This window comes from Sarcophilus harrisii, chromosome 4 (assembly GCF_902635505.1).
Source record: "Sarcophilus harrisii chromosome 4, mSarHar1.11, whole genome shotgun sequence".
NCBI classification, from domain to species: Eukaryota; Metazoa; Chordata; class Mammalia; order Dasyuromorphia; family Dasyuridae; genus Sarcophilus; species Sarcophilus harrisii.
The window spans coordinates 377,710,003-377,998,360 of NC_045429.1; the positions used below are offsets into that span (position 1 = coordinate 377,710,003).

Genomic DNA, 288,358 nt, shown 5'->3' on the forward strand with positions numbered 1-288,358 from the left:
TGACTACTGTTTTTTACTAGGTAAAGATAGGGACTGGAAACATAGTATGGGGAATCTGATGTACCTCTTTTCTCTGATGTCACTAAAAAAAAAGCCTGAGGGGAGAGGAAAGAGGAGAGAAGAGGTTGCTAATACTTATATGGTAAGGAAACACAGAATGTCTTCTCCCAAAAGTAAGTCTCTGGCATCTCCCACATAATTGTCTCCATCTGAAGTGATCACCAAGACTTGATTATACTCATTAGATTATACTCATTAGATTATCATACAGTTGCTTTGTAGGATTCAAAATAATAACAAAATTTACTTGAAAAAACAAAAGATCCAGACTATTGAGGGAAATTAGGAAAAGAAGTTGGGAGAGAATAGCATTTCCAGACCTCAAATTATATTGTAAGGCAGTAGTCATCAAAGTTATTTGGTACTGGCTAAAATAGAAAGGTATATCAATGAAACAGGGTAAATAAGGGAGAATCAGAAACAGTGACATTTAGTAACAAAGTGCTAGTAAAATGCAAGATATAGATTACTTAAGAAAAAACTTAGCAGTCTGAGAAAAATTAGTCAAACCAAGAGTTTTAGAATATTAGCAAGATATTCTAAATGCATATGGTATTATAACCACAGCATAAAAATTAGGAAAAGAAATTGTATAATTTTCACAGCTATGAGTAAGAGATATATTTTAACTACATAAGGAATAGAGGCAATTACAAAAGAGAATTAGATAACTTTACATCAGACTGAAAAGCTTCTGCAAAAATAACATTACTCAATCTAGAATTAGCAGTAAAGTGGCCAAATGGAATAAAAAGACATACATATATGCATCAAATTTCAAATTGTAGAATCAATTAACACAAATGAGGTATCTAAAATGCCTTAGTACAGTTTCGAGGGCAGCTAAATGGCACAGTGAATAAAACACAGAGTCTGAAGCAAGACTTAAACCTTAAAACTGCACTAATCCTCTAGGATATTTATATACACATATGTGTATGTATGTTACATAAACAAAAACATATATAAGTCCTCCTGATTTATTTCCCTGGGTTCAAATCTTCTCTTAAACACTTACTAAATGTGTTAACCTGTGCAAGTCACTTAACTTTGTTTACCTTGTTTTCTTCTTCTGTAAAAAAAAAAAATGTGCTGGAAAAGAGAATGGCAAATGATTCTAGTATCTTTGCCACGAAAACCCCAAATGTGATCATGAAGAGTCAGACATGCCTGAATAACTCAACAATTTTAAGCTTTAATAAGTTCAGAATCTAAATGTCATAACTGTTCAAAAACATTATTTAAAGGTTTGATTTTTTACTTTTCCTTTCTATAATTGTGATTTCAAATAATAAAACTGTAATTTTAATTTTAATGAAATAAGGTTCTCTCATTTATTCAGTCTGTGTGTGTGTGTGTGTGTGTGTGTGTGTGCGTGTCTGGATGATACCTTTTTAGACTGAGGAAATTGTTTTAATTAAATAATTTATTACTTTGGATTTCTTATTAAAATTCAACGCAACTATTGCCTTGTGCTAAAGCATCGTTCTGAGTTAACTTCAATACTTTGTAACTACTTTTATTGAGCGCTACTCAGGAATCAGGCAGATTTCATTTGTATTCCTAGCCTTAAGAACATCCAAAGAAGATCTCTTACATACATGGCAGTTTTGATGTGACCCTACAAGAAAAACTTCAGTGGTTAGATTGGGTTACAGTATTGTAAGAAACACAAGTATTAAATTATTTAGTTAAACTTTCAAAGGGTTTTTAAAAAACAAATTTGTAGCCCTTATGTAGCACTTATGAAGTCCTTAAACTTAAAACTGCACTAATCTTCTAGGATATTTATATACATATATGTGTCTGTATGTTATACACACAGATATATGTATGTGCATATATGAATAGAATATACAAAGATAATATCATAAGCCATTTGCCATTGGTTAAGATGTCAATGAAAAGAAATAATAAGCATTTATATAAAGCATACTATGTGCAAGAAATATGCTAGATACTTTACAAATATTGTCTACCTTTATCCTCACAATAACTTGGGGATGTAGGTACAATATAGTTATCTTTATTTTCTAACTGAGGAAATCTTGATTTTCTAATTGAAGAAACTGAGGCGAACAGAAGTTCACTTAGTAACTGTCTGCAGCCATATTTGAATTTACATTTTCCATTCTCCAGGCCCAATGCTTTATCCACTGAGCCACCTAACAGTCTCCATTTTAGGTAATCCAGCATGCATCAAAGTCTGGTCATATTAAAGGACATGAACAAATAGTTCTCTAAAAAATTGCAAGGGGCAGCTAGTTAGTGTAGTGTATAGAGTACCAGCCCTGAAGTCAGGAGGACCTGAATTTAAATCTGGCCTCAGGCACTAACCACTTCCTGGCTGTATGACCTAGGAAAGTCAATTTAATCCCAATTGCCTCAGAAAAAAAAATTTCAAACTATTAACAACCATAAGAATGAATGTTCAAAATAACAAGAGGAATGCAAGTTAAAAAAAACAAAAACAAAAACAAAAAAAAACACTTCACATCCTACAATTTGGTTAAAAATGACAAAGATGGAAATAATGTTGGAAAAGTTATGGGAAAAGAAGTACTAGCATTATTGGTAGATCTGTGAATCAGAACTACCATTTAGGGAAGCAATTTAGAATTAAGCAAACAAAATGCCAAAAATGTCCATAGCATTTGACACAGAGAGTCCAACTACTAGGCTTCTATCTCAAGGAGGTATTGATAAGGAGAAAGTTCACTTACCTACTAAAGTATTTAGAAGAGTACTTTTTTGTGTGATAGAAAAGAATTTTTTTTAAAAAGTAGATGCCCATGTACTGATGAATAACTAAAGATATTGTGGTACATAAATATAATAGAGCATGATCATTCTCTATTATAATGATTAATATAATGAATATATTGAAACAAGGGGAAAGGTACATAAACTGATATAAAGTGAAATAAGCAGAGTCAAGAAAACCATATACACAGTGACTATAACAATGTAAACAGAAAAACCACACAACAAAAGTAAATGTTAAAAAAATTACAAAGGAATTTTAACATATTTAACATGTACTGGACTACCTTCCAGCTGGGGGAGGAAGTGGGGGGAAGAAGGGGAAAATTTGGAACAAAAGATTTTGCAAGGGTCAATGTTGAAAAAATTATCCATGCATATGTTTTGTAAATTTAAAAAAAAAGCTTTAATTAAAAAAAATAAAATATTACAAAGAAGCATGGTCCAAAGAAGTGATAGAAGATACTGTCATCCCACCTATACCTTTGCAAAGGTGAGAAGTCAATTAAATGGAACATTGCACTTTATTGCAGGATTTTATTTTATGACATCATTTATTCTTTGTTACTCTATATTATTTGTAATAGGTGATGACTCTGGGGATAGGGAAAGGAAGGGAAAAGACTGCATAAGTAAATTTTGGTGATATTTAGATAAAAAGATGTCAATTAAATGTTTTGTATTTTTTTTTTTTTGAGAAAAAGCATAATGGCAAATTGCAGAGGGCCTTTAAAATATGAAATAGTACTTTGATTTATTCAGGAGACAATAAGGAGACAAAAACTCAAGGTAGAGCCAAGATGGTAAAGTCAAGAAGCGGCTCAAGCTCTCCCACTTTCCTTCAAAAATCCCATGAAACCAAGCCTCTGACCAGAGTCTGACAGCATGAAACCATTCTCCACCTCAAGATAGATTGGAAAAATGTAAACAAATGTCAGTCTCACTGGGGTGACAAGGGTATTCAGGCCAGGCAGATCAGATAGACGCTTTGAAGGCCAGTGAGAGGGTCTTGATCAGAACAAATCAAAAGCTAAGACCTTCAGTCCTGGCTCAGTAGAGGAGCAAATCAGTGGGGCAGTTTCCAGTCTCAGCTGAGAAACCAGTTTTCTCTGGGAAACCAGACTGTTTCCTGAACAGAGAAGGCAAAGCTACTACCCCCTCCAAATACAAAGGGATCCTGTGCTCAAAGCCAAAGTTCAGAACTGCATAGGAAGCTTGGGGCAGTACTCTCTATACCCCAGGAGCAGAACTAGACCTTAAAAGTAAAAAAAAAAAAAATACCAAAAGAAAAGGAAAGAAAATGAGCAAGAAAAAAAGAGGTATCAGCACTTACTGTCATCAGAGGATTCAAGAAAAGAAATGATGCAATTCCTCTTCTCAAGGAGCTCACAGTCTCATTGGGGGAAACAACTCATCAAGTCCATAAGCATTTTTTTTTAATATTGTCTATAGATATTTTTTTAATTGTATTTTCCCCAGGTACATGTAAAAAATTTTTTTTTGGTTATACGTATACATTCTTTTCTTTACATATTTCCTTACAAATCATGTTGAAGGAGAAAAATCAGAACAAAAGGGAAAAAATCAGAGGAGAAAATAAAAAAAATTGAAAATAGCATGTGTGGATTTGCATTGTCTCCACAGTTCTCTCTCTGGATGTGAATGACCTTTTCCATCCAAAGTTTATTGGGATTGCCTTGGATCACTGAACTACTGAGAAGCAAGTCTGTCATAATTGTTCATCTCACAATCTTGCTGCTGTGTACAATATATTTCTGCTTCTCCTTGTTTCACTCAGTATTAATTCATGTAAATCTTTCTAGGCCTTTCTAAAATCTGTCTGTTCATCATTTTTATAGAACAATTAATATTCCATTACTTTCATGTACCATAACATTAAGCATACTCCAGTTGATGAGCATCTACTCACTTTCTAATTCTTTGCCACCACAAAAAGAGCTGCTACAAACATTTTTGTACATGTAGATCCTCTTCTCTCTTTTTTGATTTCTTTGGGATATAGATCCACTAGTAGCACTGCTGGATTAAGGAGTATGCACAGTTTTATAGATCTTTGGGCATAATTCCAAATTGTTCTCCAGAATGGTTGGATCATTTCACAACTCCACCAACAATGCATTAGTGTCCCAGTTTTTCTACATTCCTGACAAAATTTATTATTATATTTTCCTGGCATCTTAGCCAATCTAAAATGTGTTAGGTAGTACCTCCAAGTTGTTTTATTTTGCATTTTTCTAATCATTAGTGATTTAGATTATAGTCATTTTTCATATGACTATAGAGCCAAACTGTTCTTATGTTGTAATAGCTAATATGTCAAGGGGCTATTCCTTATCTTAAAATATTATTATTATTATTATTTGCCAAACACCATTACAAATGACCATTGAAAATGACATTTCTTCTCATCCTCAATACCAGGGGTGTTGTTCTTCCTGCAAGAGCACATTGTCAATTATATAAATGAAGTGAAGGAGAAAATAAGATTTGCTTAGCAGTGAAATTCATTGGGATATGTCTATTACAAAAAGGAAAAACAACTTTTATTGGAAATATTTAGAAGAAATCGTGATCTGTGGATTTTTACTTTTTTTTTTATTATTATGCCTGTTTCTATTAGAAAAGTATGGCTTATTGACCCACACTTAACACCGTACACCAAGATAAGGTCAAAATGGGTTCATGATCTAGGCATAAAGAATGAGATTATAAATAAATTGGAAGAGCATAGAATAGTTTACTTCTCAGACCTGTGGAAGAGGAAGGAATTTATTACCAAAGAAGAACTGGAGATCATTATTGATCACAAAACAGAAAATTTTGATTATATCGAATTGAAAAGTTTTTGTACAAACAAAACTAATGCAGACAAGATTAGAAGAAAAGCAATAAATTGGGAAAGCATTTTTACAGAAAGGCCTCATCTCCAAAATATATAGAGAATTGACTCAAATATATAAGAAATCAAGGCATTCTCCAGTTGATAAATGGTCAAAGGATACGACAGACAATTCTCAGACAAAGAAATTGCAACTATTTCTAGCCATATGAAAAGATGCTCCAAGTCATTATTAATCAGAGAAATGTAAATTAAGACAACTCTGAGATACCACTACACACATGTCAGATTGACTAGAATGTCAGGGAAAGATAATGCAGAATGTTGGAAGAGATGTGGGAAAACAGGGACACTAATACATTGTTGGTGGAATTGTGAATACATGCATTCTGGAGAGCAATTTGGAACTGTGTTCAAAAAGTTATCAAGCTGTGTATACCCTCTGACCCATCAGTGTGTTTCTACTGGGCTTATATCCCAAAGAAATCTTAAAGAAGGGAAAGGGACTGTATGTGCAGAAATGTTTGTGGCAGCCCTCTTTGTGGTGTCCAGAAACTGGAAACTAAATGGATGCCCATCAATTGGAAAATGGCTGAATAAATTGTGATTTATGAATATTATGGAATATTATTGTTCTGTAAGAAATGACCAGCAGGAGGATTTCAGAAAGCCCTGGAGAGACATGAACTGATGCTGAGTGAAATGAGCAGTACCAGAAGATCATTATATACTTCAACAACAATACTATATGATGATCAATTCTTTTTTTTTTTTTTTTTTTTTTTTTAATAGCCTTTAATTTACAGGATATACATGGTACTTTACAGCATTAACACTTGCAAATCCTTTCTTGTTCCAATTTTTCACCTTTCTTTTCACCCCTCCCTAGATGGCAGGATGACCAGTAGATGTTAAATGTATTAAAATATAACTTAGATACACAATAAGTATACGTGACCAAAACATTATTTTGCTGTACAAAAGAATCAGACTCTGAATTATTGTACAATTAGTTTGAAAGGAAATCAAAGATGCAGGTGTGCATAAATATAGGGACTGGGAATTCAATGTATGAGTTTTAGTCATCTCCCAGAGTTCTTTTTCTGGGTATAGTTAGTTCAGTTCATTACTGCTCCATTAGAAATGATTTGGTTGATCTTGTTGCTGAGGATGGCCTGATCCAATATGATGATCAATTCTGATGGACATGGCCATCTTCAGTAATGAGATGAACCAAATCAGTTCCAACAGAACAGTAATGAACTGAACTAACTATACTCAGCGAAAGAACTCAGGGAGATGACTATGAACCATTACTAGAATTCCCAATCCCTCTATTTTTGTCCGCCTGCATTTTTGATTTCCTTCATAGGCTAATAGTATACTATTTCAAACTCCCATTCTTTTTGTACAGTAAAATATCTGTTAGGACATATATGCTTTAACATACTTAACATGTATTGGTCCACCTGCCTTCGGAGGGAGGGGGTGGGGGAGAAGGAAGGGAAAAATTGGAACAAAAGGTTTGGCAATTGTCAATGCTGTAAAATTACCCATGCATATAACTTGTAAATAAAAAGCTACAATAAAAAAAAGAGAAAAAAGAAAAGTATGGCTTAGCCATGGGACTCTTGCAAGTTGCTGTTTAAACATTGTCTTGACCATCATTGCTAGGTTAGGGAAATGGTAATTATCTCCTTGGTATTTTTTCTGGTTTGCCATAAATGTATAATTCATCACCAAATTAGCCCACTAAGGATTCTCTTCTATGTACTTCGTGAGGCTAATTCTCATGAAATAGACACGGTCATTTGCCAGAACCAGACTTGAAACCTTTCCAGAAGACAAGAATCTGCCAGTGTGCTTCTCACATTGCTTCTGGAAAGACAGATTCACTCCTTTGTTATGATGAGATGGATGGATGAAAGGATGGGTAGATGGATGAGTGGGTAAATGGACAGATGAATAAAAACTGACAAAACCATTTATTAAACACTTATAATTTTCTGGGCAGTGTGCTAATAATACATAAAAGGCTAATCTGGATCAGACATGAGCATTGCTGGCATGGATATTTTCTGAAATGGAGTTTCTAGAGAACTCACCAGTTGTCAGAGGTCATACGGGTGGAAGTGCTGTCTGCATGAGAAAGCTACTAAAACATAAAAAACGAGTTAACTCAGGAGTCAAGGGCTGAGGCTGGTTTAAAAGGTGATAGGCAGTGGAGTAAAATATCCATGGCAGAAAAAATATGAAACATTTCATGAATAAACAGAATCCCACTTTAGACTTGATCATTAGTATAAAGAATTATTAAGTCAAGTCAACCTTTGATAAAGATTGTCTGACATTTTGTCAGTTTTTCATCATTCAAAGCTGCAAAAAAAAAATACAATAAACGTGTATTTAGGACTTTCTGTGTATTATAGAATATCAGGAGAGGTTCTGTTAAGATGATTAAGACATAGTCTCTAACCTAGTGGAATTTACAATCCTTTAAGAACATACAATACATATACAAAAATAATTAATAATAATTAGAGACATTTATGTCTTGCTTTGCAAAGCATTTAACAGATATGTCATTTGACCCTCACATCAACTATGTGAAGGATTATTATGTTCATTTTTCAGAAGAATAAAGTGAGCATCAGTCAGTTAATAGCCAACACACATTTATTAAGAGCCTGGCATTTTATTTTATTTTATTTTCTGCAAATGGCAGTCTCATTGTTATGATCCTGTCATTCACTTCTTTTGCAAGGCCTATAAGCTTATTTACTAGATTAGTTTTAATTTCAGAATCTACACCAGCTTCACAGTACTCCCTTTCACTTTGATCACTCCAGAAAAACATGTATCCCGTTCCCACCACAGTAAGCTGGCCTTCAATAGCCAACCTTGTTTCACATAGGGCTGCTATTTTGGATACCACACTCCTTGAGTTTTCCCACAATTAGAGCTGTTTGTCTTTCAGATCTATTGGATTTTGTGTTGTCTATAAATGTGCACACATTCTATGTACTACTAGGGGAATCAACTTTACAGACGTTTTTGTACATTTTTTTAGTGTTTCAACTGCAGGGTGGGATCTCTGCCTGCCATGGTAATCTGGTGACGGTCCGGTAAGCAGACAAGTTTTAGGGCACCTTTTCTAGCCCCTTCCCCACATTCTTAAAAGGCTGTTCAGACACCCAGGAAGCTGCCATATCCCACTGCAAATTAGAATCGAATTAGTTCAGAAGAAATGTGAGATGAGCAAAGTTAGAGAAAACACCCCAAAAGATCATAGGGATAATTTGTGGCAAAGCATTCCCAGCTCCTATTGGTTCCATAGTCAGGTATCCTATAACTCAACTCTAACATAGTGATGTCATTTTGGTCCTCTTTGAGAATAAAGGACAACAACCAACCAACCAACCAACCACTAAGAGTATAGTATTTAGCAGACACTTCTCAGAGCATTGGGAATATACACATACAAAATAAAAAAAAGATGATCACTACCCTTAAGGAATTTATATTCTAATGAAGGAAGATTACATATAAAAGGAAGCTGAAAGAAAGAAAGGGACCTAGGTGGAATCTGAGAGAGTAAGTGATTTACTCAGTCACCTAGTTAATGGGTCTAAATTGAAATTTGAATCCGTCTTCCTGATTTTTAAGTTCAGTAATCTATCACTAAACCATGCAATAAAGCATAAAAATAAAGTACAATAAAATGAGCACAAATCATATAACAGAATCAGACAGTTAAAAGCATTTATTAAGTACTTATGTTCCAAGTACAGTGCTAAAGAATACAGACATCATAAGTAAAACTTGGCCTTCCCTCAAAAAGATTACTTTCTAATGATGGAGAGAAGAGTCTTAAGCTAGGAGGGAGGGAAAGTGATTTCTAACCTGCCCTAGTTTCTCTATATCTATTTTATTATCTCCTTTAAATTATACCAAGTCTAGAAAGATGAAGGCAGTTTTATTAAGTTTCTTTTTTTTTACCTAAAGGCTCCAATTGTCATATTTCAGCCAAAACAATAAACAAACAAACAAAAAAATTCTTTAAGTGGGAGACTTAGAGCCTAGGATTGTTTTTTGTTTTGTTTTGTTCTGTTTTCTCCCTGAGCTCCTATTTCTGAATTCTAAGTAAGTTTCCTCCTCCATAGTAGGTTTTTTATAAAGCCTTTGTGAGTCAAATTTAATTTAAAATGCCATCTTGATGTGTGTGTAATGTTGTTATACTATGCCATAAAGTTATTATTCTCTAGAGATTTAGATCCCACAAAATTCCAGTGATGATGCTCATCTGTTTTTAATATGATGGTTTAAAATAAAATAAGAAGTAAAAACTTACCACATTACTGCATGTGATGTTCCCCTCCCCCATGTGTGATGGCAGAATTCCTTTTCTCTTTCCTTGATTCAGAAATAAACTTTCCAACTAATGTCACCACCCTTCAAAAATTATGCTTTGTACTTGTTCACTAACTTTTCCTTCCAAAGGGAGAAGAGATATCATCATAGGAAACCATGCCTTATTCTACATACAGAACACTTGATTTTCCTGGAGAAAGCTACTTTACACATCTGAATAAATTGTATTGACAGCCAGGTCAGGGGCATTGCTATTATTCCTGGCTAGTAAAGTCAATTCTGACTGCCCGTATGTTGCACCCTGATGAGAATTAGCTTTCCAAAGTGGTGAACACAGTACTATGTAAATGATTTTTCAAATGGTGAAAGAAGAATCCATTAAGATTTTCTTTGCTGCCAATGCCAGCAAGGCTAACCACATTCTAGAATTCCCACATGATGAGATCAGGGTAATTGTGTAATGATGAATACCCAGGATGCTGTGCTCTTGCAATAACTTTAAAACATTAGTGCCCCAATAAATAATGCTGGGTTAAGAAAGAGGAGTAGTGGAAGTACTGAAGTTGGCCTGGGAAATGAATGCTGAGAGGAAGAGTGAGAACAACTAAGTTATTTGTACTATGAGCAGTCTGTCATCTTTTTTATGTTACTATTGAAGAACAGACAGATCCCAGAATTAGATTATTAAATATTTGAAACAGAAAGACTGTTAGAAGGTAATCTGACCTCTTCATTTTAGAAATGAGAAAACTGAGTTTTAGAGATCAATTACTTGTTTCCATAATTTTGTGTTCCGTTACTTTTTTTATAATGACAAGAGCTCTGAAGTCCTATCAATATATCCTATCAAAATCAAAATATTTCCTTTCAAAAGTCTTATAGGAGGCCAACTGAGTCTATTGTCCAAGGACAAGACAGTCAGATTCAGAGAGAAACTCACTACCAGTTTGACCAGAAGGCAATGAAATTTTCTGGCATAACACACCTGAAAGCTATTCTATGAATTCAAAGAAGAGTTGAAATCTTTGCCAATGAAAGGAATATACACACTGACAAATTCATGTATCTATCAGGAATAAAAGTACTTCATCATTGCAGTCCTATTTGGATCTTAGAATGGCCTTTTAAAAATCTATCAAAATTCTGAAAAAGATGGTGAGTTGGTCCTAAGGAAAAGTATTGGGAAGAAATAATTTAGTTTGTTTTTAATTGTTTATTGTTAATCAACTTTTGGAAAATTACATTGCCAAAATGGCTAACCAAACGCTTTTAAGAGTAATTAGACTTATATAAGGAATGTCTTTTGTCTAAATGTCTAAGAAGATATGTTAACTAAAATAAGGTGAGTTATTTTATCCAAAGACATTTCTGTGTGCATGCATTGGCTATCAAGATTTTAATGGAGTTTAAAAATTGGGGTAGCTGGAGGACACAGTAAATAGGGGGCAGATCTGGAGTCAGGAAGATTCATCTTCCTTACTTCAAATGTGACCTGACACTTACTAAAGGTATGACCCTGTTTGCTTAAACCTGTTTGTCAGAGTTTCTTATTTATAAAATGAGCTACAGAAAGGTAGGACAAACCACTGCACTATCTCTGCCAAGGAAACCCCTGATGGGATCATGAAGCGTCAAATATGACTCAACAATAAGAGTGAATCGCCATCCTGTGAAAGGGGATCTGCCTTAGAGATCAGACCTGAAGAAGTTGGAGGACTGCTACTAACAAAAAGAGAAGAACCACTGGGAATTAAAAAACAAACAATAAAAAAAAAAAACACTCCAAATAGATGTGATTAATCCTATTTTGCCAATCTACTATTTGGAGGGGAAAGGGGACAATCCAGCTTTAGGAAATAATAATGCATAATTAGTCAACAAACAGAGCATTCCTATTAATTTAACTCAATACGCTTTCATTAAGTACCTTCCATGAACCCTGGGCTGTTCTAGCCATTGGGATACAAAGACAAATTTTTGATCAGCTAATATAAAATTACTTTACCATGACTTTCCAGAACCCTACACTCAACAGCTTATTATCTAAAAATATATAATTTGGTTTGTTGAAGTTATTCTCAGAACTTGAAGAGACCTCAGCAATAAGATTTCACTCAATAGTCCCGCAACTGTTTTCTAAAAGCTGAAAGTCAAAAAATGCTCATGATGTTGTCAAATTGAAGTCCTTTATCCTTCATGTTAAGTAGGGGAACCCTTCATTTTAAGGGTTTATTTGTTCATAGGAGCAAAGGACCATAGATTTATAGTTTTAAAAAAAAATCCTACTAGTCCTAGAATAGGGCTTAAACTTTTCTATTTGCAACCACTTTTTGCCTGAGAAATTTTTATGTGACCCTGGGTATATAGGGATATAAAAGAGACATACAAATCAAATATTTACTTATAATAAATCCTAATTTTGTGGACCCCACAGTCAGCTATGTGACCCCACATGGGGTCATGACTCACAATTTAGGAGATTGGAATCTGGACTCTCTCATTTTGCTAATGAAGAATTTAAGGATCTAAGTGGTTATCTGACATTGTATAACAGCAGACCAATACAGGTTTATTTCCATTTCAAAGATCTTCCAACTTCTTTCTGATACACTATTCTTTTCTGAAATACTACTATTAGTAGTACAGACCCCTATTAGAATTCAAATCAAACCAATAAGCCTTTTAAGTGTATAGGTGCCAAATATGGTACTATGTGCTAAGGATATAAAAGAGACAGATCATAAATAATCAACAAATCCACCCATAAATACTGACCATATGTAGTATTAAAATATATTTATATTTTTATTTTTCTTCTACTTAAGTCCTAATCAGAAACTGTCTCATTGATGGAGGTGTACCCTGAAATTGTTCAAATGACAGAGGTGAACTCTGAATCTCTCCTCTGACCCACCTTTCAGGACTGTTAAGTGGTCTCATTCAGTTGGAGATCTGGCCAGAGATATGGTCACACCCTTTATTGAGTTGAAGATTAGTCCAGGACCACTCCCAGTAGCTCAGAACTCCCAGTTATTATTATTATTTTTTTATTTAATAGCCTTTTATTTACAGATTATATGCATGGATAACTTTACAGCATTAACAATTGCCAAACCTCTTGTTCCAATTTTTCACCTCTTACCCCCCACCCCCTCCCCCAGATGGCAGGATGACCAGTAGATGTTAAATACATTAAAATATAAATTAGATACACAATAAGTATACATGACCAAAACATTATTTTGCTGTATAAAAAGAATCAGACTCTGAAATATTGTACAATTAGCTTGTGAAGGAAATCAAAAATGCATAAATATAGGGATTGGGAATTCAATGTAATGGTTTTTAGTCATCTCCCAAAGTTCTTTCTCTGGGCATAGTTGGTTCAGTTCATTACTGCTCCATTGGAAATTATTTGGTTGATCTCGTTGCTGAGGATGGCCAGGTCCATCAGAACTGGTCATCATATAGTATTGTTGTTGAAGTATATAATGATCTCCTGGTCCTGCTCATTTCACTCAGCATCAGTTCGTGTAAGTCTCTCCAGGCCTTTCTGAAATCTTCCTGTTGGTCATTTCTTACAGAACAGTAATATTCCATAATATTCATATACCACAATTTATTCAGCCATTCTCCAACTGATGGACATCCATTCAGTTTCCAGTTTCTAGCCACTACAAAAAGGGCTGCCACAAACATTTGTGCACATACAGGTCCCTTTCCCTTCTTTATAATCTCTTTGGGATATAAGCCCAGTAGTAATACTGCTGGATCAAAGGGTATGCACATTGATAACTTTTTGAGCATAGTTCCAAACTACTCTCCAAAATGGTTGGATTCAGAACTCCCAGTTATTGAGTGGCTTGAAACTCCAAAATAAGTATTCTCTTTTCAATTGGAAGCCCTAGCCTCAGATTGCTATAAAAGACAATTCTGAACTCCAAATCTCTACATGAGTCTGAAGCAGGATTATGCTTAGCCAAGGAACCTCTTTTCTTGGCACAACTGCCTGCCAGGACTCTTTTCTACTGTGAAGATACCATCTTCTCAGTGTCAACCTTTGCCATTTTCCCTGACAGAATCTTGCCACTAAGAAGTCTGTCTTCCCAGCAAACCTGGATTCTTAGTGCCAATAAACATCCTTTTGCCATTCAAATTTCAGGTTTATGAATTCTTTCACATTGAAACTATGCCAATTAGAGGGGATTCCCCACCTCAATTCTCATACATTATCACTGCATCATGATTATTGTATGGAGATGACTCTGTATACAGGAGGGTTTTGCCAAAGGCCTCCAAATTCTACAAGGCCTTTTCAAGTTGGAAAAGTTTCACGTATAGGTCTGGCAATGGACTGCCTCTCTAGGTCATGCTGTTGTTGTTTCGTGGAGTGCTTAGGGAGAGCCCTCTGGCATGAAGGCTTGCCAACCCCTTTCCATGGCTGCTCATCCATTTTGGTGTTCACCTATGATCCAATTTTCATCTTTGGCTCCAAGAAGTTGTTGCATGTGCAGCATCCACACCCCATTAAAACCACCTTTGCAATTGGCAAAATCAGATTGAGAGTAACCATAAAACTTCAAACACATCAGTGAGTTGGGGGAGGTCTACACCAAGCAAGTAAAAACTTTCCCCCACTAAATGGGCAGATGAAAACATTTTGTTCCAATGCCCAAAGTTTAAGCAGGTGCTTTGGAGTGCTTACAGCTAGGTCAGACATCAAAGATACCTAGGTCATCCACTACACCTCAGGCTATTGCCAGTCATCTTGACCTTTGTGCAGCCAGTAGGCTTTGATGACTATGAAACAGAGAATAAGGCCGATGATTTTGTGTAACTGTCTCACTTAAATCCAGTCTAGGCACAAATCAATACATCAGCCATGATGTCACTGGTCCTCTTTGAAAATAAAAGACAAAACAATTTCCATTTCACCATGTTTTCCCTATGAAACTTTTTCAGTGATCAAGAAAGGTAGGAAAAAGAACAAGATAACGAAAATCTCAGTTGTGAAATATGTATATATTTAAGTGGTTGATGAACATCTCAGCGAAGAAATTCCTTCTATCAATGTAGCAGCATGTGTTAGAATTTAATACTGCTTTGAAGAACAGGAGGCAATTCAAAGAAGAGGGAAAATTAATTGGATTTGGAGTAAGAGAATCTGGGCTACACTGTCTAAAATGTAATTTAGCTCTCTGAGTCAAGCTTTCTTTTCTGTAAATGGAAGGGAGTTCACCAGATAAGTGTCTTCTCAGATTTTTCTTTTCATCTAATGACCCAGCATTTTTTTTTTTTCTATGAGAAACCATGGAGACTAAGAATGTAAGCTGGAAACAAGAGAACAAAAAAAAAGGATTCCAGGTGATTCCAGGACCAGGAGATCATGAATGTTGGGTGTTTTGGGCAGAGAAAAACTGAACCACTGATTCTTGAGGCAGGCTAGGAGAAAGCACTGATAGAGATAAGACCACCCTCTGGGCAGGTCATCCAGTCATCCAGTCAGAAATTCAAGTCATGTCAAACCCTGATTGGTTGTTGGGTAGCCTCACCTCACCATGTCCTGTAAGAAATTCCACTCATGTCCCTTTCCCTATAAAATCTACTTATGGCCATGCCATATTCATTGCTCTCCTTTGGGACAGTCTGCCAGTGCCCTCTGCCTCATGATGTCTATCCTGTTACCTTCTCCCATGCCATGTGCTCTCTCCTGACCCCACTTCCCCTTATAGATAGCTAATTATTTTGGGGTACTGATGTAATATGAAACTCTAAAACTTTTTGTTTAGGAGTCCAAGGAGTGGCTTTGGCCACTCCTTAATCATTTCGCTTCTGGCCTCGGGAAACTCCCACAGATCAAACTCCTGAGACAATAATGAGTAAGACTACTTCTCAGTTCATGGCTGACTGATGATCTGGTCAGTGATAATCAAATTTCAGAGGTCATCATTAATTCATCTGGAGATTACTTTCTAGCCTTACCCTCGGGCTATAGAATTAACATATCTCTAATTGAAAGATGTATAAGTGTATTTCCTAGCTTCAATTTCTTTACTGGATTTTTTTGGAATTCATTCAGTCCGCTCAGTAATGGCAGTCACATTGCTTTTCATAAAGCTTGGCCCCTTGACTAGGAGATGGTTCAAGCCTGCAAAATTTTTTGAGACACTTCAGGACACCAGTCTAGGACTTTTGGGATCTCCCCTCTTCTCAACCTCAATGTTGAGGATTTAGCCTGCCAGCTAAGTTCCACTAACAAATTTGCCCTTTCCATCATTAATTATCAAAACTCTTTCTATACTCTCCCAACTGTATTTCATATTTATCTTCACTGGTGTCTATTGTTAATAAACATCTTCATTTTGTCTGTAACCTATTCCCTTAAATAAATCTATCTTTTGCCAAAGAGAATGGCCATTATGAATTCTTCACATGATCGAACCCCAATTTTTGTTGCCTATCATCATTTGATGTCTACATCACCCACATCATAGGGCTATCATCTTTCCAGACTTGTTACCTAGGCCTTTGCTTCTCCTTCCCTGCACCTGTTTCCATAACTTCTTTCTTTTATTTATTTTCTTTTTTTTTTAATATATATTTTTATTCCAGGAAGTAGCTATAAACTAACTTTGGGGGATTAAAAGGAGCAATGAATGAGTCTCAATGATTTGCAATAGACCCAGCTAATGATCAATGAACCTCAACAGATTCATTCAGAAACATGACACTAGATCACTTCTCAGGTCCATTGTAGGTCTAGAAATAACATCTACAAAATGTAGTTTTGAATATAAAGCAACTATCTATTTTTTATAATTTGATACTGGATCTCATCAATAAGGATACTTCTTTTAAATGTTCAGATTACAACCCATATATGCCATCTAATCCTAAATAATTCTTGGTCCATGTCTTTCTGTAAGTATTCCATAAGTGCCCATTCAACATGTCTTTCTCTAAATGTCTTGTTGCTACGAGATTATCACTGGAGCACAAAGGTTAGCTATTGGTTATGCTTTCCTTACACTATATAATCACTCACTTCCTTTTCCAGTTACACATCCCTCCAATTATAAACTTTTAACTTTTCCTCATACAATTCTTTATTTCCCTTCCACTCAATGAAAATAAAATAATCTCTTTTTTTTGGGGTAGTTTTCCTCTTTCTGAAGATACACTTAACTAGGGGCAAGTGATATTTTCCATGTTAACCAAGCTCAGATTTCCATGATGCTTAACCACTAACCAGAATTTCCTGGAGTAATAGAATATTACTTCTGCTGGAAACATATAATAAAGTCAGGAAAATACTCAGTTATCTCCTACAATGTACTAATATTTATACTCCAGAGCTTTTACTTTCATGATAGGCCCACAAAAACAAAAACAAAAACAAAATAAAAACTCCTTCAACTATAGATTTGCTTCCCTCTTGGTCTAAAATTATTAGAAAGGATCTTAGATATAAAATACCCCAAAGTCTAGCCTCATTTTATAATGAAGAACTGATTGCGAGTAGTTATAAATCACCCAATATGACAGATAGATTTTGCTTACCAGCAATTGAGAACAGTGAGCTTACCAAATGCAGAGGCTGACTGGATTTCTCACCTCACACTGCCATGCCGAGTGCTACCAGAGTACCCAGATTCTTCCCAGTCAGTTGCTGAACAGAACCTGCTGAAAGCTGGGGTGACTAGTGCCAGGATCTCCTTTTGATGGTAGTTTCAGGTGCTAGGGCTTTGGGAATGCTGACCATTGGGCTTTACTCCCACTCCCCCAAAACTGAGTTGGGGAGGTGTTTGAACAAGGTTGTGTGGGGTCCCCACAGCTGCTTCCCCTATTTCTACAGGTGAGGCAGAATTTGAGTTTCCCTATAGTTCTGAGATATAAACAGAGGGAGTTGGGCTATATTGATCTTATTAGCAATCCCTAAAACTGAGATACTACTCAGGACTCTGGGGAGTGGAATGAAGAAGGTCCCTTAATACCTTTTGTGGTAGTTTCTCAAGGAGCAGAAGGGGACTCCAGACAAGATAGGAGTCAAGGAAGGGCAAAAAGCTACTATTTACCTAGTTTGTTTTTTCTTTTTCTTTTAGAATGGGTTGGTAAAATTCCTGGAATTATACCCAATGTTTCAGGAACTTTTTTTTCTTGCCATCTTAAAATGACTAATTGCCAAACTTCTTAATCATTGCTCTCAAAACTTTGAGAATCTGCTAAGATGTTACTTTGATTTTAATTAGCTAACTTTTTTTTTGTGTAGCCCTATTTGGCTACACAAACCTGTGTTTCTTTGGCCAGAGCTGGCCCCAGGAAAAAGACTTTTTGAGAAATTTTCCCAGCATTCTAACTACAACATAGAGGGCTTTTGGTTTTTTTCCTTGCTGGTTGTGTTTTAAATCTTTCCAAGTAACAAAATCTAGCTCACAGAACCAACATGACAGACATTCTGCACAGAGACATAGACACAGACAAAAATGGCATGAAAGAAGACTTTCCCATCTTTACCAAAAGTCATAAAATTTTGCCAGAAGCTATTTTGTAGCACTTTATCTCCTCTAGCATCCTAGAGAAGGTGAAAAGGTGGCAAAGGTAACCTATAAACTTTGCCAGAAATTGCAAGAATTTCCAAGTCTGGGTGTCTTCAATTAAGGAAAAGTTGCTGAAAGTGGAGCTCTAAAGGATCCAGATAAGCCTTCTCCCAGTGCCTGGGGGTATTCCCGGTATAGGTTTGAGGGAGAAAAAAAAAGGGGGGGGGGCTTATCTTGACAAGGAGAGAATTAATCCAGAAGAGGCCAGATTCTCCCTGTACCAGGCCATCAAATGTTGGGGTTAGGAAAGGACCCTAAAAGTTGGGGAGTCACAGGCATCTCAAAGAATTTGCAGACTTAAACCTATATCCAAGTCAAGGGGCAAAGTTTATGGTAACTGTAATGCCAACTGATGCTCGGGCTAAAGTCCAAAGGATGTAGCAAGGAGCCTGAAGCAAGGAAACTCATTTATTTAGTTCTTCATGTAACTGATATACTAATTTTATGGCCTGGGGTAAAATCAAGTGGTCTCAAGAATTTGGTTATCATTGACCAACAGACAATAATGCTTGTAGGACTGTTCTAAGGCCAGAAGATTTGAAATCATTGACAAACAGATTGGTAGAGCAATAGTCTCAGGATCACTAATATATCCTCCCTAAAGTCTAAGGGAAGAAATATTATTATATTCCGAGACCATAAGACTTTTATAATCATTGACAGAACAATAGCATTCTTAGATCAGAGAGCCTCAGGAACAAAGATTCCAAAGCCAGAAGATTTAGAATCACTGACAAATTGTTAGAACAGAATCACCCTTAGGTCAGGGGACCTTAAAATTATTGTTTCCCCTAGAGGCTATATTACATCAATTTGACTAGTGATACAACACTATATCACATATTTTAAGGGGAATCTTTTATTATAGTGATTGACTGTAGGGGCAGTGAGGGGCATAGTAGATAGATTTACTAGGCCTGTAGTCAGAAACACCGTTTCAAATTCAACCTCACATAATTAATTATTAGTTGTGTAATCTTTGGCAAGGTCATTTGAGCATTTTTTACATGTTTTCTTATTCATAAATTGGGGATAATAACAGCATCTACCTCCCAATATTGTTGTGAGAATCAAGATTATTTCATTTCACATCCAATTACTTGCTTTTGAGGGCATATAATATTTATTTTCAGAATGTCAGGAACAAAAAGAGGGAGATAAAGAAAGAAAGATAGACACACAGAGAGAGAAACAGAGACAGAGACACAGAGATTGAGAGACACAGAAAGACAAAGACAGAGATAATTCAAGTCTTGTTCTCAAAATCACTAAGGAATTGGAATTAAAGACAAAAATAGACCCTCCTGATATACTGCCTCCCATACATGGGAAAAGGGCAATGTGGTGCCTATGGTAACACAAGTAGTATAGTCTCTGTCTCCTTAAACCAAAGAAAGCAAAACACCACTACCACAAAAATTAAAAAAACAACAACAACAAGAAACTATAACCATAAATATTTTGATAATTCTCAAATGTTTTGCTGAAGTTTCAAACATGGAATTTTAAGTTCCCAGCTATGGTGAAACACCCAAGTGGTAATTTATACCCTACATGTATTCATCCTAAATGAGCAAGTTTCAACTTTTAAAATAAGCATTTTGTCCGATGTAGAATGTGGTCTTTTCAGGAGTTATAGTCTAGGGTAATGCCTTGTTGTCTATTTAGCTTTTTCAAAAACTGTTTACTTTCCTCAGGGAATTTAAAATGAGTATGAATGTAAAAGTATATGATGAAGATCCAGACAAAAGTGTCATTGAGGGGAAAAGAAAAGCCTCAGAACTTCAGAGCCTCCTGTTTCCCCTGTTCTCAGATGATGACCTTACCTCTTACTCCACTGAGGAGATCAAGCTCATGAAAAAAGAGATCCTTCAGCCCTCTTTGCTCCTTGCTTTTCCAAATTAAAACTTTTTCATGGCTTCAACCTTCCTTTCTAAATTCAAAATTAAGAGGTAGCACTTCTAGCCAAAGTTAACACTCCATTGTAAAAATACAAAGCTATGTATAATCCCTTATGCTTCCTTGTGATAGATATTACTTTATCACTTTTTCATCTTCATTCTTTCCCACTCCAATAGTCTTTTTTTTTCTCTCTTCCTGAGAACATAAAAAGGTCTTCTCATTCTAACAAGTCCCCTTTCTTTGATCCTTTCGCCTTAAACTACTACTCTTTTTTTTTAACTGCCAACCTTGTTGGATATGCTAATTCTTTGAAATTCTGGCTTCTATATACAATGTTGATCTGAAACACTAGTGGCCACCTCATTGCCAAATTCAAAGGTATTTCTTAATTTCTTTTTTCCTTAACCTTTGTAAAAGATTTGGTAGTTTTAATGATTTTCTCATTGTACGTACTCAGCTTTTATGATTGCAATTTCTTGTTTTCTTTATAAACTATATATCTCTATATATCTGAAATGTAGTTAATCCTACAAATTCTGTTCATGGCTCTAGCAGTTACCTCTCCAAAATCCTCTTCCTTGGTGATTTATATTCACCTCTATTATTTTAACAATTATCTTTAAGTAGATGACTGCCAAATCAACATCTAGTCATATCTCAATCTATCTCTATTCATATCCCAATCTTCCATAATTCTTTCTCCACCTCTTAATTACCAATTGAAAAAGAAAAGAAAGCAAAACTCCTCATAATAAATATGCATAGTGAACCCAAACAAGTCACCATATTTTCCATATTAAAAATGTATGCCTTATTCTGCATCTTAATACCCTATAGGGTAGCCTGTGTCATCAGTCCCCTTGAATCATGGTTGGTCATTTGTATTGATCAGCTATTAAATCTATTAAAGTTATTTGTCTCTACAATATTGTTTTTTACTGTATAAATTGTCTGCCAGCTTCTACTCACTCCATTCTGCAACAGTTTATTCAAGTCTTCCCATGTTTCCCTGAAACTATTTTTTTCATCATTTCTTATGATACAGTAACATTACATTAATTGACATACAATAATTTTTTCAGTCCCTACACAATTGGTGAGCACCATTTTTTTTTACTATCATGAAAAGAACTCTTATAAATATTTTTGTTTATCTTTCTTTGATTTCTTTTAGGGTAGAGACATAGTAAAGATATTTTTGACCTCTCCAATGTAAAACAAAATATGTTTTTTAAGAAAAGAGAACAACAAAAATCTTTTTTAGACCTTCAGGTCTGACAGAGATTATAATGTACAAAGATAAAGATACTTGTTTTATTTTAGGGAAAGTTAGTGAGTTGAAACTTTGTATCTACTAATAAAGAACATTATTAGAAACATGTGACTTGGCTGGACCAACTATACTAATCTCAAGTTCAAGATAAAATTTCTTTTTGTTTTGTTTTTGAATTAGTCTTCTCTCCCTTCGTTTCTCCAAACTTCTCCTTCCTCCCCATTTCTATCTTCATCTTTCAACCTCTCTTCCTTTTCCCTCTCCCTCCTTTTTAAATATCTTCTAGAAAACAAAGGAACAATCATAAGCTATTTTCTTAGCTCATCTTCCTTTCCTTATTTCCAAGAGTTTAATTTTCACATCTTCATGTAAAGGTACATGTGTGACTGAACTCTGAAGAGGTAACCTATCATCAAACTCAATTCAGTAATAATTGTGTGCTTGAATTTTATTATTAATGATTCTTTTTTACAAAAAAAATATAAAGTTAAATGGTTTATTATGGAGGGAAATGTCTATGATATATGTGTTCAAGAGCTTCTAACTTACACTGAGTTTATATGGCTTATATACTGTCTCCCATACATGGGAGTTGATAATTAATCCTATAATAACACGTCATATGTTTCCCATTAAATAATCCTCTTGAACAAAAATGTATGTATGTATGTATGTACATATATACATACACACTCAAGAATACACACACACACAGTGGTAGGGTTCTATTTCAAAGCACTGTCATGTCCAGTGCTTATATCCTGAAAGGATAGGATTCACCAGATTTGGAATATAAACCCACCAGATTTGGAGCCTAAATAATAGTGGCAGTGAAGTTGGAGAGAATCTCCCTCAAGTTTTTTACCTCTTCTGCCAGACTCAATAATATCACATCTCATTGTTGGAATGCTATTTTTGCCCCACTTACAATCTATTTTGCACCAAAGCTCATAGAATCTTAGATTCATAGCCACTAGGAACTTTAAAGGTTGTATTGTTCAATCATTCAATTGTATCTGACTATGTGATCCCATATCATTTCTTTCTCTAGTGTGTTGTCATTTTACAGATGAGAAATTGAAGCAAATAGGGGTAAGTAACTTGGCCAGGATTGTTGTGCCACAGTTCCCTTTTGATGTCCTGACCTAGTTTCCCTAATTGTCCTATTTAGTTACTCTGCCTCATATTATAACCTTTCACTCTTAATGTTTGATGAAATAAAGGTCTACCTCAGTTGCTCTGACCCCCAAAACCTCAGGCTATAATCATTCCCTCTTAAATGGTTGATGAAATAAAGTTTTATATCTTTAGGCTATTATCATTCCTTCTTAATGTTTGACAGGATAAAGGTCTATCCATTTTAGACATCATTAGAATATCAGTAACCTCTCCAGTACTTCCCTCCATTGTGTCATCTTAGGTGCCTCCCCCCAATTAGGTTACCTTCATCCAAGTACCTCCCCTATTATGCCATTTTGCTTGTTATCCTATAAAAATCTTGCTGTATACTCAGGGCTGGATTCTTTGAGAGGATAGTCTTGTTCAACCCTGGGACCAACCATGGATTCATTTGGTCCCAGTATATCTCTCCATTTAATAAACTATTAAATTGTTCTCTAAACTCTGTCTTGCTCAGTTTCTCCGGCATTACAGGATCATATAATTATTATTTTAGATCACATCTGGACCCAGATTATCCTGACTCTTGGACTACTGCTCTTCCAATCCACTCAAATCTCTCCTTTTTCAAGTAAGGAAATTGAGGCTCACAAGGAGAAAAGGATCATTTGTTGTCACATAGGTGACAAGTAGTTCACTGAGTGGTAGAGGCAAAATTCTAACTCAACGTCTTCTAGTTTTCAATATAGTACTATTTCTACCCAGTTATTTGTATATCTTTTTTTTTAATCTTCCTTTGAGAAGACATGATAACTTTGTGCTTTAAAATCATGATATATTATAATGAGGGGGAAAGTGGAGCCATAATAAATATATGCTAGATTTTTCTGAAGAAAGGATTTTAAAGAATTCAGAAAAAATTACAATGATCCAGAAATCCTATAAATGATTTTTAGAGATTTAAAGGACTCTCTATACCATTAAGGCTAAATCCCTCAATTTTAGAGTCAAAATAACTTCCATGCTCATTAACTCGCTGACATTCTTGGGGAAAATTTTTTATTTTGCCTTTATGGCAGGAACTGATTGTTGTTATTCAGTTATTTCAGTCATTTCTGACTCTTTATGAGTCCTATTTGGGGTTTTCTTGACAAAAACAGAGTGGCTTGCCATTTCTCTCTCCAATCCATTTTGGAGATGAGAAATTGAGATAAACAGGGCTAAGTGACTTGCTTAGGATTGATCACACAGCTAGTAAGTATCTGAGGTCAGATTTAAGCTCATGAAGATGATCTTTCTGACTAAGGTCAGTTCTCTATCCACTGTACCAACTAGCTGCCCAGAGACCAACACAAAAGAATAAATCCTGATACTATTAATGTTAGAGAATTGATGCTAAACCATTATACTTGGAGGATAGATCTTGGTTATAAAATAAGAATAATAAGGATGAAACTATAAAGTACTTGTCCCTAACACTGAAGGAGAAAGTTCAACATTCTCATGTTTTCATCCCCAAGAAAAAAGCATAGGAAAGGTTTGAGGAAATAAGTTGTGAGCTCCAAACAGCAGATCCCAGCTATTCCATCAACTTAACATACTGTCTTTCACACTTATACCCTATTTTTGCAATTTAACATCTACCCTATCCTATAATTTTCTTTTAAAATTCTTAGATATTTTAAAGGTTCATCTTAGGTCAACTTTCTGTAATAAACCCATGGTGATCCATATCCCAGCTCTCAGTATCTTCTAATTTTCTTAAAGCAATTTACTTAAATATTTTTGACCCATCCCCATAATTTTCACCTATCATTTTTTAAAAATAGACATCCATTTAGTATACCCACTCACCCTTAATAAAATGTAAGCTTCCTGAAGGCAAGAACTTATCCATATTTTATCTTTGTTTCCTCCATGACTAGCATAGTACTTTAGATAAATAGTAATAATTATTTACTAAAGGTTTATTGGATTGATTTGACTTGATTTAAATAGTGGCAGAGTAGGCATTCAAATCTGAGTTCCCTGGGCACCCATCTCTCCTCTTGCTTCTGTACTATCTCTTATGATTGTAGACAGGATAGTGCTGCAGGTATTTTATATGTCACTTCTTTGATATCATTCCATTAAACAGATATTATTCTAGTGCAAAGAAACTATTTCAACCTAAGACAAAAAGAATGTATGGTAGCCCTATTTGAACTGTCCCCCAAAAGCTATACTGGCATTTAGTAATACATCCATTATGAGACTTTGAATTACTGTGATTTGCAGTTGAATAATATCTACACTTGGATTTCCTTTCTTTTATGATAGCTTTCCTTTCGCTAAACTGCCATAAGGACACTTTGAAATGGCAATGTTGTAGGAGTAGAGGATCTAGGGAAGATTGGAGTCTAAGGGTCACTTCTGCAACTTCCTGAGTATATGCAAGTCAGAAGCTCCAAGATTCTTAGTTTTCTTATTCGATAATTCTTGAATAACCATCCTTTTTCCTAGGTTGGTTTTAAAAAAAATATTTTTTAAACTAAAAATTTCTATACCTCTATGGACTTTTGTGGAAGCAGAGAGAATTAAGATCAGATTACCTGGATGTAAAATAGCATAGTTTTTCTGGTTTCTAGATGGAAGATCAATCTTGAAAGTGAACACACCTAAAAAGAAGTGTCAAAACTCTGCCTCAAGTATTTAAGGATGAGCTAATGTTTATATTGTGCTTTAAGGTTTGCAAAGGCTTACATATAAATGATATCATTTTATCCTAATAACATCATTATGATTTAAGTTATCTCCATTGTACAAAGGAGGAATCTGAAACATAGAAAGATCCCATTGATGAGAGGAACCCCGAAACTCTTTATCTTTCTCTCTCTTTGACTTTGGGGGTGAGCCATGAGGTAAAGCACTTGAGAAGCTACTTGAAGAAAAAATTCTCCTTGAACTCTGCCTCTGCAAAAGACCTGCCCCAAGATGTCAAGATAAAATGGTTTATCCTGGTGAGACTAGTTGAAGTATTCTCATTTAGCTGGAGATCACTTGACCCCTATTGAGCTGAAAATTGGCTCAAAACCATTCCCAAAAAGTGGTCTCATCTAGACTTGAGGGCAGTGACAACACTGAGGGAATCTTATTAGGTTGAAACTTCTGTCTCAGATTTCCTTATAAAAATGGCAATTTTAAACTTTTTTTTTTTTTTTTTTTTTTTGCCATGCCAAGGAACCTCTCTCTCCCCTTGACATAAGCTGAAACCCTCTGCCCGCTGAAATAATATTCTCCTTCAACATTACTCCCTTATCTTTATCTCTCTATTTTCCTAACAGGATTATGCCCCCTTTATCTCCCTTAGGGCAACAGAAAGTTGACCTAAGATGAACCTTTAAAATATCTAAGAATTTTAAAAGAAAATTATAGGATAGGGTAGATGTTAAATTGCAAAAATAGGGTATAAGTGTGAAAGACAGTATGTTAAGTTGATGGAATAGTTGATGGATTTCTCTGCTAGATGATTTCTCTGTCAGAAACTCTCTCTCTGCCAGGACTCCTCCACTAGATATTTTATACCCCTCTGTTGGGACCCTGCCACCTAGAAATTCAGTCTTTCTATTCATGCATAACAAAGGCTGACTTCCCAATGCCAATAATAAACTTCTTTTTGCCTGTCTAGCTTTTCCGATTCGTAAATTCCTTTACAAAGGACCTCTGCGCTGACTAAAGGGGTTCCCACAACTCTAAGCCCTGCGCCAAATCTCATCATTTGGGGACACAATCCTGAACCTCTTCATTTGGTTCCCTGACCACTAGGAACCCTAAACCTCTTCACCATGACTTATAAAATAAAATAAGGACAACCAAGCATATAAGAATTTGAATTCAGATCTGATTTCAAGTTCAATACTCTACTACAATCTCCACTGAACTGCCAAAGCAATCTTCCTGAGACCCAGATCTGAGTTTTAAAAAAGTCTATAGTCTTCTTATTATCTCTAAGATCTTATATAAAAAGTTCTGTTTTACTTTTCAAGCCCCTCACACCCTGACTCCTTCTTACCTTTCCTTACTTCTTTCCATTTAATATAATATAAAAATTATACACATAGTCAGAATTACCCAATAAGTCAATGTCTTTAGATACCTTTCCTTTTCTTTTCATGGCTGTCTCTTGCTCCTGGGATTCTCTCCTTCTCCACCTCTACCTCTTGAGCCTTCCTATAAGTCTCAGCTCAAATCCCACTTGAGGCTAGATGCCCTTCCCATTTCCCCTTAATGTTATTTCCTCCTTTTGATATCTATCTATCTATCTATATGAGTATCTTATATGTATCTGGTTGTAAATTGTATATATATATCTTGCATATATCTAATTGTAGGTTGTTTCTCCTATTAGAATATAGACTCTTTGAGGAGGATCTGTCTTTCTTTGTATCCCTAAACACTTAGAACAGTGCCTGATACATAGAAGGTAATTAACAAATTCTTTGTTAACTCAACTTGATATCTATATTTTATTATATTAGGAATTGAGGTATGAATTTTCCCCCCACTATTTACTATAGGAAATCTTGGTAAGGAGACAATTTAGAAGAAAGGATGGTTTAGCAGAAGTATGGAGAGGATGAGAATAGAGGATCAATAAAGAAAAAAAAAAGAAAATGTATGGAAATGTTCTCCTAGAATAACTGAGCTAAATGGGAAGTATTTATTATTCATTGTTCTCTCAGGATTGGAGTGATCTTTGTCTCTTTTTCTTGCCTTCTGAAAGAGGAAGAAGTCATATTTACAGCTGAAAAGCATCTAAGAGATTGTTGAATCCAGCCTTTTCATTTTATACATTAGGAAACTGAGGACAAGTTCACACAGCTAGTATATGTTTAAAGTAGTATTTGAGCCTATGTCTTTCTGACTATGTCTAATATCCTATCTATTTGAGCTGGGACTTGAAGGGTCATGGGTGTTTAAAGAGTTAGAGGGGTAAAGTAGAGAAAGCATTCAAGGCATAGGGGACCATGTTTCTTTAATAATAGTTTTAATGAATCTCCTGCTCTTTTCCATAATGTTATAACTTAGTGACTGTGATCATTTACCTCTCCATTACTCTTTGAGTGATAGGAAGCTTTAATTTTTTGGGAACTTTTCAGCAAAAGGCAATTTATTTTTGATCAAGGTCATTAGTATGGATCAGGTATAATGGAATCACCTTCCTAACATTTTAAAGTAGTAGATTGTCCATTTGTCTGAGGTAATATAAAGGTTACATTCTTAAAGAAAAACTGCAGGAAAAAAAAAAAAAAAAAAAAAAAAACTAGCCAAACTTTTATAGTTCTCTACCAGCCCTATGATAACATAATTTTATGACTGACTCACAGCACTCTGCTGCAGTAGTTAGCATCATTCAGCTAACATGAATATTAGAATTAGTCACTATATTACTGTATCCTTTTAACGGATACCATTGACACCATTGTTTCTCATTGTTCCTATCTGCTTCTATCTCCACATGAACTCCCACATGTGTTTAAACCAGATTAAAATGTAATTGGGAAATATTTAACAGAATTTTTAAAAATACAATAAAACAGATTATCTTGATTTGTGGTTTGTTTTTTAAGCCAATGTGCAGATAAAAAAGAATTAGTTTCTGTGTGAGTATGACAATACTTTTCTAGGATCTTAAGCCTTGTCATCAGGTTCACGGAGATTTGTAAAGACTAGACAAATTTATTTATGTTTAGAGAGAAGAATTTTTGAATGCAGGGAATATTTTTGTACCCTCAGCACCCAGCTCAGAATCTATCAAAATTTCCTAGGAAGGATATATCTAAAATTTAAGATTGATACTTCTTTGAAGGACGTACAGTAGGATACAGACAAGAATTTGTGTAGGTTAGGAAGGCTTGGTGAGGCTGCATATCAACATTTTTGGAGAAATTACCTACATCAATACACCGAAGATCTCTTGAATTATCTAGAATACTAAAATTTAGCTAGCATCTTTTGTGCTGAATACAGACACATCTCCCATGTTTCAATTCTTCATGTTGTTTATTCCCTTCTGCACTCTTTCAACTCAATATGCCCTAAAAGCTTGATCAGGGCCAAGTGTTGGAAGAGTTATCATGTAAAAGAAGGATTTGCCTCATTCTATTTGTCTCTAGAAGGCAAAATTAGTTAGAGCATGACCTGCTTGGTTAAAAAACAAAAACAAACAAACAAACAAACAAAAAACAACTTTCAAACAATGGAAGCAGTTAAAAATTGCCTTTCCTTCATTGATTATCTCCAACTATTTTGCATATTGTATTTTTGTCCATAGTTGTTTATATAGTATCTCAAGTAGACTCTAAACTTTTAGAAGGCAGGTATCCTATATTGTTGTTGTTATTTTGGCTTTACTTTATATCCCAAGCACTTAGCAAAAGGCATGGCACACAATAAATGCTATATGGTGGCTTCAATAATGAATAAGGAAATTCTTAATCATTCTCTATGCATTTTGAAGTGAAGGCTGGAATGGGATTTACCAGGGACAATATTTAGAATGATTTTGCCCAGGCAAACTAGGGTACAAACTAGAATGTTGGCAGAGGGTGTGATAATTAGAAGTGAAAAAAGAGAAATAGTGTGGAGATGAAAGCATTATGACTTTCAATCATTTGTATTGGGGTAGTAGGGAACATGGTGAGGATGAACTATTACCCAAGGTTTCAACCTTGATTGATTGAAAGAATGGTGATACTAAAGAATTCCTAATTCAGGTAGACATTGAACTAACTGACCTCTAAGGTCCCTTCTATAAGATTCCATAATTCTTACAGGAAAGATGGCCTCATGGTTTCTAAGTTACCTTGTTCATAGCAAGTGGTTTAAAGTCAGTGATTATCCTAGTATTCATGGGCATCTGGGGGGGGGGAATTAATTTAAGAAATAGCATTACTGTAATGCTTTGCACATTAAAAGGATTTCATAAGTGTTTTCTTGATTGGGACTGCTATTCTTACATCCCTAGGGGACATGGGTAATAAATGTAGTGGATGGGTGGATGTGTTAGGAATTGTTCAAAAATATAAAAGCCTATTTTTATTATTTAGTTTTTTACATGTACTCCCATGGTATTATTTAAGGGGAAAAAAATTCCATTTCCAACAATCTTTCTGGAAAGCTTAATCATCAAACATTCCATTCAGATAGCAAGTTGGTGACTGCAAACAACTTCATGATTTTTCTTTTTGCTTTTCCCCTTTGTTGATGAGTTGCTTCTTCATATTAATTTTCATTTAATGAATAATTGAGAAACCAGTTTGGAAACTTTAGAAACAAATATATTGGAGTTTTTCACTTGAAACTAGGTTTTCGTTATTATCAACAAATATAAAATCATTAAATAGTTTTATTGAATCTTATTGATGAGCATGACCCAAAGTAACCTTCTTCAGTTTTTTTTAAGTGTTTTATTTTTCCTGAATGGAAATTCTAATTTCTCGAATCATCGCTGAATCATCCACTAGAAAAGGTAGGATTATCATGGGAAAGGAAATCTGGAAGTGCTCAAACCATAAAAATGTATAATTTGAAGACATATTAGGATAAGTTGTCTATTTATTGTTTGGGAAATGAAAGTACATCAAAGGCAAATATGAGGTATGGAGGCTCTAAAGACAAAAGTAGAGAAGATATGACCTCTTTCCACAACTTATTCTTATGAAGACAAGATGGAAATTGCTGTGTACATTTAAGATGTATAAATACAAGAGGGACTGGGATAGATGTCTTGCAGAAGGAAGCAGAAACCAGTACTCTTTTTATGGAGACATGGGGGAAAGAATCCTGTTTGTAATAGCAAAGAACCTGCTCTCAAAATCCCTGTTTTGCCACTTACTACCTTTGTGATCTTGAACAAGTCACTTAAGCTTTCTGGGCCTCAGTTTCCAATTATGTAAACAGAATTTAAATAAATACCACGTTTAAAAGTGGAAGGAACCTCAGAAATCATTTAATGCAAACTTCTTCATTTTGCAGGTGAAAAAATTCAACCTAGAGAATTTATATAACTAAATAAATCCTTTTTAGACATCTCAAATTGCCTTAGGCAACTCAAACAACAGATAAGCAAAATAGCATTGGGTTTTATTGTGTCAAACCCTCTCCCTTTTCCCAATTTGCTGATACCTTTAAGAATACCACCATTTTCCCATTCACCCAGGCTTACAAGGTCACTGTCATCTTTAATTTGTCATATCCACCCAACATATCCAAAATGTTGTTAAATTATGTCACTTCTACTTTTGCAACATCTTTTGTCTATGTTCCCTTCTTCCTACTCATGTGGCTACTACTACTCTTGCATAGGCCCTCATTATTTCATACCTGAAATATGACAATATCCTCTACTTTGTTGTTTTCCTGCCTCAAATCATTCCATACTTGAATACATTCTTCAATCAGCTACCAAAGTTGTTTCCCTAAAACAGAGATTTGATCATGTCACTCCCTCCCCCTCTCCAGTAAATTGCAGTGGTTATTTATTACCTCTAGTATCAAATATAAACTTCATTATTTGGTATTTAAATCTTTTTGCAACCTGTCCTCTTATCATCTTTATAGTCTTCTCACACTTAACTCACTTGGATAAATTTTATAATTCAATCTTCTGAATATTACTCAAATATGACATTCTCTCTCTACAACATGACTTTTTGCCTGGCTGTGCCCTATGCCTGAAAGATTCTTTCTCCTCACTTCTATTTCCTAGCTTCTCATGCACCTTTCAATATTCAAGGCAAACTCTTCCTTCTGCAAGACATCTTGATCCCTCCACCCTCTTCCCTCTTGTATTTATACATCTTAAATGTACACAGAAATTTTCATCTTGTTTTCATAAGAATTTGAGCTTCTTGAAGGTAGAGACCATATTTTTTTAAACTTTTATTTATCTCTTCATACATACTTAACTGACTAACTTTCCCATAGTTACTCAGTTTTTCATGTCAGTTAGGATTTGAATCTAGACTCTCACTTTAGAGTCTCACTTTAAAGTCACCCATTTCTCCCCCTAGAAAACCATCCCAGATAATTTCTTCTCCATGACTGCCCTGCCATTTTGCCCACAGCTATCATCATCCTAGATTCCCAGCCTTTGATTAACTTTTGTGTCCAGAACAGGTTTGGGTCTCTTGAGCACACCACCCGGAACAACTTCCCAATTAACCTTCTACAGGACAATGAGACTTTGATTACATATAATCCTAGAGTATCTTTATTTGTTCTATAATTTAATAGTACACCTATAAAATAATTACATTATACTTATAGCTTTTTTCTTCATTTGTAAAACAAAAAACACAAACAATTAAATACAGTTTGAACCATTATAAGGTAAACTTAGTTTTTACATACAATAATCTCCAGAAAGGGCTTCACACTGCAGCATATCATATTGCTTTTATTGATACCCCTGGAGAGTGTGCACGTTTGTGTTGTGTTTATGTATAGCTTAATCTGCATGATCTTCTGCTAACTTGGTCACAGGGATTGGCTTTATAAGAGAGTCTCAAAAAGATGCCCATGTAGGCATCTCAGAACTACTTCCTTACATAACTTTTCTGCTGACCTTCATAATCTCAGAATTTTACTTTTAGTACAACACTAGGTATAAGAATGTCGGTTCTGAAGTTAGGTAGGATTTGCCCATGCTCCTCCCTCTGCTGCTCTCATCTGCCTATTTTTACCCTTACTCCCTAGCTACCTTACCAATATTGTAATTTAGTGCTGCTCCTTTAGGGGCCACCATGTGTTTAATTGAGAAGCATGTCAAAGGCTGGTGTGGAAGTCAACTATCTTTTCAGTACTACATTCCCCATCCTCATAAATACAAATCATTGATAGAAATTAAAGCAGTGAGGCTGGGAAAGGAAGCAGCATATTGACTTCTAGATCCCTAGGCTTCCCCCTGAAATCCTGTAAAGACCCTTTTAAATTCAATAGATGAATTCCAGAAAAATTATCCTCACAGTTTTAGACAGTATTTCTCTCATGGAACAGGGAACTAAGTCATTGTGAACTTCCTTAGCAGGAATGTCTTAACAATTTAAACTGCAGAAACAAGAGGATCACTTCTTGAGAAATTACTCAAAATTGTTTCAGAAGATGCTAAGTCCAATAAAGATGCAACTCTTTCCCATCTGTAAGAGTTTATAAATACTCTTTCTCACAAACAGAAATAGGGTATTGTTGCAACCTAAAAAAGAATCTAAAAAAAGCTTGATAGCTCCTTGAGACTCTTGTATTTTGAAAATATTTTTGGAAAAAAAAATGTCTCTTTAACTCCACTGTCTACTGTGGTAAGTTGTATAAGTAAATAGGAACTTAAAATAAATATTTGATAAATTTAAATAATCATTTCAGTTGCCTAAATTTTTATAAGCCAAATAACTAATGCAGAAAATTATATATATATATATATATATATATATATATATATATATATATACATACATATATATATGTCACTATGAAAATGAGTGTCTATTTGAAAAGGTAAAAATTTTGTCCCTGTAACTCCCATGCTATTCTTTATATTCTATTCTTTAATATCCAGGTTCCTAACCCAAAATCCTTGGACTCTCAAAGGGTCTGTGGGTAATTTCAGGGTATTTTAGAAGATGAATGAATATTTTTTAAGTTAAAATTATTTTTTCTACTAATTTTCAATTGAAATTTAGAGTTTCCTTTCATTATGATTTTAAAACAATATTTATTATGAGAAGAATTCATAGGCTTCATTAGATTACCAAAAAGAATCATGACATGTAAAAAAAGGGAGGGGTTAAAATCCCCGATTTAATGGCTTAACTTAGCTTTAATTGGATGTATTTCATTGTTCATTTATGTCTGCATAGAAAAATGTCCCAAATCCTTTGTCTCTTAAATTCCCCTTTCTTTTTTGTTTTAGCAGGAAAGGTCTATGCTTAGTGTCATGGCAGTGAAAATAGTGTTCTTTTTTCTAATCTAAACACTTCAAAAGTTAAGGGGGCTTTTGTTATTCAATTTAACAATTAACCCCATTCATTCTCACCCAAATCCTCCCCCTTTCCCCCCAACCCTGTGTCAAGATGCTCTAGTACCTTAAGTGAAATTAGTGTTTTCCCCACCCTGCCTATCCCCAAGCATAGATATTTAGCAATGAATAGCTGATTGGGAAATACTTCTGAGTGGCAAGCATCTGCATCTCTAGCTACCATGAAACTGGTCTATGTGGAGGAAGATTCCAACCCCAGCTACTTGGTGTTTACTCAGAATTGTTATCCAATGCCAGAGTCAAAATTGACACGTGAAACAATACTTGGATAGGATGATTATACTTTTAACAGCTCTTTACTACAGGTTGATTATAAAAACCAGCGTTAATGTAGAGACCTTTGTGTGTAATATTTTTAACTGCAGCAACAAAGCATGCAAAACCAAAATCTGTCTCAAGTCCATGAATTGGGAGGAAGGGAAGCAACAATAAAAAAAAAGGTGAGGAAGTTTACATTGACCCATATTTTAGGGTGGGAGGAAGAAGGCAGTGTGGTACAGTAAATCTGGAGTCAGAGAACCATATTCAAACCCTGCCTCTAATACTGACTTGGGTGACTTCAGCCTAATCACTTTACCTCTCAGAGTCTCAGTTTCCTCATTTGTCAAATAAGAGGATTGGACTAGATGACCTGAAAGGTCCCTTCCAGCTCTAGAATTATGATACTACAATCCTGTGACTTGAGCAAGGTCCCCTAGGGAAGCCAAATCCTTGGTTCAAAGGGCTTCCAGCTTCTTCTTGCAACAAGCTTGTCAAGAGTCTCTCCATAATTTCATTTTGTTTTTATTTGAACCATGTGCTTGTCTACATCACAGCCTCAGGCAGCAGTGGTGGCATGAAATCCACAAAGTGAAAAGTTCCCAGTTGGGAAATCCAGTGACAGTGAAGCCATAGAGACATCTTTCACTTCACATGGATATGGTCGGAGTGTAGGGTTGAGGAGATATATTTCTTTTCTTTTCTTTTCCCACACAGTGGAAACATTAATGCTGGATTTAACAGTGCATCACCTAAAATATCCTTCCAATTTCTTTCTTTCTTTTTGGTTGGTAACTATTTTCCATCTTCTTCCTTAGGGCTTGCTTCACAGGCTGGTCTTAGATGCAGGAATCTTGCCAAGGGGCACCTGGGAACACATAAGCCAAGCTTCTATTTCCGGTCAAGGTGACACGGAAACCTGCATCCCCCAGAGAACTGCCTGCTGAAAGGGAAGGGTCCAGCCAGTGCGTGAATCTGCTCAGAGGAAAGGGATAGAGGCAGCAGCAAATCTGACAGGAGGTGGGGTGAGGGGTCCCCCCAAATGCTGAGCAGCATTCTGCCACTGAGGCCATTCACTGTTTGTCTGAGTCACTGAGGTTCACAGACATGCACCGGCACTGCTTTACCTTCTGAATCTTTTTGTGTCGATATGGGGGGTCCTGCCCCGGGCACTCTAGTTCTACCAGTACAGAAGTGACCCGCTGGGGCTTACAAAAAGCACAAGACTGGAAGGACTCTTCCTCCTTCTTCACGTGCCGAGGGATGTAAAAGGAGTTGCACTGGCCATAACAGAAGCGGTTGAGGATGGTGCGGCTCCGACAGCCTTCTTCGCTGACCGTCTGCCTTAGGGGCTGCGTCTTACACCAGTCGCTCTTCAGATATTTCCGCTCGGTGACTACTAAGGCCTCCTGGCTAGAAGCCAGCACTTCCTTCATCTGATGTTGCCACCTCTCGGAGTTGTTGCTGCTGCTGTCCTTGTATGGGGAGGGGATGGCTCCCGGGGGCCGGTTTTTCCGAGCTTCCGCCACCTTCATCAGCATAGCCACCAGGAACAAAGAGAAAGAAAGTTTCCAAACCATTCTGTAATGGGAAAAGAGGAAAATTATAAACATTGATTAGGAAGGACAGGGAGGAATTGGTACTTATTTCCAACCTAAGCTTTTGTAGACATCAATGAGAAGCATCAAGACCCTGTAAGAGTCATAGTTCAAGAGAGAAAAGAATAGGCTTGTAGGCCTGAACTAAAATTGACTCAGTGAGAAACTAGCGTTTGTTAAGTACTTACTATACCCAGGCACTGGGGATTCAAGGACATACGGAAAAGGTCAATAAGTGCACAGGCTGATGGAAGAGTCAACATGCAAATAATTACTATTATACAAAATGTATACAAGGCAAATGTAAGGTAAATTAAGAGGGAAGATGTCAGTGTTGAAGAGGAGTGAGAAAAACTTCCTGCAATTGAGAGTTTAACTGAGACCGGAAGGAAGATAGGATGTCAAAGTTAGGAGGAAGAGAATTCCAGGGAAGGGGAGATGCCAGGTGTACCTAAGGCAAGTTCATTTAATTAGGTGTAAAAGGGGTCACAGAACAAGTAAACATAACTATTGACTACCTGCTGAACAATTAAAAATTGCAGTGTCCTAGATATTACTTACTATGTAAGGAAAAATTAAAATGGACCAATGAACTGGAAAAAAAAATTAAAGAACCTAACTTTTCTTGGGATTGAAGGCATGAGCATACACGAGTTGACCTTTATATACCTCCTTTTTCTCATGTGTAAAGTGGAATCATAATACATTTAGGAATTACCATAAAGCATTACTTAAATATAAACTATTAATTATTGTTACCTCACCCCATAAATTACTTTTTTCCTTTCCATAAATGAAAGCATTATTATCATCTTCTAAAGTTTTTATTGAGTATTATTATATATACTCTATTATTCTGGATACTATATGAGATAAATGGTGATCTAGCTTTTTAGAGATATTTAATGAAGATACATTACAAAATATGTAGAAAAAGACATATAAAAAGAAGAAATTGGTTGAGAAAGGGCAAATGGATTTAGAATGAAGAACAAAAAGTGAGGATCATATACTGAAATGTAAAAGGCACTCCAGAGGGCATCTAGCGCAACCCTCTTATCATTCTGCCTCCCCAGAAAACACAATAATTACATAGTTTAGCTGGACTGATCTCTTCCACCTCAGAAATTCTGTACAGCATTACATTAAACTAAACAAATTCAAGAAATATTTATTCTTCTTGCATAATAGGCAAGTATTAATGGAAAAGTTTGATAAATTTCCTTGTTATATCTTTTTGTCATTATCTTTTCTATCCAGTAGGAAATTCAGGAGCAAATTTGATATAGTACTTAGTTGAGCAAGACATTAAACATGGACATTGAAGACATAATTATGATGACTGGATATAAAAGTATCTAGTGGATTTTGACTGAGGACAAGAGAGTAAAGAAAAAAGACAAGGGAAAATGAAGAATCAAAGATGAGGAATGGGATAATTTTTTTAAGTTCTAGTAAATAATATTTTTGAAAGTTTTAGGCCAAATTTTTAAAGGCTTTTTTTTTTCTATACCTCATTATTTCTGTGCACAAAAGACCCATATAAAAGCAGTCACACCTCTTAAATGTTCATAAAATATATGACCCATGAAGTTCAATTATCTCATTATATTTTTAGAGTGATTTGATTTCTCATTAGTTTCTTAAAAGGAAAGCATTCTTTGTTTAATAATTTCCAAAATTATTGGCATTCTAAGTAAATATGACCCAAACTTGATAAGCTGAAGCCAGGAAACATTTGCAAAATCAAGCCCTCTTCCATTTACCCCAGAGCCCAAAACAAACATGTATCATAGATAGAACAAAAATCTGTTTCCCTCAGAATATCCTAATTATTGTCTTTGAGAATTGCATTGAAATATATTCAGCCAGTTGGGATAAATCTTTTTTTGGGTGGTTAATAGATCTGCTTTTCTTGGGCACATCATTTTTTTTTAACATTTGTAAAAGATTAATGATCCTCCTTAGAAATTATTTCTTATAAGAGCTCAAGAAGAAAAGAAGCTGCTGAATTTCTCAGAAAAAGAAAATGATGTTGATAAGAAGAAAATATAATGAGGTCAGTCTAAATTGTGTGAAACAAATTCAGTTTCTCCTTTCTCGTCTCCTCTTTTCTCTTTCTTTCAAATCGTATTTTTGCCCATTACCAAAAAGGGAAAAAAAATTGATAATGAAGGAAGGTATACTAAAAACTCTTCTGCTTTTACAGTTTTTCCTTAATTGTCCATTCAGAGACCTTAAGGGATAGTATGAGACAGCTGCTCCCCATGGCCTTTTTAAAGTATGTGTTCAGAATTGAAATGGAAGAGAGTGTGCTTTTCAGTAGTTTAGTTCTATAACCACTCTCAGTTCCTAGAGAATAGGAAGAATTTCATGCAGTTATCCAAATTTCCTAGTCTATTTCTCTTGGATTTTGACTCAATAAATAGATATTGACTAAAACCTATTAATGTGCAAAACATCCTGGTAGGTGCTGGGAATGTGACTGCACAGTCTTTCTCTAAAGAAGCTTAAGTAATAATAGGGCAGTGGCCAATATTAGAGGTAAGCAGAACACAGTACGGGACAGGGTAAAGGAGATATTGGATAGAATGCTCTAAAATTGTTTGAGAAAGAAACACTGGTTTGATGGAGATCAGAGAATAAATAGTTCATTTGAAAAATGGCCTTTTATCAGAGCCTTGCAGAAAGAAAAGGAATCTGAAAAGGCCACACGAAGGATAGGTCCATGCTGGGTATAAGTGTCTATATGAATATAGGCAAATATAGCCCAACATGTCATAATTATTATTAAGTCATCTCAGTTGTATCTGACTCTTCCTAACCCCATTTGGGGTTTTCTTCTAAAGTTATTGGGGGTGGTTTGCCATTTCTCTCTCAAATTCATTTTAGAGATGAGAAAATTGAGGCAAACAGGATAAATGACTTCCCCAGAGTCACATAGCTAATAAGTATCTGGGCCAGCAAGTACCTAGCACTCTGTCTACTGTACCACGTAGCTATCCTAACATGATTTGAACCTGCTATACTCAGCCTACTCATTTTATAGATGCTGAGTAAAATTAAGTGATTTGTTCACAATCATAGCTAGCAAATGGCTCAGGAAGAATATGCGCCAAGATAGTCCTGACTCCCAGGCCAATATGTGCTGTACTTTGCCACCAGTTTTATCAAGTCAGGCAAATAGTTTATATTCTAATTTAGCTGTAACATTGGTTATTAATTAACAGTTCTTCAGTGTATAGTGGAAGAGTTTGGAACAGTATAGATTGGCAAATTGGAATCAGCATTGGGTCTGATTGCACCTAGATTCCAATTCCTCCTCTGATGCTCACTCCATGGGTGAGCATGGACAGGTATTTACCTTCTTAGAGCTTAATAATCTCATCTGTTAAAAAAAAAAAAAAAAAAAAGCAAAAAACTAAGGGTTGGACTATTGTAGATGGCCTCTGAGGCTCCTTCCTAGTTTAGACTGATAATTCCAGGCAGTCATGTAGGACAAGTTAGGAAATTTATATTTTGTCCTAGCGACAACAGAAAACTGCTGGATGTTTGGGGGCATGAGAGTGATGAGATCTTTGCTTAGGAAATTTAGCTTGACAGCTGTGTGCATAGTTTGTTTAGCACTTGAATTGAGCTTAAGAACCAGTATAAAAAGATAATCATATATTGTTACATTACTAAACATGGAGATGGGCTAAACATAATGAAAGCAAGGGCTAACAAGCTGATGATCAGGATAGTTTGCATATTGCTCTGGTAACTACATGGGAGCATTTAAAGTAGTATTATTACAAGACTTAAAAAAAGGCACATTGTGTGGACCACCCATGATGGAAGATATATAAAAGGACATGGAGAAAGGATCATAAAAGATGAAAATGCACAGATAGATTGTCATCTGTAGTATGAAAGGGGCCCCTGTAGTATGAAAGGGGCCCATGCGATGGGATAAAAGAATGGTGAAGTTATTGAAGTGAACACTGGAGTGACAGGTAGGCAAAGGAGACAGGGAGGGTGAAGGCAGAGTAGACAGTAAACTGTTAAAGCAGTCCAGGTAAGAAGCCATGAGGAACTGGAACAGGCTGGTAATTTTACAAGATGAGAGAAGGGGGCAAGTGTTACAGGTTTCCTCAAGGTAGAATCAACAGGATTTAGAAATGCATCAGACTTGGTGGTGATGGTGGTCATAGTAGGAGATGATAGACAAATGATTGGCCTCTCAGAAATGTTTGAAATAGCTATTATCTATAACACTGAGGATACTTTATTCTGCCCTCACATCTTGTATTCAGCTGTTACATGGAGAAACTCATAAATAAATCCTGTTAGTTTTATTAACTCTCCTGCTGGTCTGACAATGTTGTCAATCCACAGAGGAACCAGGGCTATAAATGCAGATGGCCTAAGCAGACTAGGCTGGACAAAGACGCTTGTGCAAATAGAAAGACCATGGAATCCTTTCATCATAAAGGGTTGCTTTTGGTGCAAGCTATTTAATTATCAAGAGAGGGTTGGACAGTACCAAAGTCACCTAGTCTCTGAAATCAGACGCCAAGTAAAGGAAGCACCTTTCAAATCTTTCTAATTGTAGTCGTTTAAAATTATTTTCTATCAGGAAGTGTCATAGTACAAGGCAAAAGGTCCCCTGGAACCAGGGGAGTGAGGCAATTCTGATTATGACTTTAAGGAAAGGAAAACAAGAGTGCTAAGTCATCATCATTCCTTTGGCAGGTGTGGATATCTAGGGATTTCTGCCTCTGAAAAATAGTGTTACATATATGAGTTAAATTCTTTGGCTAATAGGTAGGAGGATGGGTGCCTATGGCTTCTTTGCCACAGAATAAATGAATGAATAAAGTATATATTAGGTTCAAATCACACGATTTGTCTCTGTTTTCAATCAGCTCACCTTCTAAAAGGAAATACAACCTATATGGAAGAATTCAGCTGCAAATAAGAAAGGTTCTATGGTCCATATGTAGTAGCAAAGCAGATATTAATGCCTCTATCTCTTTTTAATATTATTTCAATATTTAATCAGTTTCTGATGTTGAATCATTTCACTTTATTTTTATTTTTTTATTAAAGTTTTTTTATTTTTCAAAACATATATGTGGACAATTCTTCAACATTAGCCCTTGAAAAAAGCTGTGTTCCAATTTTCCCCCCTTCCCTCATGCCCTCCCCTAGATGGCAAGTAATCCAATATATGCCAAACATGGTAGAAATATATGTTAAATCCAATATATACATACATATTTATACAATTTTCATGCTATGCAAGAGAAAAAGTGAATCAAAATAAAATGCAAGCAAATGACAACAAAAAGAGTGGAAAATGCTCAGTTGCCCTGGTCCTCTCTTTGGATGTAGTTGGCTCTCTTCATCACTGAACAATTGGAATTCATTAGAATCATCTGATTGTTGAAGAGAACCATGGTTGAATCATGTCATAATGCTACTTGACTTACATGAACATAAGGGATGGGGACTTTCTTCTAATTCCCTGCATTAAGCTTGTGTTCCATATCATATTGCTTCTTAGTCAAATATAACTTATTCCTTTTCCCTCTGAAGTCCTCAATTCTCTAAACCTGAATTATCTGAGTTTTGTTCTTACTGCTATTTATATAAGTCTTTAAGTTTTGCAAAGCACTCAAAATACACAATTATATATTATCCTGAAAATAACTTCAGAGGTTGCTATTATTGTTTCATTTTACAAAAGAGAAAATTGAGATAGATATAAAGTGACTTGACCAGATTAGTATAGTTAACAAGTTTCTGAAGGCAGGATTTGAACTCAAATCTTTCTGATTTACATAGAAGAGCTATCACATTATAATCCATTTTCTGTTTTTCCCAAGGAAGCTGTCCACTTTGTCTAACTTAGTTTCAACTCTGTTTCAATCTTTCTTGATCAATTGACCAAGTCTACTTGTGCAGTAAAGTTCATTATTCCTATTTTGGGAGTCACTTTGGCAATGAGAGAAGAGTTACTTGCTCTGTAAAACTTCTATTTAAAGGATAAGATAGAAAAAGGATATAGAATTTAACACCTGTGTCTGACGGTGCTATAACTATATGAAGAAGAATAGCGGAATTTAATCTATTCCTAATGAAAGAAATACAAAATAAGAAATATTGCATGTAAATTTGTATGCTGTAGTAAAGAAAGACTGAAAGTTATTAATGGCAGGCAAGTCATAGTAAAATGACCAGAGTACCCTGCATGATTCAAGAGGAAAAAAGTACAAATTTCTTCATCTACTCTTCCATGTAAAACTACCCAAGTGGAATGAGGAGTGTCATTTCTCTCCAGGAGAGGTTTGATTCCTTCTTGGAAATATGAGATTATGTTCTCTAAAGACGTTTCCAACCATAAAAGAATCAAGCCAGTTCATTTTCCTTCTGTTTTCTTTTCTTTTCTTTTTTTCTTTTTTTAATATCAGGTGAAACCTGATACTGGCATCTCTCATCTGGCTTTTTTTTTTGTTGTTGTTGTTGTGTTTTTTTTTGTTGTTGTTCATTTGTTTGTTTTTTGTTCGAAGTTTGGGAATCTAATTCAGAAAAAATAAATCAAAATGAGTGGTAGGAAGTGGGAAATGCATGATCTGGGGAAATGCAAAAGAAGTAGGAGTTAGGAGAAAGATTTGTCCTTCCATCTGCCCAAACTATGAGTCACTTTTCTGTTTCTTGATTTTCTCCTCTGTAAAACAGTGTTAATGGTACTTGCCATCACCCTGATCTATCGGGATGTTATGAGGAATGTGGAGTTGAATCCTAGGGTAATCTAAGAACTCTCTAGGGGTGGAGGTGGGGGGGAAGTCATTACTTTTATTGAAGCAAAGATCACAATGGTGATAAATTTTCTAAGACTTTTTTTTTTTTTTTAAATTCAGGAACATTGTTCTGCAGAGCTGTTATGTTGTCTAATTTTTTCCAATAAACAGGTTTTTTGTTTTTTTTTTGTTTTTTTTTTTTGGTTTGTTTTTAAAGATCATACCCAAGAGAATAATGCTGCTGAAATAAGAGGAGGAAAAAAAATGTCAGTTATCCTCCACCAACGTACTCCTTTCCCCCAGCATTAGTCTTGTGTGTTGAAGACAAGTTTTTGAACAACCATTTCCACTTGGCCCAGAGCAGAGTTTTCTGCATTTGTATATGTAAAAATTAAAGAGGCCTGCTTAAAATGCTTTCCACAAAATCAAAAACATGCTACTCATGCACCCCATTTGACCCACCCGGTATGTTGCTCATTGCTTCACGCTGCATTTGCTTTGTATATAGTGTGACTATTCGTGGAGATGGTGATAAACCAAAGAGTGGCAGACCCATTTCCCCTTTGTACTTTCTCTAGTACACATGAAGAATTCTTTCCTTTTTCTCTTTTTCCTGGTTCAGCACACCCCAGTGAAGTTGACCTTTGAGTCCTTCAAAGCAGCTTGCAAGGAGAAAAAAAAAATCTATTGATCTCTAGTCACTGCCCAATAGCTATGAACCTTTATGATAGGCAATGATATGTCAAAGGAGTCATCTGTGATGTCACTGAAAGCGCACTAGGTGGGGGTGAGACAGAACTACATTAAAATCTCAGTTCTTATGAACTACATGAATGTTGCCAAGTCATTTAGGGAAATAATAATGCTTTTAATCCATTTTTCTATAGCACTTTACTCAAAATATTCCTTTGAGTTAGATAATGCGGGTTTTATTTTTTCAATTTCACAGATGAGGGCACCAAGCCTGTGAGAGAAGGGACTTGATGAAAGTTACATATAGTTGGTGTCTGAAGGAGGAAATAGTGGAAGCCCTGTCCTCTGATATTAAATTCAGTGCCCTTTCCCAGTCTGCTACATACACTTACTTCACTACTTCCTATGAATTTAACTTATGGCTTTTAAAGCTCATCTAGTTTCATTCTAGATGAGAATTGAAAAAAAGAAATGAGACAAGAAACCCAGAAATCCTATATAGAAGACACAGTTAAGATCTCATACTGAATAGGTCTAAGTTATGCTAAGTCCATTTAACACATTGATAAAATAAGAAAGGTTATATCTGACCTTAGTTCTCAGGCATATCTTAAAAACCAAGTGAAATAATACATATGTGTATTTTAAAACACTATGCAAAATGCTTTTGATATTATTACTATCCATCAGTTTGGAAAAGACAAATTGAAATTATATAACCCAGATATTTGTTCCTCAGACAAATTTAATTATGTCTCAGAGTCCCAATTGTCAGGATCTAAGACCTTATGTCTATATTGCTATTCTCCTTAAAAACAATTTGCATGCTTATAACCTTACAGCAATTTTGGAACGAGATCCAGTTTTCATGTCTTGGTCTCCAGAAATGCAGCCAAGGCTTTGACATCAAAAAGAATCCAGTGACAAAAATGAAAATTCAATTCTTGATCCTATTTGATTGAGTTTGTATACTCATTTCAGTGTAAACTAAGGCTTAGATAGGCTAACGAAGTAGGGATGACATGAACATCAACAGGCCTACTCTTAAAAAAATTCAAGAGGATATCGATTCAAATGCTTTGAGTCAGATCTGTTAGTATCAGAGACCAAAGTTAAATTAACTTAAAAGAACATAACCTCAGATAGCTAAGCACACAATAAATAAATTATTGAACTTTCTTAATGAGGATTTCATTCTTCAAAAAGTGGAGGAATGAACAAAGAGAAATTCTATGCTAGATTTGATTCATGAGCAATAAACAAAATTGATTGTTGACTTAGAAATGATGAAAATTCTGAGACTATGTAACCTCTCCAAAAATTTGAAATCAAGGAGAAGAAACAAAGAGTAGTCTGACATAAATTTGGGGAGGGTTTACAAAATTTACAAAGGGTTCAGAGAAAAGATAATTTGGATCTGATAGAGTAAAACTATATAGGGAAAGTAGACCCAAAATAAATAGTAAACTCTTAAGAATTAAATGCTAATTTGGAACTATGCTCAAAGTTACCAAACTGTGCATACCCTTTGATCCAGCAGTGTTACTACTAAAGAAGAGAAAGGGACCTGTATGTGCACGAATTTGTGGCAGCCTTCTTTGTAGTGACTAGAAAATGGAAATTGAGTGGATGCCCATCAATTGGAGAATGGCTGAATAAATTGTGGTATATGAATATTATGGAATATTATTGTTCTGTAAGAAATGACCAACAGGATGATTTCAGAAAGGCCTGAAGAGACTTACACGAACTGATGTTGAGTGAAATGATCAGGGCCAAGAGAGCATTATATACTTCAACAACAATACTATATGATGACCAATTGTGATGGACCTGGCCATCCTCAGCAATGAGATCAACCAAATCATTTCCAATGGAGCAGTAATGAACTGGACCAGCTATGCCCAGCAAAAGAACTCTGGGTGATGACTGAAAACCATTACATTGAATTCCCATTCCCTATATTTTTGCCCACCTGCATTTTGGATTTCCTTCACAGGCTAATTGTACAATATTTCAGAGTTTGATTCTTTTTGTAAACCAAAATAACGGTTTGGTCATGTATACTTATTGTGTATCTAATTTATATTTTAATATATTTAACATCTACTGGTCATCCTGCCATCTGGAGGAGGGGGTGGGGGGAAAGAGGGGAAAAATTGGAACAAGAGGTTTGGCAATTGTCAATGCTGTAAAGTTACCCATACATATAACCTGTAAATAAAAGGCTATTAAATTAAAAAAAAAAAAAGAATTAAATGCTATACAGCTCTCTTTTCAGGGCAAAATAATTAGAAATTGAAAGGATGCCCATCAATTGGGAAATGGACAAATAAATTGTGCTATGTGTTTGTGACAGAATATTATTGTTCTTTGGGAAATGATGAGCAGGATGCTCTTCGGGGGAAAAAAAAAAACCTGGAAAGTCCTCCATGAACTCAAAGTGAAATGTTCTCTACATAAAGTAATAGCAATATTCTGGAATGATCAACTGTGAATGATTTTGCTATTTTCAGCAGTATAATGATCCATAATTACTCTGAAGGACTTATGATGAAAAATCCTATCCATATCTAGAGAAGAAACAGATTGTGTTTTAATACAGTTTGAAGCATACTCTCTCTTTTAAAAAATATATTTTTCTGGAGATTTTTTTATTTGGATAGGAGATTCATGTTTTCTTTCATAACATGACTTTTATGGAAATGAAATAAATAATTAAATGCAATAGATCTTAGGTACAATTATCTAAAGAAACAGAGGTAGATATATAGGGAAGTCAATTTTGTTTCTGCCTTCATGTTTTTTGTTTTCTTTTTTAAATAAACTAAAGCAAACATGAGACAATACACATACTTTGGATACAGTTTCCTGGAAACCACATTTTCAGGCTTGAGAGGAACCTGGTCCTGCTAAGTGTTATCTGAGGAGTTTATGTAATAATTAGCACTTATATAGCACCTACTATATGCCAGGCACTGTACTAAGCACTTTATAATTATCTCATTTGATTCTCATGACAACCCTAATAGGTAGATGCTAGTATTACCCTATTTTACAAATGAAGAAGCTGAAGCATATAAAGGTTAAATAACTTACCTATGTTCACACTCCTAGTAAGTATTTGAAACCATATTGAACTCAGGTCTTCCTGATTCCATGATTAGCACTCTATCTAATTGGGCTGTCTTGATGCCCTGAACCTAACCCATCATATCTAGCTGCCTCTAAGTCAGGCTGTAATTCCTGTCCCATTCATGTATCTATCTATACCACTTTGTTATATGCTGCTGACATGCATAAATCCTCTCTTGGTTTTCACTTTCTATTTCAGGCACAGTAATCAAACCAATACTAACCATTATTGCTCAAAGTGATACACCAACCAACTGATTGAAGGATCAAATAGACATGTCATTAACAAAATAAAAAACTCTCTTCTTCCACCATCATCCACACATATGAGTTGCACTCTTCTTGAGAACAAGGACTATTTCAGTTGCATATTTGAATTTCCATTTTTAAAAATAGCATCCAGAAGATAGTAAGTGCTTAATAAACCTTTTCTTTTTTTTTGAAAACATGCACAGACCTATATGAACTATTTGGAGAGCTGAAGCTCAAAATGAGCTGAGGCTGGTAAAAGCTAAATAGTTGGGATTTTTTATTGTTATTTTGGTTTTTTGAGGGGGAGGTTTTTGTTGTTGTTTGTTTTGTCATAAAAGGAAAAAGAAGCTCAAAGAATTCCAAATTGAGGAAATACTTATCAATTGAAGAATGGCTGAACAAGTTATGATATATGGGTGTGATAGGATTATGCTATATTAAATGATGAATAGGAGAGTTCCAGAAAAATCAGGAAAGATGTAGATGAACTGATATAAAATGTAAGCAAAACTGGGAGAACTTTGTATACCATGATAGAAATATTTTAATGATGATCAAATGTGAAAGATTTAACTACTTTGATCAAGACAATAACCCATCTCAGGCATTCTTAATTCTAGACACAGTGGTCTATCTACTGTGTCACCTAGCTGCCAAATGAACTATATATGATATCAGGTTTTCTTTTATTTGAGGATTCTTTTCTTTAAGGAATGCCTCTCTAAGGGGTAGAAATAGGAGAGATAAGAGACAATGTAAAAACAAAGAACACCATTAGAAACATTTTAAAAAGTAGCTAGTGTTGAGAAGTATGGTTGAAATAAAAATTATGACAAAAAACAGCAATATTTATTTCTCACTTGGTAGATAGGTTATTTAGGGGTTCTAGAACTTATTTCTGTCATATTCACTGATATGCTTCTCATACTAATTGGCTTTTCATATCTGAAGGAAAAAAAATGTTCTTAGTTTCAAAGAATCCAAAGAGCAGAAGGTGATAGGGAAAGTCTCTATTTCAATCATTTATTTAAAACAATAATTTCACTGTAATTGCTGTTAAGTCTCATATATTCTGCCCTTTTAAAATGTTTCTATAGGGGAAGCTGGATGGTTCAGTGGATAGAGCACCAGCTCTAAAGATGGACCTGAGTTCAAATGTGGTCTCAGACACTTAACACTTCCTAGCTGTGTGAATCTGGGTAAGTCATGTAACCCTAATTGCCTCAGAAAAAAAAAAAGTTTCTGTAGTATAATTATCAATGCCAAATTTGAAGTACACAAGGAGGCAATGAGAGGCTTTTAACCAAAGGAAACACGATATGAAAACACAGGTGAAAGATTTGAAATCATCTCAGGGAACATGGAGAAAGCGACAAGAACATAGGGCACATTTGAAATTAAATAATGATAGTACTTAAAAAAAAAAACAAAACTAATGACAACAACATACCTCTCAGCCTTTTGTGCATCAGAACATAAGCTCTTTGTGAGTAGGGATTGTTTCATTCATACACACACAAACACACATTTTTCATTCTTGTCAACCTTCCATTTCTATGTATGGGAAGATAAGCAGATCTAAGCTGGTTCTATTTTACTTGCTTCTATAGATATTGAAGTTCCTGAAAGAGCCTACATATAGATTAGAGACTGATAACATGATGAGACTGAGAAAATGTATTTCTATTGAAAAGAAAGTTGCCCTGGAGGTTGGAAAGTATTTGTTCAAGTTGAGATATTTGTTCTTAGGAGTCCGGATCACAATTTTGTGAATACATTTACCACGTCCTCAACAATCTCTAAACCCTGTGTATGTACCACTCACATTCATCTTTCACCATCCTCAATTTATTTTTTCTTTAAAATAAAGATTATGCATTGACTAATCATACTCAACCTTGGAGAACATGACTGTGTGACCTACTTGATGTCCACCACCTCATCCCCATCCTTACCCATCTTGTATAAATAATAAAAATACCTTAGTCAAGTCCAGAAAATGCAAAGTACTAAATCGATTCTTTGATAGATATGTGCCTTCTATGATCAGAACTGTCATCTATTGAAAACTCAAATATGCATCTACGTTTATCATGAAGTTAGTGCATAGCTAGTGTATAGCAATAGTGTATAGTGAAGTAGTTTGTTAAAAGAAGACATTAACAGATGTACCTAGAGTGTAGTGGGTATACTCATTCATGGTCTAACCATTTCCATTACTCCATTCTCAGGCAGAGATCTTTTAATGTAATTAGGTCTGTTTTCCCTACCACTTAGTACTATGGTATTATCATTGAGTCCCCTACTTCACAAGAGTGCTAGTTATTTCTCTGCCTCTATCATTTCCAGGAATGAGATTATCACAGATTTTTTTTTAATGTGATTAGTAATGCTGACCAGATCCTGTACTTTTTGAAGCCCACTCTCACATAGTTCATATTTTAATTCTAAGCTTGATAGTTAATAAAGAAGGAAATGACAATGTCCTTCATGTGATTACATCTAATTATTTATCTTTGAGCTATTAAGAATTCCGTTCCAAGTCTGGTCTTCCTGAGGAGTAAGAATTTTGAAATTCTGGTTTAGTAATTCTGGAATTGATCATCTGAAACACACCCAAAGCTTTATTAGTCAAATCCTGTACAACACAACAGAACCTAGACATACAAAATGACAAATACCACAATAGGACTTTAAGACTTGGCTTCTGACCAAGTTTCAAGGTTGGGATCCCTTTGCAAAAGAATAGACTGTCATTCGGTAAAACATTCAATATATAACTATCAACATTTATATTGGATCCCCCCCCAAATTATAAATGAATAAAGATAAGAGAAGCAATTCAGTCAAAATATCAATGACTTTAAGATTCATACGACCGTATTCTACTTTTTCCTTCCTTTTTCCAGTTTATTAGACACATAGAATATCATGGCTCAAAGATGAATTTTCAGTATCACCTAATGCAACTTGTCACTTTACTGTTGAGGAAACTATACCTAGACAAAAATTATTGGTGTCAAGGACTGAACTAGGAAACAGGTTTCTAGGTTATATGTGCTTACCTTAGACTGAGTCTGAAATCACAGTCTATGTTCTTAAGGAAGAGATCTGTCCTTTAAAACAAACAAAAATTAATCCTCAAAAGATTTGAGAGCTTAACCTAACAATGCTCATACTAGATCAATGGCTGGCTTATGTTAACATTTTGTTAAATTTCGATTGACCTTGGCTGTAACATGTTTAGCTACTAAACAGTTTCCTCTTTTCTGCTGGTAATTAACAACGAGGAGGAGTTTCTTTTCTACTTAATTATTGTAACTGGCTTTCTTGAAAATATTATACTTTGATTTACCGCAACATCAATTTCAGATCCCCTAAATCTGTTAACATTAGTATCTGGAATAAATTGTAAAGAATCTGCGATAACCTGAACACTGAAATACCTCACAAGTTAGAATTGTCTCTTCTTGATTTCATGTAGAAATGTTACAATTTAGAAATTGGGCATCATGGTAGATATTTGTGGGTAAGCGGTCAACCACATTTGCTGGAGTTGTGAAGTGAGAAGATTATACGAGGCACATGTTTTTCAAGTAGTTTTCATAATGGAATTAAACAAGAATAGTTTACTAAATATATAAAAATATTCTTATTGGGACCTGCAAATGCTACAAACATTTTTTCTACATGGTATAAATCTTTCCATATATATGAATTATTTCTCCCTTATTTCAATTTGTTTTTGCAAACTGAAAACCCCCCTTACAAGGTTTGTATTCAGAAGACATGTGTTCAATTCAAAGGTCTCTAACTTAGTTAACCTATGAGTTAAAGCTAATCACGACACTTTTCCAAACTTTCTAATTCTTTCTCAAACTTCTCATAGCTTTCCTCTTTCCCTACCTACCATTTGAACTAAAAAGTTTTGTTGCATATTTCACTGAAACCAATTTGGCCATTCACAGAGAACTCCATCTTCTCCCCTTCTTACTCATCTCATTGTCTTCCTCTCCTATCTTCTCCTCCACACTGTTTCATAGAAAGAGGTGGCCTTTTTTCTTGTCAGGGAAAACCACTCCTCATAAGTAAATGATCTGATCCATCTCATCATTTACAGTTCCATCTCATCATTTCCAGCAGATTGTCACCTCCATCATCCCCACTCTCATTAATTAGAATTTAATCTCTCCCAGAATACTGGCTGCCTCCCTATTGCCAATAATGGTCTCACATCCTCATAACAGAACATAAAGAAAAAACCCAAAACTACAAAACCAAAAAGCCTCAACCTTCATTCAATCTGTCCATTCATCCTAGCTATGCTGTTTTCTTTATATCATACCTCTCTTTCACAGCTAAACTACTAAACTACTTGAGAAAGCCATTTACATTCTGTTCTTCTACTTCCTTTCATCTCAATCTTCTAATTCTCTACAATCTGGCTTTTGATTTCATCATTCAATTGAAACTGCTTTTTCTAAAGTCACCAATGATCTCTTCATCTGCAAATGTAATGATTCCAAATCCTCATCCTTCACCTCTTTGTAGCCTTGACACCCTTTATCACCCTCATCATGGTACTCTCTCTTCTCTTTCCTGACTCCCCTCCTTACTTGTGAGACTTTGCTGGATCCTCATGGAGGTTCTATGCACTAATCAAGGATGTTTCTCATTTCTCTGTCCTAAGACTTCTTTTTTCTTCCTTTATAGTATTGTATTTGGTAATCACATCATTTCTCATGGATTCAATAATCATGTCTATTTAGGTCATTCTTAGATCTATTTATTCAGCCCTAATTCCTCTCTTGCCTCCATTTTAGTATCTTCAATTTCCCTTTGGATATCTCCAACTGAATTTAATATATCCCAAACTGCACTCATTCTCTTCCTCTCCCCAAAGCCTTCCCTCATCTTAATTTCCCTTTCATTGCTCCCAATTGTAGAGGGCTGAAACTCTGAAAAAAAGTGTGCTTGAATCAGACAAGAGAGCACTTAAGGCTAATTACCTATTCAGTGTGAGATAATGGCTCTATAAGCAGATATTTAGATGATGGCTCTCCTCATGATTGGGGCTTGCTGAATGTGTGGTGATGAGGTAATCTTAGGCAAGGATTGGAGGTCTGAGGGAGAGAAGTCAGGTCACTTGGCAGCAGGATGAGGAGGAGAGAGACTGGAGACTCCAAACTCCAGAATCCAGGATACATCTTTGGCAAGCTAGTGGCAGCTTGCCTGCCTCCTTCACTTCTCCCCCTAAAGACCAAGGACTTTGATTTAGCCTGACTCTGGCTGACCCTGAGACCCTCCAGAGAGCTAGCCATACTTTATACCCAACCAAGATACAAGCTTGACTCCTCACTATATCACAACTTATATATCTAATTGTTAAGTCCTAGTGATTCTATTCCTTTACATTTTTCCTATATGCCTTCTTATCTCCTCTAACACTATCACCACCCTGGTGCAAGAACACAGTACCTCATATGCCATAACTTTCTTTGTTATCCCTCCCTCAAGCTTTACCCCACTGCAGTCTCCTTCCATTCATCTGTCAAATTGGTCTTCCTACAAGACTGATCATGTCACCATACCATTCAATAACTTCAGAGTTTATTACCTTTATGGTGTGAGATCTTTGAGATCAGGGACTGTTTTTTATCTTTCCTTGTATCTGTTGGCACTCAGTACAGCACATTACACAGAATAATACTTGACATTTTGTTTACCTCAGTTTTTTATTCTGTGAAATTTGCATAGCAATATTTAGGCTGACCACTTGAGCAATGTTAATGGCACAAATCAGATAACAAATATATGTGTACCTTGAAAATCATAAAACATTATATAAATGCTAACTCATAATTTGGTTGAAGCTCTTTTTTTTTAGTTGTAGGTATTATCTCATGAAGGCAGACAGTTGGTACAGTGGTTAGAATGCTGGGCTTCAAGTGAGGAAGAAGTGAGTTCAGATCCAACCCTAACTAGTTGAATGACCCTAGAAATGTCATTTAAAAACTGGTTCGCCTCAGTTTCTCATCTGTTAAAATGAACTGGAGAAGAAAATGACAAACAACTGTAATATCTTTGCACAAACCCCCCTAAATAATACAATAAAATAATGGCTAATATCTATACAGTACCTACTATGTTCAAGGTACTGTGCCAGTTTACCAATAGCTTATTTTATTTGATCCTTACAATCCTATACATTAATGTTATTATCATCTTCGTTTCATTCTTAGATAAACTGCATTGAACAGAAATTAAATGTCTTGCTTAGCAGCTACACCCAAAGAAAGAACACTAGGAAATGAATGTAAACTGCTTGTATTTTTGTTTTTCCTCCCGGGTTATTTATACCTTCTGAATCCAATTCTCCCTGAGCAACAAGAGAACTGTTCGGTTCTGCACACATATATTGTATCTAAGATATACTGTAACCTCTTTAACATGTATAGGACTGCTTGCCATCTGGCGAGGGGTTGGAGAGAAGGAGGGGAAAAATCGGAACAGAAGTGAATGCAAGAGATAATGTTGTAAAAAATTACCCTGGCATGGGTTCTGGCAATAAAAAGTTATTTTAAAAAATGTCTTACTTAGGTCAAATAGCTAGTAAGTGTTTAAGGCCCAATTTGAACCAGGGTTTTCTTGATTCCAGGTGCAGCACTCTATCCATTGTACTACTTAACTGAGCAAGAGGGAACAGCATAGTTTATTTAGAAAGCTAGATCTTGAAGTAAAGTCAGAAAACTGCTGGAGCTCTCTCAATTTTCCTCAAAAACCACATAAAACTAAGCCTCTGAACAGAGTCTGATGGAATGAAACTACTGTCCAACTCAAGATAGACTGAAAAAACTTCAGAGGTCAGTCTCACTGGGGTGAAAAGGGTGTTCAGCCCAGCTCAGAAAGACTCTGGGAAAGCTGGTGAGAGCGTTTAAATGAGAGCAAATCAGCAACTAAGACCCCCAGTCCTGGCTCAGTAGAAGAGCAATCAGTGGAGCAGCTTTCAGTCTCAGCTCAAAAGGCAATCTCTGGGAAATCAGGCTGTTTCCTGAACAGAGAAGGCAAAGCTACCCCATACAACCACAAAGACAAGACTCAGAGCTATACAGGGAACTCCTTTACCCCAGGAGCAGAGCTCTACCTTAAAAGTAAAAAAAAGAGAGGGAATACCAAAAGAAAAAGAAAGAGAATGAGCAAGAAATAGGAAAGAAGCTTGACCATATAAAGCTATTATGATGAGAGGCCAGACCAAAACACAAACTCAGAGGATAGAATGTTCAAAGAAGAAATATCCAAGTGTTAGATAAATTGGTCTCAAGCCCAAAGAGGCTTCTTGGAAATCATCATAAAAGACTTCAAAAGATAAATAAAAGAGATAGAAGAAAAAATGAGAAAAGTTATTGAGAAGTATGCATGAGAGAGTCAACAGCTTGGAAGACGGGGAAAAATTGACTGAAGAAAACAATTAATTAAACAGTAGAATAAACCAAACGGAAAAAGAGATACAAAAAATAACTGAATAAAATCACACATTAAAAACTACAACAAAAATAAAAAACTAGAATAGGGCAAATGGAAGCTAATGACTTTGTAAGACAGCAAGAATCAGTTAAACAAACTAAAAAGAATGAAAAAATGGAAGAAACTGTGAAATACCTCATTGACACAACAGCTGACCTTGAAAACAGATCCAGAAGAGACAGTTTAAAAAATATTAGTGTACTTGAAGGCCATAAGCAAAAAAAGAGCCTGGATAGCATGCTACAAAAGAGCATTAAGGCAAACTACCCCAATATTCTAGAAACAGAGGGGGGAATACTCATTGAAAGAATCCATCAATCACCTTCAGAAAGAGATTCCATAAGAAAAAGCCCAAGGAACATTGTTGTGAAACTCCAAAACTATAATGTCAAGGAAAAAAATACTGCAAGTCAAACAAAAACACTTCACATATTAAAGGGCAGCAATTAGGATTGTCCAGAATCCGGCAACTTCTACTGTAAAGGATCAGAGGGCCTGGAATGTCATATTCTGAAAGGCAAAGGACCTGGGGTTACAACCAAGAATTACCCACTCATTGAGATTCATTATCATTTTTTCAGGGGAGGAGATGGAGCTTCAATGAAATGAGACTTTCAATCATTTCTATTGAAAAAAACCAGAACTAAACAGAAAGTAGAATCTATAAACACAAGACTCAAGAGAACCATAGAAAGGTAAACAGGGGAAAAAATATATTTGAAGGCTAAACTATTTAGAGCCTTAGGTGGAAACACAATATCTGTAACTCTTGTAACTGTATCTGTCACTGGTACAAACAAAGAGGGGAATTACATGAACTAAGGGCATGATAATGAACTCTGAAGTGATGACATCAAAGAAAAAGACATTAACAGGTGGAAAAAGGCCTGTACTGGAAAAAGAAGAAAGGCAAAGTATAATGGCACAATTAGTTAACATCAAGAGGCTCAAAAGACCTATTACAATAGAGGGGAAAAATGAGGGGGATGAGCATTGTCTGAAGCTTGATGTCATCAGTTTTGGCTCTAAGAGGGAATAGCCTAATCTTTCAATTGGGTATAGAAATTTATTTAACCAAATAAAGAAGTAGGAGTAAGAGGAAAAGAAAAGGGAGGGACAGGATAGAAGGGAGGGCAAAATCACTAGGAAAAAAAGTAAGAGAAGGTGAGAAGGGGTTGTAGAAGACTAAGGTATTGGGTGGAGTGAGTTTAAAAAAAACTTTAAGAGAAGGGGGAGGAATGATAGGAAATAAAGTAGTTGATGGGGTAGGTAAAAAACAAAAAACAAAAAACACTACTAAAGAGGGTTGAAAGAGAGAAGAAAAGTATATTCAGGGTCAAAAATAGAATGGAGGAAAATACAGAACTGGTAATCACAACTGTGAATGTAAATGGGATAAAATCTCCATAAAACAAAAGTAAATAGCAGAAGAGATTGACAAAACAGAATCCTACAATATGCTGTTTACAAAAAAAAAAATTTGACACAGAGAGGCACATACAGAGTAAAGGCAAAAGGCTAGAACACAATTTATTATGCTTCAGCTAAAGTAAAAAAAGTAGCAGTAGCAGCAAAATTAAAAATAGCTCTTATTAAAAGAGATAAAGAGAGAAAGTACATTTTGGTAAAGGGTACCATAAATAATGAAGTAGTAATGATACTAAATGCGTATATATCAAGTAGTAGAGAAGGCAAATTCCCAGAGAAGATGTTAAGCCAATTACAGGAAGAAATAGATAGCAAAACTATAGTAATAGGGGACCTCAAACTTCCCCTATCAGAATCACACAAATCTAACCACAAAATAAATAAGAAAGAAACTAGGAAGGTTAGTAGAATCCTAGAAAACCTAGATATGATAGACCTCTGGAGAAAACTGAATAGGTAGAGAAAGGAATACACCTTTTTCATGGCAGTACATGGCTCCTACACAAAAATTGATCATGTATTAGGGCATAAAAACCTCACAAAGGCAGAAAAGTAGAAATAGTAAATGCTTCCCTTTCAGATCACAGTGCAATAAAAATTATATTCAATAAAGGACCAGGGAAAGATAGATTAAAAACCAATTGTGAATTAAATAATCTAATTCTAAAGAATGAGTGGATCATACAACAAATCACAGAAACAATCCATGATTACATCCAAGAGAATGACAATAATGAGACAACATACTAAAACCTATGGGAAACAACCAAAACAGTTCTTAAGGGAAATTTTATGTCTCTAAATAGCTACCTAAATAAAACGGAGAAAGAAGAGATCAATGAATTAGGCACGCAGCTAAAAAAAGCTAGAAAAAGAACAAATTAAAAATCCCCAATTAAATACCAAATTAGAAATTTTGAAACCAAAAGAAGACAGTAATAAAAATTGAAACTAAGAAAATTATTGAACTAATAAACAAAACTAAGAATTGGTTTTTGAAAAAAACTAACAAAATAGATACACTTTTGGTGAATTTGATCAGAAAAAGGAAAGGAAAAAACAAAAAACAAACAAACAAAAAAAACCAAATCACTAGCATCAAAAATGAAAGGGAGGAACTTACTACTAATGAAAAAGAAATTAAAGTAATAAGTAGGAGCTATTTTGCACAACTCTAGGGCAGCAAATTTTAGAATCTAATTGAAATGGATGAATATTTACAAAAATGTAAATTGGCCAGGTTAACAAAGGAGGAAATAAAATACTTAAATAGTCTCATCTTAGATAAAGAAATTGAACAAGTCATTAATAAACTTCCTAAGAAAAAAAATCTCCAGAGTCAGATGGATTCACAAGTGAATTCTACCATATATTTAAAGAACAATTCATTCAAATACTGTGTAAACTATTTGAAAAAAGTGGTAAAGTAGGAGTACTGCTAAATTCCTTCTATGATACAAATATGGCTGTGATACCTAAACTAGGAAAGGCCAAAACAGAGAAAGGAAATTACAGACCAACCTCCCTAAGGCATATTGATATAAATATTTTTTAAAAATTTAGCAAAGAGATTACAGTAATTTATTAACAGGATAATACACTATGACCAAGTGAGATTTATTCCAGGAATATGGAGCTGGTTCAATATTAGGAAAATTATTATCATAATTGACCATAGCTATAACAAAACCAACAGAAATCATCTGATAACATCAACAGAGGCAGAAAAAGTTTTTGACTAACTACAGCATCCATTCCTAGTAAAACATTAGAGAGCACAGGGATAAAGGAAGCTTTCCTTAAAATCATAAGCAATATCTATCTAAAACCTACAGCAAGTATTATTTGTAGTGGAGAGAAACTGGATACATTTCCAATAAGATAAGAGATGAAACAAAGATGCACTATTATTCCACATTGTGCTAGAAATGTTGGCTTTAGCAATAAGAAAAGAAAAAGAAATGAAAGGAATTAGAATGGGTAATGAGGAAATAAAACTATCACTCTTTGAAGATGACATAATGATATACTTGGAGAATCCTAGAAAATCATCCAAAAATCTACTGGAAACAAACAAAAAAAAAAACCCTCTTTGCTCTGATTTGCTCTGAACATACTTCCAATATGATTCATAAAGCAATGTATATTAAAAATAAATAAACTTTAAAAAATAAGATAAAACAAAAAAATGAATTACATTTGTGTTGTTACTTAGACATTCCAGTCAAGGGAAGCAGTGAAAATAATATATGCAAAAACATCATCTATTGAAATATGGACTTTGACTAGATGAAACTTGTAAATAGTTTATTTAGGCCATTCTTCTGAGATCTGTCAAATAGACTGACTCTCATTGTCCCTGTGGTACTTATTTTTTATGTTAGATGCAATGTTTAACCTTTCCCTTCCTTTACTCCTTTACTTCTTATAATGTAAGATAATTAAGTTTTGATGGTTTTCTATTTCAATGGGATTAGAATTGGTAAAAAGTTTCATATCCCATGTAGAAACACTATATTAAAAATGGTTCCATTATTACCTTTTCTCATTTCCTTTCTCTTCCTGGGAGGGCATTATCAAGATTACAAGGGATTGGAATTTATGGGTCAAACAACACACTTAACAATACACATACTACTGCTTGAGGAAAAAGGGATAGGGGTCATTGCAACATAACCTAAATTCTGGACCTAACAACTTAGTTTTGTGGGTTTTCTTTCCTGAGGCTATGTTTCAGGGAGGGTAATAAAGGGTAAAACTCATTAGTGCATCATTATCTTTTGTCTGAAGGAAACAATGTGTGGTTTTTTTAGTCAGCCCACTTGGTGTTTGCATTGGTCCTGGATGAGTTTCAAACCAGCTATATTGTTTGCACAATCCCCCACACCCCTCCCACTCCCAAACATAAAAAAGCCCACCACTAAACCACATGGTTGATGCTAAATTACTAGGTGATGACTCTTCTGGCTCCTAAAGGTTTCTAAAATCTCAGTCACTGAAATCATGAATCTTTCATATAATGAGAAAAGATCTAAGCCTTTTTGGTAGACCTCCCATGGAGATAGAATCTCCCATCTATTCCATGAGCTCCTTAGAATTGCAGCTTAGAGTCAGGTTATAGAGTTCTCTCTAACCTTTCTTATTAAAATACAATTCTACAGTCTATGGGTACCCTGTATCAAAGTTTCGAGTCTATAATTTTCAGAGGTTGATCTTGAAGTGTTGATAAAATTGTGCATTATGATAGTATGCACAAAGATCTAATCTGTAAGATCTTTGCAAACAAAGCTTTTCAGATATCAATTATTTGGGCCTTAAATCATCATATTTCTAAATACTTTTATCTTTGATTGAACTAAGTGCATCATCCATAAGAAAGGCAAATAGAGAATGTTGAAAATTTCCAAATCCAAAATAAATGAAAGAAGTTTGGAAGTAATTTTCTTTCATAACAATAACAGTCATTTATATGGTTCTATAAAATTTGCCAAATGCTGTTTTCAGTTTCTCATTTGAGATTCACATTTCAATGTGAGAATGGGAAACTAAGGCTCATGATGGTCAAAAACAGGATTTTGAACTTAGATCCACCAGACTCTAAGAACAGCAGAAATCTAGCTACAACACTTCACTATCTCTGGTGAAACTTAAGTCCAAGAGATACAAACCAAAAATCGTTAAGTACACAAAATAGTAGTCCTAACTATTCAAGGTTAAAAGAAATCACTGAAGAACTAATTTTAAATATTATTTGCTAAGGATTCTCTCTTTCTCAGGTCCTCTTCTTTTGCTAAATTCAAATTCCCTCTTTTGAAGCCTTCTTCAGCTCCCATGGATTCACCTATCACATCTACACAGACAGCTCCTAGATGTTCATAGATAACCCTAGATCTCCAGTCTTGTACTCCCAAATAACTACTATGTGTCTCATATGCATTTTACATTCAACATATCTGAAGCAGAGTAGTTTTTCTTTTCACCTCATCTGTTCCCTCTCCCTAACATCTTCATTTTTGTTGAGAACACCTAAGTTTCAATTACCCATGTGCTCAACCTCAAAATCCTTTTCAGTTCTTCCATTTAATTCTCTTACTCTTCCTATCTAATAAATAACAGATCATATTGATTTTACCTTCAAATCTTATATCTATCTTCTCTCTAGTCTGAATTCCAGCTAGGTCTTTTTATTTCTATTTTTCTCTTTTCAGTCTATTTTCCAATATCGTCTATTAAATGTCAAATTTGTATTCTGAAAGCACAGCACTGACCTTAACACTCAAGGAGCTCCTCCCCTTCTCTTCCCCCCTCATCCCCCCTGCAAAGGTATTCTCTCTAGAATAAACTACAAATGTCTCTGTTTTTAAATCCCTACACAATCTGGCTCCAGTCTTTCCAGATCTACTACATATTACTTTACTGAATGCACTCGATGTTCCAGCCAACCTGACCAGCATGCTATTCCCCAGAAAAAACATCCTATCTCCTGCCTCTGCTTTTACACTTGCTGGAATGCAGTGGAATGCAATCTGACGTCACTACTGCTTCTCACCATTCCCAGCTTACTTCAAAGCCAAGTTCAAGTGTCCTTCTACAGGATGCTTACAATGATCTCCCCTCCCGCAGGTGGTAGTCAAATTACTCTGTATTTATTTCATTTTTTTTTTCTTCTCTGAGCACCTTGTTTTCCTCTAATTGGGCAGGGATGATTTCAATATCTTTATATTCCTAATACCCAGTAGAGTGCACAACACATAGAAGTGGCAATTTCCTAAGCTCTTCTTGAATTGAAAGAACAAAATTTAAATTCAGTTTTTACAAAGCTTAGTTCACACTAAAGCTTTGATTTCGTTAGAGGAAACTCTTATTAGCTCCAATAATAATTAAGCCTAATAAACAACATAAAGACTTTGGTTTCATCTTTTTTTAACTTTAGACTTTATTTCAGATGAAAAATTATGGGTTTAGGAAAACCTCTTATGACCTAGGCAAAAGTTGGGTTCTCTGCCTAACTTCTAAGTATATCTATTTCTACTTAACACCTGGCTTCTCTGGTTGAGGCAAAACTCAATTTACTGGAACCCTCTGGGTAATGAAATAGTAGTTATAATTATTGTCTCTGAATAGAGAAACCTCAGGGGCTGGAGGGAGATGGGGGAGTTGGAGAAAGAGCCCACCTCCTTGGGGCCTTCCTTCCACCTTGATTTTCCTCTCTATGATACCCATACTTTGTGAGTCAGTGATATTCTTTTATATCTACTTACTAATTTTTAAAATTTATTTTTAACATAAATAACTTTATGAATCATGTTGGTGGAGAAAAATCAGAGGAAAAAGGGAAAAAATCAGAGAGAAAAGGAAAGAGATAAAAAAAAATCAGAAAAAAAGAGAAGTGAACATAGCATGTATTGATTTACATTCAGTATCCTTTGATCTTTTTTTGTATGCAGATAGCATTTTATGACCAAAGTCTATTGGGATTGCCTTAGATCAATGAACCACTGAAAACAACCAAGTCTTTCATAAGTCATTCATGGTACATTCTTGCTGTTATTGTGTATAATATACTCCTGGTTCTGCCAGTTCAGCTCAGCATCAGTTCATGTAAATTTTTCCAGCCCTTTCTCAAATTAGCTTTTTCATCATTTTTATAGAACAATACTATTCCATTACCTTCATATACCATAATTTATTCAGTCATTCCCCAATTTATGGGCATCCACTCAATTTCTAATTCTGTCACCACAAAAAAGCTGCTCCAAACATTTTTGCATGTGTGGGTCCTTTCCCCTCTGTTATGATTTCCTTGGGATACAGATTCAGTAATGGCATTGTTGGCTCAAAAGGTTTGCATAGTTTTATAGCCTTTTGGGCCTAGTCACAGATTGCTCTCCAGAATGTTTGGATTATTTCACAACTCCACCAACAATGCATTAATGTTCCAGTTTTGTCACATTTCCTCCAACATTTATCATTATCTTTTCCTGTCATTTTAGCCAATCTGAGAGGTATGAGATGGTATCTCAGAGTTGTTTTAATTTGCAATTTTCTAACCATACTGATTTAGTGCATTTTTTCATATAACTAAAAATGGCTTTAATTTCATCATCTGAAAATTGTCTGTTTATATCCTTTGATCATTTATCAATTGAGGAATGACTTGTATTCTTATAAATTTGTTCTTCACATATTTTAAACATGATACCTTTATCTGGAAAGATTTTTTTCCCAGCTTTGTACTTCCCTTTTAATCTTGTTTTGGTTGGTTTTGTTTGTGCAAAACCTTTTTAATTTAATGTAATCAATTTGATTTTACCTTTCGCAATGTCCTCTAGTACTTCTTTGTTCAAGAATTCCTTCCTTCTTTAAAGATCTGATAGATGTCATCCCTTGTTCTCCTAATTTGTTTATGGTATCCTCCTTTATTCCCAAATCATGTAGCCATTTTGACCTTATTTTAGTATGGGGTATGAGATGTAGATCTATGCTGAATTTCTGACATATTACTTTCCAATTTTCCTAGAAATTTTTGTCAAATACTGAGTTTTTATTTTAGAAGCTGGAGTTTGGGGATTTATGAAATATTAGATTGCTATAGGCCTTGATTATTGTGTCATATGTATCTAACTTATTCCACTGATCTACCACTCTGTTTCTTAGCAGGTACCAAATGGTTTTGATGACTGCTGCTTTATAATACAGTTTTAGGTTTGGTACTGCGAAGCCACTATCCTTTGTATTTTTTCCATCAGTTCCCTTGATATTCTTGACCTTTTGTTCTTTGTTATTATTTTTCTAGTTCTATAAAATAATGTTTTGGCAGTTTAATTGGTATGGCACTGAACAAGTAGACTAATTTAGGCAGAATTGTCATTTTTATTATATTAGCTTGGCCTAGTCATGAACAAGAGATATTTTTCTAGTTGTTTAGATCTGATGTTACTTGTGTGTGAAGTGTTTTGTAATTGTGTTCATATAGTTCTTGGGTTTGTCTTGGCAGATAGACCCTCAAGTGTTTTATTTTGTCTACAGTAATTTTTTCTTTTTATTTCTTGCTGATGGGCTATAATAATATAGTAATATATATATAAATGCTAATGATGTCTGTGGGTTTATTTTATATCCTTTAACTTTGCTAAAGCTGTGGATTGTTTCCAGTAGATTTTTGGGTGATTTTCTAGGATTCTCTATATCATCATATCATCTGCAAAGAGTGATAATTTTATTTTCTCATTGCCTATTGTAATTCCTTTAATTTCTTTTTCTTTTCTTATTGTTAAAGCCAACATTTCTAGCACAATGTTGAATAATAGTCATGATCTTTGTTAATCTTTGTTTCACTCCTGGTCTTATTGGGAATGGAGCTTCCCTCCATTACAAATAAATGCTTGCTGTAGGTTTTAGATAGATACTGCTTATTATTTTAATATCCCTATGCTCGCTAGTGTTTTTAATAGGAATGGGTGTTGTGTTTTGTCACAAGTTTTTTTTCTTCATCTATTGCAATTATCATATGATTTCCATTGATTTTGTTATGGAAATGGCCAATTATGGTAATAATTTTTCTGACATTGAATCAGCCCTGCATTTCTGGCACAGATCCTACTTGGTTATAGTGTACTATCCTTCTGATAAGTTGGTGTAATTTCTTTGCTAATATTTTATTTAAAATTTTTGCATCAATATTCATTAGGGAGATTGGTTTGTAATTTTCTTTCTTTGTATTTTACCTATTCCGGGTTTAGTTATCAGTGTCATATTTGTGTCATTGAAGAAATTTGGCAAAACTTCTTTAACTATTTCTCCAAATAGTTTACATAGTATTAGAATTAATCATTCTTTAAATGTTTGGTAGAATTCACTTGTGCAATATTTATTTTCAATGGTACATTTCAATCTTCTTTTTTTTTTCCCTTTGCCTACTTTTTGGACATTAAAAATTTCTTCTCAAATTTTGAGACAGCATTTTTCTTTTATACAAAGTGTGCAGCAGTGATCCAGTTTCTTAGTTGCTTTGATTGATTCAAGGAGGGGCATGAGGCCCTGTTCTCATACAGTTCTGATTATTTTATTCAATCAAAAGAGTGTTTGTATCTAGTCAAGTTGCCAAAGCCAAATGGAGATTGCTATCACCATTATTCTTACATTAACAGTTGTGATTAATTTCATAACTGGAGCTGATTTTTTCCATATAAAAAGGCATTTTTCTTCCATGGAAAAATAATTTCAAAAATTAATCATGAAGTTCATCTTTTGATGAACTTCCCTTAAAAAAAAGGGAATCTAGGACTTTTTTCTAGCATAGAACTGGGGGCAACAAAAACAAATAGAGAAATGAAACTCTGGAAACTTCTTTTAATGAACTTTGTCTTTTATCTTTCATGAAATCTTGGGCAAATCATTCAGCTTTTCACCTCAGTCAATGAAATTGAAATATACTTCCAGGATTATAAAAATTAATATATTCAGGAAATATTTTAAATATAAAGATTGAGTTCTAAATTGTTTTTAATTATTAAAAAAATGAGAAAAAATCCTATCTAGTAGTTTTAACAATGACATATTTCTGAATTGATTTTTTTTACTAATTGAGTTTTAAGATTGATAAAACCATAAATCTCCTTATAGTAACATTTAGTCTAATTCTATTAAATCCAAATTCTTGGAGAAGGAAGGTGAGAAGCTTCTTCTCAAAATAAGTTTAATGAAATTCTATATAAATGTTCTAGAATTGAAAAGCCAGCACAGGATTGCTAAAAAAACAATATTAATAATAATCATTAAAAAAGGCTTTCTATTAGAAAGAATTATTGTCATGGTTTAAAGAAAAAAAACACTTAATTCAACATAGTTAGACTTGCTGACTTTGACCATTAGGAACCAAGAACTTATATAAGTCTCTTGGCCATTTCTATGTCATATCCTCCCCCTAAGTAAAATGAGGACTAGAGACTGGAGACAATATCCAATGCTCTTTTCTGATATTAAATTCTAAGAAACTCTAAAATTATTATAGAAAAAACATAAACTTCTTTTCCTTTCCAAAGATATATAAGCTTTGATCAATGAAAGAAAACATTGAGTTGTGCTTAGCCAAGCCATAGGTTTGAGCCTCTGGAATGGCCCTATTTTAATATCAAATTATAGGACAGATATATTACTGGAATAGAAGGTAGAAATAAAGAAATTAAATAGCAATATTAGCCTTTTAACCCATTGCTATAATTCCTTCCTCTTATCTTGTTATAAATAAATAAACTAATTCCTTTTTCCTCCTTAACACTATGACAGAAATGAAGTTTGACGTTATAATGATGATGATGATGAAGCAGTCAACTATTGCAACAGGTAAATTGTCTGCATCTGTAAAAATTCTCCTACTGGTCACTCTGACCTACATTTCTCAAATGACACATGTGGCCACAAATTTTTTTACAGGGCAAGAGAAGCAAACTTTTAGGAAAAGACCAATTCCAATAAAACCAGCAACATTTACAAGTTCTTTAAGGTTTGCAGAGTACTTTTTACAAATATTACCATATCAACCTGAGAGGTAGGTACTATTATTATCCCTGTTTTACAGATAAGGAAATTGACACAAACAGAAATTATGTATGCCACATATTACACAGCTAGTAAATATCTGAGGCTGGATTTGAATAAATAACACTCCATCTAATATGGTCCATATCTTTACACTAGCTGTTCTATCTCTAGTTTGAGCTTCCTCATATCCACTTCCTGAAATCCTTACTTTATTTCAAATATTAATTCAAAAGTCTCTTTCTCCCTGAGACCAATAACTGTTACTGCCTCTGCCAAAGATTACCCTTTATATGCTGTAGTCCCTTTTAGAAGATAATTATCTTTTTTTTTTTTTTATTTAATAGTCTTTAATTTACAGGATATATACATGGGTAACTTTACAGCATTAACAATTGCCAAACCTCTTGTTCCAATTTTTCACTTCTTACCCCCCCCACCCCCTCCCCTAAATGGCAGGATGACCAGTAGATGTTAAATATATTAAAATATAACTTAGATACACAATAAGTATACATGACCAAAACATTATTTTGCTGTACAAAAAGAATCAGACTCTGAATTATTGTACAATGCTTGTGAAGGAAATCAAAAATGCAGGTGTGCATAAATATAGGGATTGGGAATTCAATGTAATGGTTTTTAGTCATCTCCCAGAGTTCTTTTTCTGGGCATAGCTAGTTCAGTTCATTACTGCTCCATTAGAAATGATTTGGTTGATCTCGTTGCTGAGGATGGCCTGGTCCATCAGAACTGGTCATCATATAGTATTGTTGTTGAAGTATATAATGATCTCCTGGTCCTGCTCATTTCACTCAGCATCAGTTCGTGTAAGTCTCTCCAGGCCTTTCTGAAATCATCCTGTTGGTCATTTCTTACAGAACAGTAATATTCCATAATATTCATATACCACAATTTATTCAGCCATTCTCCAACTGATGGACATCCATTCAGTTTCCAGTTTCTAGCCACTACAAAAAGGGCTGCCACAAACATTCGTGCACATACAGGTCCCTTTCCCTTCTTTATAATCTCTTTGGGATATAATCCCAGTAGTAACACTGCTGGATCAAAGGGTATGCACAGTTTGATAACTTTTTGAGCATAGTTCCAAACTACTCTCCAAAATGGTTGGATTCGTTCACAACTCCACCAACAATGCATCAATGTCCCAGTTTTCCCACATCCCCTCCAACAATCATCATTATTTTTTCCTGTCATCTTAGCCAATCTGACAGGTGTGTAGTGGTATCTTAGAGTTGTCTTAATTTGCATTTCTCTGATTAATAATGACTTGGAGCATCTTTTCATATGACTAGAAATAGTTTCAATTTCTTCATCTGAGAATTGTCTGTTCATATCCTTTGACCATTTTTCAATTGGAGAATGGCTTGATTTTTTATAAATTAGAGTTAATTCTCTATATATTTTGGAAATGAGGCCTTTATCAGAACCTTTGACTGTAAAAATATTTTCCCAGTTTATTGCTTCCCTTCTAATCTTGTCTGCATTAGTTTTGTTTGTACAAAAACTTTTCAGTTTGGTATAATCGAAATTTTCTATTTTGTGATCAGTAATGATCTCTAGTTCTGCTTTGGTCATAAAGACCTTCCCCTTCCACAGGTCTGAGAGGTAAACTATCCTATGTTCCTCTAATTTATTAATAATTTCATTCTTTATGCCTAGGTCATGAACCCATTTTGACCTTATCTTGGTGTACGGCGTTAAGTATGGATCAATGCCTAGTTTCTGCCATATTAGTTTCCAATTTTCCCAGCAATTTTTATCAAACAGTAAGTTCTTATCCCAAAAGCTGGGATCTTTGGGTTTGTCAAAGACTAGGTTGCTATATTTGTTGACTGTTTTATCCCTTGAACCTAATCTATTCCACTGATCAACTAATCTATTCCTTAGCCAATACCAAATAGTTTTGGTAACTGCTGCTCTATAATATAATTTTAGATCTGGTACAGCTAAGCCACCATCATTTGATTTTTTTTTCATTAATTCCCTTGAAATTCTTGACCTTTTGTTTTTCCATATGAACTTTGTTGTTATTTTTTCTAGGTCATTAAAATAGTTTTTTGGGAGTCTGATTGGTATAGCGCTAAATAAATAGATTAGTTTAGGTAATATTGTCATCTTTATTATATTTGCTCGCCCTATCCAAGAGCATTTAATATTTTTCCAATTGGTTAGATCAGACTTAATTTGTGTGAAAAGTGGTCTGTAATTTTGCTCATAAAGTTTCTGATTTTCCCTTGGCAGATAGATTCCTAAATATTTTATATTATCAGTAGTTACTTTAAATGGAATTTCTCTTTGTAACTCTGACTGTTGGATTTTGTTAGTGATATATAAGAATGCTGATGACTTATGTGGGTTTATTTTATAACCAGCAACTTTGCTAAAGTTGTGGATTATTTCTAATAACTTTTTAGCAGAATCTCTGGGGTTCTCTAAGTATACCATCATGTCATCGGCAAAGAGTGATAATTTGGCTTCCTCATTGCCTATTCTTATTCCTTTAATCTCTTTCTCAGCTCTTATTGCTATAGCTAGCGTTTCTAATACAATATTAAATAGTAACGGTGATAGTGGGCAACCTTGTTTCACTCCAGATCTTATTGGGAATGGTTGCAGTTTGTCTCCATTACATATGATGCTTACTGATGGTTTTAAATAGATGCTGCTGATTATTTTAAGGAAAAGTCCATTTATTCCTATACTCTCAAGTGTTTTTAATAGGAATGGATGTTGGATTTTATCAAATGCTTTTTCTGCATCTATTGAGATGATCATATGGTTTTTGTTAATTTGGTTATTAACATGGCCAATTATATTGATAGTTTTCCTAATATTGAACCAGCCCTGCATTCCTGGTATAAATCCTACTTGATCATAGTGTATTATCTTGGAGATGATTTTCTGTAGTCTTTTTGCTAATATCTTATTTAAGATTTTAGCATCAATATTCATTAGGGAGATTGGTCTATAATTTTCTTTCTCTGTTTTCAGCCTACCTGGTTTAGGTATTAGTACCATGTCTGTGTCATAGAAGGAATTTGGTAGGACTCCTTCATTCCCTATTTTATCAAATAATTTATATAGCATTGGGGCCAATTGTTCTTTAAATGTTTGGTAAAATTCACATGTAAATCCATCTGGTCCTGGGGATTTTTTCTTAGGGAGTTGTTTAATTGCCTGTTCTATTTCTTTTTCTGAAATGGGACTATTCAAGCAAATTTGCTTCTTCCTCTGTTAGTCTGGGAAGTCTGTATTTTTGGAGGTAGTCATCCATTTCACTTAGGTTATCAAATTTATTGGCATAAAGTTGAGCAAAATAACTCCTTATTATTTCTAGAAGATAATTATCATAATTACTTCTCTCTCTCCCTCTCCCTCCTTCCCTCTCTCTCTGTCTGTGTGTCTGTCTCTCTGTTTGTCTTTCTTTTTTATCTCTCTCTTTCTCAGACATAATGTTTGCTTACTTAATTGACAGCTATTCTAAAATCTTAAGTGGTCAAACAATGTCTTTTTTAATACCACAAATTAAAATTACTTCATTAAGTTAAAATTTAATATTTTTCATCCTCTATTAAATAGCAATTGTTACCCATTGTTAATAACTCTTTCCTCCTACGTTATTGTAAATAAACCAATTCCTTTGTTTCCTTAAGGTTATGACAGAAATGGCTGAACTTTATGATGGTAATGACGACATTGTCATCGATAGAGTAGCAATTTATAAATCATCAAGAAGTCCTTAATGAACATGTACTAGTCTAACAACAACAACAACAAAATAATTCAGTGTTGCTCCTATTCTGTTGCTTTGTTTCTGAGGGTAAGTAGTTGAAAGAACACTGGACTAAAAGACCAAGTTTGGGGTTCCATTTTCAGTTCTGCCATTATGATGTTAAACAAGTTGTTTTATTCTTTTATGTCTATAAATTTGTATCATTCTCTTGGTTTTTCTCAAAAGAAAAAAAATATCATCATCTACCAAACAAAGATAATATAAAGTCTTCATGACAATTCTTAGTTAGTTGTGCAATGGTATTTTCTGACTCAATTTTTATATCTAGGATTGAATTTATGAAATTCTATAAAACAATAATGATGCAGATATATGGTTCTGTTCTTATGGTCATTGTCTCAAATCTTTCTTTTTAATCATACTTCAGTAACCCTTGGTTTCAAATAAATTATTTTTAGCATGTTATGATGAACACTATCATTTCTGTACCTTTTAAAAAAGTTTTTAGACATAAAGGGATGGTATATTTTTTCTATGTCTTTTTAGATATTTATTTATTCACAAATTTTAATATTTTGATTGACTGAAATTGTGAGGCCCTCCAGTGTTTCAGAATTTGAGTCAATAAGCATGTTTTCTATGAATATCTTGAGGAACTTATATGGAATCTCTTTTCTAGTTTTCTTCACTAGATATTTGTCCTTGATGTGTGAGTATATAATTCTAAAAATTTCATAGCAGGGGAAAGATAAACATATAGATTGGCAGTTATTGGTATAATTTGTTATTTTTTCTTATACCGAAATAATGTAACAATACTGCAATAATGCATATTTTTTATATATTCTTGTTTTACCTGCTTGCATTTAATTTACTTTTTCCTTTTATGCATTTATTTTTATCCTTTACTTTTCTCTGAAACATCCTTTCTTTGAAAGATTTGGGGATTTGCCAGATTATAAACTATCCGAGGAGCTGGTTGCACAATGAATATAATATTGGCCTTGGAATCAGAAAAACCAAGGTTCAAATTTGGTTTCAAACACTTACTAGCTATAAGTCTGGTCAAGTCACTTAACTGCTGACTGCCTCAGTGTCCTCAACAATAGGAAAGACAGAACCTACCTTAGGAGGATTATGTTAGGATCAAAGGAGATAATATTTGTAAAGCACTTAATGCAACGCCTAGAGCACAATGGGACTGATATAAATGCTTGTTCCCTTCTCATTTGTTTCTCATAATTTTTTATATGGCAGAACATGAGTAATCTATACAAGTTTTCTCTTTTAAGGATATATATTTTCTATAATGTGCAATGAACTAGGGTCTTAGAATAAAAAAATCGAGGTTAAAATTCTGTCTCTGACATCTACTATATGAACATGGGCAACATATTTATCCTCATTTGTCCATGGGATTATTAAATTTCTACATCCTACCTCAGAAAAATAAATCTCAAATGATATGATATATTTAAAATATTTTGCAAACATTAAAGCATTTTTTTCTAATAAAACTGATAATTGTGATAACTTAAGCAATAATTTCTTGAATGTCCTTATATCATAGGGTTTCTTAAACTTTCCCACTTGTGACCCCTTTTTACCTGAGCAATTTTACATGATCCCCGGTATATATGTATATAGAATAGATATGTAAACCAAATATTTTCTGATAATTAATCAGAATTTTACTACTCTCAAACTGATTTATGAGACCCTATCTGGGATTGTAACCTATAATTAAAGAAGCTGGGCTATAAAAATTTAGAGAACAAGGGATAGGCTACTTCTCAGATCTGTGGAGAAGGAAGGAATTTATGGCCAAAGAAGAACCAGAGAACATTATGAAATGCAAAATGGATGATTTTGATTATATTAAATTAAAAAAAATGTTTTTGTACAAACAAAACCAATGTAGCCAAAATTAAAAGGGAAGCAGAAAACGGGGTTGGAGGGGAAATTTCATACCCAAGTTTTCTGATAAATGTGTTATTTCTAAAATATATAGAAAATTGATTCAAATTTATAAGAACACAAATCACTCCCCAATTGATAAATCGTCAAAAGATATGAAGAGACAATTTTCAGATGAAAAAATTAAAGCCATCATATTTTAAAAAATGCTCTAAATCACTATTGATTAGAGAAATCCAAATTAAGACAACTTGGAGGTAGTACCTCATACTTCTCAGATTGGAGAAAATGACAGGAAAAAGATAATGATAAATGTTGGAGGACATGTGGGAAAACTGGCACAGTAATACATTGTTGGTACCCTTTCATTCAGCAGTGTCTCTACTGAATCTGTATTTCAAAAAGATCATATAAAGGGGGAAAGGATTCACTTACGCAAAAATGTTTGTAGCAGCCCTTTCTGAAGTGGCAAGGAACTGGAAATGGAGTGAATAGCTATTCATTGCAGAATGGTTGAATAAGTTATATTTTATAAATGTAATGAAATATTATTGTTCTATGAGAAATGATCAGCAGGCTGATTTCAGAAAGGCCTTGAGACATTTATATGAGCTGATGCTGAATGAAGTGATCAGAACCAAGAGAACATTGTACACCACAAGATTATATGATGATCAACTGTGATGGACTTGGCTCTTTTCAACAATGAGATGATTCAGGAAAATTCCAATAGTTTTGTGATGGAGAGAGCTATCTGCATGTAGACAATAAATTATGGGGACTGCATGTGGATCCCAACATAATATTTTCACTTTCTGTTATTGTTGTTGTTTGCTTTTTTCTTTCTCATTTTCCCCCCTTTTGATATGATCTTTCTTGTGCAGCATGATAAATATATTTAGAATTGCATATGCTTAACCTATATTGATTTACTTGTCTAAAGGAAGGAGGAAGGAAAAAGGAGGGAGAAAAATTTGGAATACACAATTTTGCAAGGGTGAATGTCTTTTTTTAATTAAAGCTTTTTATTTTCAAAACATATGGACAGATAATTTTTCAACACTGACCTATGCACAGCCTTGTGTTCCAAATTTTCCCCTCCTTCCCCCCACTGCCTACCCTAGATGGCAAGCAATCCAATATATGTTATACATGTTAAAATATATGTTAAATCTAATACATGTAAACATATTTATACAATTATCTTGCTGCATAAGAAAAACCAAATCAAAAAGAAAAGATGAGCAAGAAAACAAAATGCAAGTGAACAAAAAGAGTGAGAATGTTATGTTGTGATCCACACTCAGTTCCCAAAGTCCTTTATCTGTGTGTAGATGAGTCTCTTTATCACAAGATCACTGGAAGTTATCTCAATCATCTCATTATTGGAGTCATGTCTATCAGAATTGATCATCATATACTTTTGCTGTTGCTGCTCATTTCACTTTAGCATCAGTTCATGTAAGTCTCTCCAGGACCTCTCTAAAATCATCTTGCTGATTGTTTCTTATAGAACAATAACATTCTGTAGCATTCATATATCATAACTTATTCAGCCATTCTCCATTTGATGGGCAACCCCTCAGTTTCCAGTTTTTTTGTCACTACAAAAAGGACTGCCACATTTTTGCATATATGGGTCCCTTACCCTTACAAGGGTGAATGATGACAACTATCTTTGCATGTTGTTATGAAAAATAAAAAGATTTTATTATTTTAAAAAAGAAGCTGGTCTAGAGTATATTCATATTCTTTGTTTAATGTGCTGGTGGGGAACCTATTTCTGCCAAGGGTCATTTGGATATTTATAATATTTTTTGCAGGCCATAAAAAAATTATCAACTTCTAGAACTCAAACAGTGGGAGTTGGAGTTTCAGCTCATCATTGCCTGCGGTTGCCTTAGCAAATTATTTTGTAGGCCTCCAGTGGGTCAAATGTTCCCCAAATCTGGTTCAATGCCATATTGCTGACTACTAAAACTGTCTACTATCTGCAATACCTCTTCTAAGATTGAGTCAAATCTCATGTATAGAATTGGGGAGGAGGGAAAAACATAGATAAGAAGCTTACATTCATGACTGTATATCTATTTTCAGAAAAAAGTCAATCTTTCATTTCTCAGCTTTGATCATAACTACTAAAAAGAAATGAGATTCACTGAATTAAATTTAAACCACCTAAAGCAAAGGTTGACAATGTCCTTCCCTTGTTCAAAAGCCTACAGACAACCTTCTTGTGATAATTTGCCTATTTAATGAAAAACATCTTATCTTCACATCCAATCTATTGTAGGCTTCACACAAACTTTTTTTTTTCCTATCTTAGTAGGACCTGTTGGGTAACATTCACTTATGACATTATTATTAATTATTCTCATTAAGAATAACATCTTAATTTTATGTTCCTTGAGTGCTTCTCTTATGAGGTGAGTCACAAAGCATCTCTCACACCCTATCTCATCATCTTATTTTACTTGCATAGCATCCTTCATGTTGCTGCTTTTGTTCTATTTCCCTAATGAATGAATACTTCTAGCACATTTTTTTAAAGAAAGGATGAAGCTAGATTCATTAACATAGAAAATATAAAAGTTTGATCTCTTTTTTCTTCTCTAGCTCATTTTACAGATGAGGAAACTAAGACAAATAGGGTTAACTGAATTGCCCCAAATCATACAAGTAACAAGTATCTGAAACCAGATATGAATTTAGGTTTTCCTTACTGCAGTCTAGGTGTTCTTTCCACTGTGTCACCTAGCTGCTCATAAAGAAATTTTAGGGCCTTGGACAAATTTGTGGTGATATATTTGTTGTTCAGTCATTTATGACTTTTGGTGACCTCATTTGAGACCTTCTTGGCAAAGATACTCCATTTACTTCTCCATCTCATTTCAAAAATGGTCTCCCATTCAAGTATTAACCAAGCCAGACCCAGTTTAGCTTCCTATCTTAGATAAAATCTGGCACATTCTGAGGCTGCTTTAAACTTGGGTTTTCCTGACTCCAGTTTCTGTATTCCACCAGCTGATGTCTGGTTCAAGAAGCTCTTTGCATCATACCATACCTCTTCCTTCCCAATTTCCTTTGATAAATACAAATAATATAAAATCCAAATCAATACTGTATCAGACCACAATTTAAAAGAGAAATTTTAAACAAGGGGAAAGTTGAAATGAAACAAAAAAGTTGGCAGGAAAGTCATTGACAGACAGATGTGAAGTGAAACTATCAGTCTAAGGTCAACAAATAGATTCTTTCTGGGAATCGGAGCAAAGATTTGGGTAGGTTATAGTTAGTTTTTCTCATGGACTTGGCTCATTTAATTACTCTGAGGCTTCAAGTTCAAAGCAGGCTTTTATCAGGGTTTGCCTCCGTCCTAGATATGTGGATGTCTGTGCCTTTGCTGGCAGAGGGCTCAGACATAGAAACAAAAATCTTATATATGGACAACTGGCTTCCAAAATATTTTGGAATATTTTGGAATAGATTTCAAAATATTAAGGGGTGATTCAATATTATGTATTAAAAATGTTATTGTGAAATGATAGAGACCTTATTATCTCAATATGCGCAATAGTGCAAGCTTAATAAAATTAGAGGCCCAGAGGTCAGGATTATCTAGATTTTTGTACAAACTGAAATATACAATTAAAAATGTACTGCTTATTAATGATGATGAAGTTAGGTACTATGTATTAGCCTCTTGTCCTAATCTTGAGTAGCATTTATCAAACATTTTGGTCTCAGGACTCCTTTACACTCTTAAGAATTAGTGAAGGTTCCTTTCCTCTGCCCCCCTCCCCAATTTTCCCCTCATAGAACTTTTATTTATTTGGATTAATCATCAATAAGCATGTGTCAGGTTCTGTCCTAAGCACTAGAGATACAAAAAGAAGCAAAAGATAACTCTACTCTTTCAAAAAGCTCACAAATTTTTGTGGTGACAAGTTTTATATATATATATGTATAATTATATATATATATATATATATATATATATATATATACACACACACACACACATATAAGCTACATAAAGGATAAATAATAATTCAAAGAAGGAAGCTACTAGAATTAAGAATGGTTAAGAAAGGCTTCCTATAGAAGTGAAAATTTTGGTTATGATTTGAAGGAAGCAAGGGAATAGAAATGAGGATTGAGGGCATTTCACCCTTGGGGAACACTCAGAGAGAATTCCTGGAGCTAAGAAATAGAAAGTGTCTAGTTACTGGAACAGCAAGAAAGCCAGTGTCAATTGATCAAAGAGTTAAGTGGAGGAGAATAAGATTTATGAAGAGTGGAAATGAGGCAGGATTTATATTATAAATGGATTTAAATATTGACGAAAAGATCCTGCATTTGATCCTGAAGATGATTGAATAAAGGGGTGACATGTTTATACACATTTATTAATATTTACAATATTAGAAATCAAAATGTCTTACTATTATGAAAATACCTTTGAAAGTGTCCTAGAGATTCCTAGGGGTGTCTAGACTAAAACTCTGGTTTAGAAAACAGAGGAGAGTCATGTTCTTTAAGCTTCATAACTTTTTCTCCTATTTTAGGGAACACTTAATCTTGAATTTGGTAGGTTTACTATCCTCCTCCTCTCAAATACATGGCTCCACTAAATTAAGGATGTAAATTATACTAATAATCTTGTGAGCAATAATATTCTAGCAAAAAAATACTTATAGTATGTCATAAGGTAAAACAATCAAGGCATTGTTGAGATTATTCTATGCATTTTAGAATTTTCTGTGGAAATCTTAATTTTTTTTCAGTATTGACTTTATAATTCATAAAGATGAAGTACATCTCTAAAGAACAGTTGAGAAAATGTATCTCTTTTATTCCCCTGTATAGTTGGAGGACTAAATATTCCATGAATGAAGAACACTGATCCACCATTCTATTTCTTAGTCAGTACCAAATGGTTTGATGACTATTACTTTGAGTTTTAAGTCTGGTAATGCTAAGCCAACATACATTGTAATTTCTTTCAGTAGTTCCCTTAATATTCTTTTCCTTTTGTTCTTCCAGATGAATTTCATTATTTTTTCTAGTTTTATAAAATATTTTTAGCAGTTTGATTATTATGACACTGAATAAGTAGACCAATTTAGGTAGAATTATCATTTTTATTATATTAGCTCAGCCTAACCATAAGTAATTGATATTTTCCCAATTGTTTAGATCTTTATTTGTGTGAAAAGTCTTTTGCAATTGTGTTCATGTAGTTCCTGGGTTGAATGGGATTGGGGAAAGTCACTTAGTAATACCTGAAATGATATGCTTTGCTAAAGAGAGATAGAAATGTGATCTTCAACTCTAAATACCCTTAGAGAATTGAATGAGCAGAAAACAACATTCTAAGAGTATTAGAATTTCAAGATATAATATGGACTGGTAGCCACTAATATTTGATGTATAGCTGTTCCCTAGAGATTTGTAATTAGTGGAATAATATCCATAAATTCTTAAACTATTCACTAAGAAATATATTAACATTACTCATTTCAATTGGTTAACTTCTACCTTGCACTATACCTTCCAAAGGAAATCCATGTCCTTTAATAAAAGAAAAGTGGTTCATTTGAAACCCTCAATAATTTACATTATGACATGCCTAGACATTTTGTATATCATAATACATTATTATTGCAAGCAAACTGATGTTAATGGATAAAGAGGCACAGAATTGAGGTTTCAATAACAGTTTTGTTGCTGAGAAGCCCTGAGTACATTTCTCTAAAGCCTCAGTTTCCTCATTCCATGACTAGATTGGACTAATCAATTCCAAGAATTAATTGAACACCTATGACAGTCTAGGCTTTGAGGTAAGTCCTAGGAATATGAGGAAGGCAAAAAAAAACCTCATATCTTTACTGTTATTATCTCTCTTTGTGTTATTATGCCATTCATGCAAAGAGTTTAGCTCTATCTTTACATTTCTGTAGTAATCTAGAATGAACTGAAATAGTTATTATATAGATCCTTGATTTTAATGAAAGAATAGAAATTTTTGTAGAAACAAAGATATAGTAAATATCTTTCTTCTTTTTTAATTTTTATTATTATTATAGCTTTTTATTTACAAGTTATATGCATGAGTAATTTTACAGCAATTACAATTGCCAAACCTTTTGTTCTGATTTTTCCTCTCCTTCCTCCCATTCCCTCCCCCGGATAGCAGGTTGACCAGTACATATTAAGTATGTTAAAGTATAAATTAAATACAATGTAAGCATACATGTCCTAACAGTTATTTTGCTGTACAAAAAGAATTGGAGTTTGAAATAGTGTACTATTAGCCTGTGAAGGAAATCCAAAATGCAGGAGGACAAAAATAGAGGGATTAGAAATTCTATGTAATGGTTCATAGTCATCTCCCAGAGTTCTTTCGCTGGGTGTACCTGGTTCAGTTCATTACTGCTCTATTGGAAATGATTTGGTTGATCTCATTGCTGAGGATGGCCACGTCCATCAGAATTGATCATCATGTAGTATTGCTGTTGAAGTATATAATAATCTCCTGATCCTGCTCATTTCACTCAGCATCAGTTCATGTAAGTCTCTCCAGGCCTTTCTGAAATCCTCCTGTTGGTCATTTCTTACCAAACAATGATATTCCATAATATTCATATACCACAATTTATTCAGCCATTCTCCAATTGATGGGCATCCACTCAGTTTCCCGTTTCTGGCCATTACAAAGAGGGCTGCCACAAACATTCGTGCACATACAGGACCCTTTCCCTTTAAGATTTCTTTGGGATATAAGCCCAGTAGTAAGTAACACTGCTGGATCAAAGGGTATGCACAGTTTGATAACTTTTTGAGCATAGTTCCAAATTGCTCTCCAGAATGGCTGGATGTATTCACAATTCCACCAACAATGTATTTATCTTTCTTCTTTCTAAGAAAAAAATGAGTATTCCAAAAAAGAAAGCTACATTTGTCTTTCAGTATATGGTATAGTAAGAAAAGTGCTTTTCTGTGTTTGAATTCCCCTATTTCAAAAATAGGAATAAAAATACTTGTGCATCCTACTTTGTCTGGGTCCTAGTGAGCATTGCCTGGGCAACTTTAAGCATTGCATAAACGTGAATAGTCCTTGTCATTTAGCAGTCTTTCCTATCTTTCTTAACCCCAAGTTCAGTAATAAGGCCAGATCAGAAAACCCTCCTTCAACTCAAAGTCACACCACTAAAGTCAATGTGACATAGTATATAGTTTAATCAGTCTGGGTCAGGAAGATCTGGGTTTAAGTTCTGCTCCTGATTTATATTGGCTGTGTGAGAGTCTGGGCAAGCAAGTCACTGAACTTTTCAGTAATCAAGACAGCTCTCTAGAGAACATGGTATGTGCTGATCAGTATTGAGAGTTTCTTCACTGAGAAAATAAAGATTTCAATGAAATTGCAAATTAGTAGTTCACTCACATATGTATACTTGTATATGCATATAATCATATATTACATGTGTTTATATGTTAGCATATGTTAGTATATATTATGCATGTGGGAATTTAAATACATAGAAAAATCACTACAGGTCATGATGGAAAAATGGAAAGAACACGGCCTTTACACTAGATTTTAATCCAGCCTCTGTTATTTAGATTCTTTCCAATGCTAAATCTGTGTCTATATATGTACATACATATGTATATGCATGTTTATATGTATATAATTTTATATGTACACAATACTGGTAAATATACATCTTTGTATGTATATATTCTTATATATACCCACATACCATACACATATGGTATTTATATGATAAATAGAGCTATCATCAACTTTTACCTGAGCAGATTTATCACAGGATTGGAGAAGGGAGTAAGATAGGGTAAGGGAATAAGAAAGAAGAGTAGATAGATGATTTATTACTGTTTCCTCTTCTACCAGCCAACCTTAAATTTTACATACTTTCCAGGTTGGAAATTAATATGAAGTTAAGGTGATTAAGTTCCTTTGTCACTCAGAATAACCCTATCAATAATCAGAACTTTTTGTGTGCTTCAGAAAGAAGTACTGCGTATCTAGGGCAGACAAAGATAGAGGATTCAGGGGGATGGAATGGTGTGGGGTAAATTTTGCCCATCCCCTTTCTCTAAAGTTATCAAATATGTCTTTGGAGAACTCAAGCTAAAGATAAAATTAGTTTGTGAAATAGTTCTTAAAATCTTTCTAGAACTCTGAAGGACTGCTGTAGAACATGGGATTAAATCAAGAAAATCCTTCCACCGTTCATCCCTTAAAGTGGACAATTTTGCAAATTAGTGGCAATTAGTTCTCTATAAAGTCTTAAAGGCCTCTATCTGCAAGTCTCTAATACTTATGTTTTCTTTCTTCCTTCCTTCCTTCCTTTCTTCCTTCCTTCCCCTCTCCCTTTCTTTCTTCCTTCATTTGTTCCTTCCCTTCTCCTCCCCTTACTCTCTCTCATCCTCTGCTCCCCCCTCTTACTTTCTCTGCCCCTCATTAAGGTACTTCTTATAACTAGCATAATAGTTTAAAATGTTTCTTTTTTCACTATAAATACCCTACAAGGCTCAGCAATGCAATTTTTTTTTGCCATGACTTTATCACTAATAAAGAAAGCAGTTAAAACTCTGTAGTTCTTGGACTTCTTGACAGTTTGATCAAATAGACCAAAGGGTTCTCAATGCAGCTGCTTATATTATCATCGGTGCCAGGATCACAGATCAGGTTTCCCCTGTCTTCTTCATCTAACTTGGCTATCTCTCAGAAAGTGCTTTGATTTAAATATTCTATTACTGATCTAATAAATTTTCTCTAACCCAGGCCAGTCTCATTTTGCAGGTCTTCTAAATAACAATGCTCTTGTGTATATATATAATATATGTATATATTATATATATGCATAGATATATATGCATCTATATATGAAGGGAGTCTAGGAGACATGCCATTGTTGCTCTTTTCTTTGCTTTATAAATTTATTGTCTTATTGAAATATCCCAATTTTTATATTGGTATAAAAGCCATGTAGCTGCTACACAAGTGAGGCTTTTAGTTTATTACGAAAGCCTAATACTATTGTTCCTATTCAAAGGGGGATAGCTATGCTGATATTTGTTGAGAGTTGTGTGGTAGGGGTGAATGAGTAAGGGAGGAGACCAAGAAGGTTTGTAGTAAGTTTTCTATTATTTTTTATAAGCTCTTTTAGACATGGACCTGGTTTGTTTTGCATTTCTTGCACACATGACATTGCATGTTCATATGTGTGTATATATCGGCATCTAAGGGAGTCAAGGAAGAGTACTGTCATTGTTCTTTCTTTAGTCAAACAATTCTATTGTCTTATTAAAATATTCTCTTTTTTTGCAGTGCAGTGTTATGTACATGCTACTAATCTAAAAAAAAGTATATTCTGATTTTTTTTTAAATTCATTGGGCATGTGCAGATATAACTCAAGTATCCTGGTATAGAGAGAAACATGAACTTCTAGGACAGGGGTCAATTACCTCATTACCTCTTTAACCCTATTAACTGGAGTACTATTAGCTAAGCAATTCTTATGAGTACCAATAACAGGCTTAAGGCATCAGCAGAAAAGGAACAGAAATATGGGACAAGAAATGAGGTGGTAGAGAAGAACTCTGCTTCTATCACTTATTAGCCAAGCAACCTTCAGGAACTTATTCCACGTTTGTGATCCTCCTAATCCCTAAAATAAGAGACTTAAACTTCATAATTCCTAAATTTTCTTTTAGATTATCTAAGTCTATGATTCTAAGTAGAAGGAATAAAAATGAAGAATATTGGGTTCAATAATCACAGATTCAGAATGAGAAAGGATCTTAGAGATCATCTAGTTCAAACTCCATTTTATAGATAAAAAAGCTGAGATTTTTCTGTAGTCATTCAGTACAAATATTTATTTATTGGTTCAACTCTGACATTTCTTCCCAATATATTTGAAACTTCAAAATGAAGCTTACTCTGCATAAGTTTAAAGTTATCAATAGATACAAGTAATTCTAATCAAACTTTTTCTTATAAACTATAATTTGAAAATGTTCCAACATCTCATTGAGAATTTTCTGAAAGTCTTAGAAATCATTTTATACTATCAAATAGGCATTTTGTCCAAATCACATTTCAATAGGTAGAGTTTGTTTTCATTTTAATGAATTAATTTTCTATCAGAATTTTGAAATTTTTTCTTTGGTAAGGTATTTTGAAATATATAGATTTGATGGAGTTTAAACTATCAATCAGTACCTTTTCATTAGTTAACGAATCCTCCATCCTCCCAGTCACCTCAACTTTTGAAAGAATTATTTAGCTATCCATTCAATAATCATTTACTAAATCCCTACCATGTGTCAGACATTGTCCTAGATGCTAGGGATGAAAAGGTAAAAATGAAAATGGCAACTTCCCCCAAGGAGCTTATATTCAACTAAAATGAAACAACAATCTACAAATTAGTTTAAACAGAATGAAATCAAAGTAAATACAAAATAAAATTTTTGTATGGAAATAAGGGGAAAAGCACTAATAATTGGGGAGCTAAGGAGGACATTAAAAGCAGACTGAAAAATGCCTGTGTTGATGAAATGTTTGCTAGACATTATGAGAATCAAAATGAAATGTGGAAATAATCTTAAATGTCATGGTTATTATTATTATATCATTCATAATGACCTGTGAAAAATTCATGGTATAAAGAAAGCTGTTTAAGAAGATATGTGTTCCAACCCTGTTTATGACACATGCCAGTTTTGTCATCATGGGAAAGTCACTTGATTTCTTTGAAGTCCATGCCATAAATTTTTAAAGAATATGAACTTGTTCATGTATTATATTTATGAAGAATTTTAGGACAATTATCAAAGTATTTCCATATACCTGATCTGATTTAATACTTACTAGAAGCTTTATTATTCATACATTAGTGATGAAGAAATTAAGTTTTAAGGTAAATACTTGACCAAGTTCTCAGGACTTTTAAGTAGCATAGAACTAGGACCTAAATTCAAGTTTTTTGATTCTAAGTCCCTGTCTTCTTTTTACTTTGCCCTGGTACCACTCAGTTTTCTACACTTTCAGTGAATCACTTCGGCAAATTCCTTTTTGAAAGTATACCTTGCCAATCTTCTCAGTGCTCATAAAAGTATTCCTTTAAAATGAGTTGGTCCCCTCTGTGCCAGTTCTCCTTAGAGCTTTGCCAAAGCAATGATAAATTGCATGACTGCTGGGCTTTTATTACTTTCTAGCCTTAAAGTTATCCTTTGCATCCACTGTAAGGTTTGAATTCAAGAGTAAGAGTTGCCAAAGCAACATTGTGGAAAATCATTTAATCTAAGTTATTTTGTATTTCTTGAAACACAATGAAAGGGCACCTACAGCTTTTGTGAAGGAAGAAATGATGGATTCCTGTGTCTAGAAACTAAAAAATGTCTGCAGGTAAAAAAAAAATTCCCATAGCCTTTGAGATCTTTATATGTCACTGTTATCTGTCAAAACAAATGAAAACTTGTTATTTCTCCTAAGGTCAGTAGAAGAGTAATAATGTTAGAAAACAGTAGGAAAATGTTCTGGATTTGAAATCAAAATATGTGGGTAAAAATCTTGACTCTGTCAAGTTATCTGTGTGACTCTGGGCAAGTGACATAAGTTCTTTCCTCATCTGTAAAGTAAGGGGTTGACTAGCTATCTCTAACATCCCTTCTAGCTCTAACTTTCTGGTCTTAATGTCATCTACTCTGACTCTGGTTTAAAACGATGTTAGGCCATCCACATTTTGTCCACTTGATTAAATGATTAAAAATTCTCTCTCTCTCTCTCTCTCTCTCTCTCTCTCTCTCTCTCTCTCTCTCTCTCCCCCTCTCTCACATAATAAATTTTTCCCCTAGAGAGTGCTAAATTTTTTGCTGTACATCTGCATCCCAGAATCAAGAAAATAATACTAAAGTCATAGAAAGGCAAAGCCTACGATCAGAATTTTAAAAAGACAATTCATTTAACAAACCATTGGCACCAACTCCAGGGCTGTCCTCATTCATGGCCTATGCCAAGATACTGACTAGAATGAAAACATATTCACACTGAAGTCTCTCAGTAACTAAATACTATTGGATGGAGGCCAAAGCAGACCTGCTTCATATGGAATTCCATTCCATTGCAAATACTCATACTAGCACACTTGCCACAGATCTCCATTTATAAAACAATATGGATTTTTACCTTGTCAGAAGGATGGAAAAGACAACTCAATACCACAGATGTCTTGTTAATTATGAAGTTCTAAATTTCTTTATAATGAACTTTAATGTACTCTTAATACATCAGAAAAGTGATTGGAAGTAGGAAAAAATATGTTGGACCTAAAAACAGCCTTTAACAATCAGAGAATAAAAGGTCCAGGGACCTCTCCACTGATTATCACTATTCCATTTATTTAAGTATTGTTTTCTTTTTAGTTTTATTCCACATTCTGGAATGGATACAGTACTTAATTCTTCCCGGAATGGGTATTTAATAATTAGAAAGAAGAGCATAAGCATTACTGAAGACTTTTGAAATAGTTTGCCTTAAAATGGTTCAGTCTGACAAGTTACAGGCATTTTCATTCTTCTGAATATATTATTTAGAGAAAATGTACTATAAATTTATATCAGGGACTAAATGAAATAATGTATTCCAAGTGTTTTGCAAACATCAAAGCACTATATAAATGCCTGCTAATTATTTATATTTTGATAATATTAATACAGAAACAATTCTGAGACAAGATACTATTATATTAATTTTATTTTGGGCCAGCTACATGAGCCAATGGACAGAATACTAGGCCTGGAATCAGGAAAATTTCCTGAGTTCAAATATGGCTTCACATACTTAGTAGCTGTGTGATTTAGATAAGTCACTTAATCCTGTTTGACTCACTTTCCTCATGTGCAAAATGATCTGGAAAAGGAAATAGCAAACCACTGGCAAACCACTTCATCATCTTTGTCTAAGAAACCCCCAGATGAGTCTGATAGAAGTGAACAACACCAAATTTTGCTTTATGTTTAATGTACCCTAGGATATTAGACAAGGGGGTAAAATACTTGATTTTTGTAGTTAAATACTATTATTATTATAATGAGTATTTTTATTATCACCTCATAACTAACTAACATTAATATAGCAATATAAAGTTTATAAAGAACTTTATAAATATTATTTCATTTGATCCTCACAAAAGCTCTGGGAAGTATATATTATTATTCCCATTTTGTACATTGGTAAAACTGAGGTAGGCAGAAGTTCAGTGATTGTTCCAGGGTCATAAAACAGCTTGTATTTAATAAGCAGAAACAAGAGTATAAACATTACAGCAGACTTTTGAAATAGTTTGCCTTAAAATGGTTCATGTCTGAACATTTATTGAAATTTTCATTCTTTTGAATATACTATTCAGAGAAAGTGTACTATAATTTATATCTAGGATCAAATGATGTATTCAGAGTGATTTGCAAATATTAAAGCATAATATAAATGTCTGTTTATTATTCATACTTCATCATTTTCATCATTTTGATGAAGTTGGCATAGAAACAGTTTGAACTCAGTTTTTCCTAGCTTCAGGTCCAGTACTTTCTCTACACTACCAACTAGCTGTCTCATATTTGTAAATACAGGTCTGCTAATAAGGCAAGACATTAAAATGTGATTATTCTTTTATATTTAAGATTCTATAGAGTATTGCAAAGATAAAATCACTGCTTTAGGAGCTGAATCAAAATATTGGGATATAAGCTCACTATAAGATCCCAGAGAACTCCAGTGACAGTTGATGAGTAAGGATGCTATATAATTTCATCCTGTTTCTATATAATTTTGGTCTTGTCATCTGTCCATATTTTGAAAGTTTTTAGTTCTTTGTAGCTTAGAGATATAGTATCTGGGATGTTAGTACCTATTTAAAAAGGTCATTCTTTTTAAAAAATAGTACTTTATTTCCCCCCAGTTACATGTCAAGACATTTTTTGGCATTCATTTTTACAAGATTTTGAGTTGTAAATTTTTTGCTCACCCTCCCTTCCCTGCCCTCCCCTTTTAAAACAGCAGGCAATTTTATATAGATTATACATGTGCTATCATATAAAAATATTTCCATATTGTAGAGGGCTGGAACTCTGGAAAAGTATACTTCAAACAAGGATACTTACAGCAGGGTATTTACTCAGTATGATTGATGAGATAATGGTTCTCTAGTTCACATATACTTAGTGTGATGTAATGGTTCTAGAGTTGGCACATGCTCAGTGTGCTGTAGTGCTGTAATTATACTAAGGTATTTAAGGGCTGAGAGGACTTGAATAAGCAGACTCCAGTGTGTGTGAGCTCTAGCTCAGACTCCAGTCTACAGAGAGATCCTCCAGAAAGCTTGCCCAGACACTACACCATATTTTATGTGTGGGTATAACCAAAAATTCACTTTGGTTTTCTCTCATCTACACTTTCCCTCAGAGATCTCATCAATACTCATGATTTTACTTATATGTCTTAATTCTACTTCAAATTCTCTAGCTGCCCACTGTGAATGTTGAAGTGGCTTCCCCCTAAGCATCTCAAATTCATTATGGCTAAAACACTACTCATTATCTTTTCCTCTTCCATATTTATTTTGAAGGCATTACTAACCTTCCAATCAGCCAGGTTCACAAGCTATGAGTCTTCCTTCTTCTTTATCCTTCTTTCTTTTTCCCATCAGTTGCAAAATTTTTGAATCTACTTACACCATATCTTTTACATTTACTTCCACATCTCCTGTCACCTGGATTGCTACAAAAGCTTCATAGTTAGTGCCTCTGTTTCCAGTTTTACCTTTCAAATTTATCCCTATAGAAGTTGCCAAAATGGTATTCAAAGAGCATGGGTCTGATCATGTCACTCCCCTACTCAACCAAGATTCAGTCTCTCCCTGCTTTATCAATAGATAAAATTCTCAATTTTTTCCATATGACATCTAAAGTTCTTCACAATCTAAGTACAGATTTATTTCACAATGCTATCTCTCATGTTCTCTATATTTCCAACAAACAGTCCCAGCAAATAACCCACAGCATTCTTTTGCCTATATCTGTGTCTTTATTCAGGCTCTTCCTTCATTCTTGGAATGCTTTTCCTCCCTGAATCTATTTTTTGAAATCTGTAGTTCCTATAAAGTTTCAGCTTAATGGCTACCTCATACACAATAGGTACCTCCAAACTGTAGTTAGCTCCAAACCAAACTATACTGTATTTACCTTGGATAGTTTTGTATTGATTTATCTCTTTACATGTTGCCTGCATCTGGTAGAAAGCTAGAATATAAAATCCTTGGGGCAGGGAATTTTAATTTTGGTCTTTGCATAATGCCTGGCACTTAGTAGGCATATAATAAATGCTTGTTGACTTGATTGAGTCTTTTAAAGGGAAGGAACACTGCCAAACCTGCTTGTCTGCTTTCCCCCTCCTTTTTATCTGGTATTAATTCTTTTTTCCCCTTTCACTTTCTCTCTGTTCTGCCTCCACCTCTATTTATAGAAGAATGACTTTCTCTAAACTTTTAGAACAACTCAGGGAAATTGATGATATAAATACAATGCTATTTTTTTCCTTTGCAAGATGACTCAGGGTAGGGGATAGAAAGGCAAAACAGTTAAATTGAGACAGAAATGGTGATTAGATTCATAAATCTCAAAAAAAGCACACCAAACCTGGAAAATGTGTCCTCTTTCATTTAGTGCTTACCAACTCACTGTAATTTAAAATCAGATTTTTGTATGTAATGGTATTTCATAATTTTCCACTGAGTTATTTTTCCTTTCCTGGGGGAAAATTTTTCCAAACAAAGGAAATTAAGAAACAAAATAGTATAGTGAATTTGGGGATGTGGCAAGGCTATTTCTCCACCCATCTGGCATTTTGTCACCTTCTGACTAGGAATCATAATCCATGTGCAATGTTCTTTCTCAAAATATAATTGCCACATGGATTTCCCTCCATTATTGTAACTAGAATTATCTATTAATAGCAGAGAATCATTTCATATATGCATTACACTTATTGTTGTTGTTGTTTAATCATTTTAATCATGTCTGATTCTTTGTGATCCCACTTGGGATATTTTTGGCAAAGATAATGAAGGGGTTTACCATTTCCCTCTCCAACTCATTTTACAAATGAGGAACTGAGGCAATTGGGGCTAAGTGACTTAGCCAGGGTCAGGTCAGGTCACACAAGTAATAAGTGAATCCAAATTTGAATTTAGGTTCTCCTGATCCCAGGGTTAATGCACTATCTTCTGGGGCACCTAACTGTGCTAGCATATGTATATAAATATATGTATATATGCACATATATACACATAGGAGAGAGAATGAGAGAGCAAGAGATGAGAGAGAGAACAAGAGAGAGACACAGGGAGAAAGAGAGAGAGACAGAGAGACAGAGAGATGAAAAGGGATCCCAACCCCAACAAAAAGATAATATTCATGTATTCTTTTATAGAGGTTATTAATCTTTTTATGTCATACATCTCTTTGGCTATCTAATGGACACTTCTCAAAAATATTACAAGGCAGTAAAATAAAATACATAGAACTATAGTGGAAGCCAATCATATTGAAATATAATTATTCAAAATTTAAAAAAAAAACATCATGGAATCTGGATTAAGGGTCTCTGCTTTAGGGAATAAAGATATAGGTGCATATATACTGGACGACAAGGAAAAAATAAAAACCTAAGAAAAAATTTCCTCTTTTCTAGCTTTGGAAGCTGATGAGATTTGAAATAGCTGCTATTATTTATACTGGACCAGAATATAAAGGACCATTAAGAAAGCTAAATCTAGACCATTGCTGGAAAAAAATGAGGGTTTTGAGGAAAGATAATGTAATAAATTTGCAGTGCATATTGTAATCCCTACAAGTGTGCCCATGCCATGTGACTGTCTATTCTATCCAAGACACAAAGTGGTGAGGAAGGGTTCTTTTTCATGGGTCACTGCCCCATAACAAAAACTCTACTTCCAAGGGGTGATTATCACATCCATGAAGCAATCTGGTGTCCAGGGATTGGTTATTCTATCAATAGCATCCGTGCAACTGCTTTGTGGATGTCCATTGTTAATCACATTATAGTTATCCTGAGAGGCTAACTCCACAATACAAGAAGTTCAATTTGGTACTTGAGCAACATGTAAGGTTGTAGTGGGGGTGAATAGGTAATGGTTAAAAGGTGGGACCAATTAGTTTGAAGACAAGTCCATGACTGGATATTGCAGAAAAGATGGGATCCAGATGATTTCCCCCCCATCTCTTAATGGTTGATTATATATCCCATGGAATAATGTTATAACCCTCATTTTGGAGATCATTGGTTTAGAGCACAAATTTTTTACAAAATTGTATTGAAGAGCAGGAGCCTGAAAAGTCATGAACACTGTTATTGTCATATGCTATCTTTTAATATCAATATTCTCCTGGTGATATGACATAGCTATATACCATGAAACTCTTAGATATAAAAAGAAGCAAAATTTTAATTCATCCATTGGACAAAGATGAAAAATTAATTTAAAAAATTACCAAAAAATGACTTGTATAAAAGATACCATCATGACATATCTAACCAAAAAAAAAAAAAAAAAAAAAAAAAAAAAAAGGTGGACTCTGAGATAGTAACTTGTTCATATACCTAGCTACATACATATATACACACCCATACACAAAGAGTTGAATATCTCTAATTTATATACACACAAGTATATATGCATGTATAGACATTATATGTATATATTAAAATATACATATATGGGAATATTTATATCTACACATGTGTGGAAAATATAAAATATCCAGGTATATGCACATATATATGAATATATATATATATATATATACTTTGTATATAATCATATCTATAATGTTTGTATATACATACTAAAATTTAGAAATAATCAAATATAAAATATTCATCATGGAGTATTTATGGAAAGTCATGAACAAGAATCATATAGGATGAGGAGGTACAGTTGGAGTGTAGTCTATAATAATAGAGGGAATGTCAATGAAATTATGAGACCATTATTAGCAAAGTAGTTTTGATGCTTATAACAACTTGAGATAAGATTTTACAAAAACTGAATGACATTTCAAATGATGTCATTTTTAATAATTCTATGATTTAAACTGTACTTCAATAATTAATTCAATACATATTTATTAAAAACCTAAGGGATATTAAAAATTTAAAACTTCTTTCAGACGTTCATAGAACTAATAATTTGGAATGCTCTTTAGTTTATTTGTGCTCATTTTCATGCATTTAATATGATGCCAATAAATAACACAGGAAGAGTTTCATTAAAACTAAGTAATAAAAATGACTTTTGAATATAATCGTTATATGAATTTAAAATAATGCTTTAAAAATCCATGATCTATATAAGCATTGCCTTTACTACAGACTATGATCTTTGAATTACTTAACAGTATCTTTAAAAAGGACTGATATTTCCAATATAAAATTGGGGGAGGGGAATGAATCAAAATGAGTTTCATATGTTTAAAAAAATGGCAATGACTTACCGTCTTACAGAAACTTTATATTAACATAGAAATAAGGTATGAAACCCTATAAGACCATAATTAAATGAAAATCAGAAGATTTCTGTGTCCTCTGTCTCAACTAGTAAATATTAATATTCCCAAATGATCCTATCTCTTGGCAAAGCAGATGATGATAAATTAAACAACATTTCAAAAGAACAATTTTGGATAGCAGTATTATAGAAATAAAACCACAGCATTGGATAATTGGCAGCAAAATAATTTTTCCAAGTATAAGTGCTGAAATTATGGCAGCTATCCATTATGGAATGGAAGAATTGGTGATATCATATCATGCTTACACAGTTTTAGAATCAGTAAAATTTGAATTGGAAAAAGATAGCAATATTTCACAAGATATACATATAGAGATTATGTATTATATGTACCTACATATATGTATTATATACACACACATATATACACATATATAATTCTACCAAATTGGCTTAGGACAGTTTGATATGACAATAAAGCCAAAGTTGAAGAAATTGCTCATGTTATATAAAGTTATCTTAGGGCTTCTTGCTTTGGCAATAGCATTTGTGTGCATATTTATTTACCTAAAATTTAACCCAATTTCAAATCAATTTTGAAAACATTAGTTAGGCCTGACCTATATCTGAGACATGTCAAGATGAAAAAGAAAAATGCATCTATTCTACCCTCAAGTCTCCTGAATTATCAATGAACAATGCAACTAAAAGCTCCACAAAGTTATTCAGGGTTATATATCCTTAATTCACAAATTCTAAATTGGAAAAACAGAATTGTCTCCCTTTCTCTCCCAGATCCAACATCCCTGTAAACTATCTAGTGATAACAATAGAAGGCTTCTTTTTGTTGTTTATCTTCTAAAACCTGGCCAATGAGAGAATCAGATGATCAGTCTTAAAATGAAAATGTATGACCCAATAAAGAACATTAAAAATATCTTTTAGAACCTAGAGGACTTTTAAGGGCCTCACTGGAAACGTTTATTCAAATCTACAAGACCATAAACCCTATGGATATGGAGTAAAGAAAAGCTCGGAACTACCAATGAGTTCTGGAGGCTGTAAGGAATAAAAGGGTTTTCTCTTCACTCTAAACCATGGGCAACATGGATAAAGTGGTGATTTTTCACTCTAATGTTATTGTAAATTTTCCAGTAATCTAGGTCTCCAACACTGCAAATACTGGAAACCAATTTGGTCTTCCTGCTTCACACTGACAGTGACACTTCGTTAGCCCACATCTGAAATCCTGTGGCTTTTGATTCATTCTGTTTGTTGATGCCTTCTCTCTTGTTTTCTCAGAATGTAAATATTTGTTCTGTCTACATCCTAATTGGCAGTTTTAGTCTCTTATTGAATATGAGGGCTGTGGTAAATCTAGGGCCTCAGGATCTTTTGCCATGTGCTGGGATTTCATGTTTTATGACATTAGCTTGGCATAACAGTTACCCTCCCTGGCCCTCTGACCCTGACTGAAATGGAGTTGTGTCTCTAATTGAAAACCAGGATTATTTTATTCCTTACTATAGAGAGGAAAACCAGAACTATCATTCTGAACACAAACCAAACCACAGGAGTCTGGGTGAGGGACCATAATGACAGGGCCTCCTACACAGCACATTTACAATCTTTTTTGCTAATTAGCTTAATTTTCTTTGTCTAGACTAAGTTAATACACTGAAGACTTCCACTTTTTTTTTTTTTTTAAAGAAATAAGCATCGTTAGTTCTTCAATTTCTGCCAACCAAAAAGGAGAGAAAAACATCAATAAGACCAAGAAAAAAAAAAACCAACAAATAAACAAAATAGAACCAAAGTATTTGTCCATGAATGAGTTGTTTCCTATTTTTTTTTGGTAGGGGGAGAAGTTTGTAACCACTGTTGTTGGGGGTGAGGTGAGGGCATAAGGCCTAAAAGTCATCAAAGTATTGTTCTAATACTAATAAGAGTTGATTTTAGGTTTATAAAATGGCTTTGCATATATCATCCTATTTGGTCTTCTCAAAAACCTTGTGAGGTAAATCCTACAAAGAATGTTATCGCCATTTTACAAATAAGAAAATAAACTCAAGGAAGATTCAGCAATAACTAGTGGTCAGGCAATTGGTAGAGTCTGAATCCATCTAGAATCTTGACTATCACTGTCCCACTATCAAGAGAAATAGAAAACTGTGAAAGAGATGGAGGGGGGGGGGAGGAGAGAAGGAAGGGAAGCAGAGCCATTCCTTGATAAAAGGTAAAAAAAAAAGAAAAAATAACAGTCACTTGACTCCTTTCTCATGGCTGCCTTGAACATTTCCAATCAGAATTGATTCTTTCTTAGTTGACTTATCTTCTGTCAGGCATCTTTTTTTTTTTTTTAATTTAGGTTCCTGAATAATGAAAGAACATAGCTTGTTCATAAAATGTAAGATATCCAGGCCTTTCTTTGGCTTTTTAAGCTAAAATATTAAGGGCATATATAGTATTTTGGGCCCGTGACCCTGTTTAAAACTTTCCCTGAATAAAGGGATAAATTCAGTTTGAATCAAATCACATTGTTTCTTAAAACTCCTTAGAAGCCTGAGGTTCAGTTTAGATTGACCTCAGTGTGGAGATCACAGCTCGCAGCTCCACAATGGCCTTGGGGAAAGGGAGGGGATCCACACAAGTGGCGGCAGACTGTCTATGGTAGCTTGAAATGGCTCCTGTGCCAAACTGGCTTCCCAGTATGTGAAGCAGTCACTGTGGCCCAGAGAGCCTCAGAACTGGATGGCATCCATGGAGGCTCTTGCACACTTAGAGAGCTTTGCTCAGCCAACCCCCAACCCCCTGATGCTATGTTTCACCTTTCTGCTTAATGAGCTCCAATTCCAAAACATTCTAAACTGTTTGCCATGTGAAAAGACTGATTAGTTTGCTAGGATGTGATGACAGGTTTCATTTTACTTCTGCCTTTTGTCTTAAATATGTTTCTTTTGGTTGATGGTCTTTTAAGTTGAGTTGAACTGAGTATAAGTGGGTCAATAAAGGGTTGGAAGAATCTCCAAATCCTTTGCTTGTACATAGTCAAGACATATTCCCAACGCAAATAACTGACTAAACCCCATTATGTTATTTCTAAAATGGCAAGGATATGGCTTAAGTTACCATTTATAAATTGGAGGAAACTGTAAGTAGAGAGAGTGATTTGCCAAGGGTCTACTTCATGTCATTTAAACTAATTGATGCAGCATTTTCCAGGTGAATCATCTGTGGTAGGCAAAGTTTCACATTTCATTGATTCACTTCCTCTCTCTTATTCTATATTTCCTTCTCTGTCCCTCTCATATGCGATTATAGGTTGATTGTATTGATCTGTTTATTTACTATTTGCAGAGTTCTTTCTAGGCTCCTGTAAACTAAAGCATATAATAATAATCAACTGACTGAATTTTTTTACAAAATCACCTTTTTAGTGTTCAAGGATCATCATAAACTTAATGCCCTTCACTCTAACCTTTCCAATATTTTTACATCCTATTTCACACTCCATACCTTTCAGTTCAATATCATTGGCATCTTTAATGTCCATGGACAAGACACTCTTTTTCCCTTTGTTGATTCTGGGCATTTTCTCTGGCTGTGCTCCATCCTTGAAATATTCTGCCTCCTCATTTCTGTCTCCTGGATTTTTCCTTCAAGGTCCAACTTAAATTCTTCCTTCTACGGGCAGCCTCTCTTAATTTATCTTAATTTTAATGTCTTCTTTTCATTAATTATTTCCTATTTATCCTAAATATTGCTTGTTTATACATATTTGCTTCTTATTTCACCATTTCACCTGTAAGAACCTTGATGACAAGGATTATTGGCATTATTATTATTTGCCTTTCTCTCTTTTCCCAGAACTTAGCAAATTGCCTGGTTCATAGTTGGTGTTTAATAAATTCTTACTGACTGATTAACTCATTCTAACAAACCAATCAAATGATCACTTTTGTCTTATGGGTCCCAAAACCGGATTGGATGATATCCTGCCTATTAGGTAACCCTGCCTTCCTATCATCTGCTTAAAGTTTTGATTCATTTTACTAACTTGGTCAGATGCTTTGGTACTATATAAATGCAGCTTAAATCAATTCGCTCTCTGAGATCAAACATTATATCTGTGTTAAGGTGACCCCTTTTCTTTATCTAATAGAAATATAGTCAAAGACTATATTGATAGACATATTTTGTTTGTTTATTTGTAGACAACCAAAGTTCATTTTAGGTTTGATTATACTTCTAGGACTTGGAGGAAATATAAGATCAGGAAAGGTAGTAGGATGTTCATGTGGTAAGAATTAGTTAAATTAGAAGAAATAATAGATAAATTCTTTAATCACAGAGTTGGGAGAGACAGTAAAGGAAATCTAATCCAAGCTATATATGAAAAAATAAATGATCACCTAAATTTTGCTTTGAGTTCTTCAAGAATGAAAAATCTATTTTAAAAAAGGCAGCATTTTCCATATCTCTAATCCTTTACAAGTTTTTTTTTTTTTTTTTTTTTTTTACATCAAACCTAAATTTTATTCTTTGAAACTTCAATCCATTGCTTCTAGCTTTGACAAAGCAGAATACTTCTGGTTCTTTTTTTTCAAATGACAGCCATTCAAATATTTTTAAAAAGTTATCATATTTTCCGTAAATAGTCTGTCTTTGAGCTAAACATCCCCAGTTCCTTAACTAATCTTCACATAAAGTTAACTCAAGGCCTTTTACCATACTTAAAAAAAATTCTTCCTGAACACTCTCCAGTTCATCTATGTCTTTCCTAAAATGTGGTACCTATAACTCAATACAATATTATAGAAATTCAGAACTTCAAGCAAGTGATAGGGAGACATAGATTATCTAATAGGAGTGACATAATCCAATCTGGGTTTGGGCACCATCAAACAAAACCAACCACTTGATTGGCTGGTTGGAAAGAGTCAGTCAATGTCTTATTCATGAAACAGTAATGAGTTTCACAACCAGAGTCCTAGACTAATTAAATTCATTTTCTTGGCTTCTATATCATATTGTGGGGGTCAAATTGAACTCACAATTCATTAAAAACCACAGTTTTTTTTTCAGATGAACTGCTACTTAGTGTAATTTTCCCTCATTTTATACTTATGAAGTTGATTTTTGAATAAATATAAGAATTCACATTTATCCTTATTGAAATCCATCTTATTATATGATATCTTGAATGCTACACTGGTATTCTTAAAATGTGTTTTAAAAAAAGACCTAGATAATGACCACATAATACTGGGAGAATACTCTGGGAAGGATCAAAGGAAGAATATGGACAAGAACAGCACAAAATGAGACTATATAAAGTCAGAAATCTATTGAATTATTGAAGTATTTCTAAGAACTCAACCTAAATATTTCCTCTGACAAGGAATGGAAAATCTTATTTTCATATTTATCCTTGATATAAATACACATTATACTTATCAAGGCAATTCCAAAGTTACATTGAACCTTTATAATTTTATATATATATATATATATGTTACATATATAATATATATTATATAATATAATCAAAAAATAATTATAACATAGGTTCATAGCATCTATAACTCAAAATCATAAATTCAGTAGCACATTACAGACAAGAATTTTAATGTTATACATGTATAGTTAATTATAAGTAATCTGTAGTTTAATTATACATATATACATACATTCATAGATATACACACATTACTAGCCTATATGACTGTATAAATACTAAAGTACTAAAACTATAGCAAAGACAATACACATTTTAAATAAGTGCAGTGGTGACTTGGAAAGCTTTTACTAATACCATCTATTATCACTTGTCAACCATCCTGCTTTTGTTGCTACCAGAAAAATTTGGTCATTTCAGAAGCACCACACTGAATTTTTAATTGTTTGAAATATTTGCCAGATCTTTAATAGCCATTCACTACCTCACCAATAAAGTAAAAATAAACGTTTTTAATTATCTTTATGTTGTTATTGTCATTCAGTTATTTCCAACACATCTGACTCTTAGTGACCCCATTTAGGATTTTCTTGGCAAAGACACTGGAATACTTTTCCCTTCTCCAACTTATTTTACATAAGAGGAAATTGAGAGAAATAGGGTTAAGTGACTTTCCCAGGGTCACACAGCTAGGAAATGTCTGAAGCTACATTTAAATCCAAGTGCTTACTCCAGAGCTGGTGCTCTATCCATTACACCACCTTGTTTCTTTGTGTGTGTGTGTGTGTGTGTGTGTATGTGTGTGTACATCTACAATAATTTATTGTATATATATACCCACATATACATCTACTGAGCTTTTTAAAACTTGATTTGGATAGAGCACCTCAAAGGAAGGCAAGAAATAGTATCAAAGCTCTTTATAACTACCCTGTCCATTAGCCTTCAGCTTTAATTCAGCTAAAGAAATGTTTGAGCTCCCACATCCCATTATAGCATACTAGCAACCTTTGTAACTAAGAACAAAATTTATGTTTAAACTATCATTACAATGTCAATGTAGTGTGTGCTTTTCAAAAGAACATTTACAATGTTCCAGGCACTGTGTTAAGTACTTTGCAATTATTATCTCATTTGATCTTCACAACAACCCTGGGAGGTAGGGGCTATTATTATCTCCACAATAATAACTTGCATTTATATAGCATTTATTCTGTGGTAGGCACAGTGCTAAAAACTTTATAAATATTTCATTTATCTTTAGAGCAATCCTGGAAACTAGGAGCTATTATTATCAGTATTTTACATTTGAGGAAAATGAGATAAACAGAGGTTATGTGTCCAAGGTCACATAACCAATAAGTGTCTGAGACTAGATCTGAAGTCAAATCTTCCTGAAACTTAGCACAGTACAAAATAACTTCCCCATTTATTTTGAATTTGTTTTAAATAACACATGCTGACTTGGGTAATCATTATTTATATAAATATTTCTAATAACTTTTCCCCTATAGTTTATATAGCTTTTTGTAAACATTATTAATCACATGTACTGTCCATGGTGTTTTTCTATGAATGGTGTCTCTAGTTTGATCAGCCACAATAAGACACATAATAGCTCAATTCTAAAATAGTAATGTCATTTTTTTGTCCTCTTCAAAAATGAAGGACAACAATGAATGAAGAAATAAGGTAAATCTATAACTCAATGGATAGAAATTATAATCAATAAACAGTTCTAAAACTCCATAGTGAGTCTAGGGTACTGTAGGACACACACAAACCTACTACATAGGTATAAAAGTAGGTATCACGTATGGTATTTGTTCACAAAGATACTTGGAAACTATTTAAGAAGATAGGCTATAGACAGCAAAACAGCAATTCAATTCAAAAAGTCATTAAATGCCAAATAAATGGAGAGTAACATATTTATATACAAAAATACATGTCAAAACAGATTATTTACCAAATGAGTAGTATAACTGATAAGCATTGTAGAAGTTTAGGATTAATCAAAATTTTGTACTTAACGAAGGCTTCATTGATGAGGTAGGATTTCTGTTAAATCCTAAAGTAAAGGCAATGGTATGAACAATTTTTTTTGAAGAGACAAGCATTTCTTCTGGGGGAAAACAAATAGGAAAGTTTTGTTCCAGTTGAGGATTGGAGCAAGGAAATAGTCAACAAAAAATCTGAAGGAAGGGATCAAAGTGTGGAGGACTTGAATGCCAGATTTAAATATTGATTTCTTTTTAAAAATAAATAGAGAATTACTAACGTTCTCAAATGATGTGGTAATATGTCCAAAGAGATATTTAATATGGATTTATCTTGAAGATGTTTTTAACACAGGGCAACTTTGTGGTGCAGTGAATAAAGCACTGGTCTTGAAGTCAGAAAGAAGATGAATTAAAATCCAGCCTCAGATGTTTGCTAGCTTGTGTGACCCTGGATAAGTCACTTAATTCTGTTTGCTTCAGTTTCCTCATCTGCAAAATGAACTGGAAAAGGGAATGGCAAACGACTGCAGTATCTTTATTTAAAAAAAAAAAGCCTAATTGGGGGCATGAATAGTTGGAGAGGTTAATACAACTGTGTCTGTTTAATCATTTTCAGTTGTATCCTATTCTTTAGGACACTTTAAACAGGTTAATAGAGAATTACAGTAATTCAGAAACAATGAACATGGTGGCTAGTGAGGATGGAAGAGGAAGTCCCACTTCATGAGACAAGAATAACAAATAGGACATAGGACTTGAAGATAAACTGGATACAATGGGAAAGAAGGAATAAATCAATATTTTCATTTTTGTTGGCTAAGAAAAAAAGATGATGCTATTGTTAGAAATAGGAAAGTTGAGAAGAGAACTTGAGTTCAACTTTAGGAGGAGAAAAGATAAAAGTTTTATTTTTGTCATGTTGCATCTAAGATGATGGAAGAAAATATTCCTTTTTTCTATTTTATGATTTTTTTCATAATTATAACTTTTTATTGACAGAACAAATGCCTGGGTATTTTTTTTTACATTATCCCTTGCACTCCCTTCTGTTCCGACTTTTCCCCTCCCTCCCTTCACCCCCTCCCCGAGATGGCAAGCAGTCCTATACATGTTAAATATGTCACAATATATCCTAGATACAATATATGTGTGCAGCACCAAACAGTTCTCTTGTTGCACAGGAAGAATTGGATTTAGAAGGTAAAAATAACCCGGGAAGAAAAACAAAAATGCCAACAGTTTACATTCATTTCCCAGTGTTCTTTCTTTGGGTGTAGCTGCTTCTGTCCGTCATTGATCAATTGAAACTGAGTTAGATTTTCTCTTTTTTGAAGGAATCCACTTCCATCAAAATACGTCCTCATACACTATCATTGTTGAAGTATATAATGATCTGGTTCTGCTCATTTCACTTAGCAGGAAGAAAATATTCCTCAAGAGGTTAGAGAAATTGAAACAAACTCTGAAGAGAGTGTGGCAGTAGAAAATAGATGACAGGCATTCTCATAGATATGATGTCTGAAATAACAAATAGTAGGAGAAAGAGAAGATATGGAAGAGACAAAGACAGAAAAAGAGTAAGTGTACATAGAGGTGATCATGACCTGAAGGCAAGAATTGAGCCAGTGTGCATTCATACACAGCCTCTGGGATAAAGAACTGAATTCAGTGAATGAAAAAAAAGCAAAGGACTTAGAAGTAGGTAGTGAACAAGAACAGCACTGTATCTTGGAAGCCAAGAGAGGGAAGAGATTTTTCCAAAAGGAGAAGTTGATTAATATGATTGAATCCTTAGGGAGATTGGGAAGAATGAATGCTGAGAGAAATCACTGGAATAAAGAAGTCATTAGTGACCTTAGAGGAAAAAATCAGTTTGTACTGAGGGGTAAGCAGGGAGCCAATGATAAGGAAGTTAAGGAAATAAGTTAGAAATGTGTTCAAGAAATGTAGCTTTTAAAGAAAAGAGAATGGAAAGATTGAGGCTAAGAAGGAGAAAGAGTTTTCAGTTGTAATGGTGAGGTCAGAAGATAGAGTACAGAAAAATTACAAGCAGTTGAAAGGTGAAGAAGTGGACATACCTTGTGTAAAAAACTCAAGGAGTTTATCCCAGAAGAGGAGGAGATGAGGAACAAAAAAAGTTTGTTCATTCATTCATTCATTTGTTTATTTATTAAGCATCTACAGGTACATTCTAAGTGGTTTATAAGTATTATCTTATTTGTTCCTCACAATAATGCTATGAGGCAGGAGCTATAATGACCCCTGTTTTATCCTAGAGAGGGTTAGAAGAGGTCAGGAAGGATGTAAGCAAGGAAGCTTAAACCAATGTCATAGATGTTTAAAAAGTATGGAATTACTGATGGGTGGTAGATCTTTATGTGGGAGCATAAGATAGGCCTCCCCTTTCTCTTTTCAATTTGAATTGGGAGAGAATAGAAAAATGAGCACCTTACTCTATCTTTGCACAGGACTTCAGCTAAGTGGTATCATGTATAGTAACATCTTCAGTTTATTTTCCTAGGATTTTTTTTTTTTTTTGCAACATTCTGTGCATTTTCCTTTACACATCTAAGTCACAGGACAACTTTTTGGGGCCAATCTGAAAATCTTTTGATGATGGTCTGTATTGTTAGATTGTGACCCAGTCCAAATTAGATTGCTTTTATTAAATAATATAATCTTTGCTTAATAGCAATACCATACTCTAGTGTGTAAAGTCTGCCAATTTTCAAAGCACTTGCAAATTACTTGCTTTTAAAAAAAGCATATTTTAGCCACATTGTTTTAAATACAGAGGAGTCAGGAAGGTTAATTGGAATGGAAACTTGGAATTAAAAAGTAATAACTCAAAATAATTCTTTGGTGACCAAATAAAGCAGCTAAAAAGTGTTCTATAGTGTGTTATATCTTTCCTAGTGTTCTAAAGTTTGATTTATATTTCTTATTCTGAAATAGGATAAGTTTCTCATCTCTTTCCTAGACTTCTATGGAACTGATCCAGGCACAAAGCTTTCTCAAGTACTAGAGGAGACTTTATATTTGGACATTCTCCATAGAGGTTCAAAGTAAGATTAAATATTGGTCCTTGGGAGTTAGATGACTTAGAGGTCTTAAATTCTTGGTGACTAATTTTACTGATTTGTGCTAGAAATTGAGTTTAGAGAAGAATATCCATTTCTGGTGGGTGAATTTGACTCTTAGCAGATTCATTTATAAGAAATAGACCAACTAGTTTATTTAACACACAAATTTAGCCAAATCTTGAAGAAGAGCGCCTTCTGTTCAATTAGTTATTAGGATTCTCTCTTTCTTTTGTAGTCCCCAAATACCTAATAAGGGGTGTTCAATTAATGTGTGTTGAAACAAAAAATTACAAAGAGCAGATAGTCTGCTCACTGAATCATATATTTTAGAGATAGGAAGTTCATTAAAGCTCATCTGTTCCAATTCTCTCTCTCTCTCTTTTTTTTTTTTTTTAACACAAGATTTTAAGCCCTTAGGGAAGCAAAATGATTTATCCAAGATTACACAACTAGTAAATGGGAAGCTGGATTAGCTAAGATTTGACTGTAGGAGTGCTGACTTCTAAGTCAGTATTTTTTCATTAACAATATGGTGGCTTTTCAAAATCTTATCTAACTTTTCAGTTTCATAAACTTTAGTTCTTTCTCATATAGTCTAAGTTTCTCTTGCTGCAATATCAACTGAACATTGGATTGGAACTTCAAAAGGGAATCTAATCTATTTCTCTGCTTTCAGGAAGGAATACTAAAAGGATACCAGATGGTTGAAATTATATGCTGATTTTGAAGACCCACACTGAAGAAAACTAGACACTTTTTTATTTCAATGCTGAGTATCTTTAATTTTTAACAAATGGTTACTTATAATAAATAGAATTTTTTATGCTTTCATTTAAGTATATAATCTCTTATTTAGTCTTCCATTCCATGATTACCACCATTCACACATTTGAATATAACTATTAAGTCACTTTAAGTCCCCTACCCAGCTAAAATCCCAACATCTATTACAATCCTTTCCATATCTTTAATCTTAAATAATTCCCATTGTGAATATCTCCATTTTATTCCGGGTATGTATTCTTTGTATATGTTTGTTTTCTTGTTTTATCTCATCATCCTGTAAAATTCCTGAGGGTCTGCTTTTTGCCTTCTTTATATCCCTAGTGAAATTCTTGATATATAGAAAACCCTTAATATGTAATTGTTGACTTGAACTGATTTTCCTCCACAGTAATGTAATTTTTGCTGGTAATTCATTATCTTTTGGCATTTTTCTAATCATTGGAAACTGATTTGGCTTCTCCCAGTAAGGTTTCAGAAAGCAAAAGCACAGATAATCTGAGTAGGTATTCCTCAGGTCTTAATTAGCCTACAAGTTAGAAGCACTATCTTCCAGGACCTGAAAATCAGGCTTAGAGTTTGGAATACAAAATGCAGGGTGTTGCACCCAACGTTAGTAGATGCCTCCCAACTCCCAACAGAAAAATTACAAGCAGTTTAAAGGTGAAGAAGTGGACATACCTTGTGTAAATGACTCAAGGAGTTTATCCCAGAAGAGGAGGAGATGAGGAACAAAAAAAGTTTGTTCATTCATTCATTCATTTGTTTATTTATTAAGCATCTACAGGTACATTCTAAGTACCTTAACAATATGTTAGGGGTAGATTACTTGGATTCTAAAAGAAGCAACTAGACAGAAATAGTGAGAAGTGAGTATGGAATATGCATACATGGCTTTTACACATCTATCCCATACTCTGCTTTTTATTACAGGTAAAGCAGTAAATTTTCTGGAAGAAAGGAAAATATTTCAACATGAAGAAATATAGAGAAAGCCTATGCATATAAAGACTGAAAAGTGCAGAAACATTGGTGTAGGGTAGGGTAAGACAGCAATATCTTCTTCTTCATCATCATCTTCATCATCACCACCACCACCACCACCACCACCACCACCATCATCATCATCATCATCATCATCCAGGCTCTATACCAATTGTTCCACCATTATTATCTCATTTCATCCTTACAACGACACTGGGAAGTAGCTATCATCATTATAACCCTTTTACAGATGCAGATACTGAGACAAACAACAATTGTATCTTGTCCAATGACACTGAATTAGAGTCTGAGAGCAGTTTTAAATTCAGATCTTATTTGACTCCAGGTCCAGCTTATCTGAATATAGGCCCACAGAACCATGCAGATACAGCAGTTTAGGAAATGGAGATAATCCATTCTGAATGGAAATCAAAGTACATAAAGGGGTTAGTAGAATGAATATAGCCTTAGAAAAATATTCTGGGCATAGATATGGAGGACTTTAAATGTCAGAATAAAATGCTTATATTTTATGTTAAATGTTTTTGAGCTGGGAACTAAAAAAAATAGCACTTGTTCACTAGGAAGGTTGCTTAAGCAGGAATGTCAAGAATAGATCAGAGATTTCTGAAAAGAGGCAGAGAAGACTTGAAGATCATTCCAATAATCCATGTAATAAATAATGATTGAATGAACAGGCATTATGATGATGGGAATGGAAAGGAGGGGCATATGTGGGAGATATTTCACAAGCATAAGGAAGAAGTCAGTGACTAATTGGATATGGAGGATGAGAAAATGAGAATGAGAAGTAACTCCAAATATTTGAACATGGGTAACTGTGGAGATAATAATAGTATTTTCAATGGAAATAAATAAATGAGTAAAAGCAACACATTTTTGTGAGAACATCTATAAATCTTTATTTAACATGGTGGGGTTGCTATCCAATGGGCAGTTGGGTTTGTGAAACTGGTATTCTAAGAAGAAATTAAGATAGAGACATAGATTTAAGAGTTCTCTTCATATAGAGGTTAATTAAACTTATTAGAGTTAAGATCACTAAGAGAATATAGAAAGAATAAAAATGTGGTTTACCACAAAATCCAAAAGGGGCTCTATCTATAATTAAAGAGGAGGAAAAGAGATCAATGAAGAAGGAGAAAACTCAGTCAGAAATAAAGAAAACTATTACATAGATGAAGGTTATATAAGCCAATGCCAAAGACAATATCAATGGGGAGAAATATTTTTAAAATATTCCATAAAGAAGAAAGAAGATTATAGGAAGATAGCAGTATAGGTCAGAAACAGAAAGTGGCAAGCCTTGGGGCTATTTGAGTTGGGAGGTAGCTCTTGGTGCTAGCCAGAGGAATTTTTACATCTGAGATAGTGTTGGCGGTCTGGTGTCTGAGCAGAGGAAAACTGAAGGAACCTCTGCTGGTAAGGGATTCCAGGTCTAGTTGTGATCCTAGGTGAGAAAGAACCAACGCAGCCCAGTGAATGCAGAAGCAGTGGGACAGAACATCTCTACTTGTGTGTACTTACAGGAGGGCAGAGTTCTTGGTTTTGGTTCAAGGCCAGAGGTGCCATCCTCCATACCCAAACAGCTGGGGTGATGCCAATAACACAAAAGCAAAGCAAAAAGAACCCAAACATAAATAATTACTCTGGGAATAGAGAAAACCAGGATCCATCTTCAAAGGAAGATACCAAAGCAAAAAAAAAAAAAAAAAACCCTCCCTAACCCAAAGGTAACATCAAAAGGTTACTTGTCCAAAAAGAATTCACAGAAGAATTTAAAAAAGACTATAAAAAATCAAATAAAACAGATTGAGGAAAATTTTTTTAAATTAAAATGATCCAATAAAAGCAAGATTTTGAAAAGAAAGTCAACAAACTGGATGAGGAGATGCAGAATCTTAAGGAGGAAAACAGCTCCTTGAAATTTAGAACTGGGTAAAGGGAAGCCAGAAAAAATTATAATAATAAATAAAAATAATAAAACAAAACATATAAAATGAAAAAAATAGAAGAAATTGTGGAGCATCTTATTTTACAACTGATCTGGAAAATAAATCAAGAAGAGACAACATAATAATTGGACTATGTGAAAGTGACAATTAAAAAAAGAATCTCTATACAATAAAACAAAAAATAATAATAGAAAATGGTCCTGAAGTGTTAGAACAAGAGGGGAAGGAAAAAAAATACTTATTGATCACCACATGAAATCATAAGAGGAAAACCTACAGAGATATCATAACCAAATTCCATGGGTCAAGGAGAAAATTTTACATGTAACAAGAAAAAACAATTTAAATATGGTGGAATTACAATTAGAATTACACAAGCCTTAGAAGTACCTATATTGAAATAAGACAGATCTTGAAACACTACATGTTGAAGGGCAAAACACTTGGGGTCTTAGACCAAAAACATTATATCCACCAAAGTCAAGAATAATCCTGGATTTCTTAAAAAGGATTTATTGAATAATGAATTTCAGACCTTCAGGATTTTGTTGCCCCAAACCCCTAAACTTGGTAGAAAATCTAAAACACAAGATCCAAGAAAAATATATGGAAATATCAAAAATTAACTACAAGGTACTCAATAAGGACAAACAGTTTATTTTATACATAGAAATGTAAAAACTATATGCCTAAGATTTTCATTAGTAACTGGGTAATTCAAAAGAAAGATTGGGGTAGGGCTGAGATTGATGTAACTAAAACTTAAAATCATACATGAAATGGTAAAAAGAGTAATTATCTTATACAAATGAGGTGCAAGAGGAAGAATTGATACAAGAATTAGAATGGTGAGGAGGGCTATTCCTTCTGGAACCTTACTGGCATTGGGAATAAGTTAAAGAGGGAACAATACAAAGATACCTGGAAGGGGATAGAAATCTAAATGCAGAAAGAAATAAGAGAGTACAGTGATGGGGAGGAGAGAGAGAGAGTAAGAAAAGGATTTGTAGAGAACCCTACTCCTATCATATCTGGGTCAAAAAGAGAAAAGCATATACATTTAGAAAGAAACAAGCGTCTTCTAAATTTATAAAGAAATAAAAGGATGAGGAAATAAGATAAATTTGGGGGTATGGAAGGGTGTGTATATTAATGAGAATGGGATAAAGAGGGAAGATCATATATATTTGGAAGTCTAAATTCAACTAGAAATGAGAAAGGGAAAGTGGGGGGGGGATTATGAGGGAGCATTCCAAGGAAAGGTCACGTAATAAGAGGACAAAGTAGGAGTAGAAGTAAAACAGAGGAATCAGGAGGGATAGCAAATAAAGAGACAAAACCAAACATAAAATAAAGATCAGGAGTAGAATTTATTATTTTAAAAAGTGGGGGTACTAATATGATCTCAGACAAAGTTGAAACCAAAATAGATTTAATCAGAGAAATATAGGGAGACTGTACTGTATATCAGTCATATTAATTAGTAATGTTTTAGAGCATTTATAATAACTAAACAGTGTAAGATTGGAATATTGTTGTGGTGTAAGAAATAATGAGTTGATGGAGCCAGAAAAATATGGACAGACTTGTATTCATGAAGGAAGATGCTATTCACCTTTAGAGAAAAAGAGGATATAGTACAGTCTTACATAGATACATATGAATACATATGTGCATATATATGTATACACAAGTATAGATATCTATGTGTATGTATGCGTATATGTTTTGTATTAATGTATGTATATTTGTATATATGCTTACACTTTTATGTCTATATGCTTGTGTGAGTATTTATATATATCCAAGTGTATGAGTGTGTATGTATGTGTTTGTGTGCCCATACACTTTAATTGTAGCTTTCTTGGGGGGGAAATGGAGGAAGGGGAAAAGAGGAATAAAGTTAAAAAAAAAAAAGAATAACAGACAACAAAAGGAAACCTACAAGGAACCAAAGATGGAGGACTCTGAACACAATGTGGAGTATTTATTATATAGGCCATCTTGACATGGAAATTTATTGCTCTATATTTTGAATCTCTATATAATGTTGTGCCCAAGGAAAATTTTTTTTCTTTTCCCAATTTTTCAAAATTTAAGGTTAAAATAAATAAATTAATTTTAAAATATTCCATAAAGAAGCAGGTTTGATGGTGATATTTTTAAACATAATGAAAATGTTATTTAAAAATCTCATATGGAAGTTTAATTTCTCCCTGCTTCCAGACCAAAAAGCTTTGAAAGTCTAGCCAAATCAGCAAGGCTTGTGAATTTTTTAAATTATGAACTGCTGTGAATTTTGAACACTGAGCCAAAAGTTTATCTCTGGCTCAATAGGAAGCTATCTAGTTATCTAGATGCCAGTTCACTCTATAAAGTGTAAATGGAGCTCAACCAAAGTGCAGCAAAGGCTGCTTCAAGGGACTGTACATGTGTTACAATGGGAAGTTTACAGAGAATTTTGATCACTGGTGTCACTAGCTCCTTTGGCTTGTATCACCTCCTACAGGAAGCTCTTCTTGATTTCTTTAGTCCTTCACTGCATCTTTAGCATTTAGCATTGTACCTGGCACATAGTAAGTGCTTAACAGTTGTTTGCATTTATGCAAATATTTCTGCATTTAAATATTGTATTTTCCTAGTAGAATGTAAGTTTCTCCAAGAAAGGGGCTATTTCATTTTTGTCTTTGTATTTCCAACTACTAGCCCAGCATCTAGCACACAGTAGAAACCTAACATATGCTTGTTAAATTGGACTGGAATATGTGAAGCGTTCACAGTTTCAAGACCACAGAGCAAAGGGCATCTTTTAACATTCTTCAAGATTCAGTCTAAGTGAACTCTTTGGATCCTGTTTAGGGCTTGGCCCATAAAACCTGACAAATGAATTAAAGCCTCCTGAAACCAATTTGAAATGTGGATGTTTACACAGTTTGACAGGCTATACTTTTAATTACACACAGCCCCCAATTAGCAATCACAGACTAGCTTATACAATTTAAACAGTTAACACTTCATCTTTTAATGCAGTGTGAGGTCTTGGGGCTGTCAAATACATACATATATATATATATATATATATATATATATATATATATGTCAAATACTTTTGAGACCAATTGGAATGAAAGTGTAAGGAGACATGGGGAGGAAAAAAAAAAGCCACACATATTTAAACCAGTAGTTTAATGCAGAGTTCATACTCCTCTAAGGATATCTTCTGAACTCTTATTTTTCTAGACAAACTTTTTTTTTCCTTGGTCTCATATTTTTCAGTGGACAAGACCCCAATAGATTTATATAAAAGAAGCATCTGGCTCAAAATGCATTGACAAAAATGTGTAAGTGAATAACTTCCAGTTAGTTAGGGATTCAGAGTAGAGCTGTGTGAAACTTACAACAAGAAACCTGAAACCAACAGAAAAATCAGCCTTAGCTGGTAGAAAATGTTGCCTAATTTCTACTGCTCAGGAACACCTCTAAGTCCTAAGATATAGTAATCATTATTTTTCAACTTGGAGATACACACAGGAGAAGAACTCACGCTATCTCTGCTTTGTCTGCTCTGTGTTTAATTCCAAAGGAGATAGTAGTAATCTATCCTCACTTAGACATTTTGACTCAATTCTGAAAGCATCTTCTCTCTCAACTACACCTGCCCCCTCCAAGCCAATAGTTTACAAGGGAATTTTACTTTCTTTCATATATTAGCTTTCAGGAAAAAGAAGCATCAGTGTTCCATAGTTAAAATGCTTCATCATATCTCAGGACTCTTTTAACATATAACAAATTGGGGTAGATAAATGGCATTGTGGATAGTCTTGATCTATACCTTGCCCCTGGACCCAGATGGCTCTGGAGGGGAAAGTGAGGCAAATGACCTTGCACATATCCATTTACATTTGGCTGTATATATTTTTTGTATGCATTTGTTGTCTCCTTCAGTAAAATGTTTGCTTCTCATAAGTTTAATTCTTTGTATTTGAATCCCCAGAGTATAATATAGTGCCTGGCACATAGCAGGTACAGAAAAATAATTACTTAATAATTGACTGATGATTCTATATTCTCATCCCTTTGTGCTCCTTTCCCCAAAAGGAATTACTAATTCAGTGGATAATTTCCTTACGTCTTCATTAATGTTCTAAGTTAAAGAACTAGAAATTAAATTCATGATAAATGTCCATGATAGTACACTGATATTTTTTAGAGGAAGTGAACAGTGTAGACAACCCAAAGGAGAGCCTACTAATAAAAACTTCATGTACTTCAGCAAGCTACCAAGGTTACTACAATGGTATAATCAGTCAAGAAAACATCTCCTGGGTCAATCCCAAAGACTGCAAAGGTGAAATTTAAATAATAAGAAACAAGGTGCCTAAAAAGTCTGGGACTGATGAAGAAATATTCAGTGGGTAATGAACAGATTTCACTGTTCAAATTTCACTATTCAAATTTCAAAATCAATTTCAAGTTTAAAAAGAGTTTTCATCATCTCAGTCTATGTCAGTATAGTTTGTTTTCTAAAGCAAAAAAAAAAAAAAAAAGCAAAACTCTTGTTGAATAATCATTAAAAGACAAATGAGGTGCAACCTCTAAAAGATATGCAATTCCCTGTCTTTACCTTAGGCAATTCATAGAGTCCCTAAAACATATTTTCCCCAAAGAGTAGGAATTCCTTTTGCAGAAATGGGCCTAGTTCTAGAAATCTAGTTAACTAGCTGACGACAGAAACATCACAAGTTCAATTACTACTAAGCACTATAGTAATTTCCCCAGAGGACTAATTTTAGCTTTAGGCACTGCACACATGTCACTTCCTAATTTGATTTCCAAACTTCATGCCTATGTTTATAGTCAAGGTCTTCAGGCAAAACTTTGAGATTATTGTTAACAAAATTTCTTGAGAGGGTCTCTTCTTCCCTTCTTTGTATTATGGGGACTATGTTTATAAGTATTCTCCCCTACACTAGCATATGGTAAAAAGAAATCAAATTTAGTTCTAAAAATTATTACATTTTCATTCAAAAGTAAGGAAAGGAATTTAGTCCCCAATTAACTCAACTTGGAATTAGTATAAATTTATGATTGGAAAAGGTCAAAAGAACCAAATGGCATAACTTTTACTGTGTTATCTCAAGGAGGGTGGACAAATTCCTCAACAACTGAACACAGAGGGAAAAAGACATACTTATATGCAAAATTAAGAAAGATATGCAAAGTATACTATGTGAGGGAATACTGGTTTCCCTAAATAGGAGAAATTTTCTTCAATATTAGAGAAAAGATCTGAAGAATTAACGTTTAATTCTTTATCCATTCACTCCAGTCACCCTTGGAGGATACCAGGGCTAAGTGAATCACAGATTATTGGTTACAGATGCAAAAAGTACAGCTGGAATAGGATAGTCACAGCTCTCATAAGGCATAATTTAAATGGCAAAGGAGTTTAGCTACCTCAGTTTTGTGAACCTTTAGTTCTGATTTGCCCTCATGACATTTATTATTCTAAGATAAAGACAATAAATAAGAGTTTACCTCATGAAACTATCTCCAAGTTTATAGGTGTCTTTCCTGCAGTGGTACTCATCATCATGCAATCAATAAATAGTTGACAATGACAATAGATTTATTTTAATCATAATTTATGATCCAATTTCATTTTTCCTTTTCACTAGCATACTGAAACCAATATATTTTAAATGGCTTTAAAATGAGACATTTTAAAATGGGTAAAAATCTTCAAAACAAATAAAAACACAATGTTTCTACCTCTTCAATAGAATTAAGCATCAGGAAAAAATGTAGTAAAATTTAATATTAGAATTATATTACATTACATAAGTATCCTATAACAATTCATTTATATGAAATTAACATGTCAAATTCTATCAATATTTTGAGAATTTAGAAGCACATTATAATCCCCTTTTTTGCTTAGATTGTAAATTCTTTGAGATAAGGTTCAATCTTTTATTTTCTTATTTGTAATCTTCAAATTGACACAGGGCCTGGCAAACAGTAGGTGACTAATAAATACATTTTAAATTGAATAGAGTCACTTTAATTTCTTCTTTTAAAAAGCAGTAAAAAAAAAACAGAGACAGCAATACAGATAGTTAGATGGAACACCTGGAGGAATAAAAGTGAAAGCATAACAAGGAATATAATCTAAAACAAAGATTCCTAATCTGGAATCTATGAAATTACTTTGAAAATATTTTTTATAATTTTATTCAATATAATTTGCTTCCTTGGTAATACTAGGTATTTTATAGTATGCATTTAAAAACATTATTCTAAACAAAAGATCAAGAATATTAAGGAAATCCATTTTTAAATATTTAAAAGAAAGTAGTTTAACCATGCCAGATTACAAAATGGATTATAAAGCAGTAATTACCAAAACAATCTGATACTGCCTAAGAAATACAATGGAAGATCAATGGAATAGAATAGATAGATATATAACATATTGAGTAAAAGATCAAAGTAATTTAATATTTGATAATACAAAGATCTATGCTTTGGGGATAAAAACTCATTATTTGACAAAAAAAACTAAAAACTTCTAGTGAAAACTAGAAAATGGTACAGCAGAAACTAGGTATAAACCAACATCTCACACCATATACCCAGAAAAAATCAAAGTGGGTATGTGGTTTAGACATAAAGAGTGATACCATAAAAAATTAAGAGAGCATAAAATAATTTACTCATCAGATCTATGGAAAGGGGAAGAATTTAGGACCAAACAAAATATATACAACATTACAAAATGTAAAATGGATAATTTTGATCACATAAAATTAAAAAAACTTTTATGCCAAAAAAACCCATTGAAGTTAGAATGAATGTAGAAAACTAGAGTAAAAAAATATAGCAAGAATCTCTCTAATAAAGGCTTCATTCCTCATATAAATAGAGAAATGAGTCAAATTTATAAGAATACAAACCATTCCCCAATTGGCATATGGTCCAAGGATATGAACAGACCATTTCCAGATGAAGAAAGCAAAGCTACCTGTAGACATAAAAAAATGTTCTCTATCACTACTGATTAGAGAAATGTTTGTAGGTAGGAGACTATTTGCTATTGGGATTGTCCACTGGGTAGCTAAGATGAATGTTTATACCACAAATTCCCAGACTTTCTTAGTTCACAATGGCCTTAGTGTCTCAGTAATTATTTCAGAACATCCATATGTCAAAAGAACCAAGTAGTTGAATTTATTAAGTGATTAGATTTACACAACTTTTATTTATGTCCTAACAATTTTAGTAGACATTGGAATAAGGAATATTCGCAAACTGAAAAAAGTAGCATTTCATGTCATTCTTAAATAACGAAAATTATTTATAAATGGGTTTTGGCTAATATACAACTTATCAAATCCTGGAATAAGATTGATCCCTTCACCCTCATTTCCTGTTTTACACTGATTTTCACACAGTTCTTGCAACAAAAAACCCAGCTTCCAAAAATGTGATGCCACAAATGAGAAAATTTGAGTAGTTATCAGCACAGCTCAAAGTTCAAAAAAATAAAAAATCTCAAACATTCAAAAACATTATCTATGGAAATGTAGTATGATCTAATGTTGAAACTATGAACTAACTCAAATTAATTCAAGAGGTGGTATCAGCAGATATTGAATACTGTAAATTTTCCCTCAATATTTACAATATCTCTTAGTTCCCCTTCTAAGTTCCCTGAGAGGGGTGTCTCTGTGCATAATTTGGTAGCCATGGGACTATAACATTAGGCCAAGCCCAATCCAATTTAAAAAATATATTTCACAATTTGTTTTAATTGATAATCTATTTCCTTCCTATTTTTCTAGGTCCTCTTAGATTCATAAATATATTAAGTTACAGTGTTTGGCCCAATTAATACAATCAAATTCTCAGAATCATTCATTTCTATTCTACTTCCTTTGTAAAACAGATAAACCTTTTCCAAATTAATCCTTATAAACTTTAGGTTACAATCACCATTTAAAAAACCCCTCTAAAATAACAAGTAAAAAATCATGCTTTAGAATATAAAGATGAAAAAAACAAACAAAAATAACTAGTCTACTACTTGATGAGACATCAAAAATAGTAAATAATTACCACAAAGTGCTTTCTGAACATAAATTATGCTTATGGATAATGACCAAAAAGAAAGAATAATATTTTCTCACAGGTAGAAAGGGGAGTAGGACATTGTTATTAATAGTTAAAGGCTGTGGTTTGAATAATTATAATTAACTCAAAAATGGAGAATGGGAAATGGAGACACATAGTCCTAAAACCTTTATCCCTGCTGTAAAAACATGGTACACTAGCTCCACAAACCTAAAGCAATAGTTCATTTAACATCAGAATCTTTTACTGTATACCTTCTCAGGCTAATGAAGTTACTGAAATTGAAAAATTACAAGGTCATTTCTGAACTTTAGAAGCAAGCCCTGTGTCTGAGACACTGCCGTTCTGTGGCTCACAGGGATTATGATTCCTGCACTAACAGGTGGTGTCAGGAATCAAAACTTAATCCTCTGGGGGCCGTCTTGGTGTTCGATTTCCCATTTCATTGTAGGTGTAATCCTCACCATTAGTTTAATGTTTCTCTGTGGGAAAGACACCAAGAGACAGGATTCTAGAGAATGCCCTGGGATTTCCAAGATTCCTGTAGGGAATTATTTATAACTGACAGAGGGTTTTCCCTTGGGATTTACATTAAGAATGCTGGGAACTTTAGGGTAGGAATGTTGTTTTGTTTTGTTTCATCTTCACTGTGTGTGTGTATGTGTGTATGTATGTATGCATTATGTGTATATATACACACTGTGTGTTTACATGGGAACATGCATATGTATATATATTCATTTTCATATAACTGATCAACAGAGATTTCTCTCTTTTACCACAAATTCTTTTTATTCTCTATGTCCTCCAACATAGCTAAATGTAATGTCAGGCAAAAATTGCAATAACTAACTTAAAGGTAGAACCCAGTTTGTTTCTAACTCTTTCTTAAGCACTACTGAATGAATTACCAAATTGCTTGATGAATACACTCTGCAACATAATGGCATAACAAATTGATTTAGACAAGAATGGAATAGCTGAGGAAGGAAAAGTCATCCTGTGCTCAGCTATTAATCCAAGTATAGGATAGAATTGCTACCTTTTGTCTGCATTTCCTTGACATTATCGAAAGCCTCATTTAGTTTCCGTGGTAACTGCCAAGGTGTCTAGGAGCAAAAGTGACTGTCTTGAGACTTCTTGGTGATTTCTGTCTCTCAGCTGACCTTCCTTAACCTAGCCCTTTCTAATAATTTCAATTATCCAATCTCATCCTTTAGTTTCTATGAAATATCCCTTGTGGTGTTTCCCAAATAGTTCAGGTAGGTAGAGATGTAACTTTTATTTTTGAACTTGAGGGAAACTTCCCATAATATCACTGGTCCAAATACCTTGTTCAGTTGTAGGGGTGCACTAAAGAGAAAAAGACTGAGAGACATCACGTGATTGTTGCTAGCCATAATGATGAAGCTTGTCATAAATAATTTGTTATGAAGGATAAAGAATGAGTAGGTTGGATCCTCTGGTGGTGAAGTGGTGATGTTAAAGGCAACATCCCATTCAATAATCTTCAGTACTGACAAATGAGCTTTACTAGTTATTATCTAAACTTTGTTGACCTTGAGCAAAATACCAGTTACCTGATCCCAGTGCTCTCACAGTAAGTCCTCAATATTCATGAAAACTGGAACTTTAAAACTATGTACCTTTTTGGACCTTTTTGGAACCTCAGGGTGGGGGTAGGAAGTAAGCCAAGAGACCAACTGTGTGCCATTGACAAAAAGCATCATTTTGTGTTTCTTTTTCTCTGAATTTTTTCTTTGTTCTGTTGCCCCCGTTATATTCTAAGATATTTAAAAAATCGACTGTGTCATATATATTAGGTCTACATGCTGTAGATAGATATATTTCATACATAATAGGCCCAAATATGTTAAATCAGGAGCGCAAATTTATTCACGCATTAACTGATTCTGAAAATGTTAACAAAATATTTCAAACTCCTTGTATATAAGTAAGGTATTTATGTGCATAATTTTTATCTTTTGTATAAATGCACAAATGATGTGACAAAAATTTTTGAAAAGGAAGTAACTATAAAAAAAGATGAGTTTTTTAAAACCTAACAAATACTCTATTGGAGCTTTGTTATACTTCTGCTAGATTCACAGTAATTACCATTTTTAAGCCACTCTATTTTCAATATTTAAGAAAGTTCTGCAAAGGCTTCAGAAGCAGATATTATAAACTAGACCAACAAAATGAGGAAACTTCTCAATTGATAAATGCTCAAAGGATATGAACAGATAATTTTTAGTTGACTAAATTAAAACCATTTATAGTCATATCAAAAATGCTCTAATTCACTATTGATTAGAGAAATGCAAATGAAAATTCTGAGCTTCTATCTCACACCTCTCAGATTGGCTAAAATGACAGGGAAAGATAATGATAAATGTTGGAGTAGATGTGGAAAAACTGGACACTAATACATTGTTGGTGAAGTTGTGAAATGATCCAACTATTTTGGAGAGCAATTTTGAACTATGCCCAAAAGGCTATAAAACTAGACCCATAATATTGTCTTCTAGATTTAAATAAATACATGAACAAGTGATTGGATACATAGGAAGAGATAGAGAGATAGGGATAAATGATAGATATTTATAAATAGATGGATAGCTAGAGGTACACAGGAATAGATGAATAAGTAGATAGATTTACCATGAAAATACCATTGTAAATTTCAGAAATCCTAGAAATCTCTACAAAAATCTTATCCAAAGATAACCTGCCAGTCTACCATCCAAAAAGTGTATACACATACATACACACACACACACACACACACACACACATATCCCATGTAATAATGATGTATAAAACCAGGTATAAAAAGCCTGGCCAAGGAAATTTGCACATGGTAAGGAATCAGTTGAATGGCTAACCATTGTTGTCCTTTAGCCAGGTGAACATTTTTGATAGGATAATACCCTAAGTAGTGTATTTGAGAAAGTGCCTATGTTTGACACATTTTAATACTATAATAATGATTCATGTGCTACAGTAGTGCTAGCAATGGAACCAAGATAATCTTTCTCATCTTCCACTACTTACATAATTAAAACATGCTAGCAGCTCATTTAATTTACAGATGAGTGACATGAATATGTTCTATATTATCTAGCTAGTCCTTTCTGACTCTAATCACTCTAATAAATTTCATAGTCTATAGGAAGGCATTATGAAAGAGGATAGAGTACATTGGGTTGGAGATTAGGAAAGCTGTTTTGTACTTCCCACTTTGACACTAATTAACTATGTGACCTTGGGCAAATTATTTAATCTATTGGGATCATAATTTCCTCATTTGTAAAATGAGGGATTTGGATTCTGTGGACTTTAGGAGTCTTCTTCCAGCTGTATTAGCTCAAGAACTTTTCTTCCTTGTTTCTAACATTTACATCCCATTGTCTAGTGGGGCAGTTTAGATTGAAAACATATCAAGGGAGCTGCTACGTTTTCTTACTTTGTGATCTGTGACACCATAGTACCTAGAACATCAGACATTTGATAAACATGACTCTTGGTGAATCAAAAAATATTACAGACTCAGAGTTGGAAAGGTCCTGAGAGGTCATTTGGTCCTGTTCAAAATGTAAGCAACATCCAGCTTCCTTTTGAGGATCTACAGTGAGAGGGAAGTGAGTACTTCCTGAGATAATTTATTCAACCTTTGGATAACTCTTTATTTAGAGAAATTTTCTCACATATTAAACTGTAAGTTGACCAGTAGAGTACAACCCATTGTTCCTAGTTTGCATGTTGGGTCAAGTAAAACAAGTAAAATCCCTCTTGTATATGCTAGTCTTTTTAGTATTTGAATGTTTAGCTATTATGTTTCTTTGAAGATTTGTGTATATATATGTATATAATATACATAGGTATAAGCATGTACTAAATATAATACATATATAAGTAGATATGCTTATTATATTTAAGCATATATGTACATATACATACATATAATATGTATATGTATGTATGCATACACAAATAAATTGAAAAGAGGTATCTTTCAAATCTAAGGTTGGGGAAAAATACATAGCTAAAGAAATGAGATGGATTGCATAAAAGAAAATAGGAATTTTGGATTACAATAAATTTTAAAATATTTGCACAAACAAAATCAATGTAACTAGATTAAGAAGAAAACTGTGAGTGAAGAATATATTTGCACAATAATTTCAGTTAAAATATTTACTATATAAAGAAGCTATAATAGCCACAAATACATGACTAAGAACTACTAATTAATAAATAAATGCTCATGGTTATGAATAGTCTTCAAAAAAAAGAAAGACAAGTTATCAACAACCACTTTAAAAAGTTTGAAATTGCTATTAATGAGAAAAGGGAAAATTAAGACTATTCAGAGATTTCATTTTAAAGCCATAAAATTGTCAGATGAAAAGAGCCAATGTGGAGGGACTCTGAGAAGAAAGCAACTCTAAAACTCTGTTGGATGAACTGTGAATTAGTTCAACTATTCTAAATTCATTCTGCTCATTTGGAATTTGGATAAAAAAATTACTAAACCCTTCACTCATTCTGACTCAACAATCTCATCACTAAATATATATCCTAGGGAACAGTTCCATTATAACAAAATATAGCAAGACTTTTCACAGCAACTGGGAAAAAGCAAGTTCCTATCAATTGAAAAATAGCTGAAGACATTATAGTACATGAATGCAATAAAGCATTAATAATATTAATTAATAATAAAATAAAATAATAAAAAGTTCTACCTAAAGTTGATTAGAAATATGGGAAAATTTGTATAAACTAATGGAGAGAAAAAATGATAGAACTAGCAAAAAAAATTTCACATATTATTAAAATACACTCTAAAGAACTCTAACTTCATGTTAAATGTAATGGTCAAACTTGTTTCTGGAAGACAGTTTTGAAATAGATTTCCTCAGTAGTTCTTAAGAGAAAAGTTGACATACATTATCAGTTTCTGTTTCTATATTAGTTTGTTTCTCTTAATTGTTCTTCTTTGTAACAAGGGAGGATTCTGCTTCAGATAAAGCAGATAAGGAAATAACTATGATATTTTTAATCATGATTAATTTTTTTTAAATGGGCAAAATAGAATACAATACTACCAATGTAGTTTAATCAGGTTACAACTCAACTACAACCAATTATTGTTCTGTACATGATGTGTACATGCTGCCTAAACTTGAATTAATTTTTTTAATTTTTATTTCTTGATGACAGTATCCAACTATTGATTAATATGTATTTTGGAATCTATTAAACTCCTGAGACACTTTTTCAAACAGACCTTTGTCTTGATATGCCTCCCTAATCAAGTATAATTTTTAAACCCAAAATGGGACTTTATATTTATTCTAATTAGATTTAATTTCATCAGATTAGCCCAATACAGCTTGTCAAAGCTTGAGAAACTGATGCTGTCCTACCACATAAAACTATCCCTGCTTTTACTTTTCTGTCATTCACAAATCTGTCAAACAAGTTATCTATTTCTTCATATGAGTTACCAATAAAATTGCTGAATAGGACAGAACTAAACACAGATTCCCTAAGGTACTCTACTAAAGATATCACTCCAACTTTGACAATGGCCTATTAATAATTAATTTATAATAATAATAATATATAATTATAATTATAATATAAAATTTATAATTTATAATTATAATTAATAATAAAATATTAATATGAACTGAATATGTAACTGGTTTTGATTCCAAGTAATGCTATTATCATTTAGCAATATCATCATCAACTATAACAACTATTAGTAGTAGTAGTAATTCCTGGTACTGAGCTAAGCACTTAAGAAGTATTATTTCATTTGATCCTCACAGCTCTGGGAAGTAGAGCTGTGAATTAGCTTTTTTTTTTTTTTAAACAACTGTGTAAACCAAGGCATACAAAGGGTAAGTGAGTTGCAGAGTCAAATAGCTAGTTAAATATTTGAGGCTGGAGTAGAATTTACATCTTGCTGACTTCAAATCCAGTGTACTATTCACTGTATAAACTAGCTGTTCATCTTCCCATCTTCTTCACAAGCAAATTATGAGAGACTGTGAATAAATACTCCAATAAAATGCATTATATTATGTTTACAGCATTCTTTTATTCTCCTAGTTAAGTCTCTTGATAAAGCAGGAAATGTTAGCCCTCCCTTAAACCTATGCTACTTTGTAACAACTATTACTTCCCTTTTTAAGTGTATGAATACTCTCCCTATAATAGGAGCTCTGTGTGTATATGTGTGTGTGTGTGTGTGTGCGCACATGTGTGCCATGTGCACACATACATATGTATGTTAAATAGTATGGAAAAGGGAGGTGGGTTTACTATACCGTTGACATAAAGATCCTGTTTTATTTGTCTCCATATATAAAGACTTTATCTTTGTGGGTAGATAGAAGTTCTGTATGTCTATATATGAATCAACTACATGATGAAGAAAATAACAATGTAACTGAAGACACTACTAATTTATGTTTCCCACAATGTGCCACACAATTCAACGGATGAATCCATATATTATTAAAGTGGAATATGAAGAATTGCTTTGGCAACCCCCTCAACGTGGGCTACTCAACTTCCAATGAAGGCAAGCTATTTGACAGACAATATTAGGGTAGCAATCCCTTTATGATCCCTAACTCTTTTGAATTATAATAATCATGATGAACATAGTAAATATCTATATCAAGAAAAGACTTTATATTAAACTCCCATGAGCCATCATCAAAAAAATATGCAATTGTTCCTGATATAATCTGGCCCATTCGCTACTAATGATCACAGAGAGACTTCTCTTTTTTGGTTAGATATAATGATGTTCAAATGTAAGATATTAGTGAATATTCCAATATTTGTCCAACAAATGAGAGTTTCTACGAGATGAGGAAAGTTTTTATATCCTTTTATCATTTAGCTAGTTGAGAAGTACTTGTACTAAATGCCTCATAAATGCCTGGCACTATGCTAAGTGCTGTGGGTACAAAGACAGAAATATGGTCTCTTTCTTCAATAAGCACACATTCAACTGGGGAGAGAGAATGCATTTATAAGGTAACAGTCGTAAAGGCACTATCAGTGAATTTTAGATTGGCTGAGATAGGCTGTAATTAAGATAAAAAATTTTATTCTTGGAGGAAATGTTCTTTTCAAGATAGGAGAAAAGATTAAGTTATCTATTTCTTCATATGAATTACCAATAAAAATGCTGAATAGGACAGAATAGTCATGCTAAAGAAAACTTTTTTTTTGGAATTTATTTTAGGAGCAAACAATTATTTTTTGAAATTAGTACTTTTTCATTTCCTATTTTCTAAATTTATCTATTCAGGAAAGCAGAAGTTTCTCCCCAATATTTTTCTTACCCACTTTCACCCAATTCTGTTCTATAATAAGATTTGTTTGTTTTTTAATTTATCCATTTCATCAGAAAAAAACTAAAGTTTGTTTTGAATGGATGATCAAGACAAATTAGAGACAGAAAACTACATATAACATGTTAGAATGCAGAATATTTTTCAATCAGTTTTTAAAATTTTCCATGTAGGTCATTCTATACACCTAGCTCAAACACAATTTAGTTATGTGATCTTGGAAAAAACTCAAATTTCTCTGAACTTCCATTTCCTCTTTTGTACAACCAGGAAGTCAAAGTAGTGATCTTTTAAGGGGCCTTTTACCTCTAAAATTCTATGATTACTATTAATCTATAGGAGTGGGATAATTAAATAATAGTAGGGATCCATTTCTTGTTTTATATGCATGGCCAGTTCTACCATAAAGGCCTTTTTTGGGGGGATATATGGGGAGCAACTGCAAAAGAGAACTAAATATTCACTGCCAGTGGCTTCTCAGCTTTCTAGGTGAAGTATTTTTATTAGATTTCTTTGATCCATGAACAAAATGATAGTAAAAGAGTTAATGATCCTGCCTCATGGACTATCACCTCTAAAGAATCATTACTGAGCATTTTTTGACTGCCCTGGAATAGGCACCATGACTGCTCTGAGGTGAATGACTGCAGTGGGGGATATCTAACTTTGGATCTAATTACATCTTCATAGGATCCCTTGAGGGTTTTGACACCTTTAGATTCAGGATGTAACTGTAGCTGAACTGAAGAGGATAAATAAGCATCTTCTTCCTCAGCTCTTGTGATCTTCCTGAAGTTTTAATTACAGCTAGAATATCTCAATAGAGTTCTAAGGATACAAGGAATTTTGTGGTAGCTTCTTTTTTTTTAAACAAAGAGAAAACATGACTATGTGTTTGTATGTGTACTTTTTCATTAAAAAAGCATAAAAGTATTCTCATTTAAAATTGACATGTTAAATGAAGAAAATTCTCACAAATTAAGCATACTGGTCTGACATGTTTGAGTTATCAGTAAGTAAGGGAAAATAATATTCCATAATGCTATGGCATGATCAGAGCAAAGTTGTGATGTTTTGTGATGATTGTGGGTTGTTTTTGTTAAACTAGTATTGTTCTTACACTACATGAAAGTAGATAGACTACTGGAACTTCAAAATTCCACCTAAAAACTAAACTTCCAATCTAATAACAAATTAGATCTCTAATATAGAAAATATTGTCAATATCAAGTTTTGATTTCTGCTGATTGTTTCTGTGGAAATAATGTTTTTAGTATTAGGCTATCTCTTGTCCTTACCCCTAATGTTTAAGTTATTCATATATAACTATCCTCCCCCATCCTCTTAATCCAGAAATTGTGTTTGCATGGACTACTTAATCAACCATCTTCATTGAATTGACTGGCAATTCTAATCAGTTAATCAAAATATCTGTTCACACAGATTTTTTTTAAACAAATTTGATTGTTTTACTGAAATGATCAAATTATTTTTTAGCATCTCATTATTATGAGCCATAGACACCGGGAAATACAATGATAATTATGAAATCCAAAATAAAAGAGATTGTGAATTGAGAGTGCCTTAAGAAACCTGTGATTTTATTAGACTCAATCAAATGCTATTGATGTTGGAATAAAAGACTAACTGAATGTGTGCCATCAAAATGAAAAGATATTTCAAAGGTCACTTTCTTTTTCTCCTCTTAAAAAATATGATAAACTTGGTATTAAAAATTAATAAAAAACTATTTATACTTTTGTTCAACTATTTTTATGTAAATAAGTGATTTTCAGCATATAAAATGTCATAATGATTTTTCTATATCTGCTAAGTCTCTCCTTTAGGATTCTTCATCCAGTCAAAATTACTCTTACACAATCATAACTTATATTATACTTTATTCTCTTGTTTTCTTATTGCTTTTTTTTTACACATTACATTAGTTCATTAATTTCTTTCCATATTTTCATATTCCCCATGGTATTGATTTCAGTTTCTTTCCCCATTGCATTAACATACAATAATTTATTTACTCACTCCTCTTTTATTGGACTGCCATAAAAATCTTTGAATAGAAAACCCTTGGAGGGGAAAAACAAAACAAAACAAACATACAAAAAAAAAACACTTACAAGATACATTCCCTAAAGTGTAATTGTTGGGTCAAAAGATTTTATTATTTTTAGGACTTCTACCATGTACCAGATTGCTCTCCCAAAATATTCTACAAATTTGGTTGTTCAATAATATTGCACTAATGTATTTATTCCTTTATATGTCTGCTGACAAAGTTTCATTGTTTTTAATCATTTTTCCAGTGAGATAGCACCTAAAAATCACCTTAATTTGTATTTCTTTGATTATTGCTGAGCTAAGTAGTTTTTCATGTAATTTACTAGTGAGGTATTTTTATGAAAACTTTTCATATTCTTGCTCACTTATCAATTGTGAACTGGGATAGAAGATCACTTTTTCATTTAATTCTCCATTGGAAAACTCACAGAATGTGAAACAATAAGGGATCAAAGTGAAGTATCTGGTTTTCATTAATTTGATTCATTTCCACTAAGGACAAGAAACTGATCTATATCTCAGACAAGATATACTCTATGTTCTTAGAAAAAGTATTACAGAATCACAAAATCTCATGGTTGGATAGGAATCTCAGAAGTTTTCTGGTCTGATATTATCTGAATATGACTGACTTTGTAACACTTCTCAGGAGAAGTCATTCAGTTTTCTCTTTAGTATTCCCCAAATCATCACTTGTTGACACACTAAATATAATTATTTGATTATATAAGATCAAACAGTAAAAGGTTAATAATTTCCATTTGGATATGAAAATTATTTAAATGTTTGAAAACAGAAATGATGCATTCCTTCATCCTATCACTACTGCCATTGAGATTATTAAGCCTACAAATCTCCATTTCTTTTCATTAAATTCTTATGAAATTAGTTATTGTGTCCTCCCATCTTAGTTCCTTCCTTCTTTACATGCTCCAGAGTTTCAATGTCTTATGTAAAATGTAATATCTAGAATGGATATAGTATTCACCTGTGATCTAACCAAAGCATAGAACAGTGATGATAACAGTTAGGTACATCCTCTAAGAGAATAGTGATTGAGTGCATTTTCAAATGATTAAATACATAACTAACAATGGAGGATAGTACTTGATAGCCAAATATCCTCTTTAATATACTTTATCTGGGCTTTGAAATCATGCAAGTATGGACATATTCAGAGAAAAATCTGGAAAGGCTGTTATATAACTTTAACTCCTGAGCTCCTCTACTGAAGTTCAATAGCCAGGGTCAATAACATGATTATTGAAGAAAACAGAAAAAAGTTAACTGACCCCCTAAAACCAACAGAACAAATTCACAGGAGATATTTGTTCATGTATTTCTATATTCTCGCTCATACAACACTGAGAAACTCACAAAATGAACCAATTTGAGAATTTTATTTCACTATGTATTGCAACTAACGCCTCGCCTAAATATTTTATCTTAGCTGATTCAATAATGAACAGAGTCTTTGGAACGTATCTATGATAGGTAAATCAAGCTTTGATCCTCTTTCTTTAGAGAAATTACAATTACTATTCTTCCATTTAAGATCATTCTTTTACCCCTTCTTTCAAGGAAATAGCTTTTTGGCTTTTTTAGTGTTACTGGTAAATATTTCTAACTAACACAGAGATATGCACATGTTCCACTTATCCCTATGCCATCCTCAAAAATGTATATTTTTCACACCATTAAAAATGATAGTTCCATTCTGTCACTAACAAGGTAGTATCGCCTATATTTTAAACCTAAATGAATAGAGACAGGTCATTTACTAACTTGTAATGGATTCTGAAGAATATATAGATTTAAGGTAGTGAATTTTTCAACATCTAAATTATACAATTGTGCATAACAACTAATCAATCAACAAGCATTTATTAATCACCTACTCTTTGCTAGGCAGCCTTCTTGGCAGAATTATCAGTTTATTAGACTCTCATTTATATCATTCAAGAGCCTGGAGTCATACATGTATAAATAACTGAATACAGTCTAACCATGGTAGTTCCCTGGCTCCCATCAGGATAGAATCCCCTGGTTCCCATATACTCGGAGTGAGTTTACTCAATAAGAACTAAAGTCAGGGTTGGAAAATGAGCAAATTAAGAATGCAAGTAATTGGAGTTATGTGACTTGCCCAGGGTCATACAGCTAGGAAGTGTTAAGTGTCAAATGCCATATTTAAGTCCTCCTGACTTCAAGGCTGGTGTTCTATCTACTGTGTCATCTAGCTGCCCCATTATAGAAGCATTTTTGAAAAGGCCCTAAGATTTTACAAGCATAGAATACATTATCTATGATATGTGATACACAAATTTTAATTAATTAATTTAATGCCAATATCATTGGATGAGATAACAATTTACCCTTTTATTATACCATAATAAATCACTTTTAAGAAATCACAAATATTGGAACTTGTTAGTCAACAGGCATTTCTTAAGTACTTGTGTATATAGTCCAGTATTCTATGTACTGGCTATACAAAGAGAATAAAAAAACATGGTCATTACTCTCAAGAAGAACAGATTCAAATAGGTGAGATATCATACTAATAACTATGGACTAATATTATATATACATATAGGCATATATATATGTGCATATATATATACATAAATACACATATAGGCATAATGATACACATTTATATATACATATATGTATACATAAATATATACACATAATTACTTATGTATAGAATTGTCATATGAATATATATACATATATATACACACACACACACACACACACACACACAAATACATACACAGAAAAACATATGGCATTCTTAGATGGAAATCAATAACAATAAGTGTAAGGGAATGGGGGGAGCCTTCCTGGTAAAGGTGAGATGCAAATTGAGTTTATAAGAGATTCAGAGAAGCAAATAGAGGTGAAAAGGGAGTGCATTATATGAATGGATTATCAGTGAAATGGAACAAGCAAGAAAGTGTTATTGAATTATACGATAGAATGAGAATAAATTATGAAAAGACTAGAAAGAAAAGGACAAATTTATGAAGGACTTTTAACATAACTTCAATAGATATTTCATCCCTACTTTGTGTGAAGTATTATCATTGGAACTGATGGAGATAAATGGGTCAAATGAGACATGGTCTCAATCTAGGTGGAATTTCCCTCTACAAAATGGAAGGGGAAAGAAGGAAGGATGGGCCAGAAAGGAGGAAATTCACAGAATTAAGCTCTACAACTATTATTATTATTTTTTTTCTTTTTAATTTTAAAGTTTTATTGATTGCCTATAGTAATGCAAAACAAATTTCCATATTTATGAAGTACAAAATTTTTTTTCAAAAAAGGAAAAGAACATATGTCTTGATCAACATTATGGGTACATCACTTCTCTATCTGATAGTGGATATGTCTTTTTTTTTTTTTTTATTGACAGAATCCATGCCTGGGTAATTTTTTTTTATAACATTATCCCTTGCACTCACTTCTGTTCCGATTTTTCCCTCCCACCCTCGACCCCCTCCCCTAGATGGCAAGCAGTCCTATATATGTTGAATATGTCCTAGTATATCCTAGATACAATGTATGTGTGCAGATCCAAACAGTTTTCTTGTTGCACAGGGAGAATTGGATTCAGAAGGTAGAAATAACCCGGGAAGAAAAACAAAAATGCAAACAGTTTACGTTCATTTCCCAGTGTTTTTTTTTTTCCTTTGGGTGTAGCTGCTTCTGTCCATCATTGATCAATTGAAACTGAATTAGGTCTCTTTGTCAAAGAAATCCGCTTCCATCAAATTACATCTTCATACAGTATAATTGTTGACATATATAATGATCTCTTGGTTCTACTCATTTCACTTAGCATCAGTTCATGTAATTCTCTCCAAGCTTCTCTGTATTCATCTTGCTGGTCATTTCTTACAGAACAATAATATTCCATAACATTCATATACCACAATTTACCCAACCATTCTCCAATTGATGGACAGCCACTCAGTTTCCAGCTTCTAGACACTACAAACAGGGCTGCCACAAACATTTTTGCACATACAGGTCCCTTTCCCTTCTTTAGTATCTCCTTGGGGTATAAGCCCAGTAGAAACACTGCTGGGTCAAAGGGTATGCACATACAACTATTATTATTGTACAAATATTATTATATGTAAAGCATCTCTCTATGAGTGCGTTTGTGTTTATAGGTATAATGATACATAGAATCTACATATAACTTATATATGTACACATACACACATAATTACATATTTAGAAAATTGTTAAAGGAAAAAGTTAGCTTATTACATATAATCTAAAGATCCAAATTTAGGGAATTTTCAGGATTAAGAATATTTAGTGTGTTTTTTTTTTTTTTTTTGGTAAGGAAAGTATAAAATTTCAACTCTTCAATATCAGATATTATAAATATTCTGACAAAAGAAAAAAAAATCTGAGGATTTTGGTGAACCACAAATTTAACTTGAATTAATAATAAGACATAGCAGCTTAAGAGTCTAATGTGATCTTAGATTAAACTAAAAATCAGTATCTAGGCCCAGAGTGGTGAACTATCCATATGCTGCATCATTATCTGGTCTCTTCAAAATATTTCTGGAGTATTTTTTTTAATTGAAGCTTTTCATTTTCCAAACATATGCAAGGATAATTTTTCAACATTGACCATTGCAAAATCTTGTATTCCAATTTCTCCCCCCTCTTCCCCACCCCTTTTTCTGGATGGCAAGTAATACAATATATGTTAAACATGGTAAAAAAAATATATAGAAATCCAATATAGGTATACTTATTTATACAATTAACTTGCTACACAAGAAAAATCAGATCAAAAAGGGAAAAAAATGACAAAGAAAGTAAAATTCAAGCAAACAACAATAAAAGAAGCGAAAATGCTATGTTGTGATCCACACACAGTTCCAATAGTCCTCTCTCTGAGTATAGATGGCTGTCTTCATCACAAGATTGTTGGAACTGGCCTCAATCATCTCATTGTTGAAAAGAGCCATTGCTCAGCCCTCTTTGTAGTGGCTAGAAACTGGAAACTGAGTGGATGCTCATCAGTTGGAGAATGGCTGAATAAATTGTGGTATATGAATATTATGGAATATTATTGTTCTGTAAGAAATGACCAACAGGATGATTTCAGAAAGGCTGGAGAGACTTACACGAACTGATACTGAGTGAAATGAGCAGGACCAGGAGATCATTATATACTTCAACAACAATACTATATGATGACCAGTTCTGATGGACCTGGCCATCCTCAGCAATGAGATCAACCAAATCATTTCCAATGGAGCAGTAATGAACTGAACCAGCTATGCCCAGAGAAAGAACTCTGGGAGATGACTAAAAACCATTACATTGAATTCCCAATCCCTATATTTTTGCCCACCTGCATTTTTGATTTCCTTCACAAGCTAATTGTACAATACTTCAGAGTTTGATTCTTTTTGTACAGCAAAATAACGGTTTGGTCATGTATACTTATTGTGTATCTAATTTGTATTTTAATATATTTAACATCTACTGGTCATCCTGCCATCTGGGGGAGGGGGTGGAGGGTAAGAGGTGAAAAATTGGAACAAGAGGTTTGGCAATTGTTAATGCTGTAAAGTTACCCATACATATAACCTGTAAATAAAAGGCTATTAAATAAAAAAAAAAAGAAAATTAAAAAAAAAGAAAAAAAAGAAAAGAGCCATTGCCATCAGAATTGATCCTAGTATAATCTTCTTGTTACCATGTATAATGACCTCCTGGTTCTGTTCATATCAGTTCATGTAAATTAGGCCTTCCTAAAATCATCTTCCTGATCATTCCTTACAGAACAATAATATTCCATAGCATTCATATGCCATAATTTATTCATCCTTTCTCCAATGATTGGCATCAATACAATTTCCAGTTTCTAGCCACTACAAAGAGGGCTGCCACAAACATTTTTGCACATGTTGGTCCCTTTTCCTCCTTTAAGATCTGGGATATAAGCTCAGAAGAAACACTGCTGGATCAAAGGGTATGCACAGTTTGATAACCCTTTGAGCATAGTTCCAAATTGCTCTCCAGAATGGTTGGAACAGTTTATAATTCCACCAACAATGTATCAGTGTCCCAGTTTTCCCACATCCCCTCCAACATTCATCATTATCTTTTCCTGTCATCCTAGCCAATTTGACAGGTGTGTAGTGGTACATCAGAGTTGTCTTAATTTGCATTTCTCTGATCAATAGTGATTTAGAGCATTTCTCTGATCAATAGTGATTTCATATGAGTAGAAATGGTTTCAATTTCTTCATCTAAAGTTATCTGTTCATATCTTTTGATCATTTATCGTTGGAGAATGGCTTGAATTCTTATAAATTTGAGTCAATTCTCTATATATTTTAGAAATGAGACCTTCATCAGCACCCTTGAATGTAAAAATGTTTTCCCAATTTATTGTTTCCTTTCTAATCTTGTCTGCATTAGTTTTGTTTATACAAAACCTTTTTAACTTAATAGAATCAAAATTATCTATTTTGTATTCAATAATGAGTTCTCCTTTGGTCACAAATTCCTTCCTTCTCCATAGATCTGAGACGTAAACTATCCATTGTTCTTCTAATTTGCTTATATCTTTATGTCTAAATCATAAATCCATTTCAGCTTTATCTTGGTTTGTGGTGTTAGGTGTGGGCCAATACCTAGTTTCTGCCATACTAGTTTCCAATTTTCTCAGCAATTTTTGTCAAAAGTGAGTTCTTATCCCAAAAGCTGGTGTCTTTGGGTTTGTCGAACACTAGATTTCTATAGTCATTGACACACTTTCCTGTGTACCTAACCTGTTCCATTGATTGACTACTACATTTCCTAGCCTGTATCAAATGGTTTTGATGACCACAGCTTTATAATATAGTTTTAGGTCTGGCACAGTTAGGCCACCTTCATTGAAATTTTTTTCCATTAATTCTCTTGAAATTCTTGACCTTTTGTTCTTCCAGATGAACTTTGTTATTATTTTTTCTAGATCTGTAAAATAATTTCTTAGAAAATTGATTGATATAGAACTAAATAAGTAGATTAATTTAGGTAGTATTGTCATTTTTATTATATTTGCTCAGCCTACCCATGAGCACTTGATATTTTTCCAATTGATTAGATCTGACTTTATTTGTGTGGAAAGTGTTTTATAGTTATGTTCATATAGTTCCTCACTTTGTCTTGGTAGATAGACTCCCAAATATTTTATATTATCAATAGTTACTTTAAATGGAATTTCTCTTTGTATCTCTTGCTGCTGGACTTTTTTGGTAATATATAAAATGCTGATATTTTCTGTGGATTTATTTTGTATTCTGCAACTTTGCTAAAGTTGTTTTAGTTGATTCTGTAGGGGTTCTCTAAGTTTACCCTCACATCATCTGCAAAGGGTGATAATTTGTTTTCCTCATTATCTACTCTAATTCTTTTAATCTCTTTTTATTTTCTTATTGCCAAAGCTAACATTTCTAATATAATATTGAATAGTAATGGTGATAGTGGGTTACCTTCTTTCACCCTTGATCTTATTGAGAACGGTTCTAGCTTGTCCCCATTACATGTGATGCTTGCTAATGGTTTTAAATAAATGCTACTGATCATTTTAAGGAAAACTCCATTTATTCCTATGGAGTATAGAAATTTATAGGAGTATTTATTCCTATATTCTCTAGTGTTTTTAATAGGAATAGGTGTTGGATTTTATAAAAATGCCTTTTCCACATCTATTGAGATATGATTTTTGTTAATTTAGTTATTGGTATCATCAATTATGCTAATAGTTTTCCTAATATTAAACCAACCCTGCATTCTTGGTATTCCACCCAGTTTTGATCAGCACATTTAAGGAAGAGTATTGATATGCAATAGATAGCCTGAAAAGAGAAGTAGGATGGTAAAGGACCTTAAGATCATATCATAAGGAGATGAATTGAAAGAATTAAACAATTTTAGCTTACAGAAGTTAATATTTGGGGGCATCATGAGAATTATCTTCATGTACCTGACGTTTAATAATACAGAAATAATATTAGACTGGTTCTGTCCAACCTCAAAAGATACAACAGGAGCAGATTTTACCTCAATAAAGGGAGAAACTTTCTAACTATAGAAATTATTAATAATTAATCCATATTTAGCCATGGGTTAAAATAGAAGGAGTTGGAACATTCTATTAAAGTTGAAATTCTCTAACTCTGCAAAAATAAATAAATAATGGAAGCACAGTTCTCTGAACTTTAAAGTGTGTAATGAGGAGATGCATAACACCAGAATAATTTCTCTCATCATAAATTAATAAATATATGATCTTATAGATAGAAATGTGTTATAAAGTACCATAAGTGTGGCAAATAAAAATGATATAAAATTAGTGGTAATTCCTAGAAGACAAAGGTTACAGCTATAATGCAGTTCCTAACATACTAGTATTCCCCCATATTTTAACATTTTTTGTGTGGTAAAGATAAAATGAGAAAATATTTCTATAGTATCATCATCATCATCATCATCAATCAATTGATTGTTGTCATGATTTACTGGACCCCACTATTTTATTGGTGTAAGATAATGGAACACCAAAAACTTAATGACTTGTTCAGGTTTAGATAGACATTCTGCGTACTAGTAGGCAGATATTCCCCTAATTCTCTATCCATTATGCCATACATGACATTTAATATAACGTTCACACAATATACCATGAGAACAAAAGCCTTATTTCAAAGCATTGCCAGTATAAAGCCAAAATCATTAACAATGTCAAAATTTTATGCATCCACATATGTTGTAGGGAATAAATGAGGAAAGAAAGGATCAATTCCAGTCAAATCAATGGCAATATCATCAATAGCAAAACCTACAAAAGGAACTATATCTGCCAAAAGAAATTTTGAAGAAGATAAATCATATTATCATATGTCTCAAGGAAGTAGGCAACTTTAAGATGCCCTAGAATATAATCCAATGGCACATAGCCATACATCTTGTTGAAGGAAAGTGATAGAGTACCATAGCAATGGAGAAAAAAATCCATGGGCTCAGTGACAGACAAACCATTTCAGAGTTAAGACAGCATGGACACTTAGTCTGAAATTGGAAATCACATGCAGTTTGTTTTGCAGGAAGCCCAGCAACTAAATTGGCCATGCTCTGTCCTCACCTTGGTTTGCACCTCCGCTTCCTTCCTCCCAAATTTAGTCTCTCATTGAACTTGGAAATGAATCTGCCTTTCCTCTGTAGATAGACTAAAATATTTCTTAACTGAGCTTCCTGGTTTCATTTGGGATTGTAATGAAACCTTTGTGACAGCTGGACATCACTAGCCCATACTTCCTGTTCAGACTTCAGACAAACCCACAAATCCCTTCGACTCATGACTTTGGTTCAGTTTCAGTTTTTTGTCTTTCTTTCTTAACAAAAAATAAAAACACCATGTAACCACAAAACAAACCTATAGACATTAAGATTTCTAACCATGACTGGTTGGCCTAGTTAGAATAACAATGTAAGCATGTAGCATGAAGATGAAATAAAACAAAACATAGTGTTATTCTAAGAGAATCTTTTCTACCTTAACCCGTTATCTCATGGTCAAAGAATGAAGTAAAAATATTAATAAGATGTTCAGTTCTAAAGATGAAGATAATTTCTTTTTTGAAGTCTCTAATTTCCTATATAGAATCCAGTGTGAATAAAACTGGCCAATAATGATGCAGATCTTATTGAAATCTGCTCATCTTTGCATGGTTTCTTTAATTTTTTTCTAATGTGATAAAAACAAAAAAAATAGAGATTTTACAAGAACTTTTTTTTGTATGAAGTATTTGGAATCTTGATTGGAACATGTGTGTGTGTGTGTGTGTGTGCGTATGTGTGTGTGTGTGTTTTAGCAAGGTTGTTAACAGTGAAGTACTATATCCACCCTACATGTCTACATACTATATAGTCTTCAGAATGGCATTTAATAAACTCATTTTTGAAATTAAAAAAAAATTTCAAAAATAAATTTTCCTTTGTCTCAGTTTTCAGTAGGCACCATAATAATCTTACAATCAGTTTCCCTTCTTATTAATTCTCATCCAAGATCCATGCAAAATAGGGTTCTCTCCTTTAACTGAGCTTAGGAAATATTCCTGGCATTGTCAATATCAAAATAAATAGAAGTTTCCTGAAAACTAACATGGAACTGAGCCGACTATAAAAGTGATGTTGTCGCAACTTATTTCAACAAAGAAAAGTTCTGAAATTAAAAACATGTTTCTTCTGTCATGTGTCATACAAAGGAGAAATAGGAGAAAAGGAAATCTTAGTATGTTCTTAATTTAGATTCCTCTCCTTTACTATAAACATAACTTTCTCCAACAATGACACACACATAAAGATGTTGTGCTACTCTGAATATTGAAAAATACTTTTTTTTTCAGAATTGGTTCCCACCACTTGGATGTTGCTTGAAAAAAAAGTGAAATTTTGGGATCTGTATAAACTAGTGCTGATGGGAGGCGGATCTTGTATTTACACGTATGTTTCTTGAATGTGGATTTTAATGAAGCACATTTCTCTGAAAAGAATAAAGTTGCATGAATTAGTCTCAGTGTCAAATTTGCATGCAATTTCACCAGATTCTAATTGTCAAACTATTTAGTTACAAATATTAGCAATTGTTGTAATGAATGTGTGTTAAGTTTTTCCATACTTAATTTATTATAATATAAAAATAGATGGAATTTAAATTTTTTGCTCATATATTTTTCTTGCCTAATTAAAAAAAAGTGATACAGACTAGTTAATGTACAACATTGGACTAATTATGCACAATTTAAATTATGTAAATTTCTGACTCCCTTCCCTAGAAATATAACTGCATGCAAGTAAATAGGGTCCCTTTTTTTTTTTTTTGAGGATTTTGATCGCCTTTGTCAATATGTGGCATAGACTTAGGTTGCAGATATCTGAAGCTTGTTTTAGTCTACAATGCATTGAATGGATTATAATTATGACATCTCCATTGTCTACCCTTGGAAAAAATAATTATCTTTCTTGAGATTAATTTATCTCAAAAATGGAAATAAAATTGTGTTAGCTGCCCTTCTTTTCTGTCTCATTAGTGCACTGATTGGGTAAATAGGTTATGTTAGATTTCCTACCTTGCTATTTGCTTATTCATTTATTTAAGGCTATTACTTCAGTCTCTATCTAGATTACATGGCTTGTATCATACTGATGGCAAAATATATTGTAATTATAAAGTTTGCCAATGCCCAGTCATAAATTTATTTGGTTCTAGTCATCTGCAAGGCATATGACTATCTTTAAGACTATTTTCAAGGATTAATGAATCATCTACACAAGAATTATGAAAGAACACAGAGTTATTTCAACCACATTATAGAAGACTTCAGTTACGTGGATATCCATCCTTGTTCTCTTAGTACCTAAAACACATCATGTAAAAAATACTTCAGTTGATTTAAAGATAATTTCATCCTTTAATAAAAATAAAGGAAGCAAATTCTGGATCTGATTCTCATCAACAAACAGAAAGGAGTGCTGGAAATTCCAGAAATCTTATGGAAAAATGACATTTCTTAGATTTCCCTGCAGAGGAAAAGAAAATCAAACCCAGTTAGACCTGCATAGTAGATTTTTAGGAGAAAAGGTCTTAAAAGAATCAGAGAATGAGTAAATGGGCATGATTCCCTAGGCAAAAGTTCTATATGAAAAGTCAACCCAACAAGCAAAGGAAGTTCTCAGTAAAGAAATTCTAAATACATGAAGACAAGCAATGCCAAAGAAGCAAAAGAACTAAATCCTCTCTCTAACCCTCTCATTTAATAGATGAGAAAATCTGAAGCCTACATGAGATCAGTTGAAGAAAGGTGGAGTGTGTGGTCTGTAGAAAACAATACTTAGGAGGTATAAAAGTTGTTTAAATTATTTAAGAACTATAATATGGAAAAAGGATTAGATTTGCTTCCTGGTCCCAACGGCCAGAACTGGAAGAAAAGGAAGTATGGACTGATGGACCAGCTTTATTCCCACATTGGTATTAGGGGTCTATGTAGGTCAGTATGACTCAAAAGTTATTTAGTAGAATAGAATACAAGGAAATGGACATTCTCTTTCCACCTTCACTTAAATCTATAAATGACAAACCTTCATAACAGCAGAGTGCACTCTCCCTTCAGTAAAGAGACTGATGGGCAAGATAATATGCAGAAACAAAGGACCAAAGAATAAAATATTTGTCCCATAAAGAGAACACATATTAGACTCTTAAATATTGTTTTATTCCCACTTCTGTTTCCAAAGCTGTATATATTTTTAAAATATTCTAATTTAATTAGATTTATAAGTAAACTTAATCAGATCTTTGAATTTTTAAGATTTTACATTTAACTTCAGGAATCTTGAATCAATCAAAATCCAACCAAAATGTAATCTTTTACTCAAAACAGCTGATTAAATAACATTGGAAATTTACATAAACCAAACCTGATTTATTAAAGTGTTAATTATAGCTATGATCATTACCTTTTATTAAAGTTCTAGCTATAAAATACATGTAACATATTACCTGGTCAGTATATAAATTTTTGGTTATCTGGTTTAAATTCTTAGCTATAATGGCATACACATCTGAAGGTTTAACCAAAGCTTAAAAATATAGGCTCACAAATTTTTAAAATGCTAATAACTCATTAATAGAAAATTGTTATTGTAGAGCAAGCTTAGATAAGAGATGGATGAAGTGGATCAGGGATACCATCATATGAACTTCCCAGAAATAAACTTATTAAAAGGATAAATGTTTTTCTAAACAAATAATTGATTGTGTAGTTCTTTGATGCTTTTATTCAAGATATATACTGAACATATATTAAATGATTTGACCAGAGACATCATGTACATCCCAATTATGACTGCCGGTCATTATTACAAATAAATAACTTCTTTATTTAGTAGACTTTATTCTGAAAAGTTATTTTAAAGAAACTTTTGCCTAAAAGTCAAGTTCACTGATAGTACTGAGTACTCAAAAGAATATGATATCAGATCTGGAGGTAATCCCTTTTCCTTTCCCCATGACAAAATAAAAGCAGCATGGAGACATGTAATGGTAGCATTAACTATTTTTACTCCTCTACTTTTTAATTTCCATTACTATATTTCCCTTGGCTATATATATTGTTATTTGATATACATAGCCAAGGTAAATATAGTTGGAACAACGAGATCTTGGGAAAAATTCTCAATTAGAAAACATATTTGTTTTTCTTTACTTACCCAGTTACCTGATTTGAAAATTGCTTTCTTTTGTAGTAATCTTTTATCTCCTTCATTACCTTTCATTGCTCAATCCTTTTCTGTTCTCTATCAAAATTTATTCTCAAGATTAGGTCTAGAGTTCACTACACTAATTAAAAATAACTGATAAAGGTTTAAATCCTCATAGTACCCCTCCAAGTACATTTATATTAAACCAAAGCTCAAAATTTAAAACTAAAGCAAAAAAGTTTCCACCTAGGGATGGAGAGGTTGGGGAAGGCAAAGTTCCATGAAATTATATCAGATATGTGCAGGTAATCAGTCCAGTTGGATTTTAAGCACATTGAGATAAGAAAACCTAAAAAAAAGCTTTCTCATTCCACAAGGAAACCTGAGGTCAAGAAGTGAAGCAATTTGCCCAAGTAGTTACTATCAAAGATGATGTGAGAAGTCATGTCTTCTAACCCTCCCAATTTTTTGCTCCATACCTTAGAATTTGCTTTAAGGGAATTATATTCTATTTAATGGAGAACCCATATTAATGACAACAACAAAAAAAACTAAAGACAATTGGGTAGAACGCCAAACTAAGAAAGCCTTCATTATGACTTACTATGACGTTATGACACAAAGGGAGACATGTTTTGAGACAGATTGAATGCTGTCTCCTTCTCTACAGAATATGAATATGAAGATTACTACATAGTGTCAAAACAAAATCATCTCTAGAGGATAAAGTTACTTGCTCACTAATGATTGCCATATGTCAAGACCTAGTATGCAATTAATACTTGTAAAGCCCCCTGGTCTTGAAAGTCTGTTGCAAGGACAGATTAATTTTTATTTCTCTGCTAGACTCAAGAAGGTCCTTCGAGATATCTTGTTATATCTGAGATCTTACACAAATGTAGTGAGACTTGGAAACAATTAGTAGGGAGTTATTGCATATGCTACAACATATTTTAAAGATATATCCTGGTACAACCCCAATCTACTCTGGAATCCTTATATTTGGGTATTTGTGTGTGTGTTTTCCAGTATTATTTTAATTTATCTGAGACTTTTCATCAGTAAAATTAAAGAGATAGAATGGGTAACTTCTATAGTATCTAATAGCTCTAAATCTATGATCTTGTGATTCTAGAGATTAATGATTTACATTAGTGGAGGGAGGTCCTGATACTGACAGATATCACAGGCTTTTCACATATTCATAAATGGTCAAATGGCAAAATAAATTTTTTTGCAATATAAAAAATTCTATTTCATATTTTGACCATCAAGATGGAAAAAAGGTTGCTATAGATCCCATTTTAAATCTATTAACTCCCTAATTATAGATTTGATCCTGTTTCCTTTTTCATCTGGTAGTACTACAGTTACCACTCATAGGGTTAAAAAGACCCAATACTACATGCAGAAGGATTATGGGAAAGTTATCTAGTACATCAAAATATATATAGTGGTTGGGTTCAGGCTTCCTAGAGTTTGCCTGTTTTTTTTATTTAATAGTACTTTGTACTTTTCAAGTATTTTATATGCATTATCATATCATCATCGTTGCTAGCATTTATATAATGCTGTAAATTCTACAAAGTATTTATAAACATTGTCTCATTTTATCTTTACAATAACCCAAGAATGTATGTGCTATTATTCTCTTTATTTTACAGAAAAGAAAATTGAGATTGATAGAGGTGAAGTGACTTATACCAACACAGCTGGTAAGTTGTGTTTTTTTCTCTCTGGCTTCATGTCCATTATTCTATAATCCAAAAGCCACTTGACTTCCATTCATAGTCTCAAAAACAAATCTATGAGATTAACAATGTGATTATTAGTTTCTCCAGTTTATGGACAAGGAAACCTGAGGTTAAGTGAAGCAATTTGCCCAAGTAGTTACTATCAGAGATGATGTGAGAAGTCATGTCTTCTGACCCTCCCAATTTTTCATTTCATTTCATTTTTTGTGGCTTTCACGAGTCCAACTTATCTCTTTCAGATAAGAACTTAAAAATGGTGTTGATTCTATCAGTACTGGAGGTCTGAAGTGTTGCCACTTAAAAATGAAAGTAGGTCTTTAGGCAATAAATATATACCTTCTGAAATATATAAAATTGAGAACTGATCTATAATATCTCCTTCAGAATAGTGAAATATTGCAGTGTCCTTCATTGACTCCTACAGATAATGACGGAGAATATATGGTCACCTTTCACATTGATAGGGCAGAAAGAAAAATATTAACTACATGTTGCATAAAAGTGTCTTCCATAAAATAAATTGGAAGAATTTGTGTCCACAAAGAGCCAACCCATTTTCATCAAGAACAAGTCAAGCCTTACTAAAAAAAATCATTTCTAATTTAACAGCTTTGTAGATCAGGGTAATATGATTAAGATATTTTTTTCTTAGATTTTAGCAAACCTGGAAAATATGTAGAGATATAGTTTAGACAAAAATGTAAATAAGTACCTTTAAAATTAGTGGTTGAACTAAATGAAAAATAGTAATGATTCATTGTAACCTTAAAAAGACATTTCTAGAGGAAACTCCAGAGATCTGTTTGGCCCCATGCTGTCAGATAATTTTATTTCTTTTTTTAAGTTTTTGCTTTTTTAAATAGTATTTTTTTTCTAAATACTCGTAGTTTTCAACATTCGTCTTTATAAAACCTTGTGTTCCAGATTTTTCTCTCTCTTCCTCCCTCCACCTTCCCAAGACAGCAAGAAATCTAATATAGTTTAAATGTGCAATTCTAAACATATTTCCATATTGGTCATGTTATGCAAGGAAAATCAATAGATAATTTCATTAATGAATTAAATAATGGACATCATCTTGATAAAATCTATAAATCATACAATAAGGAATTGGATTCAGTATCCAAAAATATATTGATAGCCAAGAATATTTAGATGAATTAATAAGAAAAAATTTAACAGAATAGAAAGTCTCATTTGTATTCAAAATAATCATCTTCACAAGTTGAAATATGAGGAAGATATAGCTAGAAATCATGTCATCTAAAAAAGGTGATGATGATAGTTATATTTATACTTTAAAGCTAATAGAGTGCTTTGCCATTTGATCCAACAACTCTGTTATGAGATAGTATTCACTTCATTTTATAGACAAAGAAACTGAAGCTGTGAGAGAACTTAAGTGGCTTATTCAGTGTCACACAGTTTGTTCATGTCTGAGGCAGGACTTGAACTCAGGTCTTTCTGACTTCAAGAACAGCATCTATCTGTTACACTACCCAGCCACTTAAATATAGCTGCTATACTACCTAGTTACCCAAGTCTGAGGGTTTTAGTGCACTACCAGCCCAGGATGAATTAACTATATAATAATGACAGCCCGCAAATACTGATGTGATCTTACGTTATGTTATAATTATTCAATCAGAAAACATTTATTAAACACCTACTGATTGCCAGAATTTCAGATAAAAATGATAAACCTTCCTATTTTTGAGAAGTTTACAGAATAACAAAGGGAATTGGCATAAATTAAGTATATAGAAAATATTTTGGGAGGAGGGCCCTGGAAGATGAATCAGGCAGGAAAAGATTCATGGCGCAGATACTGTTTTAGCTAAGTTTTGAAAGACATGAAGAGATCCTAAGAAGTGAAAGTCAGGAGGAAAAGAAGCAAAGAAGAGAGCTGTGGAGACTAGAAATGGCTGAAAATCAAGGAAACAATACTCCTATTATACTCTACCCTATTCAGGCTTTACTAGAAGTATTGTGTTAAATTGTAGGCATAATATTTGAGGAAGGAAGTTAGAGAGCCTACACAGAAGCCAGGATGGTGAAGAACCCTAATCCCCTACTATACGTGCATCTGTGGTAGAAACTAGAAATGTTTAAACTGCAGAAAATAAGAAATAAAGGGAACATGATAGCTACCTTCAAGTATTTGAAAGATTATAAGGTAGAAGATACATTAGAATCATTCTGTTTGATCCCAGAGGGCAGAATTAGAAACAATGAGAAGAAATTTCAGAGATATCAAACAATTTAATATAAGTAAGTTTCCTATCTTTTTTTGTTGTTTACTTGTTTTTCAGTTGTTAAGGGTTTTTCATTTTTTACCCCAGATTTCATTTGGGGTTTTCTTGGTAAAGGTACTGGAGTTTTTTGCCATTTCCTTCTCCAGATCATTTTACAAATGAGGAAACTGAGGCAAAGTTAAGGGACTTGCCCAGAGTCACACAGCTAATAAGTGAGGCCAAATTTGAACACAGAAAATATGTCTTCCTGACTCCAGGCCTTGGATGAGATATTGATTTAATGCTTTCCTGGAAGTCTTCAAAAAAAGAACCCATTACTCATGATATATTGTAGAAAGCTTCTTGTATTGCATTCAGCCTTAGACACTTCTTAGTGATCTTGGGCAAGTCACTTAACCCTTTATGCCATAGTTCCTCATCTGTAAAATGAACTGGAAAAGGAAATGGTAAACCATGTTAGTATTCCTGCCAAAAAACCGCCAAATGGGATCACAAAAATCATACAAGAGAGAAAAGTGACTCAAAAACAAAATATAAGTTACTAAAACAGATAATAATAAATAGTGCTACATGAAAAGTTCACGAACCCAAAATTTTGACATACTGGTTATAGGACCCTGAAAAAATGATTTACAGTTTTGGTGCCCCCAGACAGCACTCTAAGACTATAAATAGCAGAGCAGGTGCTAATCTTCCCCAGTAATGGGAGTTCTCTCCACTGAGAGGCCTTATGGACAAAATTAGACTTTTATGTAGCAAGTATATATATTCATATGAGTGCAGCATGTGTTTAATGGCAGGTCAGTGTCAAAAAATGAGGGGGTGAAGTATAATAGAGATTTACACAGCAAAGTGCATAAGGAGTCTAAGAAATAAGCTAAAAACAAGAATCAGGGAAGCCTCCTGGAGTAAGTGGCATTTGAGTTGAGCTTTAAAGAATGAGTAGAATTTGAAAGGCAAAGAGCAGAGAAGAAGGATCTGCTGGGCATTAGGAATAGTTTGAATAAAGACATGGAAATCATGGATTCTATTTTTGGTCTCCACTCTGGGACCCCCACTTTAGAAATTTTTTCCTCAAACCTCAATTTGAGGAAAAAAATCACCCCAATCATGAAACCTAAAAACACTACTTCATTATAGTTTTCATTATCCGTTGATATATCTCCAAATTTTGGTAAACACTGAAGCCAATCCCATTCTCCCAAGAGGAAGAGGAAAAACTTTATATAAACATGCATCAATCAACTCAGTTATTATATTTGTGGAAAATGGATTTGAGAATGTCTGCCTTTCACAAGAGCTGTATATATATATATATATATATATATGTATATATATATACACACACACATGTATGTATATACATATACAATATGCATATGTATGTATGCATATAACATATATACATACATATATATATGTAAATACTTAGTTTCAGAATGAAGTATATTATTCAGTATTCAGGAGGTCAAATATACCTAGGAACCTAGGTATTATTCTCTCAGTATTCTAAAGGGAACACAATATATATCTGCCAATTTTTAGATCTTCTATTAGAATGGGAGATATTTATATGATCATATTTCAGAGTTGTAGGAAACATTAGAAGTTGTGTGACTCAACAATATTATTTTATATTTGAGAAAATTGAGGCATTGAATGGAGAAGTGATTTGCTCAGGGTCAAGTATAATAAGTTACAAAGCCAGAATTAAAATCCAACTCCTACAACACCAAATCCATTATACTTAAAGGTAAGTGTGACAATAGATATATAGCAACTTACCTAGAGTCAGTTTAAATCTTGTTTCAAACACTTGCTAGTAGTATGACCCTGGGAATTTGACAATCAGTTTTCCAATCTGTAAAATGAGGATAATAATGGCACCTACCTCACAAGGTGGTTGTAAGGATAATATAAATGTTTTGCAAATCTTAAAAAGTGTCACACATGGGGTGCTACCTGCTGCTGTTGCCATCACTACTACTGTCACTACTATTGCTATTCTTTCTCCTTAACACTCCTATAAATACTACTACTACTATTGCTATTCCTTCTCCCTACCATTACTACTACTACTACTACTACTACTACTACTATAATTACTACTGTTACGACTACTACTACTACTACTACAACTACTATTATTACCACTACTACCATTACAACAACTACTACTACTACCACTACCACTACTACCATTACAACAAATACTACTACTACCACCACTATTACTACCACCACCACTACTACTACTACTATTACTAACTACCACTACTTCCACTACTAACTACTAATACTTCCACTATAGTACAATGCTTCTCATTATTAAAGTTGCTACAAAGAGTTTGATATTTACATGTGATTGATCTCCTAAATGTATTTGTTGCCAAAATTCATACATTCAGTTTATTTGATCCTTTACTAGTCCTAAGTTTCAGGGAGAATAGGGAGGAATAGCTCCTTTTTTCCATGCTAAGACAACCTGAAAATTGAGCCAACAAACCCCTCAAATACCACAATTGATATCTTGATTAGGTAGAAAGACACACATGTCAGAAAGTCAGGTGGTTAGATGATTGGCTCAAGGATAAATTCAAAAGAAAAATCAAGCATTCAACCCAAGTGACTAAATTTCACATGATCCCATTTTAGACGTGCTTATTAGCAACATCCTTCCCAGGAATTATATCAGAGTAACCCTACATCATATTTATTTGGTCTTTATACTAATAAATCAATTATATGAGAACTTTTTATAGAGCTTTGAAAGTTTATATGCTTATGAGACCTTACAGAGCCTTTATAGATATTTTAAGCCTTTTTAAACACTTATCCTGTAACATAGTAATTTGTTCATGTATTATGTCTCCCTGCTAGAGGTCTAGTACTTTTACCAGTTTGACACTTATTTTCCTTTATATCTTTAAGTTTCTCAAGGCTAGGAGCAGGTCAAATCTGAACTTCATGTCCTTACCACATATATCATAATGTACAGTATGTACTTGATAATATTTATTGATTATTAATTGGGTAAATAATGACTTTGGAGCTTTAAGAGAGCAGGAACCATCTTTCATTTATTTTTTGCATTTTTATCAGAACTAGTACATTGCTTTGAACAATAAATATTTGTTTATTGAAATGAATCCAATTGAAACTGGTCAAAAAAATCTGTCTTCATAACCCTTTCTTTTTATATCCTTTTCTATTCCTTGGACTAGCATTATCTTAGTATGCTCATTTTCTTCTCCCTTTTATTTATGAAAATCATCTCTAAAGGGACTGATATTTATTTGCTTCTTATTAATAATTAATTTGAAAATATCCCACAAGTAATCTTATTTTTATTCTCATTTATTCTCTATTTAATGAAAGGCTATATCTCCTATAAACTATATTTTTCAGCTCTAGACACCAGGGAGATACTGGAGGAGGACAGGAAAGGAGAAAACCAAGGTTCCCTATACTGTAAATTTGAACCTAAACATTAATGGGAAAGGATGGCTATTCAATACAAAATGATCTCAGAAGCATTCCTAGAAAGAAAACTACCTAGGGGAAGTACTATTTCACTTTGCATACACTCCAGAACCCCCCCCCAAAAAAAATACAAGGAAAACAAATAAAATACCCAAACACAACAGTAACAGAAAAAGAAAGACCATGAGACTATTGGATTTTTTTTTTTTTCAGCAAGAGACAAGAGTAAAAACAGAAGTCAAATAGAATTCCTGATGGAGAAACAGGCCTGAAATACCATGAATAAACCTCACAACAGCCCCTCCTACAGGTGAATCAGTATTTTGTGGGACTAAATTACAGAATGAGACTGTGAATAAAAGGGGAAATAGAAAGAAGTTAGACGGGAATGGTTGTTATATTCTAATCAAGTCAAATATTAATAATGAAGGGAAAATAATTTCTGTATTCCCTCAGGAAAAAGAGAGCTCATAGGAGAATTGGATAAGGAGACAAAAGGTGATAAGATTTGTAATCAGGGATTCATGATTTTACACAAAGACATATACAAAATGACCATCTTACCAAGATATTGTAAAAAAAATGTAAAAAAACAGAAATTATAAGGAGATCCCTTACAAATCAGAATGCAAAAAAATAAATAGTTCAGGAATCAAACAAAAGACATAAAGTCAAATGGAGATGAAACCCCAAATAATGTATGGATGAAAGAACCAATTACAGTAATAATTAAAAGGAACCTGTATGTGCACAAATGTTTGTGGCAGCCCTTTTTGTAGTGGCTAAAAACTGGAAACTGAATGGATGTCCATCAGTTGGAGAATGGCTGAATAAATTGTGGTATATGAATATTATGGAATATTACTGTTCTGTAAGAAATGACCAACAGGATGATTTCAGAAAGGCCTGGAGAGACTTACACGAACTGATGCTGAGTGAAATGAGCAGGACCAGGAGATCATTATATACTTCAACAACAATACTATAGGATAACCAGTTCTGATGGACCAGGCCATCCTCAGCAACGAGATTAACCAAATCATTTCTAATGGAGCAGTAATGAACTGAACTAGCTATGCCCAGAAAAAGAACTCTGGGAGATGACTAAAAACCATTACATTGAATTCCCAATCCCTATATTTATGCACACCTGCATTTTTGATTTCCTTCACAAGCTAATTGTACAATATTTCAGAGTCTGATTCTTTTTGTACAGCAAAATAACATTTTGGTCATGTATACTTATTTTGTATCTAAGTTATATTTTAATATATTTAACATCTACTGGTCATCCTGCCATCTAGGGAGGGTGGGGGGTAAGAGGTGAAAAATTGGAACAAGAGGTTTGGCAATTGTTAATGCTGTAAAGTTACCCATGTATATATCCTGTAAATAAAAGACTATTAAATAAAAAAAAGAGTAATAATTAAAAATTATGGGAAAGAAAATGATAATAATGTAACTAGATACCAAAATTTCTGAGAAGAAACTAAAGCAGTCAGCAGAAAAGATGTATTCCTATAAACGTGTATTACCAAAATAGGAAAAAAAATTAGATTAAAGAATTGAAGATGCATTAGAAAAATAGAAAGCCAACAAATAAACAAACAAGTAGAAAAAAGAAGATATTAAAAGTCAAAGAATTAAATTAGCAACCCAATCCCACCTCCCCCCAAAAAGCTAAACACTGAAATGGTAAATGAACTTAAAAGCTCATTCTTTCAAAATACTAAGATAATTAATCAACTTTTAACCAATTTCATTATAAAGGAGCACAAAATCAAAGTATTAAAATGGCAAATGAGTAAGATGAAATTACAATAAAACCAGAAGCAAAAAAAAAAAATTATCAGAAGCTACTTTACACAATTATATACTCATGAAACTAAAAACACAAAAAAGAAAAGGAGAAATAATTATCAAACTACAGAATATCTGAACTAAAATACACATCTAAAGATGTTAAACAATCATCTGTGAAGAATTGTTGGGGAAGGGGAGGAAGACAGAGAGAAAAAAAAGAAAAAAAAATCTCCCTGTCTTGATGAGTTCAAGGGAGAATTCTATCAATTTTCAAATAATAATTACTTATTGATAATACTACACAAATTATTCTCTTTTTTAATTTTTTAAAAATAATTATAACTTTTTATCAACAGAACCCATGCCTGGATATTTTTTTTTTTTACATTATCCCTTGCACTCCCTTCTGTTCCGACTTTTCCCCTCCCTCCCTCCACCCCCTCCCCGAGATGGCAAGCAGTCCTGTACATGTTAAATATGTCACAGTATATCCTAGATACAATATATGTGTGCAGAACCGAACAATTCTCTTGTTGTGCAGGAAGAATTGGATTCAGAAGGTAAAAATAACCCGGGAAGAAAAACAAAAATGCAAGCAGGTTACATTCATTTCCCAGTGTTCTTTCTTTGGGTGTAGCTGCTTCTGTCCATCATTGATCAATTGAAACTGAGTTAGATCTCTTTGTCAAAGAAATCCACTTCCATCAGAATACATCCTTATACAATATCGTTGTTGAAGTATATGATCTCCTAGTTCTGCTCATTTCACTTAGCATCAGTTCATGTAAGTCCCTCCAAGCTTCTCTGTATTCATCCTACTAGTCATTTTTTACAGAAAAATAATATTCCATAACATTCATATACCACAATTTACCCAACCATTCTCCAATTGATGGGCATCCATTCATTTTCCAGTTTCTAGCCACTACAAACAGGGCTGCCACAAACATTTTGGCACATACAACTCCCTTTCTCTTCTTTACTATCTCTTTGGGGTATAAGCCCAGGAGTAGTAGCATGCTGGATCAAAGGGTATGCACAGTTTGATAACTTTTTGAGCATAGTTCCAAATTGCTCTCCAGAATGGTTGGATTCGTTCACAACTCCACCAACAATGCGTCATACACAAATTATTCTGAAAAATTGAGAAAACACCCTACAAGGTTACTGTTTTTAAAAAAATATATCCTAATTTCTATAATTTGAAAAGATAAAGTGAAGGAGAAGTATAGACCACTATCATTAATGAATGTGCTTGAAATTTGTACACAAAATCCTATCAAAAAAAATTACAGAGATTTATCCAAGAAATAATTCATTAAGACCAACTTAGATTTATATCAGGAGTGTCAGGATGATTCAACCTCAGGAACACAATATAATCATTAAAAAACAAAATATCCAAACCCCATGGGTATCTCAAGAGATATGAGAAAAAATCTTTAACAAAGGATTATAATACTCACTTAAGTTGGAAAAAAACCCTCAAAAATATACACATTTAAAGAGCTTTTCTTAATATCACAAAAAAGTATTCACTTAAAAATGAATAAGAAACATCAGAGGCATTCTGGATGATTAGAAAATTTCCCAACAAATACAAAAGTAAAGCAAGGACGTCTACATTCTCTACTATTATTCAATATACTTTGGGAAATGCTGACAATAATAATACAATAGAAAAATTAGAAGCATAAATATAGATTAAAAAACAGATAAAACTATCCCTTACTTAAGCATTATGATTATTTACTTAGAGAACTATGGGGAATCAGCAAAGCTATTAACTGAGACAAAGAGCATCAGCAAATTTGCAAGTCATAAAATAGATTTTCAAAAGATATCTCTATATAATAATAATAAAATTCAAGAAGTAATGTAGAAAGAAAATCTTATTCCAAATAAGGTCAAAATGTATAAAATACCAAAGGACCCATCTATCAAAGTACATATTAAATATTTGTAGAGATTCAATTATAAAATGTTCCTTAAATAAATAAGTAGCAACTTATATAGCTGGACTAATAATTAGTGCTTAAGGTTAGGCTGTGTCAACATAATAAATGTAAACAAAAACAAAATCAATATTTTCAAAGTTAATTTGGATCTTTAAAGTTACTATAATTAAATTATATAATCAAAATAATATTTTATAACTTTATAAACTTCAAAATTTGCTAAAAGTAACAATAATTTAACTTAAAAAATAAAACATGCCATTTTAAGGCAAATAATAAAAAGAAGAGTTGAAGATGGAGTAGATGAGCAATTTCAGGCTTTGAACTATATTACGAAACAGCAATCATCAAAATCATCCAGTGTTGATCAAAAATAGAGAAAAACAAAAATAGAAAACTTCAGTGAAACAGACTCAACAAGGAAGAATCAGAAACAATGTAACTCAATAATCCAGTTGTCATAAAATGTTAACTATATAATAGTTAAAGGGGAAAAAATCTTTTCATAAAAAAAAAAACTACTGGAAAAATTAGAAACCAGTTTAGCATAAATTAGGTTTAGACAAAAGGTTACCCTATATTCCACAATACTTCTAAAAGAAGCCATGATCTTAATGTTAAATATTAAATTGTGAAAAAATGAGAAGATAATGGACCACATATTTTGCTGTTATGAGTAAAAGGTGTATTCTTAACTAAACACGGGATAGAGGTAATTGCAGAAGATATAATAGAAAACTGATTATATGAGATTGAAAAGTATTTACAAAAACAAAGTAATACAAACTGTCCTGCTCAAGTCCTTAGTTTAAAAAAATCAAGGTCTTCCCTACATCTAAAGCCATTTCCAGTTGTCCTGATCTTGGCCACTGGACCTAGATGGGTCTGGAGGGGAAAGTGAGTTAGCATCCCTCAAATACAATTCACTTGCATGTCATAGCATCATTTCCTTGATGTCATGGTCCTCTTCGAGAAAGAAGGACAAATAACAACATCAACAACTAAAAGAAGCAAAGTGATTGAAGGGGAGAAATCATTTGTATTAAATGTATTTGAAAAGAATTTGACATGTAAGATATATAATACATTAATTACAATACAAATATGTATGTATCCTTACACATATATGTATAGTACCACAACAGAAAAGTGATCAAAGGATAAAAACAGTCCTCAAAAGAATTAAAAAAAAAAAAAAAAACTATTAACCACTATATAAAAGATTGCTCAAAATAATCAACAACAAGAGAAATGAAAATCAAAACAACTCTGAAGTTTCACTTCAGATACTACATATTGGCAAAGATAATAAAAATGAAGTAAATGGTCAATGTCAGAAGAGTTGTGAGAAGACAGACACATTAGTACATTGTGGTGAAGTTGTGAATTACAACCAATTTTGAAAAAAAAATTTGGAATTATACAAAGTGGCAAAAATGTCCATATATTACCTTGGCGTTCTATTATTAGGCTCGTACCTCAAGAAGATTGTAATGGGCTGAGGCTTGAGGTGATGCACTGAGGTCCCAAGCACGTGGGGCTAAATATTAATTGGACCATACTCTATTAATATATATGCTTGGAGAAAGAATGGCTCCCGCCCACTCTTTGTGCAAGTCCTGATGTGTTGTATAGGAAATGACGATTTTGGTGGGTGGTGGCACAGGGGCAGGAAGAGAGGCTGGGAGAGATTGCTGGCTGGGTTCTGTTCTGGTGGCTGCTGGTCTCCTGGCTTCTGGTCTGGCTAGCTTCTTGACTCAGTTCCCTTTTACCTCTAATCCCCTTCTACCTCCGATTCTTCTTCATCTCTACTGAGAATAAAAGATTGAAGACTTTCCCCTAACCTGAATTCCTGACTCCGGCTGATTTTAAAATATGCAATCTTTACAGAAGACCACTGATAAGTCTCCACCAACAAATTTTTTTGTGAACTAGAAATAAAAGTGGCAACAAAAACAGATCTGGAGACAAAAGGAAATACCTAATCATTTGGGGAAAAGATTAACAAATTGTGTTACATGAATATAATGGAATATTACTCCACTGAAAGAAATATCAAATATGATGCATACAGAGAAAAGATGGAAAATTCAACATGAACTGATATGGAGAGAAGTAAGGAGAGCTAAAAACATGTACAAGATCTACTATAATATTAATGGAAAAAAAAAACTTTAAAAATGCTGCAAAATTATAAAGGAAAACCATAGCTTAAAACAAGATAAGAGACCCTTACCAATGCCACCATCTCCACTTTCCAGAGGTAGAAGGTCCACAAGTGTTACATATTGAACATATTTCCAGACTTTAAAAAAATACATTTATTAATTATGCTGATTTTTTCTTTTTCTTTCTTTGTTCTAAAAATATCTATTTTTCTATGGAATGGCTCTCTAGAAAGGGAAGGAGAAGGGGATACTATATTTTAGTGATATAAAAACCATCAATAAAAACATTTTAAGCCATTCTATCTAATCTGTTTATACTTAACATCTGACCTTGATACTTTTAGAGTGTCATCCTAAAGGTGACCTCCTGCAAAATATAGAATGAGGCAGTCCATAAGGATGCATTAATCATTTACTATATTACAGATATTATGTTAAGCACTGAAAATATTAAAAAAGACAAATATATTAATTATCATTGTCCTTATGGATCTCACATACAAATAAATAGAAGTTGTAGATAAAGATCATCTAGTCCAATTTTACAGATAAATAAATTGAGTCAGAGAATTGAAGAAATTTGTCCAGGGTCACAGAAATAACTGGTATTTGAATCCAGCAGTTCGCACTCCAAATTGAGTTCACTTTCTGCTTCAACTTGCTATTATATAAGTAACATAAATTTTAAGTACTCTCATTGCTTTCTTCTTGTTCACTCACATCTGATTCTTTGTGAACTCATTTGGATTTTTCTTGGCAAAGATACAGGAATGGTTTTCCATTTCCTTCTCCAGCTCATTTTATAAATGAGAAAACTCATTAAAAATGCAAATGAGGCAAACAGGGTTAAGTGACTTGTTCAGGGTCACACAGCTAATAAGTGTTTGAGGCCAAGTTTGAAGTCAGGAAGATGAGAGCTGTGCTTTATCCACTGTGCCAGCTAAATGTCCACATTGTTTTCTAGTAGTCACCAAATAAATGCAGGACTGCAAGAGACCTCAATCCCAGGCTGTGAATACCATTTTTCTGCCCTAGTAATAATTATCCTTCTGTGCTAAATAATCAGAATAAAGCTGATTTCAGTTCAGATGTCACGTAAGGATATTCAGAACAAGTTGAGTATACTGAGGAAGCCTATGTTAGGAAAGAGTATTTCAATTCAGCTGCTTCTGGTCACGTAGATGTACCCGTATTTGTGCTCATATAGAAAAACAAACATTTGGTTATCTCATTTTGCGCACTTGGAAAAAAAGAAAAGGATATGACCTTTTGATATTCACTTTCTCCATCTTGCAATCTGGCCAATTCACAAATAAATAAAGCCTGGAATCTACAAGGCTGAACTACGATTCTTTTTCACAGCTTAATATCCTGCCAGTCCCAGATACGAAACTAGAAGCACACGGTGTGACTCTTCTAGCATTCATTCCCTTTGTGCAGAACACATTTTCCAAAGAACTACACCTGAGTAGAGTTTGCTTGGATTCCAAAAATCACGTTTTACGACCATAGCTGCAATACTTGACTTAAACAGAAATGCCAGGAATGAAACCAGTCTCTAGAGAGAAACAAGACTTAGAAGCCAGAACTTTGCAATTTTCTGATCTGTGTTTGTCAGAGGTAGGATTTTGAGCCAGGAAACACAATAAAATCAGGAGAATATTTCAGATGCCACAAGTTAGATCTATTTGTACTTTTAGAAACTAGAAAAACCATAGCAGGAAAATATCTGCTCTGCTAAAGAGAAGATGGAGGAGAATGATTTATACAACTCAATCTATAAGGTATTCAAAAAGTTTTACTGCTGTTTTCAGCTACTAAATATTTGAGATATTTTGTCTTTTTCTCTCCCGGGACAGCACATGCTTCATTCTCTACCAAGAAAATCTTTCAAATTTCAGTTTTTGACTATGTAGAGTGAAAGATGGCATTCTTAAGTAAAAATATTGATTAACATTAAGATATACATACATACATACATATATATATATGAACATATATTGCCTATATTAAATTACTTACCCTTTTAGGAAGGGGCAAAGGAAGGAGAAAATTTTGGAACTCAAATTCTTTTTAAAATTAATGTTAAAAATATCTTTGTATATAACTGGAAAAAATACTATTTTTTTTAAAAAAAGAATAAACAACAGTAAACAAAGATTGTAGTAAAACAAAATAACACAAGGAAGACTGTATCATCTCTCCAATAGCTTAGTAGAAAAGAGTATGGCTTCTAACACATGCTTACTAGCTACTTGCCTTTTGGAAACATGCCCCTTCCTCTGGTCTGTTTTTCTACGTTTAAAGGTGAGGGATGGAGAGTACTGGACTAAAATGATTTCAAAAACCCCTTTCTTTTTTTAAAAAAAATTCTATAACTTTATACATTAATTTGGTTATTCTTCTGATTATCCAGTTACCAAAATGAACACTTTTTGGTTGATTTGATCACTTTTCACAGCTTATATTGGCAGAGTCATTTGGATCACCAGCATTTGCAACTCAAACTGTCAACTCAAAAAGCACCCAACACCACATTTCCAGAATTATAATTTCATAGATATAGACTCAATTATCATTGAGAAATAACATAAATGACCTGATACATAATATTTCAATTCTCTCTTATTAATGACTTTTTTTGGTAACAAAAAAGATTGCTTTGGAGTGTTGAAATGTGTGTCTACAACCTCAAATGACTTCTCTATCTTTGATCTTTGTAGTCAGAGGTGATTAGATTTTGCACGTGGCATTGATAATCTTTAAAAATGTACAATCTCTTTGAAAGTGGATTTTTGTGTCAGTCCAAGAATAATCATTTATAGCAAAAACACCTGCCAGGAACATGTGGGTGTATATTATCCTCAAGACGGGAGAAGGTATTTTTACACCAAAAAATTGTTTTCCTTCTCCCCGTACTAATTCACATGGTGACTATTCAAACATCAATCTTAAATTACTCTGCTCTCATGCTACACTAAGGGCAACAATCAGAATTTTCAGCTCTAACTTGAGATAAAGGGAACTTTTTATGAGGTGTTAGTATTAGTTTGGAGTTTTATCTTCCATGAGCCAGCTACCAAAAATCAGTAGCATATAAACTCCAGCTGATATATAACAGCACGCCTTAGCTAATAGCCATGGAATAGAGTTTTTCTGCTTTGGAAACATACAGCCGGGCTTTCTGTCCCTATCTAACTCTTACTTATGTCAGGATCCCTGAGACAATTTAATCAGTAGAACACAGCGTCTCCCTGAGTAAGCAGCATTCATTCCTATAAGTGTTTTCAAGTCAGTTAACAAACTTTCACTAAGTACTTACATAGTCCTATTATATTCTTTTTCCCCTAGCATAAACAATTCATAATAACCCTGAAATAAATAGTGCCTCTATTTTGTAGATGTGGAAAATAAGGTTCAGAGAAATTAATCTTCCCAGTTATAAAACTTTAAATAATGGAACAACAAATAGAACTCATTTCTTTTGATTCTAAGACCAGTGCTTCTTCCAATATACCATGTTGCAGAATGGCTTGGAACTAGGCTATTCTGCTCCCAGTAAGAAACGGGGAGTATTTTTTTCCATAAAGAAGGCCATCCTTATTTGTACTGTAAAGTGGAGATGATTCATCTCTCAATTGATAAGTAGAAGTAGTTTAGGAATTTGACTCCAGGCCTGGCACTCTATCTACTATGTTACTAACTTCCCCTAAAAAAGTTATAGTAGCTTTTTTTGTGATGGAAAAAAATTAATAAACTAATACAATTTTCTCTGATTGGAGAATGACTAAAATATGGTATATAAATGTACTAAAATAAAATTATGCTATAAGAAATTACAAGAGATAGTTTCAGATGGACTTGAGAAGACTTGTATGAACTGACGAAGAGTGAAGTGAGCAGAATCAGAGGAAAAGTTTATACAACAATATTGTAGAAACAAATTATTTTAAAAGATTTAAGAACTTTAATTAATGAAATAATTAACATGATTTCACAGAATTGATGAAAAAGAATTCTGTATATTTCATGACAGAAAGATGATAGAATTAAAAATGTATTTTTGAAAATGGCCAGTCCTGTGCTACTTTCTTCCTCTTTCCCCTTGTCTCCACTCATGTCTTCTCTCTTTTCCAATATAGCTTTTATTTATATCAATTTCTTGCTACACATGTACATCTCCCATTTCCTTTTCTCTTTAATTAAAGTATGTGCACCTTGATAGAGGGGCCATGTCATCTTTGATTCCCATCACTTTGTGTATCATATGGTTGATTGATTGATTGAAGCAATTAACAATAGCAACAATTGATAGAAATTATAACCATGGCCATGGCCCAGAAAATTGGAAATGACGGGCCTCAAAACTGGGAAAGGGAGATGTAATGGGCTGAAGTTCGAGTTGATGCACTGAGGTCCCAAGCACGTGAGGCTAAATAGTAATTGGACCATACTCTATTAATATCTATGCTTGGAGAAAGAATGCCCCCCGCCCACTCTTTGTGTAAGTCCTAATGTATTGTATAGGAAATGACGATTTTGGTGGGTGGAGGCAGAGGGACAAGAAGAGAGGCGGGGAGAGACTGCTGGCTGGCTTCTTGTTGCAGCTGCTCACATTGCTATAGCTATTCCCCTTCACCTCCAATCCCTCTTCACCTCTGATCCCCCTTCACATCCACAAAGAATAAAGATTGAAGATTTTTCCCTTAACTTGAATTCCTGACTCCGGCTGATTTTAAAATACGTGGTCATCACAGGGAGATGTATTATAAGTTGCTAGAGACACCAGACACTGGTGCTTAGGGAGTCTGATCTAATGGGGGGAGGGGAGTGAGATTGGACTAAAAATCAAAAGATATGGTTTCTAGTCTTACCTGATTCTGTTACTAAATTAGTGTGTCCTTGAACAAGCTTCTTAATATTTAAGTACCTATTTCCTCATCTTGAAAAATAAGGGGGTAGAGGGGGCAGCTAGAAGTCAGGAGGACCTGAGTTTAAATCAGGTCTCAGATACTTAATACTTCTTGGCTGTGGGACCCTAGGCAAAACATTTAACCTCAAATGCCTCATAAAAATAAAATTAAAAAAAAATCAGGGGCAAGCTCATATATTCTCAGACAATTTCTTGTTCTAAAATTCTGCCATTTTAGCCACATTTCACTAAAATATAAGCAATATATAATTGAGTTGAAAGAAGAAAAGTGGAAGTAGAAATACATATTATTTCAAAAACCTGAATTCCCATTTGACTTCAGGCTCTTACTAGCTGTATGATCCTGGTCAAGTCACTTCACCTATTTGCCTCAGATGCTCAACTATAAATGCTGTAACAGTAGTACTTAGCTTGAAACTTGAGAAGATCAAATGAGATAATATTTGTAAAGCATTTAGTGCAGTGTCTGGCACACAGTAGGTACTTAATAAATACTTGTTCTATTCTTCCACTTGAATCATAGCAGTAAGTAGGAGTACAGGATAAGATGTATGATTTACCAGGTTTATCACTGAATATGAGAACTGAGAAAGAGAACAACCACCAAATAGTCCAAACACAGGCTTAATTTCTATTCATGGATTTAAATGGGTCTGACCTTTGCTTGGTAGAAATTGGTGAAAACAACAAATACTAAAGTCAGAATGAATAGAAAAAAATTAGGGCATTAGTTTTGTGCAACCTACTTGTCTAGATGTGCACATACTCAAGGGACTTTCATTTTGACTTCATTTTGTTTGCTCTCTTATAAGCCAGACAAGTGTAATGGAAGATACCCAACTGAGAATAAAGAGACTCATCTTATACAATTCTGTATGTTACCTTAAGAAAATGGTTTAAATATTTATCTTCTGCTCCTTTTCTATTTCCCAATCTATCACTATCATGCGTATCTCATAATATTTTCACACAAGTGAAACATAGTTAAAAGGAGAATTGGAAAATACTTTGTCAATCAACTAAATCAACTTCCCTCTTTTTTTTGTAGGGGTGACAACTGAAGCTTAGAATGATTTGCAGCATCATGAATTTAGAAATGGAAGGGCCTTCAAAAAACGTTCAATCTCATTTTACAAATAAGGAAATCGAGTCTCAGAGAGATTATATAACAGCTAAGAATAGTTGCATTTTGAAACCATGACTTCATGACTCAGGGATAGCTCAGTGTATAGAACATCAGGAAGATACATCTTCATGAGCTTAAATCTGGCCTCAGACACCTCCTCGCTATGTGATCCTGAGCAAGTCACTCAATCATGTTTGTCTCAGTTTCCTCATCTGTAAATTGAGTTGGAGAAAGAAATGGCAAAACCAATCCAATATCTCTGCCACGAAAATCCCAAATGGGGACCCAAAGAGTTAGACATGATTAGAAAATGAACATCCATCTTCTTGATTCCAAGAACAACCATCACATCAATATAAGAACTGAGATTAGTACCCTAATTTTTGCCAGTGTTTAGCATTCTGTGTACCATGCCCTTCCCACAGTCTTAAAATAGAGTTGTTATTTATTCATCCAACAAATAAATGGGTGTCCGCCATAGGTAAAACATAATTATTTAGGGAGATAATGCATATAATATGTATGGAACAAAAAGCAGTTTACATTAAGACCATGTTAATGGTAAAAAAAAAAAAATAATTTCCATGGAAATTCAGTGGAAAGAAAAATAAATCTTTGAGATGGATTATAGGATTTAGAGTTGTTAGGGATTCTAGAAATCAAAAAAACTATAAGCTTGACCTAGAAGTCTCTTTTCTAGTTCACCTTCCCTTAGAATTGAGGAAACTAAGGCACAAATTGATTAAAATAATTACTTTGGGTCACATAGACAATAAGGGAACAGACTCATTATTCTAAATAGAATCTCAGAATTCTAAAAATAGGTCAGCAGGATGGGAGCTTTCAGACAAAGTTTTTACTTCGCTGAGGTACACACTTTTATACATATACTTTACAAACACAATACTCATCCAGAAGAGTTATATGTCTCTTCTTGGCTTATCTGCAAAAATTACTTCCAGAAAGAACAATCGGCTACAAATGTCTGTATTGTTCAGATGTTCCCTATTCATAACAATGATAGTAAATGCTGTAACAAGCTAAGTGAGAAAGTAGCCCAGAGGTTGCTTTACAATTCGGATAATCTACCACTAACAAATGCCACGTTCCAGGTGACAAGCCAGGTACAAGGAAGGGAGAGAGAATGAAAGGGAAAATCAGAATCTTCTAAGAAAATCAATTCTTGTTTCCTTGAATATCTTTTATACACTTACATAGGGAAGATAGCCAGAATATTATCCTCTTGAGTTTTATGTTGTATTTTATCAGGAAAATCATGAGGAAAATATTGCAAATCAACATAAAAATAAAAAAAAATTCTTAGGGTACTTAATTCTATGTTGTTCATTGCTCTCTTATAACCTCCCATCTCAATTCTACCATTCTACCTCTCCAACTCTATCCTACTTGTGCCCTCTTTCCATAAATCATTTTATATACATTTAATTTTAATTTCTAAATATACATTATTTTCCCCTAATTATTTTCCCCTATAATTCCCCCTAAGAATATGAATTCTTCTAGGGGTGGGGAAGTGTTTGTTTTTCTTCATCTGAGACTATAGACTATAGAAAAAGTACTGATCACCACTAGTAATCAGTTTCTTTATTAGTAGTTCCCTATACCAGTGAAATTATAGGTCTGATTTAAAAAGAAAGAAAAGAAAAGAATATCTCCAGCATCTGACACAAATCCTGATGTGTGTAGATGCCTAATAAAGCTGCTTCACCTAATCCTGCCAAGAAAGGAGGGGAGCATCTTAACTCCTCTGGATCAGTTATCTATTCTACTCACCCTCAGGACACCTATAGTTCCACATCTAAACCAGTGGCTTTGCCCATGTCTGTCACCTTTTCTAGCTACAAACTGCTACATGATATCATAGATTAACTCTACCCTGATAAGGAAGAACTTATTTCTCAATGATTAACATACCCTCACCTCATCATACCACACCCATCCTACTGATTCTGAACCTTATTGTTCAGACTCTATTCCCCAGCCCCAATGACACATACCTCATTGCCATCTGTTTCAGAGAAGCTCCTCAGTTTAAAGCTTCCCAGACCTTCCCTTGTGCACCAAGGAATTCAATAGACAATAAATCTGATTTCATCTTAAATCTTTCCCTTTCTTGTTCCTTCTATCTCACATTTACCGAAATCTGGTTTTCTCTTAATTATCCAATTTTCTTGACCATTTTTCAGTATTGGTAATACTTTTATTCATAACTCCAATTAGCTGGTCATGACCAGGGAATCTGAATACTCCTTTTCCCCCAATTCCACTTCCAGTCCCTCCCTATACTAGAACTACTCAGTAACTTCTTTCCTTTTAAGATTCATGAAATCCGCATTTATCATCAAATTGAGATTCTAGTAATGGTTGTCAACTAACACTCTCCTTTTTTCCCCTCAATATATTCTGTGCTTCTTCAGTTTTTCTCCCCTCCTCAACTCCTACTATAATACTAAAAGGTTTCACTCTACATATTGATACTTTCCTTAAACATCTGAATTTCTCAGTTCTTCAATTTACTAATTTCCTGTGATCTACTATGCTATATTACCTGAGCTACAAAAAGATGCTCATATCCTTGATCTTGCCACCACCCAGTAATAATCTTCTCTAATATTCATAATTTTGAAAGTCCCTTATTTAAATATCCTAGGCTGCATTCTACCTGGCTCTCTGCCTTACAACCCCTATTAATGTTCTCTGTTCCCTTGTGACATTTAATTTCTCAGTTCTTTCCCAGGTCATCATCCCTGTATTAGATATATTTTCTTTCCTTTTCCATCTTGATCCCTTGGTAAACCAGCTCAAGTTTACATTGTCTTTAGATATCTATTCCCTTGTTCTTTTATTCTATCATTAATCTTGCCTTCAACCTTGAATTATTCTCCATCACCTTTAGTCTTGCTTTCTACTTTTGTACTGTTGGATAAACTAGAATAAAAATACAAAACTTTGCTGACTGGATCCACTACAAATTTAAGTTGCATAATCTCAACTGAACCCTCATTGCAACAATCCTTTTACAATTTCCTGGTCAATTCACTATTCCTCTTACCAAAGCCACTTTTCCAAAGCTTTTCATTCCTCTTCAAACTCCCCGTGGCTTCTCCTCCCCTAATACCACAGCTAAGAACTTTGTCTCATATTTTATTAAAAAACAATTGTGGTCACTTGCAGAGAAGCAAATATAAACAAAACCAATCCTGACATCACCTCTTTAGATCCCCTTTAGTGATTCCCTGGCTTCTCACCTAGATTAGATGAATTCTTCTAGATCTTGCCAAAAAACACTGAATGGGACCCAGTAACCCAGGAAAGGAAGACAAAGAGACTTATAAAGTTACTAAAAGTTTTTTTCCCATATATAAAGTATGCTTTGTTTTTTACATTTCAACTTGGTTCCTAATAGATATTTTTAAATCATCTACAATATACAAGCACTGTGGTTTCCTGTGTTGACAATTTCTTTAAATGGAAATGAAGGACTCCCAGCTTTCATATAGTTTAAACTTTAATTGGTTTATGCATTGTTCACGTTGTTCACAGTTTGTCCTAAAACTGTGAAGTATCACCAAAACCTCTTCATGTGCAGAAAGGTGATGTCAGTTATTTAGGGTTCTTTATGTTTGAATAATCCTTCTCTCCCCCCCAAAAAAAAAACAGTTAAGTTCAGTACTACAAAGTTAAATTTTAGTACTTCAGAACTATGTTACTTTTAGGCATTTATAATTTGGTAAAGTATGCACACAAACAGATATGATCATTCAGCACTTTATATAGTTTTTAGATATTGATCCAGGTCTATTATTTACTTGATACAGACAAGAGTCACTACCAATGTACTTATGTAATTTAAAATTTTAAAGCGTTTCCTGGGTTACTGATTCACTATGTGACTCAACCATGTGAATATGTAGCCAATGCATCCAAAGGTACTAATGTAAATCTGGGCTGCATTGAGAGAAGCAGAGTTTCCTGAATTAAGAGTATAGAGTCCCATTATATTTTTTCCTAGTCAGACCACACCTGCAGTATTATGTTCAGTTGTGGTCAATTCAATATAAAAAAGACAATGGTGAGCTGGAGGAACTCCAGATTAAAGCCCCATATTGAAGGAGCAGCAAAAGTTTAGCCTGAAGAAGAGAAGATGTAAAGGGAACCCAATAGCTGCCTTTAAATATTTAAATAGCTACTATGTGGAAGAGGAAAAGAAGCATACTTAGACTTAATGGACAACTTTCTAAAAATTAGATCTCTCAAAAAATTCAATGAAATTCAATTCAGGAGTTTGGAAGCTCTCCATCTCTGGGTTGAAGGTGTCTTCCAGAATAGACTGACCACTAGCAGACAGGTTGTAGAAGTTTCATGCATGCAGATTGAATACAGCTATGCCTTTTAAATTAAAAAAAATTGTAGTTATGTTATTGAAATTTTGACTAAATTTTTTTATTAACACATTGATTTTCTCATTGAGATGATTGCTTTATCCAGATGCTTAGGGGTCAAGCAGAAGTCAAAATAAATATAAGTACTTTTTGTATCAAAAAGCCTCTAACTATTACCTGGGCCAAATGATTCGCAGGAATATCATGAGGGACATGTCTGGTGGAGGCTATCTGAAAGCTCTATTCTCTTGTGTTATATTTAAGTTCAAAGCATCTTTATCTAAAACTATTTCAAATATGTTAGCATTGCATTAGCATTTTGTCTCTCAAGAGGTTAGAGTGCATGTAAAATATTTGAAATCTTTAGAGTAGAGTAAACAAGAAAATGGTTTTGATCTTAAGAGTCACAACTTAGTATTAGAATATTCTAAGTGGATTTAATTTTTCCTTCCCCAGATCAACCTATCAATGTAAATGAAAATTCAATCAACACAATGTTCTAGATTTTCCATATAAATGGATTTTGATCTAGTTATATTGTTTCAAAGGCTAAATGAGACTTAGCCCATTAGAAGCATTTCCACAACTTCAGATGAACTGAGAGATTCATTTGCAGAATATATCAGGCTCCTCAAGTTACAAAAATGTTTAAAATATGCTTATGGATTGATAAAAAGAAAGATTCTGTGGTTTCAGAAGACAAGGTTAACATGGGAAACTCCACTCTTTCTGGATCTTGTTGTGATAATGCAACTATACTCAATTCAGTTTGTTTCAATAAGCATGTGTTAAGCCAAGCACGGTACTAGGAATTAGAGATATAAGTAAAAATAAAATGGTTCTTGGTCTCAAAGAGTTCAGTCTCTACTGAGGGAAGAATAGAATAGTAAGGGACAGAAGTACTTTCTGAGGATAAGGCTGGGGGAAAAACACTTAACAACTAGAAATATGAAGAAATTCCTTGCTTGTGAAGGGGCTTCTTAGTTAAGTTGTGAAGTAGAAGTGAGAGGGGACAGCATTCTAGATCTGCAGAACAGCCTAAACATAGGCACAGAATCAAAAGATGGAACAGGGAATGTCAAAGATGAGAGTTCAGTTGAAATATGGAGTGTATGAATGGATAATGAATGGTAATCTAAAAAAAAGCAAATATATATATAGATTAGAGATAGATTGTGAAGGGCTTTTGTGCCAAAATGGAGAAGTTCGTAGACTAAGCATCCTAGTGAAAAGAACACCTGAAGTCAGGGCAGGTCACAACCTCTATGGGTCTCAGTTTCCTCATCTGTTAAATGAGGATAATAGTTGCATCCACTTGACTTACTTGAATTACTGTGAGGACCCAAGAAGATAATATTACATAAATTACTTTTGCAAAGTCTGTGGCTCAATAATAAGTGTTAGCTACTACTATTATTATTTTTATTTTATCTTAAGAGTAATGAGACACCAATAGAGCTTCTTGAGCAGGGTAATTGAATATCACTTTGGCAGCTGCAGAGAGGATGGATTGGAATGAGGGAAAGACTGACAGAAGTTAAAACATTAGTTATCGGTGGAGAAAGGGGCTGGGAACTGGGCACATGCAAACATATTGGTGAAATAACACTAGAGACCACTGCACTATGGTCAAAAGGCAGGGTTCTGTCTCTCATCCTGGCCACTTACTAGCTATGCTAGTGTTGTTCAAAGAAGGACTAGTGCCCCTGGGGTGAAGGCTGCTGAGCCCTGTTCAAGACTGTTCATTCACCTGCAACCTGTTCTCATTTGGGGATCTAAGAAGCTATGAATGTGTAGCAGCCATCCTCCAGTAAAACATTTAGGGAGATGGACTAAACCAGTTATTGAGTTAGGGAAGTGTCCACCCCAAGCAGGTGAAAACTACTCTGGCAGACTAGGTAGATCTGAACATTTTGTTTCAGGTTATTTGCTATAAATTCTAGGGAAGCAGGAGCTTGGTCAGATACCCAAAATGTCAAGGTCATCCACTGTATCCAGAGCCATAGCCAATCCTCCTGGACTCTGATAAGTGGGGAAGAGAAATTGAGGTTGCCTATTTCAGACTACTCTGTCTCATTTAAATCCAATTTATACCCAGATGAAATGCAGTCAGTCAAAAACCAAACATTTTAAATGTCTATTACATGCCAGGCATAGTGCTAAGCACAGGGGATAAATACAAAGAAAGGCAAAGATCCCTTAAAAACCTCACACTCTGTTGGGGAAGACAATAAGCAAACAAGCCAACAAGCAAACAAAAATACTATATAAATATGAACCATTCATTATCAGATGTAATAAAGCATAAGACAGTTTTATGTAAATCAACCATATAGCTGAGTGTTCTCTGCTATTTAAGTCATTCCTGATACCTTTTGTCCACTGTTTTAGACAGGTATGCAAGCCTTACCTGACTGTTAAAGAAACCACATTCTTTATGGTCTTTGCAAAAAAGAATACACTTAGCATTCTCTCTAGGACTATCTCTGAAACTGGGTCTTACCATTGGGCTCTAATCTCTGACTTGTATGAATGTTAAGCTTCTTTACGCTTGGGAGCTCCCCTCTTGGATGTAATTTACACCTTTACCTAGTCTAGGCCAGTACTGAAGAACAGGTTAAAGGATTTAAAACTACAAAGGACTTTCTAGTCCAAAGGCATCAAACTCAAATAGAAATAGTAAACTGTACCCAAAGATTACTACAGGCCACAAACTAAAGAAGAAAATAAAATGTTAACTTTATATATGCTCTATTGTAGTTGTATTTATTTTACTAAATATTTCCAAATTACATTTTAATTTGGTTCCAGTTTAATTTATCATTCAGGTAGTTGACATTTCTGGCCTAGTTCATTACCTTCATTTTATAGATAGGGAAACTGAGGCACAAAGAATTTACCTAATTTTAAATCCAGGTTCATGATTGCAGTAGAAGAAACACTGGATTTAGAATAAAGGGACCTCAGCTTGAAGTAAGAACCTACCTAATCCTTAGACAAGTCACTTAATCTTATTGGTCTTCAGTTTCTCTATGTGTAAAAATGAGGGGAGTGGGTATGAACTAGGTGACCTCTAAGTTCTCCTCCAACTTTAAATCTGTGCCTCTATGAATAAGAGGAAAAGCCAAGATTAACACCCAGATTCCCTGGTTTCATATATTTTATGCCTTTTCCACTTTTTAGATCTTTTTTGGAAAACATGGTATTTCAGTAGTTTTCTGACTATGCATGAAACAGCATGTTTTTTTCTGTTTTTCTTTTTTTTAAACCTCCTTTTTCTTCTTTGAAACTTAGGTATATGATGAATACAGTACCTTTCTCAGATTGGGCATTCAAAAAACACATACACAAATTAATTCCTACGTAGGGGAACTGTAACTTACTCTCTCATTCTGTGAAAGGCTACCAATATCAACTCCATGGGGTCTTATGGGAACAACAGTATCAAAAATATTTACAGCCTGGGATGCTATGATATGGCCTTAATAAATAGCTTTGGATCTAGGCCTGAAAACTCCAAGACTTCAGGGATCCAAGTTCTAATTCTGCAATTTTCTATTTGTATAACCTAAGTCAGGTCTCCTGAGACTCAGTTTCCTTATCCCTCATCTACAAAATGAGGATAATACTTGAATAACCTACCTCAGAGAGTTTTGCAAGGATACATTGAGAAAACATTTAAAACATTTTGTAAAGTTTAAAGGCTACATAAAACTAAGTATATTGGAGCTTTGTGGGGATTGGTAACTTGCAAGAAACCATCATTCAAGGAAATTGCCAATACTCAAATTTACATACCTTTCATATTGTAGCAGTATTAATCTGGGTCACTTCTGAATCATAAAATGTATCATAAAAGGAAACCACTGCACTATAATCAGCTAAGAGATTCAGAGCAAAAGAATCTGAAAGGAAATATCATAGCAGGGCTGCCAAATTTTTATGAGCCTTCAAGCAAAATATCTGACTCCCTACCTTCCTTAAAATGCTCCTGTTATAATGAGAAAATATAATGGATTACCCAGGGTCAGTGTTATAATTGCAAAAAAAAAAAAAAAAAAAAAAAAAAAGTGAAAGGCAGCTAACTTTCCTTGGATGATAAGATTAGGTTCCTCCCAGCCCTTTGGAGTTTCAGTCCTAGCGCCAGGTTGAACAATATTTTTAATGCAGACAATGTTTGTACAAGACAAAGTCAACTTCACATTTCACATGAGCTATTTAAGTGTTCTCCAGATCAGTATTTTTTTCTTTTCTCTTTCCCACTGTTTAAATAAATTATAAGAGATGGGGATTTTAGTTTGGCACTGCTGTTAATCCATAACATGAATGTCATATTCAGGAGTATTTGTATTCTAGGTGTCATGTCCTTCAAAAATTGTTTTCCAAGAGAATTTTTCCATAAGTGACTGTCTTTTCTTTGTTTGTAATTCTCTTAAAGTCTTTATACAGGAGTGTTTTTATAGTATTCTGTACCACCAAATTTGTTTTCTGCTGAAAGTTATGGAATTGGCCAGAACATTGTTATCTTATTTATTCTTTCCCTCCTCTCAGTTGGGTGAACTCTTTCAAAGAATTAATTTTTAAGAATTAAATGTTTTGATTAAAAAATAAAACTGAAAAAACGAGAAGTTAATTGGTATTTCTATCTCTGAAAGACAATTAGTGAAGGGCTATTCTAATTACTAAAAATGGGAAGAGAGTTGCAGGGTCTTATATGTTCACCATTATGTCTTCAGTTCGTCCTAGTAATCGAAAATTTTTATTTGCCATTCTCTTACCTAAATATCATGTTGTATATTGTTATTGCATTATCCTTTATCTTTTGGTGATGTAGGATAATAACATTCATCAAAGCACTCAGGTCAACAGTTTTTTTTTTTTTTTTTGTCAAATATTAAATTGGAGGCGAAGGGAAGGGGAGAGCAATCTTGTCACAAAGAGAAGCATGTTACATTCCCTTTCCTTCTACACACCCTGAAACCTTATTTTAGTCCCAAAAAAGTAATCTGTGTTGATTCGAGCACACGTGTGCACACACATATACTCACATGCAAATACACAGCTCCTAATAACATAAGGGCAAAAAACAAAGATTACAATATTCTTAGTGTTGGCAACTTCAAAAGGGTCCAGAGCATTCCAGCCCTCTCAGAATTCACATCCCCATAAACTTCTGGGGTTTCTCTTCTATTATACTATTTTATAAATCCTTTTAGCTCTCTCTTTTGGGTCAGGAAAAACTCTTTCCACTAGATTCTTTATGGGATTATAAGATTTTTTAAAGTCTTCTTATCTGACATTTTGGAATTCCTCACTATAGGAGCCTACCTGATCTAGCAATAATGAAAGGGGAAAGAGCGATATTTTCACGCCTTAGGGCTAACCTATCAGAAAAAGCTTACTGAATGGAGCAACATAATGTCATGAACATTCATGACAATTACCCTACATTTCAATCCTGATATTTCTTATTTAACTCTGGCTTATGGCTTATGATCCAAAAATGTGAAGGCAAAAAAGAAAGCAAATCAGTTGAATTATGAGAAGCTTAAGAAATTCACATAGCTTTTCTTCTCTAATATTAAGATTGGCCATCTATTAACTCTCTACTATTCATATGCTTGTGAACATATGCCTAAGATTCCTAAAATTTCTGTCACAAACTTGCTTCTGATTGATTATTGCAAACTCAATATAACAAAACTAGCAGACTATCCAAAGTACTGATGGCTACCAGAAGAACGAGAACACCATCAGCATGTTTTCTGCAAAAATATACATTTGCATTGGTCTGGTGCCAGAAATGACATTGGTCCATGATGGCTGAAACCACCAACCACCAATGAATGGTAAGTTTAAGACTTTTCTTCTCTTTCTCCTCTTCATTGCTTCTTTCTTTCTTAATTTCCCCATTAAAAGGATATGAAGAAAACAAACAACAAAGCAACTAGGAGAGACCAAAACTGAGTATATACAAAGCATAAGTAAAGCTAGCTCTATTTTTAGTGTCTCTCACTTTCATTTTTTCTGGCAGACAAGGCTAATACCATTTGGGTATATAAAAGAAACTTAACTGCACTTGACATTAAGGAGAAACAGGGGTACATTTAACAGGACAGAAAAATTCAGATTGGTTGGAAACAGAACTCTTCCTCTACTCTCAATGGCCAACTAGAAAGGTACGCACTTTTGAGAGTTGGAAGACTGCCCTCTCCTGGTCTTTATGTGTAGGTGTCGTCATAATCAAGGGATATTTATTTAATTTCCCACCTGCGCATGATGGGTATTTCAATAAAACTTTCCCACTTCCAATGTCTCAAGTAATCTTCCAATGTGATCGTCCTTGCAGGTGATGATTTTTTATTTGTTTTGTTTTACATACTCAGCAATCCTTTTACCTCTTGCTTTGAGAGTAGGGAAGTCATGCCATGAATAAGTGGACATCTTTTAAGAAATATCCCTCTGTGAATATGTCTCCATCCATAAATGGATATGGAACATTGCTCTTCAAACAAGTGATGAAGTAAAGTATGCTTTCTGAATGATATTGATTGGCCAAATGCCAATCAATGGTCCCTGCCCAATAGGATTTGGTTTATTATACGGTTGAAATTCCACAAATATTCAAAGTATCCAAGATATCTAGCATAGAAAGGAAAATTCATACAACACAAACGTAGCACTTTACAAAATGAACCATGGGAGCTAAAAATAACTCGAAGAGTGCATACAGAACCTAGAGTACTGTGATTGAGTAGAGTGCTTTCCATGGCCTCAATGCCATTTAAGAACATTAGGATGATTTAACATTTAATTTAGTAGGAATGGTAACATGCAGTTAGGATCAGTGAACAAGAGCAAGGAATCTCGAGTCAAGAAGACTTTAAGTTCATATCTGACCTCAGACACTTACTGTGTGATCCTGAGCAAGCTACTTCTGTCTCTTTCTACTTAATTTCCTCAACTGTAAAAAGAGGAATCATAACAGCACCCATGTCTCAGGGTTATTGTAAGAATAAAGCAAGATAGTATTTGTAAGGTACTTGGCACAGTGTCCAGCACAAGGAACTATATAAAGATTTGTTCCTCTTCTCTTCCCCATCCCCCTCCCCCAATTTATTCATAGTCTCTAGTGAGTGGGAGTGAGAGGGCAAGTGAGCCCATTTAACAGATTCAGACAATGAGTGCAAAAAAAGTAAGCTCAGTTACCAAAAGTGATGGAATAAAGAAGGTAATCCTAGACAATTTATAATCATATAAACTGTCTCTGATAAATATGATTTTAAGGTTCCCTTTTTTCTCCTCCTGTCACAGACACATTTAAAAAAAAAAATCTATCCTGACCAAGGCAATAAATCACGACTTTTAATACAGTACCAACAAATTCAATTTTTAAATGCCCTTATCAAGAAGAAAATGAATATGAAATAGTTTTCCTGAATGTAACACATTGGAAGTTCCAACCTTATCCGAACACGTACCCCAAACTCCATAATTATCTGGAATAACTCTGTCCTTGACCAGGTTTGTCAGTTCTATTCATATCAATAAGAACACCAAGCTAAGATTGAGAAGCTAACACTCTTTCTTTGTTCCAGTGGGAGAAAGTGAGGGAGGAAGTGTTTATTTTATAACAGATTTGAAGGAGTGTACATTGTTTAAACTTTACCTCACTAGCAATTCAAGGAAGCCATAAGCTTAAGCTGTGACTGGCCATGAAACAGAACTGTAGTCAGCTCTGTGAATTATCTATTCCAATGGAGAACTGTTCAAATAATACAAAACAACAAAGGATTTTAGGGCTCCAAAAAAGGTCCTTTAAATAAACTAGTCCAATCCCCTGCTTTAGATTCTTACTAGCTGTGTGATCCTAGGTGAGGAGGTTGGCCCTGATAATCCCTTTCACCTTTAAATAAATGATCTTATAATTCTTACTTTACAAATGAGTAAAATGATACTGTAAAAAGATAAAGTGATTTATTCAAAGTTACCCAGGCTAGCTTGGGGTACACAAATTACAAAAGAAAAGCATACAGTATTTGTTAGAGAAGACTAACATTCAATTACGCCCTCTGTGTAGAGCCCTGAACACCTTCCAACTCCGTAACATTGCTAGTAATCCATGACCTGTTATAATATGAATTTACTGTACATAAACTACTTAGATTAAAAGTATACTAAAATAAAAAAAAAAGTGTCCATTAGATTCAGTTGATAGTATAAGACTGGGTCTTAGCTATTAATTTGCATCGCCAGCTGCCCTCTTACCACTAAGGTTTCTTAAAAAAAATCCTTATAATGTATAAAAAGCAAAATAATAGACAAGATATTGATTGATACCCCACCCCAAGAGGATTTACTTACTGCCAATCCATTCCTTTCTCCCCTCTTCCCCCACAAAATATCTTTTGGGAGGAATTCAGTAAGATTCTACAGCAAATCATACTTTGTTGTGAATAATGGAGGAGAATGGGAACAGCTTTCAGGCAATTTACATAATAGCTAAACCAGAGTTTCCCTGCATAAATAAGAGAAGCCTTAGTCTAAAGAATCTAGGTCAAGGTAACAATACAAATTCTCCATTGTGAATGTGCAAAAGCAGATGGAACAAATATCACTGACATGTCTTGCTTGTCATCCTTAGACAGGAAAGTGGTACTGAATGGGGATGACACCTGAATCAAGCACTGGTGGAAGCTATAAACAGATGGGAAATTTGCAGTGAATTAAACATGTAGGGGTCTGGATGGGTCTACTAGGCAAAGTGCTAATTAGGCCTTGGAGAACGCATTTGACTTGCTGCTGCACCTGCTGCAGGAGCCATTCTCTGCGAGACTGTGGAGTCAGTCCTACCTAATCTGGTATTTTTTTCCCATTGCAGGAGCCACTCTTTCTACAGATTCAAAGCAGCGGAGCACGTGTACTTGAGAGTCATTCAAAGCATTCAAAGCAGGCTTTTAACTGAGCTTTCATTCAGCTTGTTCTGCCTTTGGCTGAGAAAGGCTGGAATCATCAAGAATGGTTCATTTTGACCTGAGAAATCCAATTATATAGTCACCTGGTTCAAAATACTGAAAAATAATTTAGTCGTCAGTAAATTACCAATGCTTTCTTCTTTTCTTTTTAAGATCTCCATATCAACATCAAAAGCTAAAGATTCTTCTCATGTTGGTACCAAATCAAACTCATCCTTGGCATGTTTTGTCAGTATTATATTAATCAGAAATTCAAATCCTCAACTCATAAATATAATTAGAGAACTTCCTATGTAGAAATATAGGATGAAAATCTATCTTAAGCTCATATGTTAAATATAAAATCAAGTGCACAGGAAGAGAGTGGGAAAATAATGTTTTTCTTTTTAAATGTTATGAATTGCTTTAACAAAAGGAGAACATTATATGTATAAAGTTAATGCATCTTAACACATCATGTTCAGTTCAAAACCAGGCAAAAGTCATTCCACTTCCCTGATTAGGTCAGGAGGTTTACGTAGGTCTGATAGTAACTTGACATAATAAAATCACAGGGAATAATAAAAGGTTGTTTTACAAAAGTCAGACAACGTTTAGCTTTCCGGTTATACATAATTAAAATCTAGGACATTATTATGCGCATGTTCCCCCCCCAAGAAAAAAAAAAGAAAAAAGAAAAGGTCTCACGACAGCATAACCCTTGATTTTTATTGGGAATGAAGAAGACACTGCCAAGTTGGCAGGTCTATAATTCACACAGCCTGAAAATCCAATAGATGGCTAGCAATAGCAAAAAATAAAGACTCAATGAAGTGAGAAAGCTCTTCTATGTGTTCTGTTGTGAAAAGTTAAGGAAAGGCAAAGTCAAGATCCCAGCCAAACCTATAGAAAATGTGCGAGGGAGAAACCATCGTTCATGCCAGATGAGTGTGACGAGCTCCGTACCTGCAATGCTGTTGGAGCTCTCTGCTCAGTTCCCTTCTCGCTCGCTCTCCCTCCTGTGGGGATGATATAGTCCAAAGGGGCGCCTAAGTTTGATCTCCTGCTGCCGGGTTCAGTTCTGCCTTAGCCAGGCTGCAGCAGATGCCCATAAGATAGAACACTGGCTAAGTGAGCTGGAAATGGGAGATCGTGCCTTGCTTCGCACGGTCTCCGGCTGTCTCCGGCTGCAGATGTGAAAAGGAGCACCGGAGTCTTAGCTCTGACTCCTCTCAGTCACTGCATGGGTATATTATCACAGTCTAGGCTTTCTATTGGCTCTGATCACCAAACAAATCACACCAGCCACCCCCCGCCCCCCTCCCCTCCCTGATTCACTCAGCGCTTGTTTCTCATCTAACCCACAAACATTGCAGCCACACACACTTCAGTCGCTTGCAATGTTTCTCTTTTCCTCCTTCCAGTCTGTGGATTTACAACCTTGTGGTCAGCTCTAACATTTTTTTTTTCTTAGCCGACTTCCAATCCAAACCTTCTTGTTTATGTAGAGAAATTCTCCATCGCCTAGCCCGCAAAAACCACTCATTCCCTTCAGATCTTCTTCCTTCTTTTGTTGATGGGCTTGCAATGTGAAGAATGCACGAAGAAGGCTGTAGTCCGTTGTGTGACAGATCTGACATTCACACACACACACACACACACACACACACACTCACACGTCGTGGTCCTTTTGTTTTGAATAAGTGAGGCTAGTAAAATTAAAAGCCCAATGTGCCTCCTGACCAAAGTGAGAGCTCCTTCAGTAAAATCTTCAATTAAGCTAGCGCAAAGGGCTCATTGCTCGAGTTTGGTTTGTGTTTCCAACAGCGATTCGGTCATTATTATCCCAATTTTTGTTTATTGAATGCAGAGGTTTCTAATGCAAATCAGACCCTGCAAAATTGAGAGAAACTGGAACAATGACGCCAGACCAATTCTTCTGTTCAGTTTTATCAGAGGGGCTAAGAGTGAATGATTCTTGCTAGTTTCCTTCTCTTTTTGTTATTATTATTATTATTTTCGTCTTCTCTGCTCCTGGCTGCGTTTTAAGGTGATATTCTGACCAAAGGAAAGAATTCAGCCTTAGCTGACATATGCTCCTAGATTCAAATGTTGAATAGTTGGGGATGAATAGAGATAGACCTTTGGCCTCTGGGCAGAGGAAGAGCCCAAGGGGGAGAAAAGATCTTTTAAGATTTTCCAAACTTGGCTGGGAAAATCCGGAAGAAATTCACTGTGCTTTGTAATAGACCCTCCCGAAGTCTTTCCCACAACATCAATTTCACTGGAGCTTATGGAAATTTTAATGACAGTTATTCTTGACAAGTAGCCATTGCTACACAAATTACTTTGCCCTATTTTGATTTTCAGCTTAAAACAAAATCCTCAACCTCCTGTTATGCCTTTGGTACAATAGTTACCCTGACTTTGTGAGAGGATGTAAGGCAAGTTCATCATCATCATCAACATCATCATCACCATCACCATCCATAGATACATACATATATACAGATAATGACGAAAGCCCAAGAAATAAAAACAAGGGCTGGGAATTGACCATTTTTGTATAGGCTATTTGATTTCTAGTTCCAGCTAGGCAAATTCCATGAACCTAATGCTCATTTCTGATTAATCTAACAGCAACTAGAAGTTACAGGAAATATTGCACATTTGGTTACCTGCTGTCATACGCTCCAACTTTATTTGACATTTACCTGAAGAATTAAAAGAAACTCGTTTTTCTTTTGTCAATATGCTTTTAACTCAAATAAGAGTTTGTAAATTATCTTTTTATGACTACTCTTGGGAAGGAGACAGGAAATAGGTATCAGTTTTATGGATGGAGAAAATAAATCACAGAATGATAAAGAGATTTGTTTCTAGCTTATGGAAATTGCACTAAACTGAAACGCAAAGCTTATTCTATCTGCTGGAAGTGTCTTCCTTCCTTTCTTCCTTCCCACTTTCTTTTTTTCCCTTCCTTCCGTGCTTCCTTTCCACCCTTTTTAAAATTAGCCTTCCATATTTGCTATGCCACTCAAAGGAAAGGAATGGATGATACAGGAGACTTAGCACTATATATAATTTTGAAGATCAATTGCATTCATGAAACCATTTAGCCAACTCTGGAAATAACTATTTATTCACTATCCTGGAGGTTGGTAGCCAAGAATTTGTTTTCTTATTTTTGCAATCTATCCGGAAGGACTGACCCTAAAAAAAGGATCAAGGTTTGTTCCATTTATTTTTGCATTTCCAGCATTAAAACATGACTCAAATGATAATTAATAGTAACAGTAATAATAATATTGAAGGCAACTCTAAATCTATGAATCAGCATTTGAAAGCAATTGACCATGTACATCCTTTCTGACCAGTTTCTGTGATATAATGTAAGAATTTTCATTCAGAAGACTGATGTTTCTATTCTGATCTTTGTTAATTCTCTGTTGTGAGACCTGAGTTCAAACTGTACCTCAGCACTCAGACACTAACTTTCCATCTGCTTTAGTTTCCCCATCAATAAAATGGAGATAACTATAGGCCCTGCTTTCCAAGGTTGTAAGATTAAAATTAGGCAATATTTAGAAAATGCTTTGCAAAACTTTGTGTTACATAAATGTTAGCTAGCTATAATAACTATAATATTCATGATCTTCAGTTTCCTCACCTGTAAAATAGATATAATAGAAAGACAACATTTCTTGGAATCAGAAAATGAATCCTGATTCTGCTATGTACTAGCTACATAAGCAATTTTAGCTGTCTCAGTCTATGAATATAGTTAGAGTAAATAACAGCTAAGTGACTTTTCAGATTTGATATTCTGTGATTATCTATTAATTATTCTATGAATATTGGTACTACTTACCTCACCGTGTTAATGATAGGATCAAATGATACAAGGTAAACTAAATATTTTTGTGACTATAGCATATCATATAAATATCAGTAATTATCATTTTCAATACTTTTTTTTAACTTCTCCCTGGCTTCTGGAAAAGACAATATAGCATAATGAATATAAAGCTGGTCTTGGAGTCAGGAAGGCTTGGGTTCGAGTCTCACCTTAGTCACATAATGACTATGTGAACTTGGACAAATGACCATTTCTCATTGCTCTAGTGGGAATTAAACTCAGATAATACCAGGGGCCACTGAACTGTTCAAAAAGATCCTTGCAGGTGTGTAGTGACTTACAAAACATATTAAAACTATGTTTCATTATTTTTAATTAAATATTTCCTAATTACATTTTGATCTGATTCTTACCATACTAGTGAGTGGTTTTCCCTCCTCTTCGCATTTATATGTTTGTTTATTCTTTTTTTTAATAGACATTGCTTTATGAATCATTCTGGGAGATAAAAATCAGGACAAAAGGGAAAAACCATGAATGATGGAGAGGAAAAAAAAGTAAAAGGAAATGAACATAGCTTGTATTGATTTACATTTAATCTCTGTACTTCTTTTTCTGGATGCAGGTGGCATTTGTTAGCCAAAGTCTATTGGGATTGCTTTGGATCATTGAATCACAGAGAAGAAGCAAGTTTCTCATAGTTGATCATTGTACATTCTTGCTGTTATTATGTACAATGTATTCCTGCTTCTGCTTGTTTTGCTCAGTATCAATTCATATAAATCTTTCCAGGCCTTTCTAAAATCAGCATGCCCATCATTTTTTATAGAACAATAATATTCCATTACCTTCATATATCACAACTTGTTCAGTCATTTCCCAATTGATGGACATCAACTCATTTTCCAATTCTTGACTACCACAAAAATAATTGCTACAAATATTTTTGCCCATGTGGGTCCTTTTCCCTTCTTTATGATTTCTTTGGGCTATATAGACTCAGTTGTGGCACTGCTGAGTCAAAAGTTATGCCCAGTTTTATAACCTTTTGGGCATAATTCCAGATTACTCTCCAGAATAGATTGGATCATTTCACAACTTCACCATATCCCCTCCAATATTCATCTTTAGCTTTTCCTGTCATCTTAGCCAATCTGAAAGATGTGAAGTAGTACCTTAGAGTTCTTTTAATTGATATTTCTCTAATCAACAGTGATTTGGAGCATTTTTTCATATGATGTAAATGACTTTAATTTCATCAATGGAAAATTGTTCATATCCTTTGAGCATTTATCAATTGGGTAATGACTTGTATTCTTATAAAATTTGACACAGTTCTTTATATATTTTAGAAATGAAAAATATATTTAGAAATTACATTCAGAAACACTGAATGTAAAACTTTTTTTTTCCAGCTTTGTACTTCCTTTTTAATCATGTTTCTGTTGATTTTGTTTGTGGAAAACCTTTTTAATTTAATGTAATCTAAGTTGTCCATTTTTCCTTTCATAATGTTTTCTAGTGCTTTGGTCATTAATTCCTCTCTTCTCCAAAGATCTGATAGATAAATTATCCCTTGCTCTCCTAGTTTTCTTATAGTATCACCCTTTTATGCCCAAATCCTGTTCTCATTTTGACCTTATTTTGGTATGGGGTGTAAGATGTAGGTCTATTCTGACTTTCTGACATATTATTTTCCACCCCTTCTCATTCCATATTGTGGTACATGTTTCAAGAAGTGTCAAAGTTCAATGAAAGAGGGTGCAGATTTCTATCCTGTGGGACTTTGCTTTGTTAGAATAGTCCAAGAATATTTATAATAACTAACAGTAGCTGGTGTTTACATGATACTTTAAGGCTGTCAAAATGCTTTACAAACATTATCCCCATTTGATCTTTACAATAATCCTGGAGGTAGTTGCACTTATTAACTATATTTTACACTTGGAGAAACTGAGGTAGAAAGATTAAGTGGTTTTCCCAGGATCAGATAAGAAATACTTTATCTGCATTTATTAGGTTTTTCTGACTGCAAGTCTGGGGTTCTTTCCATTGGCCCATGTAACTAAAGAAGCACAAAAATTGAAGAATATCCTAAGGAAACTAGGATGGCAAAGGACTTTGGGATTATGTTTTATGGGGAATCAGTTTATAAAGGATCATTTATTTGAATGACTAGGAAAGAGAAGAGAAGATAGGAAGAGAAGGGACAATTCTTCTAACTTCATTCAAGCCCTAATCAGTTCTTACTTAGATTGTTCAATGGCCTCCAAAATCACCTCCTGCCTCAAGTCAGTGCATGCTCCAATTTGTCTTTTACAAAAGCACCAGGTCAATTTTCTATTGAACAAAATACAATGACTCCATTATCTTTAAGCTAGAATCCCTTCTGTCTTTTAACGACTTTGATGGCTAACTTCCAGACTATCCTTTCAAACTTGATGTATAAACTTCCCCTTCCCAAAGTCTATAATTCAACCAAACTGACCTCTCTATTTTTACCCATCTCTTGCCTTGGCAGTACCCATATTCATATTTAGAATGTATTTCCTTTTCACTTCTGTCTCATTAATTTTTTTTCCTTTCTTTAAGACTGGATGCAATCAATCAACAACAAATATTTCTTAAGTTCCTATTATTACTAGGTAGTATGCTAGAATACAAACATAAAAAATACATACAAAAAATAACAAGTTTCATACATTTTTGTGGGGTAAAGAAGTATGTATTTAAGTACATAGAGAATAAACATAAAAAGAATAAATATAAAGTAATTAAATACAAGATACTTTGTGGTAATTATCATTGTTGGATGTATTAGGAAAAGTTTCATATGTAAGATTGTATTTGTGTTGAAGGAAGAGAGATTTGAAAAAGTCGAGATGAGAGGCTGTACATTCAAGGTTTGATGAACCATCAGTGCAAAATCACAGAGATTCCTTTATGTGTAAGGAAGAGGTTAGTTTGGCTATACCACAGATTGTGACAAAGAAGGAAAGAAAGAAAATGAAGGAAGGAAGGAAGGAAGGAAGGAAGGAAGGAAGGAAGGAAGGAAGGAAAAAAAGAAGGAAGGAAGGAAGGAAGGAAGGAAGAAAGGAAAGAAGGAAGGAAGGAAGGAAGGAAGGAAGGAAGGAAGGAAGGAAGGAAGGAAGGAAGGAAGGAAGAAAAGAAAGAAGGAAGGAAGGAAGAAAAGAAAGAAGGAAGGAAGGAGGAAAGGAAGATGAATGGATAGGCACTATAAAGATAAAGTGGGACCAAAGTTGTACAGGGTTTTTAAAAAGCTAAATAGAGGAGTTTCTAGTTAATGCCATCCATGGGTGTTCATTGAATAAAGAAGTGACATAGTCAGATCTGCAGTTAAGGAAATTCATTTTGACAGCTGTATGGAAGATAGAATGAAGTTAGGAGAAGTTTGAGTAAAACCCCTTAGAAAGCCATTGGAATAATGTAAGGGAGAATTGATGAACTGCAATAAGATAATTGTTGTGTGAGAAGAAAAAAGGGAACAGATGTGAATATTATCTTCTACATGAAACTTTCTTGATCCCTCCAACTGTTGGTTTCATCTCTGCCTTCCCAAATATCTTAGATTTATTTGTATTTATTATGTATGTCCTTATTATTAGTATTGTTTCTTTGATAGAATGTAAACTCAGTGAAGGCAAGAATTGTCTTTTTTATGTCTTATAATTACAGTGTTTGGCACAAAACTTAGAACATAATAGGCACTTAATAAATGCTTATTTATTGATTGATTTGATGATCTAATGATCATTTATATTAAGCAAGACATTTTAAAAAAGGAGAGTTATACTTGGCAAAGATATTTCCTGCTCTCACAGATCCAAAGAGAAACGAAATAGAAAATGGATTCCTTATTTATGATAAGGTTTTCCAAATGCTCCCATTTGAAAATGATATTGTGTTAGTTTTTTAAAACATGGTAGAGTCTCCTTAATGAAATCCTCTAAAACTCAAAAGAATTTACACAAGAAAAACCAAGTGGGAATTGAATTTCTGTTCTTGAGAATGTACTCTCTAGTTAGATTGAAAACCTATAGAACTAATCTATCTATCTGTCTGCCTGTCTGTATGGATAGAGTGCCAGGGCTAAGGTCAAGAAGACTCTTCTTCCTGATTTCACTCTGGCCTTAGATACTTACTAGCTGTATGACCCCGGACAAGTCACTTAACCCCACTTGCCTTATTTCTTCATCTGTGGCCATGAGCTAAAAAAAGAATTGGCAAACCACTATAGTATCTTTGCAAAGAAAACCCAAATGGGGTCATAAAAAAATCATACACAAGTGAAAAATGACTGAACAACAATAATATATCTGTTACACATACATGCATATGTGTATATATACAATTTTAAAGGTCTTTTGATGATGTTAATTGAAAAGGCCTAATTTTTAAAAATTAGGCTATATATATATATATTTATATACATACATTCTTTTTTATATATTTCCATATGAGTTATATTGGGGGAGAAAAATCATCACAAACGAAGAAAACCATGAGAAAGAAAGAACAATATAAAGAAAAAAAATGGTGAAAATAGTATACTTTGATCTGCATTCAGATCTCTCTCTGAATATGGATGGCATTTGCTGTTAGACTTCTTACAAGGTGCTAAGTCAGTGGAATTGATAGAGACAATGGTTGTTTAGCAGGGTGCTTAACAGTTCTCTAGATGTATTTAGTACTTATTAGAGTTCTACAAGATTCACACCTTTAAGAGACCATATATAAGCTAGGAGCCTCAACCAGGATTGACTCTAGGAGATTCACAAGCCAGGATTCAGTTCAGGAGATTCATAAGTCAGAGAGCACAAGCCCATTTTCGGAGGTGGAGTCAGATTCATTCCATCTTCCATCTTTGTGCTGGCTGGAGGCTGAAGCTGACAAAGGCAAAGGACTAGCAGCAAGAGCTCTCAGAACCAAGGAGAGAGATAGGGTTCTAAGCAAGCTAACCAGGCCCAAGGAAGGAGACAAAACTTAAAAGGAAATAATTAAGAATTTGGACTTTAACTCCTGGCTGCATTTGAGGTGATTATTATACTGAGCTGAAACTAAGGCTGCTCCCAGAAGCCCTCCAAGAAACCTGCTTCTAGAGAACATTATATTTTAGAGAAGAACATTATAATTTGCCATACAAAGTTTGCTGGAATTGTTTTGTATCATTGAATTACTAAGAACAGTTAAATCTATCATAGTTGATCATCATTGCAATCGTTCTGGTTCTGCTTGCTTCACTCATCATCAGTTCATGTTAAGTCTAGGCTTTCCTGAAATCAACCTGTTCATTATTACCTATAGAACAATAATATTCCATTATTTTCATGGTATTCCTCAATTCCCCAATTGATGGGCATGCAATCATTTTCCAATTCTTTTCCACTACAAATAGAGCTGCTACAAATAATATTTTTGCACATGTGGGTCCTTTTCCCTCTTTTATTATCTCTTTGAGATACAGACCCAAAAGTGGCACTGAAAAACTTTATTTTTAAGAATATCAATAGTGTCCTGTTTGGTGCTATATGGTTGCTATATGGTTGCAAGTCATAGTCCGTGATACAGACTGTGAAGAATTAAAAATGAATGTTACTCAAAGGTTCAGAGTAAGGTGTGTGGTGGGAAGAAGCAGGCAACAATACATAATCCAGTAAAAATAGAACCATAGTAAATAATCAAAGAAATCTAAGAGTGAATTTAATTTTTAAAAAAAGATGCTTAGATTTTCTGCTATTATATTCACAATATCAGGAAAAAATGAGAAAAGTGCTCAAAATGTTGGTTAGGTAGAGAGCCTTTGTCCTAAGCTCTGGTGGTAACAATGTTGAAAACTATAAATGAGAACACCAGAGGATATAATGGGTTCTGAACTGCAATCATTAGTGGGAACATCCATTTCAATAATGTCCTAGATTAGTGACTGTTATATAAATGTGCATAAGCCCTTTTCTCTTTTATAACTAATACCTTCTTAAAGCTATCATAGTCACTTCACTTTAAAATGTTTAAAGTACTTGTGGTTGTTTGTCTTTCAGGAGATTAAGGGACAAAGTTGTGGTTTCATTGCACAGGGCTCTTTCAGAGAAGATACTTCCTGTACCAGTTTATTTCTCTAAATACTTTGCAATTGATAGAATCAGAAAGTTGCCAGAAGAACTGAGAGATTAGTAACCTCTTGCTCGTATTTATTAGAGGTATATCTGTACCACAGATTTTCCTGACTCACAGAATAGCTCTGCATTCACTGCACCAGATTGATTATCAATTGTAAATTTAAAAAAAAATTTTTTTAACTTGTCATTAAATATTCCTTCCTACCACCTTTATCAGAGACAGCTAGGTGGCGCAATAGATAGAGCATTGGAACTAGAGTGAGACCTGAGTTTAAATCTGCCCTCAGACATTTATTAGTTCTATGATTCCAGATATGAGTCTTAACTTTTCCCTACCTCAGTTTCCTCATTTCTAAAATGAGTATTTAAAAAGCACCTCTCTCTCAGAGTTGTTGAGAGGATAAAAGGAAATAAAATATGCAAAGTATATCACAAACCTAGAAGTGCTATATGAATGATAACTATTATTGAAACTATATTTTACAGGGAAAGATTTTTCTCTATGTGCAAAAAACTATAATGTGTACAAATATTCTCTTCTAAATTATGTATCATCTAATCTGCTTTACAGAATGTGCTCTTGTTGCTTTATAATACTCTTTTTTGGGGAGTATGTTAAAATGTTAGGAATAATTGCCCAATAAACAATTCTAATATTTTTCTATGATCTAGACACTTTCTAATTCAATCACTTATTTCCATGTCATTGCAATAATACAAATATTCTAAGCCAGTGGTGCCAAATTCAAATGGAAACCAATTCCTACTAGAGGCATATTAAAAACACACAAATTAACAATATGTTATGTTGAATTTTATTTATTTTTATTATTTTTTAAAATGTCCCAATTACATTTTAATCTAGCACTAGCAACATTTTGCATACCACGAGGATAGCAAGTCTGAGACCTCCATCCAAATAACCTAAAGAAGAGTTTGAAAGTTTCCAACTAAAGAGTTGGGCAAGCAAATGCCAAAATTAACAGAGAAGAAGAGATCACATAATCAGTTTGAAGCTTATATTTTCTTGCTCCTAGGAGCAGGTAGATGAGGTATATTTTCAGGCCATCAGTCTATACTTATTGAATGTCACCAAGATTATTGGTATGGTACTGTTTGCTTAGAGATAGAGACTTTTTAACCTAGAGAAGAGATAGACTCTATGATAATAGCACTCATGAGATAGATAAAAAAAAAAAAAAATAGCAAACAACTATAACATGATTAAGTGCTGAAACATGGAGATGGACATGAGAAATTGGTGGAAGAATCTCACACTGTTCATTCCTAATTTTTTCTGAAACAGTTTTATAGAGAAGATGAGTCTGGTCTGAGTTTCTTGTCATTTGGATATATGGCTGAACTATCCTACTCATTCCTTTTGAAGCAGGCAAACTTATTGTTGATGGAAGATTAATTACAACTCTGTATTTTCCTCAGGAACCAAGTCCTAACTATTTAATATCAATATTTTGCTGGTGGCCTTTTGTAGATGTATTTAGCTGAAGAATTTTAAACAAATGAATAGGAGGCTCAAGTTGAGGTGTATGGTGGGTATGAGAACATTGCAACATATGATAAGGAATTAAGGAGAGCTAATGTAAACGATATGATCAAAGAAAAGTTTAATCCAGATCTATTTCTGCCTCTCTTATTTGCTTTTGGAAACATATAAGCACTACATACAGTTAATTGCTATTTATTACGCACCGTGTGGTAGTAGGTAGTACAGAAGTACGATACCAGGCCTGGAGTCAGGAATATTTGTCTTAGCGAGTTCAAACCTAGCCTCAGATACTTGTTAGTTGTGTGTCTCTTGCCAACTCACTTAACTCTGTATCATTCCCTTTTTGGTAAAATGAACTAGAGAACAAAACAGCAAACTATTTGCCAAGAAAATTCCCAAATGGGTTCACATAGAGTAAAACATAGATGAAACAACTGAACATGACACTGTGCTAATCATTGGAGTACAACAAGAGGCAAAAAACAATACTCACATCAAATTATTCACAGTCTAATGGAGAAACAGGGTGCAAATAGCTCTGGACAAACTATCTATTTGTCTATCCATCTATCTATCATCTATCCACCTAAGATAATTGGGGATAGAATCAGAGAGATTGGAATAAGGAAAAGGAGAAAAGGCTTCTTTAAAAAGGTAAGATTGTAGCTGAGACTTGAAGGAATTCAAGAAAGCTAAGAAGTAGACATGAAAAGGGAAAGACTTCCAGACCTAAGGGATAGATGGGAAAAACTTCAGTGTTGAGAGATGGAGTATTGTGTGTATGGGCAGTAAGGAGGCCAGGATCTCTCTATCACAAAGTACATACAGGAAAATAAGGCACAAGAACACTGGAAAGGGAAGAATTGTCTAGTTTAAGAAGGGTTTTTTAAAGGCCAATTAGAAGAATTTATATTTGATTCTGGAAATTACAGAGAGTTACAGAGTATCATGACTAGAGGGATTATAGGGTCAGACCTATACTTTAAGAAGATCAATTTGACAGTTCAATAGCAGATTAACTGTAGTGGGGAGAGGTGAGTACAAGGCCCAACTAGTAGGCTACTTTAGTAGCCCAGGAGAGAGCTGATGAGATCCTGCATCAAAATAGTTGCAGTATGCATAAAAGAGATGACATAAAGGTAAAAATGATAGCACCTGACAACTGATTTAGAGATGAAGATGAGAGGGAAAAAGAAAATGGATAGAATATCTAGGTTTATAAGTTCAAGTGACTAGGGAGACAGTAGTACTCTTTAAAATACATTGGAAGTTAAGAAAAGGGAAATGTTTGAGGAGAAATAATGAATCCATTGGACATGTTGAGTTCCAGATGTCTGTGGAACAGGAGAAAATGGTGTCACAAAAAGCTGGAGAGAAAACAATCTGAAGGAGAAGAAGGTGATTGACAGCATCAGAGTTTGTAGAGAGGTCAAGAAAATTGAAGATTGAGAAAATATGAGAGTTGAGGTCATTAGTAAACTTAGGGAGAGCAATTTCAATTGAATAATGAGTTAAGAAAACAGAATACATAGATTTAAGTAAGTGACAGGATAGACCTATTGAAAATAGACTTCTCAAGTGTAGCCACAAATGAAGCAGAGATATAAGGTAAAATCTAGAGGGGGTGGACAAATCAAGGGAAGATTGTTAAAGATGGAAGAGATATGGACATGTTTATAGATAGTAAGGAATGGGAAAATAAGCTGGGAGTAACTGAAAATTAGAGATGATAGAGAGTGCATCCCTTTAAAGAGATAGGTTTGAATGGGATCACTTAATGCTCATAAAGGAATTGGCCTCGGCAAGCACAATGGCCATTTTTGATATCTAAAGCGAAATGAGAAAGAACAGAAGAGAGAGCTCTCTGAGAATGGATAGAATTGTTTTAGTTAAAAGCAAAAGTAGCACAACTAAAGGAAGGAAGGAAGTATTTATATTGTGTCTCTATTATGTGCCAAGCACCATGCTAAATGCTTTTAAAGTATTTTTTAAATTTAATCTAAATACTAACCCTGGGAGCTAAGTGCAATTATTGCCCCTTTTTTATAGATAAAGAAACTGAGGCAGACAGAAGTTAAGTGACCTAAGGTCACATAGTAAAGGTCTGAGAGGAAATTTGAATATATCTTTATAATTTGGATTGCTACCTGAAAAGGTCCTAGTTAATCATTTCATAGTGCTTTCCTTAGTTAATTCTCATATTTTCCAGGGTTAGGAGAGGGGAGGGAAATAATGAGCATCATAAATGACAATAGATATAGGATAGTTCTGTAGGGTATAAATCATGTGTGTATTTATGGATGTGTATATATATATATATATATATATATATATATATATATATATGTGGTTGTTCTATAGGGTATAAATCACACATGTATATATATATATATGGATATATGGATATATATATAATATAAATGCACCTGTGAATATGCATCTCTGTGTGTCTGTGTGTGTGTATACATACTGACCTTGAAAATCAGAAAACCTGTTTTACCTCTGATCTCTGACATATACTAACTTGGTAACTCTAAAAAAGTCACAATGTCTTGCTACTCTAGAAATTGTTTAAGAATATAAATTGCTTAGAAAGTACTAGCTTGAACTGGTAAATTTCCCTACCTAGGAATTCACTGTAATAATGAAAATACCAGTCCAATTCCCCACAAATACACAAAATGAGACCTTACACTCATACCTTAAGACTTTTGTCTAACTACCTGTACATATATATGTACATTACCTACATATGTGTATGTAGGTGTGTATATGTGTAGATCATATGTACATAGATAGATAAATATATACATTAATACACAGCTTTAGCTTTAGGATGAACTACAATTTTCAGGAAACCCTATACGTATATATATCTACCTCAACTACATTCCAGAAATATTAAAGAATAAATACAATCATGAAAAAAAGACAAATTATAATATAATGATTTGAACAACTTTTAAGTACCCAATTTAACTCTTCATTAGCAAATGCTCATAGAAAATAAAGTTAAATTCTAAATAACCATTTGAATAGAAAGAACAAATAAAGGCATGCAATAATAATAACAATAGTTGGCATTTCTATGGCATGTACAGGTTCATTTTCAAAATACTTTATACATAAAATCTTTCTAAGAACTCTACGAGTCCTTATGCCAACTTTTATTCTCACTGGCAAGTCAGGTTCCCAGAACTCTGGAACAATCACATTCTTTTCTTTTCTTTCTGTTTCTCATTCTCAAAAAAACAGATAGAGGAAATTCCCTGCATAGATTGATAACAGACTGACCTCCACTTTGGAAAATAGTATTCATTATTAATGATCATTTACCAAATAGTCATAGGTGTCATCTATCAATCAACAAGCATTTATTAATTACTACATACCAAGTTCAAATGTGGCCTCAGACCAGACAATTGCAGTGTGACCCTGGGTATATCACAAACCTTGTTTGCCTTAGTTTCCTTATCTATAAAATAAACTAGAGGAGGGAATGGCAAACCATTCCAGTATCTTTGCCATGAAAAACCCAAATAAGGTCACAAAAAGAATCAGTTATGACTGAAAAAACATGAACAAATATGTCAGGTGCTACGCTAAATACTAGGGATTCAAGGAAAAACAAGAACAGTCCCTGGCCACAAGAAATTTACATTCAAGTTGGGGAGATGACATATATCAATCAGAGTTTACAAGATAAGTACAGAATATGCGGAAAGTAATCATAAAAGGGGTAGCAGTAACAGCTGGGAGGAGGGAGATAAGGAAAGGTGAATCTTAAAGGTAGTTAGGAATTTTAAGTGTCAAAGGCTGGAAAAGAGGACATTGTCTAGGCAGAGGGAACAAATAATCAGTCAGAAAGACATAAGATGGAATGTCACGTGAAGGGAAAAATGGGTCGATATGGCTAGATCATAATGTACATGGAGGTTAGTGGATATAAGGAGATTGGAATGATAGTAATGGAGCAGGTTGTAAAGAGCTTGAAATGGCAAACACCTTTGATCATGGAAAAAATATGGAGTTACTACTGGTTATTGAACAGTGCTTGAGGAAAATCATTTCCCAGATTATTGGGGAGAGGAGAAACTGAAAGCAGAAAGAACAATTGGAAGGCAATTGAAATAAGCCAGGTTTGAGGTGATGAGGTCTTGAACTAGAGTAGTTGTATGAGTGAAGAGGAAAAAGGTGTATGTAAGGATGTTACAGAGTAAGAAACTGTAAGATTTGACAATTGATTGGATCTGTGGAAAAAGAGAATGGCATACAGAGACAGAGAGGGGGGCAGGAGAGAGGGAGAATAGGAAGAAAGAGAGATGGGGGAGAAGGAAGGAGTGGGGCAAAGAGAGACAAAGGGAGAGAGAAAGCAGGAAAGAGGGAAAGAGAGACGGGAAGAGAGAGAAAAGGAGAGAGAAAGAGAAAGAGACAGAGAGGAGAGAGAGGCACAGAGACAGAGAGAGGGAGAGAGAGACAGACACACAGAGAGACACAGACAGACAGAGACAGAGAAAGAGAGAGGGAAGGAAGAAGGGAGGAAGGGAGAGAGGAGGGAGAGAGAGAGACAGAGAGAGGGAGAGAGAGAGAGAGAGAAAGAAGAAGAAGAAGAAGAAGAAGAAGAAGAAGAAGAAGAAGAAGAGAGAAGAAGAGAAGAAGAAGAAGAAGAAGAAGAAAGAAGAAGAAGAAGAAGAAGAAGAAGGAGGAGGAGGAGGAGGAGGAGGAGGAAGAGAGGAGAGAGAGAGAGAGAGAGAGAGAGAGAGAGAGAGAGAGAGGAGAGACAGAGAGAGAGAGAGACAGAGAGAGAGAGAGAGAGAGCAGAGAGAGAGAGGAGTTTCATTTCATTACAGACATTATTCAACAACATTAGAAAGCCAGCTGCATGACTTTGGGCTTCCTTCTTGACATCTCTATTACTTCACCTGAAAAATGAGAAGAATTATTCTCATTTTGTATATATTATTCTCATATATATAAAGTTTTACAGGGTTGTGAAAAGGATCAAATGAGGCAACAGCAGATATGAAGGTGCTTTGAAAACTATTAAGTAATTTATAAATGAAAAACAATTTTTTTTCACTCCTGATGACTTTGTTAAAGGAAAGGCTCCAAAAGTTCCTTCCTTTTTCAGCAGCTAGCCATCAGCCAAACAATTATAATAAAGTACTTGAATTTTCATTCAATGTAACCAAGATATCTGCTGTCTAGCTGTCTAGTTATTGTACTGATTGGCTGCTACATAGAAACCATAGTGTAGGATAGTACAAAAGGAATGACACTATGCCTAGATGGCTAAGCCTGGGGTCATGGAAGCCGAGTTTAAATTTCACCTCTGTCATTTAATGCCTGTGTCATCTTGGTCAAGTTATTTATTCTTCTGAGTCTCATTACTCTCCTCTATAAAATGACTAGATGATTTATAAAGGTCCCTCTTAGTTCTATATCTATGATAATGAAAGAAATGATTATTAAATAACTAAATATTGGAGAGATTAGGCTTTTCCCTTCTAATTTCTCACTCAGAAACCAGAAACCTTCATTCTCTGAAGGACATTGTTGATGGATGAGATTGTCCAAATTCCAGGGGTACATGCTTTTTGATCCTGGTTGGGAGACCCAATCCAAATAGAAAATCTTACAAAGAATTTAATCTAGGTGAATTCCTCCCCATTGTGTTCTTCTCAGGCAGGCTCTAGTGAGGGGCAGATCCTTTGTCTAGAGTGATTAAAGCACATTCTTTCATATTTCATTAGAATAAGTTCACCTCTCATCATAATATTCCTTCTTCTCATTAATTGTTAGCCAATCAGAGTTGATTGTTATTTTTAGGAACACCTCTTCCAAAGGCATATACATTTTATATAGGTTTAATGAGGAGACTTTGACATTCGAGAGTACCCCTGAGTCCTTTTATTAATTATGCTAGCAATAATTAAAATGATTAACTATTCAGAAACTATGTCTCTCAAACATAATTTATGCTCCTATGAGGCTGAAAGAACTAACATTTTCTAGCTCTGCAATCACATTGGAAGAAGTGGCTCAGGAATCTCTTTTCTGTTTTATAGATTCATTGATTATGTTCCTGAAACGAAGAACTCTCATACAAGCCATTTTGTATGTGTCTAGGATTAACTATTCCATACAACTTATTGAATGCACTGCTGCTTCACTCTATTGGACGTCAAAGAAATGTCAAGAGCAGGCGGGGAAATTCAAGTATTACCAAAGACTTTTTTCACTAGCTGGGCTAATGAATCATATGATGAACTACATTTTAATTAGCTATTTTATGAATGACAGTACGCTATAGTGTAATCATTTTCAAAAACAAAGTCCAAGATATTTAGTAGGAAAATTAGGTCCTAGTGTGACTAGTTCCTAAACTGGGATTAAAACACAGCAGTTCTCCCTGTTCCTTTTCTTGCTCCCAAGTTTGCATTCCTACTTTCTGTAGATACCTGAAACACATGCTCACAGTAGATTTGAGAGGGAGCAGAAAGGAATATTTGCTGAACAGTATTTGACCTTTGCCTTGAATTAATGTGGATCTTAGGTTGTCCTGCATGAACTTCCGAAAATGACAGATCTCATTGCCAGATAATGACAGGGGAACAGCTGGCTAGACTGACTATGAGCTCAGCACACCATAAGTTTTGGATAGTTCTCCCATAAGATAATGGAAGTGGTATGAAATTCCTCCTCAGCTTAAGGCTTGGAATGGACTTTCTTTTCAATCATCACTGCTTTATCCAAATCATCAAGCAATGGTCTATACTTTTATAGAGCTACACTGACATTTTCTTTCAGACACAGTCAATATCAGTAGTCAATATCACATCAATATCGGTCAATATCATAAGCAGGAATATTGAGGAAATTCAGAGAAATAATCATCAAAGAGTATATTTTAATGGAGATAAAGCCAAATCTTGAGTTAAGGATTGTGGTTTCAAATCTCAGCTCTTCTATTTGGGTAATTCATTTTACCTTTCTAGCGCTAATATTTCTCCCCTGTAAAATGAATCATATGGATCATTTGAACTCTACAATCTATTCTTGATTTAAATTCCATGATCCTTTGTGCCTGAACCCCATTACTAGTCACATATCAGCATGCATTAAACAGCTACAGTACTTGTCTTATATAAGTAAGGTAGGTACCTTTTGGTGCCTTTTTTTTTCCTCCTGCAATTATAATATTTTGGTATTTTAGTTGGTTGATTGTTTATGAGAGGAAGTGAAGCATAGTGAATGAAGAACCAGACTAAGAGGAAAGAAAGCCTGAGTTCAAGACCAATATCTGACACAAACTACCTTCTGATACTGATTAAGTTACTTAGCCTCTCTATAAACAAATATGTATTAAGTGCTTACTACATGCCACGTCCTGTGATAAACTCATAAAGTATAGAGAAGGTTCTGGCCTACATTCAAAAAGGGATTTCTTTATCAGGAATACCCCTTGTCAGTGAAATAATGGGTACAACCCCTACATCTGCCTGTAATTATTCAGGACACTTTGTCTCTCTGGCTAAATTGTAAGCACTTTGAGAGGAGAACCTACAGCATCCTCCTCCTCTTCCTTCTCCTCCTCAATAACTACCATTTATATACTACTTTCAGTTTTCCAAAGCACTTTGCACTAATTCATTTTATGTGCACGACTTTGGGGAAGTAGGTACTATTATTATCTACTTTTTTAGGGGGTGGGGGGAGAAAGCAATTGGGGTTGATTTGACCAGGATCACACAGCTAGGAAATGTAAAATGCTGAAGGTTGGATTTGAATTCAAGTCCTCTTATGTCAGGACTCTATCCATTGCATCATCTAGCAGCCCTAATCATATTTTATAAATTAGAAAAATGAGACAGAGTTGAATAACTACTTGAGTGTCAAACAATTAGTTAGTGTCTGAAACTGACTTTGAACTCGGTATTTCTGATTCCAGGTCTAAGATTTTATTCTACTGCACTATTTATATCATCTAGAATCTAGTTACTGCTCTGTACATAATAATCACTTATTAAATGTTTGTGGGATTTGGAGTGGAATTAAACTGATATAGTAAGTATTCAAGGAAAATAGAATGTAGAGAAGAAAAATACTCTGAACAAAGAGAAAATTACGTACTGGGGAAAATTGGAAATTGCCTAAGGACCATGGATCTCGAGGCCCTTGACGGCTAAGGGCCAAGGTTCAAACTAAGAGGATTTATTATAGAATCGATTCTGTTATGAAGGTCTTTCTGGCATTTAATATCCCTCAGAGAGAACTCAAGGAAGACCTATGCAATGCCAAATTATTCTCTGTAGTATTGTAATGAAGCTTCAGAGTATTTATTTTAATTACATGGAATGTTGACCAAACTGGTCTACTTAACATCTCTCAAACATACCTTTCACTTTCCTATGTGAAACTTTTAAAAAATTGTATTATTTTGACATTCTTTTATTTTTATGTGTATTTCAAATCCTATCCCCCCTGCCTCTGCTCTACCAACTGAAAAGTCAAACAATGATATGTAATATGAATGTGATATCATGCAAAACCTATTTTCATATTATCTATATCACAAAAAAAATAAAGAAAAATGAAGAAAAGCATAAGTCAATTTGCACCCAGAGTTCATCAGTTCTCTGGAAATGGATAGCACTTTTCATCTTGAGTCCTCTGGAATTGTCTTGGAATTAAAAATTTAATAGTACATCTTCATTAAAATATTTCAGTTACTATGTTTAATGTTCTCTTAATTCTGTTCACTTCACTTTGCATTAGTTCATACAGGATCTTCCAAGTTTTTCTCAATCCATCTGCCTCCTTACTAGTAGAACAATAGTACTCCATCACAATCATATGCTATAATTTGTTCAGCCATTCTCTGATGGGTATCCCCTCAATTTCCAGTTCTTTGCCACTACAAAAAGAGCTGCTTTAAATATTTTTGCACATGTAGGACCCTTTTCTTTTTCTTTGATCTCTTTGGTTTACAGGCCTCACAGTGATACTGCAAGATCAAAGGGTACACATAGTTTCATAGACCTTTGGGTTTATTTACAAATTGTTTTCCAGAATACTTAGATCATTTCACAATTCTATCAACAGTGCATAAATGTATCTATTATTTACAGCCACTCCAGCATGTCATTTTTCTTTTCTATCAAATTATATGTGAAGTGGTAGCTTGGAGTTATTTTTATTTTCACTTTTCTAATCAAATGTGACTTAAGAGAATTTTTTTTCCATATTACTATAGGTAGTTTTGAGTTATTTATCAGCAAACTGCCTATTCATGTTCTTTAACTATTTATCAATTGGGAATGGCTCTTATTTTTATAGATTTTATTTCTCTCTATATTTGAGAAATAATGCCTTTATCAGAGAAATTTGCCATATTTTTTTTCAATATTACTTCAATCTCTATAGAAACTTTTAGAAATATATCATTTCTCTGCTGTTCTTTAACTAGATCCATTTGCATAGCAATTCTATTTTAACACCTTATTTTAACTCTGTATATGAATCTTTTTTATACCAAGTATATCTTTTCTAAATATTGTATCATAGAACTTTAGTTTCTAATCTACTCTGCTATTCATTTCTGTTTTATGGGTGAACATTCCATTCTCTTTCACAGTTATAATTACTGTATATTTCCTTCTATCCTGTTTTTCTTCTGTTTCTCTCTCTTTTTACCCTGATTCTTCTTGAATGTCTATTTTGCTGCCCTCCCTTCTCTCTCTCTCATTCTCTCTTTCTTTATCTTTGATAAATTTTGTGTGATCCTGAATAGGACTCCACAATATTTGAATTATTTCTTTTTGGCTGCTTGCAATATTTTCTCCTTGATCTGAGAAATTTGGGATTTGGCCATAGTATTTCTGAGAGTTTTCATTTTAAGATTTCTTTTCAGGGGTGATTAGTGAATTTTTTTCAATTTCTATTTTATCCTATGGATCTAAGATATCGGGATAGCATTCCTTGAAAATTTCTTTAAATATGAAATTTTTGGCTATCATGGATATCAGGTTGTCCAAAAATCCTCCTTGATTTATTTTCCAGGTCCATTTTTTAAGGATATTTCACACTTTCTTCTATTTTTTTTTCATTCTTTTTGTTTGTCTTGTTCTTAATGTCTCATGAAGTCCTTAGCTTCCCCTTATCCAAATTAAAATGTTTAAGGAATTATTTTCGTCATTGAGTTTTTAATACCTATTTTTCCATTTAGCTTATTATGCTTTCTAAAGTATTTTTTTCTTCATTGAATTTTTATGTTTATTTTATGGTAGGCCAATTTTGTTTTTTGAGGTGTCTTTCTTCGATATATTTTTGTACCTCTTTTACCAAGCCATAAATTATCTTTTCATAATTTTCTTGCATCATTTTCTTTTGTTTTCCCAATTTTTCCTCAACCACTTATCTTTTTCCTTAATGCTTCCAGGAATTCTTATTGGATTTGCATTCAATTATTTTTTTTTTCTTTAAGGCTTTTCTTATAGGCGATTTTCATATTGTTGTCTTTTGAGTTTGTCTCTTGGTCTTCTCTACCACTATAGATTTTACAATCAACTTCATTTTTAGTTTGTTAACTTTTAAAACATTTCTTTATGCTAAACTTAAGTTAAAAAGTGCTTTACCTAGGGCTGGGTAGGCCCTGTCATAAAGCTTTAGGAGTTTTTGTTTTGCTGCTTTTAGAGCTAGTTTTGGGGGGTCTGCAAAATTTTAGTGCTTTAGTGTGATCTTGAGAGAGGGGTAATCAATGCTGATCTATGCTCTATGTTTTAAGCAGGAAGATCCCCTTCCCTGTAACTGCAAATGCTAGCATTTTTCTTGATTTTGGAAGTATGACCGGGTCCCTTGCTTTTCCATATGCCTGTGTCCTTTCTACCTTTGCACTGCAACTAGGACTCCTGCTGCCTCATAACTGACCACAAGTGTCCCTCTTTGCTCTGGAAATGCAACCCAGAAATAAAGTTGTTAAGCTCTGCCAGCTTCATTCAGTGCCAGAAAACTGGTTTTTGGACAAATTCTACAATTTCCTTACCATCTCTGGGATGAGAACTTCTGAAATTGCTCTTGCTATTGCTATAGCAGCTGCCTCCAAGGCCCACTACTGGTGCTGCCACGGGGAGAAGAACTTGGCTGGCTCCCACCCTGTTGTTACAGACTTCTGCCAATCTCCAGAGTTGTCCCAGGCTGAAAATATGTATCTCCCTGACCTTTTGTTGGCTTTGCTGTTCTAAAAAAATTGAGTCATTATATTAAAATTGTTTGGAGGGAAATGTTGGGAGAGTTTATCTGGCTTGCTGTTGTCTCTACTCCAACATCTCGGCTCCACCTCTATCTGAATGTCTGCTGATAGGGCTTTACATTTCTTGCCTGGAATGCCCTTCTCTTTGTAAAGATCACAGAATTTAAGAATGGAATCTCAGAAGTTATTTTGTCCTGTACTTGAACATAAAGCTCATCCTCCTATTGTAAAATATTCGGAACAAGTGGTCAGTCACTGTCTGTTTGAAGATTGCCCAAAATGGGAAAATGCTGTCTCCTGAGTCAGCTCACTTTTTTCTCTTCATTCTTTCCTCTGGAGCCAAGCAGAATGCGTCTGTCTCTCTTGTTTGGTAATCCTTCAAATACTTGAAGATAATTCAAAATCTTCTCTTTCCCAGGCTAAACATCCCCAATTCTTTCAACTAATTATCATATGATATATTATCATGTATTTTTTCCACTCTGGTTGTCCTCTTTTAGACAGACTCTAATTTGTCTATGTCTTTCCTAATGTCTGGAATCCAGAAATGGAGATAGTACTCTAGATTAGGCTTAACATGGAAGAGTACAGCAAGACTTCCTTATCCTAGGTATTCTGTCTCCTAAAACAGCCAAAAGCATTAACTTTTGGGGGAAGGAAGGGAAGGCAATTGTGGCACATTGTTGATTTTAAATATCATCCATTAAAAAACTCCCTGAACTTTTCCAAACAATTGTCTAGCCACTACCATATTCCATATTTCTTCAAAGATTTTTATAACCCAGGAGAAATTTGACATTTATTTTTAACTTTACCATTTTTAATTTGATCAACCATTCTAATATATTATGGTTATTCTGCATCATGAATTTTTCTAAGAATAGATTAGTCATCTTTCCATAGTTTAGGTCCTCTATGGATCATCTATGACTTTATCTTATTCATTAGTCTAAAAAGTTATAAAACTAAAGTAGCAAGATAGTGCAGTGGATAGAGCACCAGACTTGGAATTGATAACCTGAGTTCAAATCTGATCTCAGACACTTACTAGCTATATGACACTGAGCAAGGAACTTAACTTTGTTTGCCTTAGCTCTTCATCTATAAAATAAACTGAAGAAGGAATTTACAAGCTATCCATTATCTTCGACAAGAAAACCTTCAATAGTGTCACAAAGAATTGGATACAACTGAAAAATGACTCAACATAAAAAGATAGAATCAGGTAGCTAGAATTATGCAGTAGAAATATGTTATCCTTTATAAAGTAACATGAAACATCCAAGTTCTATGAATACAGACCTGAAAATATGCTTAAGAATTCAACAAATATGAAGGCAGTCAGATGGCTCAATGGATGGAGCATCATCCCTGGAGTCAGGAGGGATTCAAAGCCTATTCAAAGCCAGCATCAAGACACTTAATACTTCCTAACTGTGTGACCCTGGACAAGTCACTTAACCCCAATTGCCTCAAAACAAAAATAAACAAAACAAAAAGAATTCAACAAATATATGGTATATGAATTTAATGGGATACTATTGTTCTATTAGAAATCAAGAGCAGGTGCATCTCAGAAAAACTGTAGACTTATTTAAACTGATTCTGAATGAAGTGAGCAGAACCTAAACATCACACATAGTATCAGAAACATCGTATGATTATAAATTATGACTGACCTAACTCTCGTCAGAATACGATAATCCAAGACAATTCCAAAAATACTAATTGCGGGGGCAGCTTGTTGGTGCAGCTGAAGTCAGGAGGACCTGAATTCAAATCTGATTTCAGACACTTAACACTTCTTAGCTGTGTTTCCCTGGGCAAGTCACTTAACCCCAACTGCCTCAGCAAAATCAAATAGAATAAATAAAAAATGAATGTTGAAAATTAATCTTACAGGTAACTGTAAAAAACATAATACTCTTTAAAAAAGGAATTCAACAAATAAGTAGTCAAACCAGAGTATCATTAGTCAAAACTCTTTCCCTAAGCCACATAAGTATAATATTAATATTAATCTACAAAAATTTAAGACAGTGTTGTTCAGTCATTGGATCCGACTCTTCATGATTTCACTTGGGGTTTTCTTGGTAACACTACTGGAGTGGTTTATCTTTTCCTTCTTCAGTTCATTTTACAAATGAGGTAGTTTCCTCATTTGGCAGGTAGTGTCCTGCCTTAGTAGGCAGACAGGATTAGTTGATTTGCCCTAGAGTCACATGATTAGTAAGTGTCTAAGGCCAGATTGGTACTCAAGTTCTTCTGATTCTAGGGCTAGTGATTTCTTCACTGAACCACCTACTTATCATCAGCTGCTCTAAATATAATGTTAATCCATTACAAATTAAGAGATATAAAAGAAAGAATGACTGGATTGAGGGAGAAACATGAAACAAAATAAAGGATAGAAATGTTGACTTTAGGGATCTTGGAAATGAGCCTTTGTTGACAATTTTAAAGGGTCTTCCTGGAAGTGCCTTTGATGACAAGCTTATCTTCTTGCCTGGCAAAAATAGATCATTTTTAGTGGGCTCTGTTCTATATAACTTATATATCATGCTAAACTCTATATATCATGCTACCTCATATACATGTTACTTCAATATCTTATGTTATTTCCTCATTTTTTACAGTACATCTCCAAGCATGGGAGATGACTCCCAGGTCAGAGATAAATATAGTGCTTTCTCAATTTTACATGTGTTATTCATTCTTATGACACTGTGGACATTATTCTATACCCCTCTTCACATCATGCTTTCTTGTCTGGCAAGAAAATCTTTCACAGCTTTTGCTAAGTGCATATTTGAATTGATGTTTCTTATTTTCCATCTATTCTATCCAGAAATAACAACATGTTATTTCACAAAGGAATCAGAAGGATGACAATAAGGGAAGGTTCTGAGAACAGGAATAGCTACTGTGTGTCTGCATAAAATCTACATCGACTTCTAGGAAAACCTGGAAACAAAATTCTCCATCCCAAATCTCATTACTGCTATTAACATTGCCTGTACCACATGTGTGTTTTGCTTGGCCATGTGTTGCTTATTATCAGACAGTGTCTATGTCTTGCAGACTGTCCAAATGGATTCATTCTTCTTCCATATACTTTCTATTTACAGAATTGTCCTCCTAAAGCTTTAGTATACATATACACAACCAATAGCATTACATTTCTTAGCAACTGAGTATGAAAGATACCAGTATTCTCTGATTAATGTATTGATTTTGAACTGACTGTGGCTGCTTCAGTAAAAACTAATATTAAATAATTAATAATACCAGATTAAGATTATCATCCCACCATCACCATTATTACCCTTGTCATCATCATCATCATCTATCACATATGTAAAGGTGGGTTTTTGACACCCTCCATTCTAATTTAATATTACATAGAACTTATTTTTGATTTAATTAATTTATACTTTTTAACTTGGTGAGAACAAGCCTTTAATCAAGTTAGGAAGAATGAAGTGCTTGGATTATCAATGAAAACAACTCATGTCATACAAGTAATTATTTTAGAGTTAGTTGAAAGAATCAGATACATCCCTTGGTCTCTCTATATAAAATACATAAAGTCAGCTCAGAATTGCACATTTAGCAGCAAACCAGTCTATTGGGGAAGCTGCTCCAGCCTAGCTTGCAAAAGGAAATCTCTTGGGGAGGGAAAAAGAGAAATGCAGGCAACCACAAGATTTGGGGAATTCCACTAGAGCTATCAGAAATAACTTAGTCAAATTCCCACTAGTAACGAGGAGTCAGTGGTAACATTTACCAGAGTCAGCAAGTCACTCCAGAGCAATAGTGGGTGATAACAGCATCTCTACTGTGAATTGAAAGACATTTGGAGGACAAGTTGAAAACACAAAAGAGAAGCATTTTAGAACACTATGAGGGCATTAAATTTCAGAACCCAGAAGAGACATACACATACCTAGGACTTCATGAGTCCTCCACACAGGGAGAAATCTTGTTTAAATAACTAGGATTTGTGAATTTACTTCTTTGCCCACTTGTGCACTCTATATTTGAACCTGGTATGTGCAAGTGGAAAGTGTGCTTCTAGCTTATAAGGATGTTTCTGTAACAAATGTCTTTTATACATCTAATGAACTCTAGCTGATAATCAGTGAGGAGATCACTGGATGGTATCTTGTGAATGATAATACTAGAAACCCCCTACTTCTAATTAGCCCTAGAACCCTGAAGTGAGTAAGCAGCAACCATTTGGGGCTTTGGCCAACAAATGGGAATGGGAATTACTGATTTCATTCCCGAGTATATTTCAGTTATCATAATTAATGAAAAGGAACGCAAATATGTTTTGGCTTTAAAAGTAAAACTTTGTTCTAAAGTTAGTGAAAAATCAGTGTCCATAGAAAACATATAAATTATTTAGAAAACAAAAATAGAATCTCCCTAGAATTATAGATTCTTTCTTTAAGTAAATATCCTTTGCATTTCTTAAGGCTTTTAAAGTACACTTGATCAAATAATTGTACTTTATCACTGAAAAATTCCTGTGGAATAATTTTCATAGTTAGATGATGAAGAAAAAACACTCCTTGAAACTATTATGTTACACTTAGACAAATGTAGATTTTTCTCATCTAGGTAATTTTATGATAGCCCATATCTCTGTAACAGATATACTAGCTAATAAGGGATCAAAATCTTTGGCTATTTGTTTAGAGTGGACTTCCCTCTCTGATCTTGTCAGGAAGAGCAGTAATCACTCATGGGCCAAATACCACAGCTGATCAGCACAACAGCTTTGTTTGAACTATTCTGTTTTAATCTGGGACAGGTTATCCCTCTTTACATAGATTGATGTCTCAGATGTTCCTAGGGGCTGAATATAAAATTGGTAGCACACATATTGAGGACCTAATCAGCTTTAGGCCTATTATATTTAGGAACTCCCAAATAAATGACCCACTAGCCTTACTCTCCCAAATAACAGTGATTACAAGTATATACCATCATACCTGGCCAGTCCAATCCTTTACACAGGTACAATGCAAACAATACATAATGCTAAATGTATTACTTCGCAGACTTTCTACCCATCCTCTTAAAGACTTTCAGAAGAGTATAAGCTCTGATTTGTTGTTGTTGCCATGTCAGATTCTTTGTGACTCCATGGACCATAGCATACCAGTGCTGCCCATGTGGTTTTCTTGGCAAAGACACTAATTTTTTTTCCATTTCCTTCTCCATTGGATTAAGGTATACTGAGATTAAATGACCTATCTAGGTTCACAGGGTGAGTAAGTATTTGAGGCTGTATCTGAATTCAAGTGTTTCTGATTCCAGGTCCAATGATCTAGTTGCTTCTTAAGCTAGCAAAGATCTTAACAAGTTAAAAAGGCCCAAGACCCATACCTATCAAAGCACATTTTCTTTAATTTCAAAGTTCACCACTAATAGGTTGGTTTTTAGATGAATGATTTTGGATAAGATAAATCATAAAGACCATTTATTAAGGCATGGAGATGATTTCAATTTGAATTGGTAGAAAGAATACCACCAGATGATATCACAGTCCTTTTGAAGCATTAAAGAGACACTATTTTTATTGTGTTGAGACTATATTTTAATCTTGTCTCATGATATGTAGATTAAAGTTGTTTCCATGCAAATGGGATCTGTATCATTCTGGCCAATTCTCCCAATCTGGCCATAAGTGATTCTTTACCATGATGATCTCTCCTTGCATGCCACAATACTAAATGACCATAGTTATTAATGTTAACTATAATTCGAAGCAGTTCTGGAATGATTTTTCCATTCCTTCTGTAGAGGAGTGTAGTATCTTTATCTGAATGAAGCAGGTAAGATAAGGGCTACTGCTAGATTTTATGATATGATATGAGCAGTGTACCAGCAAGGTTATAGTATCCCTATATTCTGACCTGATTAGTCTTGTTTTCAGTGTCCTGGAATATTGTGTCCAATATTCTAAAAGGCCATGTTTTAGGAACTGACAAGCTGATACATGTCAGGAGGATCACTACAGCTATTTAGATTGAAAAAATTGCAAATGTTTAGTTAGCTCAAAGAACAAGAGTTGTGAAATAACTGTCTTCAATGCTGTGAAGGTTTTTTGCATGAAACATGGATTTAACTCATGATTTGTTCTACTTGGCTCCAGAAATCAAGTCTAGGAACAATGTGTGGGAACTGCAAAGACATAGAGTTCTACTAGATGAAGGAAGTAGTTCTCAAGAATTAGAGATGTTAAAAAGTGGGATGAGTTACTTCGTCCCTGTTCAAGTCAATAAGCATTTATTGAGCACCCTTTTACATACTAGGTTCTGTAACTTGCTAAAGATGGTTATTCAATGTTTATTGATTGACTAAATGGCAAATTGTAAGAATTGTTATGGAAGAAATCCCAATTTAAGTATGATTTAAACTAATCTCTGTAGAACCTTTTAACTTTAACAACCTTCCTTCCCCTGAATGTGAGAAATGTAAGGAGGCTCTCCTAATAATACAATATGATTTCGTTATGTATATCCAAGAAGAAAAGCAAAGAACTAATAGAAAATGTGAAGACATGTTCATGATTTCTAAGGTCCATGCACTGCCCTGGAGGACCAAGAGAGATTTTCAAGTTATTCCCCAGAAAGAGTTCTACTATATCATATCAAGATAGGTATTTTAAAAAAGTAACTGTGCTGGCAGACATACTAATTTATTGGCCAAAAGATAAAATTTGATGGAGGAGGGGTGGGAATGTGGAGGAGGACAGATTCTTTCCTACATCATAGTTGGAGTAGCAAAATGTTAGGATCCCACTCGATGGCAAGGGAGAAAATTGGACTGAATGTCTTCCAGGGACATCACCTGTTCTTCCACATCTGTGTGCTATAATCCACTGAAGACCAGCTGTGCTTCCTTTCCCATTATGAGTACACTATTAGCCCCATTCACTGTCTTTTATTACACAGCTGCAGCCACTTCCTGGTCTACTACAGTCTTGCCTCTTCTCTGAAATCTGGGTTGCTCTAAGCATTCCCTTCCCCACAGCCTGTTTCTCTGCTTCCATCAGCACCACCACAAGCAAGAAAGTGCTCCCAAACCACAGGCAGTGTGGACACGCCAACATGGGTTTAAGCACAGACTTTGCCTGAGGTGTGAGGACCATATGGATGCACTTGAGCAGCAGAGCAGCCAAAACAATTCCCAGATGATGCCAGAAAATACTTTTGGAAAAACATTTTGGAAATTCCCAAATAGATGTCCCTGAAGGGAGAAAAGCTTGAGAGTGTGTCCATCTTCAAAGCTCAAGTCTCTCTGAATTGCGTGCTTCAGATCATAAACAGGAGTGTAATATTCCAGATCGACAGTCTCTAAGGGTCTTGCAAATTGCTGTAAACTATATGTACATAACCACAGATTTCTACAAATTTGAGAGCAATTTTCTAAATTAAAAGCTAAAACCAATCAATGTTTTTCTATGGAAATATTGCAATTTCCTTGGATCTACATGTGCTGTTTATAAAATAAGCATTCTACACCATTGTCCCCTGGCAGGAAGTCAGGGGGGCTTATGTTTGGATTCTCATAAGATTTCTCTGGTTTTCCCACATTTTTAGAGGCAGCTCATCCCTTATATCACATTTCTGAATTGGATAGGGTTGATCAGTCCCAGAAAATTTATCTTTTTCACAGATAATTTGTATAAAGAGATTCATTCAAAAAATCCATTGTAGTATGTGCAAGAAATTGGGCTAGGGACTTTCATAGCTATGAAATAATTTCAAAGCAAGATACTTCCCCTCCATGAATTTACAATCTAGTTGGGAGTGTATGTATGGGTGGGAAGATAGATTTTGTATCTAAACTTGTCTATGACACTAACAACTTAACATGGGCAAGTAATTTCACCTGCTGGCAGCTCAATTTGCTCATCATAACATAGAAATCCAGTGTATCCCAAAAAGTCTTAGTACCATTTTAAATGGCATTAAGAAATTTGGGATACCCTGTTCATTATTTTCCCTACTACCATACAGGATTGTTGTGAGGAAAGTGCTTTTTCAACTTTAAAATACTATAGCTATTACTATTCTTATTAGTCATAATAAAATCCTATTCTGATGCTTTGACATATTATGTAGGGGACTCTGGCTTTTGGAAGGCTTTTGGAAGGCTATGCCAGAAGAACCCAAGCTCTGGCAGAATCCACAAGGTGGAAAGGATTTCAATATAAATCTAGAGATAGAGACATAGTTAAAAAATGAGAAACAACCTACATGAATTATGAGACTCATCCTCATATTGGACTTTGTTCTGATCAATGAGATTTTTAGCCATGGCAACTCTCAAAAGCCAGAAGAGAAAGAAAGGAAGGAAGGAAGGAAGGAAGAAAGGAAGGAAGGAAGGAAGGAAGGAAGGAAGGAAGGAAGGAAGGAAGGAAGGAAGGAAGGAAGGAAGGAAGGAAGGAAGGAAGGGAGGGAGGTAATGGGGAGGGAGGAAGAAAGGGAATAAGAGAAGGAGGGAGGGAGGGAGAGAGAGAGAAGAAGGGAGGGAAAAAAGAAGGAAGATTAATGCTAAGTTAGAGAGAGGAAGATTGAGAGGTTTCTTCATTCATCTCAACTCTCCATAGATTCAGAATTGGGCCCGAATATAACTGAATGACTTGTCCATAAAAGGTCGAGAGTCTGATTATACAAAAGTGAAAATGGATCACTACAGAAGTGCCAAGGCTATCTAGCCAGTGAAGAGACTTGCCTGGTGTTCAGAGGTTATGGTCACAGGTGAATAAGATTGCATATGTAGCCTGATAGTATTCATTAGAGGAGTTTGCAAGGGCTATTATATTCAACTTTCATATAGATGTTATGTAGCATGTTCCTGATGCAATACATAGGTAAAGATAAACTCAAAATCCAGGGCAGCTAAGGTAGGTGGTACAATGGATAGAATTCTGGGCCTGGAGTCAGGAAAACTCATCTTCTTGAGGACACATCTGACCTCAGATACTTATTAACTGTGTGACCTTGGACAAGTCATTTAATCCTGTTTGCCTCAGTTATCTTATCTACAAAATGAGGTGGAGAAGGAAATAGCAAGCCACTCCAATATCTTTGCCAAGGAAATTCCAAATGAATTTATGAAAAGTCAGGCACAATTGAACAATAACAGAAGTCCAAATCTACCTCCCCCTCAAATCTCTCTTCCCTCTTTTAGTTCTAGTGCTTTTCTAATATCACGTAAAAACACATCTCAATTGCTTACTAAGAGGGAACCAGACCTGGGCACAGTAATTCTCTTCCTATTTAAGAAGAGCATAAATAACACTGTGTGGGTCCTGTATTTACCTGGAAGTTTGTTTAGAACTTGAAAGATTTATAGGGAAGAAAGGGTGTTCTAGCTAAAATTCTAAAGAGGAATTGAATGGAGTAGGAGGGACAACAACCTCAGACCTCAAATCCTTCCCCCTCATTTCCTGAAGGAGGCCTTTCAGATACAGAGGATTTCCCATTTTATTATTGATATTATAGCATGTTATTGATATGATCATTATATCTAAGAGAAAATTACGAAGAATTTAGCAAAAATACTTCCATGAATTTTGAGCTATCCCCTTACCACATATGTTCTTGAACAATGAGTCCATTTTCCATTGGATTTTATATGTACTTATGAGAGAGTATATCATAAGACTTTGTAGCTCATGTTTTACATGAGCTATTCTTTCCATGCCACCTAATAAATACTACTAAAAATGAATTGAAAAATGAAATAACACCAACCAATAATTATGGTGGAAGGTACATTGGTGATGGCTCATAAACTATAGTTCTTATAGTTCATGAACTATAGCCTTAGAAAGGTAATCCCTATCCCCTTATCTTTACGAAACATATGTCATGTTTTGGTAACAAAACTCATCAGCTAAAGTGGTATTAGTTGGAATAAGGACCAAAAGAGCCTATGTGTGCTAGCTATGTAATTTTCTTTTTTTATATTAAAGCTTTTTATTTTCAAGATATATGCATGGATAATTTTTCAACATTGCCCCCTGCAAAACACTGCGTTCCAATTCCTCCCTTTCCTCTACCCCTTCCCCTAGATGACAAGTAATCCAATATATGTTAAATATGGTAAAAATATATGTTAAATCCAATATATGCATACATATTTATATAATTATCTTGCAGCACAAAAAAATCAGGTCAAAAAAGAAAAAAATGAGAAAGAAAATAAAATGCAAGCAAACAACAAAAAGAGTGAAAATGCAATGCTGTGATCCACATTCAGTTCCCACAGTCCTGGGTGTAGAAGGCTCTCATCATCACAAGGAATTGGCCTGAATCACCTCACTGCTTAAAAGAGCTATGTCCATCAGAATTAATCATCATATAATCTTCTTGTTCCTGTATACAATGATCTCCTGGTTCTGCTCATTTCACTCAGCATCACTTCATGTAAGTCTCTCCACGCCTTTCTGAAATCATCCTGCTGATTGCTTCTTACACAACAATAATATTCCATAACATTCATGTACCATAACTTATTCAGTTATTCTCCAATTGATGGGCATCCACTCAGTTTCCAGTTTCTTGCCACTATAAGAAGGGCTGCCACAAACATTTTTGCACATGTGGGTCCCTTTCCCCCCTTTAAGATCTCTTTGGGAGAAAACTTCTGGGTCAAAGGGTGTTCATAGTTGATAGCCTTTTGGGCATAGTTCCAAATTAGCTATGTAATTTTCTACTATATACAATTCTAATATGGATGTGTGTGCTACATGCCTACATATAACCTATATATGTGCATATATATATATATATATAATTCATTTGTGATTATACTATACAATATTTTTAAATGTTGCATAGTATTTGTCTATAGCCTATATGTAAACAATGGAATTTGTACACTTCAAGTTTTTTTTTTTTTTTTTTTTTAAGAGACAGTGTAGACCATATTGTTTTAAGGTACAGGTCCAATTCCTTCCCCATTTAAGGAAAATAAGTGTTTTGCCTCAAGGGAGAGGTGATGAAAGGATTTCACTGGCAGAGCTGAGGAGAGCAATGTTTCTTGCTCAGTGAAACAGGCTGGAAAGTTTTCTTGAAATGGCTGAGAAGGGTCACTCTTGTCAATTTATCAGTGAAATGGCTGCAGAAAACATTTTGTTTTGCTTTGTTGCCCTGGAAAATACTGGATATTTTTTTTTTCTGAGCTTAATACTATAGAAATCAGAGAAGTAAATTGGGAGCAGCATGGAGATGGAGATGGCCACATAAGTGGTAAGCACTACTTGAGGCAAAATGAACCTGGACATCTCTATATGGACAGGGCTACCAGAAGCTACAAAAGAATGGCTTACAGAGTAGGCACACAATGATGAACAGGGAAACCTGGTGATGCTCTAGCATACTGGGTCCCTTTACTGAAGTCTTTGGCTTTATGAGATTTTGTTCTTGTACTAGCCTCTCTTAACTGTGACATGATCAAGTTAGTTCCTTCTGTTAAGGATTGTGAGATAAGATGTCTGGTGTTAAACCATTAGTTTATTAAGCACTTGCTGTGTGCATAGACAAAACTCTCATTTCAATTAAATTCAACAAGCCTGTATTAAGGGCCCATTATTTGCCAGGCACTGTGCCAGGTTTTAGAGATACAAAGGTAGAGGTACAAAGGAATGACCTTAAGGAATTTGCATTTTATTGGAAGGGGAACAATATATAATAGAAAATCAAATACAAAATATATACAATGTAATTTCTGACTAGAAACCAAGGTGTAATATGAACAATCTATTGATAATAAAATGAGGTTTTCAGAGACAAGGAAAGGGTAGGGTTAGAGGAATAGGGTTGAATAAATGAAAGAGTAGTGAATGGTCATCAAGGAAGGGAACTTTAGCCTAACTATCTTATCACTCATAATCACAGGCATGCAGATTTAACAAAATCTCATGTTCTTTACTCTATGAATTATATTATTAACTTGGTTATTAATTCTCAATAACAAAAGGAAATTGGAGATGGGATGGAGTTTACAAGAGGGAATTTGAAGATAGAGATCTGGGGAAAGGCTCCTAATAGAGATGGGAGACATATTTATATAATACTTACCTTCCAGTTTTAAAGCTTTATCCCAGGATTTTCTCAACTGTTCAATAGGCAATATCTCTCATGATGACTCAGGAGGGTCTTTGTGCTGGCACTCATGGCTAGTATCAAGAGGTCAGATGGAGAAACCAATAGACACATGTTAGCCATATAAAATGAAAGAAAATCATAAAACTAAGTATTGTGTGAAATCAGAGATTGGGAATAGAGAAGAGGAAATGGGTGATTGATTTTGTATGAGTTCGGAGAACAGAACTTGTTTATGTTCAAGAGATAGTGTTGACTGAGTTGCGTTTGCTGCAGTACTTTTTGAAGAAGTTGCTGGGACCAGAGGAGTTTATATAACCAAAACACTTAAAAATTTCTGTATTATTTTTTATGGCACATATATTATAGTTTAACAATATATTTGGTTAAATAAATTTTGTGGAATGACTTGGAAAGTAATTGTAATTTATTGACAACATTGTTTCTATGGCAAAATATAGTAAGCATTCCAAGCCACTTTTCCATGCATGGATTTTGGTTTACAAACTTAAATTGCCTATACTTGTATAGAAAGATGCAAAAAATGAATGACCCAGAAAAGAAAAAGAAATATAACTCTTCTCTCATGTCAGAGAGATAGGAGGACTACTAAAATAGAAAAACAGAATACTGCATCTATTTTCGTAGCTTCTATATTGAAAAATTTTGCTTATCTTTTTTTTTTTTTTTTTTTTTTTTTTTTTTTTTTTTTTTTTTTTTTTTTTTTTTTTTTGGTCACAGGAGAGATTCCAGGCTGGAGAGATGAGAAATTATTGTTATATAAATATGAATGGTGTTTAACTTTTGCTTTGTTTTATTCTAAAGAAAACACAAAAACACAAACAGAGTAACATATGGTTTAGTGGAAAGAATAGAAAGAATTTTGGATTTAGAATCCAGATGAACTGGATTCCTAATCTTCCTCTGATATTTCTTTATTAAGTGACTTGGGCAAGGGCAATGAGGGCATAATAGAAAGTGGATCAGACTTAGGAGTTAGAAAGACCTGAGTACAAAAATGGTCTTAGATAATTAACAGCTGTGAAGTAGATTAGGAAATTGAGAGGGCATATTTTTATATTGTTAAAAGAATAATGTTTCACATGAAGAAATTACATCAGGCAGTTTATTATAGGTCCCAAAGATGTGCCATTTATTATATGAAATAGCTCATAGACTCAATCAAATATGACTAAGTAAGGTGGAATTATAGATGATTAAGCAATATTCTTCCCCATTAAGAAATTTTTTAAAGTTTCAGGGGAGAGGAGGAGCAAGCAGGATTTAGGAAATAAGGAGAGGAACCAGGGAGAAGTTGGGGAAGAGTTGGGGAGAGCTCAGGGAGGTATCAAAGAGGAGCCAGGTAGAATCTATGTGACTGATCAGGTCCCAGATTTGTCTAAAGATATGCTATTTAAGATGGAGACAGGATGGACCAAATGCCAAATTCATCAAATTTTTTGCAGTTCTGATTAGTATCTTGATGGGGGACAAATATGATTCTGATCAGCAAGGCTTCATATCCTATGAATTTTCCTATTAGTAAACTCCTCACCATAAAACATTTTTTACCTTTTTAAAAAGATGATCTGGGCAATTCATTAAGGTAGCTGTCTGGAATTATTTGATCTTGGTAAGAAAAAAGGGACAATAGAAAGAAGTGGAAAGATTTCTGAAGGAAACAAATGAGAGATTTTAGTGGATTGCTGGGAACAGAAGTGAAGAAAATGAGCCATTCCCACTAAGGTATTGATTATTATGCCAAGGATTATTTCAAGCAAGATTGCAATGTAAATTAAAGCCAAAGATTTTTTAAACTTTCTACTGTTAATAAGGGCTGTAATAGGCCAGTTTGTTTTTTCCAAGAAGCCTGTGACCTAGGCACAATTTGCACAGGTCTGGATGTAGCAACTGGTATTCTTCTGACTATGGAAATGACCATGTACAAAGTTTTGAAGAATTCATTGTGTTAACTGGTTTGCCCATTATGTCAAAGATGGTATTTATGCAAAGAATTCTAAATTGTTTACTATGATTTCTTAAGGTGACAATGCAGAGTTAGGAAAGGAGATGTGAGATTCCATTGGAGAGGAACCATTTTAATAGTATTTTAATTTTCCAAAATACATGCAAAAAATGTTTTCAACAGTCACCCTTGTAAAACATAATGTTCTATACTTTAACATATTTAACATCTATTGGTCTACCTGCCATCTAGGGGTGGGGGTGGAGGGAAGGAGGGAAAAGTTGGAACAGAAAGTTTTGCAATGGTCAATGCTGAAAAATTACCCATGCATATGTCTTGTAAATAAAAGGCTAAAGTTAAAAAAGAAAAGAAATTTTCTTCCTCTCCCCTCCACCCCCCTAAAGATAGCAAGCAATCCTATATAGGTTAAACATGTGCAATTATTTTAATCATATTTCCATATCTGTCATGTTGTGCAAGAAAAATCAGATCAAAATGGGGGAAAAAAATGAGAAAGAAAAAAATACAAGCAAACAAACAACAAAAGTGAAAATACTACACTTTGATCCATATTCAGTCTCCATAGCTCTCTCTCTCTGGATACAGACAACATTTTCCATTCAAGTCCATTGGAACTGGCTTAAATCACCTCATTGTTGACAAGAGTTAAGTCCATCACAATCGATCATCACATAATCTTGTTACTGTGTGCAATGTTCTCTTGGTTCTGCTTACTTCACTTAGCATCAATTCGTGTAAGTCTTTCCAGACTTTTCTGAAATCATCCTACTTTTTATTTCTTATAGAAAAATAATATTCCATTACATTCATATACCATAATTTATTCAGCCATTCCCCACCTGATGGGCTTCCGCTCAGTTTCCAGAGGAACCATCCTTTTTTGAAAGATGAGATGTACACTATTTATAGTGAGGATGTTGGGTTCTGAGTTTATGAATCTTGCTCTTTTGTTTGCATGTAACCTACAATCTAGTTGGTGAATATAACTAAAATAAAACATAAATAAATGGAACATGAAAGAAATCATGATGACTACGTAAAAATAGTTCAAATTAATTAATATGAGCTCAAAGAAGAAAAATATAATTTCCATTTGGTTGGATCAAGGAAGACTTCATAAGAAAGTTGGCTTTGGATCTTGGTCTGGGAGAATAGATAAGATTTCAGAGTGACTTAAAAACTGGGTGTGGGGGAATGATAGGGAGAAATGTCTTACTTTTAAAAAGTAAGGTAAATACTATATCAAAGAGGGACTTGAATGCTGGGCAAAAAACAAACAAACAAACAAAAAACTTTGTACTTAGTAGACTATAGGAATTGATTGGGCCTGAGAAATGACATGAGTAAACTGTTCTATGAATGTTTTTTTGTTATGTTTTTGTCTAGAATTGTGATTTTTATTGGCATAGGAAACCTGAGGTGAGAAAAATCCCTATAAAAATGGAGATGGCAACTATGCTATAACATAGTTATTGGAGTGTTGTTTGAAGCATTGAGAAGTTAAGGATATGTCATCAGCAGAATGTGAACTTAAGTTTTCCTGGTTCTGAGCCTGACTGTATCCCCATGCTGCTTTTCACAAAAGTGCAGGAGAAAATTGTTCTAGCTGCAGTACAAATATTGATCACATGGATTAAAAAAAAAAAAAAAAAAGACAACTGAATTCAGGCTGATACATTACCTTGGGAGCAATTTTCAGGTCTGTGGCAATGAGGCTGTGAATTTAAATGATAATAGTGGGAATCAAAAGGAGAGGGCAATGCAAATGAAATTATACAGGTAGAGGCCTTAACATTTGACAACTAATTGAATTTTTAAACCATTATGCAGCTGTTCCAATTCAAGAAAAGGAAGTGGCCAATATAGATGCAACAAGAACAACAAAGCACACCCCCCCCCAAAAAAAAAAAAAAAAAGTGATTTAAACTGTTGAATTTGGTTTGCTCTTTACTTTAATCTGGCATCAAGAGTCTCCTCAATCTGATGTTCTCCAATGTTTTTGTACATCTCACAACTCCCATTCTGGGTTTCAGTCCAACTGGAAAACATCCTGTCCTATACACAATTCATGATCTACGTGTTCTGTGTTTCTGCTCTGTCTGTTCTCAACTCTGCCTTTGAAATTCTACCCACCTTTTAAGATTCAATTCAAATGTAGCTTTCTCACTGAAGCCTTCCTTATTCCAACCAGTGGGAGAGGGAAAAAAAGCTTTTTTTCTTTTTCAGTCCCAGCAAGTACTATTTTATTATTTTTAAAATAGGATTTTATCATCCCTAGCATTTTATCCTCCCCAGTTATATGTCAAGAAAAATTTTAGCATTCATTTTACAAGATTCTGAGTTCTAATTTTTTTCTCCTTCCTGCCCTCTTCTGAAGATGGTAGGTAGTTTACATATAATTTATATATCACAGTTGTGAAAGAAGAAACAGATCAAAAGGAAAAAACACAAGAAGCATTAAAATAAGTGAGATGAGTATGCTTTGATTTGCATTCCAAGTTCATCAAGTCTTTATCTAGCTATGGATAGCATTTTCTTTTGTGAGTCCTTTGTATCTGTCTTGGATCATTGTGTTCCTAAGATTTGGGTTAGTCATAAATGATCATCACATATTGTTTTAAATACTCTGTACAATGTTTTCATGGTTCTGCTCATTTCACCATGCATTAATTAATACAAGTTTTTTCTAGGTTTTTCTAAAATCTGCCTATTCACTATTTTTATTGTACAATAGCATCCCATTATATTCATATACCAAAGCTTGTTCAGCCATCCTTGAATTGTTGAGCACCACCTCAATTTTTCATATTTTGCTTTCGCAAAAAGGGATGCTATAAATATTTTTGAATGTGGAGGTTATTTTCTCTCTCTCTCTTTTTTTTTTAATGATTTCTTTGGTATGTAAACCTAGTCACAGTATTGTTGTATCAATGGGGATGCAAAGTTCATTGCTCTTAGGACATAGTTCCAAATTGCTCTCCAGAATTGTTGGACCAATTCATGATTCCACCAACAATGCATTAGTGTCCCAAGTTTCTTAAATTCTCTCCAACATTTATCATTTTCCTTGTTTTGTCATATTGGCCAAAATTGTTTTAATGTGCATTTTCCTAATCAAAAGTGATTTAGAACATATCTTCACAAGCCTAAATATAGCTTTGATTTCTTTATCTGACCATTTATCAGTTGGGAAATAGTTTATATTCCTATAAATTTGACTCAGTTCTCTATATATTTGAGAAATGAGGCCTTTATCAGAGCTATTTGCTGGAAAAAAATGTTTCCCAGCTTTCTGCTTTCCTTTACATCTAGATTGCATTGCATTACTTTCATTCATTCAAAAACTTTTTAATTTAATATAATCAAAATTATCTCTATGTTGTTTTGTAATGTTCTTCATCTCTTGTTTGATCATGAATTTTTTCCCTTCCCATGGGTCTGACTGATATATTAACCCTTATTCTTCTGTTAATGGTTTCACCCTTTATTCTAAATCATTCATCCATATTGAATTTATTTTTGGATACAGTGTGAGATGTTTTTCTATACTTAGTTCTGTACTTAGGTCCTATTGTTTTCCAATTTTCCCAGAAATCTTTCCCAAATAGTGAGTTCTTACCCCAAAGGCTAAGGTCAGTTCCCAGACTAGAGCCAAGATGTCAGAGTAAAGTCAGGAAGCTGCTCAAGCTCCCCCAGTTTTCCTCAAAAACCACATGAAACCAATCCTTTAGACAGAGTCTGATGGAATGAAATCACTTTCCAGCTCAAGATAGATTGGAAAAAGTTCAAGAAAGATCAGTCTCACTGGGGTGAAATGGGTGTTCAGCCCTGCTCAGACAGACTCTGGGAAAGCCGATGAGAGGGTCTTTCTTAATCATAGAAAATCATTAACTAAGACGCAGTCCTGGTTCAGTAGAGGAGCACATCAGTGGGTCAGTCCCAGCTCAGAAGGCAAACTGGGAAACCAGGCTGTTTCCTGAAAAGAGCAGGCAAAGGTATCCCCTGCAAACACAAGGGCCTCTGTGCTCAAAGCCAAGGCTCAGAGCTACACAGGAAGCTTGGGAAAGTGCCACCTTTACACAAGGAGCAGAGCTCCACCTTAAAAGCAAAGGCTAGGGTCTTTCGGTTTATCAAACACTAGATTATTACAGGCTTTGACAACTGTGTCTTTCCTCTAAACATTGATCCACAATAGTATCAGATTTTTTTTTTTTTTTATGATTATTGGTTTATAATATAATTTGAGATCCTGTATTGCCAGGCTATTCTTTTTTTTTTTTTTTCATTAATTTCCTTCATATAATTGATCTTTTGTTCTTCCAGATGAATATTGTTGTATTTATTATATTTTCCTATTCTTTCTTTGGTTGGTATGACACTGAATAAGTAAATTAGACAAAATCAAGTTTGTTTTTTTTTAATTTATATTAGCTCAACCTATCCATGAGCAACTGATTTTTTTTTTCTAATTGTTTAGATTTAACTTTATTTCTGTGAAGAGTGTTTTGTAATTGTATTCATGTAATTCCTAGATTTGTTTTGGTAGGTAGAGTCCTAAGTATTTTATATTGTTTACAGTTATTTAAATGGAATTTTTCTTTATATCTCTTGCTTCTGAGCTTGGTTGGTCATATTAAAAATGCTGATGATTTGTGTGAGTTTTTCTTATAACCTGAAACTTTGCTAAAGTTGTTAATTATTTTAGGTTGATGTTTTAAGGTTAAGTATACTATCATATAATTTATAGCTAGTAACAATTTTGCTTCCTCATTTCCTATTGTAATTCCTGCAATCTCTTTTTCTCTTACTGCTAAAGCTAACATATTTGGTACTGTATTGAATGATATTGTCGATAACAAGCATCTTTGCTTCACCCCTGATTTTATTAAGATATTCTAGCTTGTGCTCATTATATATAATGCTTACAGGTGGTTTTAGATAGATGTTATTTATCATTTTAAGGAAAACTCCCTTTATTTTTATGTTCTTTAGTGTTTTAATAGGAATGGGTATTGTATTTTGTTAAAAGCTTTTTCAGTATCTATTGAGAAAACTATATCATTTCTATTTGTTTTGTTATTGACATGGTCAATTATGTTGATAGTTTTCCTAATATTTAATTCACCTGCACTGTTGGTATCAATTCTACCTGGCCATAGTGTATAATCTTTGCAATACATTGCTATATTTGCTTTATTAGTCATTCATTGTTGCTGCTACCAGGTCCTGTGTAACCCTGATTGTTAATACTTGATATTTGAATTGTTTCTTTTTGGCCACTTATAGTATTTTTTCCTTGATCTGATAATTCTGGAATTTGTCTATTGTGTTCCTTGGAGTTTTTATTTGGAAATGTCTTTTCTGAGGTGATTGATAGATTTTTTTTTCAAAGCCAATTTTGCATCCTGGTTCCAAGACATCAGGATAATTTTCTTGAATAATTTCTTATAAGATGCTTTCAGGTCCTTTTTTATTATGGTTTTCAGGTAGTCCAAATGATTCTGATATTGTATATCCTGGATCTATTTTTAAAATCAATTGTTTTTCCCATAAAATTATTTTATATTCTCTTCCATTTTTTTCATTCTTTTGGATTTTTTTGATTGATTCTTGATATCTTATAGATTCATTAGCTTCTACTTGCCCAATTCTAACTTTTAAGGTATTGTTTTCCTTAATTAGGTTTTTAAATTTTCTTTTCCATTTGGCCAATTATACTCTTTAAGGAGTTGTTTTCTTCTGTGGATTTTTGTATTTCCTTTCCCATTTGGTCAGTTTTATTTTTTAATTAGTTTTCCAAGTTAACTTTTTTTTTTCATAATTCTCTTACATCACTCTCATTCTCCCCCTCCCCAATATTTCCTCTTCCCCTCTTATGTGAATTTAAAGTTTCCTTTGCAGTTTTCCCATGAATTCTTTCTGGGCTTGGAACCATTTCCCTTTTTTTTGAGAAGGTGAGCAAGAGGTTTATCCATAGGTGTTTTTACTGTTTTCCTATTCTGAGTTTGTATCTTGATCTTTTCTGTCACCATAATAGCTTTCTATGGTCAGATTTTTTATTATTATTTTTCTATGATCTTTCTCAGGCTCATTTTCCCTTCTTCTTTTTTTTTTTTTTTTTTTTTTTTTTTTTTTTTTTTTTTGATCTTTTTTTCTTTCTTTGACCTGGTGCTGATGTGCCCTTCAGGCCCTGGGGAATCTGGTGCTACCTGAGGGAGGGAGTGTGAGGGTGACTGGTGCAGCTGGAGTCTGGTAGCTTATCCGGGGCTGTGCTGTGATCCTAGTGGTGGTGACTAGCATGTGCTAAGGATAGGTGGGGTTTTTCTGTGTTTCCCTGGTGTTATCCTGAGCCATGTGGAGGTCTGGCCACTGGATGACTAAATGCCTGGGATTTTGCCAGAGCTGAAGTCTGCCGGGGATTCCCTGGTTTGCAAAGGCATTTGGGGGATCAAGGTGTGTGCATTCACCTGTTCTACCACCTTGGGGCTCAGGGTGGTATTTTACTGCTGCTATTTTACTGAAATGAAGTTTCTGCTGGGGAGTTGGGGAGCTTACATTCTTGGACTGCAGCCCCACCCTCTTACTCAAATGAGAGGGACCCCTCCTCTTGATTCTTTAATTTTTGTGGGGTAGGAGATTGTTTCATCCTGTCTCTTTGCTAGTTCCACTGCCACCAGGACCTGTCTTGGGATGGTATTTTATGTTCTTTGGAGGTGAACATGAAAGAGGTTACTGCTTACTCCACTATCTTGGCTCCTGCAAGACTAGAAAACAGCTTTTCTCCTCTGACTCTATAGAAGACTTTGTTAACTTAGGGAAAAAAAGCAGTTTTTTTTTTTTTGCTTGCCAAAATACTGCACTAACATTATTTAAAGACAGTATGTATATGTACACATGTTTATCTTTCTGTTCGTACTACTGATTGACTCAAAGCATTAAAGAGAGCCAAGAGTGAAGAAGACCATGTCTTTTCTTTTTTCACTTAGCTTTTCTCCTAAATTGTATTCATTTGCATCCCAAATAGGGAAGATCTTGGGAATTAAGTAGGCTTTGTAGTTCAGCATCCAAATAGTTTTTGTCATGTGTAATTATTTATTTCATTTAGAAAGGCAAGATATCTCCAATTTTTACTAAACACTGGCTAAACAGATTGGGGAGACATTTCTTTATGATATGATTCCTTCAAATTATTTTTAAAATATCACTGTTAAGGACCTGACATACAAGATATATAGACTACTCAACAAAAATAAGCGACACATTTCCTGATAAGGGGTCATTGAATATAAACAAGCAGTTCTTAGAAACAAACAAACAAAAAAGTAAAAAACAAAGCAAAAAAGAAAAACAAACCAAAGCATGGTAAACCATTGGGAATAAGTTAAAGAATGCTGCACATCATCAATAATAATGCAATGAACAGCAAAAGAAAGATAATAAAAGGTGGAAAAGATGGAAATAGTGTGAGGGTTATTAGGGAAAGGCTAGTACACTAACTCATTGTTGGTGAAACTTTGAATAGTTCTTCCTTTCTGGAGCAATTTGGAATTATTAAAAGATCATGGTGGTTAAAACGTCCACATTTTGACCCAAAGATTTCAATTCAAGGAAATGCTAAGCAAATTGTGATATACAATTGCATTAGGAAACTATTGTCTGTGAGAAACAATGCATATAATAAATGCAGAATGGCATGAAAATGCACACATGAACTGATGATGCAAAGTAATTTAAGAATAATCAGGAAAACTATACACAATGAGTACACCAATTTAGACAATTGAACCTAATGTCAAAGTTGAATGACCAAGCTTTGCTCCACTGAAAGCATATGAAGCTATTTAATCCTATTGTTTTGTAGGAAAAGAACTCTGAATATGGAACAATGCATTTAATGTAATACTTTTTTTCAATGTTTGGTAGTTTGCTCAGCTTTATTTCCTTTCTATTTTTTAAATGTTTCATTGTTCGTTAGTTGTGTCCATCACATCTGACTCTGGGACACCATTTGAGATTTTCTTAGCAAAGATACTAAAATGGTTTGCTTTTTTTTCCTCTAGATCATTTTACCAATGAAGAAACTAAGGCAAAGAGGATTAAGTGACTTGCTGAGAGAAACACAACTAGGAAGTACCTCAGGCCAGATTTGAATTCATGAAAATGAGTCTTCCTGATTCCAGACCTGGTGCTCTATCCACTGGGCAATCTAGCTGCCAGATTTTTCTTTACAAAGCATCTAGTAATGTTGAGGTTTAGATTTGGGGAACCCAAATGAAATTAGGGTTTCTAGTGGTCAGGGAGGTAAATGAAGTCTAGTGGCAGGTTCGGGATTCAGGGTAGGTTTCAGAGCAAGGGTAGGGAGTTTTGGGGACTCCCTTCTGGTGGTGCAAGATCTCTGTAAAGGAATTTACAGACCAGAAAACCTAGATTGATAAAATAAGTTTATTATGAGGATTGGAAGTAAGGTTATAATCTGTTTAAGGAAATGGGTGAGGGTAAAGAAAGGATAGCACTGGAAAGAGTATTCCAGTGGGCAGATCTATGGAAAATGGAATGTTGCTCTGAGAATGCAGTTCTCAGGGGGCAGAAAGGCCTGGTAGTAAAAGGCACTGCCCAGGTCCATCTTCAAAGACCTTAATTGATGGAAGCTCATTATATTGTTTGTCTTGGTAGGGGGTTGGGAAACCCGAGCAGATCATCAGAATTGGGGCTGGAAGAGCCCAAGCTGGCTCAGATCTGATAGGGGCTGGGACAAGCCTGGATCTCCTTTTGAAATTCAAAGGGGTGCTTTTGACCAGGATTTGTGAATCAAAGGTCCTGGCATGCTAGGTTGATAATGAGTCAGTCATGAGGGGTTGGGAATCAGAAAGGAATCACAAATCAATAGGAAATAGTTTCTTAAAGGGACCACAACCCGCTAAATTAAAGAGCAAATATGTCCTTTTGAAAGCAGTAAGCTTGATATTTTCTGAGAATATTCCTGAACAAGAGGTTCCCAGGTCCACAAGTGTCTTAACCTGTTATATTTCTTAAATATGTGCTCTCTTTTGTGACCTGGCCATGTCTCCTTTCTATATGTGCCATTAACATATTGTCCCTTGTTATAAATATTTTCTGAAGATATGTCCTTTCACACTAGTGTAGAGACTGTATCCAAAGAAATGTAACCAGGAAAAAAAATGGGAGGATTTTTTTTCTCTCACTTTGTTTAATAAGATGTTTCATTTTGTCTTCAGCTTGAATTCATGTGTCAACTATTTGGCAAAAATACATACACTTTGGAGTGAAACATAGTGGGAGGTTTTTGTTTTTTTGCTGAGGCAATTGGAGTTAAGTGACTTTCCCAGGGTCACACAGCCAGGATGTGTGAAATGTCTGAGGCCAGATTTGAACTCAGTTTCTCCTCAGTTCAGGACCAGTGCTCTATCTACTTCATCAACTAGCTTCATGTGAATCATAGTTTTGAGTGGGTGATGACCAACAGACTACCTTGAACTAAATAGTAGCATTTCTGGAAGTCAATATATGAAAGAACCCACCTTGATACTCTTTTACTATCCTCATAACATATGACAAATATTAAAACTTCCTTAATTAATAATAACAATAAAAGCATTTATATAGCACTTCAAGGTTTGCAAAGCATCTTACAGCATATAAGATTTACTTTTATCTTTTTATATACTGATTTTCTACTTTGTGCTGGAGTAAAATCTACCTATCTATCAATTTCTTCTTAACTATAAGACTCATTAAGACAGTGAATAAGTCATATTTACTTTTTCATCCCTAGATCCTAGGTTAATGTTTATCATGCTACTTTCCTAATATAATAGAATAGTAGTTTCCTGAAGCAACTCTTCTTCCCCTTATACAACTCTCTCCCCACACAATAGTATATATAACTTCCTTTAGCCCCTGTTTCCCTAGCAGTTTCCCTGGTGAAGCTTCCTCCCCTTTGTGAAATCTGAATGGCTTTAACTTCTCCCAAATAGTTTCCTGGCTTCTGACCAATAAATTGTAGAAGTCATAAGGTTCTAGTGGGCACTCCAGACCATATAAATCATTATATTCTGGTGACTGACTTATTAAGAATAAGATTATTGGTGACAGACATATCAAGATAGAGATAAAGTGGGCCACATCCAGAGAAGCTATATGCCTCTATATTCTTGATGTAAATCCTTTCTATGTTAGAGAAAAGTAAGCTTCCTTCTTTATTAAATTGTCAGTGACTTTCAAGTGCCTCATTTCCTCTCAAAATTTTGTTTAAATTAAGAGGGTGCTGGCTTTAAAGTTCTGCCTACCTCATGAAATAAATGTACATTGCATTGAATTGACTTTTTTTTCTCCCCCAAACCAGCATTATTGTATTCCAGTGTATCATTTCTCTTCCATAGCCGATAGTCTGGATATCTCCTAACTTGGTTGTTCACTTGGCTATTCTCAAGGCCATGCTCAAAAATGGATAGAACATAAAAATGGACAGAGCCAAAACTGAACCCACATTGATTTTGTCCCAATATGAGAAATTTAGTTTTACTACAAATAAGCTTCTTTCTCTGCCTTCCTCCATCTTCCAGGGGTGATGATAGCAGTTGCCAAAACTTCCTGAGACATGTTTCCTCTGTCTCTGGACCAGAGAAACCTGGTATCTCAGAAAGAGCTTATTCCACTTGAGCAGGATTTTAACTGACTGTTGTCACGCCATCATTCCAAGTTGTAAATCCATCTTCAACCATTCCCAGATTAAAGTTCATGTTTCTTCCCACAAATCTATCACAATATTTGCAGTTATTCTTCATCATGTATTTGTGGCATTTCTCTTATTTTTCTTGCTCATAGGTGTCTAATTTCATTTTACAATTTCAGAGGGGGATTCTAGGAAGATGGTGGAGTAGCTTAGAAAATTCCAAGGTCTCCAGATTTTCCTCATAAACAAAACAAAATTGAGCCTTAGGGCAAATATAGAAAAGTGAAAAACAAATAAGACTTGGGACAAAACGGGGGTCCTCCTGGGAAATCCAAGAAGACTGGAAGAAAGATCCCAAGATGGAGGTTTAACCTATAAAGTGTAAACATCTCCAGGTTTTCTTAGGTGAAACCACTTGAATTTTCATGTCCCTGACAGCATAGGGAATCCAGGGTTTGAATCTCAGAAGACTGAGGGAATCTTGGCTGATTAGCAAAGCCAGGCCCAGTTATTTGTGTTGCAGAGATGGCCTTGGGTAAGAAAGAACCAGCACATACAAGTGAGTGCAGAAGCAGTGGGGCTGGGAAGCCACTGGCTGCTGTTCCTTGCTAGATAGTGGAATTTTTGATTTGAAGTTCCAGATCTGAAGGGAGCTCTGAAGTGAAGCTGGAAGCATTATCACTCCACACCAGAATGAAAGGGCTTACACTAATAATTCTCATTTTTAAAAAATGAGCAATACAAGAATAGAAAATTACTATGGGAATAGGGAAGACTGGGGTTTATCTTCACAGGAGAACACTGAAGTAAAAAACAAAAAAACATTAAATGCCTACCTGCCCAGAAAGAATTTATAGAAATCAATATAAATTTTAGAAACGAGAAATCTATTATAAATGACTGAGGGATTCCATTATGCCTTCTGGATCATGAATAGAGCATCAAATTAGCTAGAATCAGGGAACAAATGATAGGACAGGACAGAGAGCATTGGAAAGGAAGTAGAACACTCAGCCTTGATTCCTTGCGGAAAAGGAAACTTTTAAACTTGGAAGCATTCAAATGATTATAGATTCTTTATCTTTCTATTGATGTACTAGGTTGGATAAGCTGGATAAGCTGATGGAAGTACTTGTTTTGGAAGTTATAAGTAGCTCAGCAAAGGAACTACATCATGCCCAAGAGAAATTCCTTGAGTGCACTGTGAATGGGAAAAAAAGAATTTCTAGTAACTAAGAATAGTGTGTTACTCTATTGCAACATATGCTTTCTAAGGATGAACTGGCTTTCCCTGGGATTCTGTATGTAATTGTGAAACAAGTGTGTCTTAAAACTTTGGAAGTAGATTTTATACCAATTGCTTTCACTCTAACCGCCTAAGTAAATGTTTCTTTCTAAAAACTACTTAAATCTGGATGACTAAAATGATTTTAAATTTGTGACTTAAACAGAGACATTAAATTATAACTCCTACCTGTATGTGCAAAAATGTTTGTGGCAGCCCTTTTCATAGTGGCTAGAAACTTGAAATTAAGTGGATGCTCATCAATTGGAGAATGGCTGAGTAAATTATGGTATATGAATATTATAGAATATTATTGTTCTGTAAGAAATGACCAGCACGATGGATACAGAGAGGCTTGGAGAGAATTACATGAACTGAGTGAAATGTGTAGAACCAGGAGCTCATTATACACTTCAACAACAATACTCTATGAGGATCAATTCTGATGGAAGTGCCTATCTTTGGCAATGAGAAGATCCAATGCAGTGCCAATTGATCAGTGATGAACAGAAGCAGCTTACATCCAGTGAACAAACACTGGGAAATGAGTGTAGACTGCTTGCATTTCTGTTTTTCTTCCCAGGTTATTTTCACTTTTCTAAATCAGATTTTTCTTGTGCAACAAGAGAACTGTATAATTATGTACATATATATATATATTGTATTTAAGATATATTTTAACATGTTTAACATGTTTAACAGAGACTGCCTGTCATCTAGGGGAGGGAGTGGAGGGAAAGAGTGGAAAAGTTGGAACAGAAGTCAATATTGAAAAATTACCCATGCATATGTTCTGTCAATAAAAAGCTATAATAAAAAAGGAAAAAATTATTACTCCTATCTCTTCAGGGTTATCCCTAGAACCCCCACAGAAGGAAGATTTAGCTTGAGGATACAGGATTTATCTGAGTCAATTAAAGTTAGGAAATTAATCCTCATACCTTATATGAGTAACATAGCATGCACACATTCTCTTTCTCTCTTTCTGTTTGTGTATGTAATATTTTTATATATAAACATGAGAAAAATATATGTGTATATATAAACATATGTACATAGACACATTTTTTTTCTCATGTTTTAGAATATAAGCTCTTTGAATGCAGGGACTGTTTTCAACTTTTCTTCTTAATCACTACTTAACACAAAGTTTGAGATATAGTAAATGTTTAACAAATGTTGAGTGGTTTTTGACTAATTCTATCATATATTTATCATGTCATAATCCTAATTTTTTCAGCTGTAAAACGAGAATAATAATTACTTTAGTTTTTACCTCACAGGATTTTGGGGAAGATTAATGACAATATTATATATGGAAAGTACTGTGAATATGATAAAGTGCAACATGTTACTATTCAGGCAATCCATCAATAAACATTATGTATCAGACATTGTGTTAAGCACCAGGGATAAAATTATGATTAAAAAAAAAAAAGAAGAAAGTCCATTCCTTCAAGGAGTTTATAATCTAGTGGGAGATCTAATGGGGCTAAAAGAGGATAATGTATGCAAAAAAACTTTACAAATATTAAAACAGTTTACAAATGCTAATTCTTTTATTCACATTATTATTTAAATTGGTATTGGAATTATTAGAAAATAATTTCGAGCAAGCACAAGGATAAATTAGCCATTCTAATTATATTATATTTATCCTGGAAGATATTGTTTGAAGGCATAATTGTTGTCTTATTAATCTAATATAATTTTTTTCTTGTCCATGTGATAACCTGATATAGATCAGAAATAAGGGATATTTGAAAAATTTTCTGGAAGGAACAAATGATAGTCCTCAACAATTTTTGGGAGATTTTTAGTAAGGTTGAAAAATGGTTGTTATGGTTAAGGTGTTAAGTCTATTAAGAATAGTCTTGAATTTAAGTCATTGAAGAACTAGGATACAAATTAAAACTACAAATTTCTGTGAATGTGAGAATGTCAGTAGTAGTTGTACTAGACCTGTATGGCATTTCTAAGGGGATTTTGCCATAGGCACAATAGTCATACATTTTGCTATAATTCCTGATAATCTGCTGAAAGTGCAAAGGACCATGTACAAAGTTTTGAGAGCTGTGTATTTACTGACTGGTTCAAAGATAGAAGACATGAAATGAATCTTATATTGCCCATTATAATTCGGCAGAGGGTCTATACAGGACCTGGAAAGAAAATGAGATTCTACTAGAGATAAACCATATTCCTTTTTAAGTTATTATTAAATCTTTTCATTTACAAAGCATATTCATGGGTAATTTTTCCAACATTGATCCTTTTCTTCCAAATTTTCCCCTCCTTCCTTCTACTCCCTCCCCTAATGGCAGGTATTTCAATATATGTTAAATATGTTGAAATATATGTTAGATCCAATATATGTATACATATTTATACAATTATCTTGTTGTACTAGAAAAAACAGATCAAGAAGGAAGAAAAAGAAAAACTGAGAAAGAAAACAAAATGCAAGATATATATACATAAAATCATCTCCTGGTTCTGTTCATGTAGGTCTCTCCAGGCCCCTCTGAAATCATCCTGTTGGTCATTTCTTACAAAACAATAATATTCCATAACATTCATATACCATAATTTATTCAGCCATTCTCCAATTGAGGGGCATCCACTCAATTTCCAGTTTCTAGCCACTACAAAGAGGGCTGCCACAAAAATTTTTGTACATATAGGTCCCTTTTCCTCCTTTAGGATCTCTTTGGGATATAAGCCCAGTAGTAACATTGCTGGATCAAAGGGTATACACAGTTTGATATTTGAGCATAGTTCCAAATTCTCTCCAGAATGATTGGATCCATTCACAGTTCCACCAACAGTGTCCCAGTTTTCCCACATTCTCTCCAACATTTGTCATTTTATTTTCTTGTCATCTTAGCCAATCTGACAGGTGTATAGTGGTATCTCAGAGTTGTCTTAATTTGCATTTCTCTGATCAATAGTTATTTGGAGCACCTTTTAATGTGGCTATAAATAGTTTCAATTTCTTCATTTGAAAATTGTCTGCTCATATCTTTTTTCCATTTATCAATTGGAGAATGGCCTGAACTATTATAAATTTGAGTCAATTCTCTATATATTTTAGAAATGAGGCCTTTATCAGATCCTTTGAATGTAAAAATGTTTTCCCAGTTTATTGCTTCCCTTCTAATCTTGTCTGCATTAGTTTTGTTTGTATAAAAACTTTTTAACTTAATATAATCAAAATTATCTATTTTATGATCAATAATGATCTCTAATTCTTCTTTGGTCACAAATTCCTTCCTCCTCCACAAATCTGAAAGGTAAACTGTCCTATGTTCTTCTAATTTGTTTATAACATCATTCTTTATGTCTAAATCATGAACCCATTTCAACCTTATCTTGGTATATGGTGTTAGGTGTAGGTCTATGTCTACTTTCTGTCATACTAGTTTCTAATTTGACCAGCAGTTTTTGTCAAATATTGAATCCTTATTCCAAAAGCTGGGGCCTTTGGATTTTTCAAATACTAGATTGTTAAAATCATTGGCTATCTTGTTTTGTGAACCTAACCTATTCCACTGATCAACTTCTCTATTTCTTAGCCAATACCAAATGGTTTTGATGACCACTGCTTTATAATGTAGTTTTAGATTTGGTACAGCTAGGCCACCTTCTATTTAGCCTTCCTCTTCCCTTTTCTCCTTTCCCCTCCCACTTTCCTATAAGATGAGAGACGTTTCTCTGTGAAATAAAATATATCTAATATTCTTTCTTTGGGCCAAATCTGATGAGAGTAAGATTCACACAACAATCATCACCCTCCCTTCTTTCCCTCAATTGTAATATGTTTTCTTTTTTTTATTTATTTTATTTTATTTAATAGCCTTTTATTTACAGGTTATATGTATGGGTAACTTTACAGCATTAACACTTGCCAAACCTCTTGTTCTAATTTTTCACCTCTTACCCTCTCCCCCCTCCCCGAGATGGCAGGATGACCAGTAGATGTTAAATATATTTAAATATAAATTAGATACACAATAAGTATACATGACCAAACCGTTATTTTGCTGTACAAAAAGAATCAGACTCTGAAATATTGTACAATTAGCTTGTGAAGGAAATAAAAAATGCAGGTGGGCATAAATATGGGGATTGGGAATTCAATGTAATGGTTTTTAGTTATTTCCTAGAGTTCTTTCTCTGGGCGTAGCCGGTTTAGTTCATTACTGCTCCATTGGAAATGATTTGGTTGATTTCATTGCTGAGGATGGCCAGGTCCATCAGAACTGGTCATCATATAGTATTGTTGTTGAAGTATATAATGATCTCCTGGTCCTGCTCATTTCACTCAGCTTCAGTTCGTGTAAGTCTCTCCAGGCCTTTCTGAAATCATCCTGTTGGTCATTTCTTACAGAACAATAATATTCCATAATATTCATATACCACAATTTATTCAGCCATTCTCCAATTGATGGGCATCCACTCAGTTTCTAGTTTCTGACCACTACAAAGAGGGCTGCCACAAACATTCGTGCACATACATGTCCCTTTTCCTTCTTTAGCATCTCTTTGGGATATAAGCTCAGTAGTAACACTGCTGGATCAAAGGGTATGCACAGTTTGATAACTTTTTGAGCATAGTTCCAAACTAATTGTAATATGTTTTCTTTGCCTCTTCCTGAGATGTCATTTCCCTCATTTTACCTCCACTTTCCCCTTATTTTTTCTGTTACAATCTCCTTTCTATCTCTATTTTCTTTTTTATATTATAACAGTAAAATCAGATTACACACACACACACACACACACACACACACACATATATATATATATATATATATATATATCTCAATGTATACCCATTACAGAAATACATTTCTTGAAAGAGTTTTTTTTTTCTTTTTACCTTTTTATGCTTCTCTTGAGTTCTATATTTGGAAGTCAATTTTTGTTTTTTGTTTAGCTTTGGTCTTTTCATCAAAAAAGAAATGTAATTCATCAGTTTCATTGAATGTCCATCTTCTTCCCTGAAAGACAATGCTCAGTTTAGTAAGGTAATTTATTTTTGGCTGCATTCCAAAGTTCCTTCACCTTTTGGAATATCAGATTCCAGACCCTTTGCTACTTTAAAATGGAAGCTGCTAGATCCTGAGTAATCCTTATTGTGGCTCCTCAGTATTTGAATTGATCTTTTCTAGCTGGTTGTAATATTTTTTTTCCTTGGTCTGATAGTTCTGAAATTTATCCATGATATTTCTTGTGGTTTTAATTTTGAGGTTTCTTTCAGGAGGCATTCAGTGAATTCTTTCAATGGTCATTTTGCCTTCTGTTTCTATGATATCCAGGCAGTTCTCTTTGATGATTTCCTGAAAGATGGTGTCTATGCTCTTTTTTTCATCATGTATTTCAGGGAGTCCAATAATCCTTAGATTGTCTCTCCTAGATCTATTTTCCAGGTTGGTTGTTTTCCCAATTAAATATTTTACATTTTCTTATTGTTTCATTCTTTTGGTTTTGCTTGACTGATTCTTCTTGTCTCATTGAATCATTTATTTCCATTTGTTCAATTCTGAATTTGAGTGAATTATTTTCTTCATTTTTTAATTTCTTTTTGTATTTGTCCAATTGAATTTTTCAAATGAGTTCTTTTGTTCTATGGAATTTTTTTTTCCATTTCACAAATTTTGTTTTTTAAGGAGTTATTTTGTTTTTTCCATTTCACAAATTCTGTTTTTAAGGAGTTATTTTCTTTTTTCTGTTTCACAAATTCTGTTTTTCTGGGAGTTGCTTTCTTTTTCCATTTTATTAAATCTATCTTTTAATGAGTTATATGCTCTTTCCATTTAACTGTCTATTTTGTAGTGAATTTTCTTCAGATAGTTTCTGTGTTCCTTTTCCAAACTCTCTTGCAAAGTTTTCCTTTCCTTTCCCCATTTTTCTTCTGGCTTTCTTCTAATATCCTTTTAAATTTCTTCTAGGAGAGTCTTGTGTGAGAGGGATCAGGTTATATTGCCTTTTGGGACTTCATCTGGAGACAATCTGCCTTTAGTCTCCTCAAGGTTTGAAATATGTTCTTCTCTTTCGTCATTCAGCTGTTTGTGCTTCACTGCCTCCCTTCCATTTCTGATTGAAACATACTTTTTCTGGTCTGTTTCCTTCTGTAGATTCTCTGCCTTGTGGAATCTGCATCACCCAAGTTAGTCAGCAACACCAGCAGAGTCAGCAACACCCCAAGACTCTGCCATGTCTGTGCTGGTGTTTGTGCTCAGCTGCTTGCCCTGGCTACCTACCTCCAATTTCCAATTGAAACAGACATTTTCTGGCAATCTTCAAAATTATCTTCTGCTGATGATTAGTTGCACTCCCAATATTTGTGGGTTCTGTTGGTCCAGAGCTAATTCAGAGGCTGGATTTGCTAATTAGCCTGAGGGTTGTAGAGAAGGTCAGAAAGACACATGTGTTGTCTCTGCCATCTTGACTCTAAACCATAATTTTTTAAAAGATGAGATCTATATTACACATGGTGAGACCATTTGTAACAGGGTTTATGAATTCTGCTTCATTTATTTGCATGGAACATATACCCAAATCCAGAAATACTACTGATGGACAAATAAATAGAACATAAAAGAGATTGTGGAATACACAGTGAAGGAAAGAAAATCTAATTTTAAATTGCTTGCATCAAGGAAAACAAAAACAAGCTTGTTTTGGATTTCAATCTTAGGGGATAGATAGGACTTCAGGAAGAAGAATTGAGGGATGGGAGTTGGGAAGAAAAGTCTTTAAAGGTAAATTGTAGAGAGGGTCTTAAATACCAGGCCAAATCCCCCCTCAAACAACTTTATACTTTATTCAATAGACCATAGGAAGCTGTTGAAGTGTTTGGGGCTGAGAAATATGAACAGACTATATTTGTTTTATCCTGTGATATTATTGTATAGGGAACTCATGGTGAGGAAATTTGCTCTACCAACAGAAACTGGCAACTGATCTGTAACTTAGAATGAAGAGATTGTTGTCTGAAGCACTAAGAAGTTTAAGTATGTGTCATAGAATGCAAACCCAAATTTTCCGAGTTCATTAGTAAAGACTGACTTTTGTGTAATATGCTGCTTTTCACAATAGAGTATAATGAAAATTCATCTAGGTGTAATGTGAGTTATTAATCAAATGAATAAAAGCCTGGATGCAGCGTATCTATTATGTTGGAAGTAAATGAAATTTGTCATATCTCTAGCAGCAATATTCTGCAAAATACTGATAACAAAAAGGAAAAAAAAGGAGAGGGGCAATTCACAACATGTTAAAGGAGTGGAATCTTAAGGACTTTTCAGCTGATTGGATATATGTGTCTTGTAGCTATTCTAATTTAAAAAAAAGGAGGTAACCAATGCACAGGTATGACAAAAAAAAAAAAACCTAGAAAGAAAGGCAAATGTTTCAAATTGTTAATTGTCTTAGTAGTGTTAAGTTCTTGAGTCTAGTTTCCTCTTTGCTTTCATTTGACATTGAGACTTGTCAATGTAATGCTACTTTATTTCTTAATATTTCACACTAACCCTACTCTGTTCTAGCCCAACCAGAATACTTCTTGTTCTGTATATATAACCCATTATCTATATTCTCAATATCTGCAATGCTGCTTTTTACTCTTCCTTTAAGATCATATTTACCTTTTAAGTCTCAGATCAAATGTAGTTTCTTCATTGAAGACTTTCAAGTTGGAGAGAGGCTTTTCCTCCCTATAGAACACTTTCCTAAGTTAAGGAGAACATAAGAATTTTTTTCTTGCCACAATGCTGTCACAAAATCACAGTGTATATGTAAGTGTGTGTTTGTGTGTATGAATATACTTATTTATATGGATAAAATATAGTCAAAACATAAATAAGAACCAATGACTGCAAAATAATGTCATTTTTTCTTTCACTTGGTTTTACTTAGTTTTGGGGCTTATTTGAATTCATTTGCATGCCAAGATAGGGAAGAATTTGAAGATGAAATGGGCTTTATAGTCACATGGTTCTTGCAATGTGTGATAGAATGAAATTACTAGTATATTTAACATAGCAATATAAAAGACAAAAAAGACCTATTACAATCCAGGGAAATAAGGAGGAGACATAAGTATTTTCTGAAGCTTGATCTCATTTTTTACTCTAAGCAGAAATAACTTAATCATTCAGCTGGGCATAGAAATTTATCCAACCCTATAAAGAAGTAGGAGGAGAAAGAGGAAAGAAAAGGAAGGGGCAGGATAGAAGGGAGGGCAGAAACACTAGGGGAAAATGTTAGCGAAGAGGAAAAAAGACTGACAAGATAAGGTAGTGGGTGAGGTGGGTTAAAAAATACTACTGAGGACAGGCTGGAGAGAGAGAACAAAAGTATATACAGGGAGAAAACAGGATAGAGAGAAATACAGAGTTGGTAATCATAATGAACTTTCCCATAAAATGGAAGTGAATAGAAGATTAAAAAACAGAATCCTACAATATGTTGTTTATAAGAAATACATTTGACACAGAGAGACACAGACAGTAAAGCCAAAAGGCTGGAACAGAATCTATTATGCTTCAGTTAGATTAAAAAAAAAAAAAGCAGGGATAGCAATCCTGATCTCAGATAAAGGAAAAGTAAAAATAGATCTTATTTAAAAAGATAAGAAGAGTACATCTTGATAAACAGTACCATAAATAATGAATTAGTAATGATAATAAATGTGTATACAACAAGTAGTAGAGCAGCTAAATTCCTAGAGATGTTAAGCCAGTTACAGAAAGAAACAGACAGCAAAACTATCCTAGTAGGGGATCTCAAACTTTCCTCTCAGAATCAGACAAATCTAACCACAAAATAAACAAAAAAGGAACTAGGGAAGTTAATAGAATCCTAGAAAACCTGAATATGTTAGACCTCTGAATAGGGAAAAAAAGAATAAATCTTTTTCTTGGCAGTACATGACACTTACACAAAAATTGACCATATATTAGGCCATAAAAACCCCATAATCAAATGCAGAAAGGCAGAAATAGTAAATACTTTCTTTTGCAGAGCACAGTGCAATAAAACTTATATTTAATATGGACCAGGGAAAGATAGACTAAAAACCAATTGGAAATTAAATAACTAATTCTAAAAAATGAATGATTCAAAGAACAAATCACAGAAACAATCTATAATTTCACCAAAGAGAATGACAATAATGAGACAATATCCCAAAACCTATGGGATGCAGCCAAAGCAGTTCTTAGAGGAAATTTTATATCTCTAAATAGCTACATGAATATAATAGGAAAAGAGGAGATCAATGAATTGGATATGAGACTGAAAAAAGCTAAAAAAAAAAGAATAAATAAAAATCCCCAACTGAATACCAAATTAGAAATTCTGAAACTCAAAGAAGAGATTAATAAAATAGAAACTAAGAAAGATATTGAATTAACAAATAAAACTAAGAGTTAGTGTTGTGGGAAAAAAAAAAAAAACACAACAAAATAGATAAACCGTTGGTTAATTTGATCAGAAAAAAGGAAAGAAAAAAAAATCACCAGCACCAAAAATAAAAAGAGTGAACTTACCACCAATGACAGAGAAATTAAAGCAATAATTAGAAGCTATTTTGTTCAACTGCATGACAGCAAGTCTGACAATTTAACTGAAATGGACGAATAGTTATAAAATATAAATTGTCCATATTAACAGAAGAGGAAATAAATTACTTAAATAGTCCCATTTTAGAAAAAGAAATTGAACAATCCTTTAATGAATCTTCTAAGAAAAATCTCCAGGGTCAGACTGATTCACAAGAATTCTACCAAACATTTAAAAAACAATTAATTCCAATACTATGTAACTATTTGGAAGAAGTAGTACTGCCAAATTCCTTCTATGACACAAAAATGGTACTGATACCTAAACCAGGAAGAGTCAAAGCAGATAAAGAAAATTACAGACTAATCTCCCTAGTGAATTTTGATGCAAATTTTTTAAATAAAATATTAGCAAAAAGATTATAGCAACTTACAAGACAATAATACACTATGACCAAATGGAATTTATATTAGGAATGCAGGGCTGATTCAATATCAGGAAAACTATTATCATAATTAACCATGTCAATAACAAAACAACAGAAATCCTATGATAAGCTTTTAACAAAACACAGCACCCATTCTATTAAAAACACGAGTGATAAATTGAGCTTTCTTTAAAATAATAAACAATATCTATGTAAAATCAACAACAAGCATTATTTGTAATGGAGAGAAGCTGGACCCATTACCAATAAGATCAGGGGTGAAACAAGGATGCCTGTTATCACCACTATTATTCAACATTGTTGAATTCAGCAATAAGAGAAGAAAAAGAAATGAAAGGAATTAGGATATGATAAAATAAAACTATCACTCTTTGAAGATGATAGGTTGATATACTTAGAGAATCCTAGAAAATCATCCAAAAGCCTACTTACAACAATTCACAGCTTTCAAAGTTGTTGGATATAAAATAAATCCATACAAATTTCAGCATTTCTATACTGACAAAACCCAGTAGCAAGATATAGAAAGAGAAATTCTATTTAAAAGAATTGTAGATGAAATAAAATAGTTGTGGGCTTATTTTATACCCTGCAACTTTGCTAAAGCTGTTTTGTTCCCAGTAGATTTTTGGTATATGAATATTAAGGACTATTATTATTGTATAAGAAATTATCAGTAGGATGATTTTACAAAGGCCTGGAGAGACTTGCATGAACTGATGTTAAGTGAAGTGAGCAGAATCAAGAGAACATTGTATACAGCACCAACAAAATTATGCAATGATCAGTTCTGACATGGCTCTTTTCAACAATGAGGTGATTCAGACAAAATCAAATAGACTTGTGATGGAGAGAGTCATCTGTATCCAGAAAAAGGATTGTGGGGACTGAATGTAGATCACAACACACTATTTTCACCTTTTTTGTTGTTTGCTTGCTTTTTGTTTTATTTCTCTTTTTTTTTTCCTTTTTGATCTGATTTTTCTTTTATAGCATGATAATTATGGAAAAATGTATAGAAGAATTGCACATGTTTAACATATAGGATCACTTGTCTAGGGAGGGGGGATAGAGAGAAAGGAGGGAAATTTGGAATATAAGGTTCTGCAAGGGTGAATGTTGAAAACTATCTTTGCATATATTTTGAGAACAGAAAGCTATTATTAAAAAAAATGAACAAACAGGTTTCAAAGGAAAATTGCAAATAATAATATGAAAAAAATGCTCTAAATCATTTAACAGTAAGAAAAATGTAAATCAAACATTCAAAGGAAATTATATACAGCAATTTAGTAAAGATGACAAAAGTTGGAAACAGCATTTGGGATATCAGGAAAAGGTCAGCACATTCATTCAGTGTTAGTAAAACTTGAATTATTCATTCATTCTGCATAGCAATTTAGAATTTTTGAAAGAAATTGGATAACTAAAATGTTATTAACCCAAAGATTTCACTCTTGGGCATATACCCAGAACAGTTAAAAAAAAAAAAGGCTCAATTACCTTAAAGCATTTTTTGGCTGTATCAAAGATCTGCAAATAAAAGCTAGAATAAGGTGCCCATAAATTCAAGGAAATGAAAGCAAAACCATACATAATTGCAATGAAAGACTATTGGGTTGTAATAAACAATAAATATGATGCATGCAGAGTAGTATAAAAATGCATACATGAACTGGTGCAAAATGACCTAATAAGAACCAAGAAAACTCTACATAATGAGTACCCCAAAGTAGACAATTGAAATTGAGTAGTATAAAGTTTTAATGGCCAAGTCTGTCCACAAAGAAAGCATATGAAAAACTATCTCATTCTGTTGCATACTATAGAAGAAAAACCTCAAGTGTGGAACAATGCATGTTATGTTAATACTTTTTTTCAAAGTTTTTTTAAGTTGTGCTGAGCTTCATTTTCTTTCTCTGTCTTATTTTAAGTTCTTTATCACAAGAGTACAATTCTCGGGGAGGGGCTCAGATAAGGAATATTGTAGGAAATTTTTTTCCTGCAATATTTTGTAAAATTTTATTTTTTTATTAATTTTTATAAAAACTAAAGATATTAATTAATTTAAAAAAATCTTCTTGCCTCTTCAATGGAGAAGCAGACGATTACTCTTTGCAGATGATATGATGGCAGCTAAAACATCCCCTGGAGAATCACTTAAAATAATAATTGAAACAAGTAACAATAGCAGCACAGTTGTAGGGCATAAAATATATCCACATAAATTATCGGATTTCCATATACTATCCACAAAACACATCAGTAAAAGATAAAAATTGAAATCTATTTAAAATAAATGCAGTTAATATATACTTGGGAGCCTACTTGCCAAGAGAACTCAGAGATTCTAAGAAACAATTACAAACTACTTTTGATCCAAATAAAGACAGATATGATAGAGAAATATTAATTGCTCATAAGTAAGCTCAGCAATTCTACCTAAGTTAATTTACTTATCAGTCCCATGTCAATAAAACTACCAAAGAATTATTTCATAGAGCTATAAAAATATTAGCAAAATTGGAATAACAAAAGATCAAGAACGTCAAGAAAGTAAATGAATAAAAATATGAAGGAAGACAGCCTAGCAATTCCAGATTTCAAATGATATGAAATGATAATTATCAAGACAATCTGGTTTTAGTTAAGAAATGGAATGGTGGATCAGTGGAATAAATTAGAAACATGATACAAAGTAGTAAATGGCCATAGTAATCTAGTGTTTGATAAACTTAAAGAACCAAGTTTTGAGGTTAAGAATTGCTGAGAAAACCGGAAAGTAATTTGGCAGAAATTAGGAATAGAATAACATGTCACACTATATGCCAAAATAATATCAAAATGGCTAAACAATTTTGATGTAAATGGTGTTATCATAAATAAATAAGGGAAGAATGGGAAAATGTATCTATAGGATCTATGAAAAAGGGAAGAGTTTATGTGCAAATGAGATAGAGAGAACTATGGGAAATAAAACAGTTAATTTTGATTATATGAAATTAAAAAAAATATTTTTCACAAACAAAAGCAATTAGAAGGAAAACAGAAATCTGTTTGTCTTGTAAAGGCTTCATTTCTCATATGCATAAGGAATTGAGCCAAATTTTAAGAAAAGCCAACTCACAGTTGACAAGTGGTCAAAATATATAAATATAAAAGAAGTGGAAACCAAAGCTTTCAATAGTCCTATGAAAACATATTCTAAATTACAACTTATTAGAGAAATGTAAATTAAAACAAGTTTGAGATAACATTTTAGATCTATCAGATTGGCAAACTTGAGACAAAAGGCAAATGAGAAATACTGACGAGCCATAAAGAAATTGGAACACAAATGTACTGTTGATGAAATTGTGATCTAATCCAGCCATTCTAGAAAACAATTTTGAACTATACTCAAAGAATTATGAATACCCCTTGACCCAGCAATATCACTCCTAGATTTACATCCCAAACAGGTTATTTCATACTTTTTTGCACAAAATATTGTTGTCCTTTTATAGCTAAAGACCTGACAATCTGCTTTTATTAGAGAGAAACTTTCTAATCAATGCATATTAACAAAATGGAGCTTAGATGAGTAGCTTAGATGGCTCTGAAGAGATCAGTCTGGACATTGATATCAATGAGAACTTAGCATATGTCTTGTGAAGAAAGCCAGATGGAATAATAAAATGATATCATCAGAAAAAGAAAGTTGAGAACAGCAGAGAGAATTAATACATCTAGTAGAAAGCAGAAATGTACATCAGAGAAAAATAAAGAGAATCATTCTGACATTTTCCAAAGACATCATGAACATTCCCAAATCAGAGTTTTGAGCTATCTAGGTCATGAATGTGCCTTCTTGGAATATGTTCCATTGTGTCCTGTCCAAATGGGATCTTGGAATTGATATCTCAGTGCATAATTCCTAACCATGTGTTTATCCATATGTGACATTAATGTGATATCCCTTGCAATCAATATTTTCTGTTAATGTGTCATCCCCTAGTAGTCTGGAAACTGGTGGGAAGATTAATGCCACAAAATGCAGAAATGTCTTTAATAATAGCTAACATAATAAGGTATCATTACTAATTAATGATAATTAATATTCATATAATTCTTACTATATTCCAGGCACTGTACTAAATGTTTTACAATTATCTCATTTATTTCACACAACAACCTTGAAGAGTAGGTACTATTATTATCATTTTACAATTATATGCAACTCTAACTTTGCATGAGTACTCAATTGACTTTCTATCACACGAATAGAATGTGCTCACATCCCTTTATATTTGCCCTCCCCCTACCATTCTCATTTCTTATCTGTCTTCTACTTTCTTTTCTGTTTTTTCACACAATTACATGCCATCAATGCATGAAATATATCTCATCATCAAAATTTTACTCTCCCTCTCAAACAGACTTTCTTAGACTCATCAATATCCCTGTATTCATACTTTTGATGTATATTGCAAACAAAATCTCACTCTCACATATTCATGATTTCTTAGTCATAATTTCTTTAAGATGCTATCAATCCTTTGAATGCATATTCTCTCCCCATTTTATATGCAAGATCTCTCAAAAAGTGCCTTAGTTTTTAGACTCATTCAAATTCATACACATTACTTGGAGGCCCACTGGAGATAAAGCTGAACCATGGAAATTGAAAGGCTCTGAAAGTCAAAGAAAACAATCACTGAAGTGCACCATTTTCTTCTGGCATATAAATACAACATGATCATGATCTTCTTCCCCCTTAGGTAAAAGAACTAGCAAAGAGCTAAAAAGTGTTTTCTTAGTAGATATGAAACATGCATCGACTCCACTTAAGCAGGTATAGTGACAAGAAGTTTTTGTTCCTTTTTTATCTTGGCTCTGGTGAGATCCAAAGAGACTTAGCCAACATCTAATGGTTCTATTGTTATGAAGCTACAATGAAAGGAATGTTTCCCTCGTTCTTGAAATGGATATGCTACACCAGGACATCTCTTTGGGTGACAACAATAATAAGGCTGCAATGATGGTATCAAGAATCCATTTGGTCCTATCTGCATAATTCCTATGCAATGATTATTCAAGTTGAAATTAGTGAAAAATAGCTACTAATAGTAAAAACTCAAGATATACTCTTTTTTACCCCTACTAAATCCTCAGAGCCTTCTGGATAGAAAGAGTCAGGACAATACTTGATTTTTCATCCCTTTAGAAGTCAGCAGGACTAACTCCTATTTTTTAATATGGAGCTTCATGTTGACTAATAGAAACATGATAGTAACATTTTCCAGTTTTCTCTATTCCTATATCAGTACATATGTTGAAATGTTTTTACTATCCTTTCATTCATATCCATTCTTCCACACTTTCCCCTACTCTCCTTTTCTTTCTGTGACCTCTCCTTTCAAGACAATTCTGATTAACAAAAATCTAGAGTGAGAATTTGCCCACCTGAAAAGAGAAATTAGGGATGACTGCTGAAAGTATGAAAGAGACACTGTCCCTTCTTCCATCTACAATGGATTCAAATGATTTTTGGGAAAAGCAATTTTGGTTTGGAACCAAGAAATATGATATCCCTTTGTGATAGGATAAGAGCCAGTTTAAAAAGGAAAATCTATTGAAGAGACTGAAGCCAGAATAAGCAAAGACCACAAAACATTTTGAGGAACTGAAATATATCTCTGCAAAATTCTGATAATATAAGATATTTATCATTGACATTCACAAGTACCATAATCTGTGAAAAAGAAAGACTATTACTTTGCTTTGTATGAATGCTCTATCTGAAGATATTAATAAATATTCTCTTCAATATTTGTCATATAGGTCTTATAGATTTTTAAATATGTAAGTTTAATAAAAGGATAAAATTGCTAAAGAATTCTTAAGTGTAAAAAATGCCAAATTATAGGAAAACCATTAATGTAACTTGTAGTGATTGGTATGGTTGAAAATATGTTTAGTATATCATAAATAACAACTTTTTGATAGTTCTAATTGTACATAATACAACAGGAAGAATATCCCATATATCTGAAGATTTTTGCAATTAATTAAAAAGGAAACTAAAATATATTCTTTGTTCATTGCAAATAAGTGAAGTTACAGATACAGTTAAAGATGAGTTTCTAGTTACATATATATGATATATCGTTTAAATCAATATAAGAAGACATGTTATTTTGCAAATAGGTTAATGACAATAATAACAATGATGATGACATTAATAATGTCACTTATATGGCACTTAAATACTTATTAAGAGCTTAAAATGTATCTCAAATTATTTTTACAAGAACTCTGGAAGATAGGCATCATTATTTTCTCAATTTTCCAGATGAGAAAATTAAGAAAAACAAACTAAGTGACTTACCCATGATGATCCTATTTTACCAGTGGTTTTGAGACTTCTCAATTACCTCAACCTGATTTATCCTGTCTCTTGTGGCTACTCTGCATGCTACAGGTTCTTAGACCCACAGGTGAGAGTAGGATGACAGGTGGAAAGCAGCCCTGAAAAGGGCTTGGCAGCCCTCACACCAGAGATTCTAGTCTTGCCCAAAAATCTGTATACTCCATGATATTATGAAGAAACTGAGCTAAGATTTTTTCTTAAGTGTTGATGGGTAGGATAAGGATGTCTTTACTTCATTTTTGCTTTATCTTTTAATTAGATGTCCCTTTATAAAAGCATAAATTGATATTAATTGGTAAAAATTAAACTGAGACACTACTCACAGACCCCTAAAAGATGAGGGAACACAGCTTGTGGGAGCTTAAATTTATGACAGTAGAGACAAACTCACACTTCCCAAATCTCTTAGAATCTAGAACTCCTAGAGGGCAGATGTACCTCAACTTGTTCTACAATAGTAAGTCAGAAGAGTAGAAAATATCTGATAAACTGGAGAAACATTCACAGGAAGGCAAACAATCTGTTTGAAAGATTTGGAATTAATGCTATATAAGGATTGATCAAAGGAGCAAGGGGGGGTTAGCTTTTCCCCCAAAAAAAAGATTTGGGGGAAAATAACAGTTACTTTCAATTACTTAAAATACTATAATAATAAAGAGATAGCACTTCTTTTATTTGTTCCAGTATATGAAGAAAATATTAAGGGGTACAATCTACTACCTACAATGTAAGGGATCATTTCCTGACAATTAGAAGCCTTTAAAAAAGGAAGAGGCTGTAATTTTTCATGTATATAGAACTTTAGGCAATGGCTAGATTACTATTAGTTTGATTCAGTTATAAAGGAGACTGACTGACTGTTCATGAGGAATGAATTGGCCTTTGAGGTATCTTGAGAATCATAAATTCTGCAATTCTGTAAATAAGTAAAATCCTTAGACCAAATAATCTGAGCTACTGTGATAGTTCTTGAGATCCTGTTGGGTATATTTTGAATATTTAAGTCTGTCAAGGTATCTCTCTGTGAAGCCAGCCCCCTTCCTTAATGGTGAGTTCATCTAGAAATCTCCAACTTCAAGGTCAACTAATTGCACATAATAAGCTCATAATAAGCTTCCTTTTGCTGAATCTTCAGTCCTAAATATGAAGCCAGAATGTCACTAAAACCCTGCAGTCTTAGTAGGATTTAGTATATGGAATATGATCTGAAAATAATATGGACCATCTGCTTCTTTGTTCTTCAGTCTATTTTCCGGAACCCAATTTTTGCAGATATCTATAGCCCTTTTTTTTAGAAAGTGTTTTTCATTTTTATGACAAATAAAATTTCTGGCTAGTTTCTTATTTGTGAATATTTTCAATCCCAGTATCAGAGGGTTTAAAGATATCTTTGCTTTACAAGTGAGGAAATTTACTTGGGAGATAAAGTAATTTACCCTATATCAAATGTAGTTCTGGAATTATTCCTTGTAGTCTTTATTATGAACTTCTTATACTTATATATTGTTGTATGGACACCAATTGCACTTTCCATGGTATTGATTTTGAATGTAAAATTTAAATTTCTGAACTCTTACTGATGATACGAATGAAAATATCAGACTAGAGATCAAATACTGAGTTTTACATCTTATTTCTTCCACTTCCTATCTGTGAATTTTGGGCTAATTATTTAGTCTCATTAGATCTTAGTTTCTTCATGTGAAAAAATGATTATTTTAGATTAAATAGTTCTAAAACTCTTTGAGATCATTCAAATGACTTAATAGTACATCCTTTGACTCTATGGGCTATCAGAACTATAGTTTTCTTCTATTTAAGACTCCCACTGTTATGTTTGCTTCAAGACAGAAGGACAGTTGCTCTGCAAAAGAATGCTAGAATACAAGCTGACTGACATTTTTTCCCAGTAGATCACAGAGCAGTCAGTCTATATACATGTCTGTTCAGGTTTCAGAATGGAGATCATATTAAATTACTAACAACTAGTGCTTAAGAGTAGTTTTATACTTCCTGCTGTCCAAATTTAATATCATCATAAGCTTTTCAGTGGAATTCAATTTTATACACTCTCATAAATATATATTAAGTGCCCACTGTTTTTGGATAAGCAACTAAAACTCTACTAAGGAGGTTAGACAAAAACTATGAGGGATAACAATGAATGAGAAATTCATGAACTCAATGAGCCCATCCTGTACTGATTCCATAACCACTAAAATGGCCAACATGTGCCATTTATACTGAGTTCCTGCCTTCCTCCCAGAGAGATAGGCCAAGCACGTACTTCTCTCTGGAGTCCCTGCCCTCCCTCTAAAAATAATCTGCCCAAGGTCATCCTGGAGAGGATATCACCTTGTAAGACAGTGATAAAATCCCTAGCCAGGGTCATGAGGCTTGGCTATACTTTTCCATCCTGTGGGAACTTCCCTATCACATTGACTCCAAGGGTGGGGTGAGGATAGGGGGAAAAGGAAGACACACAGACAACACACACACACACCACACACACACACACACACACACACACACACACACACACACCCCCCCCCCCCCCCCAGCTTCAAAGTACTTTACCTGGCTTCTATGGGTTACACAATTTTTCTCTCATAGTCTGACTCTGGGCAGCAGTCCTGTCTTCCACAATGTAATCATTTATAGGTTTAATAATCTGAGACATAGGATTAAGCTTCCTTCTGGTTTAATAAAGTCTACAGAAGCTGTGCTGTTGAAAAGGCTGCTGACCAGCATATTCTTCTGTGAATCTTGGCAATTAAACTTCCTTTACTCGGAAACAGTAAGCCTCCTATGTAATCGTTGCCCGAGCTTCTTAATTTGAATGTGAGTATTGATGGACAGATCTGGCAGATTACCCATATACACAAATAATTATAATTAATATCCCTGTACATGATAATCATATTAAAGAAATTTGAAACAACATTATATATGAACTATATAAAAAAGAAGAAAGCCTTTCTCCTCTGACAAAGGAAATTTTTCATATAGAAGCTAACATTTTTAGTTGTCTTGATCTTTAAAGGATAGTTACAAATTGAATGTATAAAGAGGGAGGGTGATTTCAAAGTATTGGGAATAGTATGGAGGGAAAGCACAAAGGCAGGAAAACATAGGGTGTATTTAGAAAATAGAGAAATAGTCAAATTTGGAGAAAAGAATAAATTTATCGGGAATTGTATAAAAAATAGAAAATAGTCAAGTCAACCATTTATCTATTATTCACAAGTGTCTACTATCTGCTTGGCTAAAGTGCTAAACCTAGAGATATTTAAAAGGCAAAAACACTGCCTAACCTCCAAGAGTTTAGTCTAAAATGAGAGATAACATACAAACAATTATGTAAAATAAAATCATCTCAAATAATTTGATTTGCTGGAACCTTGATTGGGGAATGCATGAATTTAGATATTAATTAGTAATCAGTGAAGGGTCATTGAATATTTTTGAACAAAGACATTATATAACTAGATCTATCCATAAAAGAGGGGGATTTGGTGGTGCAGTGGATAGAGCACTCAACCTGGAATCAAGAAGACCTAAGTTCAAATTTGGCTTCAGATAATTGGTACATGGATAATTCACTTATCACTGCCTCAGTTTCTCATCTGTAGAAATGAGCTGGAGGAGAAAATGACAAACCACTCTACTATTTTTGCCAAAAAAAGTCCCAAATGAAGTCATGAAGAGCTGAACATGAATGAACAATAAGAAGTTCATAAAAGTGGTCCTCTCTTTTATACTCATTGAGGTGCCCTGCAGAATTAAGATAATTGAAAATATCTTTTCAATAATTTATCAAATGATTTGATGTTTAAAAGGAAAGCAGAAAGGACCTAGCTCCCTTATCTTTACAAGTTCTGGGATGATAATTAACGGAGATGCTTCAGAATGGAAACGCCAGTCTAATTTTCAGATTTTATGAGTAGCTGAAAACTTCTTCAATATTCCAAGGTGATGGGAGGTACTAGAATTATTTCTTTAAGTACAGTGAAAACTTCTTGAGCACAAGAAGCATTCTGCTATGATTTTGAGTAAAGAACTACATATAGTGATTCTCCCCAATAGACACTTCATCCCTAGCAACCAACACTAATATTGCAGCTTTCTTCTAAGGTAGTGGGTAAACATTTTTTTTTATTTCACTCTGATATACTGTAACATGAAGAGGAATAGGTGTACTCCTTGTTCTACATTGCCACTTCTAGATGTAGTTTCTGCAACTGAAAAAAAAAATCTTCTTTATATTGGTTTTGTTTTGTTTTGTTTTGTTTTATTTTTTATCCTGCATTCAACACACACACACACACACACACACATACACACACACACACACACACACACACACACACTAAGAATTTCTGGATGAATCTCAATCAGGTATCTGATATTCCTATTTACTGAACCAATTCATTCACTCTAAAATCTATTCTAGCATGGGGAGTTGGGTCCCTTAGAGAGTCACTAGAATTAACTTTCAGGGTTTTAGGGAAAATTCTGAAATATATATGAGAAAAAGACTCTTACTACTTATCAAGATAGCTTTTAAGCCCCCATCAGTGGGTTTCCCATTAATCCAGAAAAGCGTCATAATGATACCAATAAAAATTCACTTAAAAGGAAAGCAAAGTGGGGCAGGTAGGTGGCACAATAGATAGAGCACTGGCCCTAGAGTCAGGAAGAGCTGAATTCAAATCTGTCATCAGACGCATTAGCTGTGTGACTTTGGTCAAATCACTTAAACCTGATTGGTTCCAAAAGAACAAAAGGTGGCAAAGGCGAAACTAGCATAACATTTACAAGATAGAAAAAGTGAGGAATCATATCAGCATTAAAAGCCCATTTACAAACATAGGTCACATCATGAATTCAAGCATTTTGTATGGAGAAGAATGGTCATATACTTACAGAAAAGTATCAGTGAGGCAATAAGTAAGGAAATTCATTTTTTAAGGTAACTCATAATGAATGACTGTAGGACTTGCTGTTCTAAATCTCTTTACTACGTGTCATCTATGGGCAAATCCAGTTCTCTGCTACCTGCTTCTTTTTTTAATGCTCTTATTTCTCCTTCTACAAAGCTATGTCTCTGTAACTGTGGGGATACAGAAGAAAGGACAAGCTCTTTTCACATACAATTACCTTCAGCAGGGTACTCAGAAACATTATGCTTTTTAAATTAATATAGCAAAAAAATACCAATAAGGCAATTACAAAGACTCTTTTCTTTTTCTTCCTTATCTCTTAAGTGGTAGAAGATTATAAAGGGCAATAAGTGTATCCCTGAAAACTTTTATCTCTCTCAAATTGGAAACAATAGTGACAAAACTAATCAACTCTTCAGCAGTCGGAGATAGCCATGTCCAGTAAGCTTTCAGTAGTTAAAGAAAACATCATTTTCTACGTCTCAAGGTTAGAAACTAACTCTCAGTTGACTGAAACTAAACCTTGCTCATCTCCTAATTCTCATCCTTTGGCTCAGTTTAAGCAGCAGGAGATTTCCTCCATTATTGACTTCTCTCTTTGGATAATTTTTGAATGAGGTTGTCCTGGAGATAACTCAGATATTTCCAAGAGTTGATTGATATATTTTTAGTATGAGAATTTCACCTTAAAATTACTAACAAATCAAGGTTTGGTATATTGTTTTGTTGATTTCCTGAATTTAATTAAGTGGAAGAAAAAATGTTAATAATGGAAAAGAAAATTTAAAGGATATCAGACTTTTTAGGAAGCTGGTTTGCTAAACGTTTGTCAGCATATCACAGTTGCTATGGTTCCTCTTTTTTTTAAATCTCTGACTTCTCATCTTCTAGCTTTATGTATTTTTCCCTGATTTTCAGTGCTTCTTAAGAACTTCTCCTGAATAATGACTCATTACTTACTGTGACTAAAAAACCCAAAGTACAGGGTTCTAGCATGTGCATATATATATATATATATATATATATATATATATATATATTATATATATATACATGTATGTTTGTGTGTATACACACATATGTGTATGGACATGTATCTTGATGTTATATAATACAATTTTCTCATAGCTGACAATTCCATGACAAAATTCTCAGTTATATATTTATTTCAAAATGTTAAAAATAGTCATATACAAAATGATCAGTGCTTTGTAAGATCTTTGTCTTCACATAGGATTTATGCCTGTGAGAGAGACTGTTCTCTCTCTGGTCTTCTCATAACAGCTTGTAGCTCTCAAAGGAATTTTATCTGATGGGCTATGATTCTTTTTTAAGCCAAATTTTTTTTATCAGTGTTGTATATACAAATTGTTTTTTCAGCATTCAAAATGCCCACATATAAAGGAAGCAGAAGAGATAAAGATTTTTGTATGAATTGATGAATATCTACTATTTTATCTTACCTAAAATATAGTATTTAACAAATTCAACATGCTATTTTCAAAGCTGTTCTCACCTATGCTTTATTCTGAACTTCATATTCTTTTTTGGTTCATTTTAAAATGCCTCAACAATTCTTGTTTTCCTTCTTTTCCTCCTTCCTTCCTTCCTTCCTTCCTTCCTTCCTTCCTTCCTTCCTTCCTTCCTCTTTCTTTCCTTCCTTCCTTCCTTACCTTCTTTCTTTCTTTCTTTCTTTCTTTCTTTCTTTCTTTCTTTCTTTCTTTCTTTCTTTCTTTCTTTCTTCCTTCCTTCCTTCCTTCCTTCCTTCCTTCCTTCCTTCCTTCCTTTATTTCTTTCTTTCTTTTCTTTTTTTTACTTTTTTGTTGTTAAAAAGATTAAATATCATTGTCCTCTTCTTCAACCCTTCAACTCTCTGGCCAATGAAGAAAGGAAAAACAAAGTCAATTAGCAAACAAGCAAAGTCAAGTAAACAAATCCACATATTGTCTAAGACTAAAAGTGTAGCTCTTATTAAGACCAAATGAATTCATCTTATCTTTGTGAGGAAGTGGGTAGACTATTCTTTGAAGTATTGGTCATTACATTAACTGAAGGTTTTATACAATTTAAAATTGTTTTTGCTTTTCTGATTATGCTCAATTAGAATACTATAATTAGAACTGGAAGAGACTTTGAAAGTTATTGATTCCATCACAACAACCATTATTCAGAGGAGGAAACTGAGAACTTAAATGATTTGACTGGTATTACATAGAGAATAAATGTTTGAAATTGGAAATTGCCATCCTAATTCAAAGTGCAAGGTTCTATTCCCTTCACTATACTAATATCATTCTGCATCAGTTCATATAAGTCTTACCAGGTTTCTTTGATACTGTCATTTTCTTAATATAATGCAATTTATTTAATATAATATATGATTTAATAGTAATATCCTTATAGCATTATAACGTAACATTAAAATATCAGAAATTGTTCATTCATTTCTAAATTAATGCTCTCTTAATTTCTAGTTTTTTGCCTCCACAAAAAGTGCTACCATAAATATTTTTGTATGTGTGAATCCTTTCTGAATGAATTTGAACTCTTTGCTATATATGTTTGGTAATAGTATAACTGACTCAAAGTGGATACACAATTTAGGGACTCTAACGAATATAGTTTCTTTTTTTAAAATTTTATTTTGTGCCACATGCATTCAGAGAACTATGGAGACTGAATACAGAATGAACCAAACTATTTTCACCTTTATTATTGTTCTTTGTTTGATTTCTTTTCCTTTGGTTTTTCCCTTTTGTTCTGATTTTTCTTTCACGACATGATTAATATGAAAACTATATTTAAAATATTTATACATATATCATCAGATTGCTTGCTATCTTGGGGAGGAGGAAGTGAAGGGAGGAAGAAAGAAGAAAACTGTAACTTAAAATCTTACAAGAATGAATGTTGAAAACCATCTTCACATGTAATTGGAAAAATAAAATGCTATGGAATTATTTTAAAATTATTTTATTTTTAATTTATGAAAGAAAAATAGAATTAAAAAGATGATTGTATACAAAATTGTAAATCTATTATATACAAGCTGCTATTCCATTTAAATATATAATAAAGTATTCAGGTAACTTTCTTTCCCCATGACTCCTTCCTCCAGAGTTTTGTAGAATGGAAAGACCAATTCATAGTCATCATCACAATCTCTCTCTATATATAGACATATATAGCTACATATACCTATATGTAAATCTCACATTTTATATTATATTTTTATTTTTTATTTATATTATATATTTTAATATATAATTTTATGTATAAAACTTATTTACATAATTATGTTATATATTTTATATGTAAAATATAGAAATATATTTATACAACTATATATGTATCCATATCTATATAAATCTGTTAATCTATCTACCTATCTTTTAAAAGTACCTGCTTCTTTTTTTAGAACAAACGATTATAAATTGTATTTAAATGAAGTAAAGTTGTATGAAGTTGTCATCCTCACTCTCTTTTCCATCACATTCCAGTGGCAAGACAAAAGTAAGATGACTGCTGATGGCTCAGAATGCATTAAATGACCATGGCATCTTTGATGTTTAACCAATCTCTAAGCACTCCATAGCACCTACTTCTACCATCTTCATGACCTGTTGAAACAAGTTGATCACATCTACCTATTATACTTCACATGTTTAGGGTAAACACCTCTCCTCTCCAATTCATCAATGTAGCTAGAGTCTATCAGGTACCTTTAACCTGGGTTTAGCCATCTGTTGAGATAGTTGTACTTGGATTTGGCCACTGTAAATGCTACTGCTTCTTGGAGTCCCAAATGAGAGTTGGATGGCATCCACTAAAAGTGTATGGACAACCCTAAAGAGAATTTAGCAATCCTCAAACCAGAATTGTTAGTGCTACCTAAAAATCCCCAAAATGACTCCAAATCCCTCTAATGACTATCACTTTGCTTTATTTCATTATTTAATTAAACATTCTTTCTTGCCTTATAGGCTTATTATTTAGGATTAATAATTATTATCTAATTTTAATCCTTTCTTCAAAGACCCTTTATTGAATATTATCACATTTTATTGTGTTCAGTAAAGTATGCAAATTATATCTTTTTTTTGCATTTTTGTGAGGTATAAATGACATAAAATATGATGTTTTTGTACAGCTTTCATATATATATATATATTTATAATCTGTTGATTTTTTATTTCTCTCCATCATTTTCTATTTATAGTTTGAGAAGAGATACTCAATTTAAACGAGCTATAACTGCATATGCTTGCACTCAACTGCCCTTCTTTTCCACTTACCCAATCCCTAATTATGAAGTTATCTTTTTTTCCTTTTCTTTTAATCCTTTCTTTGTATATGTTCTCTGAAGTTGTTTTGTTTTTGCTTATGCCTAATGTCTACCTGAATCTAAGCCAGCTCTTAATCCCCATTCTCCCTTCAACCTGTTCTCACCTTTTCCCCTGTTGAGTTTGTTATTTCTATGCCAAACTCTGTGTATTTGTGTTAGTATGTTTGCTTGTTCAACTCTCCCTTTTCAGCTTCAAATAAAAGTGAAAGTCTTCTAATATAGCCTTCACTCATCTCTTCCTCCTCCATGGTCCATTTTTATGAAATAATAATTCAACCCACTTTTCCTGGAGTATTACTTTTTGATTCTTATTTATTTTCTTAATATCATTCAACATCGTTTTTAAAAATCACACCCAGGTTCTCTATTTTATTAATCCCCCTGTATTATATTTAAAGGCATTAAGATTCTAAGGAAATACTTGTTTGTTCTTTTACTCTGAGAATGTAAAGAGTGTATCATCAGAATCCCTTTCACTTGGTCAAATATATTTGCCTTTCTTTTTCTCATGACTCCTATATTTATATATTAATCTCAATTCTGAAGTTTTCATTAAGAATACTTAGACATTATTTATTTAATTAAAGTGCTATTTGTTTCCACATAGGATCCTACTCAGTTTTGCCAGGCAAGTTATACTTGGTTCTCAACTTTAGTTTTTGCCCTTTGGAATATCCTGTTGTAAGCTTTCCTTTTCTTAATAGAAATAGCTACCAGACTTTATGTGATTCTAAGTATGGCAATTGAATTTTTTTTCTTTTTAGTTGCTTGCTGTGCTTTAGCTTTGACTTGAATATTCTGGATTTTATCTGTGAAGTTGCTGAGAATTTTCAACATAGGATCACTTTCAGCAGTTGACCATTATTTTTTTTTTTCTAATTTGACTTTGTTATCAAATAAGAATTGCCATTTTTGATCTCTTGAATGATTGTAAGCATCCATTATTTTTTTATCATGCTTTTGTTTTTTAAAGTAGTAAGATTATTCTAAGAATATTCATTTTCTTCTGTAGGGCTTTTTTTTTTTTATTTTTGAAGGAAATAGTTTACCTTTACTTTTTTTTTTCTCTCTCTCTCTTTTTTTTTTATTTAATTGCCTTTTATTTACAGGTTATATGTATAGGTAACTTTACAGCATTGACAATTGCCAAACCTCTTGTTCCAATTTTTTCCCTCTTTCCCCCATACCCTCCCCCAGATGGCAAGATGATCAGTAGATGTTAAATATATTAAAATATCAATTAGATACACAATAAGTATACATGACCAAACCGTTATTTTGCTGTACAAAAAGAATCAGACTCTGAAATATTTTACAATTAGCCTGTGAAGGAAATTCAAAATGCAGGTGGGCAAAAATATGGGGATTGGGAATTCAATGTAATGGTTCTTAGTCATCTCCCAGAGTTCTTTCGCTGAGTGTAGCTTGTTCAGTTCATTACTGCTTCATTGGAAATGATTTGGTTGATCACATTGCTGAGGGTGGCCAAGTCCATCAGAATTTGTCATCATATAGTATTGTTGTTGAAGTATATAATGATTTCTTGGCCCTGCTTGTTTCACTCAGCATCAGTTCGTGTAAGTCTCTCCATGCCTTTCTGAAATCTTCCTGTTGGTCATTTCTTACAGAACAATAATATTCCATAATATTCATATACCACAATTTATTCAGCCATTCTCCAAGTAATGGGCAGACACTACAAAGAGGGCTGCCACAAACATTGTGCACATACAGGTCCCTTTCCCTTCTTTATTATCTCTTTGGGATATAAGCCCAGTAGTAACACTGCTGGATCAAAGGGTATGCACAGTTTGATAACTTTTTGAGCATAGTTCCAAACTGCTCTCCAGAATGGTTGGATTTGTTCACAACTCCACCAACAATGTATCAGTGTCCCAGTTTTCCTGCATCCCCTCCAACTATCATCATTATTTTTTCCTGTCATCTTAGCCAATCTGACAGGTGTGTAGTGGTATCTCAGAGTTGTCTTAATTTGCATTTCTCTGATTAATAATGACTTGGAGCATCTTTTCATATGGCTAGAAATAGTTTCAATTTCTTCATCTGAGAATTGTCTGTTCATATCCTTTGACCATTTATCAATTGGAGAATGGCTTGATTTTTTATAAATTAGAGTCAATTCTCTATATATTTTGGAAATGAGGCCTTTATCAGAACCTTTGACTGTAAAAATATTTTCCCAGTTTACTACTTCCCTTCTAATCTTGTCTGCATTAGTTTTGTTTGTACAAAAAACTTTTCAGTTTGGTATAGTCGAAATTTTCTATTTTGTGATCAGTAATGATCTCTGGTTCTTCTTTGGTCATAAATTCCTTCCTCTTCCACAGGTCTGAGAGGTAAACTATCCTGTGTTCCTCTAATTTATTTATAATTTCATACCTTTACTTTTAGTTTCACTTTTTTTCCCTTAGTATTTCTTATTATCTTATGCAGTCAATGATTTCTATTTGGGCTATTATAATTTTTCAGGGTGTCTGTTACTTGGGTAAAATTTTATATCTACTGTACTAAACTGCTTATTCTCCTTCCAATTATGTGCTCTAGAGATCTTTTATTTTCTTTCTTCTAGACTTCACATTTCATGTATAAGAACATGATTACATTCTTTAATTCTTCAAGGAATTACAGTAAATTCTTAATTCTCTTCTTCTAGATTTGTATCTTTGTCATCATTGGATTCAAAATACTTTTATCACTGACAAATTGTCCTATTTACTCATTTTTCCAGTCAGGTTCTATGTACTTGTGGAATGCAAGATTATGCTTTGTTTAGACATAATCTGTATTATTTAAGGTCCTGAACCTTTTTTTTTTTCTTGCAGGTACTGAATATTGTCTCTAACCAGTACATAAGGAGAAGGTTTAACTTTTCTCCAGTTTTCATTCAAGTAGAGTTGAATTGGTCATTAGAATCCAACATTGTGTTACTTACAAAAATTTACTTATATTCACACAGAGCAAAAATAAGGAATTGAATGAAGCAAAATCTGTTATCTTGAGGTTCATATTTTAAAAAGACAGATAATTATTATGATGTTAAATAAGACCACAGCAAAATAGACTATAAAAGGACAGATATGGAGAATATATTCTGAAAAATAAGAACCACAGGGAATCAATTAATATAAATCTTTAATTTATAAGCACTGAATGGTGTGGCATTTAATTTTTTTTAATAAAATGAAATAGATAACAAAACTATGTTAGTAGAGTCTTACAATGTACTCTTTTCAGAATTAGATGATTTTGACAGGAAATCAATAAGAAAGAAGTCAAGGACCTAAACAGAATTTTAGAATACTTCAATATGATAGATCTCTAGGGATTATTGAATAAGAATAGAGTGTGGTATTACATATTTGTAATGTTTACATGGCACCTTTACAAACATATTATCTAATCTTTACTAGTACCTCCATATTGAATGGAAAGTTGTTTCCCCCTCCCCCCAATTAACTTTTTATAATCATACTTTCAATTGTAGCTGTTCCACATTTGCTTTTCTCTTCAGCCTCCCGTACTATATAGTTCCCCTTATTTTTTTGGTCTTCATTTCATGCCAAAAAAAAATGCCAAAGACTCACAGGAGTTAATATGCAGCAACATAAAGCATTCAAGTAATATGCTAGTTTACCTTGGAAGACAACTAAAAATGGGATTGCTATTGGGGAAACTTTTTACTACCCTGGTGTGTCTCTGCCACAACCATAGATATTTTCTCAAGTCTCACGGTAGTGTTGTATTTTTTTTTAACTTTTTTTTAAAGTAGAAATTTTTTGGAAGCTTCTGAATAGCTATTCTATTTCAATTGGATATGTTTTGTCTGAGTAACTTATCAGTGAGTGTGCTACATCAGGATATATTTTTCTAGATTCTAGGACCTAAAAAGTCTTATCCCAGATCTTTAAAAACTTCAGAACTCTTAAACTTGGGCTTATTCTTGAGGCAATTCTCAAAGATGTTGCTACCCAGGAAATAATTCCTTTCTTTTGTCTAGAAAGTTAGGTGCCAGGATCTAGAGGGTTTACAATAATCTATGACATTAGAAGTGGGGAATCAGAAATTATATCTTCAAATTTCTCTCTCAGTCTGATGGAAATACTGTCAATCACTGCCATGTATTTTCTGCAATGATTCTGTCAATGTTCTAGTGGCTATCATTTTAATTCAGAAATTCAAAACTCTTCCCTGTGTTGTGGCAAGAAAACAGAAAAGACAACCAAGAAACTGAAATCCAGGCACTTATCTATCAAGCCACGTGAGTAGTACATAGATATTGTCCTATATTGCCTCTTCAAATGATCATAGAATGAAGGTTAGTTATGCTGTGTGTGAATGTATATATAACAGAGAAAAAAAACAGAGAGACAGAGATAGAGAAAGTAGAAAGGACAAAATAATCACAAAGTTAATTTTCATTTCTAAATTAATGGATTTCTTTTCTCTCCTTCCCTCTTCTTGAACTTCCCCATTTTGCTACTTCTGGTAAATGATGCTTTCATTTACCAACATTATTTTCCTTTTGGTGTTTTCTTGGTTAACTTCTTTTAGTTGTTAGTATTTAAACCAAATCCATTATTTGTGTCTAAGGTGGGGTTGGATAGCTTTTCAATTAATTTTTCTTCCTAATGGAAGAAAGTGGACAACCATTTTAATAGTAATTATATTCTCTGAAAAGTAAATCAATGTATGGGCATGGTGGGCAGGCTTATCTTCTAAGATGACATCTCCTTAATTGTTTCCAAAGGCATAATCTCTAAAATCTTATCCACTGATTGGAGAATGCCTGAAATTGATTCATGATTCTTAAACCAAGCTTTCTGCTTTTCTTTAATTTTGTTATTGGAATGTCTTCTGCCTTCTGGTCTTGAAAATAGGTTACAGTTTTTAGCCAATGGATTGTCTGGTGCTGTGTGATTAATTCATTTCATGTGGATATCAGTAGTGGCTATATTTGAGATATATCCATTGAGTAATTTTCTTCTTAGCAGTTTTCATCATGTCAAATATGAAAAACCTGTGCTATGCATTCAAAATAAAATCACATGAACAGTTAATCAACAAGGTAAGCTTATACATCTTTTCAGGATACTTTATTTCAGGAAGAGGAAGAAAACTTATAAGTTCATATGACAGATAATTAGGTTTTTTTCAGTTATTAGACAAAATAGTGAGAACATAGTATGCATACAATAAAGGTCAATAACATGTTTAAGAAATGAAAATTCACCTTTTCTTGACTTCACTTGCATTTGTCTTGGTTCTTTTTTTTTTTTTTTTTTTTTTTTGCTTTGAGATGCCAAATACCCTAAGAGTAAGAACATAAGGAGGAGGAAACAGATGTCAATCCAGTTTGTGTTTTGAATGAATATAATTTTATTTTCAAATGTAACTCTAGAAACATTTGAAATAATTCAATTACCATTGATACTATCATGTTTGAAGGAGGAAACTCTTTAGAAACGTTTGACTTGAAACCAGAAGTTTGGCTTATTGCACATATTGTTGTTCCTCTTAAAAAGTACATAATCACATAGACAGACACATATGCGCAAGTATACACATGGGCCCACCCTCAAGCATTTTTCCTAATATGACCACACTAATCATTGAGTCAACATGAGGTAGTAGGCAGAATACTCAAAGTCAGAAAATCTGGACTAGAATCTCAATACTTACACTTACCTATGTGACTTTTCTCTCAATGTTATTAAATATTTACTAATAAATACTTTATCTTAGCCTTCAGAATGTAGAAGTAAACTAAAATTGGCCTAAGAAAAACTGCAAAACAGGCAAAGAAAAATTTTCTTTAATATTCAATTTCATCATTAAGACCTTCATCCCTACTTAACTCAGCCATACATTTTCCTCTTCTTTCTTATCCAGTTTCTTCCCCAAATTCAATTGCTACCTTCATAAAGAGTCTGTGAATTTCATTTGCTCCAAAATCCAAATAAATGAGAAGTGTCAGTTCCTTTTTCCCTCCTAAAATTTTTGATATGTGAATATGTAGCAAAGGAGCGACTCTCCAATTGTGGAATTTGAAGAAACAGTCTGAAAAACAGTATTGGTTAGTTCTTGAAAATAAATCACACTTGATATCTTGACAGTCTCCTCAATGTCCTTGAAAAGCAGACGCACCTTAACTGAATCCTCACAGTAACCATACAACCCTTTTATTCTTTTCCAATCAATTCACTTGTCCTCTTACCAATAGTCCTTTTTTTTTTCAAATATTTTCATTCCCCCTCAAACTTCCCATGGCATCCCCTCTCCATAGAGGACCTAACCTCTTACTTCACTGGAAAAAAATGGAAGCCATTCCCCAAGAGCTCTCTTCTCTCCTCCCCTTCATGTAATTAGGTACATGTCACACATGATGAGGAGGATGGTACAAACTACAGTGCCTGAGTTCAGTCTTCATAATTTGATGAGAAACTGTGTTGCTTCAGTTTTCTCTGACTCTTTGTGACCCTCATTGGAGGTTTTCTTGGGAGAGATCCTAGAATGTTTTGCTATTTCCTTTTCCAGCTCAATTTGCAGATGAGGCAATTAAGGCAAACAGGGATAAATGATTTATTTAGGGTCATATAGCTAGTAAGTGTTGGAGGTCAAATTTGAATTTAGGAAGATGAATCTTCCTCACTTCAGGCGTAAGACTGTGCATTATGCCACCTAGGTAAAGTCCTAGTACTACTACTGTTATTAGTAGTGGTAGTAGTTCTTCAAGACTCAACTCAAGTATTATTTTCTACTCAAAACTTTTACTGATCCTCTCAGTTTATATGTTCTTCCTCCTCAAGAAAACTTATTTACTTATTGGTCAGTCTGTCAACAAGAATTTGTTAAACTCTTATTATGTAACAGGCACTGTGCTAATCTATAACTCCTTGTAGAATGTAAATATCTGGTGGGCAAGGATTATTTGTTTTATCTTTGGACTCCATATTATGGGGGCTTTATAATAAATTCTTTTTAAAAAATTTTTCTGATTATACACATATATTAACTTTTTAAAATATATAGATTTCTTTATGAATCATATTGGGAAAGAAAAACCAGAACAAGAGGGAAAAATCACTAGAGAAAAAGAAAACAGAAGAAAAAGGGGGGGGGGGGGAGAAGTGAACAAACAGCATATATTGATTTACATTCATAGTTCTCTCTCTGAATGCCAATGGTATTTTCTATCCAAAGTTTATTGAAATTGCCTTGAATCACTGAGATCCTTAAGAAGAACTAAGTCATTGGGTATCTAATTTATATTTTAATGTATTTAACATCTACTGGTCATCCTGCCATCTAGGGGAGGGAGTGGGGGGGTAAGAGGTGAAAAATTGGAACAAGAGGTTTGGCAATTGTTAATGCTGTAAAGTTACCCATGCATATATCCTGTAAATAAAAGGCTATTAAAAAATAAATAAATAAAATTTTTAAAAAAAAGAAAAAAAAAAGAACTAAGTCTTTCATAGTTGATCATTACACATTCTTGTTATAATTATGTACAATGTTTTCCCGGTTCTGCTTATTTCATTCCATATTAATTCATGTAAACCTTTCCAGATCTTTCTAAAATGAGCTTGTTCATAATTTTTTTATAGAACAACAATATTCCATTTTCATATACCATGACTTATTTAGCCATTCCTCAATTAATGGGCATTTACTCATTTTCCAATTTTTTGCCACCACAAAAAGAGCTGCTACAAACATTTTTGCACACGTGGGTCCTTTTCCCTCCTTTATGATTTTCTTTGGAAACATAACCAGTAGTAGCACTGCTGCTTAGGACTTCTGAATTAAAATGAATGTTGACCATGAATTTTGCAATGCAGAACAAAATATCTGACAGCCCCTAGCCAATTGAAAAGATTTTTGAGTGGATCATGCAGATGGATCATGCAGACAGATTTTATCTTTCTCCTTTAGGAACAAGGCAAGTTAAATTTGGAGAATGTTCTTACTAGTCAATGGACGACCTGGGGATAATCAATTTTTTGTCTGTTTTTAGACTGCAGCAAATTATGAAATTTATCTACCAAGGCACAAAGGGTAAAAACTGTCTTTATGGAGATTCCATCCAAATCTGTGATGAAACAGAGGATCCTTGAAATATTTAAGAAAATATTTGTGAACTAGACTTATGACCCCCTACTTACTTGCAAGCTCCTTGAGGGCAAGAGACTCTATCTTTTTTGTCTTTGTATTTCCAAATTCTAGCCACAGTGCCCAGGGCTGTTAGGAAGTAATTATTTCTGTGTCAAATTGAATTGCCATTGGAAAAACTCTTAAAAGCTCTCTAAACAATTCCTATATTATTGAAAAGGGGAGGCCTGTAAGAGGCTGTTTTTAAAAAGAAGCCAAATTCAATTGGATTGTAGAAAGTAGTGTCTAGATTTTCTCTTAAAGACCTTTCTCTAAGCCTTTCTCCCTTCCTACTTTTACTTTCTTTCCAGTCTCCTTTCCTCCAGGCTTGCCTTTATCCTTACAATCCCTTCCTTAATAGCCCTTAATCTCATCACTCAACTTCACTACTCTTAGCCTATAATACTAAGATACTAAATACTTTCAATTAGATAGAGATGTACCTGCTCACATTTGGAGATTTGCTTGAAAGTCTCAAAGCATTCCCACCTTTAAACAATTCTAGATTCACTGAAACTTCAAATGCATTTCTCTCAAGCTTTAAAAACTCATGTATAAAGCAGGGAAAATTGTATCTAAGATTCCCACTCATTTATACTTTACTCTTCCAAATGGTATAGATGTCCAATAATTTATAAAGATTATGGGAAAAGATGAGAGAAGCTCTAATTTTATAGATGCAAGGAGTAGTAGTAGTAGTAATAGGAGGGGGAGGAGAAGGAAGAGAAGAAAAAGGAGGAGAACAAGTGATATACCTATGCTTTCATATAGTCATAAATGGAAAAGTGTTATGGGCCAGAACTCTGAACTTGAAATAACGATTCTTACAAGGTGCTTACACAGATTCTTACAAGATGAGACAATGGTTATCTAGCTACCATGCTAACATGGTGATTAATAGTTCTTTAAGTTCAGCATGATTGATTTAATCTTACCACAAATAATGGTTTCCTAGTGATATAATGATTGGTTTATACTCAGTGTAATTCATATAAATTAGTAGCCTCAGCCATATTCATTCAGAGTTAGGGAAGACAAGTAGACTGGAGGCTGAAGCACAAGCCCTTGGACTCAGATTCATTTACTCCATTTCACACCACCATTGTGGCAGGCTCTCCTCTGTTTCTACACTGAAACCAAGACTCAGGCCTTTAAGAAAGGTAGCTGAAGCCCCAGGCAAGGAGACAAGACTTTGAAGGAGACAATAAAGACTTTTGAACTTTAACACCTGGCAATTCTTGTGGTGATTGCCTGGCTGAAATGAAGGCTGCTCAGAGACCTCCAGAAAATCGAACCAAGAATACTATATTTTGGCAACCAGTATGGGGCTAAGGATTTAAGTCCAGAAACAATTCTTATTTCAGTGGAAAAGTTTCCTATCCTGAGTTCAGTGAAAAAGTCTCTGTGACCCAGAAATTAGAATAAGTACAAAAATAGATAAGAAGGAAATTTTGTAAAGAGCTAAAGTAGTATTCCAGCTGAAATGGGGCAAATTTTTAGAAAAGACCCTTTTCCAATTCAAGGAAAATGTATAGAGAGCATTGTTAGATTTATGAAAAACCAAGGTTTGATTGTAACTTGGATGAAGATCATTGAACTTTTAGAAACAGTATAGTACACATCTCCTTGGTTCTTAAAGGAAAAAGAATTAGATCCAGATGAGTGGAAATTAGTAGGAGAGCAACTATGTAAATACTATGATGATAATGGTACTGATTCCATTTCTAAAGAAACAGTTTATACATATAACTTAATACAACTGGCTTTAAGGAATTATATAAATGTTAGAATAAGAAAAAAGAAGAAAGTGTGGGAGGGGGAGGATAATAACAAACTAAGTGAAAAGCATGAAAAATCAGATAAGAATGGACTTAAGTACAATTGTGATGAAATTAAGGAATGTGGTACTTTACATCAGGAGCCATTAGGGCATTCCCTAACCCCTGACCTAGCCCCCTCAATTAACCCATTATGGGTGGAAGGAGAAAGAGAAGGGGGAGGAGCAGTGGCATAATCAGCACCACCTATGGAGCAGCCTATGACAAGATTACAAAAAGCACTAGTTAAAACTAAAAGAAGACAGGATATATCTGATTTGATAAATGCATACCCTGTGATTGAAGAATTTGATTCTTCACTACTTTTGATCTGGAAATAACTAAAGATTTAAAAAAGGGTTATACTCTTTATGGGACTATATCATCTTATGTTAAGATGGTTAGAATTTGACTTATGAAATTTAAAACCCCAGTGATTGAAAATCTATAGCAAGGATATATTTAGAACCAGGACAAAACTTGTTGTGGCTTTCGGAATATAGTGAACTATGCAGGATACAAGCCCACGAAATAGGCAAACTGGAGTTAATATACAAATAACCTTTGACCAACTAGCAAGTAAAGGTCAGGACACTTCAACACACATTCATTATCCCATAGAAGTATATGAGCAAATTGCTGCTGCTGCTATCAAAACATGGGGCTACCTCCCAGGAAAAGATCAAGGGGAAGCCTTCACAAAAATAAAGCAAGGTCCACATGAATCCTTTGCTGATTTTGTGGGACATTTGCAAACAGCTGTCATATGAATAATTGGAGAAAATGCCGCAACAGCAATAATGATGAGTCAACAATAATGATGGCTAAGGAAAATGCTAATGAGGTTTGTAGAAAAATTATATGGGAACTATGCAAGGATGTTCCTCTAGAGGAGATCATAAGATGCTGTGCCACAGTGGGCACAAATGCCTTTTACATCCAGGCTATGAAGCAGACTTCCCAAGATCCAAACATGGGAAGACAGGGTCCCTTCTGGCAAGGGACTTCCAGAAAGACTCATCAATGTTTTCAGTGTGGTAAAGTAGAGCACCTGAAAGCTCAATGTAGGGGTAGAAATAGAGTGAGAAGACAGGGTGAGAGAACAAGACCAAAAACTCCATGCAATAAAAGCTTCTACTGGGCCTCAGAATGTAGATTGACCCAAGGAAACAAGAGGTGGGGCCCAGCTCCAAGAACACAAACAAAAAACAGGTGGGGCATGATGACAGCTGAGTTTATACCTAGAGAGTTTTTAGAAGCTCAATACTCTGATATGATCAATCATCAAAGAAGCAATCAGTTGGTAGAAAGGGGATTACAATTGAGGACAATACAGGCTTTTTAACCTGACAGAAGGGCAGTGTCCTGTGTGAGCAGATCCAATGTAATTGCCAGGTGATGAGGATTTAGAAAATGGCAAATGGAAGGGACCAGATAGGTTAACTGGTTGGGAAAAAGGGTTTGTTTGTATTTCTACAGATGGAGAAGGAAACAAATGGGTAGCAATGAGCACCTGGAGAGAGATAGAAAAAGAGAAAAACCTTGAAACAAAGGAGAAAACTTAAAAAAAAAATTTGGCATTGAAAGAGCATAGCTGATAATGAGACTGTTGCAGAACTTCAAAACTAGCAGCAATCATTAGATTCCCTGAGACATGGTAAGACTGTTACAGAACTTCAAAACCAGCAGGAATCATTGGATTCCTTGAGATGAAAAATTGTTAATAAAACTGTTACAGAACTTCAAAACCAGCAGGAATCATTGGATTCCTTGAGATGAAAAAGTGTTAATAAAACTGTTTCAGAACTCCAAAACCAGCAGCAATCATTAGATTCCCTGAGACATAATAAGATTGTTGCAGGACTGGAAAACCATCAGGAATCATTAGATTCTCTGAGACATGATAAGACTGTTACAGAACTTCAAAACCAGCAGGAATCATTGGATTCCCTGAGATATGGTAAGACTGTTACAGAACTTCAAAACCAGCAGGAATCATTGGATTCCTTGAGATGAAAAATTGTTGATAAAGCTGTTGCAGAACTTTAAAACCCACAGGAATCATTGGATTCTCTGAGATGAAAAATTTTTGATAAAGTTGTTGCAAAATTTCAAAACTTGCAGGAATTATTGGATTCTCTGACACATGAAGTAATGGACAATAGCTTGGTTTTAGACTATTTCTAAGACTTATGGACATATATAATTCCTCATGTTGATTCATGTTCTTTGTTATGTAATACTTCCCAATTGATGTGTTTATGCATACCTGTTTCAAGTGAGATCCTTCAGGTAACCGCTAATCTGGTTTGATTCCCCATTTCCTTTGTTATTTTCATCTTCCTTCCTGAGACGTCAAGGAGGGCATGATCACCTCCTTTTTTGGGGTTCTCACCTTCTTGAGAAGTCAGGGAGAGTGGACCACCTTATGTTCTAAAACAAAAGAAAGCAGGAGATGTCATGGGCCAGAACTCTGAACTTGAAATAAGGATTCTTACAGAAAAATATATATTTAAATTCATAGATATGGAATTCTCCTTTCCATAAAAATGAAAAAATGTACTGCATAGTCCCTTTTCTCCTACACACACACACACACACACACACATGCAATTAAAAAATAAAAATAGCTTGGAAGGACTACTATTGGCAGGTCATATACAGGAGAAATAGAATCCTATGAACAGAGACCAGATCTGTGTTTTTTACTGGAAAAGAGAACTTCTAGGTCAGTCAGCCAGCCAGGCAGTCAGTCAGCAGTCACTAATTATTTATTAAGCCTTAGTTTTGCCAGGAAATGAAGACTACAAATAAAGTTTTAAAAAATTATCCCTGATTACAAGAAATTTGTACACTAATGGCAGCCACAAAACATAAATAATTAGCTACATAATTTGGATATGTAAATAAAATGTGAATATTATAATAAAATGCATATATAAAAAATTCATGTATATATACATATATAAGTACATCAATCATATAATAGGAATCATAGGAAATGAGAATATACAGTACATAGGGAGCTCCCTGGAATATTCATACATATATACATATATGTGTATGTATATATATATAAATATATATATTTATATATTAACACATATTACTTATATGCACAAACATGTATAACATACATATTGTATATATATATATATATATATATATATATATATAGGTATATACATAAAATACCTTGCGTGTATAAATACGTTTGTACACATTTGTCTATTTTGCCATATTATTTTTAATTTTTACTTTTTAAAAAAATTACTATAATTATTGTTAAGTGCTTGTGTCCATCCCTTTATGACCTCATTTTGGGTTTTTCTTGTCAAAGATACTGAAGTGGTATGCACTTTCCTTCTCTAGTTCATTTTACAGAAGAGGAAAATGAGGCAATCAGAGTTCAGTGCCTTGCCCAGGGGACTTTCAGTGGTAAGATGGCATAGTGAGGAAGCAACCCTCTAAAGCCCTCCCAAATTCCCCTCTAAACAACTAGAAAATTGCCTCAGAATTGGTCTAGAAAAAGGGAATCTGCTTACCAACTCAGCAGGAAAGGTCTGTCTCACTGGGATGGGAAAAGGGTGAGGTCCAAGAGCAGCAAGCAGTAGCAGCAGCTAACCTCACAGCAGGGAGCCTGCAGCAGGGCTTCAAAATTTAGGCCATCTTCCAGTGAGACTTTGCCTCCTGTGAACCAATAGCCCCCTAGGCAAGTGAGCACTCTGTGCAGTACAGCAAGATCTCATCCCAGTGATCCAGCAAGACCTTGACCCCCATTGCTGACTAATAGTAAAACCCCATCTTGGGGCTGGCCAACAAGGAGACCCCATCCTTGGTACCTGCCAATGGAGAAATCCTGTTTCCACAGCAACCCAGTAACCAGTAGTGTTAGGGAAGACCAGCTACAAGATCTTCCCTCTAAGGACAGAGACCAGAAAGACTCTGGTAACATAGCAAGCCAGCAGCAAGGTCTCATCCCTGCTAGCTGCAAATCAATAGGAAGGCCCCATTCTCTAGTACCAGACAGAAGAGAAAGCAATCCTCCAGAGAAAGTAAACAGCTAAGCCCTGAAGCCCAGTGAAAGCCAGCAATAAGACTCAGAGCCCCAGCACAAAAAGCTTGGTCCAGTGCAAAACCAGAGTCACACTATCACATAAAAACACCAAGTCACCAAAAAAAAAAAAAAAAAAAAAAAAAGGAGGGGGGCAGAAAAAAATGAGCAAAAATCCAAAACAAAACAAAAAAAGAAATTGATTATAGAAAGTTACTGTGGTGAAGATAAAGGTATAAACTTAGAAGAGGGCAACAGTGTCAAAATGGCTATATATGAATATTCAAAAAAAAATGTAATTTGGTCTCAGGTCCAAAAGGATTTCCTGGAAGAGCTTTTAAAAGATTTTTTAAAAAGGCAAATTAGAGAAGTAGAAGAAAATTTGGGGAAAGAAATGAGAGTAATGAAAGAGAATCATCTCAGACCAATACGAGCTTGGAATACTGCAGGTCAGACACAAATGGTCTCTATGAACACTTGGGATGAATTCATTAACCTTTGAAAATCTTGTGTTTCTTTTAAACTAATTTAACTCTGTTTTGCTCCTAGAATACATCTTCCTTAATGAGGGCATGTCCTGTTTGGTGGTCCTGTGTCCATATCTTTGTCCATACCATACAATAACTTTTAAGGTTCTATTTTACGAAGAGAGAAAGAGAGAGAGAGAGAGAGAGAGAGAGAGAGAGAGAGAGAGAGAGAGAGAGATGAAAAAAGAGTCAACAGCATAACAAAAGATATGCAAAAATTTGCTGAGGAAAATAACTTCTTAAAAAATAAAATTGGACAAATGGAAAAGGAAGTACAAAAACTCACTGAAGAAAATAGTTCCTTAAACATTAAAATTTAACAAGTGGAAACTACTGACTCTGAGATATCAAGATACAATAAAACAAAATCAAAAAAGTTTTTTTTAAAGAATTTGAAATTTCTTATTTAAAAAAAACTGACTTAGAAAAGAAATACAGGAGAGATAATAGAAAAATTATTAGACTATCTAAAAGTCATGATAAATAATAATAATATAATAATGAAGCCTGGAAAACATTTTTCAATAAATTATCAAAGAAAACTGCCCTGATATATTAGAATCAGAGGGCAAAAATAGAAATTGAAAGAATCCACCAATCACCACCCAAAATAGATTCCAAAGTGAAAATTCCTAGGAAAACCATAGCAAAATTCTTGAGCTCACAGATCATGGAGAAAATATTGCAAGTAGCCAAAAAGAAGCTATTCAAATATTATGGAATCCCAGTCATAATTATATAGAATTTGGCAGCTTTAACATTAAAGAACTAGAAGGCTTGGAATATGATCACTTGGAAAGCAAAGGATTTAGGATTACAACCAAGAACCACCTACCCTACGAAATTGAATATAAATTTTTTTGGGGGGGAATTTATATTTGATAAAATAGAGGACCTTCAAGTATTTCTAATTGAAAGATGAGAGCTGAAAAAAAAAATCTGATCTCAAAATACACGATTTAAGGGAAGCATAAAAATGAGATTTAAAAAGAAACAAACAAATAAACAAAAACATAAGAAATTCAGTAATCCATTCTGGAGAGCAATTTGGAACTATGCTCAAAAAGTTATCAAACTGTGCATACCCTTTGATCCAGCAGTGTTTCTACTGGGCTTATATCCCAAAGAGATACTAAAGAAGGGAAAGGGACCTGTATGTGCCAAAATGTTAGTGACAGCCCTGTTTGTAGTGGTTTGAAGCTAGAAAATGAATGGATGCCCATCAATTGGAGAATGGTTGAGTAAACTGTGGTATATGAATGTTATGGAATATTTTTGTTCTGTAAGAAATGACCAGCAGGATAAATACAGAGAGGATTGGTGAGACTTACATGAACTGATGCTAAGTGAAATGAGCAGAACCAGGAGATCATTATATACCTCAACAATGATACTGTATGAGGATGTATTCTGATGGAAGTGGATTTCTTCGACAAAGAGATCTAACTCAGTTTCAATTGATCAAGGATAGACAGAAGCAGCTACACCCAAAGAAAGAACACTGGGAAATGAATGTAAACTGCTTGCATTTTTTTCTTTTTTCCCAGGTTATTTTTACCTTCTGAATCCAATTCTTCCTGTGCAACAAGAGAACTGTTTGGTTCTGTACACATATATTGTATCTAGGATACACTGTGACATATTTAACTTGTATAGGATTGCTTGCCATCTGGGGGAGAGGATAAAGGAAGGGAGGGGAAAAATTGGAACAGAAGTGAGTGCAAGAGATAATGTTGTAAAAAAAATTACCGAGGCATGGGCTCTGTCAATAAAAAGTTATAATAAAAAAAATGAAAAATAAAGATGAAATATTGGAGAAGGTGAAAAAAAATTCAGTAAGATTAAACTATTTATATCTCTATAAAATTAGACAATGTTTATAACTTTTTTTAGGGTTTTTTTAAATAATTATAACTTTTTATTGACAGAACCCATGCCTGGGTAATTTTTTACAACATTATCCCTTGCTCTCACTTCTGTTCTGACTTTTCCCCTCCCTTCCTCCACCCCCTCCCCCAGATGGCAAGCAGTCCTATACATGTTAAATATGTCACAGTATATCCTAGATACAGTATATGTGTGCAGAACCGAACAGCTCTCTTTTTGCACAGGAAGAATTGGATTCAGAAGGTAAAAATATCTGGGGAGAAAAACAAAAATGCAAACAGTTTACCCAGTGTTCCCAGTGTTTTCTCAGTGTTCCCAGTGTTCTTTCTTTGGGTATAGCTGCTTCTGACCATCAATGATCAATTGAAACTGAGTTAGATCATCTTTTTGTCAAAGAAAGCCACTCCCATCAGAATACATCCTCATACAGTATCATTGTTGAAGTATATAATGATCTCCTGGTTCTGCTCATTTCATTTAGCATCAGTTCTGTAAGTCTCTCCAAGCCTCTCTGTATTCATCCTGCTGGTCATTTCTTACAGAACAATAATATTCCATAACATTCATATACCACAAATTACCCAACCATTCTCCAATTGATGGTCATCCGTTCATTTTCCAGTTTCTAGCCACTACAAACAGGGCTGCTTATAACTTTTAACAACTTTATTAGTATAAGAGTCATTAGAAGAATATATACATATATATATATATATATATATATAGACACAGGGTGTAAACATAAAGTTGCTTTGTTGCAGTAATGTTCCCAAAAGCAAAATAAAGGTGTAAGAAAGAAAATTATATTGGAAAAAGGAGGGGGAAGATTGAATGGGGTAAAATGTCCCACATTAAAAAAAAAAGTGTGGAAAAAGTTATTATAATGGAAAAGAAAATGGGCATGGATGGGTAAAGCTTAAATCTTATTCTAAACAAAGTTGGCTCCAAGTCATATTCATATTCAATCAGTTGTAAATAGAAATCTCTCTTACCTTACAAGGAAATTAAAAGAGACAAGGATAAAAGAAAGAGAAACGAGAATAATAATAGGGAGGGCATACTGGGAAAGATGGTTATCAGAAGTAAAACACTTCTGATAAGGGAAATGGTGGGGAGTTAAGGGGAGGAATAAGAAAGCAAAAAATAGTATGGAGAGAAATATATAGTTATAAAAATAAATGTCAATGGGATGAACTCACCCATAAAATGGAAGCAGATATAAGAATCGATTAAAAACCAGAATCCTACAATATGTTGTTTACAAGAAACACACTTGAAGCAGAAATATACATACAGGGTAAAGGTTAAAGGCTGGAGTAGAATCAATTATGCATTAGCTGAAGTAAAGAAAGCATGGGTAGCAATCATGATCTGAGATAAAGCAAAAGCTAAAATATATCTAATTAAAAGAAATAAAGAAGCAAATTATATCTTCCTAAAAGGTACCATAGACCTAGGCTTCTTATAGGTGTGTAACAAACAATATAGCATCCACATTTTTGGAGATAAGTTGAATGAGTTACAGGAGGAAATAAAAAAAAAAAAAACTATTCTACTGGGGAATCTCAACTTTTTCCTGTCAGAATCAGATAAATTAACCATAAAATTAATAAGAAAGAAGTCAATGAGCTGAATAAAATTTGAAGAAAGTTCAGTATGAGAGATCAAAGGAGAAAATTGAATGAAAGGAATACACCTTTTTTCTAAGCAGTATATAGCACATACACAAAAAATTGATTGTGTATTAAAACAAACCCCCCCACTCAATCAAATGTAGAGAAGCAGAAATAGTAAATGCATAATTTTCAGACTATAATGAAATAAAAATTACATTCAATAATGGGCAATAGAGAGATTAAAATGAATTGGAAATTAAATAATCTAATTCTAAAAAAACAAGTGGGTCAAATAAAAAATGACAAAAATAATTTATAATTCATTAAACAAAAATACAACAATAAGGCAACATATTAAAATTTATGGGATGCAGCCAAAGTATTACTTAGAGGAAATTTTATATCTCAAATTGCTTATATCTATAAAATAGAGAAAAAACAGATCAATAAATTGTTCATGAAATAAAAACAAAAGCAAAAAATAAAACAAAACCTAGAAAAAGAAAAAAATTGAAACCTCTAATTAAATCTAATACTATATAAACTATATGGAAAAATGTAGAGGGCCAAGTGTACATGAAACAAGTAATCTTATAAGGTATTAACTCAGCAGAATTAAGATAATGATTCTCTAGTTTACATGTACTTAGTACTTAGAATAGTTCTACAAGTTGACATCTATTCTACAAGATTGACACCTATGATGATGTACTTATAATAGAGCATATAAGAGCTAAGGAGTCTGGGAGGGAAGACAGACTCATAGATAGACAGAGAAGGCAGAGGACTGAAGGCTGGAGGACAGACTCAAAGATAAAGACCCTTGTGGCGGCTGTCCTGTCTCCTTCACACTCTGACTCCTTCACCTGGGGCCAGGCTAGCTTTCTGGGGGACCTTCAGATGGGCCTTAGTCTTAGTGGAGAAAGACAGGAGGCAGGAGGGTCACCAGGATGGTGAAAGATGGAATGTCTCTCTTCCAGTCCTTGTTGGCTCTTATATACCTTATTGTAATTACATCATTACAGCATACTGATTATGTGTGAATTTAGAGAATCATTACATTATCATGCTAAGTATTAAGTATATATGCAAACTAGATAACCATTGTATCATCAATTCCTCTGAGTTAATACCTTGTTTCAAGTATATTTCTACAGAGTTCTGACCCATTATATCTCCTGCTTTCTTTTGTTTTTGAACATACGTGGTCACACCCTTCCTGACTTCTCAGGGGGGTGAAAACCCCCAAAAGGAGGTGATCACACCCTCCCTAATGTCTCAGGAAATGAGGTGAAAACACCAAAGGGAAATAGGGAGTCAAACCAAATTTTGTTAACCAGTTTCTGAAGGGTCTCACTTGAAACAGATATACATACAAAAAATCCATCAGCATGGGAGGTATGACACAAACATATATTAATATAACACAGGTTAGTAGTGCTATAACAAACAACATGAGGAATTATACATGTCCGTAAGTCCTAGAAGGAGGATATATAGAAAAGGAGTCTTGCCAAATTCCTTTTATGACACAAATATCATTCTGATACCCAAATCAGGAAGAACAAAAACAGAAAGAGAAAATTCTAAAAAATTTTCTCTAATAAATATTGATACAAAATTTTAAAATAAAATATTAGCAATGAAAATAAGATTCTTATCTCTCTTGTGCTCTCACTCTCTTCTCTCTTTCTCTCTCTCTCTCTCTTTATTTCTTTCTCCCCTCTCTCTTCTTCCTTTCCTCCCTATCTCTCTCTGACTCTATTTCTGCCACTGTCTCTGTCCTTCTCTGTGTCTTTTTGTATCTGTCTTTTTGTAGTTCTGTGACTCCTTTTCTCTTTTAAAAACAGTAATATTTTAAGTTGAAAAAATAGGACAGGGCTGCTCAATTCTTAAATTTCAGAAGTAGCAAAATGAAAATACTATTGGGTACAGATGTTAAAATTCTGGGTCAGTACTTATTTCCTGCGTGAATTAATGATGGGCTACTTTCTTCCTCTCCCTTGACTTCAGTTTTCTAATTTGTAACAAGAAATTTGGATGAAAATGACCTATGAGATGTTTTCCATCTCTAAATATATAATTTCACAACATAGAAGTAGAAGGGATAGGCAGTTGAGTAAGGATTTAAAATATTTTGACAGTTTAAAATAATGCATAAAAAGATGAAATTTAATATAGATTAATTATTTGATGAATAAATATATATTAAATGCCTATAAGTCAGACACTGTCTTAGGTGCTTAGATATTCCTTTGATAAATGTAAAATCATCAGCCTTTTTTTAAGAGCCCTTAATATTCTAAATATTACTAAAAGTCTAAATGATAGTATAGGTAAAAAGGACAGGTAGGGGCTCCTGAGAATGTAGTTAAACTTTATAGCAACTCTAAGGTTGTATCATTTATGGGAAATCACTAACCTAACATAATAAGGAGAGGAAGAAACTGTTTTATAATCTATAGGCTGTCATGAGTCCTTTGAGTGTGTTTTTTTTTAATTGTAAGGTAAATAAATACTGTCTTTTATACAAGATATATCACTAGCTTAAGAGTTTATCTAAGTGCTAAGGGCTCTTTTACCACTTCTCCAGAGTCCAAGAAATGAGACGTATATTCTGAAATTCTTGAGGAAAATTGAGTGGTTCATGAACCCAAAGAGCAATTTATAAAAATCCCAAAGCATGGACTAATTTATGCATATTCTAATTGTGGAATTTCAAGATACACTTTGCACTTGCATTTAAAAAAATATTTATGCAAGCAAAAGACATGGAGTTTTGGCTAGAGAGCAGTTCACCTGGAAAAGATCTGAGAAAATTCGTCAATATACATGATTACATGTCAGTATATAAGTTTATTGTTCAGTCATGTCTGACTTTTTGTGACCTCATTTGGGGTTTTTTGGCAAGGACATTAGAGTGGCTTGCCATTTCCTTCTCCAGATCACTTTACAGATGAGAAAACTGAGGCAAACAGGTTTAAATGACTTGCATCTCATACAACTAATAAGTGTGTGAGGTTAGATTTGAAATCAAGAAAATGAGTCATTCTGATTCCAGGCCCTAGAATTCTCTCTACTGTGCCACTTAGCTGCCCAGTGTAGGGGGTGGGAAGGAGGGAGTCCTAATGGTGCCCTCAATTTTATTAAAAGAAGCATAGTGTCCTTAATGCAGAAGGGACAGGACTGCTATATTTTGCCCTGATCAAACAATTTCTGAGGTTCTGTATTGAGTTTTGAGTGCCACCTTTTAAGGAAGGATACACAAAATCATACATTTTTAATTGAATGGGACTTTAGAGGTCTTGAGTCCAATCACTTACTTTTACAGATGAGGAAAGTGACATATAGAGAAGTAACTCACCTAGAGTCATACAGGGGAATTGATTATCTGGATAATTTCTAGTGGAGGGTAAACAAAATACTGAAGCAACATTCAAAATCAGCTGAAATAATTAAGAATGTTCAACCTGGAAAAAAAATAAGGCATATGATATGCATCTTGAAGTATCTTATTCAGTGTCCCAGTAAAATGAAATTAGCCTTTTGTTTGACTCTGAAAGGAAGAACTTGGAGCAGTGGATGGAAGTTGAATAGAGGCAGTTTATGACTGATTGTAAAGAAATATTTTCTAACAATTAGAGCTATTCAAAAAGTGAAATGGGTTGCCTTGGTAGGTAGTGAGTTTTTCCTTACTTGAGATTTGCAAACAAAGGCTGGGTGATCGTTTGTTGGGGAGGTAGTAAAAGGGATTTGGGTTCATACAAAAGTTGGACTAGACAGTCTCTGAAGTCCTTTCCAACTCTGATTCTAAGATTCTTTAATCAGCACTTAACCATAAGGAAATTATAATTCTCTACTATTGCAACTACCAGCCAACATTTTTGGCTTTACTCCATCTAGTGGTTAAAAGCAGACATTTTTATTTCAAATGCTCTCCCAGCTTCTTTCACTGTTGCTGTTGCTTCTCTTTAACTCCCTTTTCTTGCATCTTTTACCTAGCCTTTATAGCATTATCCCCTATACCTCCAGCCATGAAGACAGTTATTTCATCTAATTACATTTTTCTCTTATTTATCTCATAAAAATTAAGGGATATACTTCAGAGCTTGAATCTCTATAACATATTGCTGACAGCAGTAAGTTCTTCACTCATTTCATCTGTAGTTAGATATTTCAGTGGATAGAGTGCTGAACTTGGAATCAGAAAGAATTGAGTTCAAATTCAGCCTCAGACTTGCTATCCATGTGATCTGAATGCAGGTCTTTAGGTCATTTAACTTTTGTTTTCTTGTTTCCTTATTTTTAAAATAGGGATAAAAATAGCACCCATCTCCCAAGGCAGTTATGAGTATAAAAGGAGGTATTATCTGCAAAGTATTTTACAAACCTTAAAGAATTATATAAATTCTATCTATTATTATTATTAAATAAAACATTATGAAGAGCTGAACTCTGCTCTCATTCAATTCTGTTTAATTTTGAAAACCACATTTTAGATCATTAATCTTCATTTGATTTTTACTGACTTTCAGTATTCAGTGAGTACTTATCAGAGGGCAATCAAGTCAAGGAAGGACTTTGTAAACATGTCATAGAAAAAAAAAATCAAAGCAACGGGAGATATTTAGCTTCCTGACTCCTTTCATGTCACAGATAAAATATACCTCCCCCCTCCCCCCCAAAAAAAAGCTTTTCCTAATCTATCTTAATTCCAGTTTATCCTATATATCAGTGATTTTAACATAGTTATTTGCGTTTTGTCCCTACCATTATACTGTGTTACTCTAGAGCAAGAACTGTCTTTTTCTATTCTTTTTATCCCCAGTGTTTTATACCGGGCCTGGCACAGAGAAAGTACTTAATAATGTTTATTGGTTGACTCATTGGAAGATAGGGAGTTAGTTCTCTTCTAGCATCTGAAGAATTATCTTGTGAAAGAAGAATTAGACTTTTCCTGCTAGATCTCCAAGAGAATAACTAAGAAGAAAGGGCAGAAGATCGAGAGAATCTGAAGACTTCAGCTAAATGTCAAGGAGCTTTTCCTAACAATGAAAATAAAATATCTAAGGATGGAACATGGAGATATCTCAGGGTGTTCCCTCAAGGGAGATCTTTAAGCTGGAAGTAAGGTTAAACCCTTGGTAGAGATATTACAATGGGGTTTCTTTTCAGTATGAGTTAGATGTTAAAACTTCTGAGGTCCTTTCCAAATCTAGATCTCTGAAAACTTGTAATAAGCAACTTCCTTTACATTTTCCTAGGAGAGGACCTTCAGATATTTCCAAAAGGAACATAAATTTAGTTATTATTATTATTAGAGAGATGTTAAGATGCATGAACTTAATGGAAAAAATGATTATGAGAAGAAATAGAGATTTTTTATAAATACATAAGATTTTATGCAACATTGACCTCCTTGACTAAAACATAGGTTGGACAACATAGCTCCCTTGATCAAGAAGATCACTTGTTCCTCATTGTCTGCAGGAAAAAAAAAATACAAACTCCTATTTGGCACTTAAATCCTTTTATAATCTGACGTCAGCCTATCTTTATAGTTTCATTATTCCATTTTGCACACACAGTGTTCCAGGTAGACTAACCTTCTTTCTGTTCCTTATATGTGTCATTTTTGTCTCCTCTCTCTGTGCCTTTGAATAGGTTTTTATTCCTAAAATGCTATTTCCTTAGCTTCACCTAGTAGGACCCTTATCTTTCTTCAAAGCTCATTTTCAAGTACCAACTCCCACATGAAACTTTATTTTTTTAAAGTACTTAGTCTCTAATAAATTATTTGTTACTTCTCCTATTATATTTACTTAACATCTGTTTTGCATTTATTTATATATGAGCATGTTTCATTTTGTCTTTTTTTTTCTCTGATAGATAGATAGAAGGTAGATAAGGGTTTTTTTTTTTCTTTATATGCCTTGAATCTAGCCCTGGACCTGGCACATAGTAGGCACTTACTGATTGCTGATTAAGACCAAAAAAGAGAGATGAATGTATCAGAGATTATATCTACTTCTGGTACTCACATGATTTTGATCTTTGTACCCACATGGTTTTGATCTCCTCTGCTAGGTCTCTTTGTTTGAAAAGTTTTCATTTCATGTAGCTTAGAGATTATGGTACTTGATGTGGTGATGTCTACAAAAAACTATAAAAAATTTGAATCGATCAGTGTAATCAGAGAGAGCATGGTTAACTGTTGGATATGTGATAATGTTTCAGTTCCATTTTCTTTATTCGTTGGCTTCTTGGGAAATATTTTGAAAAATATTTGTTGTATGTGGATTTTAAAAAATCTTTTATTTTTGAAAGAATTATGAGAGGTCACTAGAGAAGTTAAGTGAAGTTTTTGGGGTCACATTGCTAGGAAATGTTTGAGGCAGGATTTAAACTCAAGACTTTCTGACTCCTGGTGCATCAATGTAATCATTGCCCCACCTTAGTTGCCTAGAATCCCATATTTGAGTGAATATGAAAAAAAAAATCAGTGCTTTTTATTTATTTGAGAAATAAATTCTGAGTTTGTAATTCTGACCACAAAATGATACAGCACCTAATTCCAAAAGGAATAGTATGTTATTGTGCTAATGTGTTTACTTAGGATACTTATTCAGGACTATAAAAGATGATTATATATATCAGTAATGTGGCTGCATACTCCATTGCTACTACTCATTCATCTTTATTCATTTATGATTTTTCATATATCTAAAGTATTTATCCAATATTTCAGAGCCTTCCTCGAGGTCCTTAAATAATTTGCAGTACTGCCATAGCACTGGAGTTCTCTATCTGTTATCCTTTATCCTTACTACATGATTATCCTACTTCTTTTTTTAATCATATATTCCCTAGATAAAATCTTTTTTGCTATCTCTTTGCAAGTTATGACTGGTAATATTTTAGCCTACTTCACACATATCTGTCTCTCAATTGCTTTTTAGGTCACTTATGATTTTGATTCATAAGAGATCATAGTGATGCAAGATTCAGATTCACAACCATATAGCAACAAGGGAGTTTATTTTTGGGATAGATAGATGATTTCAGCAGGACACCTCCTCTCTCATTAAGGAATTAGGCATTTAATCACTAATATAAAATCATAGAGAGTTGCCTGGTATTTTGAGAAGTTATAGCTTGTATGGATGATCCTTTGTTTTTGAAGAGAATCAGTGACATTGCAGATGATGTCTTGGCTTGCCTATGAATTTAATTTAAATGAGGCAGAATTGTGAAAAGTTTTTGGCCTACCTCTCTCTTTTCAGTCCTTTAAGCCTTGGCAGGACATAACTCTAGAAGCCTAGAAATGAACCAAGTGTTTTAGATGCTTAACCAATCTCTCAGTGCTCCCTATTGCCACAACTCACAGAGATAAACAAACCTTAAAGCTAGGTTCTCTTACTTTTAAATTTCACCCTCTTTCCATGATAACATGCTCTTTCTGCAGTGGGAGGTTGGTATGAGAAAATGGATGTTTGTTTTAGGGAGTATTTGGGTATTGTTGAAAGTGCCTTACAATTTCTCAAATATAATCCAGTACTTCTGGCTATGATGATTGCCTAAATGGCTATGGACAGCTCAGCACTCATATACATATTCCATTAAAAAGGTGACATATGTACCAGATCAAATAATAATCAAGAAATCCAGTGACAAAAAAGATAAATCAACTCTTCAACCCAAGAACTGAAAAAAGTCACCCAGAAACCTCTAAACAATAGGAAAGGGGACCACCAGCAAGTTCAGGAGATAAACAAATTGGCAGCATTCAAATGTGGCCAAAAATTAGACAGAAAGGAGCGTAGCCAATAAGAATCCGTCTCCAGAAACAGCAAAAATGAGGGTTCTTCTGCTATATGCTCAGGGTTTTCAGTCAATAAACAAGTAGATTGAGTCTGTGTTTTTGTAATTAGACTTGTAATTTTTTTTCTTTTTCATCTTTTCTTTTTAGTTTGGTATTGATTTTAAACTTTAATCCAATTTGTTAAAGATCTTATGGCCTCCATATGGTTTGCTTTGAAACAATTTTCAAGGTAATGACCAGCAATTTTACGTTTGTTCAGATATAGTTACTCTGAATTCTCATGTTGGTGTTATATATCATGTCCAATGCCCTTCAATTAAAGGACAAATGCTCATGATATTTAATATGAGATATTTAATATAATATTAAATAACTTGTTAGTATCTTGTTAATACTTTAGGCCATATATTACGCTAAGTCCTGGGGATGCAAAGTAAAGTAAAAGATGGTCTTTGCCCTAAAAGAGATCACAGTGTTTGTAGGTCTGAGCTCTCTGAGTAGCCTACAAGTTTTAATTGTTTCCAGTATTGTACCAACATATTTTTAGCTATCCTTTATGGGAAACTGCCTTTGAAATATTACTAAGTTGTAGAATGGATGGAGAAGAATAGAAGATGAGAAGCTTATAAAAGTAGGAAGGGGCTAGATTATAAAAAGGTTTAAGAGTGAAATGCAGGATTTTACATTCGATCCTGAACATATGCAGTCACAGTAACTCACTGAGCCAGAATGAAAATGATTGAATCTACTCTTAGAAAAATCACCCTGGAAGCAATGCATTGGAATGCATTAACTGTAATCAGGAAGACCAATTAGAAGACTATTGAGAAGTCCATGGGAAAAGTGATAAGGATATAAACTAAGATTGTGACTATGTGAATAGAGAGAAGGGTTAACATTTAAGAAATGTTATATCATAACATTAGAACAAACAACCCCAAAATTTGGCAGTTGATTGTGATGTGATCTATGATGTGGAGTTTGTCACCAAATGATGGCAAAAGTTGGGGTTTGGTCATGTGAAAAATTCACAATGGCCATTCTGGCAAAAGGCAGATTTATTTAGGGGAAAAGTTACAGACAAAATGAAGGAATATAATAGACACTTTGAATGGTAAACATGAAATAGAGTGGGAGAGCATATGAAAGACAAGTTCCTCAGTGGAACTCACAATTACCCAGGGGAAAGGGAGCATCCCATGAGGGTGAGGTGTGCCCTTAGCTGGCAGGCTAAATCCTAAAAAAGTACCCTAAAAAGTTAGCTTCAAGGAGGAGAAGCAGGAGTGGGAAGCATGGTGGAGTTAGGGAGAAAAATCACGGCATGGGGGTGGAGAAATAAGGAGAAAGACAACTAGAGGCAGAGTGCTATCGGGAACTAACTCAAAACTGGGTAGCAACTCTGGGATAGCTCATAAGCAGACATGGTAAGGAAAGTTTAACCTCAAGGACACGATTAGAATTCCTGACAGAGCATGGCAAGGTAAGGATGCTGGAGACCTATACAGAGGGTGGGTCTCAGGAGTTTGACCTAACTTGGATTTCAGACTGGACCATCTCCCCAAAGGATGATACTATGGAGCTAAATTGATCTCTATTTGAGCCTTCTGCCTGCTTGCCCCAGGAATCAATTCCTCTACTAACTACACCTAACATTATTTGGATTATATCATTTAGATATATGGAATAAGTGAAAGTAAGCAATCAAGGATGGCACCTCAGTTGTAAGCCTGGGTGCCTGAAAGGATGAGGTGTCCTGGAAAGGAAGGAGAAATCTCAGAAGAGAGGATATTGGGGATGATGTAATATTTCCTTTTTAGGACATGTGTTGAGTTTGGGATATCAACAGTACATTCACTTCAAGATATACAAAAGGCAGTTGGTAATGTGAATCTGTACTTGAGGAGAAAGACCAAGATCAGATATATAATTCTAAGAATCATCTGAATAGAGCCAATAATTGAACCCAAGGGAGCTGATGAGACTACTGAATGAAATGATACAAAGCAAAAAAAAAAAAAAAAAAAAAAAAGATGTGGCCTTTGGAGGATACCCAAGTATAATAATCTTTAGCTGACCAAAAATCAGTGAAATATATTGAGAAGAAGCAGTAGGACAAATGAAAGAGAACTAGGAGAAAGTCATGTCAAGAAACGATATGTCAGTGTCAAACAGAGTATTATTGTCAAATCCAGTGTCAAGAGATATTATACCGAACGAGATCAACCAAATCATTTCTAATGGAGCAGTAATGAACTGAACTAGCTATGCCCAGAAAAAGAACTCTGGGAGATGACTAAAAACCATTACATTAAATTCCCAATCCCTATATTTATGCACACATGCATTTTTGATTTCCTTCACAAGGTAATTGTACAATAATTCAGAGTCTGATTCTTTTTGTACAGCAAAATAATGTTTTGGTCATGTATACTTATTGTGTATCTAAGTTATATTTTAATATATTTAACATCTACTGATCATCCTGCCATCTAGGGGAGGGGGGGGGGGGGGTAAGAGGTGAAAAATTGGAACAAGAGGTTTGGCAATTGTTAATGCTGTAAAGTTACCCATGTATATATCCTGTAAATAAAAGGCTATTAAATAAAAAAAAAATTAAAAAAAAAAGAGATATTATACTGGAGTCAAATACTACAGCAAGGTCAAGAATGCTAAGGATTAAGAAAAAGCCAATTAAGAGAACATTTGTAACATTACAGAAGCCAGAGTCACTTAAAGTGGTTCTCAAAATCTGGCCCAAAGCATTCTGGAAATCTCTGAAATCCTTTCAGAGAGTCTACAAATACATAATTAGTTTTTATTTTTAATGTGATCAACATCTATAACTATAAACCACATAAACAAAAACTCTTTTGACAGATCCTCAATCATTTTTAATAGGATAAAGATACTGAGAACAAAAGTTTGAGGACTACTGAAAATGAGGAAGTCAAAAACTATATTGAAGTGATTTACAAAAGAGTAAGAAGACATTTCTATTATGAACTCTTCCTCACTTCAACTTCTTAGAATGCTTATCTTTTAAGGTTCATCTCAGGTGGTATTTCCCCTGAGAAGCCATTTCCAATCTTGGTCTATTGCTGGTCCCAATCACCAAGCAGTTATTTAGTGCATTCTCCAGGCTGAAATTATCTTGTGAATTCAGAGTAGAATATAAACTCCAAGAAAGTAAGGGTTATTTTTTTTTATTCCTTTTTTTTTTTTTGGTAGTACCAGCACATATTACAGTTTCTAAGTCATAAGAACAAAGATAGGGACCAGACTTTTGATTTCACTGGAGTGAGAAGCATATGAGGAAATTCCCTCTGTCAATACAAGTCCATTCTTTTTCCTTGGGATACTGGAACCGATTAAGAGACTTGCTCAGTCTCAAACCCAATATAAGTAACAAGTAGGGACTTGAACTCATGTTTTTTTTTTTTTTTTTATTATTATTCTAAGGCATTCTCTCTATCCATTATGCAACACTAGCCCTGATTTTTACATGGATTAGCACTTAATAAATATTTATGGGATGGAATTGAATTTAGATTTGCCATAGATTAAACCAGGTTCACATACCATCCTTCAAACAATATAAACCTAGTATGATTTTTTTTAACATAAACCTTAGTTTTATTTAAGAGAAAGGGATTCTATTTCTTCCTTTTTAATTAAAAAGATAATTAAAAGAGGACAAATGGGAAGAGTTGAAAGACAGAGACACAGACAAAAACAGAGATAGAGAGACACACAGAGACATACACACAGAAAGAGGAGAAAACAGAGAAAGAGAAAGAAAGAGGGAGAGAAAAGGAGAGAGAAGGGAGACAGATAGAGAGAGAGAGAGAGAGAGAGAGAGAGAGAGAGAGAGAGAGAGGAGGGAGAGAGGGAAAGGAACAGACAGACAAAGAAAGACAGAGAGAGAGAGAAAGAGAGAGAGAGAGAGAGAGAGAGAGAGAGAGAGAGAAGAGAAGAGAAGAGAAGAGAAGAGAAGAGACAGAGAGAAAGAGACAAAGACAGAGACAGAGAGATGTGAAGGCACTGAGTGTAGATTTTTTTTTAAGGAGCCAATCCATGAAAGGAAAAAGAGATAAAAGACAGTACTTGGCAGGGATAGATGGATCAAGTGAAGGTTTTTGGACATATTTTTAGAAAGCAGGAAAGAAGTCAGTAGACCAGGGAACGATTGAAGATAAGGAGTTAAGCAGCAAAAATACTATTATATCAGTTTTATTGTTTTTTTTAACATATATGTATCCCAATTAGCTTAAACTTTTCAAAGATTTTTGAGACATTCTATACTTATACTCATTTACTTAGATATACTTCATTCAGTCACCTAGAAAATTTCAATAATAGACTGCTCCATACTCATACTTCAACATTTCTAGATTAGTAGAATCTGCATAATTATTTTAGAATTCAGTCACTTTTATGCTACAATGAGGTAGGAGAGGATAGTTTTGTGAGTGTTATCAAAGGATATTAGAAAACATTAAATGTTTTGGTAATGTTTCCAAGAAGAAAATCTCTAAATCAATAAATTGTTCTAGTTTCCTCAAGTTATAAGAATTATATATTAACATCAATATGATTAGTAACGTTTTGATATTTGATGAGAAAACACATTTGAGTCCTAGTTATACTTACTAGCTATACAATCTTGGACAAATCATTTTACCTCTCAGGACCTCAGTTTTTCTATTTTTTTAAATGAGAGTAATCTTATTTGTATGACTTAGTTCTCAGGGTAGTTGTAAAAAAAAATGCTTCTTACACTGCTATATAAAAATCTCTATAAAGTATTATAAAATATGAACTTTTTTCTTTTTTTCAGAAATTTGATTTTCTGATGATTGAAAAGTAGTCAAGGTTATTACCTATTACCCCATCAAGTACATAGTACTGTTTTAAAGAAAAATAGAAACCCAGGACGATTATTCATGGTTCTATTAATTCTACTGTTTTTAGATTATAAAAACCTCATACTTTCCTCCAATTTACCAATCCTCCTTCTTTCATGTTTCTGTCAAATATTGCAATAGTCTTCCTGTCATCCAGATTTGCAGTCTTAGAGTCACTCCTTCATATATACCTTAGATGCTGAACCTTTCTGATTCCACCTCAACATCTTGAATTTGTACTCTTTTTTCCTATTTATATAATCACCAGAAACCAGGTCCTTGTCATCTCTTGCTTGGACTAATAAAATAGCTGTATGATTTGTCTCTCTACATTTAATTTCTTATCTTTGGCCATTTGTATAGATTTTCCTCCATACTTAGAAAATCTTTCTTCTTGATAAGCCCCCAGACCCCAGATTCTGGGATAAGAACTCACTATTTGACAAAAATTTCTGGAAAAATTGTAAAATAATATGTTAGAAACTGGACATAGATCTACATCTCACACCCTTTATCAAAATAAGGTCAAAATGGATACATAATTTGGGCATAAAGGATGATACCATAAACAAATTAGGAGAACAAGGAATAATTTATTTATCAGATCTTTGGAGAAGGGAAGAATTTATGATAAAAAAAAACTAGAGAACATCATGAAAGGCAAAACTTTGATAACATTAAATTAAAAAGTTCTTGCATAAACAAAACCACAGAAACAAGATTAAAAGGCAAGTATAAAATTGGGAAAAATCTTTACAGACAGTATTTCTGATAAAGGTCTCATTTCTAAAATATATAAAGAACTTTTTTAATTTAATAACAATATAAGTCATTCCCCAATTGATAAATATTCAAATGAAATGAACAGGCAATTTTCAAATGACAAAATTTAAATCATCTATAGTCATATAAAAATGGCTTAAATCACTACTGTTTAGAGAAATGCAAATTAAAACAACTTTGAAGAGCTACCTCATCTCTCTAAAATTGACTAAGATGACAGTACAAGATAATGATAAATGTTGGCGGGAATGTGGGGAAATTGGGACACTAATGCATTGTTGGAATTGTGAAATGATCCAATCATTCTGGGGAGCAAACCAAAAGGTTATAAAACTGTTCATACTCTCTAACAGAGCAGTTCCATTTATGGGTCTGTATCCCAAGGAAATCATAAAGGAAGGTAAAGAACCCACATGTGCAAAAATATTTGTAGCAACTCTTTTTGTGGTACAAAGAATTGGAAAAGGAGTGGATGCCCACCAATTGGGAAATGGCTGAATAAGCTGTGGTATATGAAACTAATGAAATATTATTGTTCTATAAAAAATGATGAACAAGCTGATTTTAAAAAGGCCTAGAAAGATTTATATGTGCTGAAGCTGAGCTAAACAAGCAGAACCAGGAATATATTATACACAATAATAGCAAAAATGTGGTATGATCAACTATGAAAGACTTGGATCTTCTCAGTGATTAAGTGATCTAAAGCAATCCCAATAGACTCTGAACAAAAAAAAATGTCATCTACATCCAGAAAAGGAACTAAGGAGACTGAATGTAAATTAACATATGTTATGCTCACTTCTTTTTTCTGTTTTTTTTTTTTTTTATCTCTCCCATGGTTTTTCCTTTTTGCTCTGATTTTTCTCTCCTAGCATGATTCATAAAGCAATGTATGTTAAAAATAAAATAAAATGAAGCCTTTCTCCTTCAAATCTGCCTCTTGGGACTCCTATAGCTCTCCTCAAGGATTCATGTAAATCCCAAATTACAGGAAATAAAAGTCAATATGTCATCATTTCTAACCTATCTTGCTTTCCTTTCAACTGCCCTGTTTCCATTGAAAATACCATAATTTTCCTAGTTATTCAGGCTTCAAAACTCAGAATTAAATTATATATTTCTCTATTGATTGCCCTGTAAATTCAACTGGTAGCCAACTCCTATCACTATTCTTTGAATGAACAAATGAGTCCTATTGCTTTGTTGTGATGACAGTGAGATTTGCTGGAAATTAACAGGCACTCCCTGAAAATAAGTGACTATGGCATATATTACTGCTAAGAAAATGATCTAATTCCTTATTATCACCTTGTCAATCTATTTGTAGTGAATATCTCTGATGTGAATTTACATATGTTCTGGTTTAGTATATGACAAAAAATACATCAATGAGGATTTCTAATTGAATTGAGTTTTTGAATCTGAATATCATGAACCTGAATGTTTCTAAGCAAAGAAAAAATGAAGTGGTTCTTAGCTAGACTTTTGTGAATTTGTATTCTGATAACTCAACAGAGTGGAGAAGTCACCTAACACACACACACACACACACACACACACACACACACACACACACAATTTGATGACTTAAATTGAAACTGTAAATGCCAACTGTAGAGATCTAGCCATGGACATATGAAGTGAATAATCTATGATTAGTTAAACAGTCTCTGGTGAAGCCAGGAACAAAATAAATATCTGGGAGGCTTATCCTAGGGTACTATGTATTGAAATGACTAGACAGCTTCTTAAAACAAATAAATAAAAGTCCTCTGGTCTTCAAAGCATGTCCAGTATTTCTCAGCCAGCTTCTCTCTTTCCTATCAGCAGGAGTTATATCCCACTTGTTTACAATCACAATTTGATTGTCCTACTGCTAAGTTAGAACAAGTGGTTTAAAGAGAGTAAACTGCTGTTTTCCTTTGCTCTTCACTGAATGTTTGGATTATATGAGCCATTGTGCTTGCACCATTTTTTGCTCTTCAGTTTGCTTATCCAGCACCCAGTGTGACACCACAATGTTTGCTTTTGTTCATTAAAGTTGTTTGAATGTCAAGAAAAGCATTGCAACTAGAAGAAGACTTAGCAGAAGAATAATGTGACCCAGCAAGTAAATAAAGTGGAAAGCACAATATCTGACAGGGTTTTCTAAAAATTACCAGAGGAGGAGCAGCTAGATGGCACAATGGAGAGAGCATCAGCCCTGAAGTTAGGAGGACCCGAGTTCAAATCTGATTTAAACACTTAACACTTCCTAGCTGTGTGACCCTAGGCAACTTATTTAACCCCGATTACCCAGTCAAACAAAAAAAAATCCCAGAGGAAAATATATATTGACTTAGAAATCTTAATTTCTCAACAGAAATTTAGTTTCTTATATGAATGTTATCAATTATAGTTCTGATAATATGAGAAAAAGCACATTATCAAATAGTTTTATGCTAACCTAGAGGCAATATTGTATAATTAAAAACATCTTGACAAAAGATGACCAAAAAAGAAACATGATGAATGTTGAAGGGGCTGTGGGAAAACAGGTACATTGCTGCACTTTTGGTGAAATTATAATATGTATAATACTTAAGGTGTAATTTAATTTTAAAAAATTTTGAATTAGGCTTTAAATCCAACTCCTTTATTTCCCATCCTAAGGAAGTAAATATCAAAGAAAAGAAAAATCCTGTAAAGGACTATATGTAAGGTATTAAAACCAAAACAAAGCAAAAAAGCAAACAAATTGAAAATGAGGTGTCTGGCTTTCCTATAAGCATTTCAATGTAGTTGTTCTATAGGTGAATTAAATTTTTTCATGTGAAAATAATTGCATAAAAATAATTTCATAACTCCACCAAAGTTTTAAAAAAATTGACCAATTATGAAGATTCAGATCAAATTTATGACAATGAAACACAAGTAACATTGGTTAATGCATGTGTTAGTTCTTGATTCCAGAACCTGTAGACAACAGGAAACAGCATTTAACACTTCAAAGTAATAAAAGAGATTAATAATAGGTCTTGGAGTGTCCCAGGATTAATCAACTAGCTGAAATTCAACTCTTAAAAGTTTCAGTATTGTTCATAATAAAGGTATCAAAAATCAAAAGTCAGAAACAAGTTAAGTTTAGCTCATTTGATTTAGATTGCTTCAAATTACTGGATTTAGAAGTCAGTCCTTCAACTAACATTTATTATGTCCTTACTGGGTGCTGGGCAGTATGCTAAGTGATGGGAAAGCAAATCTTTTTATTTTTTTATAATAACTTTTTATTGACAGAACCCATGCCAGGGTAATTTTTATTTATTTATTTATTTATTTTTTTAATAGCCTTTTATTTACAGAATATATGCATGGGTAACTTTACAGCATTAACAATTGCCAAACCTCTTGTTCCAATTTTTCACCTCTTACCCCCCCACCCCCTCCCCTAGATGGCAGGATGACCAGTAGATGTTAAATATATTAAAATATAAATTAGATACACAATAAGTATACATGACCAAAACGTTATTTTGCTGTACAAAAAGAATCAGACTCTGAAATATTGTACAATTAGCTTGTAAAGGAAATAAAAAATGCTGGTAGGCATAAATATAGGGATTGGGAATTCAATGTAATGGTTTTTAGTCATCTCCCAAAGTTCTTTTTCTGGGCATAGCTGGTTCAGTTCATTACTGCTCCTTTGGAAATGATTTGGTTGATCTCGTTGCTGAGGATGGCCTGGTCCATCAGAACTGGTCATCATATAGTATTGTTGTTGAAGTATATAATGATCTCCTGGTCCTGCTCATTTCACTCAGCATCAGTTCGTGTAAGTCTCTCCAGGCCTTTCTGAAATCATCCTGTTGGTCATTTCTTACAGAACAGTAATATTCCATAATATTCATATACCATAATTTATTCAGCCATTCTCCAACTGATGGACATCCATTCAGTCCAGTTTTTAGCCACTACAAAAAGGGCTGCCACAAACATTCATGCACATACAGGTCCCTTTCCCTTCTTTATAATCTCTTTGGGATATAATCCCAGTAGTAACACTGCTGGATCAAAGGGTATGCACAGTTTGATAACTTTTTGAGCATAGTTCCAAACTACTCTCCAAAATGGTTGATTCGTTCACAACTCCACCAACAATGCATCAATGTCGCCAGGGTAATTTTTTTACAACTTTATCCCTTACACTCACTTCTGTTCCAATTTTTCCCCTCTCTCCCTCCACCCCCTCCCCTAGATCCAAGCAGTCCTATATATGTTGAATATGTTGCAGTATATCCTAGATACAATATATGTGTGCAGAACCAAACAGTTCTCTTGTTGCACAAGAAGAATTAGATTCAGAAGGTAAAATAACCCAGGAAGAAGAACAAAAATGCAAACAGTTTACATTCATTTCCTAGTGTTCTTTCTTTGGGTGTAGCTGCTTCTTTCCATCATTGATCAATTGAAACTGAGTTAGATCTTCTCTTTGTTGAAGAAATCTACTTCCATCAGAATACATCCTCATACAGTATTGTTGTTGAAGAATATAATGATCTCCTGGTTCTGCTCATTTCACTTAGCATCAGGTCATGTAAGTCTCTCCAAGCCTCTCCTGCTGGTCATTTCTTACAGAACAATAATATTCCATAACATTCATATACCACAATTTACCCAACCATTCTATGGGCATCCATTCATTGGGATAGAAATTTTAAGGAAGTTGTAGTCGAGTTTTACACATATCTATATATTTCTATTTATTTATCTATCTATAATAAATTAGAGGTAATTCACAGAGGGAAGGCATTATTTCTAAAGGGGATTGGGAAAGGCTTCTTGCAGAAGATGGATCTTTAGCTGAGATTTAAAGGAAATCAAGGAAGGCAGAAGATAAGAGCAGATAATTCCAAGAGTGGGAGACAGCCAGTGGGAAAAAAAAAAAAACATTAATTTTGTCAATTAAGAGATTATTTGGTAACTTTGGAGACACTACATTCAATTGAATGAAATATAAGATCTATGATTCTGTCATTTTCAGGGTGCCTTCAGTTTTCATCATATGTAGATAAGTAGCAATAACTCCTCAACTTTGGATTCTTTTCAAATTGTACACATATCCCTGCAGGGCAGTAGGAATAGAGGTTATTTTCATTTCCCTATATTATACAGTTTTGTCTATTAGTAGGTTGAGCAAGACATGTTTTACTTAACATTCTAAAGAAAGAACAGAAGGAAAAGGTACAGATAGTTAAATGTGTGTTTCTTTCATTCTTAGAAGATATTTTAAGAAAACTATCTGAAAACCATGAGCCCCCATTCCCCAAAAGGAATCTGCATATTGCATTTCAAGAAATCATCAATAAAAAAACTGCAAATCTTTAGAACCAAAGGGCCAAGTGCAAATAGAAAGAATTCATCAGATGCTGTCTGAAGAGAACCCCCAAATCAAAATTCCTAGAAGGATTGTAGCCAAAATTCAGAATACCCATGTCAATATTTCTAATTCTCTCTCTCTCTCTCTCTCTCTCTCTCTCTCTCTCTCTCATTTCCAGCGATAAAAATGTCACAATTAGGATCACACACACACACACACACACACACTATATATATATATATATATATATATATATATATATATATATATATATATTACATACAACCAAAAAAACTCACATTGTGTATAATGCTTCATGGGGAAAATGAGCCTTTAATGAAATGACTGATTTTCAAGAATTCATGATGAAAAATCTGGAGTTTAGTAGAAACTTTGAGATATAAAAATAGGAATAAGGAAAGACTTTTTAAAGTTACATAAAAATAAGCAATAGGAAAGACTCAGAAATCACAGCGTGTTTACATTGTGATGATAGGAGATGATTTAATCATCATTTGAGTACAGTGATGTCATTATATATTGTAAAAGTAGTTAAATAAGATGGAAAGTCTAGGAAGAATTTTTTTTGGTTATATTTTGATTATCTAGACAGTGAAGGAAGGGAAGAATATAATAAGGGAGAAAGGTAAATAAATTGTGGATGTTTTTATATCAAATAACCAAGAAGCCTTAAAGAAGTGTAAAGAAATAACAAGTAGTTAGTGAGCAGTATCACTTGAATATCACTTTGGCTAGTGCAAAGTGAAGTGCAGAGAACTAGTGGAATCTTTTTTAAAGCAACAACATTATAAAAATGAACAATTAAAACACTTTTAAAAGACAATAGCCTTAATACAATGATTAACTGTAAGTCCAGAACAACAATGAGTTAGAATATTACTCAACAACTGAAGATGATGGATTACATATGGAAAATGAAATACTAATTTCTTGATATGACCAATGTAGAAATATGTCTGTTTGACTTTCTTTTTCGTGTGAGGGAATGAGTGGGAAGAAGAAAGAGTAAATACTTGTTACTTGAAGAAAAAATTTAAATATACAAATCCTTCAAAAATATTATGGGTGAAGATCTCTTGGGAGCTTAACAAAGTATAATCTCCTCCTAATGTTCCATAGAAACTTGATGAGTTGGAAAGTTTTTATACATAACCATACATGTATTTTCATCATTTCCCTAACTATCTGGTCAGCTAGGTGGTACAATGGATTGAATGCCAGGCCTACAGTCAGGAAGACTTCAGTTCAAATCTAGCCTCAGACTGGTCTCACTAGCTGTGTAACCCTGGGCAAGTCACTTAATTCTGCCTCAGTTCTCAAATCTATAAGTTGAGCTGAAGAAGGAAATGGTAAATATCTTCATTACCTTTTTCAAGAAAATCCCAAATGAGGTCACAAAGAACTAGACTTGACTGAAACAATAAAACAAATTCCTAATTATTTGGTGAAACTGCCTGAATATTCTTTTTAATCATCTTTTTCCTTGTGCTGCTATCTCACCTCAGAAAATTCCCTTTTCTCTTACCTGTTTTCCCTCATATTTGTGAAAGAAGGGTTAGGTTGGAAGGAAGAAATTTAATCTCCTAGTTTGAGTCATCATACCCTAAAGTTGGAAATTTATTCCTTTGAAGGATGATTCATATTTCTATGCTACTTGAAAATGCTGTTAGAATGTATGGTGGTTTAAAATGTTTTTAGTCTCTAAATGTGTTAACTAAAAAGAGGGAGATTTTTTCAGCTTTGACCAAGGTAGGAGTGTGGTGGGGAAGGGAGATGGTAAGCCAAATAGAGAAATACCCTTTACAATATAGCCTTGACATATTTATACTCCAGTTGCATAAACCCTGAAGAAAGAGCTAGAAACTGCTCAGTTTGGGTAACTATCTATTATGTAGCTTCCAGTCAGTGAACCACCTGGCTGTTAAGAGATTTTTTTTTAAAGAAGAGCTCAACTTTTTTGTTGTTGTTGTTCTCCAACTTCTGGAATATTTCTGATGAATTTTAAGGGAAAGTCTAAAGAAGAACAAAGCAGATATATTTATGTTTGAAACTACCAACTAACACATCTTTGATCAATGTAGTCAGGAAAAAGTAAAAGCTATTGAGCCTCTGGTATATTTTTGACATATTCATATTAACATTTGAGGCCTGTTGCTTGTCATTTAGATTCTACATTGTAAAAGTTTTACAGGTGCCTTCACACATATTACTTCTGCTTGCTTTGTCTCCTAATAAATGATGACAAAGACTGGTACATGGAAATATGAGGTTTATGGTACCTAGAAAAAGAGTGCACATCAAGTTTCTACATATTTATAGTGGTTTGTATGTGATATTCAGCGACAGAAAGAAAACCAATGCCAGATTGTGAGAGTGCTTACATTTGGGCTGCCCAGAGCCAAGCGTCCCTGGCTTATAACAATGCATTTATCTTCACATAGAGAAAAAAACAATTCAGCCTCTCATGACATGTTCTTTTCATGGTAAATGAAGATTTCTGATAATTGGAAGTACCTAATAATTCTGATGCAGAAGAAATAATATTGAATATAGAGTTATAAGCCCAAAAGTCAAATACTATTTCTACCACCTTCTCCACGTATGAACAAATAACTCATCTTCCTGGGACTACGGTTTCTTTATCTATTAACTGATGGGATCAAATTATACAATATTCTCACTCCCCAACTGGCTCTAAGTCTTTTTTTTTTCTACTTTTCTCCGGTTTGAGATGTGACTAGGAAAAGCATTCATCTTTAAGAAACCTTAAGGAGATAGCTATTCAGAAACCACAAGACAGCTGTTTCTATCTAGGAACATCTGAGAGTGACTCAATGTATTAAATAAATAACTGAACTATAGAAATCTGGGTTTGAGTGCTTTCTCTGTTTTCTTGCTGTGTGATCTTAGATACATCATTTGATTTTTCTTTTTTATTATATGCTGACTTGTAACTTGTTTCTCATAGATATTGTGATACAGGATAGAAATCTGCTACTGCAAAATGCTTTATGCATTTTAATTTTAAGATTTCAATTGAATTGATATTACATTAGACTAAGATAGGAGTTTTTGAAGGAAAAAAAAAACTTGGTTAGCCTGTACTTTGCTGTTTGGACTATTTCTCCATGAGACCATTGCTTTGGGGGTTGTATGTGATGTGTTTGAAATCCCGTGCTTTGGCAAAATCATCAAATTCCTTTGTGGAATATTGAGGCCCATTGTCAGAGATAATCTTTTTCAGGGATTCCGTGATTGGCACACAGAACCTTCAATTTGTAGACTGTTGTGGTATTTGTGGTATTGTTCAGTCTTTCCAATTCAAAGAATCTCCTAGAGTAAAGTTCAGTTATACTGTGCCCTTTGTTGTTTCACACAAACATATTGGTGCCAATGGTTGGCCATGGTTCTATTGGCATATCATGATGCATTATTGGCTCTTTAGAATTTGTTGTACACCTATTAGAACCGATTGGATCTTTTGAGATGTCAGTCAATTTGCTGACACAAAATAAACCACAAGAATACATCCAGATTGCTGGTTTGCATTTTTCCATGCCCATGGGCTGAGGCTGGATTTGTGCTAACACAGCTAATCTTGATGCTTGTGGAATAACCATTTTCATACTGGCCTAGAACAATAGCTCATCTCATAGATTTAAAAGTTTGTAATAGTAAATATCCTCCTTCTCTGATCATTATCTGAATTAGTAATCTCCCACAATTAACTCTATTGCCCCTTCCTATAGAAAGAAGAGGGAAAGGGAAGATATGTTAAATTGGTACAAAACCTGGGGCAAAGCAGACAATAAGGCCACTTTAGATACAAAGGACATCATCTAGATAGTATCATGATCAGCAGAACTAAGAATACCATTTCTTTCAGAAAGATTATGTCCTTTAAAAGACTGATTTTTTTTTATTAAATTTAAAAGCAATATGTTACTTATATATATAAAATACAAAATACTTATCATTTCATTCTTTGTGAGTATTAGCAAATTCAGTACAATGACTAGTGTAGAATAGGTACTTAATTTTTGTTTCTTTTTTTTAAGAGATGGAAGAATTTATGCCCTTCTACAATAAGATAATTTTCTTAAATGGCTTAAAACTAGAAAGAAACTTGGGGATAATCCTACTCTAATAATCAAATCTGAAAAATGAATAAATTGAGACCTAAAAATATCAAATTACAAAATCAATTGTTCAAAGTCAATAATGGAGTATTAAGACTCAGGTCTTGAGTCTCAGACCATTATTGCTGCATTTAAATTTCATGTCCTTCCCATTACTCATTTCTTTCACTTTTTTTGTATTCTGTTTCAAATATTCCATCACTGTGTTCCATATTCATCTTGGACTAAAGCAGTAAAGGCTCCAGTACCTTCATTCAGAAGTCTGTATCTGCATTTCATAACTCATCCCAAATTCCATCTTCTGTAAGAGCCCTTTTCCAAAAGGGACCCACATGTGCAAAAATGGTTGAATGGATGGGCATCCATCAATTGGAGAATAGCTGAATAAGTTATGGTATGTGAATGTTATGGAATATTATTGTTCTGTAAGAAACAATCAGCAGGATGATTTCAGAGAGGCCTGGAGAGACTTACATGAACTGATGCTGAGTGAAATGAACACATATTACTTCATTGTACACAGAAACAACAAGACTATACAATGATCAATTCTGGTGGACATGGCCCTTTTCAACAATAAGATGATTTAGACAAGTTCCAATGATCTTGTGATGAAGAGAGCCTAAAGACAGGACTGTGGGAACTGAGTGTAGACCACAACATAGCATTTTCTTTCTTTTTGCTGTTGTTTGCATTTTGTTTTCTTTCTCATTTTTTTCCTTTTTGATCTGATTTTTCTTCTGCAGCAAGATATTTGTATAAATATGTATGCATATATTGGATTAAAAATCATTATTGATTAAAGAAAAAAAAAGATGCCTTTTCCTCACTATCCCATCCAAAGATCCACACAATACCTTTTCTCTAACTACTTTCCATTTATACTATCCACATCTTGCATGAAAATAGCTGTTTGTACATGTTCTCCCCCTTTAGTATGTGAACTTTTTGAGGAAAGGACAACCTTTTTTTCTGTCTTTCTTTTCCTTTCAATGAGCACAATACATAGCACATAATAGACATTGTTAATGGGATAGTATAGTTATACAATGGCTCTGCAGTCAGAGTATATATATATATATATATATATATATATATGTATATATATATATATTATATATATATAATATACATATATATATATTAGAATATCACTTTTGATATTTAATTCCATCAATGACCTTAGACAAATACATCATTTTGCTTCCTTGGGCCTCATTTGCCTTATCTGAATTTGGATTTAATACTTGGACTCAGTGTCCCTTTCAATTCTTAACTTCATGATCTGAAGTTGAGATGAGACTCAATTAATATCCCAGGGCTCCAAATTTGCTTCTTTTTTCCCTCCTGTTTGTATATATATTGCATATTGTATATATATATACATATATATGTATGTATATGTTTGTACATATATACACATGCACATATGTCTTTTGTATATGTGTATGTGTTTGCATTTGTGTAGAAAATACCAAAAAGTGCCTCATCTGAAAAGCAAAACAGATATTATACACTGCTCTGAGAACTCTCACCATCAAGTTGAACCAATGTGTGTGGTCCATCTCTCTGGCATTCTTTTGATCAAAAGATACCATACTGATAGACTGTGTTGATTGATTTGCCTGAAATTTGTGGCTACCATTCACGTGGAAACAGCTCCTGCTGCTTTTAGTTTCAGTCTGAAATCCTTTCCCATGAGGTGCCCTTTCAATGGAAACTGCAGTTGTGCCAAACTGGTTTGGTCACCATTGCCAACTGCTGAAGAGGAGAATGGTTCAGATTCACACTCTGCCTCATGCTGATTGGTCTCATCTTTGCAATTCAACTGAGGTTTGAATTATCATTGTTTTTCACCTGTTTTTCAGTCATGACTGACTTTTCATGGCCCCATTTGGTGTTTTCTTGGCACAGATATTGAATAGTTTGCCATTTCCTTCTGCACTTCATTTTATAGTTGAAGAAACTGAGGCAAATGGGATTAAGTGTTTTGCCCAGGATCACACAGGTAGTAAGTCTTTGGGGCCAGATTTGAACTCAAGAAAATGAGTCTTCCTGACTCCAGGTCTACCATTCTATCAACTGTACTAGCTAGCAGCCCCAAGGCTAAATTGCACTTATACTGGCAGACTATACAGCATGGAGTCACAGATAAGCTCCATTATGTATCAATCTGGTTATTTAATAGCATAATGAAAAGTTACTTGAACAGGCAAGAAACCACTTTTATAAAAAGGCAGAGAGATATTATAATATGGAATTTTGTCTTGTCTTTTCAGTGGACCCCAGATTGCCAATGTTATCTATTTGATGGGAATTAGTGCTTCAGTTCATATTCTCAAAGGCTTTCATGATTGAAGTCAATTTAAACATATTTTCTGGGACTGTTAAATCATCCCCAATATTTTGTTGTTGTTCTGAGGTTTTGGATGATACTATTGCCTCCATCTTCAGGATTTTTTTAAAAAAAGGATGTGGTATAACTGACAGATGGGGGAAATGTTTCTCGTTTTTAGTTTAGTTGCCAACAAAGTGGTCTACAGTCTTTTGCTGACTTTTTCGTAAGATTTGCATCTAGCAAAAAAAAATAAAATAAAATAAAGAAAAGAAAAGAGAAAAAAAAGAATTAAAAAAGGATTTGTGCTCAAGGCAGCAACACATGTTTTTTATTTACCAAAGAAAGTTTTTAGTACCTTCTCATCTCCCTCATTGATCTTTCCCTGTCTGATGTGCATCTCTTCCTTTTTCTATCTGAGTAGCAGTAGTAAGTAGCTGCACCCTGCCCCTTCAGATTCTAATCTTCAAATGATTGGGAAATACTGACTTTAGAAGTTGTTTGATTTTTCTGTGCTTCAGGAATGTTGCCAGACCCCCAGACCATTCTGAGTACAAAAAGGCTAAAATAATAATAATTATTATATTAGAAAAATCTGGGGATTTAGTCTACCATTATGGCAGCAGGTAACCTTTGGTGTTGTGTATGAATCACATTCAAAAACAGCAAGCTCTTGATTCCAGCTCTTAAAGTTACAAAAGAACATTTTAAATTGTAGTTACAAAGGGAAAATGTCCATATTTAATTGTTTGTTTGAACCCAGAAATTCATGGTTTCAAATCCTGCCTCTGACACTTACTATGTGTGACTTTGACCAAATCACTTAACTTACTTGGACTTCAGTTTCCTTATTTGCAAAATAAGAGGCTTTTGGACCATCTGATCTTTGAGGTCTAAATTTTTGATCCTATGAATATACTAGTTAGCCAGTGCATACATATCCTTAGCCAAACTATTCAAACTCTTTGGTCTCAGTTTTCTCATTTGTCAAATGAGATAGTTGTAGTGAATGAGACCTGAGAACTTTTGCTTTTTAAAATCTATGTTCCTACACCAGCAATGTAAACAATACATAGCTCCTAAATATGTCATTATAGCAACACACATTTTTTAGCACTTAAAATTATAATAGTTTACTCATAATAACTCTGTGAAATAGGTTGCATAAAATTATTATGGTACCCATTTTGCAAATATGGGATTAGAAACGTGATTGAATGACTTACCCAAGACTAGCAAATAGGAGAATTAGGATATAAATCCAATCCTGTTTCCAAGTCTAAAACATATCCCATTACAACACTCCACCTCTGTCTTAATTGTCAGACTTCACCACAACTTTATTAAAATTTATAATTCCTTATCTCTCTTCCTCTTCCTTTCCCATAATATCATCTGTGTTTAAAGGTCTTTCTTCACATTGATGGTTATAAGACGTTATCATTGACATTTTCCATAGACCATAGGTACCTCATGAAGAGTCTTGCTCTACCCATTCCAGACTTGGATTTAGGAAGACGTAAGGATCCATATCTGGCCTCAGATATTTCCTAGCTGTGTGACTCTGGGTAATTCATTTAACTTCTAGTACCAATCTCCCAGGACTGTGATGAGGAGCAAAAGAGATAAAAATTTGATAAAGCATTTCATATGGAGTATATATAGCACTTAAGAAGTGATATATAAATATTATAATGATTATTACCTCTGAAATAGAGATACATCTTACTAAGCACTCAGAAAATAGATTTTCTATGTCTGGCCTTTATCCCAACTATCAAAATTATCAGCCTTAGCTTTCTTCTTAGACAACCTTTATGCTCTCTTATCTTATAAAATTCCTCATCCCTCTTAGGCTTCTTCTCCTGCTCACATTACCATTCTTCTTTCATAAAACCAGAAACTCCTCAGTGACTGGAATTTCATCTTAATCTTTGAGGACTGGCTGGAAAGTTGTTGCCCACCCCAGTTTGTTGTTACAGTATCCTACTGTTATCCAGCTCTGGGTGGCTTTCTACTGGCTGGTCTTGCCTACCACTTTCGTATATCTTCCAGCATCCTCAACTAAGAGGAATTTGTGTAAACAGTAAGTTCTCCTGGGATTTCAGATGGGTAGGTTCTGGAAATCACATTTCTACTTTCATCTTATCCTTTATAAACACCCATTCTGATTTCAGTCTTGATCAGGGAACATTGACTAGAGTCTTCCACCTCAGTGAAAATTTTATACATTAAAGCATAATAGAATTTTTGATTAGAATTTTAGATTAGCATTAGGATTTTTCCACTTTCATTAGATTTATTTTCTTGACCTTGAAGTCTTGGATGACCAAGGAAGGACCCAATCCCCTGACCTATTTCCTAAATCTCCATAGACTCTATCCCACAAAGCCACCCAGGCAGTCTTCAGCAGGGCTATTGCCACCATAAACTTTGTTTAAACAAAGATTACAAGGCTGGGGCCACACATGGTTTTCCCACCAGGCCTACTGAGAAGACAGTTTGTCAAGAATTTGGCCAGAACTAGAATAGTTTTTGCTAAAACCTGATGGGTACAGTGTTACTGATAGAATTTAAAATATTCTTTTAAGTATGAATTGGTCAATGGTAAATCACCTGACATATCAGGATTTTTCTGAAGATAATAGCTCAATTTAAAACTGATAAAAATGGTAAGAAAAATATTGATCTGAGATTCTATGTTGTAAATTGGAGAAAGACTATTTAGCTAAGATAGTGATTCTACTCAACAAATCTTTTTCCTCCATGCATAAACAACATTCTAAGAGTTGGATAAA

At 34.0% G+C, this 288,358-nt stretch overlaps 1 protein-coding gene across 1 annotated transcript; it reads right to left on the reverse strand.

The window, feature by feature from the left end:
- Positions 1–32,175: 32,175 nt before the first annotated feature.
- Positions 32,176–168,838, reverse strand: GREM2 (gremlin 2, DAN family BMP antagonist). The gene is made up of 2 exons (XM_003767791.3): positions 168,523–168,838; positions 32,176–35,858 (listed from the first exon to the last, which is right to left on the reverse strand). Exon 2 carries the CDS (start codon positions 35,855–35,857, stop codon positions 35,351–35,353), a length of 507 nt encoding a protein of 168 aa, XP_003767839.1. The 5' UTR covers position 35,858; positions 168,523–168,838; the 3' UTR covers positions 32,176–35,350.
- Positions 168,839–288,358: the final 119,520 nt, after the last annotated feature.

Bases quoted from the DNA above. Each gene is read 5' to 3' on its own strand.
- GREM2 (XM_003767791.3), bottom strand. From the start codon at position 35,857: ATGGTTTGGAAACTTTCTTTCTCTTTGTTCCTGGTGGCTATGCTGATG.